The sequence below is a fragment of the Lepidochelys kempii genome, chromosome 1 (assembly GCF_965140285.1).
Source record: "Lepidochelys kempii isolate rLepKem1 chromosome 1, rLepKem1.hap1, whole genome shotgun sequence".
Classification (NCBI taxonomy): Eukaryota; Metazoa; Chordata; order Testudines; family Cheloniidae; genus Lepidochelys; species Lepidochelys kempii.
The window spans coordinates 341819547-342063814 of NC_136380.1; the positions used below are offsets into that span (position 1 = coordinate 341819547).

Genomic DNA, 244268 nt, shown 5'->3' on the forward strand with positions numbered 1-244268 from the left:
AGATGCTTGAGATGTTAAGGACAGAGTTAGGGTTAGCCTGGTGGCAGAGCTGTAAATCTGTACACAATCAGATTTTAAGTCTTAAACCCCTCTTCCCCTAGCCGATCGAAGTTAAGAGCATCATGCAGGTGATACTTTCAACTGCAGGGAAGCAAGGAACATCCATCCTAACGGTGAAAGCCCCTGGCTTGGGGCTTTGAAACTGGTCGGGATAAAATATTAAACGCAGTTGGAGCTCAGAAATGGACTAGATGACCTAATAGATCTTTTCTATCTGACTTCTATGACTCTATGACTCGACCTCTCATGTGTCCCTAGGACACCCTGCCAGTGGCATGTCAGGTCTGCTCCTACTTCAAAACACTGAAGTTCTGCACACCCTTTGATGTTATAAGGGTGCTGCAAGAGCTCCTCTTCAACCCGCTGCGGGGGTCCAATAGCTCCTCGGCATACGTCCGCCTCCAGCTAGCCCACTGCTTCTGAAGCACGGTTGGACAGCAATGCAGCTCCTCGCCAGGCAGACTGGCAGGCACTGTGAGTTCTCATGATGGGCCAGCATGGCTCCTCCTCAGGTCCATCTTGGTCTATCTGGTCCCCAAGTCTGCTTGGCTCCCATTGCTTTTCCAACTACATTCCTCACCCTTCCTCCAAAGTCCCCAGCAATTCTTCCTGCTGCCCCAAACCTCTGCCAGTGCTCCCTGTTCCCTCACCACTTGGCATCCTCTTCACCTGCCTGCTGGCCTCATCGTCTACTGCCTCTTTTCCCCACAACCCCGACTTCCTCCATCCTCTTTCCCTGCCCATTTCTGACCTGATTCCCTGCTCTTACCTCTGCTATGCTAGTCCTGTTTATCTCCTCCTAGCCTCAGTCTTGGGAAGCCAACACACCTCAACACACACCTAGTCACTTGTGTGATGCTGTATGTAGGGAGAAATTCCATCCCATCCTCTGAAAGGGGACCTGATTACACCCTAAAACATATTTGAATTCCATTATCTTACCATTCATTAGCTACAAGTACCATTAATGAGCACACAGGCTCGTTCACCTGCCCATCTACCAATGTGATATATGCCATCATGCGCCAGCAATGCCCCTCTGCCATGGTCACCGTAAAAGAATAAATGGACACAAATCAGATGTCAAGAATTATAACATTCAAAAACCAGTCGGAGAACACTTCAACCTCCCTGGACACTCAATTACAGACTTAAAGTTGCAATTCTTCAACAAAGAAACTTCAAAAACAGACTCCAAAGAGAGACTGCTAAATCGGAATTAATTTGCAAACTGGATACAATTAACTTAGGCTTGAATAAAGATTGGGAGTGGATGGGTCATTACACAAAATAAAACTATTTCCCCATGTTTATTTCCCCCCCCCCATCCCCCACCGTGCCTCAGACATTCTTGTCAACTGCTGGAAATGGTCCACCTTGATTATCACTACAGAAGGTTCCCCCTCACCCCTGCCACTCTCCTGATGGTAATAGCTCACCTTAAGTGATCACTCTCGTTACAGTATGTATGGTAACACCCATTGTTTCATGTTCTCCGTGTATATAAATCTCCCCATTGTATTTTCCACAGTATGCATCCAATAAAGTGAGCTGTAGCTCACGAAAACTTATGCTCAAATAAATTTGTTAGTCTCTAAGGTGCCACAAGTCCTCCTGTTCTTGTTATTAATGAGCATATTATTCAGTCTCTTTATTAACCTAGCAGCAGTATTTGATGCAATGACCACCTGATGCAGCTGTCTGATTCTGCGTGCCTGGTTGTTGTTGTTTATTACTATTATTATTATTTTGTAACTGAGAAAAATCCTAGACTAATACAGTGAGGGAAATAGAAATATGGCAAGGAAAAGATTTAGCACATCAGCCATACAAGCAAAGACAAGTTTTGCAAAGAGGCTGAGCTATACTGGACTTACAGAAAAATGAAAGCACAGGGATCTAGCTTGCTAGCTAAATATTTTTAACACGTTCTCTACTCGTGTTTCTGAGATATGTTTGAGTTGGAAACAGTACAGAGAAGGGCAACAAAAATGATTAGGAGTATGGACCAGCTTTCATCTGAGGAGAGATTAATAAGACTGGGACTGTTCAGCTTAGACAAGAGATGACAAAGGGGGGATCTGATAGGAGTCTATAAAATCATGACTGGTGTGGAGCAAATGAAAAAGGAAGTGCTATTTACCCCCTCACATAACAGAGGAACTAGGGGTCACCCAATGAAATTAATAGGCAGCAGGTTTAAAACTCACAGAAGGAAGTACTTCTGTACACAATGCACAGTCAATCTGTGGAACTTGTTACCAGAGGATGTTGTGAAGGCCAAAAGTATAACTAGGTTTAAAAAAAATTAGATACATTCATGGAGCACAGGTCCATCAATGGCTATTAACCAAGATGGTCAGGGATGCAACCTAATGCTCTGGGGTTTCCCTAAACCTCTGACAGCAAGAAGCTGGGACTGGACAATAGGGGATGGATCACTTGATAATTCCCCTGTTCTGTTAATTCTCTCTAAAGCACCTGACACTGGCTACTGTCGGCAGACAGGATACTGGGCTAGATGGACCATTGGTCTGACCCAGTATGGCTGTTCTTATGTTCTTATGAGTCCAGGGATCAAGTCTTAGAACTCGATACTGTAAATGCCCCATGTGTAAAATTGCTTTTTACCCCAGTGGGAACTCCATATGCTGAGAGACACAAGACTGGGCTCTTAGTGAGAAATTTTGTTTTCTAAAGCTTGTAAGAATATATAGAATGGTCAACTATGAAAGCCATTGCTGCCATTCAGCCTAGGAATTGATCCAATGCCCTGTGGCATCAATGGAAAAATTCCCATTGGCTTCAGTGTGCCAGGCCTATGGTGATCATATTGTTTTTATAGATCTCTCTGGCTATTATATCCTACAGTCACCATATGTACCCTTGAATATTTGGTTAAAATATTTACAACAGTATTGAGGAGGACTATTCCCATTTTCACTTGCAGTAGCTAACAACTCTGCATAGGATCATGTGGCCTATACTGCTATTAACCTGTGAATTTCATGTCATGAGTGAGTTGTTTCTTGCTCTGTGTTGAAATAGCAGTAATAGTAATTCCAAATAGTTGTCTAGGCCTAATATTTGCTAGTATAAACCAGGCCCCCTAATCAGTCTTGCCCATTAAACCATCTTAGAGCATTTTGCACAAGAGTTGCCATATTTCCTGGCCAAATTCCAGCTTGGGTACTTTACACTCTGACCTACCTAAATTCTCCTTGTAGTTTCAGTGAGGAAAGTTGTTGCACTCTTCACTTCCTGGGGTCTGTCATGCCTGAGGATACAAAATGACCTCCACGGTCCACTCCACAAGTGTCTGCATTCAAAGGTCCTATTTCTGGTCCATTTCAGAAGTACCTACCTGGTGAGTACTCATGAATGTTTTGGGATCCTTCTGGATAATTGTATATGGTGTCTATATTATTGTTAGCCTCTGATGAAGTTTTAAGTGCTTTGCATGTATGCAAATTCATTTTAAAAGGTTTGCATGAGGGCCATTTTATCAATAATTCATTATTCGTGGCTGTGCAAGGGCAGATGAAGCATCATCATACTAGAGACCTGGATTTAGGAGTTCAGGACCAGGCTTGGGGAGATCAGAGGCAACTCAGTTGGAGAGGTAGAGTCTGCTAATACAGCTACTTTTCAGGTCCCCTGACCCATCACTTCAGGAAGCAGCACTAAGTTATCTATTATAATTTGTGCTGTAGATAAGCATAGGTAAACACTGGAAGCCTACCGGTCTGTCTGCAACGCACGTCCTCTCCACCAGCCAAGACAGCAAAGTCCCACATCTAGATATCTAATCCATCTCTGTCACTGCACTGCTGAGTCAGCTTGCCATACATGCTTCATCACTAGAGCAAATGTTCGTTGTGTAACACTTTCAATAACATTTGGAAAATGATCAAAACAATTATAACATCATTAGAGATCATTGTGCCTGAACTTGCCCTCCTGACTGAGGACCGGGTCCCATGAATGGAATTTTGCTTGAATATGGACAGCTGGATCCAGCCCATTCTTTGTAAATACCTGACGCAGCTCAGCTCTCTTCCATCCTTGTTTACATTAGTGTCTGTTTTTGATCCCGTCTGAACATTTCTGAAGTGGATAAAATCTGCCAACCTAAGCACAGCATGCCAAATTCAGAATAGGGTAACCAACGCCAAGTGACTGACGTGCTGATTTTGAAAGCTATTTCAGTATTGCTGTGCTCAGTGTCACAACGCCTAGCTGACGTAGGAGCCTAAATCTCATTTTCAAGAGGGATTTAGGCCCTCCTCTATTCAAACACCTGCAATATGCAAACACCAAACTGCACTGACAACCAGTTCCACCAGCCATGCGCAGAACTTACACTGGTAATTTCCATGCATGGCGATGAGGCTGGGATCAAGGCCTCATGTCGTCAGACTGCCCAAGTGGGGTTGTCCTGCCACATGCCTAGTTTTTCTTCTTTTATTTAAGCTATTACCTTTCGGAAAACTGGTGAGTCATTGCGCTTTGTAACAATTCATATTACACCGCAGCTTTCCTTCCAGGGTATGTGCTGGAGGTGTTGTTTGATTTAGTTTGGTTCGGTTTGGGGTTCTCTCGCATGAGATGGAGGTTGCAAAAAAAAATGGAACTACTACATCTAAATCAATAAGAACTGTCGGAAAATTCCCAGTAACTTGCCATCCTACAACCAAAGTTGCCTGGGGTAAATGTAAGTCACACTCTGCCATTTAATGAAAATGCTAATGATTTCTCATTTGGAATATATTTTAGCTTTTAGTTTGAAAAAGATGCATCTCTCCTCCAATCAGTTCCACACCTTTTTTCTGCACACCCCTCAAGGGCAGAATTTAAAAATGATCACCCGGCTCTACCCAAAAGGAAAAAGGAACAGAAAGCACACCTTCTGCTGTATATTGGGGGGGATGGTGTGGGGGGGACGGACCATAACAATGAACCCGTTTGTGTATGATATGAATCAGCATAAAGTCAATGTGGTTGCATTGATTTGCACCATGCAAGGTTCTGGCCTGCAATGTGCAAGTCTCTTGTTACCAGTTTCTGGAGCTCCCTTCCTGAAGAATTAAAAGAAGAAATGAGAAAGAGAAAAGGAGAAAGTCAATATTTCCAAAATGGAACAGCCTGTCTGTCCAGCCTTGTCAAAATTACTTAAAGGCTGTCATTTTAGCACTTCATACTTCCTCCTTCTCCCTAGACACGCTGTGCTGGTGTTTCACTTGTAACAATAAGTGAATTCAATAGCATGTCGACAGATTTGCATGCTCTGGCTCCCCAGCTTTTGACTCCTTTGTTGTATTTGTATATGTCTACGCCTGTAACAACAACCAATAGTTTAAAAATAAAAGGAACTTCCAAACTGGTTTCAAAAGCAAACAACCATGCTTAGAGCCAGTGTGCTTGAAACTGCTAGACAACTGGGTTGAGGGTGCAGACACGTGAAAGGGGATTTAGAAGACAAACACCTTTCCCTGAAACAAGAGCTGTCCAGAGGGAAGGAAAGAAACATATGCGCTTTGGATGGAGTGGATTTCTTGTAATGCTCAAAAGTGCATCCTCAGACTCAGTGTTGTTTTAACCAAGTTACTAATTCTGTAGCATTTTCCTTATGCACTAGATTTTAGATTAGCCTAGCATGAGTTGCTAAAAAGCTTTGACTTAAAAGAAACTTCTGACTGGAAAATCGTATACAATCAAGGCCTGTCTTCATCTGGTGTAAACTGGCATAACTCCATTGATCACAATGGAGCAATGCTGACTTCTACCCGCTGAAGATCTAAACTGTGGGTTCTCAGCATGGGGGCACCAACTCCCAGAGGGTTTGTGATCAGGTCCAAGTGGGTCACAACCATTTTCCCTTTCTTCTGATTAAATGGGAGTAGGCTTGCAGAGCTATGGGAAGGGAGTCGTGAATTTTTTTCTCTCAATAAGGGCTCACAGTATGGAAAAAGTTCAGAACCATTGATCCAGCCCAACATGCTTGTTCTCTTCTCTAGTGTCTCCTGATTGGCAAACTGAGGCATAGAAGCACTTGGCCACGGACACATAAGTCAGCAATGGAGCTGCAATAGCACCCAGAAATCTTGATTTCAAGTCCCCTGCTCTAGCCACCGGGCTATCTTGTTTCCCACTAAACAAACTCTCCCTTTAGATTAGTTTAGGACATTGGTCCCACATATTGATGGGCTGAAATTGGCCAAGAGCTTCCAAGAGCAGAGTACAAAGTCACACCACCCTCTGCAAGGCCACATACAGTAGCTGGGCCACCATCATAGCACACTATTGATGGTAATGAATATGCAGTAGATGATCAAAGCACAGTGGAGGAGATCTCCATCCCATGTAGGCCAGAAGCACTCCGGGGGCCATCATCATACTTTGTACTCTCATGTGGTCTTGCTTATTCTATGCCAGCACTCTGCAAACAGGCATTGCCAGGCTCTGGATCATGATGGCTGCAACCAGCTTTTCCAATACATACCTTTCTATGGACTAAGAAGCTGCACCTTACCTAAGGATAAGAACTAGCTGATTTACCTTCTCAGCTTTTACCTGTGCCAGCCTCTTTCCCTTACAGTCAGGGTTTGTATTTCCCATGAACAGTCACTATATGCAAAGCCTCCTCTTTGGCTTTCATCCACATAAGGAACATCAAGCACCATGCACATTACTGAGATGTGGTATCTGTCTGCAGCTATGTGCCTACCTCTTGAAGCAAGTGCAACAGTTATGTATGGGTTCCATCCACTTGAGCTGACAATGGGATGGATCTTGTCTCCAACGCCATTTTTGTCACAAGTTTGTATTCTCACAATGCATGTTTGTTGTATGTTCTACCCATTTGAGACTCATGTCTCAAATGACTGGAGTTCTCTGGAGCTAGAGAGGGGAGTTAACCAAAACCCTGTATTCAAACACTTTGAATGTTAGGGGAGTTCAGATCTGGATCTGGACTTGAACTTCACAGTGTTGGCCCATTTCTGCCAGGAACCCAGAATAATATATAGTGTTACCTGTCATTTTGCCATCAACAAGAGCCCAGGGGCTCCATGTAATCATGGAAATAGTTGTTGAGGCTCTCGTGTTTTGGCATTGGCATACCAAGCAGCTCGAGTGATCCAGTGTGGCACCACCATGGTAGGCTTCTCTCAGTAAGGGGCTCCCACACTTGAAACATTCTGAGGCCATCCATTTGAGGTGCCTGGTGACTGAACACCTGTGACCCCAAAGAGGAACTAACAAGGATTCCAGGCCTGAATTCCTTACTCAGTCTTCACTCAATCCCTAATGAAGCAAAGTTCCTATTTAACATCCACTGAACGTGCAGCAGCAGTCAAAAAAAGCTAACTGAATGTTGGGAACCATTAGGAAAGGGATAGATCATAAGGCAGAAAATATGCTGCTGTATAAATGATTGATGCTCCCACACCTTGAATACTGTGTGCAGTTACGGTTGCGCCATCTCAAAAAAGAGATATTAGAATTGGAAAAGGGACAGAGAAGGGCAACAAAAATTATTAGGGGTATGGAACCGCTTCTGTATGAGGAGAGATTTAAAAGACTGGGACTGTTGAGCTTGGAAAAGAGACGACTAAGGGGGGATATGACAGAGGTCTATAAAATCACGACTGGTGTGGAGAAAGTAAATAAGGAAGTACTGTTTACCCCTTCACATAACACACAAACCTGGGGTCACCCAATGAAATTAGTAGGTTTTGAACAAAAGGAATTATTTCTTCACGCAATGCACAGTCAGCCTGTAGAACTTGTTGCTAGGGGATGTTGTGAAGGCCAAAAGTATAACTGGGTTCAAAAAAGAATTAGATAAGTTCATGGAGGTTAGGTCCTTCAATGACTATTAGCCAAGATGATCAGGGGTGCAACCCCATGCTCTCAGTGTCTCCAAACCTCTGACTGCTAGCAGGATTGGACAACAGGGGATAGATCACTCATTAATTGCCCAGTTCTGTTCATTCCCTCTTGAAGCATCTGACTCTGGCCACTGTGGGAAGACAGGATACTGGGCTAGATGGACCACTGGTCTGACCCAGTATGGTGATTCTTACGTTGACTTCAGCAGGAATTTTGCCTAGATAAAGACTGGAAGCCCAGGTCTGCATCCCTTAAATCAGCTGAGTAATGCCTTGCTCCATGAGCAGCCCTACTGATTTGGGTTAAATCTTCTTATAAGGTGATGATGAAGATGATTTATCAATACAGCTCTGGGGCCCATACAAACACATTGGATGAAATAAATGGGATTACTGGTTTGCAGAAGGAGAGGCAACTCATCCTGGGGAACTATGGCAAAAATTGGTCTTTAGGATTTGGTCCAACGTGCCTTCATAACATCTCATGACATCTCATGATCTTTCACTTGTGTAACCCTTGTCCTCCCATTGTTTGTCCTTTTTTCTTGCTGGGTTTGTCTCATTTAAACTCCAAACTCCTCGGGGCAGGGGCCTGTCACATAATTTGCTTGTAAAAGACCTGACACACCTACAAAGCTGTATTAATAATGAGCAACAGTATTAAGCAACCTGCAAGCAGATTTGACCCACCGTGAGAGATGTGTTAGGCAAGCACTGTGCATATGACCACAGTGAGCACTCATGCATGGAATCAAGAGATTTCAGACGTGTTTGTCTTAGGTGGGAGACCAACCAGCATATGTCCCAGGAATTCTCTTGTGGCTACATGCCTGTTTGTTCTGGGGAAGTGTCTATGTAATTCACCTCTTGTTTGGATTAACTTCTAACAATAAACTAATAGTTTTTCCCCCCCTTTTGTTACCAGTCTCTGGAACTCCCTCTCCAAGGAATTGGAAGGAGGGGGGGGGGAAATCTAGAGTGTCCATGAGTGTCCACCTCACACCTGGCATAGTCTTTTACACAAGTGTGTGTAAAACACTACCATCCTGATCTGCATTCATCTTGCACAAGTAAAAATGACCACAGAAGGAGAAAAGCAGTGAAGAATCAGGCACCATACCTTGAACCTGTCTGACCAAAACCACATTGGCTTCCTCTGCCACCATGCAAGTGTAACACCAACAGACCCCGGTCGTCAGCGGGCAGGACCGAACCAGGGAACCTCTGGAGCTTAGTGCATGAGCCTCTACTGCATGAGCTAAAAGCTAACTGCCTGTTAGCTAAATCTGTAGAGCAGACTCATTTTATCTCTCTCTCTCTCTAAGTGGTCTTGGTGCCACTAGATGGGACAGAACAGCGCACCCAGAAGGTGTGTGGATTACACAAGGATTATTTGAGGGGCCTGCTCAGGTCAGGTTTAATAATCCACATTTATTTGCCTTTCCATTTCTCCAAAGGAGCCAACCTATAAAAATAGGGCCAGTACAATTTTCCTCACCCGACTTGACTCTCTGCTAAATAGGTCAGGGCGTGGAACCAGATTGCCAAACCTTTTTGCCTATCACAAAGGGCGTGAAAACGTATTTTGCTGGAAAGCACCTCCAAAAAAACAAACTAAAACGCCCTCTCACACTGTGTGATTCTTCGGACATCTCGCAGTCTAAGGAAGAGGGAATCCCTTATGGAGATACAGCGATAGTCACCAAAAAAAGATTTCCTGGGAATAAAACTGAAGCCTATTAAAAAAAATCTTTATGTTAAAATATTCCACATGATCCTCTGGTGGGCGGTCCTCCCCACCTATGGAACGACTGTAAGTAGGGACAATCTGTCAAGGCAGAATGAGAACTATTACAGGTACTTACCAAGCAACCAAAAAAAAATAAAATAAAAGGACAGAATCAACACACCCCATTAAAAAAAAAAAATTCAAAATGGTAAAGAGGGAGGTGAAGAGGAGTTTCAGTGCATAAAAAATTCATGTCGATTGCAGAGTAAATTCTAACAAAACATGGCAAGGTCTTTCAAGCACCCCTGGGAATTACACTGCAGTTCTGGGGGCACATAAAGACTCGTGTACCATCTAGCTGGGCAGGTTTCACATGCTGTTATTCGATGAGAAAAGGCACACTAACCACAACACATTGCTCCTACCTCCTCCTCCCACCCCTGACTTGTTTATGTGTTTCATCCACCTCTTGTGCGTTGTTGTTAATTCAGGCCTTGCTCCTGTAATCCGATGCATGCGGCTGGACCTTTAGTCCCACAAGGCATGCCATTCAACTTGGAGAGGTCGGTGTGGGTCACCCTGCAGGACCCTTAAATTGTGAATTTTTTAGGACAAGGACTTTTCCCTTACATTGGCTCTTATCCTTGACTGGGGTGTCTAGGTACTACTGTGATAAATATAGTGGATCTGATCTCACAGGTACAGACAAATCCATGTATTGCCAGTTGCAGTAAGTGAGTATTATTAAATAATAACAATTCTGTATTGCAGTTGTGCTTCAGAGCCCCCGCCCTAAACCAGGACTCCACTGTGCTGGGAGCTGTACAAACACGGAACAATATGGGTTTATAGACTCTTTTCACGGGGTGAAGAGCAGGATGGGTGCTTAGAGAAAGGAAGTGGAGGCCCGTGCTTCCGGCTTTTTATCCAAGCTCTAGCCACACCAATCTGCAGTTTGACTTTGAACAAGTCATATAACCTGTTTCTGCCTCACTTTTTTGTAATCGATCCATGAAATGGGTTTCAACCCATTTTCCTCACAGGAGTGGTTGCAAAGCTATATTAATATGAGCTAGCCATGCATTTGCAGATGAATCTAACTATCCAGATAATTATACCACACTCATCACTGTAGTAGCTGAACACTTAGGTACCTATAATAAAAGAGTACTCTGAGAACAAAGCTTTGCACTTGTTGTTCTTTGTTCACTGTATAATAATATATTTGTGGTGGGTTGCATGAAAGTGAGAGTTTCGCTGGGTGTGACGTGAAGGAGTGCCTGGGTACTGCTAGGCAATGCACTAAAGCAGTGATTTCTTGTATTTCCCTGAATCAGGACTCTACATTTTTACCAAGTGTTAATTACGTCTTCCCTGGGCAACCAACTCTTCCCTCCAGCCCCTGCCAGCGGGGCCGGCTCTAGGTTTTTTGCTGCCCCAAGCAAAACATTTGCCGCCCCAAGCTCCGAGAGCGCAACTGCTCAAGCAAAACAAAAAAAAAAAGGGCGGCTGGAATGCCCCCCCGGAATCGTGCCTCCCCAAGCTTGTGCTTGCTTTGCTGGTGCCTAGAGTCGGTCCTGCCTGCCTGCTTTCCACACATAAACCCTCTACAAGCTGACACAAGCTCCTATCACTTCTTATTATAATCTATCTGCAAGATCTGCACTCCTACTTTTCATGTTCAAAAAACGAGGTAGGAAAGCAACCATGCAAATCAGTGGAACTATCCTATGCCTACAAATCAGGCCCAGGATGTTTGGAATTAGACATCCCACGTTACAGACGTTGACTAAGCAACAGTGAACCCTGTATTCCGAAGGCTACCTATTCCCCTCAGCCTGCAGACGAATTCCTACTCACCCCATTGTGACTGAAGCCAGGAACAGGCCCTGACTCTTCCTGCTATGATTTCAGCTCTGTAGTTGCAGAGAGGGTTTACTTCAGATTTTAAAAGGGGGAAATGATCATGAAACAACAGCCTCCATTCTGGCTTTTGTTGCAAGTGGTGCCATCAGAGAATAGTATGGAGTCCCACCCTGGCTGGGGGTTGGATTAGGTGGCCTCCTAGATCTATTATCCATGAGAACGGGAACATGATCAGATGAATCAAAGAATCTTAGGGCATATATACACTTACCGGGTATCGACGCTGTGGCGATCGATGCACTGGGGGGTCGATTTAGCGGGTCTAAAGAAGGCCTACTAAATCGACCGCAGATCACTCTCCTGTCAACTCCGGTACTCCACCGGAATGAGAAGAGTAAGGGAAGTCGACTGGAGAGCGTCTCTCGTTGACATAACGTGGTTTAGACACCCCAGTAAGTCGACCTAAGCTACGTCGACTCCAGCTACATTATTCACATAGCTGGAGTTGCATAACTTAGATCGATTTACCCCCGTAGTGTAGACAAGGCCTCTGAGATGGGAAAAGACCTTTTAGGTGAACTAGTCCGGTGGCTCTCAAGTTTCCAGACTACTATACCCCTTTCAGGAGTCCGATTTGTCTTGCATACCTCTAGGTTTCACCTCACTTAAACTATTTGTTTACAAAATCATACTATTACTGAAAAATTGCTTATTTTCTCATTTTTACCATATAATTATAAAATAATATAAATATTGTACTTACATTTCAGTGTATAGTATATAGAGCAGTATAAACATGTCATTGTCTGTATGAAATTTTAGTTTGAACTGACTTAGCTAGTGATTTTTATATACCCTGTTGTAAAACTAGGCAAATATCTAGATGAGTTCATGTATCCCCTGGAATACCTCTGCATGAGAAACCTCTGAACTAGTCCATCACCCTGCCAATGTAGGATTGTTCACTGCAGTACACTTCCTAGTATACTGTCCACTCCTGTTTCAAATATGCCAAGTGGTTGTGTTTCCAAAACTTCCCTGCAAAGATTTTTTTCTCAGCCCAGTAGGTCTCATTGGTAGGAAGATTTTGCTGATATATTGTTTAATCTTGGCCTTAATTTTGCCTGATCAACCCTACTTTGTACCCATCACCATGGCAAGGGTGTGTGGTATCCCTTTACTCCTGGTTTTATACTTTGTGCCACCCTAAATAATCCCTTCTCCTTGCTATTTACAGAGTCAAATATCTGTAGATTATTATCATGTCTCTCCCTACCATCAGTTGTGTCTTGGCCAAGCTAGATGTATTTAGCTCTTTTTCATCTTTCCTGATAAGTCATTCCCTCCAATCCCATCTTACTGTTGTGTAACTCTGAGTGTTAGAGGCACCCCTGGGCGCAGGCTGCAGAAGCTATGACTCTTGACAGCCTTACTTATACAGCTTTAGTTCAAGAAGGTGAAGAAGCAGATGCTTCTCATGCTGAAGGTCCCCCTGGTTCAGTCCAGAGATGATGGTTGTCATAACTGTTCTTGTCTGAGCTGTCTTTATGTGTGTCCCAGATAACTGTGGGAGGAGACAGGATGGGCATGAGTGAGAGGCAACATTCCAAGTTTTGTGGCGGCAATTTAGCAAAACTGGGAGCTCAAAAATCCCTACAAATCAGTGGGTGCCAAGTCAGAGAAGCCTGTATGACACCCTCTGTTACTGCCATACCTGGAGCAAACATTTTGGATTAATCAAGCCTTCAAAATTTGATCTATGCCATAATCAGATCTATTCAATGGCTTGCAGACTTCTGGAGTTCTTTTCTTGAATGCCTCAAGAAGGCCTCAGTGTGGGCTGGGTTTTCATGGAATTTTCAGAGCAGATGTGTATCACGTCCAAGCCTCCTGTGCATTCTGGATACTGAGTTCTCCAAATGGGCACAGCAAGGGCATGGTTAGGGGGCTGTATGCTCTATGAGCACTCACTGGTTCCTGCATGCTCAAAGGGGTGCTTCTGCCTTAGCCATATCAGAGTGCAACTAAGCAAGGAAGCGACTGAGCTGGCTATGCATTGGTTGAGCTGGCCACACCCCCAGGAATCCTACTCTAAACACCTAAACATACAAGAAAGTATAGGTGGGACAGAGATTCAGTCAGCCAGTAGGAGCAAGCAGTGGCTAAAGTGTTGGGCGGGGGGGCAAAGCAGAGGGCAAGAGAGATGCAGAGAACAGGACGGGGCAGACAGAGGATATTTGAGGGGGGTGCAGCAAGAGTATTGCAATTCAGGGGGACAGGTGCTGCTTAACAACTGTGTGAGGGAGGTACATCACAAGATAAATGCCAAAAAGGAGGAGGGCAAAACTGGCCCTGAATCAAGATTAAGAAATCATCCAGATCACATCAAACAGGGTCCATGGACCAAGGACATTCCATGAGGCATAGGTTATCCAGAGGTATAGGCCATCAAGGACTTCTTTGGTGAGCTAATTGGGGAGCTGGAGGAGATATCATACAAAAGTCACACCCTCTGAGTCCCTGTCAGGGTCACCAGAGCACTGGGTATTTAGGCACTGCTCGTCTTTTCGAAAGGTGTAACACACTGGCATCAATCAGTCTGCTTATCCTGACCGCTTCAAGGCTTATCTCAACATCAAGGTGATGAGAGCAATGCAGTGTCATCTCATCTATGTAAAGAAACAAACAATTGAATAGGCTACTTTCCCTCAGCGGTAGACATAGCATATTGGACACATATAATCCTGAGGTGGAAAACACTGCCTATGAAATGGAAAAGATGCATGCTCTACGAACACGTCTTTGTGAGAGGTCAGAACATGGTTGTGAATTCATCTGCATATGATAATGAATCATTTACATACACTTATGAGAGGTTTATAATGGGAGATTAAAAGGAAAATCGAATAGAGATCAAGAGAAGAATGAGACCCGGTTGTATGATGTCACCAATTTTATTCAACATTTATAGCGAGTGATTAAATTAATCAAAGAAGCAAAAGAAGGTATTAAGATGAATGGAAAATGGGTGAATAACGTTCTCTGGGCAGATAACACAGTGCTGTTGGCTGATTCAGAAGAAGGTCTGATGAAGTTAGTGGAGATTATATATGAATATGATGAGGACTATGGTCTAGAGTTGAATGTGGACAAGACAAAACTATGGTAGGATGCAAGGATTCTGGGAAAACATGCAAGATTCAAACGAATGACACACCCATACAGCAAGTAAGAAATTATTGCTACTTTGGAAGCATCATTATAGAAGATGGAAGATAGGATACTGAAGTCAGCACCAGAATAGCAAGAGTGAGAGACACATTCTGGAAGAATAAACATATTATGAGAAGGGAAATAAATCTGAAGACTAAATTTGACTTTGTAAAAGCTTACATTTGGTCTGTGTTAAATTAGGTCTGGAAATATGGACATTTAAACAATAAATTATAAAGAAACTACAGTCCTTTGAATTATGGTGTTACAGAAGATTTCTGAAAATATCATGGCTAGATCATGTGACCAACTAAAAGGTATTGGAAATTTTTGGAAATCAACAAACACTATTAGAGATTGTATGAAAAGAAAGATTTGATTTGCAGGATACATTTTAAGAGGTTCAGTGGGAAATGCATGTTGACTGGCACTGGAAGGGAAGGTTGACAGAAGAAGAACAAATGACAGGAAAAGAAGATCTTTGATGGATCCTGGGTGGATTTAAAAAACTATTCATCCTCTAAGAGATTAGCAGAGGACCATAGAGAATGGGCTACCATAGTTGCAAACCTCCAGTAATGGAGATGCCACATAAGAAGAAAAGAGAGGTTTGGGAGTGGACCCACACAGCACTGTACACAAGAAGAATTTGTATAGTCCCCTTCTGCAGAGCAATCAGGCAACAGTTCAGATCAGCCCTGTAAAGAGAGCCAAGGTCAAATTAGTCCTCACTGCGTATCCCAAATGGTGATTGGGCGGTTGGCAGTCTAGCAATTGCCAATGGCTGAGCAGCCTGCCCAGCAGATGAAATATATCAGCCGAGTGTTTGGGGCTCATTAACCTTCTCAATGACTGTACATTTTCACCATACAGATTGTTGGCAGGGCAGGTGTGTGCAGTCCAACAGGGAAGGGTCTTGCTCAGCTTTCCATAACAGATTGTGGATGTTTGCCCCAGAGGAGATGTGGGGGTTTGCCATGTAACTCACATGTAGTTGATGATTTAGAGGTTACCATGAGCCTCCATTGTTTTTGTAGCAAGACACCCCAGACAACACATCCCATCCACTTCTGCTCTACTCTATATAGGTTCTTATATGGCACTGATCACCTTGCTACGTGAGCACCTTCCAGTTGTGCCATAAGCAACATGACTAAAGACTTGAAGAACTCCTTGGAGTTTGAAAGCTTGTACCTTCCACCAACAAAAGCTGGTCCAGTAAACGATATTACCTTACCCACCCTGTCTCTCTCATGACTAATATCTATCATATATGGTGGCATCACTTAGCCAGAGGCCAGAAGCCAGCAAGCCAAAGAAAAGAAGCAACAGTGGTATACTCTGCTCACAAAGTCTCCATTTTTGGTTGGTTTGCATGTAGAGAATGAGAAGGCCTTGTCGCTCCCCAGCTATTCCCCTGGCCTCTCCCATTGTAACATTGGCTTGTCGTCACTGTCATCTAACTTGACTGTTAAAATACAATCAAGTTTATTAAGGAAGACAAATGTAAAGTTCTACTGTCCCAACCCATCACACGCCTGCTAGTGTGGCTGTGGGCTATCAAAGATTTAATATGGTGCCCTTATGCTGGTACAGCTCAGGGGGAAATGCTTTAACAGAACAGGATTCAGAGTCTTAAGGCAAGGCAAATATTATTGCGCTTCCCCATCAAGCAGCTTCCCCTCTGTCAGAGCAACCACTTTGGGACTTTCATCGTGGCGTGCTCTTGGCATTTATTGTTTTAGAGCTTTTTCATGTAGAGAAATTATTATTTTTGTTCTTGCTCTGAGATCACGCCATATTGGTAGCTAAATAAATCACATTTGTGGAGAAAATAGCCAGTTCTTCAGGGGAGTGGGGCGGGGAAGCAAATGCTTTAGCAAAATGCACATTTTATCCAACACCTGATCCTGGGTAGTCCAGCTACATACTCCACCTAGAAAATCCACTCAGCTGATTAGCTAGCTAGCTAGATGGATGGATGTGCATTGTGGTGGATTCTCACCAGCCCCAGAGAGTTTAACAAACAGTCACTCTGGTGGCTTGGCCTTCCAACTGTGGCCCAAATCCCACAGCTCTACATGTCACCAAGCCATTGTCTGGTGGTCCAGGAAGCCCTGACCACCACAGAAAGAGTGGGGTGCAGGTGGAGGGGAGGGAAGGGTTCTAGAGAAAATGTAGGAGTACTTATAAGAGCAGTAGATCAGAATTTACTCATCTACTCCCAAAGTCTTTAGTCCTGTTTCCCCCACAGGTTCTCTTATCTTTCAGGCAAGTTCAAAGTTTGTTAGGCAAGCAGGCAAGCACCAACCTGTGCCCAGTTCTCCACAAACTCAGTACCATTTTTCCACAAGGTGATTGCTTCTTTCCTCCTACCCCTTTCTGAGGCTGGTTTTCCCCTTGGCATTCCTTCACCTTATCGGTATTCTTGGGTTTTGCCTCACCTCCTCTTTCTCTGGAAAGAGCTGGGTCTGGCCTATGTAGACCCCAAGCCCCTCCCAGTCCCAGCATGCCTCTGAGAGGAGTATTTAATTGGAGACAGCTGCTCGGGGGGTTGATTGTTTTGTTTCTTTTTCTCCCCATGTGACAGTTCACCCTGTCACAACTGAATTGTCTCTTTAGACTGACCTCATACTTGGTAAGACAACTCACATCTTTTCATGTATTTATACATGCTCCTGTGTTTTCCACTCCATGCATCTGATGAAGTGGGTTCTAGCCCATGAAAGCTTATGCCCAAATAAATGTGTTAGTCTCTAAGGTGCCACAAGGACTCCTCGTTGTTTTTGTTGTTACAAACTAACACAGCTACCCCTCTGAAACCAGCCAAACCCAAGTCCCTGTTTGCTGCGAGGGCAGCCGTGCTTTTCTGAAGTGTGACTGTCTCTTGCCCAGGTGAGTCAGAATTCCCTCTTCCAGGAGCCCTTCACCCCTAAACCGCTGCCTGAGAGCAAATGAAGTTCTGCCAAACCAGTGGTTAAAGTGGACTGAAGCAGAAGGCGGAGCTGTGGAGGAACCATAGGTGCCAACTCCATGGGGGGGAGCACCCAGGGGGAAAAAATAGTGGGTGCCCAGCACCCACCGGCAGCCTTTCCCCTCCCCTCCAGCGCCTCCCTCCCTCCAGCAGCCCTGCCGATCAGCTCCTCCCCCTCCCTCCCAGCGCCTCCTGCCCTCCGCCATCAGCTGTTCAGGAAGGGAAGGAGCGGGGGCAGGAAGAGGCAGGGAGGGGGCGGGAAGAGTCAGGGCAGGGGCTTGGGGGAAGGTCTGGAGTGGAGGCAGGGCCAGGGGTGGAGCAGGGGTGGAGCACCCCCCAGAAACGGAGGAAGTCTGTGCCTCTGGGTGGAACACTGCTCACTGAAGCTGGAGGGAGGCCCCCAGCCCACTTCCTTTTACTTTTTGACTTAAATGTTTTCCAATAGCCACCACAAAGGGAGAGGGGAGGAGATGGGGCCATGACCCCACCCACCCTGGTCTGTGCACCCACCAGGAAAGCAAGCCAAACACAGACTGTGAAGGATGCTGGGCCATCCTAGTAGATGGTGCAGAGGGTTCTCCTTGGACCCTATGGTGCTTCCCAGATGCACAGTCCCATCTGGAGCATCCCCTGGGACAAGGTGGCTCCACGCAATCTCCCAAATGCAAAGTCGTGCCTGAATGGCACAGATAAGCCCTCGTTTCATCAAGACAAACTCCAACTGATGCCAATAGGTATTTTGCCTGAGCAAGGTCTGAATGGAGAGGACTTCTGGATCGGACCCATGCTGCTTACTGGTTTCTCCAGTAGCAGAAAGCTGCATTCAGTGGCACACTTTAAGGGGTGTTTTTGTTTCTCGTAGTTCTGTTCACTTAGCAAATTAGCACAGTGTCATCTTATGTAAGTAAGAGATCCAATTTCCTTGTGTACATTGAAACTTTTCCTCTGTCTTCACTAGCTACTATGCACTACTTTTCCTATTGGACTGGGTTTTCGTTATTTGCTGCAAGCTTTTGAAGTTACTATATGTATGTACTGGCCAGTAAGCCACATGTATATCAAATATGTGTATGTTTTACTACATATGGAGATCAAAGCATGGCTTTTTCAGATGACTTTTGTTTCAGGATAAGGAAAACAACAAAGCAAGAAAGAACATATATAAAGTCTGTGTGACAGAGAAGAGAGAGCACACAGTGACTCAGCCCTTAACAATCTGCATCTGCTCTGAAACACAAAATAGCAGCTGCTTCACAGTTTTCTCTAAAGAGAGACAAGATGTCTCTGAAGTTTAAAGGTGCTGTATGTAGAAAGGAGAACGACAGCATTTCCTTTCAGTTACAGATGCATATGCCACAAAGCCTGCTTTTTTGTGGGTCAGTCTAGTATACCAATTATAAAAACAACAAGGAGTCCAGTGGCACCTTAAAGACTAACAGATTTATTTGAGCATACGCTTTCATGGGTAAAAACCCCACTTGTTGTTGTTGTGGATACAGACTAACATGGCTACTCCCTGATACTTATACCAATTACAGTAACTCATTTACAGCACCAACAGAAGAGCTGGTGGTCCAGGGCTGAGCAACTGAGCAAGAGAGAAACAATATGAGGAGGAGAAGAAACAGTGATGACTCAAGGCAGCAAGGAAGTGAGAGCAGAGTAGGAGGAGGAGAACGGTTGTGGACAGTTACTCCGAACTCCTGAAATCAAGGCACTGAGACCAGGTAGTAATATACAGAATTAGGTGCCTTCTTGATGCCTCTTCCCAGCTTCAGTATTCTGATAGCCCTGACTAAAGTCTCAGTATGCACTGAGTTCAATGTCAAACCTGGAGCGGACTGTCCAAGGCAGCTTCTTATGTTTGTTCCAAAGTCCTGGTAAGAGATAGAGAGGGGATGTCTGCCGGATGTTACAGGGAAATCAACTTACAGGTGACTCCTTTGTATTCAGTTCATTTCCACATTGCTAAATTAGGGGTTCACTTATTTACAAGTATGTATCTAAGGATTTTAAATGTACCAACACCAGGAGAGCTGAACACTCTATCAGACACTACTGTAGGGATAGCCACTAAGTCGACAGGTAAATAGATAGACACACCCTGGAATGAAGGATTTACAACAAGGTGCATTTGGCTGAGTGCATGCCAGATCGGACACATCACACGTTCAAGGTGGAACACAGGACATCAGACTGTAAGGGACCTCCTGGGTCATCCAGTGCAGCTAGCGTAGGCAACCCCATCATATAATCCTATTTATAAACTTATCTCGCTCCATCTTAAATCTAAAACTTAAAACTGCCTGTCTTTAAATAAAGTGAAGTAGCTTGACTGCATTGTGGACTCCCTAATGGTTACAGGAATTTATGTCGGTAAGGGCCCAATCCTGCCAGAGGCTGAGAACCCTTAACTCAATTCAAGTCAATAGGAGCTGAGAGCCCTCAGGATCAGTCCCTAGAACTACATCTGGAAGGATTGGCTGGGAATCAATGCAAGTATCCATAGAGGAAGGAAGGTAAGCGAATTATGACTTACCTCAGTCATATCATACCATGACTCAAGATGTATTTAAATAATAAATAAGCAGTAAGATTCCTTCTGTCAACACATTTCAATTTAGCACTTCAGTTTTGGCAAACAGCTTCATAAAAAAGCTTCTTACAATACCCCAGATGGTGTGAACACAGCTAACTCATGGTCACTCTTCTGGATCCAAGAACACCCTTGCCAACTTAACCTGGGAAATACTTCATGTAATTTGTTTAAACCTTGAGACTCTTGGGAGGTTTGTCTATCCTTGATTTTTATTTAAAGCAACTATACCGTGCTTCTGTGCTGCACTAAATCCGTGTCAAAGTGCCTTTTTGTAAAGCCAACACCATATGCCAACATCATTTTTAACAAAGACAGCTTTATAGGAAGCATAGAGTTTCGGAGGAGAAACAGTGCAAATAGGTGGCTGTCACGCTCCTGGTAAATATATTGCTTTATTTGATTTCTCCTCCCCCTCCAGTCCCAGTTTATGGGTCTGATCCTGGTCTAATTAAAGTGAGTGGTAAAACTCTCATTGATTTCAATGAGAGCAGAGTGTTTGCCAGCTCACTTAGGTTCAGAGAAGTACCTGAACATTCAAGTTAGAGAGGGCTCAAGCTTCAAAATTCAGCTGCAGATGTGGCTCCAGATTTCATTTTGGGTGGGTTAGGAGCAAAGATTTTATTTTGGCTTCTTATAGAGAGAAGAGTCATTTGCAAAATTTGGATCCAGACCTAGGTTCAGATTTCTAACGCCCTTAAAGTTCAGGGGCATTTGGATCAAGGGCCATAGGTCAAGCCCCTTCTCTAGTTCAGACACTTCTCAAGACCTTATCTCCAGCTCCAAATATTCTGGAGTCTGCAAAAGTGTGTGGGAAACCTTACTAGGCCAGGCTGTCCTTGCGGTATTTCTGCACTTCTTGCTTGCTGTCCTAGCTGGAAGCAGGAAATGCTTGTGTGGGAGGAGTGAAAATGAAAACGTTAATATACTTTACAAAACCTCAAAGTAGTTTTGGTTCAAGGAAGGGAGGGGGGGAAGCAAAACTTTGGTTTGGTTCTTTTTGCATATCCAGGATCATTCTTCTTTCTTGGCAGTGATCTTTTGTGTCTGCGGATGCATACCCCTTATGAAAGAGCCTAGCTTGACAACCTTGGAGACTGGAGCCAGTTAGAATGAAACTCAATAAAGACAAATGCAAAGTACTCCACTGAGGAAGAAACAAGCAATTGCACGCATACAAAATGGGAAATGACTGCCTAGGAAGGAGTACTGTGGAATGGGATCTGGGGGTCATAGTGGATCACAAGCTAAATATGAGTCAACAGTGTAACGCTGTTGCAAAAAAAGCAGACATCATTCTGGAATGTATTAGCAGGAGCGTTGTAAGGAAAACACGAGAAGTAATTCTTCCGCTGTACTCCACGCTGATTAGGCCTCAGTTGGAGTATTGTGTCCAGTTCTGGGCACCACATTTCAGGAAAAAATGTGGACAAATTGGAGGACATCCAGAGGAGAGCAACAAAAATGATTAAAGGTCTAGAAAACCTGACCTATGAGGAAAGACTGAAAAAACTGGGTTTGTTTAGTCTGGAGAAGAGAAGACTGAGAAGGGACATCATAACAGTTTTCAACTACATAAAAGGTTGTTACAAGGAGGATGGAGAAAAATTGTTCTTGTTAACCTCTGAGAGTAGGATGAGAAGCAATAGACTTAAATTGCAGCAAGGGAGGTTTAAGTTGGACATTAGGAAAAACTTCCTAAGCACTGGAACAAATTGCCTAGGAAGGTTGTGGAATCTCCATCATGAGGGTGGGGGGTTTAAGAGCAGATTAGACAAACACCTGTCAAGGATCAGCTAGATAATGCTTAGTTCTGCCTTGAGTGCAGGGGACTGGACCAGAAGACCTCTGAAGGTTCCTTCCAGTTCTATGATTCTATGAATCATAGAATATCAGAGTTGGAAGGGACCTCAGGAGGTCATCTAGTCCAACCCCCTGCTCAAAGCAGGACCAGTCCCCAATGTTTGCCCTGGATCCCTAAATGGCCACCTCAAGGATTGAACTCACAACCCTGGGTTTAGCAGGCCAATGCTCAAACCACTGAGCTATCCCTCCCCCCGTATCCTAAGTATGATTCTACTTAGTCAAAGCAAACGCAGCATCACTGCAAATTTCCCCATACTGTCCTGCCAATGCGTTTCAATCCTCTAGGGGTGAGATAGCACCAAGTCCCCATGCCCTTTCGATCTTTGACCTTTTTCTGAGCTTGTCAGAAATTAGTATCTGGGAAGCAGTGCTGACTAGGAGTTCTGCGTTTTATCCCCACCTCTGCTACTGTACAACCCGCACAAAACACCTAGGCCCAAACCCTCAAAGGTATTTAAGCTTTGAACTTCCTTTGACTTCAGTAGGTGTTAGGCACCTAAATACCGTTGAGAACCTGGGCCATAATCTCCCTCTGCCTAAATTTGCCCATTTGAAGATAACACCTACCTACCTCCAAGTGATGTTGTCATGCTTAACTAATATTAACACCTTAGTGCATTAATGTGCTTTGCGACTTCCAGATGAAAGCTGCTATAGCTTTGCAACATATCTGTGGTAGAGAGTTTTTTATGATGAGTCCTCCAGAGAGAGACCACCAATGCCGATTTCACATAGGCCTCAGAACAACAACTAGATGAGAAGCAATATTGGTTGTTTGTTACCATAGGCTGGATTTAAATCAGGGACCCCAGGAGTGGTTCCCAAGCAGGTCTCAGCGCAGCTAGGCCGCACCATCTGCTAGCAGAGGAACAGCATCCTCTCACAGCCTCGGCCGCACGCCTTCAGTGGCCAGCAGCAGGTCACAAACCCCACATGGAGGACACAGGAGCAGTGCCATGAGATCAGGAAGTGGCAGGGGTCTCAGCATGCAGGGTGGCAGGCCAGATAAAATGATCTGGCAGGCTGGATGTAGGCTCTGCGACACCAGTGGCCCATCCCTTTCTTTTGGTCTGGTGGTTGGGGGGCCCCTGTGAGAGGGGGAGCCCTCTGCAAGTGCACTGAGTGCATATTGGTTAATCTGGGCCTACCTACTCACCCACAGGTTTCAAAGAAGACTGTTAAGATGGAGTGTTCATTTGCGTAGTGCCAACCTGCATACGAGGTACCAGGAGAGTCGTGTTAACAGAGGGGAGCCCCAAGAGGGGCTCATGGCATGAAAAAGTTTGGGAACCACTAGGTAAGAGACTTTATAGCCTTTGGCCAGTTATCTAAGCCATCCAGCCTCTGCACCTCACAGGGGTTATTTGGATGTTCTGCCAGGTAGGATATCACTGAAGTCAGTGTTTTGACTTTGTCCCTTAGTAAAGAAAAAATAAACTATGTGTAACATTTATTTTAAGCTTCCCTTTGGAGCTTTAGGGTCAAATTCTACCTGTTGCTGCCAATGGCTACATACCACTAAAAGCAGGGCCAGCCACAGACGATGCTGGACGCCTGGATACCACCTTCTGTCACTCACAGAAAGACCTCCTCACAGGGCCACCATAATGTCCCTTGCGCACCACTCACCAAACAAAGCACTACAGAAATTCACAAGAGTGCTCCAAAACACAGCACATTACAACAGTGAATAGAGCACTGGACAGGGGCATGCGAGACCTGGGGTTTATTCCCAGCTCTGCCCTTGGTTTGCTGGGTGACCTTTTGGCAAGTCACGTCACTTCCCTGTACCTCAGTCTGCCCCATCTGTAAAATGGACATATTGATACTGACCTCCTTTGTAAAGTGTATTGAGCTCTATAGGTGAAAAGGGCTACGTATTATTGTCATAGAGTTTGGGGCTATTTTAGTAAAATGCTACAGTATATTTCATATTGGGAGGGACATAATGGAGCATGGCCAACAGGCCAGGAGACATGGCCCACATATTTCTGCATGTACACATATGCAGCCACCCTGACCACCTTATCAGTGCATCTGTATATCTAGTTTCAGAGTAGCAGCCATGTTAGCCTGAATCCACAAAAAGAAAAGGAGGATTTGTGGCACCTTAGAGACTAACAAATTTATTAGAGCATAAGCTTTCGTGAGTCTACAGCTGCAGCTACAGCTCACGAAAGCTGATGCTCTAATAAATTTGTTAGTCTCTAAGGTGCCACAAATCCTCCTTTTCTTTCTGTATATCTATCAATTGATCTATGTATTTTATATTTAGTTCCTATCTGTTTATTTATATTAGCATGACAGCTAAGCTCCTGCCTATGCTCAGCTTCCCATGTATATAAGACCTGGTCTACACAAAAATTTGGCCTGCATAGTTATGTCAGTGAGGAGCATGAAAAAAAAAATCAAGCTGCTAACCAACGTAGCTATGCCAACAAGAGCCCTAATCTACCTGCAGTTACACCAACAAAACATTCCTTTTGCCGGGAGAGTTTGTTTTGTTCATTGGAACCAGCATAAACTGAACCAACAAAAGCACTCTTTTGCCACTAGGAGGGATTACTGGTACAGTTACATCACCAAGGCCTTCCTCATACCCTGAGCAGGACGAGAACGCCCAAGGAATGTAGGGTTGATCTCAGACAGAAATATTTGTAGGACGATTCTGAAGTGTACTAGTGCCCCCAGATAGTGGGGGGATTGGGTTTTATGGCTAGTTCCACACAGCCAGAATTTGACTGGGTGGAGTCACAGATCTTTTTTCCCCCAACCTCTATTTTTAAACCCGCACTTATTTTTCACGCATGTTGCCCTGTCTGTCTCAGGTGTTAAATACAGGGAAGTAAAGTCGAATTGTGGTTTTTTTCTCTCTGTGTGCTGGAACATTTTAAACACTTACAGTCCTGAGGTCAGTGTGCTGGAAGTGTCAGCTTTCTGCTGAGGAGGAAGCCTGTGTACGTGTGCCCGTGGTAGGCCCTACGAATCACTCTCCAGGCCGACGTACCTGAGAGTCTCAAATTTGGCCTGAAGGCGAGGAGAAACGCAGTTCGAACACCATTTATCACCCCTGTCTTTCAACAGCTCTCACAGAGTCATCCAATATCTGCTCGAGTGCTCAGCGGCTCCCGTCCACATTTGAAAGAAAGGTCACGCGGAGTGCTTCGGCAGAACCAGTCACAGATGTGGAAGGAGGGGGGTGTTTTCAACCTTCAGCAGGTTTTTGGAGGCCTGCTCCAGGGGGTGAAAAGATTTTTTTTTGTGGGGGAAGGAAGGAGTGAGTATTTTCCGTGGTCTTTGTGCGGAAATGATTGTCCAATTTTAAAGGAGTTCATGAATGGTGAAGATTATTATTAATAATTAGAGGAGCCCCAAAAAGATCAGGTTCACCTTGTATTATGGGCAGCACAAACACATGCTAAGAGACTCTCTCAGCCATGAAGAATTCACAGTCTCAGTAGACAAGGCAGCCAAAGGTGAAGTGAATAGCTGGAGCTCTCTGGCTCAGCCAGGATTAGAAATCAGGTCTCCTGACTCTCCAACAACTGCCCTACCCGCGAGACCACACAGCCTCTGTTAGCATTGGAATAATTTGCCAAGTGTCATGGGGGATTCGCCATCACAGACAGTGTATTTTCTAAAAGATCTGCCCTAGGAATTATTTTGGGGACAGACTAGATGATCACAGTGGTCCCTTCTGGCTAGGGCCCTACCAAATTCACGGCCATGAAGAACACATCACGGACTGTGAAATCTGGTCTCCCCCCATAAAATGTGTTCTTTTCTGTGCTTTTACCCTATACTATACAGATTTCACGGGGGAGACCAGCGTTTCTCAAACTGGGGGTCCTGACCCAAAAGGGAGTTGCAGGGGGGGTCGCAAAGTTATTTTAGGGCAGTCACGGTATTGTCACCTTTACTTCTGCGCAGCTGCCTTCAGAGCTGGGTGGCTGGTGAGTGACAGCTGCTGACTGAGGGCCCAGCTCTGCAGGCAGCAGCGCAGAAGTAAGGGTGGCAACACCATACCCTGCCATCCTTCCTTCTGCGCTCTTGCTGGCAGCGACTCTGCCTTCAGAGCTGGGCTCCCGGCCAGCAGCTGCTGCTCTCCAGCCAGCAGCCTCGCAGAAGTAAGAGTAACAGTACCTCAATCCCCCCTACAATAACCTTGCGACCCACACACACACACACACCTCCTTTTTGGGTCAGGACCCTTACAATTACAGCGCCATGAAATTTCAGTTTTAAATAGCTGAAATCGGGAAATTTACAATTTTTAAAACCCTATGACCGAAAAATTGACCAAAATGGACCGTGAATTTGGTAGGGCCCCTATTTCTGGCACTGGAATCTATGAATCAGTAGAGCTATTAGAATTAGTAGTAGTAGGGTTGTTATTTATTTATTTATTCTATTCCATTTACACCGTACCTTAAAGCCAGGGAGCTCAGATGGCTTTACAAACATTAATGAGGTAAGCCTCACAATAGCTTGATGATACTATGCTGAGAAGTGTATTAGATGCAAATGTAGTACTGGAATAAGGGTTTTACACTAAAACACAGCTCCACACTTAGACCGCACAGGAACCAAAGAAGTACTTGTCATGAGAGATCAAACCTTTGAGCCATCGAGTTGAGCATCCTGTTTCCAAGTCTCACCAGTACCCAATGCTTCCAAATAAGCTAATATATCATTGTTACAGCCACCCCAACAAAAAAACTCAGAACCAACAGACAAAAATGCATCATTTACAAATGTGCAACATTCACAGATCTTACTGCCAAAAAGAGCCATTTTGATCATCTAGTCTGACCCCCCGCATCAGAGCATAAATTTTTAGCCGGTGATTCCACCATTGAGCCCAATAGCTTGTAGTTTAATTAGAGCATCTCTCTTAGAAAGACATCCAGTCTTGATTTAATATTAGTGTTGCTTCCTAGCACCAACAGGTAGACAAAACCCTGAAGCATGAGGTTTGAGTAGCATTGTCTTCATTTTGCATAGCTGCAAAGGTTACTGATGATCATAAATCTTTTCAAACTAGGTCATAAATACTCCCCATGGCCCCAGAGAATACACTCAGCTGTCACACAGCTGGGCGAGATGTAAGAACTAGCATAGAATAGAATACCCATTGGATAAATCTTCTATTGGCCCTAGCCAGTTGACCACCAGTTTAATTCCCCGCTAAGGCTATTTTGGCAAGATAGCCTAGGAGTTCTACATACTAAAAATCTAGTGGAAAGTGGTGTAATTATTACTTGACAGCTTAATTGATAACTATGTAGCTGGAGCCCTTTAGATTTATGCGACCAGTCGAGACCAACTCTTTACTCGGGGTGCGCATGCTGTTTTACACTGTTATTATTATAGTTCGTCACTGATTGATCAGGAATGTGAAGTCTCCTTCCTGGGTGGTGGTCAAAATGTCACTGTTCCATTCACCAAAAAAAATAAAGCTTTCTTGATACTGGGCATGTTCCTGGGGCCTTTCCCTTTATAGCTACATATTAATTTAACCTCTTGACACCTCTATCATCATCCCTGATTAACAGCTGAAGTAAACTGAGGCACGGAGTGTTTAAGGATGGGATTTTCGAAGGCACTCAGTGTTGGCCTACCGAAGGAGAGCTTTACTATTGATTTCCAGGCAAGCAGAGTTAGGCCAAAGCTGAGCAATTTTGAAAATCTTCCCCTCTTGCTTTAAGCACAGAAGAAACCCATTTCCATGACTAGAATAAAACTCACATCAGTTGACGCCCAACCCTGCGCCTTTAATCGCAACACCATCGTTGATGTCCCATATTATCTTACACATTCTTCATTTCCATCTTCACAATATCAGCAAAGGAAGTGACTCATTGTGTTTGCTGGAGCTGTATTTATAGGCAAGCACCTTGTGTACGTGATTTAGAAGGGCTATCAATCCTTTGTCTTCAGAAACCACCCTCCCATAAACTGAGTTCCCATCTGGATTCAAGACACATATTTTTCCCCCACCACCATGCAGTCTTGCAATATTGTCTAGGTGCATTAAGAGGTATTTAAGCAGGACTCTGAAGTAGCTGTATTCCACTGGCACAGATCAGACACCAGAGTAGATGGACCATTGGTCTATACTACTGTGGCAATTATTGTATTCCTATGCCTGTAGTTCTGAAGCTTCCAATGCATTACAACTTGCCACCCTGACATGCTATTATTAATAATCATAATCTTTAATATTTGGCACATCTATAATGTTTTTCCTCTGTAGGGCTTTGCAAACGTGCATCATCTTATTATCCTTGTTTTTCAAATGGGGAAATTGATGCGCAAAAATATTAAGCCCAAAAATTTTAAAAAACCTGGGTGCCTGAAGTTAAGTCCTTACATCTATTTTCAGCCCTCCCCAAATCAGGTTTCTAAGACAAAACTGGGCAACCAAAAAAGGGAGATGCCCAGAAGTAGAGGCCACTTCTGAAAATCTGAACCTAAAAGACTGCGATTGCACTGTGAATCAGTGGCAGAGGAGGGAATAGAACCCGGGAGTCCTCCAGTCACTTGCTCTAACTACGCCTAAGACTCCTTCGTGTGGTACAATGTCAGAATGAGAGGCAAATAATGAAATTGTTTATGGACATTTCTAAGGCATTTAACATCATCATAGCATCTGAGTACCCTTTAATTAGCCACATCAATACTAGATTAGATAAATATTAAAATAATTTGAGCCTACAACTGCTGCTGATTCCAGAAAGGCTTTTGAAACCACATCCAGCACAAAAGTTTAATCATGTAAATTCTTTGATCGTAAAGGGAAAGGGCTAACCAAGAAGCATGTCAAAATGACTTGGTGTCAGTAAAGATGGGGAAGTTCAGACTTGAAGAGCCAGGATTCTGGGAGTCTGCTGCAACTGAATTGTAAGGAATAGCCCTTTAAGAGAGCAAAGGTCAAGCGACTCCTCCCTCCCCCTTTGCCAGCTGTACTTCATCCCAGAGAAAGAGGAGCTCCCTGAGATGAGCAGATTCACCAACAGACTTGCCTGCAGATCTAGTGCATAAGATAAACCTGGCAATGGGGTGGATGGCCGACAAATCATCTACATACTAGGGGCCTGATCCAACTCGCCCTGTGACCAATGGGAGTCTTTCCATTGGCTTTAATGGGAGCTCCGTCAGGCCCTATAAACTGGACATGGACTGAGGATAGGAAGGAGACCTGGCACTTGAGAAGTGACCGTCTTATCAGGCCCAGTTTTCAAACTGTGGCCTACCTCTGTGCAACATTGCACTGACGCAGCCCGTGTGTGAGCAGTTTCCAGCCCAGGTGGTAGAATTTATCCCTGCTAGACACACTGAGAGTCACACATGGAGACCAGGTTAAGGCCTCTTTAAACATTTTCCACCTCTCATCTCCCAGCTGCTCCTAAACTTTGGGGAAAGTAACGGGGCTGTCACTCCACCCATTGGTCAAAGGGGACCTAAAGAAAAGCCTCACCTCTGCTGAAATGAGTCCCTAACCTCTGCCTTCAACATAATATTAAGTAACATCGGCTTTAGGGATAGATAATATAGACTCAGACTGTACAATTTAGAATGAAGGAGTAAAAGCTTACATTGGGACCAGACGTATCCACATACAGGTGATTCTTGCATCACTCAGACCAATGCCTGGTGGAATGCAATGTTCAGATGGGATCTACAGTACACACAATGGGCATTCAAACAGCTGGGTGTTTACCTTTGCATAGGGATACAGGCCTGTACATGATGGGGGAGGAAGTGGTACCAAATGAGCCAGCCAGCAAGGTGCACACATTTGGAAAGCTAATGGAGATGGGTAATCAGTCTTTGTAGCTAAGTGCCCTTGGCATAATGGAAGTCATCATCATCATCTCTACCATGGATTTACATATGATTCAGGAGTCCAATCCTGGAACCAGGTTGAGGCGATCATATGACCCTCCAAGAACACAGTTTTTCAGAACCCTAAGTGTCTCGCCCTGGAACAAGCCAGAAGCAGACTATGACTTTGGTGGGTGTAAATCAGGACACGACTTGGCTCTTTGGACTCAGTTCCAACCTCAGTCTGACACGTGTCACTCTGTTGAAAACAGTAACAGCGGGCAGAATTAAGCCTATTTTGTCTATCCAAAACATAAAAGATTTAATCCAGATTCTAATCTCACACCAGTCCAATTCAAGAGTAACTCCACTGAAGTCAGAGCGATTACATCGGCACAACAATGGCATGAGAGGAGGATCAGGCAGGCCCCTTCTCTTTTCACCTCTTTATTTGTTGCAGAACATGCATCCTATCAACACTTCAGGGAAACAATCCACCACCAGCACCGAATCCCTGAGCATTGAAGAAGTCCGGACATGATCATGTTCCATGCTTCAGGCTCCTTCTATGAGATTCTTTTTAGAAAAGTCAAGGGCTGCAAGGCAAGTGGTGACATTTAGTGATCATCTATGACAAGTCATCCATTCCGCCGAGGACCAAGAAGGGTTGTCAGCACATGAAATTCAAAGCCTGGCCCTCGCTTAGGGTCAGATCTAAAGCCCTTTGAATTGAATGGGAGTCTTTGCACCGACTTCAATGGGCTTTGGATCTGGCCCGAACAACAGAGGCTGAGAAGGCAGTGAATTTTTTAGAAGCAGCTGCTTCGGGAGAATCGGCATAAGCAGACTCGGTTGAACCGATGCAGCTTCTCTGAAAACAGCCCATTCCTGCTGCTGAACGCACTGATAGAAGCTGCCGCTGTTGAGCTGAATACAAAGAGCAGTGTCAGCCAGTCAGCATTTGAGCAAGGGAAAATGTAGGCTGGATATCACAGGAAAAATCTTAACAGTGAGACACATTCAGCTGGGGCATAGGCTCCAGAGATAGGTGGTCGAAGCCCCATTTTGGGGACATTTAAAACAGGGCTGGACAAAGCACCGTCAATTGCACTGTAGGAAAGAATCCTGCATTGGGCTGTCATAGGGGGAGTGGGAATAAATTACCTCATGGGTCTGTGCCATTGCTGTGGGTCTAATTCCACCCTGAAGACCAGTACGATCTCAGTGGGAGTTGGGCTCATGTGTCTGATGGCAAAATCCAGCCCTAGGATTCTATGACCAGTACCATTGCCCTAGGAGTGTATATTAGTTTTGATCCATTGGCGTAACTTCTATTGGCAGCTTCTATTGGTAGCTGCCCACACAATGCTTAGCTAGGCAAATGTGCCCATATTTCTAATCCATATTCAGCCACAGAGTTGGTCAAACTCAGCAGTACGTAGATGTTCTAAATTCAGTGCAGCCAGGTTGTGATCCCGTGGACTCTTTCCATTTACTTTAATGGGACATTGGGTCAGGTTCCTAACGTGCCATTCCTCCTGCAGAAGAACCCTGTAGGGCGTGTGGGGGTGAGGGGCGGAACATATATGTGTCTAACAGCCAGAAATCAGAACAGAGGCAAAGGAATCGGCGTATTAGCTCTCGAAAGGAAACGTATAACGAGACAATGCAATGTATTTCAAGAACAATGAGACGCAGGCCTGAGATGCAAAGTTTTGAGCTAATGCCTGACAGAGGTGTTCAGAGACCCATCATTACAAATGATTAGGCTGCAAGTAATCTTAAATAGATCTTAAATTAGAAGAGGAGGGTTGTGTCTAGCACCCGAGGGGGGGTAGAGAAAACTCCATGATGTGAGAAAGATCAAAACTCCCACTCAGTTTTTCCTCCTCATTCCAAAAGAACCCCACAACTTAAGGGAACTAACCTCTTCCAGTCTGACGTGGGTGCACACTGTGATCCTGATCCAGAAAAGCACTTAAGCACATACTTAACTGTCAGCATGGGAGTAGTCCCACTGAAGTCTCTGGAACTACTCGTGTGCTTAAAATAAAGCACGTGCTCAAGTGCTTTAGAAGATTGGGCTCTCTATTAGCGAACACTCAGTCACAGGGAACTCCCAAGGGAAGACTTTAAAGACCTATTGCTCCCTCCCCTGCCTTCCCCTCCTCCCAACCCAAAAATACCCTAGACACTTGCTATATCTCTTAGAACAGTCAGTAAGCCATTCAAGCCAAATTTCTCTACACAATGGAGGACTGACATATGAAACTTGCTGCAAAAGTCAGCAAGACAAGTAAGTACTATGTGTTCTCAGTTTAACGGGTGGAAGTTGGAAATCCTGGAAACAGTGACTCAGGGCAGAGAGACTGAACTCAAGTCCTGGGGTTAGAAAGATAAAAATTCAAGTCAATTTTGTATTTTAAGAAGTGACAATAAAGACAGGTGTCCTCAATGGACTCTACCTGGCCCTTACATGGCCCAGTGCGAAAGGGCTGCTCTGCCTTGCAAAGATAACTGCAATTCACACTGTGATATCAAATGAAAGACTTACGTATGCAGAGCAGACCCAGTTCCCCAAATAAATATAGCTATTCAAATCTCACAGGAGAACAAAACGTTCACCCCATTTCTGATTACCCATCTGGAAAAGCCCGTAAATAAGGATAGAATCAACAGGGTTCTATAGACACTAAAATGGTTTCTTTTTAAACTACTCTGAACACCTTTAGAGTTTTACAGAGTAACCATCCTATAGAGAATTATATCCCCATGAAAGAATATATATATATGGTATAAAAATCTTACGGAAAGGTTACCATTTTTTATTAAGTTCTACAGGATTTTTCATACATAAAGACATCCTAGCTGCCACTGTTCATGAAAGATCCCATGGCACATTTCAGAAATTCATCATTTGTAAGACCTTCTCTCCTCATTTTAGGTTCTACCTTGAGCAGTGGTTTTCAACCTGTGGTCCGTGGACCTCTGGGGGTCCACAGACTATGTCTAAAGGGTCCATGAAAGGTTGTAATTACCACAGAACAGTGATTTTCAACTTGGGGAATCGTGGACTATGTTTAAGATTTCCAAAGGGATCCACACCTCTATCTGAATTTTTTTAAGGATCCACAAATGAAAAAAAGGTTGAAAACCACAGACCTAGAGTCATGAACAAATTCCCAGTTATGATCCTGTCTACCTGAATTAACCCCTTCTCTTTTTCACTTCTTGTCCCAAACTGTTATACAAAATTATTACTCTACAGATTCTGCATTCCACCCTAACGGTGGGTGAAAAGATATATCACATGATATATATGGTGTTGTGAAGCTTAGTTCATGTTTTTGCAGTGTTTTGAGATCTTCAGACAAAATTACAAAGTATTGTTTTTATTAGCGATAACTCCAAACTGCAGAGTTCAGATAAGGATACCAACCACCAAAGTCCAGCAATGATTGAATGTGCGATTTCTCTTTGGCCATATTATAGATGAGCCCAAACTGTGACGTTCAGATCTGGATTCATATCCCAGTTTACCCAAAATTCAGTGGTTCAGACCCATGCCTAACCACTATTGTTTCCTCAGACTAGCTAAATATATTTTATAATTTATCAAGAAATCTATAAATCTACCCCAGAGCGACTTCTCCGGAAGTAAATTCATTTTGATAGTTTCTGAATGCAGGAAGGGATTAACTTCTTTAGCAATGTGTTTGCACTTTTGAAAGATACTGACACCTTTGCTCCTTAAAATGGGTTGTTGCTGGTTTGGGGCCAGGTGGTGGTGGTCAGTCCTTGTACTAAGGAAAAAACATTCTCAAGGAGGAACTAAAAATAGCTGAGATACCACAGCATTTACAGCCGTTAATATGTGTTTCTCCTGGCATCTTAACTATTTGTAAGCAATGCTTAGCTCTTAAACTAAGCCCTCACTTGATTGACTGAAGTTGTGGCAAGGTGTAACTGAAAGCAGAATTTGAAATGGAGGGTCTAAGCCTCAACTGATGTAAAGTGGCATCAGTCCATTGACTTCGGTGATCTATGAAGTCAATGGAGCTATTGTGAGTTCCATCTGCTGATGATTTGGCGCTTAGTGAAAGAACAAGTTATGGGTCCAACCAGTGTGAGAAGATGGTAATACTTCTAATGTAGGAACCGTTAAGCAAGTAGTTCAATTATAAGATTAATGGTAAACATTAGGGATGGATGAACTAAAAAGGTTCTGGGATTTGTCTTAAATAAGCTACCAGTTCAGCTACTTAACCCAACTAACATCAAAATTGGTGTATAAGTCTCCTGAGAACAATATTTCTCTAGCTTCCTTCTTCCAATGGAGAACAGGCATTCATGCAGTATTTAAGCACTTCTGGAATCAGCTGCAACCCAGAAGAACAACAGGCAGAGTGAAAATGTGAAATAATGGGATCAATAACAGTTGACCAGATGTTTTTGCACCTCAGAAAATATTCAACTCAAGCATTAGGCCAAAGCCTGTGAGAGACTCTTATTTTGTAGAAAGCAGTTTGACCGTGTCGAGTTGCTATCCTGAAGGCTATGCACAAAGCCCACAAAACAAATTTAAACTTAAAAAGCACAGCATATGCATATAATATAGAGTGGGCCAAAATGTGTCCAGGAAGCCCTATTCATTTCAATGGAGTTGCAATGGAATTATGTGGGCTATTGTTGTATAGATACGTTGTGTGTGTGTTTGTGTGTACAGCTAGTTTTGATACACATGGAGAGCATGTATCTATGACAGTAGGTCCTCAGTTACTTTTTCTATGTGCATTGTGTATTTACACACACACACACACACACACACACAATACGTCCTTCTCTGATGGTGGATGCACTCTCCATATATATAAAAGACATAAAAATGCTTATAAATAACATAATGAAGGTTGAAAAGTCAAGCACTCAACAGATAGGAAATGCCAGAATTAAAGTTGCCTGTGGAACCTTAATTCAGCCCCTTCGTGCATAAGGATACAGTATTCAATTATGTGATCATATACTATTTTTCCCCCTGCCTCGTTCTGTTCACAGGATGGAAGGGGCTCAGTATAATGAGAAGTTATTCTATATGTTGTTGCATCATAGAATCATAGAACTGGAAGGAACTTCAAGAGGTCATCTAGTCTAGGCCCCTGCACTCATGGCAGGACTAATTATCTAGACCATTCCTGACAGGTGTTTGTCTAACCTGCTCATAAAAATCCCCAATGATGGAGATTCCACAACCTCCCTAGGCAATTTATTCCAGTGCTTAAGCACCCTGACAGTTAGGAAGGTTTTCCTAATGTCCAACCTAAACCTCCCTTGCTGCAGTTTAAGCCCATTGCTTCTTGTCCTATCCTCAGAGGTTAAGGAGAACAATTTTTCTTCCTCCTCCGTGTAACAACCTTTTACATACTTGAAAACTATTATGTCCCCTCTCATTCTTCTCTTTTCCAGACTAAACAAACACAATTTTGTCAACCTTCTCTCATAGGTCATGTTTTCTAGACCTTTAATCATTGTTGTTGCTCTTCTCTAGACTCTCTCCAATTTGTCCAAATTCTTCCTGAAATGTGGCACCCAGAACTGGACACATTACTCCAGTTGAGGCCTAATCAGCACGGAGTAGAGCGGAAGAATTACTTCTCGTGTCTTACTTACAACACTCCTGCTAATCCTCATTATTCAGGGTATGGCCCCATCCTTTATTTATTGCATGCTTTTTAAACCCCGCTCTGAAGATAGAATTATTCATTTCTTCCTGGGTGTTTCCATGGCACTTGTCACTGTAGTATCTGAGTGCTTCACAAACATTAACACCCTGCGAGATGAGGGGATGGTAATATCCTCATTTTACAGATGGGGAGCAGGTGCACAGAGAGTTTAAGGTCAAAAGTATCCACTACTTTTGGATGCCCAAGTTGAGATGCCTACGACCTGATTTTACAGAGTATTCAGCATTACATAGCACTTTATATGTTCAAAGCACGGCTCCCATTGACTTCAGGTGCAGTTGTGAGCACTCAGCACTTCTGCAGATCAGACCCCAGGGTCTCAGGTTGGGCATCCAGAAAATGAGGAACATACAATTAGTGACCACCTGTGAAAAGTCTGCTTGAAATGACTTGCCTGGTACCACATAGGAGCTCTGTGACAAGAGGCAGGGATACAATCTCCAGGGGTGCATTCAACTGTCCTAACCATGAGACCATCCTTTTGCTGCCTGCAATCCCCTGCCTCATTCAGTGCAGCCAGAATGTTTTCCTGAGGTCCTGGCTGCACTTTTCCTCCTGATGATCCATTCAGACCCCATCCATGGCCCCACAAAGTCCTGGGAGCCTCCTCCTGGCTCAGGTCAAGATGGCCATCCATCACTTTAGGAGGAGGAAGCTGGACGGGGTGGTTGGAGCCTATTTCTGGTCCCTTGTCTGCTCACTTCTCTGGGCAGAGTCCTACAGACTCTCTGGATGCCTTTGAGGAGATGTGGGCACCGTCCGGGATTCTCTGCTCCGTGTCCCCCTCTGCCTCCCTCATTTTTAACCTTTGACCTCACTCCCGATCTTGTTTTTTCATTTGCTGTCCCCAGAAATCAGTGATAGCCTGGGTCTAGCAGCTGGGTCAACTCCCCTTAGCTGAGGGGGTTAGGCCTTTAGTTTTGGGCGGACCTCGACCTGCTTGTCTCCAGTTCTGCAAATAGCTCACACCTTCCAGCATCTGCAACAAATAAGGCAGGATTCCACAGACAACAGGTTTGTTCTTTACACCACCCTGATTCATCCCCCCGAATGGGTCCATCCTGCGCACTGAATGCACAGGGGGTCTTGTGGGGGAAAAAGCTGGCTTACCATGTAATTAAAGACTGTATCACAAGCACACACAAAAGGGGAGCAAATTAAGCTTGCAACCTTAATTCTGGCATTTCCCAACGTAGCTTTGCATCTTTAAAATTGTTCTTGCACCGTAGCTTTATCGTGCCTACGCGCGCGCGCGCGCGCATCTGTGGACTAATCCTGCACCACTAAAGGCAACAAAAGTTTTGCCACTGATTTGAATATGAGCAGAAGCGGGTCAATAAAGCAGGTATTGTGAGAGATGGTACTATCACCATTTACCATCACTCAAAGCCACCAATGGGCTTTGGGCCAGGCCCTAAGTAAAGCAAAACTGTTAGTGTAGGACCAAACCCAGAAGTCATTACTCATGCAAAGCTCCTGAGTTTTGCCTGAGTAAGGACTGAGGGATTTGAGCCTCGATAATACCTTCCATGGTGAGTCTTAGGCCGCGTGTTTTTACAAAGAGACTAGTAAACTGGAGAAAGAGTATCTTTACTCTCTGACACACACAAATGATTTCTCATGTACCTGGTAGAGCTGCCGTGTTATTTCAAAAATGAAGCAAGGCCGATTCAAAATTCAGAAGGGATCAGTTTTACTTAGAAATATTGTAGCAATAGATTGGTTAACCGTCCTTTGCCTGTTTTCGTATATCAAACTAGCTTTGGTAAATTGGTTAGTCTCTAAGGTGCCGCAAGTCCTCCTTTTCTTTTTGCGAATACAGACTAACACGGCTGCTACTCTGAAACCTTCTTACCTGTGTTATAGAAAAGAAAGTCTAAAATGGATAAATTCTCGAATGTGTATTCTAGAGAACAGAACGTCTCATCACCATGCAGAATAAAGATAATGGGTAAAATCCTGGCCCTGATGAGTCAATGGCAAAACTCCCATTGAGTTCAATGAGGTCCGGATTTTACCCACTATCTATACCCATACCCAATGTGTTTAACATGGTACATGTAATGCTAAAGCATCCGATCTTTCAAGCCTAGACTTCAGTTGGAGTTCCAAGCAAAGAGTGTTTGTGAGATCAGACCTCAAATGACAATATGTTCAAGAAAGAATTGCAGCCAATGTTTTATTACAGTTCCATTAGATAGATAGATAGATAGATAGATAGATAGATAGATAGATAGATAGATAGATAGATAGATAGATAGATAGATAGATAGATAGATAGATAGATAGTGAAGTGGTACAGGATGCAAGTCACAAGCAGAATTTTTCTCCCTGTTCCTCGTGAAAGACTTTTGGTCATAAGGCCTAATCCAGCTTCCATTAAAGACAATGGAAAGACACCAACTGAGTAGGCGTTAGTGAAATAGTCTTAAATCCATGTTCTGATCTCATTTAGACTGGTGTCAGTCAGATCAGAATCAATACTTTAGTCTTTACCTACAATCCATTGATGAGTCAAAGGAGGGAAAGGTGGAAGTGTTAAGAATTTTTTAAAAGGCAAAAAAACTCAAGCTTAATATCACCAAAGATGATGACTTCCTTTGATTAGTCAGACTAATTGAGACTAGCTTTATCGTTAGCAGATGATTAATTAGGAGTCAATGAGATCTCTATTTGCATCACAGTAATCCTCCACTCATTTTATTTCAACATTTAGTCTTTATGTTTTAAATATTCATTGAGAAAGCAGGTGATTAACATAGATTTGTTTTGATTTTATGTTTACACATCTTTATCAACAGCATAAAAAGGGAACCAGCCAGTGTTACAAAATTGATACTGTATGTGCCATATACATCCCGTTAATTCCTCATTTGTGATGTAGTCTTATTTTGGCTATATTTATTTGGAAGCAAGGGGAGGAAGAAGCTGAAGCAAAGACAAAACAACAAATCAAAGTCTTCTTTGGCCCACTTTATTTTCATCTTGAAAGTTACCAGCAGGAACCATGGGCCCAATCCTGCAATGCTTTGCTCACATGAGAAATTCCTACTCATGTGAGTAGGCCTATTGCAGTCAATGAACTTGCACCCATTGCCCTGTACCTTGTATAGTCATGTACCCGTGCAACACATGCATGAACTATTACCAGATCAGAATGGTATTTTATAGCCACTTTGCATTGGAGTAAATGGCTACACACAATTCAGAGCAAAGATGAAGCAAGCCCAATGGGTTTAATTCTGATCTCATGTAAATTGGCATAAATCTTTCAGACTAGTATCACTGAGAGCACATTTTGGCCCAATGGGACTACTTGAATGAGTAAGCAGTATTCACGTAAGTGGCTGTGAGATGGGGGCCTCCATTCTGTAGGTAAAAGGAATTCAGCTGTTTCATTGGCCTCAGATGTTGCCACCCTCAGAGCATAATAATTACTTTGTAGGTCATCTTTGTTGAGAGTTGAATATTATTTTTGTTTAATGACAACTATGAGGTCAACAAGCCTGACAGTGTTGCCAACCCTTGTGATTGTCTCACAAGACTCATGATGTTCGGTGCTTTTCTTAAAAGCCCCACTTCCTGGAGTCATGTAATTATGTAAGAATTTCAACTTTCTTTTTAAAGTTTCTTGCCCCCATGACTGTGGAGAAACACTAGGAAAACGTGAACCCTAAAGACAAACACCAGAAAGCAAGTTAAAAGACTCCCCAAATGTAGTGATTTATTTTAAATCTCAATATTTTAAAGTTAATCTCCTGAATTTGGGGGGCCTGGCCCATGATTTCTGATGGCTACAGGCAACATACCCTCTACTTTTTGACAGGCCGTGTGCGCAAAAAATTTCTTCTGTGCAAATTGTTGTGCTTCTGTGCAAATTTTTGTGCGCGTGGTGTTTTGCCATGTGTGCACAGCTTAGAAGGAACAGTGGCTAAGGGTTGGAAATATAGATTTCATCATCATCCTTTATATGCTGTTAGATTCCTGCTTCTGCAGTAAGCTCCATCCACTTCTCTAGGTTCAGCAGGCTCCGTTCGCATAGAGCTCATTCTAGGATCTGGACTTTAGACTGTAAAAAATGTCTCACTGCATAAAGAGGTGGTTTAGGGCAGCAATCACCAGTACAAAACATGAGGAAAGTTTATCACCATACAGGATTCTTTCCAAAGGTCTCGAGGCCTTTTTTTTTAAAGGCCTAAAAGCAGAGTTAGGTACCTCTCTGCTAGTGGTATCTTTGAAAACCTCCCCACTAAATTCCTAACTGTACATTTGTTATCATGGTTAGCACAGGGGCTTGAACCTGCAATCTCGGCAGCATAAGCTTCTAGAGCACGAGTGAAAGGAATGATTCACCTAGCTGGGAGCTGCAGCAGATTCAGATGCTTTGCAAATGAGGGGATCTGTAACAGACACTGAACAGTGGGTCACACTAACATGCACTTCATTTATTTTATTTTATTTTTAAACCACCGCAAACATTGCACTGGCCGTCGAAAGGAGCTGAAAAAGATACACGTCGCCCATACCCAGGAAAGCTATTTAATAAATATCATCAAAACAAAAATGAAAAGAATCCCCCCTCCACACACCGCCAAGCACAAAACGCCTGTAAGTCAACAGAATTTAATCTAGTTTATTCTCCAAAAAAAAAAAAAGAGGGAAAAAATATGAAAAACAAAACCAAAAAAAAAAAAAAACAGGTCTTAACACTAGCAGTAAATAAATTTATACAACCATTCAGTCTGTATAATAGGATGAAATAAATCTACATCTTTCTTAATTTGGTGCTTTGAATTATACATACAAACAACAATTACAGGAACTTGTTCACAATGCATATAGGCCTGAAGAATGGCTATCTGAAAACCCTCGCTGGCAATATCTGTATGTTAACACTGATTGCCCCAAAACCATTATTACTTCCTCTGTAAAAGGCCCAGTGCCTTGAATGAATGATCTGCCTACAGCTTTTAGTTAGTTAATTACTTAATGCATCAAACAACTTGAGCCAGCCAGAGAGAGAGAGAGAGAGAGAGAGAAGACACGACTGGCGGTTTGTCCATTCGTTCATTAGACCTGGTTCTTCTCAGTCGGCATTTTTATTCTCCTCCCCATCCGCCATTAAAAAAAATTTCCTCTGAGTCCTTCATGCCTGTCTTTACAGCTTACCCAGATGCAATAAAGTCTTCCTCAAATGTACAGTATTCCTTACAATATAAGTTATATGCAATGTTCAGCTTTTTTTTTTCACAGCACTAGAGACCCTGTTAAATAGGGAATATGAGTCTGAATGGCTTATTCACAGATGGAGTCCAGATTCAGAGGTTGAGAATACAGACACCATAGTGAGTTCCTTTAAAAAGTGGCAAACATCACTTTTTTTTCCTTTTTTTTTTCTTTTATGCCTTCAAATAACTTTTTTTTTTATTATTTTTATCCATTTGTTTCGGGCTTCAAATGGATAACTGCACGCCTGCAAAAATGCAAGTATATAAAGTAAATCTCATTTTGAGACCGTAAGCATTCAGCAGGGGAGTCTGTCTCTAACCCATGGCAGTGACCATGCTGGAAGGATGATGAGGTCCGAAAGAGAGGCTGGATGGCGGGTGCATCGGTGTCGGCGTAGTCAGCATGTGGCTAGAATGACTAAAAGGTGAAATGTGGCTGATGGAGGACATGTGTCTGGAGAGGGCGGCGGGGTTAAAGGAACTGCTCTTGGGGAAATCTTCCAGGCTGTCGTGGACCTTTTTGCACTTTTTGGATTTGCTAGACATTTTTCGGTTTCTGGTCTGAATTCCTTCTTTCTTCATAGTCAGGGGTCTGTTAATCTAAACAAAAATCAATTATTTTTTTATTGTCTTTTTTGCTGCTGTCCCTCCTCCCCAGATCACCGTGGAACTCATCACCAACACATCATTAAGACCTTGGAAACGGCCAACCAAATTCCAGATCCGAACGAGTCTTTTGGGAGCATGTGGAAAAAAAAGCTGGTAGGTTTTCATGGTTGCCCAGACTAATGTATGTAACTTCCAGTGACCAAAAGGGTTAGGTTACCATGTTCCAGGACACTAGGTAACTGGAGTGCATCTGCAAAACAAGCTAGTGAATATCAGCTCATATATTCCTTAAAGGCACTATCTCAACCCTCAAGGCCTCTCGTTAAGGCAAGTTTAAAATCATTAAAGCTAATACCCAGTGAAATAGTTAAATCTCAGTCTCATCTGCAAAGGACCCAAAATACTCTTGTCACCATCATAGAACTGGAAAAATACTGCAAAACGTGAGCAAAAAGTATTATTGGTATTTTTTTTTTAATAAATTTGCTTTGGACATGGTTAGTCCTTTTTGTGTGTGTTCCTTTTCTGCAGACATTTGCTTGCTCTGAGTTGTACTGGCAGGAAGCAAATTTAAAATGCACACACACAAATATTTGCAGAAAACCCAAACATTACATTCTCATGCATGAATATTTGCACCAGCAGCGAAATTCACACATCCAATCAGGGAAGAGAATCAATACCATGTGACTTATCGAACCAACCACAACTAAGCTCAGGTAGGAAATGCTGAATATCTAATTCTCACAGGCTGAAATTCATCTGTATTCAGAGGCCAGTATCAGACACATGTCCCACTTAAGTCCCACTTACGGCTTAAGGGCTTAGCTGGGACTTAAGTGATGCAAAGGCCTTTTGCTGACTTCTCTGCACAGGGATGAATTTCACCCACAGCAAACTATGCTCCATCCAGAGAGTTCGCCAAAATATTAACCAGATCATTTTGAATATTAGTATTAACAATATATTTGAGGGAATCACAATAAGCTGGTAGATATCGTGCAAGTGGGGAAAGAGGCTAAATATATCTGATAAATTATCCCCTGCAAATTATTCTCTCATCTCTAGTAAATGATGATAAATAAAAGTGTAAAAACATCATTCCTGCACCATTGTGACCATTATTTATGACTACAGGAAAATTTACCTTCTTGTTTGTAGGCTATTGCATGGTGCTCTCCACCATAGCATATGAGTTATTAATTAATGTATGCAATAGCCTACTCAGGTAGGGCAAGTATTATCTCCATTCTCTAGAGGGGGATCTGAAGCCAGATCAGACAGGAAGCCTATGGAAAAGCCAGGAAAAAGACCCAGCTTTCATGGGTCCCAGTCTAGCACCTTTAACTACAAGACCAGCCTGCTTCTCAATTGCCTTTTGTAACTCAGAGGACTGGAACCCCTGAGAGATGAAGCTTTTCACCCGTGGAATTCTGGCTCAAATCCAGCCCAGGCCAGTAGTAATCAAAAGTTGCTATCATCCAAGTCTATTTGATGGCCTATTTTAAATGAGTCAGTGGTGTCACCCCAGTTCCTAGCAGAGAAGTATTCCCATTAGATTGCTAATGAGGCTGCCAATTGAAAATGGAGAGGCCTGGGACTGAACGAGCCCAGAACGTGAGCTACCGAGTTAGTTCTAAGGACACTCCAGTTTGAAGGGTATTGGGGACAGTTTGCACCATTCCTGACCACACCATGCGTGTTCGGTAGCTACACAGACCACTGCCGTCAGGGTGGTCAATTCTGCACCTTCCACCAGCACTGGGTGGGGGATTATGTGGCCCCATTTCTCCGAGCAGAGTGAGTGCTCGTGAGTTCCGCACAGCAAGATCACATGCAGTATGCGCCGGGTGCAAGTGTTATACACAGGTGCCCATGGTGATCTGGCAGGGGAGACCTGAGGCTGAATTTTGGTGTGATCCCAAGGGCAGGATAAAAAGAGATTTTGGTTTTCCACTGACTTTAAAATGTAGTCACAGTATAATTAAAAGCTCGCCATAGGAACTGAACCCAGGGATCTTTTCTGTTTCCACTGCACATAAACATGCGGTCCAGAGGTTAAGACACGGCTCCCTTTTCGGCAAAATTATCTCTGCAGTAAAAATGCTAAACCCATGCTAAATAAGAGATTATTTAGAGTAGAATCATAATAGAAATGGGCCACACACTTGTATATGAAAATCATTCATTTCAGATGGATTCCATTAATTATGGGCAATCCTGCAAGGAAATACATTCTCTGCTTTACTGTATGCAGCATACAGACTATACTGTTCTTGGGACACACCGCTCCGCTGCCCTGTAGCTTCCAGCTATTGCAAAATAAGGGTCAGAACTTGCACCTATTGAAGTCAGTGGCAGCTCACACATTTCAAAGGGTGCACACTTGAGCGTTGTGAGCCCGATCCTGTGAGATGCAAGGTGCTGAGCATCCTCCACTCCCTTTGAAGTCAATCGGGCCTGATCCTACTTCTAGGGAATATTGCATGTAAGTTCAATGCAGCAAGATCAGCCTCAAAAGCCCCAAATTCAACACATCAACTAGATGGGATAGTCAGAGATGACCCGTGCCTGCCGATAGTGGGGGGGCAAACTGTGGGCAGCCGGCTTCAGCACTGTTACTGAGCATGCTCAGTCTGTGTGAGCATGCTCAGTACAAGCCAAGCAGCAAATCTGGGGGGGAGGGGGGAAAGCGACTCTGCACGCTCACCTCCCCTCCCCACCCCCCCAGCATCGCCTCTGGGTAGTCTTATATATTATAGGTCTGATCTTGCTCGGACTAAAGACAGCGGGATTTTTGCCATTGACCTCAATGGTGCTCTGTGTCTGCAGCAGATTTAGTCATTATAATGTTCAATTAGTCGCCAGGAGTCCCTGTATCTGAGAAAGCACTTGAGGATCCTAGAAGGCGCCCTATAAATGTGAAATATTAGTCATTATTAATACGATTGTTAATGGGTCCTATTAAAATCAAAAGGACACTTGACAGTGACTTCAATAGAAGCAGGAATGAGTCCCAAGACTATTATTACTAATATCCTCCAGGCAACTGGGTTTGCTTTACCGGCAGGAATCTAGTGGAATACTAAAAATAGATTAACATAACAGGGAGGGTCAGGGAATAGTGACAATATTATTCCCTTGCTGTATTAGCCAGAACCCAGCCCTGCTGTCATTTCAGCCATAGAATTGGTCTCACTGGGAGTTTTCCCTACAGATCAGTTGCAGGAGTGGGCTCTAAAAAGACATAACCGTTTAAAGGTTTGAATAAAACTCATTAATAAAAACACGAAAATGCAAGAACAATCAAAAACGTATTTCATATATTTGATCCATTATATTCAGTGACTATTCCTCACAGTGCCCATACTAAAAGATGTTGAATGCTTCTTTGGAGGGACAGGAGGCCTTAAATTGCTGTTGATCACCACAGCTTACTAGAGACTCTTAGCACCAGTTAAGAATGGACTTATCTGACGAGACCCAGAGACGTACAGACTTCTGTCCCACTGCTCACTAGAAAATGCACATGGCCTGTGTAAACTGGTGTTCCTCCATCAACTTCAGTGATGTCCCTTTTCAGCACCTGAGGATCTCTACGCTTTCTTGTAAATATATTGGCCTCTAGAGGAAGCCTGTCCACCTGCCATAACCGGCCCCCTTGGTAGCAAAGCATTGACTGAAGGATTAGTCTGATGCTATTCACAAGACAGTTAACACAATCTTATTGATCCTGCCTCCCGGAAAGACAGCAAAGGAAGTGGCCTCCACATGAAGGCGACTCAACAAAACTCCCAATGCTTTAAAGCACATCATGGAAACCAGTCACCACACGGGATGCTGCCTTCCTGCCCTCTCCCTCTCCACACTCCCAGGTATCTGCTTTCACAGCCTGCCTTCTCCCAGCTATGTTCCTTCTGGTTTGTTTTCTTTGTTGGTATTTGCCTATCTCCCTAACCTCTACAACAGGCTAGGGACTTTGCAGTCAGAGGCTCTTACATTGACTGGGCAGGAGAAAGGTGTTAATAAATAAAACCTTGATCTTCCACCTCGCAGTCAAAGATCTTTAGATCTGGAGGGGAGGTGGTATTTTCAAGTGAAAAGCAGTGCTGGGAGTTGCTACCTTCCCTCTCCCATCAGGGCTAAAGACAGAGCTGCAACTGGACATCATCCACTAGGAAAGAGGATCTTATTCATTAAGGGCCAGATTTTGAAATTCTTGCTGATCAGTATCTTACTCCACCAGCGGTCCCATTTAAGCTAATGGATCCACTCAGAGCAAGATGCCACTCGACTTGAGTATCAGAATCTGGCCCATGTACTACACCCACCACCTGGGTTGTTGTCACCAGCTGAAGATATTTTTTAAAGAATGTGAAAGTGGTTCTAATCTGCTCGGCATGAGCGGTGTGCCCCATGTCACAAATTTCACAGCTGAATCTGGACTTCCCCAAAATTTGGATCTGGGGGAGGGAAGGGGTCTGGATCAGGTCCACAACACACAGGATACATAGTCATAAAAAAATGAATGGGTGGGTGAACCTGCAAAAGCCAGACAGGTTTGGATAGGAACCCGAGTGTTCAGATACACGGGACAGAACTGGAAATTTTGCAAGAACAAGTTCTTTCCTGAGATCCCTGCTACTTTCTGGTCCCTCTTGGACTGGAAATACCATGGGACAGTTCAGTGCTTTCACTCCAGATTTCTGGAGCCAGCTGCCATTGGAGGCAATAGCCTCTTTTTCAGTGACTTCAATAGGAAGAGGGTGGTGCCCTTAGTTCACTCCTTGTGACCGAAAATGAAAACTAATGGGGAAAGTTAACCAAATGTTGTTCCGTACTCAATAAGGGATGCATGGCTAGGCTTGGGCAAAGATTTTGGTCACTTTTTATTTTACCCAAACTGGTTCTCTCATCCCTAGAGACAAAACAGCGTGAAGATGAAATGGAACTGATGGCCCAGCTCAGTGTTTCTAAATGAAACATAAAGCAAACAACCACGCCAAAAAAAGTGACATCAAAGCAAAGCAATTGTAAGCCTTTGCCCTCTTTCTTATGTTGTTATTATTAATTATCATTATGATTATTATGCCATGTATGGAATGAATGTAACAGTGTGACTCTTAAGAGTCTATTATTATTATTATTAATAATAATAATAATAAATAATAATAATAATAATAATTGGTATAACTCTTTCCAGTTCCCTTTAGCTCTTTCCTTAGGGCATGTGTCACTGGTTTAGGTCAGCTGGCTTTGCATGGAGCTATTAGATTAAATCTACCAGACATTTCATTTCATTTCCCCTTCCCTTCCCTTTCACAAGTAGTGCTTTAAAATTCACAGCACAGGTTTAGCAGACTCTTCATCCCACTAACTAAATCAAATCCTCTTCATTTTAGGAATTGCGTGTGCCATCCCTGGCAATTACAGCTACCTTTTTGAGTGGGGGCGGTTGGGGAGAATGAAGCAAGGAGGGGCAAAAGAAATAATGGCTGGTGTGTTATTTTTTTCCGGAGCTCATATTTTCTCAAGGAACCGGCCTTAGCATCTAAAGCGTATCAGTTTGCAACATGGCACGTTGTCTTTTCCAGGGTGCAGAGTCCAACACAAAGTAGATAATATCACTCTCTGTGGATAAACTCCTCCTTTCTTGGCTTGCACATGGTAAAGCTATATCGTTACTGATCTGTGGTCCTGTCTTATAACGCTTCAAACCAGGTTTTATTACATCAATTCTGTTTTAATCAAAATCATTAAGGGGACGGGGAGCATTTCCTCATTCTGGCCCGCGGTCTGATCCCGCCAGGTCCCAAAGGGATACGTGGGTGTTCAGAAGCTCTCAGGATTGGGGCCCTTTAAGTTCGGGAGAATTACGTGGCTGAAACAGAAGCTTCCTTACGAGAGTTACAGTTACACTTACATTGTGCAGCTTGTAATAGAGCCCACAGGCATTACAGACGGGATCGCCATTGGCATTTCTCCTCCACAGAGTGGTGGTGGTGGTCTGACAGTTTGCACAGGATGTGCCCGCCCGTCTTGCTGCAGACTGAGGTAGGGTGGGAGGAAAAAAAAGCGCCCATATTAAAAAGATTCAATCAGCAAAACCACTGAGCCAACAAACAGAAACTGGACAAAACTACTGCACATTGCTAAATGGCTTGTGAGAACAAATAGTAATTCTGAAAATCCCCAAGATGCATTCATCCCAAATTATATAGGAATGGCACCGGAGGCCTAAGGTAAGTGCCAAACCTCCGGAAGAAACCATCCAAACCAGCAGCTCTGGCAGATCATGTTTCAGAGGGGAATACATTACTTAAATGCCATCAGGCTTTCCCATTTTAAAACTTTCAGGCGCCCATGGGTCTGATTCTGCATTTAGGGCCCAAACTAACAACCACTGAAGTCAACGGAAAGTCTTGCATTGACTTCAGTGGGTATTGGATCAGGCCCTAAAGCATATTCAAAACTCGGACATCACTGGGCATTTTGGATGTGCAAAGAAAGCAGGATCAGACCCCAAATAAGGCTCAGTCCTGTAGACTTCACTCACATTGATGCACAGGCCCCAGCTTGTAACTAATATTGCAGCTAAGGGTGGCAGCAGCTGACTTATCAATCACATCATTTTAAGCCAAACCTTTCAGTTTATTTGAGTATTTATAGATCTGAAATAAGACTTCACGGTTTTATAGAAGCCATATAAGAAAAGGGGGAAAAAAGAACCATTTTCATTACCAGTAAAATAAGAATTTAGCAGTACAGTTGGGAATGTACTCCCTCTTTTATACATATGTTATCATTAACACTCACAACTTTTACAGTTTTACTCCACTCTATCCGTCTGTGATGGATAAACTGAGCTCCTTGCACTTTGTCATGTGTTAGGCTTTCAAATAAGATCTTTAAAGCCAAAGTCCTGTCTGCCCCTCATGAACATTAAATGGTTATTGGGCTCTGATTCCACACCTATTCATTGACTTCAAAGGGACTGCTCATGAACTGAAAGTTAAGCGTGTGCTTAAGTGCTTTGCTGGAGCTAGGCACCGCTCAGCACCTTGAGGAACTGAGGTTTAATTCTCTTCTTTGTGCCACTAATCTAACCATTTACCCCACTACCCACTCCAGCTGCCTATTGCAGCACGTACAACATTCAAAAACCACTAAGTCTCTGGACGCTGTACAACAAATCTAAAACACAAACGTGGACATTAGGGGTAGTGTTCACTTTAACTGTGAATTTCCTGGCTTTAGGTAGGTCATGTTACAACTTAAATAATAATTAAATGTAGTGTGGGGAGTCGAAGCCAGGGGGGAGTGGGCTGTTTTATTGGGCATTACATGTCCTTTGTTTATTGGTTGGTAAGGATTTTCATTATTTAGACAAAAGAAGTGTGAAATATAAAGTAAATACATACACACATAATAACCTGCTTAGAACACTCACCATGATCGAATACAAAGGGGCTGCCACGATCTGGGTCAATGGGAGTTTAGGGTATGTAAGCAGTGCAATGATCAGCTCCTAGTTGTGTATACAAAGTAGGCAAGATGTGCAGCAATTTGTCTGTAGTTCAAGCCATTGAATTTGGTTTTAACTGTTAGTCTGCATGTGATGGGCTATAACTGGAAAAACACTGTGGGTGAAATCCTGGTCCTATTAACTTCAAGGAGTCTTGAGGTCCTGAACCTAGATTTTGCTCAATGGAAACTCCCACAGACTAAAGAATCAAGCTCTAAGGACCTCATCCCAAAACACTGAAAAGATTCCAGTTGGCTTCAGTGGGCTGTGGATTGGGCTCTAAATGTGCTAAAACTAACCTGCAAACACTACATTTTCTGCCTAGTCCAGGCCACCAAAATAAAAAAAAAGAGTGAAGCCAAGGTGGGATGCAAATACGGCTAGTGATCATGATGAAGGAAAGGGTAGTTTTGTTCTGATCTCATTAAGGAAAACGAAGATTAATTAAAAGATCTGACTGGCACACTTTAAACGGGGGAGCCCATGCAGAGTAGTAGTATGTTACGTAACATGTGAAGTAAACAATCAGTTGCAGTCTAGGATCTTGTGTACTCTAAAGGGGGGAGATTGATCTAAGTTACGCAACTTCAGCTACGTGAATAACATAGCTGAAGTCGATGTACTTAGATCTAGTCACCGCGGGGTCCACCCTACGCAATGTCGACTGGAGACGTCATTCAGGTGGAGTACAGGAGTCGACAGGAGAGCGATCCGTGGTCGATTTAGCAGGCCTTCACTAGACTCGCTAAATCAACCACCGATGCATGGATTGCGGTGTGTCGAACCCCCAGTAAGCATAGACAAGGCCTAGGATTATTTTCTAAATTTGGCAATTCTTTTTAGCCCATCATAACGGATTTTTCAATGCAAAAATTGCAAAGAAGTTAAATGTTAACACTCCAAATTGTTTAAAAAATTATGATAGGGGTCTGCATGTTCTGAAGCGAGTCTACTCAGATTTACAAAAATATGAACGGCAGACACATACTTGCTAGGTAAAGGGAAAAGTGTGTGTGTACATGTGTTGATTTCTGATCCTGCAGTCCTCTCTCGGGCAAATCTAAAGCCTCAGTCCTGCAGATACGGAAACTAGCTTAACTTCAAGCATATGAGGAACCCCACTGAAATCAATTCAAGTTAAGCGTGTGTGTCAACATTTGTAGGATCAGAGTCGAAAACTGATGCTTCAGTTTCTGCATAGGTTCGTTTCTCATTCACTCCAATGGCCGTTCCATGAGTGGAGCAGGAGCAGCACCAGGCTCTAGGCTTTCAGTGGGAGTTTTACCCACGTCAGGCGTGAAGTATTGGGCCTCTGGGGATTTCTAAAACCAGTGATATTTGACTCAGCCCACGCAAGAGGAAACGTCTCCCTTGGAGACATTTTGCGGTTTTGTGCCCTGTGCCACTGATATTCACAATCAGTCATTCCACTTGACACAAAAATCCTCATGATAAATGTAATTTAAGGGCAAAAAAAAAAGCATTATTCTTGCACAATTATCACTTTCTGAAAAGAAACAGTAAAAAACAATAGAAGTAAGGGTCTTCTCCTACTCCCGTTGATGTCAATGAGAAAACTCCCACTGATTTCAATGGAAATGAGGAAGCCCAAAATTAATTGTACATATTACAACTGGAGTGTGAGATTACCATGTAATGTCCTGCAGATACAAATCCTCCCTGGCATAATGCACAACAACAATACTTTGCGCTTACAGAGCCTCTTCTGGTGGAGGATCTCAAAGCGCTTTTCCATTCTCTAGTGAATCAAGCTTCTCAGCTACCCTCAAACTAAGGAGATCTGTTTTTAGGCGCTACGACCCCCACGGGTTATTAGTCTGATCCAACTCTTATAAATGAAGTCTGCATTGATTTTAGTCAGAGCTGGGTGGGGGTGTCCTATCTTTGGCTTCAATGGGCTGTAGATCAGACCCTCTGAAACTAGCCCAAGGTCATACAGGAAGCTTGCGGGAGAGAGAGAAATACATCCTAGATCCTGTGCCTTAACCACACACCCAGGCTGTCTCTCTCACTCTCCTTTTGAAAGTTAGAACAGATCAAGTTGAGACACAGATGCCAGTTTTTAATACATAACTAAATGCAAATATAAGTCACAGCTCTGTTGACATCTGCCTTCTTGGGGAAATTTGGCAAAAGCAATGTGGTATCAAATGGAGGCAGAGCGCTTGCTTTGTTCAATTTATATAGAAAAGGGAAAGGCAAAAATCTAGAAATCTAACATTTATATGTCACCAGTTAGTACAGACCGTGTTCAAACTGCAGGGACTTTTTCTTTTTTGGAGGGGTGCGGGGAAGGCGTTACTTCATTTTAAGGGCACAACACAGGATATATCCTGTGTTGTGCCCTTAAAATGAAGTAACGCCTTCCCTGCACCCCAAATATATATTTGTAAGTGCAGGTTTGGGGTGATTCAGAGCATTCTTTGATGGTGCAATCACACTTGCTTTGAGAGAACACCTTTCAGCTGCCTGGGGGTTTGTTTTGGGTCTTTTCAACCCCCTTCTCCTTCTAATACATTCAAACTCCTTAGTGTTTGGGTTGTGGAAGCAGAGCTGTTGTTTATGAGCTATCTCCAGTGCTCAGATATCCGGCAGCTTTTTCCTAGGAAGTTAGCTTTACACATGAAGAGAGAAAGAAAAAAAAAATAATAAAGACAGAAAAATGTGTGTGTGTTTAAGACAGGGGAATGGAGAGGGGGAGGGGCGTGGAGGCTAGAGCTTCCCAGAATCAAAAGCCCACAAGCACTTCCCTCCCTGGAAAGTTTTTCCCTTTTTCTAATAAGGGCAGGAGGGGTGAGACTCCGCTAAGTTGGACCAACAGTTTCTTTTAAGGGAAAAGTTCATTGGAAGTAGTGGTGCACTATTGCCCGTACTGTGCAGCGTTTGACAGCGAGAGGAGGACGGACCGGGGAACTTACCCCTCTGTCTCCAAACCTACATGTCCAGTCGAAGACAACTGCATTTCTCCTTGCAGTGTTATCTTTCCTCTGGCCATGTAGAACTTGATCCCAAAAAACACATAGCAGTTGCATATGTGAATAGTCCTATTCACTGCAATGGGACGAGTCACAGGCATAAAGTTAAGCAAGCGCCTCAGGCCTTGTCTACACTACGGGGGCTGGGGGGGGGGGGGAGATCGAGCTAAGTTACGCAACTTCAGCTCTGTGAGTAAAGTAGCTGAAGTCGACATACTTAGATCTACTCACCGCGGGGTCCACCCTACACGATGTCGACTGGAGACGCTCTCCCGTCGACTCCCCTTGCATTTCTCGTTCAGGTGGAGTACCGGAGTCGACGGGAGAGCGATCTGCGGTCGATTTAGCAGGTCTTCACTAGACCTTCTAAATTGACCCCGATGCATCGATCGCCGCACATCGAACCCCCGGTAAGTGTAGACAAGGCCTTAGCATTTGCAGGGCTGGGGTCTTAGGTGCATGCATATCTCTACTCATGTGAGTAATCCCACTGGAATCAATGGGACTAGTCACTTGAGCAAAACTACGCACATGCCCTGAAAAGACCTATTGGCTTACTTACTGTGCATAAAGTTAAGCATGATTTGCAGGATGTGGGCTTTAAGGGGAGTTATATTATTCTGTCTGTTAACTCTGTTGTTAAGTACCATGGGGCAGGAATCACACTTTCCTCTGTGTTTTGAACAGCAGCCAGCATACTGTCAGCATTTTTAATAATAATAATGAGACTAAATGTTCCTTTATTCTAAACATGCACTCACTTCTCAGGGAGGGAACATAATTTTGTCCCACTTACCCCCCACCCCCAACCCCTTGTTGCTTGCATGATTATTTGCTAAGTACATTAGCCATGCCTTCCAGACTTCTTGTGGCTCCATGGGAAATTCACAAATAGATCATTGGGGATGCTAAACATAGGATGTGTATTACAGTTACAAAACCTGAAACCATTATTTAGTGTAATGAGGCATTTATTTAGGTGTTCCTCTGAGGGGGCTGAGGTACATGCTTAACTTTACACACACCATTCACTCCAATGTGATTACTCACAGGTTCTGATATGCTACTGCCCTATACCCTGCATCCTCATTTACACCCGTGGGTGTAAACCTCCTACCGGACCGGAACAGTAGCATTTTACACCTACATTGCACTGATGCAAATGACTATGCAAGGGTGCTGGAGGATGGGGCCCAAATTTAAGCCTGGGTGCAGTTTTTTGCAGGATTGGGGCCTAATTCTTGTGGTGGATTCTCCATCACTGACAATTTTTAAATCAAGAGCGGATGTTTTTTCTATAAGATTTGCCCCGGGACTTCTTTTGGGGATGTTCACTGGCCTGTGTTTTCCAGGAGGTCAGACTAGATGATCACTGTGGTCCCCTCTGACCTTAGACTCTATGAATCTATGATCTATCAGGGCCAATTACCAAGGCGATCTCTTGTCCAATCAGCGTAAACTGACCATAGTGAGGGACATGCTCCATCCTAAATACCGCAATAAATAAACTTGGACACTCTTTTGAGGTCAGAAAGGGAGGGAAGGAAAGGATAAGTCCCTGTGTTCCTTTAAAACCCAGCTGTCCCTGTAATCCCACGTGGGTGGAGGAGAAAGAAACGCACAAATTCCCCCCGCCCGCCCCCCATGACGGTTTCAAATTTAAAAAAAAAAAAAAAAAAACGGGTTTCAAAATCTCCCTCTTTCAAGGTGAGGCCTCTCAGACCTTGTGCTCTGCCACACTTCCCCTCCAGCCGCTCTTCCCCACCCAAGACCCTTGTAAGAAATTCAGCTTCCCTTAAAGTAATTCCTACAGATAGAGATTTGTAAAGGCACAAATATTTAAAAAAAAAAAAAAAAAAAAGGTACGTAACTTGGCAGGCACAGTGTAATGTGGGGGATGGGCTGAGAGTCTCTCTATAGCTCGTACTTTAAAACCCCTCTTCAGTACAGACTGACATGTCTGTGGGCTCTCCTGCCCTTTCCCTGCAGAAAGCTCGCCATCCTGGGCTGAGGAAATCAAGCACAACAACGACAGAAAGTTAGTGCTGTCTGGCTCGACGCTCTGGAAAGGGGGGACTTACCAGCCTTCTCTTGGGCTTAATCAGGGGCCGGTTCTGCCCGTTCATTTTGTGATAGAGTCCACAGGCGTTACACAGATAATGCCCGGTGCCATCTCTCCTCCACAGGGGGGTTGAGGTAGCGCCACAATTTACACACTCCCTGCCTTCTGGAAACAAGAGGGCACACAGTTCACTTATGGAAAGCAAAGGGGGAGGGCGGGGGAGGGGCGGGGGACAAGTGTGAAAGGCCTTCGATCTGGCTCAGCCCCCTCTCCCCCAAGCGTCGCCTTCCCCCCAAGCCCTCTGCAAAGCCAGCTCGTGGGCAGGGCTGCTTGGTCATTAGTTCACACACACGTTGTCGTTCTGCTGCCCAAACAAACTACAACCCCAAAGCTTTAGGGGCCCGATCCTTCCCCACCCTCCCCATCAGTGGAGGCAGGCTCAGCCCCTGGCTCGTTTCCTCTGAGCTGCGGGAAACTGTACACAAGCCTGCGCAGAGAGCATTACAGTTAGCAAGGGAAATACATTGCGGCCTGATCCTGCAGGACTGGCTAGCACCAGCTGCAATGAGTTACATGGGACTGCTTCTCCCACCCGTAAGGACACACACTAATATCCACAGGCGATCAAGCCACAGGGGGCCCAGCCTGGAACCCTTACTCACAGTAGTAGCCCTTACTTAGGGAGTGGTTCCATTGAAGTTAATGAAGCTAGTCCTGCCCGCAAAGTGCTACTCTGAATAAAGGCTCCATAGAATTCCTAACTCCCTTGCCTCAGCGGGCAGGTCAGAAGTCTTTGGTATCGTCCAATGAGTTAGGGCACCAGCCAAATCGCATCGATTTGGCTTGACACCACCAATCGATCTTTAAAGCCTGAATGAAAGCCCTAGCCCAGCCCTTGCGCTGCCTATGAAGAGTTCCTAGAGGGCTGTGTTTTCTATTAAGTCAGGCAGCAAAGCAAAAGCATCAGCAACCGGTTCAGCGAAGGGAGAGATTTGGTCGATTTCTGGTGTATTCAATTAACAGGGAGAGTATTTCACTCCACTGGTGGAAAACAAACTGAAAACAAACTCAGATTTGGTGCCTCACCCACACAGGTGCATTGTCACTCTCATCTGTTGATGAGGCTTTTAATTAAGTCTTCCAACAGAGATACTTAAGGGACTCTGCGACACACATATGCGGCCAGTGCTGTGGATCTAAAATATTTTGTTTTCTCTCCTTCTTATCAACCTGCTTTCCAATTCCTTTCTTTCTGAAGCGGGGAAGGAAAAGAGGTTGTCAGCTGTCTACTATTTTAAGTTTGATCCTGTATTATTGCCAATTGTTTAACCTAAATAGGCAGTACCTTCACCGTTGCCCTGGCCTATAGTCTGCATTGCATCCTTTTTCCCCACCGAGCTAAAGACAGGCTGAAATTGTGACAACAAACAGTAGGCTTTGGTTCAGGCAAACCATTTTTAAATCTAGCTGCACATCCCCAGAGCTTTCAATAATAAAATATCCTGGTGCTTATGCTTATTAGTTTGGTTAAAGATGATCACCTACAAACTAATAAATGTGCTCAGGGAGCAAACACTAGGAGGATCAAAGCTGAGCGCTGCACATAGAAGGGTTATGGCCCAAAGCTTACTTTTAGGCATTTGGGAACAGGAAATATATGGGTTCTTGATACAGTCACAGGAGTGGTTTTTGTGCTACAGTGCTTTGTTGAACCAACCCAGCCCCTACCAGTACAGGACCCATCCTCCCGCACGGAAACAATTCATTTCCCTTCCTTCTTTGAAAGAAAAGAAGAGCTGGTTTATAAACCTCCCAGCTGCTTGCGAGCTGAGCCCCGGCCTGCTTTAATAAGCCTTCGATTTCAAAACGAAAACGCTTCGGGTTCATCATAAAGGAGGGGTCCGATCCTGCCATCCGAACAACAGACCCAGAAAGGGGCAGGAGCCAGCCCGCCCTTGGTGTGTGTGAAGGGGGTTCTGCCCCCCGGAAAAGGGCGGCCGGTCCCCATAGCATTTGCATATGTGACTAGTCCTATGCACTGCAAGGGGATGAGTCTGACCGAGAGCTCAGCTCAGGCAAGCCCCCAGCCAGGGCGCTCCTGTTCCAATCTAGCCGCACCTAACACGCCCCGGGGGAATTAACTCGTGCCTGGCTACACCGCGTTCGAGGGCCCTGTCGCCACGTTCCAGACAAACAATCCGAGCGTGGCTCGAGCCCGCGGGCCCATGCCCGGTCCCAGCCGTTGCGCTCCGCGGTTTGCTGGCGGAGAGGCCCCGCTGCGGGGGGGGTTGGAAGCGGGGCCTGCGGGAGCCAGGCGGGTGGCTCGCTCTGTGTAGGCAGCCCGGTGACGAGAACCACAGCGCGACAGCCTTAAACATGGCAACAGCCCCATGCAAAGAGCTCCCCTCTCCCTCCCTAACACGCTGCTCTAAGGACACTCACTCCCAGCCTCCACTGAGCAGCCAGGCTGGTCGGGGGGCCGCTGGCGCAGCGGGGAGATGCTGCCGGTTTATTTGATTCGCACCGTGCCTTTGGGGCCCATTACAATTCGTGCATTAAAGAAGAAAGAAAGAAAGAAAGAAAGAAAGAAAGAAAGAAAGAAAGAAAGAAAGAAAGAAAGAAAGAAAGAAAGAAAGAAAGAAAGAAAGAAAGAAAGAAAGAAAGAAAGAGGCATCCGCACCCTAACCACAAACTTCAACCGTTTTTCCAAAACGCGGCCGCCTGGTCTGCCTGTTGTAGAGCATTTGCAAACAGCAAAACCCCACAAAGGTAGCAGCCGTTTCTCCCTCCTTCACCTGCGACACCTCCAGTCCCTTTGCCCACCCACCTCCCCGGCTTCCCAGCTAGCTGAGGTTGAAATGGCAACCCCACCACAAAGCCAGCGCTGCTTTTGGTGATGCAGACCGCAGCTGTCTTTCTAGAAGTAACAGAGAGTGGCAGCAGGAAAACAAAAACAAACAAGCCAACAACACTTTGGGGAGCTTTGGAAATGCCTGGCCGGGCGCACACACCGGGCAGGCTGTTTGGGGCACGGCTGCTGCTGCAAACGCCACCTCTCCACCATCTACTGGACACCCTCTTTCCTAACCTGCCGGTCCGGGTTTTAGGGCTGGGGGCTCGCCTTTCAGAAAAGGCAGGAGGCGCATGGGCTGTCTAAAATCAAGACAAGAATGCCCCGGACTTGGTTCCCCACACAGTCCATTCGTTTTCCTTCCCCCTTGATACACTGATTGATCAGTTTGTTCCCCTTAACACTGGACATCACTAGTAAGTTCCTCTTGCTGTTCTATTCTCTTTCCCTCTCTTTTGTTTCACTCCCTCTCTCTCTCTCTCACACACACACACACCCCCGTCTGCTTTCATGTACAGAACATGCAGGTCTGGGGTTTTTTGTCACTTCTAACCGCATCCGGACCCTATTAAAGTTCCTGGCGTTGGATAAACAATGCAACTGTCGCGTGCAGCAGTCTGAAAATAATTGGATTAGCTCGAACATATCAGCTAAATAGAGACAGTCCCTGCCCAGACAGTCAGAGTAAATGTCACCCTGGAAAAACCCTGAAAACCGATCGCGTTCATGCCAGGCAGCCTCCACGGAAGGGGGAGTGGAGGGAGTTTTGACTAATCGTGCCCTGCTGCACACAGAGGGAGAGAGCATGGGATATATTGGTTTTAAAAGTCCAGCTCGTGAAATCTTTGGGAGTGAGACCCCCCAGCCGGACAGCCTAAACAAAACTCTCTTTGCAGAATGCTTTCCCAACGCTGCTGCAAACTGGCTTCTGGGCTGGGGGGACGAGACCGGGAAGCGGGCTCTTGGGGGTGGATAAATCCTAGCTGGTTTGTTTGCCTCTTTGCCCAGTAAGTCACTGAACCGATAGGTACACGTCGATTTCCTGAGGGTGCTGGGTTCTGTGACAGCTCCCCGGGAGAAAAAAATAAAGCTGAAGTCCCCTGTTATCCCCGCCGCTTCAAGCACACCAGTTACAGAGGCCCTGGTTTTAGCAGCTTTGGGGTGGATTGGGGGCTGCAAAAGGGACTGGTACAATTCCTTCAGGTTCTCTTCCTTGGGACCGGGGCATCCCCCAAGATTCATGTCGACAAACTGGTAGGCGGATTCGCTGCCCTAGAATTAATCTGGGGATGCAAACTTCGGCTGGGACTTTTTACAGCCTTTACCCTGACTGTGTGGCAGGGCAGCTGGGACGTCCTTTTCCCCCACCCCCCTTCACACACACACCCCCCTTTGGTTTATTACAAAGTCCTGTTGCACATGGCTTCCCACTCCCACTCCCCTCAGTGTTGCTTGTGATGGGGGGGGGGGCTGATCTGGCCCGCAGGGAGGCCAATATAATATGTCCCAAAATTGAAAGCACCTTCTCCAGGGTCTGAGCTTTAGAGAAGGAGCGTGTCTGTAGGCCTGCCTACAGGGCTGATCCTTGATCAGGTAGGTTCAGGACCTCTCCTAATTTCCCCTCCCTATCCCAGGGGTTAATAACCCAAGAACCCTACCTGTACTGGAGCGTGCTTTTGGTCTCGATTTGCACCCAAACCCCGTAGGCGACCCCCCTAGGAGGCTGCTCGGAGGGAAGAGTCCAGAGCTATAATCTGGGACGTAGGGCGGGTAGGTGGTGATGGGGTGGTGAGCGGAAGAGGAGGCCCCGCCTAGCGATGCCATGCTGCTGCGGGAATGAGAGGACTCCAGCTTCATGGTGTCCGCCAGGGACACCTGGTACTTGATGCATTCCTTCTCGTCCTGCCGGTTGGAGCCGGTGGATCCCGGGGTGGAGATGGAGGGATCCGGGGAGACATCTTTGGGAGGGGTCGGAGGGAAGGTGAAAAGGTGCGGGCTGGAGTGGCCGGCGGATAAAGTGGAGGAGGAAGCCGGCGGGTAGACGGAGAGGGGTCCCGGGGAGCTGTGATGGATGGAGGTCTTGGAGAAGGGACTCAGGTTCCAAGGAGACGCGCTGTGGTGGCTCCCCAGGGCTTTGCTCCCGTCCAGCCAAGGGAGAGATCCGTGGAGAAGCGGTGGGCGACACACCTGGCTCCCTGCTAGGAGAAAACAGAAGCAGGCCAGGTTACACTCCCTCCGGGATCGGCCAGCACATGCAGGACCCCCAAACTAGCTCTCCTTGTCACCCACCTAAGCCCTACTGGTGATAACCTCAAGAAACTTAGCCCACACAGTGCTCTGCTCCCGGGGGTCAAACCAGGAGAGAAAAGGGCAGCAGCCAGGGCACCAAGAGCTATGAACCTGCGGGCCTGAGCAAAACTGAGCGTAGGGCCCGGATCCCGCAAAAACTTACTCTGTGGCTTAACTGTAACCCCCAGGCTAGTCCCTTTGGCATCAGCCCTATGCCTAGAAGTAAAAGCTATTGCCGGATCGAGGCCCAGAGTGGTGCTCAGGTGTGGTTGGCTGGAGGGCAAACGGGAGTCAAGTCTTCGGATTTGTCAAGCCCTTAGTAAATTTCCCTCTCCAATCAATCGTACAAGGCCTCGCCAGTGAAGATCCCACATGAAACTGCAAACCCTCCGAGGAGAATCCATTCTGGCTAGTTCGGAGCTATTATTGGTTTCTTCATTCACTGCACTTAAGTAACCATGAACTAGGAGGCAGGGAGATATTTTGTCCACAAGAAGAGAGCCAGAAGAAGACAGTGATGTGTTAATAACCTTTTTTCTTTTCACCATTAGTCTGTTTTCACACATGGGTTTGTGTGTGTTTGACTCAGACAGCTTTATAAGGACAATATCACACGCACACAAAGTGTCAGTGGTCTCAAAAGATCTTTACATTAGATATGTTCAAACCTTATCTTAAAATATACAGCTAGGCTTCCTAACATTGCACTGGATTTTTGCAAAAAGAAAAGGAGGACTTGTGGCACCTTAGAGACTAACCAATTTATTTGAGCACAAGCTTTCCTGAGCTACAGCTCACTTCATCGGATGCACGCAGTGGAAAATACAAGTGGGAAGATGAGCTGTAGCTCACCAAAGCTTATGCTCAAATAAATTGGTTAGTCTCTAAGGTGCCACAAGAACTCCTTTTCTTTTTGCGGATACAGACTAACACGACTGCTACTCTGGATTTTTGCAGTTTCCTTTGACCATTTTATCCTTTTATGTGATTGCAAAAAAAAAACCGCTTAATGAAATTTACATTATTATTTTTTTAAAAAATAGGACGGAAAACATATTGAACCCCAGGACAGCAGCCAGGTTATGCTTCTTGTGATATTTCTAACGATATATTGATGTCTACGGAGGCATTCAAATCTATAGCTAGCTATCCTGATCATTGTAAATATAAAAAGCTACAGAGATCGAAATAGATACAGATATTTAGAGACACAGATCGCTAGCTAGAGTGATATATGTACTCTCTCTCTCTCTATATATATATATATATGATCTCTGTGCATGTGTCCCAGGGTTCTTATCATGTTAGCCATTTGTGAACAATACTGAAAGTCAATGTGCTAAAGGAAGGGGAGGTGGGTTATATGAACAGGAAGGGTCAACATTCATTATCTTATCCAGGAAGTAACATAGTAAATAATATTCGGGCTACACCCGAAAGACCGCATTTCCACTTTCTGCAGATAAATTGGGAGGGGGAGAGAATAAAAGCTGCTGATCCTTAGCAATAATTATCTTAAAGAGTCTAAAAGCGGAACAATGCATTTACTGAACAGCGATCAATGCTCACTCAACAAGTAGCTGAAGTCCTGTGCGCTGATCAGTGAATCCGGATTAGCGCCGATGCCCAAACGGTCATCCCTTTTCCATTCAATTTTGTTTTATTTTAGGGTGGGTTTTTTTTTCTAATTTATTTCAGACCTAGGGTTCCTGCAGAGTGCGCCACAACTGGGATCGCTCCCAGGTTTACAAGGTTATGCTCTGCCTTTTAATCCGAAAGAAAACTCCAGCGCTACGAGCTGAATCGCTTTAATAGCTTTTTTTTAAACGGGGGAGGGGGGGCAGGAAAAGATTCATCTTGAAACGTATTTAGGCCCCGTAAAAACAGTACATGTGTCTCCTCGGGATAGCTGTGTGTGAGGCTATGTGTTTGAATTATGATATAGATAGTAAATTCCCATTACATTCACATTATATATAGCTACATACATAATTACATGTATGTGATGGTTCATAACGCAACACGTGATGTATAAGTACACGTACAATAATGTATAAAACACACTATAATGTGGCACAAGACCAGAAAGCCAGGCTTTCCTATCAAATCTATTATTTTCCCATCAAGGGTGAATTTAACATCCCAGCCGTGAACACACCCATCCCCCCTCCCCTAACAGTAACTGATAATGCTACAAAGAATTCTTCTGGAAAGGCAAAATAACACCGAAAACCAGATCCCCCTGGAGTTTACTTGTTGGGGCGGTGGGAAAGATTTGCATCCAGTACTTTTTTCTTTAGCGCTTATTTGGGACAAGCCAACTCAGAAATTCAGTAGTGGCATCGTTTTGCCAGCGATGGCTGGGGTTTGTACTGTATTCGTTGGCTGGAGGAATTACATCGGCTGCTTAGGATTTATCTATACTCTATAGCTAGTCACAGGCCCACACCAAAAGGCCATGCACGCGTTTTACGCCACATGAGGACATTTGCGCAGGTTACAGGTTCCTGGGCTTCCTTCAAGGCGCCCTTGTTAGTTGCTAACAGCTACCGCTTGCCTGCTCCTATTGCTTATAATGAGCGGTGTATAAGAAGATACACACAAACGCTGTCCTGTTTCCGGCACGAAAGCCTGGCCGCTGCCAACCTGCGCGCAGCTCGCTGGGGGCCCCACACCAGGGCCCGGGAGGGGAGAACTCACCGTGATGGGCCGGCGGGTACCTCTGCACCGTGGCTCGGACCGAGTTGCCATAGTAGGAAGGGACGTGATTGCCTTGTCCGTCGATGTTAAAAAGTACATCCACCTCCTCGGCCAGCGGGTACTGAGTTGGATCCATATAGGAATGGCCGAGCCCTGGGTGGTGTGAGTCCGGATGCTGCCCATTCAGCACCGCGGGGTGATGGTGGCTCACCCACCGCGGCTGGTCGGTAGTCACCTCCATCGCGCTCTCTCGGTGCGGGGCTGTCTCTCCTCCTCCTCCCCAAACTGGGCAGACTTGCCGCGGGAGGGTAGGCGGCGGGTTGATATATAACAGAGAGATGTTGTCGGGTTTAAAAAAAATAAAAATAAAATGATAATAATAAGCGATTCCAAAAAGATGACAAGAAGAGTAGGGAAAACAAACAAAAAATCTAAGAAGCGAGATCCCAACAGTATCTTCCGCTCTTTGCAGAGGTTTCTCTTCTTTGATCACCTGCAGTGAGAGAGAGGAAAGGGGGAACGAGCGAGAGAGAGAGCGAAACGTGTTTGAGCACTTCTGGGCTTCATCACCAGACTTTTAGGCAAGCGAAAACAAGCCCCTCCACAAACAGCGATCTTTGAAAGTCCACCTATTGTCCTAAGCACTCGACCCACCTATCCGACTAGGACACACACGCTCTCTTTCTCTTTCGATCTCTGTGCAGCGGGGGAATGAAATCGCCCAGAGTTACAGGCGCAGGCGTTGCTGGGGGCGCCTGCAGCGGCGGCGGCCCTTTTCCTCTCTTTTCTTTCTTTTTTTTTTTGGTAAATGTTTGGTCAGTTTCGCCAGCGATGCGCCTGCTTAGAAGCGGGTGCAAACTGCTGCCTCGGAGAGCCCGAAGCGTTTTTCAGGGCTTTTATTCATTATTGTGCAATCGAAAGAAAGAAAGAAAGAAAGAAAGAAAGAAAGAAAGAAAGAAAGAAAGAAAGAAAGAAAGAAAGAAAGAAAGAAAGAAAGAAAGAAAGAAAGAAAGAAAGAAAGAAAGAAAGAAAGAAATTCAGCACAAACCTTGGTGGAGAAGGAGTATGTGACCCAGGAGAGATGAAGTTGAAACTGCTTGATGAGATCAGATTGTGCTCTCTCTCTCTCTCTCTCTCTCTCTCTCTCTCTCTGTCCTCCCCCCCCCCTTTCTTTTTTTTTTTTTTTTTTTTTTTTTTTTTTACAGGGAAGGCATTCTTTCTGAAAGGAGCAGGGTGGCGCCAGCCGGCTCAATGCTCACAGACAGCTGTGGCGAGACGCAACTTAAGGAGGTTCTACTGTCATCGGCCCGGAGTGGGAGGAGCCTGTCATGGGATAAGGAGGGGACAGGGCACGAAACACAAGGAAACGGCAACCCAGATTTACTCCCTTCTACTTTCGTCCCCCCCTCGCCCCCAATATTCCTTCCCCCCCCGTGACCGGAAAGTCTTTGAAAGCATCGCCTCGTTAGGCTGGAAATGCGGAGAAAGCGTTAACACCACTTTTTAAGGGGGAGACTATTCTAATGCGCATTACACAGAAATGGCATTAAGGGCGCATCCAATTGGCACGTGTGTCTCATTATATTATGTTATTAATTATTATTATTATTTTCTTTCATTCCTATGCGCCAGCCCTACTCTTACTTACTTACTTTGTTCCGGAGAGACACAGAAACTGAAGACACAACCCGGCCGTCAAGACATATTTTTCTATGGTGACTTCAGGCCACTGTCGGAAGAGTTTCAGAGAGCAGGTGAAGGATAGGTGGGGAACTCTACATTCTTTGTCAAAGCGGCAAAGAGTCCTGCGGCACCTTATAGACTAACAGAGGTGTTGGAGCATAAGCTTTCCTGGGTGAATACCCGCTTCCTGGGATGCATGGAGTGGAAATTTCCAGCGGCAGGTATAAATATGCAAGCAAGAATCAGGCTAGGGATAACAAGGTTAGTTCAATCAGGGAGGCTGAGGCCCTCTTCTAGCAGTTGAGGTGTGAAAACCAAGGGAAGAGAAACTGCTTTTGTAGCTGCCTAGCCATTCACAGTCAAATTTCAGAGTAGCAGCCCTGTTAATCTGTATCCGCAAAAAGAACAGGAGTACCTGTGGCGTCTTAGAGACTACCCAATTTATTTGAGCATAAGCTTTGGTGAGCTACGGCTCACTTCATCGGATGCATGTCTCAGATACTAATGTATCATTTTAAAGCATTACCCCTTCCAGGTCAATTAGTTAATTCCCAAGTAGGGCTAATCTGGGGGGACAGTTGTACTTTAGAACGTGTGTGAGAGAGTGTTTGTTCCTGAAATGTGTCAACGTCCTGGAACAACGTGAAGAAACATTATTTCAGAAATACCCATGCTTTTGGAGTTGTTCCTTTATTACACCCGATTCCATTCAGCTGAGAAGAAAAAGAGATCCACGAAACAAAGCTCAAGCAGAACGTAGTTTAACCTACAGTACCATTAAAATAGTGAAGCGGGCGCGGGGAAGGGGGAGGTTGTTGAGGGGGGGGCTGTTGGGGTTTTTTTGTTCGTTTTTTGTTTTGTTTTTGTGGTTTTCTTGTTTGTTTGTTTGCTTTTGCTCTGTTTGTTTGTTTTCTGGTCGGGAAACCAAGCTACAGAGTTGCAGCTGAACGTGCCTGCTGCGATCTCCTTTCTGGGTCTCAAACTCCACCGGCGAGAAAGAGAAAGTCCCTGCTTTCTCAGCGCTCATCTGACCACTTTCATTTCCACCGCCGGCACAAACAATAACGAAAACATTAATGCCCCATTACGACCCATGTGGCCTGAGCATGCAAACGAAGTGCCCAGAGCCAGCTCAGTGGGTGAAAGAGGGCTCGGGACGAGCCAGCCAGGGGACTGGCTCCTGTGAGCAAGGAGTGTACCAATCAGGAAGGAGCAGGAAGAGGGCGCTTGTGAAAGCCTGTCCTGATTGGCTGGGAGCTTTCGAACGGGCGAGGGCCGTTCGGTCTATTGAGCCAGTGCGTCCCCTAGTGGCTCAGAGGCAGGCGCTGGCTTTTTCAAACGTGCAACAAGTTACATGGCTGCCCCGGAGGAGATTGCAAAATAGCCAAGTGTCAAGTAAATAAATAATTCAATTAAAGCGTGCACGGATCGGGGAGAAGGAGCGGGGGGGGGGGGGTGACTTCAAAGGCGTGAGCGAAATAAAGTGCCGGGCAACAATATATACGTGGATCTATACATGGGCAGCAGATTGATCATGCCATGTAGCCCCATTGTCTGAGTACACGCCCCAGCACTTCAATGAGGAGCGTTTAATTAATGCAAAAGGCGACCGACGCAGTCCACTCCCCAGCGCTACGGGCTAAGTGGAAAACGGCGTCCTTTGAAAAACGTTTCAGCCTCGGCCCTTGTCCCAGCGGGCCAACACCTTATTGATTGGGCCCACAGCAGCACCAAAAGAGGTATACAATCGTTCCGCATATGTCAGTCCTCCAAAGCTTTAATTAGTCAGTCTTTTATGCAAACTGGAAATTGCTCCGCACACAGCCGACAGAGAGAGAGAGAGATTTTATGGTGAAATAGTCATGACAGTTAAATACATTTATTATGCACATGTTTGCACGTATGCAAATTGAATTGGTTGTATTACAAAAATGATATATTCTAATTTGTAGATCTCTTCCTAGCGGATAAATTGCTACCTACATTCAGTTACTTTTCTGAGTTGGGCAGTTCTGAGGTGTAGAGACAGAGAAAACATACTGCCGAACTGTTGTGCTTGCAGGAATAAACGGATAAATATCGGTTTATCCATCCCGGTTAGAACATGAACTCTGGGGATGCAAGACATTTAAAAGGTGGTGGGGGGCCACGGATATAAACAAGTCCAAGGGCTTTTAACTAATGCAATAAAAGGAGATGAGCGAATCACTCAATAGCTCATCTCCCGGGCTCCCATTCGGATCTGCTGAGTGTACAGCTCCGAGCACCGTGCTACCACTTTGCCCAAGCAAGCAGGTTTGATTTCTGGGTGCGCTGGCATGGCTTGTTTGTTGCCCACAGGGCGCTGAGCAGTCAGGTAGGCACCCGGGGGCTGAGTCGCTCGAAGGGGATGCTGTGCGTAATGGAGCCGGGGCTGCAAGGAGGGGTATTCAGTGTCTGCTTCCCAGCTTCTCCCCCCGCCTCCCTTGGACTGCTGGATTGACAGTGTGTAATTGGGAAATGGGAGGTTGCTCTTTTGATCCTCTCTGCATTGCCCTTCGCTGGCCAGCCTAGCCGACGCCACAGGGCATTGACGTCAGGAGCCGAGCTCAGAGCCATGCTGCCGAGGGGAAGCCATGCAGCGTGCCAGGGAGCCCATTAGCAGGGCAAGAGGCAGGCAGGCAAGGGGCTGCAGAGAGAGAGAGAGAGAGAGAGAGGCGCTTCTCGGGGCTGGAGGGGGGCTTACACACACGCGCGCCAAGAACCGGGCGCTCAAGGAGCGCCGTGCACTAATTAATCTGAGACGCATTAGGTTTGGACCAACTCTTCAATGCTTATAGAGAGTAACGGTGTCAGTGTGTCCACACGATTCCCTTTTCCTCCTGCTCTCTCTCTATCCCCGCTTCTTCTCCCCCCCCCACCCCGGACTGGGATGGAGGGGGCACATGGGCAGGATTCCCCCCCACCCACCCCCAGCCTGTAACATTTGCTGGCCTCTCGGGTTCCCTTGCTGCACCTTAGCCTGTTCTCTGCATTAGCAATTTCACCATCGGAGAGTGGATGCTGCAAAAACCCTGGTCTCTCTCTCCCCAGTCTCCTATAGGTAAGAAGGATTCTACTTGGATGTTCCTTTTTTACTTAATGTCATTATGTATTGCTTAAAGCGATCATAGGAGGGGGAATCCTGCCGGGCTCCATCAATTTCAAGGGAAATTCTCTTTTTTAGCGGAGGAGGCGGGCAGAGGGTCATTTCAAAGGCAGCCCCTTCTCCCCCCTCTGACTGTCCAACGTTGCAGTGGGTCTCATGATGAGACAAGGAACATTTTATGAAGACCCCCTCCCCATATACAGACCGAAAGCCCCGGAGGGAAACAGGAGATTTCTAGAGAAGATTGCGTTGGACATTTAAAAACCCCTCCCCCCAAAAAGGTGAATTAAGATGATCATCGTAATAAGATCAGTGTTTTCAAAGCGCAGATGTTACGATGCCGTGACAGGTTAGGTGAGATAAAACTGTATTTGGAAAGAGTTATAGCCAAGCCCACATAAATTCGCAGGCGTGCAGAGAGACAGTAAAAAGGAATATTCATGTAGAAATCCTAAAGTTGCTAATCCCAGCAAAGAAAACTTGTGTTTCTGGGAGCCTTGGGCGATCATTAAACTTGTTTACATAAGTGATTTGGAGGAGAAATGGAGAAGAAATGTTTCAATTTGCTGCAAAAACATAAATATGTGCATTAGGGCAAATATGGATCATATCCCGCACGAGGGTAGAACTGAAAATATGCACTTTATGGAACAATCTGACACTGATTAGGGCATGGACTGGAATGGCCTAACAAGTCTAACTACTATAGCTCTTCGACTGAACTCTGCTTTGTAAAGGACCCGGGACTAATTCCACCTGCATCCCCAACCCTTGCGTTACAAATCTGTCAGCCTTCTCTTTAACGTCGAATTTTCTGTGCAACTCTTGAGACGGGGGCGCGGGGGGGGGGGGGGGGAGACGACGACGACAAAATGTGATCAAAAGAATCCCGGAGATTTGGGGCTTGTGGACTGAAAGCAAACACCTCGGATGACATGTGTATTGGTCCTTAATATGCAGAAAATACTAGCGAAGTATTTCTTCATTAGTCCTCAATACTCCTCAAACAGTCCGGGGATAGAGTTTAAGAGCTGCCTAAATACCAAAATAACAGCAGTGATAATGGCATGGCAATCTATTTACCGATGGTGGCTCCCTGAATCTGAACATCAGCCTTATAATTCCTGGGGAGCTAAAGAGAGTTAGGGTTCCCTACGCGTCTATCCGGACAGTACAGGCGGCTCAGCTCAGCCCGGGCTGTTCCTTCCCCCTCCTTGTCCAGCTGAGCACGGTGTAGTTTGACATCATTCCTCCCACCCCAGCAGGGGCTTTAATTGACAGCTCGGTTCTAACAGGGACCCATTGTTGGAGCAATTAGCAAAAAAACAATAGGGGTTGCGGCGCGGGGGGGCGGTTAATTCGATTTGAAGGTGAGGGACGTGGCGCTGAGATCATGCAGGGCGGTCTGTAGATCTTTTCCAGCTGAGAGAGCGAGAAGGAGCCAGAAGTCACAGCGGCTTGGGGCAGGCAGGAACTGGAGGGAGGAGGGAAGAAGGCAGTTTTTTGGGGGGTGGGGGTGGGAAGAAGGGCTCCCTGGCTGGGAAAGGTCCGTCACACACAAAACAGGCAAACACAACCCCTACACTCCCCTCGGGAAGGTTTCTCTAGTACCCCACAACCAACCGGGGATGCCCGCCCCAAAGCCACCCGGGGTCTCTGAAGGTTGCCGGACCGCTGCAACGGGCATGGAGCTAGCTGAACAAAGCCAGGCCAGTCCCGGTGCCCGTGTGAACGGCTTGGCTGAGAAGGGGAGTGGGATCCAGTCGTTAACAGCTGGGGAGCACTTTCCCGAAAAGTCTCTCTCCCAGTCGAAGCCTCTGTGGCTGGGTTCGTTCGGTGCCCATCATTATTACCAGCACCTGGTCCGAATTTCTACGTCTCCTTGGGACAGGGAAAGGAAGAAGCAGCCCCCTCCCCCCCCCCCCCAGCCCCTTTAGACTACAGTTGACTGAAAGCGGATTAAATTACGTGTGCCGGGTTGGGATTTTTACAGGGGACGAGAGGAGTACAGGTAAAGCTGTCTAAACAGCCTGGGGCTACCGATCGGAGGGTTATGCAAAGGACACGGCCCAGGGCAGAGCTCCGAAGACTTTTTGCCGTGTAAAACAACTTGTGCCCCGTCAAAGGGGATGGGGGGGCGGGAAAAGGGGGGAGCGGGGAGCCCCATATTCCAGCCTCCGCCAGGGGTGGGGAAGTGTAAACAGCCTAATGTCAATTCGGGGTTGTCACCTCCTAGGATGAAGACAACAGAAGCCACAACCGCTTAAAGCCAAACAAATCGACCCCCTAAAGCCCGGTGTGTGAGAAGGAGATGGATGGGGACGAGGCTGGATTTGCAGAACTGTTCTGAGTTTAAACAAAGAACGAGAGAGGCGAAAGCTTCCCCCCCCCCCAGCACACGCCACCCCCTATTGCAATGAATCAGCCAGAAACGATCTGTTCTCCCCAACCCCTTTATCAGTGAAAAGGGAACCACAAGCAGGAAGCGCTGCTCGGTTCGGATTTTTCTTTGGTTTTATTTTTTTTATTTTATTTTTAAAGCAAGCCTGCCCTAATGGACACTGAGGTGCTGCCTCACGCCCTTGGCTCTGAAAGGAGCCCGATGGGGTTTTTTCGAATAATTTCACCTCTCTCCCTCTTTTGCAAATCAGGAGGAAACACAAAGGCGCAGACACGCACCAGACTGAAAGAGAGAAAAGATCAACGACTGATTACCCCGTTTCCAGTGATCTTTCCCCTTCCCCTCTCTTACCCTAATTCCCCCCTCCCCAAAAAAAAAATCAGACGAATTGTAGCTAGAGAGGTGGGTGGGTGGAGAAAGGGGGAAACCCCTCATCTGCCCTAAGCAAACAAATTCCAAGAATGAAAACTGGGGGAGAGGTTGGGCCTTTTCTTGCGGGGGGGAACCCCCTCTCCCCCTTTGAAGCTGAGGAGAAGGGCTACTGCCCCAGGACACAAGGTCCGAGAAAGGATCAAAACCGGCTCCGCGAGTCCCAGAGGCGCCCTCTCTGCCCCTTGCACATTCCCAAACTGCACGGCAGAGACAGAGAGAGAGGAGCTCGGAGAAAGAAGAGGTGTCCTGTCCTGTCAGGGTTATTGGTACCCCCAGCTCCTCTCTAGGCCGGGTGATGACACCCACATAGAGCAGGGCTTGTTGTCCATGCAGGTCAGTTTCAAGCTCCGACCTGGTAAGGTCCACTTCCATTTTTTCTTCAGCATCAGACACATACACACAAAAATATTATAATAATATTAGATAACACCCCCCATCTTTCAAACGTAGCTGCATCGAGATTTAACTCGAATCGGTCCGTATTTTGGAAAGATGTCTGGAGACAGAGAGGAAAAAAATCCGAGGGTACAGCAAGATAATTCACTGCCACTGAGGACAGGTCCCAGAGAGTCTTACGGCAAATAAAGCGACCTTCTCTCTTCGAATCATCACTTGGATGTAGAAAAAAAATCTATTTCCCCCCCCCCCCCCCAACCCCATCCGATTGATCTTAACGCCGAGAGTTGAAGAAGTTAATTTATAAACCAGTCCTGCTTAAACCCACCGCTACATTCGCCTTGAAAGGAGTGAACGCTCACTTCTAGGTAGGAATTCCTCGCTTCTTTTCAAGCAGCCAAAAATATTCTCTGCCCCCTCCACCCTAAAGGAAGTCTACGTGGGTAAGGGTGCATTTAGCGCCTATCCATCCTTCATCGCTTGGGACAATTTTGACCGATAGATTCAAAGGCGAATTTAAACGAATCTTGAGGGCAGCTGGTAAACCAGCTGGTTTTTAATCCCAAACGACACTTTATTTACCCGGGGAGTCCCACAAAATGGCTACGAATGAAACTATAACCAGGTTTAAAGCCTTTAAAAAAAAAATTGTCAGCCTCGCCTCTGGCCAGAGGCCCGTAACAAAGTAAAACACAATGAAAATACACCAAGGGAAGACGCCAGGGCAGGGGGAGTGAATGAATTAACAGCAAAATTTCCTTGTGGGGGTGAAAACATTTCTCTTTTCCCTTTACTGAGCAGAGCGTTCTGAATAACAATGGAAGTGACCTTCTTTTAAGGAATGTCTCATTCTCGCTACTGGAAGGGAATCAAGATCTGTGTGTATCCCCTAAACTAAATGATGCATTCCCTAAAATAAATCCCGCTGTCCCTTCATGCATATGTATTCTGTACCCTGGGTGTGTATTTTCGTGTGACATACAAAAAACTGCAGACACCGCACGACACACGATGCATACACATCATACATTATACACATCGATGCAGCGAATGGGTTCATGTTTTTTTTCCACGAAAACAGAAGCCGAAATCTGGTTTAATTTGCCCTTTGCTGAATGTAACCTCGCTGCGGATGGATCGTTTTATTTCCCCCATCTCACGAAGGTAGATCGAGTCAGGGGAATCTAAGGAAAACGAGACATTTACACCAGCTATTTTGTCGTGTGATATTCCATCGCTTTCCCTGTTCGGTGGGACGCTGGATCTAAAGGGGATTGTCAGACTGAAGACACAGTATCTGCCCTCACAGTAGGGCTTTTCCTCTCTAAAATCTCCCAGACAGAAGCGGGCGTTTGCCAGATAAATCCGTAGTTTTCGAGGCCGGTCATTGCTGCGAAGTGATCTCTGACTGGTGGCTAAACAGCGACTCTCCTAAGCTCTCTTTAGGCCTTTTAGGGGCTCTTGAGAACATTTGCTTTTAATTGGATCGATTCTGTCCCCCTATCACACAACTTAACACGGAGACTGAAACACGAACACACAGTCTGCAAGCACGTACACGCTAACACAACACAAAGCTGACACAAGTTAACACAATCCACCTATTGAACTACACACTAACGCGCAAGCTAACACAGCCTGGGAACCGAAAACCCCATGGGAACCGAAAGACACACAGACTCACACACTACACAGATGACAACACACACTAACCACAAACTCATACAACAAAGAGAGGGAAATATACCTAACAATGTCCAGGCTCGCACAACACACGGATGGAAACAAACTTAATATACTAAGTAACGCAGTGAAACACATTAACACAAATCCTAACTAACAACACACACACAAAGGCATAAACCTCGAAATACACAAACTTCACATTCTCTGGGGACACACAAATACAGGTCTACAACTTGAAATACTCACACACACCCCAGACCAAATGACACGAGCCTTACATAAAAGACCCGGGCTACCTAGCTTTACAACCGCCGCCCATAAATAATGAAGAAAACAAGTATATCCAATGAGTATTAATTATCCGGTTACAGTAAAACCCATCACCTAATGCTCCCGCTCCTATTTATGGACAAATGAAGGTAAGAGGAGCTGACATTTTTGAATGAGCTCAATTACAGCTAATGCTCATTTCTTAACACTCAAATACATTTCCAAGGCACCCAATTACTAGTTTAAATACCCTACATGATCTAGCGGATGGCAAGTTTGGGGGGGGGGGGGAGAGGTAGGAGGGATCCAGACACGCCTTAGGATGTAGTGAAATCATCATTCTCCATTATACAGGTACCAGTCCCTTCAAGAAACCTGTCTTAAAACAGCCGGACACGTCCAGCCAGACCATTTCCCGTTCTTTAGAAACCAGATTACATAGACAGCCGGCTCTAAATGGATCAACGCTGCGCTCAGAATACAGCCAAGGAGATTGCTGGGTGACTGGGCGAAGTGTGCTCTGATGCAGTCTGGTTAGAAAGCAGTGTAGGATTGTATGCACACGCACATGCAGATGTGTGACAGAGGTAGGTTATATGTTTCTGTTCCTGGTACACTTATATGTAGGTGCACTTGTATTTGCTACCGAATATATGCAAGTGTGTGAGAGAGAAAGAGAGAGGGAGAGATTAGATATAAAAAGAATGATCTATATTTAGGGGAGAGCGTGTATACACCGATTCGCTCGTTGATTAATTACATTCCAGCAGACATATCCGTCTAATATCATTACCCACACAACTATAATACACAACACAGTAGACACGCCTAAACGCTTCTTCTCTCATCCCCTCCGTCTACACACGCAGATGTGCGGTGCCATCTGTGAAAGCAGCCCTGTCCCCGGCTACCCAGCACGCATAGGCAAAGCAGTTGTTGTCAACCTCTTCCAATGCTTTCCCCCCACGCCCCACCCCTCAGCTCTAGCTTTCAGAGGTAACAAGCTCTCGGGCAAGCTGGGTCTTCCCCCAAGGTCACTGAGAAACATCCAAATAGCTCCAGCGACTGAAGACAAATAAGAGTGGGGTCGTGTTACATTTCAGCCAGCGTCTGCTGCCCGCTTTGAGCCGAGATCCCTTCTAATTCTCTCCACGTGGAGACGGGAAAGAGTGAGAGTGAGGGGAGGAGGGGGGAGAACCTCAATATTCACTGACCTGGGCAGCTGCTTCTTATTTTGTCCTGATCTGCTGACGATCTAAAGGCGGCAATGACAGACAGACTCGACTGCTCCGGCAGCTGCTGAGGCCGATGGCATCTCTCGAGCTTCCAGCGAGAAGTAAAACGTGGGTGATCCACATCCTCCGAACACCCACCCAAATCTCTGACCTCCTCCTCTCCTCCTCCTGGCTGTCTAGAAGATCAGAGCTCTTCCGGGTTGGAAAAGGGCAGAGAAAGAGTGAGAGAAATATGATGGGCATGCCATTACACACCCAGCCTGCGAATCACATGGGACGGGGGGAAGGGAGGGTGGGGGGAAGAGGGGAAGGGAGGGTGGGGGGAAGAGGCAGGTACTGGGGCTGGAAGTCGACTGGAACGGGGTGTAACCCGTGCCAGGCACGATGGTCGTTGCCTATAACGCCTGTAAAGGTGTTTTCTTTTGTTTTGTTTCAAGGATACACTCGGTATAAATACGACCGGGGTTCGTTCCATTGAGATCAAAAGCTTTCGAGGAAAAGCGGTAACACCGCGTTGATTCCTGTTGTTTGTTTGTTTGTTTGTTTTTGGCTTTTGTGAGGCACTTTAGTGCGTGAGTCAAACGTCTGGAGAGCAAATAAACACGCACAGATCTGGAGAGAAAACTCTTGTGTCGCAGAGAACTAGAGAGAAAACACAAACCCTCTAACACGCTCATACATGGAGATCTGCCGAGAAAATCCACACACACACAGCTCTGTGGAGACAACTCCCACCCAGACACAAAGACCCGAAGACAAAACACACACTTTCAGGCAAAGTCACAAACACACAACTCTGCAGAGAAAACTCTCACTCACACGATGGCGGATTTTTAATTAGACCTGGATCCCACCGGCAGTGAAGACTGTTCACAGCGGGAAAGAGACTTGCTCAAGTTCTTGCTCCCGGGAGGTGAGATCCACCAGCCGTCGTCAAAAATCCGGTGGCGACCTTCCTAAAACGCAACAGGGCCGGATTCAGCCCCGTCCCCAGCAGAGAAGGGCTGACAATTTCTGAGTCGGGCCCTGCACCCAGGAAATTAAACTGTGTACGCTTTAAAAGACGCAAAAAATCACCTATTTTCCCTTCCCCGGAATGATACAGTCAAATGCGTCGCTGGTGATTTTTAAACAGTGTGTGTGTGTGGTTAAATACACCTCTGTTCTTGTGCCAGTTAGTTTGTACAAGACCAAAAACAAAACGAAATTAAAAAGCTCTTGATCTGAATGCAGCTCTGAAAGGGGGACGCGGGGAAAGCACCCTTTGCGTGAATCGTGCCTAGGAAAACACCCCACTTCTAAGCCGGTGGCCGCATTTCAAAAGTAACCGTGGGCTCTCCGTGCCCAGAGAGCAGCAAGGAGCTAACGCAGAGGGGCAGCCTGGCTGTGAAATCTTCCTTCACTGATGCAGTTGTTGGACAGCAATAACCCACGGCAAGAGCCCACTTCCATGCCCTCCTAGTTCGGGGAGATACGGGACGTGCTAATGTTAACCCTAAACCTTCGGACAGACAGGAACCAGCACGTGTCTGTTTCAATCTGGCGCTTCCCGAAAGATCCTGGGTAGAATCGTTTCTATTTCGCCGAACTGGGCGGGGGGGGGATCGTTTACACCTTGGTAGTCCGTACACAGCTTTGGTGACAGGAAGACAAACGTCGGGTCTGCCCGGGCGATCCAGCTGTAACGCTTTCGATCGCGGAGCTGGGGCGTAGTTTAAATCGAGACTGAAGTGAGGGTCCAAATCGGACTGAGAACGGAGACCACCGGGCCATTTTCCTGGGGCACGTTTTATGGCGCTACCGTCCAAACCTCACGTTGGGGGGCCGGGGGAGGAAGGAGGGAATAAACCAAACTAAAATCAAGCCACCGATGTCTGCTCCCTGATGCAACTGATCGGGCAGGGCAGCGGCATAGGACCGAAAGGAAGGTTAATTCTCCCGTCAGAGTATTCGTACAGCAGAGAGCTAAACCCCTGCCCGAGATGCTTTTCTTTTGTTGGTGGAAGGAGCTCTATTCATGGACGAAAAGCCTCGGGCATGTCCAGAAAGACAGAATGCCGGACTGACACGTTTCCTAAGGAATCACCTGGAAATGTTGCCCCTAAAACGGAAGCCCAGGGCAGCTAGACTGTATTTTTTGCCATGATATATATTTCACTCTTAGTACCAGAGAATAGAAGGCTGGGGGCGGGAGGGGAACCCTCCACTTGAGTTTCGATGTCATCTCTTCCTTCTATACTTCACTAAATGACCCGGTGCCTACAAGGGAGATGTTGTCCCCTGTATAGCGCGCAGCGATCACATCATGGCAGGGCCCCTGGTGCATATAGCCCGTGGCAATCTGCTCATTGATTTCAACGGGCTTTGGATCAAGCCTTGGGGCACCGGGCAGAAAATGCACCTTCCCTGCCCTGCGGTTGGCTCATCAGCCAAGCGAAGGGTGCCCGGCCTGGACGCCAGCAGGGGGGAGTCAGAGAAGGGGGCTTGGTTTGGTTTGGTTTTACCCCCGCTGAAACTAGGCTCAATAAATCAGCGAGTAAATTGATCATTTGCGGGGGGGAAAAATCCACTCCTAGCTCTGGGTTATTTTTTTCTGCTGACTCTGGCAATTTGCGATCTCCCTCAAATAAATTGGTTAGTCTCTAAGGTGCCACAAGTACTCCTTTCTAAAGTGACTCTTTGTAAGGTGACGAGTAACCTGATCGCTCCCCCAATTCTATCTTTAGCGAACGCATTCACTGAAGGCGATCAATTAAAGATAATTAGGACGGCAGAGGGGAGTCGCTTCTCAATTAAATACAAATAAAAACAGGCAAGCGATGCCGCCGACAGTTTTAATTCGGATCCCGTGGAAACGGATGGAGAGCAGGTAGAGTTAATACAGACAAACATGGGCTCGCTATTCACGATCGTGTTAAAACCACGAGGCGCGCGAGTTTAAAAAAGCTTGTATTGAGCCTATAGGAAGAGCCTAGGCTAAATCAGGGAATAATAATAAAGAGCGAAGTGGGAATAAAACCTTAAACTAATTGTTTCCTCCATTATTAACCAATAGGATTATTAGCTGCGGTATATTTGGGTTATATTGTGGTTGGTTAAATGGTTGTAAGTTCAGCCATTAACGCTGGTGCCTACAGAAGCTCATCCCAAACTAAGTTGTCTGCTTGGAAATATGTAGGTGCAATAAACATGACGCTGCAGTATTGTGGGTCTATCCAGGATTACAGATATTACTGGGGGCGGGGAGGGGGAATATTGAGTTTCATTGGATCTAGCTGGATCCAACTTCCCCTGGGCAAGTGAGCAACCTGCGAAATTGCGAAAGACAATCCAGACACCTTCTCTTTTGTTTCAAGATTCAGCCTGTATCAAGCCCTTTTCTGCAGCAGGGACTGGTAGCTGGGCGCGCGCCTGCGCGCTCGCGCGCACACACACATGGATTAACCCCACACCCTTAAATTCATTTCCAGAGATGATGGCTGGCGCTTCAAAGGTTAAACATCACTAATGAGGTTTTAAATGGCACGCAGGGTTTATCATAAATATCTCAGCCCTCGATGCCTGCAGTTTCCATCCCAAACTACAGTAGAGCAATATTCAGATAGCAAAGGGTTTTTAAAAATACGACTTGTATTTTCAAAATCAGCCAGCCTTCAACGATGCTAAATCTGCAGCGCGTGTGAAAATTTGCAGCGCACACAAAGACACGCCTGACATACAGGCGTAGATGCACGTTTTATATTTGGAGCCATCGAAATCGAGGACCCAAATAAACAACATCTATCCAGGACCCAGCAAAAGAAAGATTTGCAGGCGGTTCCTCCATAAATATCATCTACCTGGTGTGGTTATCGATAGCCCCACCGCCCTAAGGAACGGGGTGGTTAGCAAAGAGCAGGAATGTTTTATTCTCTATCATTCAAGCTCCTTCTCCGGCTCTTTTTTAAAATGGATCTTCCTCGCTCTCCCCGCCCCAAAAAATCAATAACAGCCCCACTGAAAGAAATACCCTCCTCGGATATATATATATATATATATATATATATATATATATTAAACGTAATTAGAATTTTATTTTTCAAGCTAAATAGCTTCATCTAATGTTTCCAAGCCAGCCGCTTCGGCTTTGATGCTGTGCTCTGTGCGGGCAAACTGCATTCCCTTTAAAACGATTTCCAGTCGCTCCAGCTTTGTACATTCATATGATCGACCTAATGACATGGTGGGGAGGGTGGCGAAGAGGGGAAAGCTTTGGAATTGAAAATGCAAAGTTCATTCCCTCCACCCCGAATCAAGGATTTGGGAAGTAAAGTCAGAACTAGAGTCCAACAAATAACCCCGATTGCAAATTCCTATCAATTATAGACGTGAAGAGAAAGAAAAAAAAAAGATAGAAAATATATAAAGCACGTGGAAGTGCAGAATTTTAATTAAATCTTACTGTAGCTAGAACAACACAGAAGTGATTTTTCATTCGGAGCTCGCCTCTTGCTTGTGTTTTATAGCGTTTTCTTGCCTCTGACTTTATTTTAAAATATTAGACGAGGTGCAGAATTATAAATGACTCTTTCCTTATCTGTGCTGCTCACATATCCAGGATCAGAGGAGCTGATTAAGAAAGAAGTCAGAGGCACCGTTGGATTCATAATGATTCGGAATAATGAATCCTTATCTCTGCTTTCCAGATTATCAGCCTTTCAGCTCCCAATGTTTTGTAACATGGGATAATTTATTGCATCTAATACATCACAATGAATCTGATGGCAGAAAGCGATGGGCAATGTTGTGAAAAGGGGGCTTTTTTTTTATCCTGGGGGCAGTGCAACTGCCTTTTTTAACAGTTTTTAATTGGGAAAATATAAGGTAGATCTGATAAAGAAGAAGAAGAAGGAGAAGGGTGGACGCTGCGCTTTAATTAGTGTGTCAATTTCAGGCTGAAATTAACAAAATCGACCTCCACCTAGGGCTTCCTTATTTTCTCATAAGCAGCGAGATCCTAATTTTACAGGGTTTATTTTTTATGAAAAAAGGAGACAATTAATCATAGACATTGAATAAAGCACGGAGCCGAGTTGAGATAAAACGTAATTTGCATCTCTTTCTTTAAGAGGGAGCCGCCAATAATATTAAATTCTCTCTCCGCCCCCCACCTTCTCACGCGCATAAGAAAAAAAAATCGATGAGACATTTCTGTTATCAATCTCCTTGCTTGTTAAAAAAAAAAAAGCAAAGGGGAAAAAAGCATTTTTCATAAAGTGGAGAAACACCTCCGGTTGCTTTGTGCGCAAATGAACATTTAATTGTGTTGGTTTCTCATTGCAGAAATTAAGGGAGGGGGGTGTTGTTCACCTGACATTATTTCTGCGTGGGTCTCGGTGTGTGTGTGTTTCAGAAGAGGGCAGGATCTGATGACATTTTGCTGCAGCTGGATGTGCTCGTTTTAATCCTGTAAAGAACTCGCCGTTCAAATATCTGCCTCTTACCCTCCCTGTGGATACGATGGGGTGCAGACAGGATTTCCTGCACTCTGCACAACTCACCTCCTTGTGCCAGGGGCTGGGGAGCGCAGTGCAATAAGAACTCACAAGAAAAGTGCATCTCGATTTAATTCGCAAAAAGAAAAGGAGGATTTGTGGCACCTTAGAGACTAACCAATTTATTTGAGAATTTGGCTTTGTTCTAGCGAAGGCACCATTCAAACTACTCTCAATGGGCCACCTAGATCACGTTGCTCTGCTAGACTTACATTAGACGATCATTTGACCTTAATTGGTGGGAGCGGATCAGAGAAAATGGTGTCTAAAAATCTACCCTCGTTCATAGCCCATTTAATATGCGGTGGGTGTTTCTCGGTGGCTACCTGTATCATCTTTTTATACCCCGGGGTAGTTGATTTATACAGTAGCTTTAGTATTTGGAAAACACAGCTGCTTTGGTGCTCAGCCTCCTGCGGCTAGGTCTAAATCTACCTGCGTTGTTCTGACCCCTTCAGTGTCTAAACATTACCCCGGCGGAATACGGTCCTTCTCCCGGGGAAACGCGTCTAAAACGGGGTCGAATGATCACTCCCTTCCCCTCCCCATCCCCACTCTTAAGGGAAACGGTCGTATGTCTTTAATGAGTTTAGATGGACAGGGCTCCGCCCGCTACACCGGGTCACAACGAATATACACCTGCGAAATCTATCATCATAGTTTTGTATCTGGTGTTGTTTTCCTCGCTCCCTTCAAACGGGAATCTCTGTTTCGCTACTTTTTCTGTACAGGGCATTTCGTGCAATGTTTGTCAAGGGATTTCAGGTCTCGGTTATATCAATCATTTCCCAGCCCCCAATGTGCAGATGGTATGATAGGAAAATATATATATATATATATGTATCTAGAAACCGGTTCTGCCCTAGATGAAACCGAATAGTGGAGTTTATTGGACCACGTCCCATACCCAGATGAACATTCAATTCCCGAGCATTATCTCCTCACTTAAACTCGCTTTCCCCGCCGCTATGCCAAGAATAATTTGCATAATATTTGCAGTTGTAATTAGTTGATGAACATCTTCCAGCCTCCCCCTTTGTTTTCTTTGCGTTTGGTCTTCCATTGATGCCACTTTTGATCTTGAATATTACAGTATCCCGATAGGTTTCAGAGTAACAGCCGTGTTAGTCTGTATTTGCAAAAAGAAAAGGAGGACGTGTGGCACCTTAGAGACTAACCAATTTATTTGAGCATGAGCTCAAATACTCCCGATAGAGTATTTTACATCTGATCTGCAGCGCATGAAAGTCTAGCAAGCTGAGGGGCTGGGGGGGGACGGGGGGGGGACGGAAGACAAGCTGGGGATGGGGGAGGTAGTGGGGGGGCGCAGCTTTTAACTAATTGCAGTTTCCAAAAGTGGCTTAAGAAGCAGGACTCGATAGGTGCGGCGCAAAGGAGATAAATGTCGGGTCCCATCCCTTTCAAATAACACGGGGCTTGATCAAGTTAAACCAATGGCAGGTATTTGTGCATCCGACACAAGAACGGCAGTTGGCGATGGCTACAAATCTAGTCCTCGCGCCTCAGTTTCCCTTTCTCTGCAAATGCGGCCCTGGGAGAGCCTGGGAATGGAGGCATGGCCCGGTCCCATCAGCGGATTTGCGGGAGGGAGGGGAACATACGACAAATCTATTTCGCCCTCATGTGGGTCACCCCCGCCCCTTCTCCCACTGGATCTGGTTGCTGGGGCGAGAGGTCCGAGCAGCCCCTGAAAGTTTGGGAGCAGGTGATTTTACCTGGGTGGGGGGCGCACCCCTGGACCAAGCTGCCCCCCGCGGGCAGATCGCGACTGCGCCCCGAATCCCCCAAACAAACAGGGGGTGCTGGAGCGAGCTGCCCGGACGAGGGCCAGGCAGAAGCCTGGGGCAGGTTCTTGGAGAGGTGCCGGCTCCGTGGGGCCGGAGGCCAGGGGGTCCTCGGGCCGGGGATGTGATTAGCGGGAAGGGTTATTAAACCGCGCCATGAATGAGTGCCTGCGGAAGGGGCCGGGAGCCGGGGCCGGGAGCCGGGCCCGGGGGGGAGCGGAGACTGGGTTTCCATGCCGAGCTCGGGAACAAATAGCTAACATTTAACGTTTACACCCTGCCTGGCGACGAGCTGGCGCTCCACGGACGCCTGATCCGGGCTAAAAGGTCCGGCGAGCCTTTGGAGAGGCCAAGTTTCCAGCTATCAGGTTCTCCTGATCTCGCTCCCCCTTTCCACAGGGCTTCGGTTTCAGGCCGGGCTCGTCCCGCGGCCGCCTTACCGCTGCGCGCTCCGAAGTGCGGGTCAAGGAGGCAGGGATCGGGTGGCAGAGGGGTCAGCGCGATCCGGTTAACCGGGTGGCTTTAAACTTGGGTGGGACCCAGCCAGGCGGAGCGGGAGGGAGCACAGGGCCGGCTGGAGGGGGACTAAAGCGGGGAGACCCCAGGACCAGGGACAGACATGGGGCAGCTGAACCCAGGCCTGGCTCAGGCAAACCTCTCCTGGCCTCTGAACTGGTTGAAAAGGCAGGGGGGATGGGAGAGCTCCCCCCCCCCCCGGGGGGCCCCTGCAGCCAGGGCCAAGGGCTGGGACTGATGGGTGTAGACAGTGTGGGAGTGGGTGTGATGTAGGGGGGAGGGTGTCCTTTGTGGCTGCATGTTAGGGAGGGATGGGTGTGGATGGTGCAGGGTGGGTGCGGTGTGTTATTTGGGTGTGCGCACATGTGGCCGGTGGGTGCTCTGTCGGTGTGCATAGGCCTGGTGTGTTGGGTAGGTCTGCAGAAGTGTGTGTGTGTGGGGGGGGGTTATAGAGGGGTGGGAGTAGTGGTTTGTGTGATGCGTTGGATGTATATATGTGTGGAGTGTGTGTTATAGAGGGGGTGTTATTAAGATGCATGTGTGTTATAGGGGTGTGCATGTGTGGGGGGGTGTTTTAGAGGGTGTCTGTGTGTGGTGTGTGTTTGTGGGTGGTATATAGGTGTGTGTATATGTGGCGTGTGTTATACAGGTGCATGTGCGTGGTGGGGGGGGTGCAGCGTGTGTGTGTGTGGTGTGTTCTGGAGGGATGTGTGTGGTGTGGTATTTAGGGGTGTGTATATGTCTAGTGTGTGTTATGCAGGTACATGTGTGTTATATAAGTGGGGGGGTGCTATAAAGGCTGTGCATGTCATATAGGTGGGTGCACTATAACGGAGTGTGTGTTACATAGCTGTGTGTGTTATAGAGGGGTGTGCAGGAGTTGTAAAGGCCTGTGTGTGTTATATAGGAGTTTGTGAGTTATATGGGGTAGGTGTGCTATACAGGAGTACGTATAGTGTGTGTGAAAGAGGTCTATGTATCGACTGAGGATGTGTGAGTGTGTGTAGGGAGCATGTTTGTGGGTCAGGTGTGTTTGTGGAGGTATAGTGTGTAATGTGTGTCAGTAGGACATGTGTGTATGTGGCAGAGGGGTATGTATAGCTTTATAGTGTGTGAGTGTGTAGGGAAGATGTGTTGTGTGAGGGAGGCTTTCAGGTGGGGGAGAAGGATCGGGAGAGATGCCCAGGTATATTGTACAAGGGTGTTCGGTTGTGAGTGTGCGTGAGAATGAGGGGTATGTGTAGGAGCAAGGCGTGGGAGAGAGGGGTGGCTACTGTCTGTACAGGTGTGTGAGAGAGAGGTGTGGATGGGTGTACGTGGGTTCCAGTGATGGAGTATGAATCTGTGTGTGCGAACAGGTGGGAACCACTGGGGTGTTTGTGGGGGATGGGTCGGTATTGGGGGTGTGCACAGGGGTCAGTGTGGGTTGGGCGTTGTGAGTAGGCTGAGATGTGTGCAGCCTGTGAGCTGTGTGTGTACAGAAGGTGAGTCTAGAGTGTGCGTTGTGCAGTGGGATGTGTGCATACGGGTTGAGTGTAGGCCGGGAGCTCTGTTAGCGTTTATGTTTTGAATTGGTACTTCGGAGATGTGAACTTTCTGTTTCCCCACATGGCGAGTGTCTAATCCTCCAAACTCAAAGCAGGCTTGAACCACTCTCTCCCCATATATAGAGGCCTGGCTGGATTTTATTTTTATCACAAGGATCACTGGATTTTTAAAATGTATTTCATTTAAGAGAAAGTTTCCTATTATTGAGCTGGGCAAGGAACAGCACTCAAACTTCTCTGCTCAGATTCCTCACTCCTCCTTCCAAAGAAATGCTTTATACCACTCACCTTCTTCTTCCAATGTTAGGAGAAAAATCCATACGGATCCCTGGTAATGTAAACCTTAGACAGGATCCAGGAAAGGACTCGCCCTAAGAAAGTGAATGGACACAGAGAGCCTTGTAATTTGTGGATAGCTTTCCAATATCTCAATCCAAATGTTGTTAAAAAGTTTTTAATGGCCAGGCCCCAAACTTTTGTGTTTCATGAACTAGAATTAGAAAAGTGAGCCAAGATTTGTCAAAAATCACCAAGGTTGTCCAAGAGATGTCATGCCATTGAAATGGTCCGATTCACGTGTATAAGTTGGTAGAGGGGATCAATTCCTTATATTGGCCTCCTATGGGTGCTGCACAGAAATGACTTCATTTCATATACGCTACTGGACTCTCAAAAGGGAATTAACATGTTTGTGCTGCAATGAGCACTTGACGACTCCCCAGATAAAGCACAATCAGGGGAGTTTACACATTAGGTGCAGCAGAAGTGAGAACGTGAATAGAGAGGAAAAGGAGAGAGACCGTGTGTGTGTCAGTTAGAAGATTTAAGAAATAAACACACCAAATCATTTCTGATTGTTTTCATTTGCACAAGGTTTTTCCGATAATGAGTACAATGCTTCTCTCTAGTCTGTGTGTGTGTATTTGTGCGTTTATATGCCTATGCATATATATAGGCGTGCAAAAGTGTGTGCATTTATATGTATGGGGTGAGAGTAAGGTGTGAGGTTTGTGTATATGGTGTGAAGTTGTGAGGCATGTGTGTATGCAGTGTGTGAATTAATAAACTGGTATTGTGGGTATATATGTGTGTGAACATATCGGTGTGTATGCACATTTCCGTGTTTCAATCTATCGCTACGTATATATTACGTAGATTATTTTCGTGTGTGTGTCTATATATATATATATCTCCACTAAGGTTGTGTTTCCGGAGAAATTCTCAAATAGAGCAGTGTAATTTCTCCGCTGCTTTTGATTGACATGCTGTCCCTGGGATCATGTGTTAATCCCTTCTTCACTCAAGCCTTTTCATAACTCATTTCTCTCTGCTAGATGGAGACTCTGATGGTTACCGAGGCAACGATGATAGCACTAAGCCATTTCCCTCTCTGCAAGGAGGCCATTATTCCGCATGCATAGGCCATTTGCAACAAAGGTCGCCACAAAGTCATCCACAACCCAGCACACGTTTATTAAACTTTTATTCTTTTTTTCCCTCCCCCCTAACAGAGAAACTCATCGGCACATGTACATTTGGGGGGGGGGAGGGGTAAATCATTGTCATATCGCTAATAATAACTGTAGCAGATATTATTGTACCCAAACTGCAATATCATACAAATCAGGAGCTTCGAGTTCCTGCTCCAGAAAGATCATGTTTAGATGGGTAGGTTTTGCATCAATGATTTCTATTTGTCTTTTGTTCTCTCAAATAGCAACTTTTATAGCTGTTGGCGAAAACACCCCCCCACACACACACCTGGGAGAGCTAGGATGTGAAGGGTTAATATAAAAACCACATGGAGATTCAAACCTCTGTTGATCTGTTTGTTAAATATCTTCCTATCTATTATAGAAAGAGCTCGCTCTATCTGTCTGTCGCTCTTTCTACAATCATCTTTCCTGCAACATGTTTTTCTTTTAATTAAATACAAATTCCACCTTGGACTCATACCTGTGCTTCCTGGAGCGGGATATAAATAGCTGGGGATGATTCTTCTCTCAATCTTACTAATTGCATAACAGTGTTGAAGTCTACCCTGCTTATAATTGAACAGCATGTTAATATAGTACCTGGAAGAGGCCCACTGGGAGCTGATGCACTTCACTTTTGTCCAGCAAGGCATTCAGATATTTCCATTTTATATATGTCAAACTATTCTCTTCTATTGCTTGCTAGTTCTTTGCAGCCTTTCAGTTCGACGTAGAGAGACGCTATTTAGCTCTTATATAGCCCTTTCACTCTGTAGATCTCAAAGCACTTAATAAAGGCAAGTATCAGAGGGGTAGCCGTGTTAGTCTGTATCCACAAAATCAACGAGGAGTCCGGTGGCAATTTTCCCTCCCTTGGTATTGATACCTCCTCATCAATTATTGGGAGTGGACCACATCCACCCTGATTGAATTGGCCCTGTCATCACTGGTTCTCCACTTGTGAGGTAACTCCCTTCTCTTCATGTGCCAGGATATTTATGCCTGTAGCTGTAATTTTCACTCCATGCATCTGAAGAAGTGGGTTTTTTACCAACAAAAGCTTATGCCCAAATAAATCTGTTAGTCTTTAAGGTGCCACCGGACTCCTCGTTGTTGTTTTTTAAATAAAGGCAAGTTAAAATTATTAGTCCTATTTCCCAGATGGGGAAACAGAGGGACGGAGAGTTACCAAAGCAGTAGGGCCTAGACCCTAGATCTTGAGTCTCAAGCTAGCTGCCCGAGCCACTTGCCCAGGCTGCCAACAGGAAGGGATGCTATTGAAAACCCTAGTTTGGAAGTGTGGAAGTGGTGGTTTTATATACACATATAATGTCATCATTTTTATGACTTTCTTCCAAGAAAGTCTTGTCCCTAATCTCAAATTCAGCCAATAGAAGGAGCAAATTGTAATATAGTCCATAGCGTATCATTCAGGCAGATTTTTCTATAGTTCACAAAGTTGATGGCTTGGTTCAGACAAGCTGGTGACAGTTTTCTGCCCACTCGTAATTGCTAGACATACTTCTGCATCCCTATGCACCTGATGTGAAGTCTTCACCTCTGCCTCCTTTATTTCACTGGATAGTCATCAAGGTTTATCAACAGAGACCAACCTCTAAAATGTCAGGCTGATTTCTCTCACCACTGGCCATCAGCTTTACATATCAGTGACCGTAAGGCCTCAGATGGCAGGTACACACCACCTCTCTCTGGCTCTCTTTTAAGATTATTATAAAGTTAGACCTGCAAAGATTTTATCCTTCTCATGGCTTTTCCCCCCCCAGAACAAAGAGCTCTTCACTGGCTTCAGTAGTTTTCTATGTAGCGCCATCCTTGAAATAATCCACGGACACTTTTAGTGGCTTAGGAAGACAACATGGTCATTCCAATAGCTACCTTGAAATGAGCCACCTGTTCAAAGGCAGGACATAAGTGTGAGGATGTGCAACTGCAGAGAGTCCTCAGACATCACGCACTGAATAGGAAGAACATGCGCCCCATTTGCACTCCCCGCTGAATTCCTAAAATAACTCCTCTTCTTTCTGTCCAGATGGCCACAATACCGGTCTAGGACCTTCTCCTCTCTCATTCTGATTCCTGCACCTCCCTCCCACAAGGCCCCACTCAGCTTCCTACACTACACAGCTACTAAGGCCATCTGCCTGGCCCATCACTTTGACCACACCACTCCCCTATTCTAATCCCTCCGCCAGCTGCCCTGGTTTCACAAGCCAGAAGGAATGACCAGATCATCTAATCTGACCTCCTGTCTAGCACAGACCACCAACACTCCCTCAGATCCCCTAAACCCAAATGCAACAAAATGAGACCAAAGCATTACAGCCCACAAGAGTCTAAGCTATTGTTTGCCGCAGGCAGTGAATAGGCAGGACCAAGGTGCACAAGTGTCTGAGGGCCCCTCAACAACAAGGAAATTGGTTACGGGAGATATACCCAGCGGATCCCAGCAAGTGGCCCACACCCCATCCTGCAGAGGAAGGCAAAACTCCCCCAAGGTCACAAGGTGTCAACACATCCAGACTGAGATTTTTGTCCTCACCTTCAAAGCCCTGCACAGTTTGGCCCCACTTGCCTTGTCCTGCCTACTCTCCAGCGATGATGACACTCTCATGGGCCTGTTCTTCAACTTCTCATACAAACACCTCTGCACTTTCTTCTGTGGCACCCCGTGCAGTTAGATCACATTCCCTGGGCTGCTGTGAATGGTCACTATCCTCTCCTCCCAGTTTCTGCTGGGCTTCCTGTGAGAAAGCGGCCAATTAATGGCGGCTTGAAGGGCCGGCGGGATTAGTTAATTTGTCTAATGATCAGAAAGGCAAAGGTAGACAGGTACATTCTTCCAAGTGTATGCATTTGGTTGTAGCCACCTCCCCTGACTCTTCATATATCATTAGGTATCTTTGACACTGATACCAAAGCATGTTGGACCACTCACGTATTACAACTTGCTGATCCAAGGCCCGCATGTCATCAGAGAGGTGGGCCCTGTTCCCATGGGTTTTTTCATTGTCTTTGGTGAGAGTCAAATCTGGCCTGTAACATCACATTCTAGTGGGAGCAGCTCCCAGGAAGACACCCATATGGTTTGGAAAGCAGTTTCTGGGTTACCCAGCACATACGCTGAACCCAAATCCTAAACCCAAACAGCTTGGTGCAGCTTGGGGTCAGAGGGTTCCTGCGCTGTGATTGATCCAGTTGTCTGGAAAAGCAGCTTCCCATGGTTCGAGATGCTGCTGTTCAAGAGTGGGCCTCTCAGCCCCTCTCGGGCTGCGGTGACACGAGTGAAGTGAGAGTCGCTGCTGGCAATGTGGGGGGACGAGGGACAGGAGGGGGGAAGCCTGTTATTTTAAACTGTGGAGGCCATTCTGGGGAGTTGTGCTGCTTCTCTGGCTAGTAAAAATGGTCTGAAAATGATGCCTCTGCATAGAACAGCTGGGACAATGCAGCCATCCCCTGGACAGTCCGGCTGTAGCCCCACAGCGACGTCTCCAGGCTCGAAAACAAAATCTGGGGCCTGACTCCCTCTCCCTCCGGCTTGATTGCCCAGTAGGGTCATGTCAGGCGTGCAGAGATCGAGGCTCCAAAGGGGGAAGGGGGGAAAGTTCCTCCTAAGATCTTGAGCCATTGAAAAGAGAAAGTTTCCTGGCGGTGGAGCATGGTCACCGGATAGCCTAGAGCAAGGTAGCCCTGGAGTCACGGAGAGCTGGGAATAAAGATAGCATGAGCGGTGCGGGGAGAACAAAGAATGAAAGTTGCCCCTTCTAAATCTAGGGGAGGCGACTGTGCTAGGGGAGAAATCCCAGGCGGCAAGAACCTTGTAGCTACAGGGCCCACCAGAGGGAAGACAGGGAAGGTGGTGGTGGGGGGGGGGGGTAAAATCCAGGCCCTATGAAAGTCAATAGCAAAATTCACATTGACCTCCCTGGGGCTGGTATTTCACTTTGGGTGCCAACTCTGCTGTACCATGCTGCATGACGACTTGAGATTTCCAGGTGTGAGGGGTCTACTCCTTAGTAAGTGTCCTCATGTGCCACTCGTGCGTTACTCTGTCCCAGGACTCAGAACAAGCCTGCACTCCAGTACACGCTTACTTGGGCTACTACTTCAAAGCTGGGAACATTTTCTCAGTTTGGGTTTTTATTAACAAGTATCCATCATTCCTTACATTATTTATTATGATTAAAACAGGATCTTCTAGCTCCAAACACCAATAGCTGAGGCCCGTAAAATGCAGTGATATCATTCGTGAAATAAGCCAGGGAAGCTCCTGGTGGTTTGGAGAGAATATATGGCAGGTATCTACAAACCCCTTGCACTAATTGATGGGTTCTCTATATATCATCCTAGATAAAGGGCTCTTGTGCAGTAAATGCTGATGTTTAGAACATCCTGATAGTGTTTTGTTAACAAGAAGATAACGGAAGAGCAAGATACGTTTGTTTAGCTGCCTATAGATAAACCCAATAGCGTCTTTGTTAAGTTTTCATGACTGATGGCAAGCACTAAATGCGATAAATAATACCCCAGATCCTGATTGGTGCTACTGTAATACAAATAATAAATAACAGTGTCGAGTCAGAGAACTGACCTTTTAGTACTTGGGATTGGGGGGGAATTTTTGATTCCTTGTATTGAAGGCTAGTGATTTTCTATATAACAACCCAAAGTTTCTACACCCATACTGATCTTATAAAGATTTTACATACATACACATTTTATATGTAATATACACAACTGCATTTCAAATATACTATACATATGGCATATTTATCCATTTATAGCCTAAGACTTTAATAATCGAATTGTTACTGGTGTGTGTTTGTCTGTGTGTGTGTGTGTGGGGGGGAACCTGTCACAAATATTTGCCTGCCTTTTATAAATGACTCTCTGCTAATACACCAGGAGAAGTAATGTAAAACTTTAAACTAGAGAAAGTGTCTCCCCAAACACACAGAAGCAAGGAAGAAGATCGTTTACCTCCTTGCAGGCAGACAAGTCTAAACATTAATGTTTCCCCCTAAAGGGAGAAAGCTGAGTCAATGAATAGCTGAAACTCCCTTCTCCAATTTTCTTTAGCTAGGGTGCTTATTATTTCTCAAACCACAATTTGCTAATTGCCAGATCTGTTGTATGGGACCTGTTACCAAATGAGTGTTATTATTTAAAGGGTCAAATTGTTCTCTGACTCATTTCCAGTGCAAGGCTGGGGAGTTGCAGGTTTTTCTGACTGTGTCTGTTTTACCTTCAAACACTTCCACCATCTCCTTTCTACAGGGTAAATAAGCAGCTGTTCTCTGACTTGATTGGGACTAAACAGGGAGGGGGAAAAAAAAGCTGATTACAAGCGACCAGCAGGGGGAGGCATGCCCAGAAAAGACCTGTCCTGAGCCCCCAAGATTGCAAACACAGCAAGCTTCCGAAGTCAGGCTATGAAGCAACAAAACTCCTTTCATGTGTTGCGGGGGGCTGTAATTATGACATTCACGACAATGGGATCTTTTGAAACAAATCAGTCATTTTCACTTATTTTATGTGTTTATGTTAGATCTGTTGAATGAGTGGAAGGGGAAAGTTCACTCCATCCAGGGCACTCATACTTACTCTCCACACCAACTGCCATCAGGAGGGATATTAAAGGCCCTAGAAAGCCAGGAGCTAGCAAATTCCCAGGCAGAGAATGATAGGATATTTACCAAATAGAATACAGGGGAAAATAAGTAGAGGCAAACAGCCCGGATTAAAATGTGCTTTCATCATCTTTCTTTTCCAGGACCAAGGTTGGAGGTGATCAGTAATTTCATTTTATCAGTTTCGCGGTTTAAGACAGACCCTAGTTAGCCAGCCCCCCATAAGTCTAGGCAGCCCCCTCCTATTTGGGTACCCAGGGTTGCATCATGAGAAAGTTGGAGCAGGACATTGGATTTGTGAGCGGCTTCTACTTAAGTACCATAGGGTTGGCTGTGTCAGTGTTTGGCCTGGCTGCCAACAGACTCTGCTAGAGGGAAACCCACTTTGATTATGGGACTCTTTCTTTTTTTTTCAGGTGGCAAAAAAATGTGGCTACCTCCCATGTGTTTCTTTGCTCTGTTTGCAAGAGAAGGGGTGGCACGAGCTGACTTTACATTCCAGCTGTTGAATTACTGGCAGAGGCGAAAGTTAAGATTTCCACATTTCATGTAAAAGAGGCTTCACCCTAAGATGAACTGGGTCCTTTAGGATTTTTACACCAGTTGTTAGTCTATTTTTTTTCTTTTTACGGAGGAGTGAAGGGCCAGGTCTCTCAGGGGGAGAGAAAAGGGCAGAAAATGACAGCAAAGACACCCAAACCCTTGGGTTCTGAATTGTTTGCTTTAAGCACAGGGGTTATCACTGCTCCCCTCTCCCCAAGGAGATGCTGAAGGGAAGATGCACCCTGTCAGCTCTCACCTCATTATTGAAGCATTCCTCTTCATATATAGCCAAAGCATTAAACATAAAACACTCTGCCAACCCCTCAAGCCAGTTAGGCAAAGCTCATTCAGTGTGTAATAATGATAAAGATCTCACATTGGGATCCACCTGGATGAAAGGTGTTATATCAGAGTATTTTACATCTTGAGTCTGGGTGTATATTTTTTACACACACACATATGCTTCTATGCAAAAGTAAAATAGGATTCATGCAAACACCGGCGTTGAGAAAACAAGTTCTCTGAAGTGGAGTTGGTTGGAAAATTTGGAGCTAAAGAAGCAGGGAAATTTCTAAACTCAGATTTAAAAAAAAGAAAAAGAAAAGAAAAGAAAAGAAATGGAATGTTTTCTGATCAGCTGGTCAGAACATAATTGTGGAAGAATGTCCTCATCTTCTGACCAGCTCCACTTAGAAGTCGGTTGTAGGACTGAGAACAAACCTGCCTCTTGTATTGATGCCTTAAATCTCTGGGCTATCTGAGGCCCGCTGGACACTTCAAATTTCGGTCGACATAACTATGGCCCTCAGGATGTGAAAAATCCACACCCCTGAGTGCCATAGCTAGCTGAACTAATCCCCCGTGTAGACACAGCGAGGTGGATGGCAAAATGCTTCCATTGACCTAGCTACCATCACGTGGGAGGGTGGGGGTGGAGTTCCTACATTGGTGGAAAAACTCCTTCGGTCACTGCAGACTGTGTCTACATTATGGGGTTATGCTGCAATAGCTGCAGTGTCATAGCTGTGCCATTACAGTCCCCGTACCGTAATCAGGGCCTTAAATTTAAGATTATTTCAGTCTCCAGCCTGTCTCATACTGGAGAGATTAAGGGAGGAGATCACATATTAATCCAGACTCTGGGCCATTCAAATTTAAACTCAAAACCTGAAAACAACTGAACTGGTCTTTTCCCCTCCACCCTTCTCAAATCTTGGCTTGTTTTATAGATCTCATGGAGACTTTTTAAAAATCCAACCAAGCTTGAGGACTGTATGTGCCCTACTGTATTTTAAAGCATAGAAAACAAAAATCCTAATCTGTTTTGCACTGCCAAGACGCAATAACGAGAAAGATTTCATAGGCTAAAGCACTCAAGGGAAAAATTAAGGTTGACCTTTCAACTCTGCATTTCTTCACCTCGGAGTGTTTGATTCCTCCTCTCCCCACCAGGGAATTTACTTTCAAAATAAAATCAGGAAGAGGGGGGTGAGTCATGAACCTTGTAAATTCCGTGACCTGGAACGATTTGGCTTGATGATACTTTAATCCAGTGGGGCCGAGAACCTTTGCAGGTCATTCACTGGGTCCTGCAAGCAGTCCCTGACCCACAGGTACTGCTGCCTATTTGGCCACTTACTGTCCCTCCCCCCTCCTCTAAGGCCTGTTGGAGGGGATCAGCTTAGGAGCTGCTTTGTGCCTACACCCACTCTGGCCCAGCCTCTAAAAGCTCAGCAGAGGATCTCACCCCATTTCTGAAAGGTCCAAGCAGGTTCCAGAGCCTTGTCTTGGCTGCTATTGTCATTCTACAAAGGCTCCCTCCTCCCATTACCTCCACTTGGCCTTGTCAAGACTAAGTGTTGCTTTTTAAAAAACCTCACTAGCTAACATTTTAATGAAGAGATTTTTAACATCTAATCATAGAAATATAGGGCTGGAAGGGACCTTGAGAAGTCATTTAGTCCAACCTTGTGCGCTGAGGCAGGACCCAGTAAACCTAGACCATCCCTGACAGGTCTAACCCGTCTAACCTCCAATGATGGGGATTCCACAATCATAGAATTGTAGGGCTGGAGGGGACCTCCAGAGGTCTTCTAGTCCAGCCCCCTGCACTCAAGGCAGGACTGAATACTATCTAGACCTCCCAATCTTTCTTGGAAGCCTAGTCCAGTGCTTAACTTCTCTCATAGTTAGACCGTTTCCCCTCATGTCTAACCTAAATCTCCCTTGCTGCAGATTAAGCCCATTATTTCTTGTCCTACCTTCAGTGGACATGGAGAACAATTGATCATTGTCCTCTTTATAACAGGCCTTAACATATTTGAAGACTTATGTCCCCAATCAGTCAGCTTTTCTCAATACTAAGCATACCCAACTTTTTGACCTTTTCTCATAGGTCAGGTTTTTAAATCTTTTACCATTTTTGTTGCTCTCCTCTGGACTCTCTCCAGTTTGTCCAGGTGCTTCTTAAAGTGGGGCGCCAAGCACTGGACACGATATGCCAGCTGAGGCCAAGGGACAGTTACCTCCCATGTCTTGCATACAACGTTCCTCTTAATGCACCCCAGAATTATAGTAGCCTTTTTCACAACTGCATCACATTGGCGACACATTCGATTTGTGATCCACTATAACACCAGATGATCCATTAGCACGTAACGGAGTTAACACTTTTACAACATGTTGGTTGGCCATGGCCAACCCTGGGAGAGAGGGGGAGGCTGCTCAGACGTTCTCAGGCAGGATGGTGATAGTGTTACTGTATTTTTGAAAATAAATCTTGCTAGAGCATGGGACCTTTGTGAGAGAGGGAGCAGGAAGCAGCAGCCACTCAAACAGGATTATGGTCTTATCACACTAAAATTTGGTGTAAGGTTTGGCTGTCTTGGCTGTCGCTGCTCGTTGGTTGACTTTCAATGCTCCAGAACCTGGCCATTTTGTTACTGAACAATCATCCACAAAGCGAGAGTCAGGCTGAGGCTGCTAGTGAAATGTAAATGTAACTCTAACCACTGGGTCTGCGTGAACAAACATCAAAACAAGCGAATTTGTCTTGTTCTAACTGGGCTTGTTCATTAGCTCTCATTGAGAGCTACAAAACAAATCACGGGTCACAATCAATTCAGCTATTGTTCATACAAGCACAATGATTCTGATTTCAGGGAAATTTTGTTCAAGGCATATGACACAAAAACAATTAAAGGAATTTTGATGGCGCTTAAAAACTCATCTCTGGGCAGAGATTAAAGAGACAAACTGAATACAGCCGTGTGTGTCTGTGTATAATAATGGTGGCCAGAACTCAAATTAAAATGATACCTTTACTTCCAAAAGCTATTAAATATAATTATATTAATTTAACATATTTTTGGTCTGGGAATACATTAAACTGGAGTTCAGGTTGAATGTAAATATAAGTAATTTAAGGGTAAAAAAATCAGGAATGTTGCAATTTTCCCATAAACATGTATTATAAACCTGAGGAAATTTAGAGTTAAGGTGAGACTTAGAAAAGAAATCCAAACATGGTAGATATGGACATGAAAAGTGGAAATGCAGCCAAATGATCTTTACCCATGTCCTGATGGGAAAAAAATGGAGGGAAAAATCAAATGTACTTTTAAAAATCAGTTTAATATGATCTGGGACCACAAACACTGAAATGCTACTTAATTGTACGGCTATTGAATGGCATCACTTCCAGCAGAGGTTGGTAGCAGCTAATCAGGGAGTCTGCACCTCCATGTGAATCATTAGATTGAGGCTTTGCCCACCCACAAACTTGCAATGGTTTTAGTTAATTTGACTCAACCCCCCGTGTGGACCCTTATTTTGATTTGAGTGGTTTATTTTAAATCTGCTCCAGTCAACTTAAATTAACCTGAATCGCATCTTAAAGTAAGCCGGCACAACTCTGTATGTTGGCAAGTCCTGCATACAATCTGGCCATCTGGGGAAGTTCTAGTGATGACATCTCACTGTGTCACAGAGCTTTGGATGGATCCTTGAAGGGATTCCTGAGGGCTGCACTGATAAAGTTGAGACCTTGATGTTCAGTTAATAAGAAGATGCCTACATAGGTAACACCGGATTTACCAAGCAGGAACATACCATTAAAATCAGCAACCGACATCACAACTAAAGCAGTGGTTAACTGCAAATACGGATATGAAGGGCCAAAAAAGCAGAACCCAGGTTTTGGATGGTTAACATTTCAGAGATTTATTATGATTTTGGATGTGGTTGAACTGCAAACACAAGGCCACTGTTTTGACCTAAAGCTTTCCCAGGGCTAGAATAATCTGGTTAGCTTAGCGACCAGTCTGGAAATCAGAAGCTCTGAATTGTAGTCTCGACTTTGTTACCTGGGACAAATCACGTTACCACTTCTGCCTTGTTTTCTCCATTTGTAATACAAGTATTAAACAAATTAGTCCTTGGTCATATAAAGCAAGCAACTGTAATGGAGTCCCATGCTCTCTACAGCTGGAACTGATGAGAACTATCATAGCTTTAGCGTTCTTAAGCCATTAAACTAACACAAATGGTGGCAGCAGATCCTTGCCTTGCTGAGGATATAGCAGCTCTCACTGCCCTTAACCTTGATTTGTTGGAATAAGTTGGTAGCAAGCATAAAGAATTACTCAATGGAGCCCCAGTTCTGTGGAGATAACTGGGTGTGGGATGCAGTATGATAGCAGATAAGTAATGTCCTTTTCTTCAAAAAGGCATGACTCATCATAGAGCCCACTCCAGGAAACTGAAAAGCTCTGAAGGTGTCTCTCCAGAAGATGACTAATCGTAGTCAGTTGTGTTTCACACAAAGGAAACCTGCAGGTCTCAGACTAGTAAACGTGCTACTGGCAATCTCTCACAGCAGCAGCAAAGAAATAAAGTTTTGATAATGATAAGGACACATCATAGCAGACAGTCATCCCAGAAAATTAAAATAGCTAGGGGGAGAAAAAGTTACGAGCACACAACTCAAACAGCTTGTGCAACATATGAAGCCAAATCTGGATTCATGCCAGAATTCCAAGCAATAACACTCTGTAAGTGTGTAACTTCACAACCAACATACACAATCCAAAAGCTGCAGAGAGACCAAAGAGAAATAATGCAATCAGCCAGCCATTTAACCACAGCTCTGGTAAAGACAGACCTGTTGTACCAATGTCAAGTGAAATGAAAAGTTGGATGGACATCAAGATCTGCAGCCAGCTGTAGATAAAAGCCTGGGGACCTTTGATAGCCTCAAACTTGCAAATCAAGGTCTTGCAATGAAGGGCATTCAGGTGTGGGAAAAATTTGGCAGGATGATGAAGTCATTAAAGTGGAGCTCTGTCATCACATTGGGAAGGAATCTTGTCCAAGTCCATAGTGTCATCTTATCCTTGCAAAATGTAGTGGAGGATAGGTCAGTCACTAGACCATGAGGTTTCCTTGCTCTACAAATAGAAGCCACAGACACTGGAAAGAAAAATTTTGCATGCAAGAAACCTGAGCTGACAGGAATCAAATGGCTTTGAAAGAGGCCTCAGTAGCTTAGATAGACCACAATGATACTCTATAACACAAGGAGCTTCTGGACTTGAAAAGGGGGATTTGAAACACAAAAAGCCCCTCATGAACCTGCCCTGCCCTCAAACACGGGCAGCAAAAAAATAAAATAGAACCTATATTAAGTCTGATGAATTAAGAGCCACATTTTCAGAGGTGCTGGGGCATCCACTTAAGCTGGAGTTGTGGATACTGAGCTCTTCTGAAGAGAATCAGGTCCTATATCTGCAACTTAGACAGTTGAAGGGGAACAACACTTGGGAATGATTTGCTTCAGCAATCTCCGATCCACAGGGTCTGTTAGCAGTTGGCCCATCTTCTGTGACCCCAAACAAACTAACAAGAGATTTTGATGGATCCATAATAGGCCTTGTCCATAGTCATTGGGTAGTTTACCATGGGCATCATGGCAGACTTGAGTAATCAGAAGTGATTGAAAGGACAGCCATGGCTTTGGGAATTGATTTGAGGAGGGTGTTTCCCTGAAAACCAAGCAGCAGGGAAGAAAGTAACTGAGAAGGAGGAATGGACAGCAGAGACCACAATTATTGCCTGGGTGGAGGGGCTGGTTCAATGTCATGATCACACTGAAAATGTGGAAGTCATTCGTGGGCTTCTCCATCCTAGGCAGGATGTGGCTATGGTCACTAGAAGTTAGAACCTTTCTACATTGTAAATTGTCCACTGAGCTTCTTTATGGGAGTCCATCAGCAGACATAGCTCACGAATCTGAGTGGACTGTGGCTGGGCTCCGCAAATGTCTCCTAAGGAGCGTTATGGATATCAAACAATAAGGAGGCCAGTAAGCCCAACATTCAGTGACGAATGACTGAAACATGCTGAGTCTGGCAAATTCGTTTTAGTAAGCTCATGATCAACCTAGAAAGAAGGAAAGCTGATTTTGAGACAACAGCATCCAGGAGGACGGGTGCCAGCCTTGACATGTCACAATTCAAACATAGCAGGAGTCGGCCTGAAATGGAGCAGCGAGTCCTACCATAGTCAATGCCCAGCTGGGTTGCTGGATGCTGAAGCAAAGACTTGTCCATTGAGATCTTCTGGGTTGACTTGGCATTGGGCTTAGTAGAAGCTTCAGGGGAGCATTGGCTGTTTTTACTATGCTCTCACCTAAGTACCTAGCAACTCAAAGTGCTATCTCGTAGATTACACAGCCAGCAGAGCCACAAAAGGCAGGGATCATGCTCATCTGTGAGGGATATATTCTGACAGACCTCACAGAAGCAACTGAAGGCAACGAGCGGCTTCTCAGACATGCCTCAAAAAACAAACAAACAAACAAAAAAACCAGCGGTGGAAGATAAAAGAATCACCAACAAAAATAAGATCTCATTGTGGAGCTTAGTCCTACCTGCCTTATTCCACACAAAGTATCTGAATAAACAGTTCTGAAGCAGCAGGACTGATGGATACAAATCCTGAGGAAATATGGTGGAAGATGTCCAGGTATAATCTGAAGAGACACAGGATTCACTGTGGCTCACCAGCAGTGTAAGTGGTTTCCGCTACCATCAGCGGTGAAAATGGAACTAACAAAGGTAGGTGCACCCACTGTTGAGCCGGTTCAGAGAGACAGTTCTAAAGCCTGGAGAGTTCCTAACAGTCACACAATGTGGAGGCCAGGAGGGATGGGCATATATAACCAAATATTATACCTAAAGGAGGCTTTGGGCATCCATCCCAAATTTGAGATCAGGGCTTGAATGAGCAAGGCACTGTACAAACACATAGTAAGAGCCAGTCCCCAGCCCTGAGAAGTTTATAATCTTAATAGACAAATCACAGAGTGGGGGAAAGGAAGTGTTATCCGCTGTGATGTGGTGTCCACCCCACACAAGGCCTGAAGGGGTTAAGGTGGCCAGGTGGGTCAATTAACTGCCCAGGCTGCACCTGGAGGAAGAGCCAAGGAGCAGGGATTAATTAGATGAGCTTCAGCTGGATGGGAACAGGAGGGAACTGTATAAAGTCCAGAAGCTGAGAGCATCTACAGGCTGCAGGGAAGGAGTCTGCAGTCACTACCTGAGAAAATGGGTGTTTTGGGGACTACAGAGGGTAGTTTACAGTTACTCCGGGGAAGAGGTATTTCGGGCTGGCAAACACAGAGAAAGGAGAGAGCCAGAAAGGCTCATGGGAAAAGCAGCAAGTTACAGAATAGAGCAGATCTTGTCTGCTGCTGAGAGGGTCCCTGAGCTGGAACCTGAAGTAGAGGCGGGCCCAGGTTCCCCACCAGTCATGGAGGAAGTGACATAGACCGGGCAGAGAGCAGACTGCCTGGGACAGTTTGCCCCAAAAGGCTTTGTTACCCCAGAAGAGGACGACGCACAGTGACCTGGCCGGAGGGTCAAGCTGCTAAGGAGCTCCTGAAGTTGCAAAGATGGGTGGAGAGACTGCCAGAGGACAGCACAGCACCTCTGGAAGGAGCTAATCCCCAGACCCGCCAGGAGGAAGCACCCTAGCCTAGTGGGCTCCATGACATCCCCATTCTATAGATGGGGAAACTGGGGAACGGAGATATTAAGTACCACGGTTTCCTGTAAATCTGTAACAGAGGCAAGGATGAAGTCAGATTTGCTGAGTGCTATCCTTCGTCCTCTGTAGTCACTACTAAAAGAGAACAGTCACCAGCAGTTACCACATTTACTATTAAGATAGAGCTTGTCAGTAAATGACTGAAAAAGAAATTTGGATTAAAAAATGGAAATAATTTTGTGCAACCCCCTTCCCACTGCTGTTTTCTTTCCAGCTCTCGTATCAGGAAATATTGTGGTGCTGCCTCTGCGTTATTTGGCTCCCCCAGATAATGCAGACATTGAACTGGAAAACCTAAGAGTTTAATAAAACAAATAGTGATTGGCCCTGAACATATGGCAGGATGACCCTGGCAACACACCCGCTCCCAGGAATCAGTTTAGTTTCCTTATTAGCAGAGCCACTGCGGTTAAGAGTGGTGTATCCAAGACCTCTTGCACCAATCCACTACCAGCACTGCGGGAGTGCTCAGATTACAACAGTGCGGTGGTCCAATGACATGCCATCACACATCTCGCTGCAAGAACAGTAAACAACGATTGAGGCTGAACACATCTTGATCTGATATGCTGTCAAAACTACATTTTAAAGGGACATTGCCAGGCAACTGTTTTTATTTCATAAAACAAATCCCCACAAATTTTAGATTATTAGAACTGAAGTTTAAAAATCAAATTCAATTTTCACTAGTCATACTGGTTATTTTTTGTAGCCTTCCCCCAGTTTAGGCAACACAATAGGCTTGTTCATTTTAATTTTTTATTTTTTTTTCTTCGAGTCAGTTTCTGCTGAGTTTGCTTTCACGTTTCCACATAATAGCACAACACTGGGAAATGCTTCAACTGACAACACAGCAGGGAAATCTTTACTCATTAATAACAACTTTCAATCTGAATTTTTAAAAGTATCATGGAAAATTTTCTGCTTTCATTTTCCCAATAGCTTTGTTTTACAAAGCCTGTACGGTGGGCAAAATTTTGACATCCCATTAACTCTTGAGCAATGCTTCACTGCTAACATCCCTGAGCACAATCATTATTTGTATCAGGTACAAACACAGGTACAAATCCACAATATCTCTGTGCCCACTGTAGTCTTGTGTTTATGCATCAGCCATGACAAAAATGAAATAATATTTTACATACATTTCCGGGGACCATAGAACTCCATATTACAAGGCTTAAAAATCAATGTTCTAGGAAAAGCAAAATGAATCCTGGGGGATTTAAAGTAATTGTAAAAGTAATCACCTTCATGTACAAAAAGCCCAGTCCTCAGCAGGTGTAAACAAATATAGCTCTATGGACTCCAACGGATCTATGTCAATTTACACCAACTGCGGATCTGGCCCAAACACTGCATCCCAGGGACAGTTCTATGAAGAATCACAGCTGCACCTTGGCTTGTCCCAAGTGAAAGAGCCGAACAGCCAGTTGAAATATTTCATATTTAAATTAAATGCCTCTGCTTACATCCATCAGGTACAAGCTGTTTGGCTGTCTTAAATCTCCCATTACAGCATCCTCTGCTGTACACCACACATGGATTAATAGATGCTTTATACTTTTTAGGTTACAGCTGATCCAAGATTCCAAAAGAAGAGAGAGAGAGTTTCCTAAATAGAATGACTGACACGATTGTGATGAGAGACTTTATTCAGAACATTATCTAATTCATTCTACAGTCAAGGAAACTCAGGTACTTTGAGACAAATTTCTAAAGAAAACTGCTATGAACTAAAGAGATTGGGCATAAAACCATTTGTATTGAAAACTTAGCCAGCATGCCTTTAGAGAACTTCATTCATTAACATTCTTTCTGGCAAGGTTTCCATATATCAGTGTTCATTTTATACTTTAATTTGGTTAGTAGGTCTTTGTTTAATCGTCCTATTGAAAGGAGAACAAAGAAGGTTTAGGCGATAGAGTGAAGTAATGCACGATATTTTATCTCTGGAAAGCCCAGGACAAAGTCACAGGCTCTGATACCCTCAATTTTTTTTCTCCTTCCAGGACATTGGGAATCGCAAATCAGCTGAGGAGCATAAAGATCCTCACTGTACTTAACTGCAGACACCTTCGGAAGAGAAACACCTTGTCAACCATGGAAATTACGCTTTGCGTGCTACATATACTTCTGAAGTTAGATTATCTGGGTAAAAGAACATCTCCATAAATCCCCTTCAATAAAATTGCTAGGCAAGACATTTTCTTCATACAGGTTTTTCCATAAGATCTTGCTACTAGGTCACAGATTTTTCTGGGTGCAAAATGTGATTATACAGGTAACGAGTTTGGTTAATTACAAACATACTGGGAGCTAGTTTTTTAGGATTCTGCACTAGCTTTCAGGCACATCCTACATTACTGATGAACACACTACACACCTGAAACATTTAAGTTTGACTTCATTCAGTGAGAGATCCAAAATGTGTGTCTTTAAAGCACAAAAGGGCAGGTTTGGAACTGCTGTAAAATGAAATAGCTCCCTGACTTAAGTGGAGCTGTGCAGATTTACACCATATTAGCACCTGGCCCAGTATTGATAGTGAGATTCAATAGGTTTTTTCCTACTACCTAACTTTTATAAAGTTTTCCTTAATTTTACTATTAGTATCCCCTGCAGTGGCTTAAATCTACTACTTGTTCTGATTTACTGATTAAAAATAATATCCCATCTTGTTTTTTACACATATGTAGAGTTATCTCTCTCTTCTTTATTTATTGAAAATTAGTTCTTTCCTCATAGGTCTTTACTTCCCAAACCTTTGGCTATGTTTATTATTGTACTCTGAACAGTCTAATTTACAAGACAGAAACTTGTCCTGTAAAGACAAAGACCAGCAAACTTTCCTCTTTGATAAAGCCTTGCCAACGTAACAGGCATGACATTCACCACATGGACACCGCTCCATCAAAAGAAATAAAATTGAAAGCCCCAAAACCACCAAAAAAATAAAAATAAAAAATCAAACCACAAAACACAGCAGAAAAGACTCCCAAACAAACATACAGATCAAACACCCAACTAAAAAAAATAACTAACCTCACACCATCAGAGTTTCTATAACCTGAAAAGGGATAATAGCTAGAAATTCCATGAGGTCTATTTGAAACCTTGCTATTGTGAATCTCTTACATGGAAGGAATTAAAATAATCAACTGAGGGGTGGACTACAAAATGCTAATGTAGGTAATTTTAAAATGGCCACTCAACAGCAGTCAGATGGTAGCCACTTTTGGACCCTGATTATTCTTTTACACCCAGTACTAATACCCTTGACTTCTGATCTATTCCAGTGCAAGTGAAAGGAGAATCAGGCTGTTCATTTCTACTGTCCAAGGCTGGATTCAACCTTGTGACCTGGTGAAAGGCTTCATCTCCCCTTCCCAATCCCATGAGCCATTCAAGCCTTCTGATAATCATTCTTTGGTGATGTTACTGCAAAGATAATTTATAAAAAAATGAATTGAGTTTAGGAAAACAACCCTGAAATAACAAAGGACAAACACACAAATTCCTGAAATGCAGAAGTGGCAAATGTGAGACTTTTCCATTTGTATCTCAGTTGCATAATTTAATCGTTTAAATGTGGGAAGTTCTGATTCACTGAACACAGGGGGAAATTGATAAACAAGTTACCAAAAGCTAAGTTCTTTATTGTGCAACCAAAGCAAAGAGGACCAAAGACCGTATATTTTGTGTGTACCTATGATACAGGAAAAACAAGGATAAGTTTTAAAACGTCAAATCATTCAAAATTAGAAATTAAAACCAAGAACAGTCTTGGCTAATGTGTTGACTGGTAATTAGGGATAGAATATAAATGAGGTGGCATTGAACAAAGAAGGTAACAGTGCACTTTTAATAAACCAATTTCATCCATATCTCCACTGATTTGCAATTTAACAGTCATATCAGGAAAACCTAATTTCTTTAACTAGACAAGATGTTTTAAAAAACATGACTAATTCATTCTCATTAATATCAATTTAGATGGCATTTTAAAAAAGTAATTCGTAATATCTGTGCAACAGGTTAAATGTTTGCATTCTAAAACTCAAGATGCTTATTACTGTACAGTTCAAAGTAGGAGCACCCCAAAATTAAATAATGAAGGCTGGATTTACCCTATAGCTTTTGAAACATAAGGCATGATACTTAAAATCTAATGCTATATACTTGATTTACCTCTCAGACACACTGTACTAAAATATCTAATACTGTCACATTTTTGTGGCATTCTAGAGAATTATTCCTTTGTTTAAAATGGAGAATAAAACATACATTTCCATAGCATACTTTATTTGTCTTTGCAAGGTAATACTGATTAAAAGATACACTAAAAGAAAACATCACAACAAACACAAAATGGCATAGTACGCTTTCTAGTCTTTATGGAATACGAACGACACTTCCTTTTTCTAAATGCAAGCGCAATCATTTTGACAAACACACAAACACTTGCAAATAAAAGGATCAGCTCCAGCTACAAATTAAAACTCAGTTGTTACCACTAAAACTGCTAGAGCCCATTGCCTTAGGTCCCGATTGAGAAAGGCACTTCAGTACCTGTCTCACTATGCATAAGAACAGTCCCATTTCATGCACTGGGATTACTCCCTTCTTAGGGTACGTCTACACTACCCCGATCGCTCTGTCGCTGATTCCTGTACTCCACCACGGCGAAAGGCGGAAGCGGAGTCAACGGGGGAGCGGTGGCAGTCGACCCCGCGCCGTGAGGAAAGTCGACCTAAGATATGTCGACTTCAGCTATGCTATTCTCGTAGCTGAAGTTGCGTATCTTAGGTCGATTCACCCTCCCACCCCCCAGTGTAGACGAGGCCATAGAGTTACACGTATCCTTAAGTACCTTCCTTAATCAGGGCTTTAAGCAGAATGTTGGTTGATTTCATTAGTGGGCCACCTGGAAAGCTCCTTTTGGGGTGGGTCTATCACAATCCTTTAAAGCCACAGTAATGGCCATAAATCATACAGAATTTTCATACCTGCTAGGATTAGACACTCAAAAAACCCCAAACCGATAAACCTTAAAAAAACAAAAACAAAAACCCAAACTTTATAAATATCAGGTATTTACACGAGAGAACATCTTTTAATGAGAAGTGTTTTTACACGCTGATGAAATATACAAGCAATGAAAAGGTACACTGACAATGACTAAAAACAAAAAGTATAAAATATATTACAGGTCCACTGAAAACAATTCACATGGAAGAAAAAAAAACCCCTGACACAATAGAAACTTTCTTTTAAAAAATAGAAGATATTTCACAAAAGCTTGAACATGTTTATTTTATGTTAGTACTAAAAATCAAGGAAAAAAGCTTCATATATTCTTATCACAAAAATATTTACCAGCCCACTTTTTTATTTTCATGTTATGCTTATCTGGCTATGCAGGGATAGAGCTTTGAAAACTGTATTCTGACTACAGAAATCATTCCAGTAGGTCTCCTTAGATTACAGTTACTGCAATTTACATGTTTGTCCTCTCTTTTAACACCTTAATGCAAAGGCTTAGGAGAGAATAAAAACAAATCAAAAAGGACAGAGGAGATATCTTTATTTACAATATTTGTCATTGTTGCTGCTGATCTGCAAGAGCAGGAGCTGTATTGTTAACTATTTAACCCTCGGTATCACTCTATGTGAGTTTCCTTCAGTAAGTGAAAGCCAGTGACAGAACATAATAAAATCTAAACCACTGGGGCCCACATAGTTTGGAAAAAACAACAGTCCAGAATGGACAGTGTATTTTTGTTCCTGATTCATTCAGGAGTCAATCCATAAAACCTGATGACGGATGATGAGGCAGAAGCACAACGGAGCCGTCTGCCACGGAGTCAGTGCTGAAGTGACTGTACGACTTAAATCCACCGCGAAGACTTCAGTGGGCTCTGTGCTTCCGCTTCTTATGTTTTTTATCTTTCTTTTTGCTGGCACACTTAGAACAGAACCATTGCATTTCTTCTGGGGGTGCAGCCGTAATTCCAACACAAAGCCTATAAATTTGACAAAAAACCCACAAGGTCTCAGTAAATCAATGTGTTACTTTTCTTTCTTATCCAAACAAGATGAACTTTTCAGAGGGGAAACAGAATCTGACTAAATTTTTTAGTCCCAAACCCCACAGATTGGAAATTGAAACCCTCTTGTTTTGAAACAATGAATTTCTTAGACTGCCACTTACATAAGAAACGGGGTTTTTTTTTGTAAAATAATATGAGAAGTCTACTGCTCTTGGGTGTAATACCCCAGATTTAAAACAATGCCACATCATCATTTAAAATTATTTGTGGAAAAGCCCTTCGATTTTGTTTAGCTGTCTGAAAAAAAATACCTAGAAAGTGATTCACTTTTTCTAAAAAAGAGAATGTGCTTCAAAATGTTTTTTTTTTCATATAATGAGCCCATAACTTGAAACTTTATAGCTATGTTCATGGTGTTTACAGTCCTGTTGTTCTTAGAGTACGTACCAGTATCTGATGTAATAATAGTTTCAAAACTATTATTATTGGTTTTAGCAGAATATTTTCCTATAAGTTCTAATGGAAACAAACGAAGAAACATGGGCACCCTTGCAACTTAAAATTTATTTTTGCAAACTTCCAAAGTAACAAAGATAAAAGTAAAATCTTCCGAATTACTAGTTTAAATAAAAAGGAACTGTCCAAATAGTATTCTAGCTTTTTGAGAATAACCACGTGGTTTCTAGGATAGCAGCAAGGTGTGAAAAAATGGCACAGAAGAAGAGGTTACAACAACCTACCAGTGATACCAATCATCACAGTCATCACAGCCTATCATTGGACTGCCATCATCAGCTTTGTTGCAGCCAGGACAGATCCAGATCTGGTTACCCCATTCATCTCGGATCTGGTATAAAAAGGGAAGAAAAAGTTGATTCTTTTTAATGTCAAGTAAGCAAACATACCTGATTTTCTCAAACTTACATTTCCTGTTTATCAGTCAAAGCTATCTAATGTTCACTCTGCTCCTGGAAAGTATACCTAAGAGTACTCTAACCACAAGTGCTTGGCAATACCATTCTAATTGATTTTGCTATACCGGATTCAGATGGTAAAAACAAACACTGTTTTACACTGCTCTGTAAACCAGTAAAGCCAGTTAAACCACTTGACCCAAGAGAATAGCAATCACCATGGTTTAACAGATTCTTAGCTGCTGATACCCTCCCAGTGATCTGGGGACTGATTTCTTTTTTAATTTTACACTGCTTATGGATAGAACAATGGTAGCCCCTTGCATAAGATAATAGTCTTACATGTATGTAATAAATACAGTGCAACGTGCATATATTGCCTTATTACTTATTAGCCAAACTCAACTACCTGATAAGATCAAGGATATAAAAAAGTTGTTACTGAGTAACTTTCCATTCCTTTTATGACATTGATGTCACAGTACAATTTACTAAAGGGTAAATGCAATGAGAGAGGCAGATCATTTACAATATTAAGCAATTGTTTACTAAATTCATCTCATTCAATACCTTATGATGGATTTTGGGGGGGTATTATTTCCAGTTTAAACCACATTACAATTTTTAAATTTCAAGATTGTTTCATTAAACAGGTCTTTTGTATTGTTTGGTAAAATCTAAACATTCACAACTGTCAGAGGATCTACACTGATTTAACCACTTCTGTGACTTAAAAGTATTTAGAAGAGGATTTCATGTATTTTGCTTTCAATATTTCCTAGAACACATGGTCATATATCCTGTATAGTACAGAGAATAACTTTTCTTGCTACCTGTGAGAGGCTTATAAGGTTGACATTAAAAGTAAGGTTAAAAACAATAAAGGGTATTAAAAAGAAAAACTAAACACATTTTGGTCTGTAGATCACCACCCAAGGAAATCAGTGAAAATGCACAAGGACTGCATTCAGTTTATAATTCATGACTGACATCTCTTAGCTTCTTGGAAAGGCCTGTAGTTTTCTTCATTCAAAACTAGATTGCAACAAGCACAGGAAAATATGATGCAGGGCACTATTCTACCTTGACAGGGAGATGGAATTTGGTTTGAATGATCTTGGATTGTAATGATCATTCAGATCTACTTATCAAATCTTACTCTGCAAAGTCATTTCGTGTTTGTGCAAAAATGTTTGCTCCTCATGTAAACTGACAGTTTGGACTTTTGGATGTTAGGATCACACAAAATATTTTCTCTGAAGGAATCAAAGCTAAGAAAGAATCACACACTGTCACTCGGCTGCAAACAAACAATGCTACGATCTATGGTAGTGAAGATTACAACCAATTATAACCTGTCTTGATCAGTCTTGGCAATAAAATGCCTAGCAAAATTAGCACTGCCCTTCCAAGATGGGCACTAATTTTTTGTTGGTGTCTAATCTGGGAAGTTCACTGTTTTCTTATATGAATCACCACTGCAATCACCTAGTCTGACCTCCTGTATAATACAGGCCATAAGATTTCTCTGATTTAATTTCTGGTTGAACTAGGGCACACCTTTTAGGAAAACATCCAATCTTGATTTAAAAATTGCCAGTGATGGAGAAAGCACCACAACTGTTGATAAATTATTCCAATGGTTAAATACTCTCACTGTTAATAATTTGTACCTTATTTCTAGTCTGAATTTGTCTATCGTCAACCTCTATCCACTGGATCTTGTCATATTTTTGTCTGCTACATTGAAGAGTCCTCTATTATCATGTCCATATAGGTACTTATAGATTGTGATCAACCTCCTCTTTGTTAAACTGAACAGATTAATCCCCTTGAGTCTTGCACTATAAAGTTTGTTGTCTAATCCTTTAATCATTCTCCTGGCTCTTCTCTGAACCCTCGCCAATTATCAACATCTTTCTTGAACTGTGGACACCAGAACTGGACACGCTATTCCAGTAGCCTAATACAGAGGTAATATAATTTCCCTACTCCTACCTGATATTCCCATTTATACATTCAAGGATCACTTTAGCTCTTTTAGCCACAGCATTGCACTGGGTTCTTATGTTCAGCTGATTATTCACCATGACTCCAAGTCCTTCTCAGAGTCACTGCTTCCTACGATAGAGTCCTCCATCATGTAAGTTTGACCTACACTCTTTGTTCCTAGATATATGACTTTATATTTGGCTGTATTAAAACACGTATTGCTTGCTTGCGTCCAGCTTACTATGTGATCCAGATCACGCAGTATCAGTAACCTGTCCTCTTCATTATTTATAACTCCCCCAGTCTGTCTCATCTGCAAATTTTATTAGTAATGATTTTATGTTTTCTTCCCGGTCATTCATAAAAGTGATCAGCAGTGCAGTGGTTTTCAAACCTTTTTTCTGGGGACCCAGTTGAAGAAAATTGTTGATGCCCGTGACCCAGTGGAGCTGGGGATGAGGGGTTTGGGAAGGGCTTAGGGCTAGGGCAGAGGGTTGGGGTGAAGGGGTGAGGGCTGCAGGGTGGGGCCAGGAATAAGGGGTTCACGGTATGGGGCGGGCTTATGGCTGGGGCAGGGGGTTGGGGTGTAGGAGGGGGGTCAGGACTCTGGGCTGGGGGATGCAGGTTCTGGGGTGGCGCCAGGGATGAGGGGTTTGGGGTGCAGGAGGGGGCTCCGGGTTTGGGGAGGCTCTGGGCTGGGGCAGAGGATTGGGGCACGGGCTTACCTCAGGCAGCCCCCGGTCAGCAGCGCAGCAGGGGTGCTAAGGCAGACTTCCTGCCTGTTCTGGCACCACAGACAGCACTGCACCCCAGAAGCAGCCAGCAGCAGGTCCGGCTCCTAGGCGGAGGCGCGCCAGCGGCTCCATGTGGCTCTTGGCTGCAAGCACCACCCCCTACCCACAGCTTTCATTGGCCAGAGCCCCATGGCCCCCCCGCCTAGGAGCCGGACCTGCTGCTGGCTGCTTCCGGGGCGCAGTGCGGTGTCAGAGCAGCTAGGGACTAGCCTGCCTTAGCCGGGCAGCACCACCAATGGGACTTTTAATGACCAGTCAGTGGTGCTGACCAGAGCCACCGCGACCTAGTGCCTTACATTCCGCAACCAAGTACTGGGTTGCGACCTGCAGTTTGAAAACCACTGCAGTAGCCAAGAACCGATCCCTGCGGGACCCCACTAGAAACATGTCCACTTAATGATTCTCTGTTTACAATTACATTTTGAGACCTATCAATTAGCTATTTTTGAATCCATTTAATGTGTGTCATTTTGCATGGTTTTAGTTTCTTAATCAAAATGTCATGCAGTACCAAGTCAAACGCCATACAGAAGTCTGTGAATGTTACATCAGAACTATTACCTTTATCAACCAAGTCTGTAATCTCATCATAAAAGATATCAAGTTAGTTTGACAAGATCCATTTCCCACAAGCGTATGTTGACTGGCATTAATCATACTATCCTCATCCTTTTTTACTTCTTTATTAAACTGAGTCATGTATCAGCTGTTCCATTATTTTGCTTCTTACAGTCTTCTGGAATTTCCCCAGTGTTCCACGACTTACTGAAAATCAACATTAACAGTAATGGCTCCTTGGCCAACTCTTTAAAATTCTTGAATACAAGTTATCTGGACCTGCTGATTTCAAAATATTTAACTTTAGTAGCTCTGTTTAACATCCTCCTTAGTTACTGTTGCAATGGAAAGTATTTCATCATCTGATATGACTACACTAACTGGCTTTTCCCAAACAGAGAACAGAAATATTTATTGAACACCTCTGCCTTTTCTGCATTATTATTTACAATTCTGCCATTTCCATCTATTAATGGACCATTACCATTGTTAGGATTTCTTTTGTTCCTGGCCATAGTTTTTTCCTTGAGTCCTTTTGCTTCCCTTATCAATTTTCTACAATTCCTAGCTTCTGATTTATATTCATTACTATCAACTTCATTTCTTCCATTTGTTATATAAATATTTTTTAATATCTGATTTCACTACCCCCTAAGCCAGGCTAGTTTTTTAACATTCTTTCTTGATGGTGGCTTTTGAACATCTAGTAAAATGTTCTTAAGCAATTGCCAATTATTAACATTTTTCTGATTGTAATGGGAACACTCTAAGGCACATCCAAGTTTTAACCCCACCTGAGATATGGCAAGCTCACAGCACATGGTGGATTGGCTACAAGCTGTATGCAGGAAGCGTGCAGCGCTTCAGAGTTGCACAAGTATCTGCAACCTTGGTACACTGATAAAAAATTAGTAAATAATAGTGTACTGCACAAATTGGAAATTACTGCTGAGTGCTAATTCTAAACTTTTCCTACGTGAGGGGTTCTTTTCCTTATTGAAGGCTACATCTATGGCAAGCATTACAAAAGAATCTGAAAGATCTCAAGGAGAAAAATATTCATGCTCAGACAACTAGAAAATACCCAAATGGAACTGTAGTAGACTTTCCAGAAGAAAGACAACCGTTGGCTGAGAATAAGCATAAGACATTTATGTACAAGCAATTTTTTGAATAAGTTATCAACCCCCTGAAAATAGGTGCATGTAGAGAAGGGGCTGTATACATGTGACTAACACATGACACTGTATTGGCACGGCACCTTTACTTTGAAAATGAAAAGTCACCATGAAGAAGAATTCTCAAAAGATTGATCTCAATAGCATTAAGACACACACTGAAGTATATCACATACCACGTAGGTACTGACAGTCTCTGTCACCACACTTCTGACTGGCGCTTTGGAGCCTCCTGCCGCAGAGACCGCAGGAGAAGATGGTGGAATTAGAGCAGGCGAGATGGTAGCTTGTGGAGGAGGAAGAGGAGGAGGAGCAGGAGGAGGGGTCACCAGGACAGGAGCTGGTACTGGGGATGGCACGGGTGGTGGTGTTTTGGGCCGACTTACAGGAGTAGATGGTTTAGCCTCTGGGGCTGACACCACTTTGCTGATGACTCTGCCAGACAAAAAGACAGACACAGAAGAGTTGTTGTAAAACAGTAAAATGTTATTGGCTAAATATAAGAAAATACAAAATGGACAATTCACTTTGCCTTTCAGAAAGCAAAAAGGTTGCTTCCACATAGCTTTAGAACAGTTTTCATTGCACATTGCTCCCTATCAAACAGGTTGAAATAGACAGCCATTACAAATTGAACTCCAGTGCCTGACACAGCCACACTGCTCTATAGCTCACTGTATATAAATACTCTCTATGGCTTTACAGAAACTAAACTCGCTACAGAAATTGAGATTCCCAGTTAGTGGGAAACATTAGAAAGGAAAGTTACTCAGCTGTGGGCAGCACTGATTTTAATCTTCAAGCTGAGGGGGCAATACCACTCTCTAGGAGTCTACCTTAGAGGTTCTACAAATATTTGAAAATGTGTTACTTCTTTCTTCATATGTTTATAGACTGAGTGGTGGTTTTAGTCAAGATAAACAAATGAGAGACACACAATATTATTAGCAGCTAGCATTAACTGCTACCTTCTTTAGTAGTTGAAGTAGTAGACAGGATGTGGCTCTAATAAATATACACTAGACAACAATCATGCAGAGGCAGGAGGATGGAGTAGATAATCTGATTATTATTAAGTAAAACTTGGAGTGCACAGCACTTTACAGAAAGACTAAAGACAAGGTTGCTGCTGTAAGAATCTTACAACCTATGTTAGAAACAAAGTAATGTTGAAACAGAAAGATGGTATCATGAAAGGGAGGGGGTGGTTCACGCAAAAAAGGGTTACAAGACTACTTGTTTTCACAAGGGCACATCTTGTTGGAACATTTAATTAATTTTTACTTTGCCAAGTTAGTTTGGGAATGTGGGCCACTGTTGGAGAGACTGTGCAAAGAAGTAGGTTTTGAATAAAGGAAGTCACATGGCATACAGGATCAAGGTGAGCATTTCAGGTATAGGTGGAAGCAAGGAAAATGGAATGGAGACGCTTGTGAGTGAATACAAGAGGGTCACGTAAAGGGAAGCAGAATCAGAGCAGGGCAGTGGCCGGAGACAAGAGACAAAGGGTGAAATTCTGGCCCTATTGAAAGTCAAGGGGAGTTTTGTCATTGACATCAACGGACTTACAAGTTCAACAAAAATGCAGACAAGTCAGAGCTGAGTAGAGCCTCAGACTCATCCACTCTAAGCAACTCCCGCTCTAATTTCCACAGTAATAGTGATAGGAAATTATGATAGATCATCACCTGATCACCAGCACAAACAGAGACAAAAAGTAGCAAGAAAATATCTCTTTCTAGGAAGTAAGTTGTTAAAAAATACTTACCATCCTACACTTAAAGATTTTCATTAAAAGGGGATAAAGCATTCTTTAATGTCACAACTGATTCCTGTTGACAAGAATGCCCGAAGAGTACACTGCAGCTATTCTCCTGCGATACTCAAAATGCAGTGTGGCTAGGACTGGGGCCATGTCTGCATTCAGCACATAATCGAAGTTAAATTGTACAAAAGATTTGAAACTGTAAAATATTTAATGCTATGCTGAGGTATTAAAATAAAAAGATGTATTGTACTTCTATTGAGATAGCCTATTTGCACTCCTAACTTAGGACCATGACAAGAATCATAGTAAAAATATATATAGCTCACAAAACAAGTTTTGATATAATTAATCACCATACCAACTATATTACCATTCAACAAGGTTCAACAAGGACAAGTGCAGAGTCCTGCACTTAAGAAGGAAGAATCCCATGCACCGCTACAGGCTGGGGACTGACTGGCTAAGCAGCAGTTCTGCAGAAACGGACCTGGGGAATTACAGAGGACCAGAAGCTTGATATGAGTCAGCAGTGTGCCTTTGTTGCCAAGAAGGCCAATGGCATACTGGACTGTATTAGGAGGAGCATTGCCAGCAGATCAAGGGAAGTGATTATTCCCCTCTATTCAGCACTAGTGAGGCCACACCTGGAGTACTGTGTCCAGTTTTGGTCCCCGCACTACAGAAGGGATGTGGACAAATTGGAGAGAGTCCAGCGGAGGGCAACAAAAATGATTAGGGGGCTGGGGCACATGACTTACGAGGAGAGTCTGAGGGAACTGGGGTTATTTAGTCTGCAGAAGAGAAGAGTGAGGGGGATTTGATAGCAGCCTTCAACTACCTGAAGGAGGGTTCCAAAGAGGCTGTTCTCAGTGGTGGCAGAGGACAGAACAAGGAGTAAGGGTCTCAAGTTGCAGTGGGGGAGGTCTAGATTGGATATTAGGAAACACTATTTCACTAGGAGGGCGGTGAAGCACTGGAATGGGTTCCCTAGGGAGGTGGTGGAATTTCCATCCTTAGAGGTTTTTAAGGTCAGGCTTGACAAAGCCATGGCTGGGATGATTTAGTTGGTATTGAACCTGCTTTGAGTAGGGGGTTGGACTAGATGACCTCCTGAGGTCTCTTCCAACCCTAATATTCTGTGATTCTATTTCTGCCTGTCAAGGCCTAAACGTGAGAGGCAATAAAAAGAAGACAATCAAAGAGGAGAAACATTAGAAAACTAGCAATGGGGTAATGACGTGGGATTAATTCCTCCAGCATCAGTAATACTGTTTACAGCTTCAGCCTCATGACTGCATTTCCGATGTAAACAACCTGACAATAATAAAAATGAGACAAGAGACAAAAGGCAAACCAACGCGGAAGATAAATTATTGGCACAAGCAAAAGTCCTTTGGATAGTCCAGTGGAACATCTTTATCCTTCCTTTTGTAGGTCTTTTTTTACGGTCCTATTATAAGCCCTTCAGGGCACCACCTTTGCTCTCATCTGTTCTATATAAGTTTTTATATGAGGCTCATCAACATAGTATCTAAGACTCTTCCAGGAGTGCATTAGCAGTGTGACTGCACATCTGGCCTGTGTTGTTTGTTCTCTCATCGCTCCCTTAAGGGAGAAGCACATACAGTGGAGCGTCTTATTTTGATAAGGTTTTTATTATTATTATAAATATATCTGTTGCTATGTGTTTATATTAGAGAAGGCAAGGTCAAAGAAATTCACCTACACTTGGAGTGGAAAGTGGCGAGGTTGTTGTGATGGTTCTTAGGTCTTGGGGGAGTTCATTCCACAATCTCATACCACCCCTGGAGAAAGTTCTGTCTTTGGCCTCAGCCTATGGCTAGTCCAGACAAGAAAATCGGTTGCATTTGAAAATGTGTGAGCTAACATGAACACAGCTTTGCACCTAGCACAGACAGAGTTTAGCAACTTTTAATAAATGCATGAGCTGGTTATGGTCAGCCTTACTTAACACTGTGTTAGCTCACATGTTTCCAAACAATGTATTTCCCTAGTGTACACAAAGCCAGGCCATGACTCTGAATGGGGCTGTAGGAACGACTATAACAAAACTACGTAATAATAATACTGCAGAAACTCAGTACATGGGTATGTGAGGAACAAACCAACACAACTTAAAATATTCACTGATGAGTGCCAAATATTAATCAATTTACTTCTTTGTTTGAAGTGTGCCATTAGAACATGTACATAGTACAAGACTGGCCTATTTGTCTTGGCACAAGTGCTCAGGTATTACAAAGGAGAGCTGCATTCTGAAGCACACTAGGGCTTACCACTCCCTTGGGCTAATGAAGTTCAGAGGCAGAAGAGAAATTAATCACTTAGGCTTATGCCACTTGAAGAGATCATGAGGTAATTTCAGAGAGGGTGGAGATCCTTGTCCTCCTATATGAAGACAGGGGCTGCATAAGTGGCAATATGTAGGTAGGGAGGACCCAGGGTAAAATGGCAGCCCCAGGACCTAATAATTAATATTACTTCAGACTTGTATAGAAACATGAACACAAAGATCTCAAAACACTTTATAAATGAGGGAAAGAATTATCAGCCCCATTTTAACGGTGAGGAAGAGGTTTGCCTAGAGTCACACAGCAAATTAGCGGCACAGGCCGGAATCAAAGCCAGTCCTCCTGGTAGTCAGTTTTGTGCTCTTAGACACTAGATCACACATTAGGCCATCATAATTTGGAAGAAGATAATATTTCACTTTAACATGTTTACCACATAATTCCAAATAAAGTAGGACTTAGTAAACTAAAATGTATCCTTAGTTTCACTTACTCCCAGAAAACTGGGGCAGGATTAAATGACTTAAATGATTCTTAGCGGGACTCAGACAAAAACTAACATCAGCCAAGTGAACAAAAAATGCCTAGAGCCTTGAGATCAGAGTTATGTTTCTCTGTGGGCTGCTCTCCTGGCAACATGTCATCACAATTATTTTCTATATTGAAAGATAAATATCAATTGTTAAAGGTCTTATGCAAATAGCTGTCCCAGAATTAAAAAGTGTGAGAAAACCCTTTGACTAGATGTGGTAATGGGAGTCTACATCAACCACATAAATATAAAATAAAAACTATTACCACTCCCTTCCCCAAAGAAAGCAGAATTATTGTAGGGACTCTGTAGTACAGCTGGTTTTACTGCAAGTTTAAATAGCCTTTCAACTCTCTTTTATGCTAACAGGAAATATATTTCTTACAAAATATCATAATGCATTTATAATGGAATGGAATATACGTATTTATAACTCTAATACTATAATGTACTTAAAATATACAGTGGAATCCTTTTATAAAGGTAGATTGGTCAATCCCCACTTTGATCATTGCTTTGGACTGATCACTGCATTCAGATCACAAAACTAAACTTCCCAAACCAGACACGCGCACAGAATCAAAGTGTTGATCTTGCAAATGCAGAGCAAGTTCTACCAGGCTTTTTAATGCCAAGGCAGGTTGGTCAGGTTATAATTGGCTCTAACTATCACGAGTTATAACATGCTGCATCTGGAGCAGAGTAAAACTCAAAGGTGTGAAATAATTTCCTATCTCTAGAAGTAATTGATTTGATTTCAATCTGTTCCTTACAGGTGAAAAACCCATGGACTGATTAATATAAACACAGGGCAAACCAAAAGGAAATGGCTTTTAAAAGTATGATTTGAACCACAGATTGCTCCAAGTACCAATCACAAAAAATGTCATTGTACTGAGAGGTATAATAGTCTAGTCAGAAATCACAGTCTGATGGTCTTTGTTTTTATAGAGGGTACGGTTTCAAACATGCTGTCCCCTCAAAAGCCCGGTCTAAACTATGGGTAATATTTTCAAAAATATTAGCGACTTAGAAACTTAAGTCCCATTTTCAAAGTGACTTAGGAACATAAGGTCTTGCCTATAAGGGAAAGTTGGGCCACTTTTACTATACCTGTATAATATCCTATATATAGATACATCTAACAAAGTTCCTTCCTAGAGAAATGCACATCTATATTTTGAGAGCTTGGACACAAAAAACTGTAGAATAAAAGTGTTTTCAAATAAGCAAATAGTTCCACTTGTCTATTCTCACCGTGTATCTCTACACTGCAATTAAACACCCGCGGCTGGCCTGGATCAGCTGACTTGGGCTCGTGGGGCTCAGACTACAAGGCTGTTCAATTGTGGTGCAGACGTTTGAGCTTGTGCTGGAGTGCAGGTTTGGGACCCCGCAAGGTGCGGCATCTACACTGCAACTAAACAGCTCCGTAGCCCAAGCTCTGCGAGCCCAAGTCAGCTGACTCCAATCCCTATTTCTTTCCCTTATTTTAGCAAATATGCCCAGATACTATGCTGATGAACATCTTACAAGTTTGTGGATGGGAACAGTTCTTCTCCACCATCTATAGTGGGAATCAAGATAGGGCTTTAAGTACCCACAGCTATCAAAAAGTGATCCTACTGCAGTGCAGGGCTTGTCTACCTTTACAGTGCAGCTGCGCTGCTGTAGTGTTTAGTGAAGATGCTACGTATGTCACTGGGAGAGCTTCTCCTGCTGGCCTAGATAGTCCATCTTCCAGAGAGGCGGTAGCTATGTCAACGAGAGATGCTCTCCTGTAAACATAGCGCGGTCTACACCAGGGCTTAAGTTGATAGAACTGCGTTGCTCGGGGTATAGATTTTCTGCATGCCTGAGCGACATAGTTATATGGACATAAGTCTGGAATGTAGACCAGGGTGCAGAAAGGCCTCCTCTTGAATAATGAATATTATTTCCACCTTGTCACTGGCTCCCACCTATGCAAAAACTGAGTGATGTGGTCTGTCCGAAACCCTGATTTTCTGCCCGATGATATACTGAGCTACCAGATGAACCACTTGCCTAACAACTTTACTTAGACTGCAAACTTTTTGGAGCAGGGATCACCTTTTTGTTCTGTGTTTGCACAGTGCGTAACACAATGGCCCTGGACCATGTCTGGGTTCCTAGGCACTAAATAATAATAATTTATTTGGCCCCACCTCAAATCTTTGCCTCTATGCAAGCTACTTATTTTTGCTTTAATTTCATTTTGAAACAAGTGAGACTTTGGTAACAACAACAACAACAAAAGGTATCTTTAAGAGAAAAACTGAGATATCGAAGTTCTTTTCTTTCGCATCAATTTTGTAGTAAAGCCAAGCCTTTTTTGTGTGTGTGTAATGAAGAAGCACCTGCCTTCAATTCTGTTGTATACATTTGATCAGTTTCTGTTTTGCCAGAAAGGGAGATTGCGTATGCACATTTCCACATGCAATGCTGCTGAAGCAGATATGCACCTAAATCTGCCCGAAGTTTTTTTTCCCCTTTTTAATTGAGGTACACAACACACACATTTTAAACTCTTGCGCAACAAACAGCAAAATCAAAAAATCTCACATACAGTAAGTGGTTTGTTTTTTAATGACTCAAACACTTTTATGGATTCACATTTGGAATCATCACTGAGTGTGATCCAAGTGCAAACTGAAAATAATTTTGCATGAACCTTCCAACTACCAAAACCATGGTGAATAATTGGTGGGGTGGCTTCTGTAATTAAAGGAGAGGCTAGGACTAAGCTTGAGGTTTGAACTAACTCTCACGCTCAAGGGAAAAAAATTCTAGGTCAGCTTAAAAGCACACTGGAAAAAACAATGTTCTACCCATTCTGGCACTGGGGTCTTATTACCTTCAGAAACATAGATACTTGCACACAAAGGCCCCAATCCTACAATTAGGTAAACCCTTGTGGAGCCAGAACAAAATCAGCTGGACTCTATATGGATGCCAGGGTCCACGGATGGGAGTTTGAGTGCAGGACTGGGGCCAAATATATTATCCCTTTGCCAAATGTTCCTTTGAGTATATGAACCGCACCCTAGACAATGTCTTCAATAAAGAGCACACCCATTTGGTATTTAAAAAGGCATTAGCTCACTGGAGAAGTCCTCCAGCTCTTTTTTATAATTTAAATGTAGCGATTCCATGGAAGAACACACATAAATAGTTAGGCTTGGTCTACTCTTAAAAGTTAGAAGGGGTGTGAAAAATGTTTCTGCCGATGTAGCTACTGTCATTTGGGGAATTGGTGTTCCTAAACAGATGGAATACCTCCTTCTGTCAATGTAAGCTATGGGGATATGCCTGCATAGCTACGGTGATATAGCTATGCCGGTATAGTCTCCGTAGTGTAGACAGACCCTTAGCAAAACTGTAAAGTTCACTGGAGTTCCTAAATCCTACATTACACTTATTACTTGGCTGGAAATCAGATTGTTTTTCACTTCTCTACCTCTTCTCTCTTAGGTGGTTCATTAATTATATCAGGAATCGATTTAACCAGTATATGTTCTTTCTGGTTTTGTAGAACAAGTTGATTGAGCAACACAAAGCGTTAATTCTAGTATCACACTGTTAACATTTAGCCTTTCACTGCTAAGTGATACATTGTAAAATAATTGGGATACCCATTAGTACTGTAATAAACATAGACATTCACTGCCAGGACTCTATTGTCTGATTTTCCAAACAGTGGTTTACCCTTCTACATTTTTCTCCCTGAAGTATCACTTTTTCCCTCCTATTTAATTCCACCATAAGTTCTCCTCCAGAGCTTTCTGTTGAATAAGCAATGTCTCACAGGGTAACTAACACCGCCCACAGCTGTGTCCCACAATAGCCCCATGCTGCTTGCATTACATCTTTTGGAGGATTTGGTCATGGTGCCTTAACTGCTACAAACACTGGACTCATTCATAAAAACGTGCAGAAGGAGGGGCTTCCAGCAGGATTCCTTTACCTGTTTCCCCACCACAAAACAGTGAAATAAATGGAATGGGTCATGAGCTGCTTGGCCTGTAATGCAAACCTACAGCTTCACAAGTCAATAAAGAGCCAATCCTTCCCTCCCCAGCCACACAGAGAGCCAAGGTTAAAGGCAAACACAATTTGGATATACCTACACAGGGAGTTTAATGATCCCCATTATTCAGCTATTGTGGGCAAACACTATGAAGCCAGTAATCTAAATTATCAACGTCTGAATAACTTGCCACTAAATGGCATACCAAGTTCAAAAGTTCCTTCACAATGGCTTACTTATTTATCATTAAAAGGAGAACCACCATCCTTAAACAGCCTACAAATTTCCATTAAAGAAGATACCATGTAAAAATTGCAAGTATTGTACAAAATTGTATGGGGCAAATTGTAGGCTCACTGCAGTCTGTGGCAAACTCCTATGTATATATAGATACTTGTACAACTCCCATCGCTGTAATGTTTGAGCACCTCACATTTTAAAAAAAGTTTGTATTACAGTAGAAACTAGAAGCGTCAACTGAGATCAGGGCCCAATGAGCAAGGCATTACGCTGAGACAGTCCCTGTTCTCAAGAACTTCCAATGCAGGCAAGAGGGGAAAACATCTGTAGCCTTATTTCTAGGTTTCTCTTTTGGTTCTCTGATTTCTCTCAATTCTGCTACTTTTTGTGCAACTTTTCCTAGAGATTTTGACTTCACTGGGAGTTCCTGTGAGCTCAGCTGTTTTGTAAGTCAGGCTTACACTTAGGAGCCTAATTGTATACACCGCATTTTTGGTAATTTTGGTACTTGTCTGTATGCTGTGTGACAAAAGATGAAGCCATATGAAAATACAAAAGCTACATAAATATATAACATGAGGGTATTCTAGTGTGGTATTAATATGCTATTACATATGTACTTTAAATAATTTACAAGTAAATAGGTATACAGGAAAAAAAACCCTCTATCTTTGCTTAAAAATAATTTCTGCAATAATCTAGATGTGCTGCAGGTAGCCACAGTAGGTTTCCACTTGTTGATCCTTGTAGTTCCTCACCAGAATGTTTTTCCATCCATGCTATCTCATTCCTATGCCTTTTCAGGCAGATACCATTTGTGCCAGTTTACATAAACGTGAGTGTGTTATGTGAGCTTCTCATGGATGGTGTTGGACTGACAGCTACAGAAACCGAACAGTAACAGACTCGAAAATATGAATACAGGCTTTCCCTCTTTGTTCCACCAGCGTGCTTCTAGGTCACCACTGCTCCGTAGAGAGATTACATCTAGTGGTGAATGGATAATTCAGTGTCTACTGCCATTCAGTCCTTAGCCTCTATTGAGATTTCCTACCAGGGGTATCAATCAGTGCCAACTATTGTAGTGGTTTTGGTGTTATGGACATTTATCCACTATGCTCAGCAGTGGAATGAGGCCACCAACACATTTTAGCTAGGTCACTGAATGTCTCTCCCACAGTATTTGGGATGAAACTTCAGTGAAGTCAACGAAATACTAGGAACAAAAATTTCCTCTTTCCATCCATCAATTCTTTTAAGATTTTAGTTCAATAAATAATTCCCTTAGATGATATACACACACATTTATATTCTAAAAAAAAGTCACATCTACCCACTTCAAAAAATTCAAGATAAATGGCAATTTAATTAGACTGGGCAAATCAAATTACAAGTTAAATCAGTGCTAAAACAGCTATCCTCCACTCACTACTAGCATCAAGGTCCCCTATTGAAAGTAGAGCTAAAATACAATACTGTAAGCCTGGAGTAAGAAGCCTGACATTTTAAGATACAGATTAAAGACGTGATTTCACAAAAATATATGCCTTACTTCTAAATCACAGAAGCCCCGAAAAAATCAGTGGTACATTGTTTCTGTGGCCCTGCACTGAAGCTAGATTTTGGTATTTTTGTTTTTTTTATTTGGCTGTAAATATAAAATGAATTTATCACAAATATCAGGAATTACAGTACACAGTAAATTTGAAGTTCATGTCCGTTGCATCAGTAAATGGCATGCCAATGCATTATCAGTAGATTAGCGTTCTTAAACACCAGAGGTGTGAAATATGATTATGTTTTGGGAAAAAATAACTGGACAATGGACAAACAAGCCACCACATGATGATTCAACAAAACAGCTAATTACAGGAGATTTAAATTCAGGAAGGGTCCACACCAGCTTTCTCTACATGACTAATCTTACATGCCTTCCTACACTGAGTCAATTAGCGATCTTATGCCTTGATAAGACTGCAGGAAAACAACAAACAACAACAACAACTTTCCAACTTATCATTCAAATCATCTCTAAAAGGTGGTCATAAATATTTTAAAACCCAAGCAAACTAATAAGACCTAGGCCCATTAAGGATAAGATCTTTTACAGCAAATTAAATAAAACAATTTATTGAAGTCTGTACTCAAGATAAACTAGATTTACTAGCTGACCTTTTATTCATTTAAAGAACAAAATTAGCTCTAATTGCATTAGAATGGAATCCACTAAATTTCTTTTAATGTGGCATCCATGCAAGTATTGCTGTAATTGTTTACTACTAAAATGGAAATGTTTTGATTATAATCTACTTTCCACTTGTTTTATTGTGCAGTTAAAGCACTTGCAAAAACCTAATGTGTAGCAGTCTTTCCTTCTGTTCTATTTATCCTTCAGTGATGGCTACATTTTAATTTCTACTACTCTGACTTTATACACTATACTTATTTAGGACACTATGAAGACCCATATTCTTGGGATTGATAACATATGCTTATGTAGGGAAAACATGAAATGCAGAGATCACTTTATATCTAGGACCAGCCAATATTAGCATTCACAGAAATATAAAGAATTAAAATTCACTGTCACAATTAACTCCGACTTGCACCTTGACTGTCAATCTCAGCAGAGACTAAGGACTGAAGAGGTAGAGAGAATGAGCTAACTTCTCACCCATACAGGTAGTGCCTCTAAATCAGGATTAAGGCACATGAGTGAAAGCTTGCACTGCTGCTGTCTTGCTGTACTTGTTCTGTGCATGGAGTTTCCATTCCAGCAGTTGACTCAGCAGCCATGCCAGAAGCTCTCTTTACATTAGAGCCTGGCCTCACCCCCTCACCCTCAGTTGGGACTAATATTGCGCTGCCTCCACTCAGGGCATGTCTACATGAACACTTACTGTGTGGCAAGTTGGTGTAAATCTACAGTTAGCTCCAGCTAACTACCCGTGTGGACACTGCTGTTGTGCACTAAATGTTCCCTAGTGCGCATGTGCATCAGCAGGGTTCACATGGACAGTTAGTGAGCAACTCGCTGGAGTGCTGTAGATTTACACTCCAGCTTGCTATGCTGTAAACATTCGGGTAGACATGCACTCAGTGTGTGAGCTCCGGGATGGGATTAAGATGGGACTGGTTTTAGTGTGCCACTTTCCACAGGCCTATACCTTCTGCATCTTCAGTCTCAGAATGAACATAGCATCTTACTGCTTCTTGCTGGGAACAAACAGTACCAATGCGCCAGGATTTGTACTGGCTGCTCATTGGCCTCTGGACAGACTTTAAGGATGTTGGTTAATGCCTAGGACTGCTCACCTGAGGGACCGCCTCTCTCCCTGCGACATACTGTCAAAGATGCGGTCAACAAAGGTGCTGAAGAGGCATCCCCTTGTTATAAAAGAAGGGGTGGATGGCAGGGTATTCTCTGTGGGGGCCTCCAAGACTATGGAACATGCTTCCCCTTGTTCCACAATAGCCCACATTTGGTGGTTGGGGTCTTTGGAGAAAGTGGAGAGTATTCTTCTGAGACGCTGAAAGGGATCGTTGGCTGGCTGGCTGGCTGGCCAAGTACCTGTGGAATGCTGCTGAGGTTTAATTTAATGGTGTGTACTATGTGATTAACTACTTTGAGGTGCATAGACCTCAAATAGGCATCATTATTTAAAAAAAAAAAACTCAATAAAACCCAACATGTCCAGTGGCATACTTCATACACCTTATTTCTTTATGGCCCTATCTCTTTCTGAAATTACACCCCTTCAAGACAGTATTTTATATAAAACTCCCTTAAACACACACCAACTGTTAACTGTTACAGTGATAAACTGCATATATATCTCAGCAATATAAACTGTAAAAACCGAGATAGTGAGCAGTTAAAATAATTCAAGACCTCGTCTACTTATCACTCACCAGTTCCCCTTCTCAACCTGAAATAAGTCCCTTCCACAGTGTGGCTCATGGTTGCTGGAGTACATAGAGGTTGATGTGCCTGTTACAGCCTTTGAGCTAACAGAGCAGAGTATTTTAGCTCAGGCAGTAGAGACTCATGGCTTTAGATCCACAGGTCCAATCTCTGCTACTAGGTGACTGAACATAGAACTAAAAACATGGTCTGAATTAAGGTTAAATATTGTTATTCAGGTGGAGGGAAGTGATATTATTTGTATTGGAGTAACTCCTCGAAGCCCCAATCATGGACTGGGGCTTCACTGTGTTAAAATGTGGAAGAATATATAACAAAAGACAGTCCCATGCCCCAAAGAGTTTACATGTGTACTGTGGAAGGGAGATTGACGACACTGAAAAGGGATAATAGTGAGTGGAAGGCAGATGCAATGCTAAATTTTTTTTTACTTAAACTCTAGTGTCGTTTACATTGGTGGGACATGCAGTCTATAGCAACCTTGACTGACTAAACTTAGTATATGTATAAGGAAATTGCTCAGGCTTTTGTCTAGGCTTTTCTGGTTGAGAGGAAAACACTGTCAGGCTGAACTCAGTCTTTCAAGACTGCAGCAGGTAAGCTCCCAGGTTAAAATGAATCTTTCGGGGCTGGAGCAAATCCTTCAAGTTGGGTAGGTCCCTCGCTAAACAAGGCATCCAGACTGCAGGTCTCTGACTAACCCAAGCTTCCAGGATCCATCGATTCTTTCAAACTATGGCAAAGCTTTTTAGTTCCTTTCCCCCATGCCACTGAGTCAGCAATCATCTCGGAGATAGACCTCTCCATCACAATGCCATTTTGTAAATGGATGACAGGTAAGATGACACATTGAATACTGTGTTCAGTACTAGATATCCCATCTGAAATCAGATGCGTCAGAAAAGGTCAAGTAAAGGATAAAGAAAATGACAGGAGGCATGGAAAGACTGCCATACAATAGTAATAATAATAATTGATAATAATACAACTTAGCTCATACATCAAGAGAGATAAAAAAAGATTAGACTAGTTTGGCAATGATACAAAGAAGAAGCAACATGTCAGAGGTACATAAAATAATGAATGGTAGAAAGAAGATCTGTTGGATGTGAATATTTACCATATCTTAATGTAAGTAATCTGTGTAACTAAAAGGCAATACATTTTGAAAACTGATTAAAGGAAATACTTTCACACAATACATAGCTATGGAACTTGATGCCTCTTGTTTCCCCCCCTTTCCCCGCTTGTGTTCTACACCCACCTGTTGCATCTTGTCCTTATTTAGATCATATGCTTTTTGGGGCAAGGATTGTCTTATTTATTTATGTTTGTACAACACCCAGCACAAAAGGACTATTGGGTCCTTTTGTATTACTGTACAAGTAATAATAATTAGTGAGCTAATGAACAAAACCAGGATTTAAAAAGGATTAGACACCTACATGAATAACCACTACCAACAGTTTATACTAGCTAAGATAAAAATGTATAAAGGGATGTCAACCATCATGTTTCAATGCACAAAGCTGCTAACTGCCTGGGGCTCTGAAATTTCTCCCTGAGGTATGGTATGGATTATGAAGATTTTCATTGGCTACTGTTGAAGATTGGACATTACTCTAAATTGACCAGTGATTTAAGATTATGTTCCTAGAAGAACATTAGTGGGGAACGCAGCAGGACAGATAATGGAGAAATTCAGAGGGCTTTCCTTGGAAATGCTGAAGTGTTCCATTCAGAGGTTAGGAAATAAATTGGGTGAGATTTCTTTAATGGCAAGTATTTTGATTTATACTTTGTAATATCGGGAGAAGGTTTCACAGATGCACACCTTTATCAGCCAATATTTTTTAAAGTTTCCTTTATGAAACCAGGATTTATTAGAAGTTGTAAGCAATGAATCTCTGATAAGCATGCACCCCTTTCCACTCGATTTCTTTGTACTTACATCTTGTCTTGGCCAGCACCCACTCTCAGCGTCAGCCTGGGAATAACTGGTGATGGAGCTGGAACAACGGGTTCCACTTTTATCTGTTCAAGGGAATACATTCAATAATAAATACGCTACTTCTCTAAACAGAGATTTAACACTTCTTTACTAATTACACTGGAGATGAGTTAAATTGACAAAAGGAAGTTTAGATTATCACTCTTTCCCATACTACATGCCGCAGCATGTAAGGACACTTTGTTGGGAGATCCCTGCAATATCTCATCACAAATCAGTTATGGACTGAAAAGTCAACTTGGTAGTTCATTGTGCTTGTAATTGTATGTGCAGTATGTTAATTACTGCTTTAATATTCTTGTAGAGTTATGAAAAGATTAAGCTGGTCTCAACACAGTGAGGTTATGTCTGCATTGTGCTGCAGTATGGACTACAGGGGTGTGAATTGCAGAGCACACCAAAGTGTTGCAATCTAACTGGCTGTTGCTGGTGTGAACTGGAAGGTACCTTGTTTGCATTAATGCTTTTAAACTATACTACATTAATGCCAACTAGTTATCTTTCAGTTTGCACCAGCAGTGTCCACATGAGGCAGTTATTGTAACACTTTGATGCGCACTGCAATTCATACCATAGCCCACACTATGATGCACCGTAGACAATCCCGGAGACTGATATGACATGACACATGTGAACTGTGAGTCAGACTCTAACATTGTACAAATATTCTAATTGTACTCAATAGGCACACCCAATTATTACAAATCCATCTTGGTATCTGGGCACGCTTCACACAGTTTAGATTAAAGCAAATATTTCCCAAATACAGCAAGCAAACATACTGTGACCCCTTGCAGAATCAAAACGTTGAACACCGAGAAGGGAAAATACCTAAGCCCCTTACCTGCAAACACTTAATTATATGGTTTCAACGGGATTAATGACATGTGCAAAGTTAAGCACATGCGTAAGTGTTTGCAACCTTGCGACCACAGTCAGGATGCTCTGCAATATTGTGAAGAATGGGGCTGAGTTACTAAGGACTAGTGTCTGTTGTGCATCCTAAATTCCAAAACAATACCAGTTAATGGTGCTCAGCGTCCCAGAGGATCAGCTTTTCAACTCAGATTTTAGAGTGGGAGCTATAGCAACCCCTATATTTAGGCTGGCCAACACTTCCCACAATAAAATATTCCTGCGATTTTTCTTGACGAGTTCTCACTTTAAATGCATGCTTAAATCCATCACTGTTCAACAACGCACTTTAACACGAGCTTAAGCACTGTGTTGATTCGGGGCGTTGGAATCTAAATGAGAAAAAAACAGTTCACACAACAATTCACTGCACAACAGCTGGATTGATTTAAAGAAAAAGTGATAATTCTTGAGGGAAGAAGCATGATTTAAAGGAGGTGGTTTAAGGAGGGAAGAGGGGACTAACTGTCAACATGATAAGAGGGCAGGTTGGAAAAAGGCAAAGGCCAGAGTAGAAGGACTTGGAAGGGCAATTAGGTGTAATAATTATGTATTTCCATAAGTACAGATACAGAGATGTGTGACTGAGAAAGCTGGACTGTATATAAAAAGCTGCAACTTTCACCAAAACAAAAACAAATGAAAAAAACCCGCTACTACAAACCCAACTAAAATCTGACTCTACATTTCATTATTTTACACAGATAACCATGCTGTACAATAGAACTCTCCATGGACTAGCTTCAGACTAGATGACCCTTGTGGTCCCGCCTAATCCTACGATTTTATGCTTCTACCTCAGACTTCTCTCTACTCCTTTGTTTATATACCACAGACTTCTCTCTACTCCTTTGTTTATATATCTCCTTTCTGCCATTCCTCACAAGTTGGTACAAGGCATTTTCTTCTCTGCAGTTCCTGCTGTGTGGAATGGCCTTGCTCTCTCTCTCTCTCTCTTCCCCTTGTGTCTCTCTAAATTGCTTTATATCTGTCTCCGTTAAATGAAATTTGGTCCAGTGGGCAGGGAACTGGACTGGACTCAAGAGACTTGGGTACTGTTCCTGGTTCAGCCACAGATCTGCTGTGTGACCTTGTATAAATCATTGCAATTCCCCATGCCTATCATTTGTCTGTCTTGACTACTTAGAGAGTAACCTATTTGGGGCAGGGACTGTCTGTGTATGTGCACAGCACCCAGCACAAGAGGGTCCAAATCTTGGTTGGGGTCTCTGGCTGCTACTGTAACAAATAAATAAGGGCCAAATCATGGCCTGGATTGTGTGGCAGCACAATGGGGAATACAGAGTCCCTTATTCCTTTGTGTCAGCTACCAGCATCACAGGTAGCTGTGGGGGAGGGGAAGTAGACTCCACAGAGCTCCCCTCCATACCACATAGATCTGTCAGTGTGCAGGATCTATACACAATGCAGGTTACTCCCCCTGGAGCAGTGGGGAAATTAAATCACAATCTCCCTTTTGGGTTACTCCAGCGGCAGCATAACAATGCTCATGGCAGATCACATAGTCACAATCTAGTCCTAAATAATCATCATCATCATTCCCCCCTCTCCCTCTTAGGACTTGACACTGAATGCCTTTATTCATTAAGCATGCCAAGTCTTCGTGCTACTTCTTTTTGTGTGTCCTATATGCAATATACTGTGGACTGCCCTGAATTTATCTGCTAACCATTTTGGCATACAGTTGCAGGAAATAGTTTTGATTTTTATGTATACATATAAAATCAAAACTAAGGTATGAAATCACACTTACTTAACAAAAACTGGTTATAACAAAACATAAGTACTCTAAATTAGAAATGCTAATCCCTGCCATATATTGTCTAGTGCTAACACTATTTTTCTAAACACACTAACATTCACTAACTTCTTTATTACATTATCTAACACATTTGACATTTTAAAAAAATAATCAAGTTTATAATATGGAGAGACTTCCTACGAACACCACTCATCTTTCAGGTGATTCTTATTTCTCTTAAATTGACGCGTCATGGAATGTTAAGTGTCCAGGCAGTAACTTGATCATTTGCACTTACAGCACAACTGCTGGTTAAGTAAGCCATTGTGTTATCCAAAAGCTAAATTAAGGAAACATGTGCTTTTAGGGGTTAAAATGAAAGAGCAGCATTCTGGAGTAATACTGGGAATTGGGGCCAGCAGAAGAGTATTTACAGTGGATTACTAAGCTTCCCAAATCACCAAAGAGGTAAAGTCCAGCAATATAAGACTCCTTTGTAGCTAACTAAAAATACATTGTCAGTGGATTTGTCCAGTTTTATGTATAAGCAATACTTCTTTCACCTGAACTAATACTAGTAGTCATATAAGCCCCTTATTGCCATGTGCTGCATTTTTTTTGCTAATCTTCAAGGATTTAGCTTCTTTGCCACATACCTCAGGGCACCAACTGATAAAGCTCTCACTCTCCATTTTTCCAGGACACCAGCAGTGCGGCCTTGCAAAAAATGAAAATCGCTCAAGAGATTTAAAGGGGAAATTTATTTTTAAAATCCTGACTTGCAGCAAAGAGGTGGATTTAAAAAAAGCTTATCTATCAAGAATCAGTTTAAATTTTAATTCTATCTAGGGAGTCTTTCATGCATTCTAGCTTTAAAGTTTATCTTTTGACAGGGACTTTTTGCCAAGGTAATGGGCAGCTTTGTCAATTTAATCTGACCAAGTTTTTATTACTGTTGAACTCCTTTCCTTAAAATACATATATTTGAGACTATAACAAATCTTTAATAGTTCAGACTCTTTTGTGTATACATTTTATTGCTCTAAAGTAAATTAAGAACAGAAATAAGCAGAAAACATAAAAATAGTTATGTATTTATTAGGCCATGTAATGTGTGAAGAACGGCCAACATCTTTTTTGTCTGCATTTTACTCGTTGTTAAAATCTTTGGGGCCAAAATGTCCCAGATTTACCGAGGAAGAGGTGTCATGCATACAGACTAAAGAAACCATGAAACGTATTCTATGTATGTTGCAGTGGCCCAATAGCCAGATAAATCAATATGGCAGGTAGAACAAAACCTTGACCATCATCAAGTCCTCCATAACGCAGGGGACTGGACTAGACGACCTCTCGAGGTCCCTTCCAGTCCTATGATTCTATGAGGGAAGTTAATTCTCCAGAATGTTTGGAGTCTAAACTGAGAAGCTAAGTTTGCCAACTTTTGCAAAGATTTATTGCTCAAACACTAGAAAGAAGACAACAGACTGTAATCTCTTGCAATGGTGGACTCCCAAGATCAGGCATTTATACTGGCCGTGTACTTGCCGCAAAGCTGGGCTGGATAGAAAGTGGCTTTAATGGAGTAGTTCCCTGCATTTCTATGATTCTATAGCCTTTCCTAAGTCAATAGGAGCTGTGGGTGCTCAACCACTTTGAAAATCGGGCCCTACTGACTAAAGTAAAACACTCAAAATGAGGCCACTTTTGAATATTTAGGCCATAATGACTATGTTTTGAAAAAAAAATATTACCGTACTTGATCAGTGGTGTCCCTAGCCTCTGTTTGTCAGAGGGTGGAGATGGATGGCAGGAGAGAGATCACTTGATCATTACCTGTTAGGTTCACTCCCTCTGGCGCACCTGGCATTTGCCACTGTCGGCAGACAAGATACTGGGCTAAACAGACCTTTGGTCTGACCCAGTATGGCAATTCTTATGTTCTTCTTCTCTAATGGGGGAAACACGTTTGATGTCTTGCTAACAGAGAAACTTGTGGCCATACTGTACAATTGAGAAGATAGGAGGAAGGAACCTGAGGCTTATTTAGAAATATTTTTTGCCTTCAGAAGAACAACTAGAGCTTGGATAGGTAAGTAATGACTAAATCCACAATTCAAGCTAACACTGCTGATCATTATACCTTATATCTACCAATTTTTCCAGTAAGCTGTGGAATTCTACTAACTCCAAAAAACAGTTAAATTTTATAAAACTGAATTTAGAGCTCACGAGAAAGCTGTTGTATTGATGGCCCTACAATCAGAAGTCTATTCATCTATGGAACAAATGTGCAGCAATGACTATTGTAAGCTTCTTTACACAGTGCTGTAAATCTGTCTAAATTCTGACCTAGAGGAGTCACCTTTATCAGTAAAGGCCAGTTGGTCAATGTTGGAACCCTGGTAGCTCAGGTCAGATGTAAACTGGCCTCAGACAATCCCAAGCTTCAGTTTTGAAAAACTGAATTCAAACAAACATTTGGCAAATCTAAAACTACAGTGGCTCTGTCCAGTACTGTTGGACAAACCCAGAAACGTACATCATACCCACTTTTAACTTTGGTGACTTATCATAAAATAAAGCCAGGTTATCTATTAGCATTTTTCCATTGAATTTTCCTGGAAAACAAAATGTTGTGATGAGAGTGTGGGAGCAAATGTAAATAATTTTTCTAACATGTAACATGCTGTTAATATCTAAACAGCTTACTTTGTCATGTTTGTGTTTTTCTTTTTCTCTGTCTTTCTTTTCTTTCTCCTTTCTCTCCTTTTCCTTCTCCTTCTTTTCCTTTTCTTTGTCCTTCTCCCTTTCCTTCTTTTTCTTCTTCTCTTTTTTGTCTTTCTTCTTCTCTTTAGGTTTTTCTTTTTCCTCAAACAGTTTTTCGGGAAGCATTGTGGACAAGGAAGTCAACATGGTAGGAAGTCTCATGGCGGTATGGGTGCTAAACAAAGGCAAAGGCATTTCTTTGGGAGGCAACACAAGAGGTGCTGAGGGACCCTTTATCTTATCTTCCTTACCTTTATCTTTAATTTTCTCTTTGTCTTTCTTATCTTTATCTTTCTTTCCTTTTTCTTTATCTTTCTTCTTATCTTTATGCTTCTCTCTCTCTTTTTTGGTATTGCCATCTTTCAACTTCATTTTTGTATCAACATCATCAAAGTCCTTCATTTTGAACTTATAGGGATCGAGGTCATCATCTTTGAGTAGGTCTTTCCATTGAAACTTTGCTTCCTTGGTTCCTGTGTCTTTATCCTTCTCCTTGTTTTTATCCTTATCTTTGCTTTTCTCTTTATTTTTCTCTTTGTCTTTTTGTTTTTCTTTCTTTTTCATTTTTGTCTTCAGCTCTTTTTTCAGTTTCTTTTTCACTTCTACTGATGAAGCCAGCTTGGTTTTCTCCTCATAGACTTTGAGCAGAGGTTCCGGTGTTGGTGGTGAAGCAGAAGGAGAGGAGAAATAAGGAAAGTTTGGAGGCGGATTAGAAGGTGACCCCATCTTTGCTTTTCGAATGACCTCATCAATTGAGTCATCCATTGTCCATGAAATGTCTGAGCTTGAAGTCCCACCTGAGGGAGGCAGTGGGATGGCTCCTACCTTATTTAGACTGTTAGCAGAAACAGAAGCTTTAGGAGTTGGAGTCTCTGAAACAGAAAGTCTTTTAGGGCTGGTAAAAATTTCCCCCTCTGATTCTGAACCAGAGGAAAACTCAAAAGGATCAGGTTCTCGTTCTGCACATGCACGGGCAATCACAGCATCAATTGAATCATCAATGGTCTTGTCCATCACTGCCACTTTCTTAGATGGATTTTCACTATTTTGTTTCCCAGGCTCAGGTGGTGTTTGCCCTTGTTTTACTTGGATGTTCTCTTTTCCCATCTTTTCACTTAATGCAGCCAAAGGGGTCCTACTTGGGGTTTCAGGCTTGACTGCCACTTGGGAAACGTGAGCTGGAACCTTTGGACTTTTAGGACTTTTTGGACTTTTGGCACGACCTGGTGATTTTTTCTCTTTGGATCCAGTTTTTGGTGAACGTATGGGACTTCCAATAACTACTGGCACTGGAGTAGCTTTAGGCAGTTTAGTCTTCTGTCCTGGAGAACCAGTTTTGGCCTTTGTTTTAGGTGCAAATGGTTTTGATTCTAATGTTTTAGGAGCTGGCATCTGTGATTTTGCAATGGGAGCCAACATTGGTGGTTCTGGTGAAGGAGGGGGTAAATCTGTACTATCTTGAACATGAACTGGAGAAAGCATTGGTGGCACCTTTTGAGTGTTTATTGAACTGAGAGGTTCACGTGGTTCCAATGCTCCTTCAATGGTGTCCCCTTTAGTGATAGCTAGTTTTGGTCGTTTCATAGCAGGCATTTCCTCAGCTTCAGGACTTTCTAAGGGTCTCTTGCTCAAGAAGTTTTCATCATTAACTGCCTCATCCTCTTCCATCTCTCCTTCCTCTTCCAAGGGAACCTGCATAGCTTCTGCTGATGTACCTCCATCAGTGGGTACCTGTTCCTCTTCCTCCTCTGTTATAAGAAATAAAAAAAAGTTACTGGGATACTTTAAAAATATGTTAAAATATGTTATACAGGAACAAATAAATGATTGGAAATGAATAAGTATCAAAACAGTATTCAAACTGTATTTGGCTCAATGTTATCATCATTTGCTAGCTGTTCCATGACCTATATGAAGCAAGTGGAGCAATTACATTTAGTGACTGATAGACATCTGTCTGCAACACAAAATCCATCCTCACAACTGATACAAACTGGAACCTTTGTTGGAAGTCTCAAACCAAGGATCAAATGGGCTTGAAGATATGTCTCACCCATAGAGAAAGACCCTCCAGAACAGGTTTAAGGCACGTTGACACGGCAGTGAAGGGAATTTCCACTGCTGCTCTGTATTTTGCTTCACCTGTTCTATGAATAGGACTTGGTCAATTTGTCAGGACTTTGGACATTTAGTGAGTGCTAAAAGCTCACCCAAAAATATAGCTGCCACTTCACCCACAAGTGAAATGATACTGGTATCACTGAATGATATTGCATCCAAATATTTTGTATACCATAAAAAGAAAGTTTTCAATCACATATTAGTTTTTCTCACCCTCTTGGAATCTCACTGTAACCCATTGGAGTTGCTTGGGTTACAAACACACACAAGCACCTGGCTGATTCATTTAAAAAAAAAGGGGGGGGGGAAGTGGAATAGTAACAAGGTTTTCTATTATAATAAAACAAATCACAAAGTGTACAGCCAATTAAATAAAATCCAGTACATTTTAAATGTATCCCTTATTTGTATGCCCACAGATTTTTGATGGTCAGTTAACTTATAGGAGTAATATATGATTTTCTTTCATGCTTTTCAATAAACTATTTGTATACTTCTTGTTCACCATGCATATAGCTTCCGACATGAGACTTTTTGTCCACTTAAACATACTTTCTCCATGTTTTTCTTCCAACAGCATAGCCTAATGATTAAAACAGAGGACTAAGCTCTACCCATAATATTTGTTGTCTGCCAAGAAGGGTTTGTGTACATGGGGAAATTTTACCAGCATAACTATAGTGATGTGATCATACTGCTACCAGTACAATACCCCATGTGGACAGTCTTAAATAAGTAAATTTTCCCCATGTACACAAGCACTACTTCACTTAACCTCCATGCCTCAGTTTACCCAGCTGCAAAAATGGCACATTTATCTTTTCTCACAGGGGTATGGTGAGGTTTATATTATTTTTGGAAGGTGTTTTAAGACTCTTGGATGTAGGACACAGTACAAATTGTTTATTATGGTGAAGTATAAAAAAATCTGCCTTTTTTAAATGAGCAGGTTGTCTTTTTAATAAATATTTAAAAACTGAAATAAAATGCTGGAATTGTTTAAAGCCATTTAATAAGATGCTCTTTTAAAAAAAATCCTTTTGGAAGAGTTTATTTTCAGGTTTTCTGAGCTGATGTTTCTTTACTGCAATGTGTCAATACTCTGATTTAGGAGAGTTGAGTCAAGAGTCCTGGGCTAAAGCTTGAATCTTGCCAGCATCACAAATTAAGTAAAATAAGCTGGCAATTCTGGCTTTTGCCAGGGCCCAAAGGATTTACAGCAGCCAGCCCAGAGTGGAAACTTTGCTTGAGTATAAAGCCTTCCATGAAAAACAGAAAGTGTTAGGGAGTTAGGTTTGCTTGGCTGGGCATTCACATCCTATTTTTTAAATATTAGAGGGGAAAACTGACAGATCACTGTTGACTGAGTCTGCCCTGGCTACAAATAGATCTAAATGATGGTTTATGTTTCAGGATCATCAAATCAGTTTCAATCTCTGTCTGCCTTGCTGTATGAATAAGCTCTGCCCTTATGTTCCAAACTGGCATGAGATGAAGGAGGAATAAATATTAGATCATTATACAGCATCGATGGCAACCACGCTGTTGGGTGCTGTGTCTATTTCCTCCCAGGCTCATTATGCATGGGTCCCCATCAGCAGTTTATTTTTGTTTTAAATACCCTAAGTAAAAAGAAAACAAGATGAAGTTCAACAGCAACATTGTATTTTAAAGTCAAAACTATCTACTTATCAAGGTTACAAGAGTGAAAACACAACACAGCCAAATCCAAAATGATACGAGAGGCAAGGAATGTTATCATTCTCCTTTTAGGGTTGACACAAAATGTTTTATATGGATAAAATTAGGTATGTGGAAGTATATTTTGCATTAATTGAAAACAAGAAAAAAAGCTGCAGCAACCAACATTGCTCATAGGTTGAAAAGGGTTTTGAAAGATATTTACATTTACTAGGAAAACCAATCATTCCCGTGCCAAAGATTTCCACTCAGTATCCCAATTAAACAGGTGATATAGCATGCCCTAACAGAGAATGGTGGAATATTTGACATTGACAGAACTTCTTTCATCCCAGGCACCTCTCACATTATATCCATACAGCAACATGGAACTATAACAGCTTCTGAAATTAAGTGGAATAGCCAACGCTGCATAGGGTTCTGCATAACAGTTTAGGGAATGGAGGCAGGAATTTTGTACAATTACAAAGAGCAAACCCCTACTCCTACAAGACACATTAAGTCCACATGCAGCCAAAAGAAGCTTCCATTTTTGAAATCCTGCCTGGAAAGCCAATAAATGGAACTCAGATGGAGATGAAGGTCTGAGATAACCTACCCATCTTAGGGTCTTTTATTAGCATCTATCAGAGCAGTACCTAAACATTTCCAACCTGTTTACATATTCAATCTGAGTCTTTCAGTCCATCACAGCAGATATCTGGGGTCTAGTTCCAGCTCCACCACATACTTTCTACATGACCTTGGGTGACTCACTTAACCCCTTGGAACTTTAGTTGCCTTATCTGTAAACTAGGGTGATGATATTTTATCGCCACTGGGATTTGAGTGAGGTCTCAGTAAATGAGGGTTGGGAAGTGCAGAAACTATTAAAGCTCAGTTTGTAAAAGCAAGACTAGAACTGAGTGCCTCTTGGCTCCTATTCTCATGCACATTGTTGTAAACCATGAAGCCATGGTAAGAGAACAACCCACCATCCTTTTTATAAGAACTGTGACTGCCTGGAAAATTGTATGGGCAAGTTCAGAACAATTCAGGGGACTACGGAGGTTCATAAGCATTTAACTAATGACTCGGGCTGGTTGGGAATTTTTCTGACAAAACATTTCTCATTGGAAAATACTGGTTTGTTGGAACAATGTTTTTATGGAAATGGCCAGTTTCAACAAAACTTGTCAGGAAGGTTTCTCAGGTACAGTATGGAATTTCTGGTTAGAACCAAATAGAGAGACAGCAATCCCTACCCTACAACAGCCAACAGACAAATGTTTATGGCAGTCGCCTGGGATGTGAGAGGTCCAGATTCAAGTCTCTGCTCTGCTTGATTTGGAGTACAGATTTGAACCTGGGTCTCCCACATCAATACCTTAACTACTGAACTATTGGCTATTCTGGGATGGGTCAGTCTCTCTTTTTGTGAACATTTTCAAAAGCTCTCAAGTTTTTATTCTATGGTGGAACAAAAATATGTCAAAACCTCAAATTTTATTTTGTAAAATGGAAGTGTGGTTTTACAGCCAGCCCTACTACTGACACACACAGTGCTCTTTAGATCTGCTCAGTTGGCAATTTGGAAACACCCATATTTCAGTCAAATGAAACCCAAATTTCACTTGGAACAAGGCCATGTACTGATCCTCCATGAGGGCTATTTTCCTGCCAGTGGGCAGCTTTCATACCTGAGCCATTTTAGCTGTGGTCTGGGTGGAAAAAAAGGCACGATTTTTTAATAGAGAAAGTCTGATCTCTCAACTGTCCTCTCAGTCAAAAAACTATCGGACCATTTTCGTTCAAACAAATGCGCACTGGGGCAAAGATCAAGTATGGAAAAATGTCACTCTGAAAAGGTAATTTGCTTGACAATATTATGAGTATTTGAAAATGTGGGGGGATGGATTATAATGCAACTATTTTTCACCCTTAGCTATATCAGTCACTACCAAGCACCATTCAGTGTGCAATCCATTGTAAACTGAACTGCTTTTAACTCTCTTTTGCTGTGATCTCCCTCTATCTACAACCACCTTATGAACACTACTGCTCCTGAGTCAGTATCTACAGGTCAAATGGATATCACCTCAGCCATCTGCCCTAATAACTCTCTCCTGCAATGAAAGGAGACTAGAGCTGTTTGGGAGGTTTTTCAAGATTACAGATATTTTTGTAAGTCAAGAGAGTGCTGAATCAATATTAATATATGCATTACTAAGGCTATACTGAGAAATTGTTTATTATACTAGCTGTTCACCTCTATAGTATCTTGGTTCAAATGTAGCTCAGTACTCTCAGTCTGACTGTGAATGTGAATTTCTCCACCACCCATGTCAAACAATCAGACAGCAGTCAGCCCACTACTCTTGTGAAGTCCACTATTAAAGGACAGCAATTCTGAATGTAGTGTATTAGAAGAGAGATGAGGGAAGCTTGTACACTGCCTCATCCTACCTAATGTGGACAGTCTCTCACATTCATGAAAGGAAGGATGGATTATCTTTAGGTTAAGGAACAAGCATGGGAGCCAGTGGATCTGAGGTCTATTTTGGCTCTGCCACAGAACTGCTCTCTGACCTTGAGCAAGTCACCATCTTTATGTACCTTGGTTTCCCCATCTGTAAAATAAGGATAATTTCACCTACCTCCCAGTCATTTTGTAAGGCTTAGCATAAACGTAGTATTTGAGATCCTTGGATAGAAGGTACTAGAGAAGTGTCAGGAGAAGCAGTAAGAAAGCGTCAACATTTTTAAATGATGGTCTCATTTGCTGAATGTTGGAATTTTTTTATTTAAGCTGAACAGATTTAAATCAGCAAAAGATTAAAGCTGCTGAACTTTATTTAACAAATGCATTTAAAGAGGCACAACGTTTCTTCCTTTGTGCACCATCTTTCTGTACAGCAACATGGACTGCTAGGGTATGTCTACAGAGCAGCTGGGGGGAATGCTTCCCAGCGCGGGTAGACAGACATGCATTAGCTCAGCTCAAGCTAAAAACAGCAGCACGGCAGGAGCAGCCTGGGTGGTGGCTTGGGGTAGTTGCCCAAGTACAAACCCTTCTGACCCCCTCTGGCAGCTAGCTTGTGCTGCTGCAGCCACACTGGTATTTTCAGCACTTAGCTTGAGCAGAGCTAGCATGTGTCTCCCTCCCTCCCAGCTGCTGTGTTGACATACTCTTAAAGGCCAAGTGGTTTCTGAATACATATCTTGTTAATTTGGCTGTGGCTCAGCAGTAGGACAGCAGCTCTCAGCACTTCTATGATGAGTTTCCAAGTTCATGGTGATGTTAGGACTGTTTGTCCTTAAAGTTGACACAAAGGCACAGTAGCACAGAAACTGTCTTGATTTCTGAGACAGGGCTAGTGGTAGGGCTAGTTGCACTACTCTTTCAGCAACCCCTAGCTGCCTAATACAGAGAAGGCCGAGTTTTATTCTTTCAGGTGAAGGTGGCAGGCAGCTATCAAATGGGGAGGCAGGAGATTGAGGGGAGAATGCACTAAACTCTGGAATTAAGAGGGATGCAACAGCCTACATTCATACTTCAAGTAGGGAAAATAATGACATGCATATACAATTACCATACTTTTGGACATAAGCGGCTATTATACTTAGGATCTCCAGAGCTCAGAGCACAAGCTCACAAGCTGAAGGCAGGAGAGTCTAGCGGACATACCACTGGACCGGGACACAAGACTCTGTTCAGCTCCTGGCTCAGTTACATACTTACTATGTGACAGTGGACAAGTCACGTAACCTATCCTGTGTCTCAGTTGCCATTTATCAAATGGAGAATCAAACATCATTTAATTATTGGGAGATGCTCATATACTGTGGTGATAAAAGCCAAATATGTACCTATGTAGAACAGAGGTCCCTCAGCTGAGAGCTGTGGCAGAATCATATCCTCTGATACTGGCACAGAGGTGGACAGACAATACACACTGAACAGAACATACCAACAATGCTTTTACTATTATGAACAAAACCAAATTGATACAATGTTACTGTTAAGATATTGAATGCAAAAAAGCCAGGCAGTTAGTTTCCATATAAACTAACACTGCTTATTTGCATGAATTTTGTCTTATTATATTTAGTGATAGCTTTAACCTCTGAAATACACCATACCAAACCCAGTAAGATAAATTATTAAAATATGTTAAAGAGATCAGATAGTTTCTATGAGATCGGTAAGTGCTTGTCTTTTTTATATTTAAAATCTTACCCACAACATTTTAGCAGAGTTTGCACTCTTTTCTTTCCTAAAAGAGTGCAAAGGTGCTAAATAAAGGCACATTTATTTAACATACTGGACTGTTCACTGCAGGTATTTCCCACTGTGTAGTGCACTGGGGGAGCACCCAAGTGTTGAGATTGCAAATGTCAGAGTCTGGCAATAAGGCTGGCAGACTTGTTGAGCCCTTTCTGTTCCTTCCTTCAACGGGCTACATAGGAGGACCAGCTGGCTGTGTGCAGAGAGAGTCTCAAGGCTGAAGAAACATTCAGCTCTATTCAAAGTTACATTTTGATTAGCATGGTAGACAGCAGACCCTACATGTCTGGTATGCTATTTTCACTTGTACATTTCTTAATTTTAAGTGAATGTGGTATTCATGAACAGAGGTAATTTAGCAGACCTGAAACAGAAATACTCACTCTCTATTTCCTAATCATTTTCCTCTAACCTGACAAAGCACACATTCCTCACTGAGGACCAGCTCCAGGTCAAGATTAAAATTTTATATTCTGAACCAATTTCAAGCTAGCCAAGAGCAAGAAAAAAACTGGCAATTTTCCTAACATGTGAAAAATGTTTTTTCATGCCCTGACTCAATAATGGCTGAACGATTTTCTTCAAACTCAAAAACACACACACTCACCTATTGCCCAAAATAAAGCATGAGATTAAGCCAAAAGATAATTTTGGGGAAAAGTTTTAAGCTATTGAAGACAAGGACGTAGAATGAATCTAACTATAACATCCTAGCCACTATATTATCTAAATCAAAGTACTAGACATTTGTTAAAAGTTGAATGTTGTTTTCTTATGGCACAATAGCTTTTCTCTCTCTAACTTGTAATAACTATGGCATTTCCCTAGAAAATGTGCTTATACTCACTAAAAGAAATTGATAGAAGAGTAGCAAAATAATATCCTGACTTCCTAAAACCATATTAAATCTAAACCTCCCTCACCAAGATTCTTACTGTGAAATATGAACTTAAAATGATGCCACGTTTACTTCTGTGAATTTGGTACATTTCAATACTTATCAAAAGTACCAAGTGACCATAATTAGAGACCGAAGCCAACAATTTATCTACAAAATAGATACAGTGTTGGTAGACTTCCCTCACACCACACCACTAGTGTTCCTCAATCTGTCATTCTCGGGACCACCTTTGGGGGCAGGGAAGAAGGGAAGTTTGTTTTCTTTGAGACTTGAGGTTTGTGTTGAGCCTGCCAATAAGTTCCCTCCATCTGTGATAAGAGTCGTTATACTGTAGACATCTGTCCACTGGATTGAAACCACACATATATATACTGAAATCAAGATTTTTCAAGAGTGGCTAGTGATTCTGGGTGCCTAACTTAAGCACCTTAAAGGGACCTGATTTTCAGAAAGCAGGTGCTCAACACTTTCTGTAAATCAGCCCTTGTTTAAGGTGTATCAGTTAAATAACCATTAAATTGGGGCATCCAAAATTAATAGTCGTATTTGAAAATCTTGGCCCAAGATTTAGATGCTAACTTTCTGTAGTATTAATCTGGGCTGGACTGGAAGCTGTTCAACAGAGCTGACAGGCTTCACGTTCCTTTGTCAATCCTCTACCCGTAGCTCTCAAGATGTCAAAGTACTTCCAGGTGGTGTAAGGAGCCCCTTCTGTTACAGTGGTGAAACATCCATTGGTCTTCAAACATTGATGTTAACTGTAGCCCAGTCCATGACTTATGAATTTCCAGACCAACTGAGATAAAAAACAACATCACTTTTCACCCTGCATGCCTTCTTTGTGTTCTCTGTCAGTTCTCTGTAAGTTTCTTTGGTATAAAGGGAAGGAATAGATTTTTGTTGGTAAATGTCAATTTCACTGTACAGACAAACCAATTCCATCAATAATAAATGAAATGTACAAATAGGCAAAGTAAGAAAAATGCTGCTTGAGAATTTATTGGAATTCCATTTAAGGATATTTACATTGTATATTTTGACATATGAAGTTGACTATTTGTGTTTTAACCGTTATAAAGATGTAACTTTTTGAATGTCAACGTCTAGTGTCATTAAATAATTATTTTCTGACCCCTCTCATAATTTCTTGCAACTGTGAACATTTAAATTGACAAAAGTTGGAAAAAAAATACTTAAAACACTGATATATGTCGAAATTATTTTAAAAAATTGAATCTGCCACGCCTAGGAATAAAGTCAAGCACAATCAAATTTGTGGAGACCAAAGCAGGAGTAGCAGCAAATACACAGCAAGCCAGAAATAAACTGAAATGGCTAAGAGCTTAGAGCATTGGGAGCTTTCAGCTGTAAGTAGAATATGTGCACGTAGTTTTTTTGAATGCCCACTAGTGGTGGTTCTAATTACAATATTTCACACAACAGGAAATGTTTGTCAGACTACATTACCCAGACTTCTTAAATGACACACCCAATTTCCCGGTAAGGAGTGAAAAACAAAGTGTGGCAGATTGTTATCAGTGAAGTTCACAATCTCTATCTAACCTTACAAAATAAACATCCTACATTTGTGCAATATACTGCAGGCAAAAATATGAGAATCTATATTAAAAAATAAAATGGTCCCAGAGAGGAAAGAATTTACTTTTACTTTGCCCCCATAACATAGGCCTTATATACACATATAATATATATATATATATAATATTATGAGTCCCATAGCTGCTATGGATTGGAAGAGAAAGGAGCCATAAAAAGATGTCTATCTTAAGAAGTGACCCACAAAATAAAAAGCTTGGGAACAGTCTCCCTATAGTCAACACAATATTGTACTAGGGTCTTTATTTTTGTTTTTTTTTGGTCTGTTTGGCATCATTCCAAATAATTTTTGATAAAGTTTCTTCCCTGCGATATCCAAGCTACAGTGTACTCTGAAAGTCCCCTTGTTCGGAGGCAATTACTAAAATACACAGCATTGGAGTCAAAGGCCTCAGTGACAAATTACAAATACAAACAGATTTTGCATGCTTTTTGTAATAGTTTAATTCCCTCACTTCATTGTCCTACCTATGCTCCAATAGAAAGACACTCTGCACACAACTCAGTACAGTACATGCACATGGGTTTACATTTTCTTTCTTTAAAAGAACATATTTGACTGTTTTAAAATGAAATTATTAGCAAAGACAAGCTAATTAGGCAATGACAATTCAGACAGTACAACCAATCAATAACAGAGTACATTAGCAGGACCGACAGAGGTGTGAAGCTGATGTGTTATAAATCGCTATATACTGACCTGTAAAAATGCAGTGTTTCCTTAACATTCTGCACAATAAAAAACTAAAATGCTATATAAGCAAGCCAACCTGAAATGACACCTAGTATTATAAATGGCCTAATCTATATGTTAATACTGTTGTATCACATAACTGCAGCAAGACTAAGATAACAATATGACTTTGGGGTTTCTATGGCTACATCCTGGGCTAACGTGCCTGAAAGGCCTTGCTGCTGACACCACACAAGCTTTCTGAGTGCTTCTCTTTGGTTATTTATGATATGATTTATGATAACGACAACATCTCCTATTTTCTCCCCTCGTCAGATACAATAAATTGCCATCGTTAATCACCGCTCTTGGTAAAGCTATGATTACAATAGTATAATAGGGCCTAGCTATGGTAATATTGTGTATTAAGGTGTTTTTTTTTCCCTTTATAGAAATATGCACAAGTAGATCTCTTTAGACAATGTCAATATCTAGAGTATTTTAATAATCTTCCTGTAAGTAATTCTGGAAGAGAATTCTATTACATCTAAGATTCTGTATTGTTCCTCTTGCAAAGATCAAATTTATGATCTAAAGACTTGAAACCCACAGAGTTTCTATTTGTATCTTACAATTCTCAAAAGTAATACCAGGGTTTTATATGTATTTTTCTTGACAAAGTGAAGCAGATGGTCAACCTTTTCACCTACGTTTCTAATCTTATCGGATAAACTTTTAAAATGAGGAATAAGTATCACAGATCTTACTAAAAACAAACACTGAATTCATATACACCTTTTAAAAGAGCTTTATACATAAATTCCCTTACATAGCTCTATGCCATTACAGCTGAAAATACAATATTTTATGTCAGACTCTTATTACTATCCAGTATTAAGGATATCCATTCATTAACATTATAATATTTCATATGTAAACTACTTATTCTTGCTAGCCCAGAATCAAACTGGCTATTTACTACACTATTCTAGCAGTAGCTAAGCTAGCCAAATAATTCTTATCTGACATTCTTGAATTTCCTAGGTTTCATTCACAAATGAGTTCCTAACCTCCCTGTAGGCATTCAGGTACTCTGAATATTGAAGAGACAAACTATTATTGAATATCGGAGTAGAGCTAAGAAGCCCCAGACAGGATCAGGGCTCGATTGTGTTAGACACTATACAAATGCATGCAAAGTCTGTCCTGAAGAGTTTACAAGCTGTTAAGACAAACAGAGGGTAGGAAAGATGATATAGTCCGAGGCATGCACTTATTATATTAATGAACATATTTGCACGTGTTTTCTTTATTTTGCTATTACAAATATTTGAAGTAAGAGTCAGCTATGCCCAATCTGTCCTTCAACCTAGCCATCATTATTTAGCTGATTTCCTATAGGTGCTGTGGCAGACGTAGGTCTTAAGGAGAGATATGAAGAAGGAGACGCTGGCAGCATTATCATGATTATAAGAACAGCCATACCAGGTCAGATCAATAGTCCATCTAGCCCAGTATCCTGTCTCTGACAGTGGCCAGTGCCAGAAGCTTCAGAGGAAATGAACAGATAGGATAATTTATTGAGTGATCCATCCCACTGTCCAGTCCCAGCTTCTGGCAGTTGGAGGTTAAGGGACACCTAGACCATGCGGTTGTGTCCCCAACCACCTTGGCTAACAGCCACTGATGAACCTGTCCTCCATGAACTTAGCTAATTGTTTTTTGAACCAGTTATACTTTTTGCCTCACAACATCCCATGGCAATGAGTTCTACATGTTGACTGTGTGTTGTGTGAAGAAATATTTCCTTTTGCTTATTTTGCCTGTGTTTCAAAATGCTGCTGTCAGCACCACTGGCAAAGTGCTACAAGAGCATGGGGTGATCATGCTGAGTAATAATTCTGCGGGCAGTTTCTTGCTTGAGTTAGTAGCAAAATACAGCATATTCTGAGATGAACTATCCCAGCCCTTTTAATCTCTCCTCAAATGGAAGCTGTTCCATACCCGTAACCATTTTTGTCGCCCTTTTCTACACCTTTTCCAATTCGAATACTTTTGTTTGAAGAGGCAACTAGAACTACACACAGTATTAAAGGTGTGGGCATATCATGGATTTATATAGTGGAATTATGATATTTTCTGTTTCATTATCTATCCCTTTCCTAATGGTTCCTAACTGTTAGTTTTTTCGACTGCCCTTGCACACCGCACAGATGTTTTCAGAGAACTATCCACAATAATTCCAACATCTCTTCCATGAGTAGTAACAGTTAATTTAGACCCTATTACTTTGCATGTATAGCTGGGATTATGTTTTCCAATGTGCATTATTTTGCACTTCTGAACACTGAATTTCATCTGCCATTTTGTCACCAGTCACTCAGTTTAATGTGATTCCTTCGTAACTCTTCATAGTCAGCTTTGCACTTAACAATTTTGAGTAATTTTGCATTGTTTGCAAATTTTACCACCCCACCATTCACCCCTTTTTCCAGATCAGTTATGAACAGCACAGATCAGTTCAAAAAGGTGTTCCACATTTTAGGGGGAGCATGGAAGATATCGGAGTCTGAAACCACTGACCTATTTCTACACTGTTATTAATAGCTAACTTCAAAGTTCAGATACAATGGTGAAAGGTGTGGTATGAGAACGTAGATCTAGAGATAGAGTATTGGGAAGCACACCTCTACCAGATGCTCTTGGAAATTGGTAATGAAGGACAAGATATTTACACTTGCATAAGGCTTCCTCCCACTAAGGTTAATATTCAAGTACCTTGAGTTGACTTATCCAAACACAGGCTTAGATAATGCAGTTTCTGAACACTGAATCAGAAGAAGGTATTTAAACCTCAGTTAGATAATTAAAGCAACAGTTAGACCTGCACTTCACTCACCCTGAGAGATTATAAATAAAACATTGCAATACACTGAACAGTTTCTTTTCGACCTAGACCTTAATGTATTGTAAAAAGTCAAGCATATCAACTCTTCAGTGAGATGGAAAGAAGTGTCCTTATCACCGTCAACGATTTTGGCTTGGGTTCAACAATTCTCACTTTCAAGTTAATCATCTATATGTCCTTCTCCCTATTGTTTGTTACCCTCACTTGCTGTGTCACATGGAAAACTAGAAGGAAGTTATTTGGGGGCAAGGACAACATCTATATTTGTTCTTTAAAGCACTTAGCTCACTTTTGGGCACTGGAAGAAACAAGGAAGTCCACATGCCGAGAGACATTGCCAGTCCTCCAGGATTGTCCTGGACTCTCCAGGAATTAAAGATTAATTTTTAATTAAAGATTATATCATGTGAGGAAACCTCCAGGAATACGTCCAACCAAAATTGGCAACACTAGTCTCCATCAGACAATCAAATGAAACAATGAATAACGTAGTACTGTCCAAATAGATCTCAAGCACACTTCATAAAGCCTAGCAAGTCAGACAGGGGAGACTATTTTTAATATAGGAATTGAATGAGATACAAAAAGTAAGGACTTGATCCTCAGCTAGTGAAAACTGGCTAAGCTCCATTGACTGTATGGACTGAGACAAGTGAAGCTTCAGTATCTTTTCAGATTGCCACAGCTGGAAACAAGTCATGGCAATTTCAAAAATTGTTGCCATTGACCAGAAATTCTCATTTCATTCTCCCTTATAAAGCAAGCAAACAAGTCACTATTTTCCCCAGAGGGAAAGCAGTCTATTATCTAAACCATATCCAGCAGGGTTTATTGTGTACTCCAGCTGTTGGCAATAGGTACACTGAGTAATTTCTTTAAAGACATCAGCAGCCCATCGACAACACTTAGGGATTTTTTGTGTTCCATCCAAGTCAATGTCCTTAATCAGCCAAATGTCAACACAGAATGATACATGCAACTCCAGTTTGTGACTACAATTCAATAGCCACCATACCTTTTGTGTATACATGTAGATGATATACACCACAGAAGTCAGCATTCTGAACCAAAAGTGATGTGTTCCTACTATGAATAGGAAAACTCTTTCATCCATTGGGATGTATCCGAAGATGCACTGTATGTAAGGGAGCAGTATGACTGCTCAGAGCTCCGGTACGAAACTGCAGAAAAACCTGAGTGTCTCTGGATTAAGTTTAGAAGTGTGAGCAACAAGAGTGATGTAGTGGTGGGAGTCTGCTATAGACCACCGGACCAGGGGGATGAGGTGGATGACGCTTTCTTCCGGCAGCTCGCAGAAGCTACTAGATCGCACACCCTGGTTCTCATGGGTGACTTTAATTTTCCTGATATCTGCTGGGATAGCAATACAGCGGTGCATAGACAATCCAGGAAGTTTTTGGAAAGCGTAGGGGACAATTTCCTGAGGTTACAGGGACAAACCATCCCAATGTGTCGAAAGAATACTAAATATGGCAGGCGACCAGCTTGGCTTAACGGTGAAATCCTAGCGGATCTTAAACATAAAAAAAGAAGCTTACAAGAAGTGGAAGGTTGGACATATGACCAGGGAAGAGTATAAAAATATTGCTCGGGCATGTAGGAATGAAATCAGGAGGGCCAAATCGCACCTGGAGCTGCAGCTAGCGAGAGATGTCAAGAGTAACAAGAAGGGTTTCTTCAGGTATGTTGGCAACAAGAAGAAAGCCAAGGAAAGTGTGGGCCCCTTAATGAATGAGGGAGGCAACCTAGTGACAGAGGATGTGGAAAAAGCTAATGTACTCAATGCTTTTTTTGCCTCTGTCTTCACGAACAAGGTCAGCTCCCAGACTGCTGCGCTGGGCATCACAACATGGGGAATAGATGGCCAGCCGTCTGTGGAGATAGAGGTGGTTAGGGACTATTTAGAAAAGCTGGACGTGCACAAGTCCATGGGGCCAGACGAGTTGCATCCGAGGGTGCTAAAGGAATTGGCGGCTGTGATTGCAGAGCCATTGGCCATTATCTTTGAAAACTCGTGGCGACCGGGGGAAGTCCCGGATGACTGGAAAAAGGCTAATGTAGTGCCAATCTTTAAAAAAGGGAAGGAGGAGGATCCTGGGAACTACAGGCCAGTCAGCCTCACCTCAGTCCCCAGAAAAATCATGGAGCAGGTCCTCAAGGAATCAATCCTGAAGCACTTACATGAGAGGAAAGTGATCAGGAACAGTCAGCATGGATTCACCAAGGGAAGGTCATGCTTGACTAATCTAATTGCCTTCTATGATGAGATTACTGGTTCTGTGGATGAAGGGAATGCAGTGGATGTATTGTTTCTTGACTTTAGCAAAGCTTTTGACACGGTCTCCCACAGTATTCTTGTCAGCAAGTTAAAGAAGTACGGGCTGGATGAATGCACTATAAGGTGGGTAGAAAGTTGGCTAGATTGTTGGGCTCAACGGGTAGTGATCAATGGCTCCATGTCTAGTTGGCAGCCGGTGTCAAGTGGAGTGCCCCAGGGGTCGGTCCTGGGGCCGGTTTTGTTCAATATCTTCATAAATGATCTGGAGGATGGTGTGGATTGCATTCTCAGCAAATTTGCGGATGATACTAAACTGGGAGGAGTGGTAGATACGCTGGAGGGCAGGGATAGGATACAGAGGGACCTAGACAAATTGGAGGATTGGGCCAAAAGAAATCTGATGAGGTTCAATAAGGATAAGTTCAGGGTCCTGCACTTAGGACGGAAGAACCCAATGCACAGCTACAGACTAGGGACCGAATGGCTAGGCAGCAGTTCTGCGGAAAAGGACCTAGGGGTGACAGTGGACGAGAAGCTGGATATGAGTCAGCAGTGTGCCCTTGTTGCCAAGAAGGCCAATGGCATTTTGGGATGTATAAGTAGGGGCATAGCGAGCAGATCGAGGGATGTGATCGTCCCCCTCTATTCGACATTGGTGAGGTCTCATCTGGAGTACTGTGTCCAGTTTTGGGCCCCACACTACAAGAAGGATGTGGATAAATTGGAGAGAGTCCAGCGAAGGGCAACAAAAATGATTAGGGGTCTGGAACACATGACTTATAAGGAGAGGCTGAGGGAACTGGGATTGTTTAGTCTGTAGAAGAGAAGAATGAGGGGGGATTTGATAGCTGCTTTCAACTACCTGAGAGGTGGTTCCAGAGAGGAAGGTTCTAGACTATTCTCAGTGGTAGAAGAGGACAGGACAAGGAGTAATGGTCTCAAGTTGCAGTGGGGGAGGTTTAGGTTGGATATTAGGAAAAACTTTTTCACTAGGAGGGTGGTGAAACACTGGAATGCGTTACCTAGGGAGGTGGTAGAATCTCCTTCCTTAGAAGTTTTTAAGGTGAGGCTTGACAAAGCCCTGGCTGGGATGATTTAATTGGGGATTGGTCCTGCTTTGAGCAGGGGGTTGGACTAGATGACCTCCTGAGGTCCCTTCCAACCCTGACATTCTATGATTCTATGATGCAATATGTGCCCATGAACAAAAGCAATCTTCTTGATCTGGCATAGAAGGAAGTAACTGGTGATAAAGGTTTAATAAAGCTTGACAAAATTAAACTAGTCTGTTTTCGGATGGGAATTTCCTTCTCAGCACTTTCAAATGGGACTTGGCTGACTAAGTGGGAGAAAAGCTTCAATAAAGGAAAGGGTTTATTTCAGAAGGGTTTTCTTAAAGCTACAAATCCTATTGAGTACGTCTCTCCCTGTCTTTTGGTCTGCCTCTGCCTTCCTTCCTCCACCATGTGTCTCTTTCTAACCCTTCCCTGCAAAGGGCCTGTAGGAAAACAATCAGGCAGTGATTGCCTATACATATACACAGTAGCACTTCTCAGGCGGCACTCAACAGTCATTTGAAACTGGATAGGATAGCCCTATTCTAACTCAGTTTCAAAATGCTGCTGTCAGCACCACTGGCAAAGTGCTACAAGAGCATGGGGCGATCATGCTGAGTAATAATTCTGCGGGCAGCTTCTCACTTGAGTGAGTAGCAAAATACAGGAGGGCATGGGAAAATTTAAACCACATCCAATTTAAAACCTCTGCTTCTTAGGTTGACCTTATAATTTTTCAGAGATGTCTACTACAATCTACTGCTTCTATTTCCAGGACCTCATGGATCACAGCAACACCCTCAAATAAATCTCACTTCCAAGTGAGTTCAAAGGCTGAAAATCGAGCAATCAGTGCAGTCTGTTAGACACACTCGGAGCTGTAGAGCTGTTACCAAGCACAAAAAAAGGTTAAAGGCCTTTGCAAGCCCACTGTTTTAGTAGCTATATTCACAAAACTATGCAAATAAAAAATTCTTATACTGCTGCAACTACCGGAACACATTTTTACATCACAACTAAGCTAACCATCAAACAGTGGAGTAACTGGAGAAAACAGACTCAAAGATGTGGGAATCCTACCAATGCCAGGAGAGAGAAGGGATGACAGCTGTCCGAAGCAGGGTGGTATGAGGACACATAACATAAGGCTACTGCATAAATGTTGTGTAATGAAGTAAAAACAAATTTTTAATATAGTGTCTTCTGGCCATGTACCTGGGAACAGAGATCCACAGAAATTAATCATCTCTGTGAAAGTCTCCCATATCCAAATTTCAATCTATCCTCTCATTCCAGAACCATAAAACCCCACACACCCTTGGTGAATAACTGCAACTGCTACAAGCCTCTCATAAACAATGTGTGAGGTTGCACTTTCTACTCACTCACTCTTACACATGTAGCACTCAACAGTCACTTTTAGCCAGCTGTCTTCATTCTGATGCAGTGTCTGCCCCCAGTGTGCAGAATGACCTTGACAAAATTCTGAAAAAAATCTCAGGACCTGGGGCTCTAAAGCTGTTTTAGAATTAGGTTTGAATAATTGTCCCACAATATGAGTTTCTTGATTAATTGCTTAAGATAAGGCCTCCTTTCCCTTGCTGGCCTCCAGTGGCTCCCCCTACTTCCCATAATCACTTTTGTCTCGTTCTTCTGTACATTGGGAACTGCTAAGAGAAAAATCAGAGATACACCAATTCCATTACTTGAGGATTAGCCAAGAGATAACCCTATGTATTCCATTACTGACCATTTGAGTAATTATTCAATCAGTTTAGTCCATGTGAACGATGCACTAATTGTTTTCTAAGGCTTGCTCAAGCTGTATATCAAACTAAGTGAAGTTAGTTATGTCCTTTAACAACAAAACTATGTTCAGGTTGCAAAAGAAAGATGAGAAACTGCTTGCACTGAATTCTGTTTTTGTTTTTTTTAAAAACTAATTAGGCTGCTGAAGATCTGGCTGCATAACGAGAAAGTTGGGGATCTATTCTGACCAGGTAGCTACTCAAACCAATCAGATTGTGAGAATAATGTAGACAGAAAATTGGCAGAACGTGGCCTTTGCCGTCTAAGTTATACAAAATTGGTATTCAGCCACCAGCATTTTTGGCAGCAAATCAGGACACACATCCAGTGTGCAGTGGAAGGAGGGACAGGGAGAGGAAAAAAACAAAACAAAATACGAACAAGTGGCAGGTTTAACCTAAACAAGAAACTTGCACACATTTATAAAGCACAAAAGTTAGACTGTTCTGTGCCCCATATTAATGCTGCATTTTCTTCTAGTAAAACAGCTTTCTTTTCTTAAACACACGGGAACATCCAGAAAAATAGGAAAATAATAAATTGATTGGTCAATAATTGACCTTCACTGAGTAATTAAGTAAATCTGACTTATGGCCCAGTCTTTTATTTTAAATCCTCCTCCACTTTCCAGAGATTTCATTTCCCTACATAATCTTCCACTGTCTTGGTTCTGAGAATCATCTACTGACTATGTACAGAGTACCATTTACTGACTGTGTCAGAGAGATTCTGCTCCAATTGAAGTCAATGAGAACTTTGGGCCAAAGACCTCAATGGAAGAAGTACTGGTCCTTGTTTGTAGCCAGAGTTTATTTCCATCTTGATGCGCAAGTCTCACATATACAAGTTTCAGTCTATCCTCTCATTCCACACAAATAACAGCCCTATATTTTCAAAACCCCCATAACTCTGACTGCTTCAATAGAATGCATATGATACCTTGAATCAGCAGTTTAAGGCATTGTTTTCTCATAATAATCAGTGCTCTTGCTGTAGACAGAAACAACCAAGGGCTTTTCTGGAACCCCAATGGGTAGCATGGATATTCTAACAGTTTTGAAAACAAGTTAATATAATTTTGCAATTTAAACCATGTTAAATTGTTTTCTAAACTCAATGAAATTTTTGCTAATGCAGATTTCACACTGGCTTCTAGAAACCCAGTTTTTGTTTGTTTGTATACTGCATGAATGGGGGATTTATCTATGGGAGAGTGCATGAGCGACTGGTATTCTCAGGATTCGGTTAGGATGAAGAGTGAATCTTCTCAGGCGTAGCAAGGGAGACCCTTCCAAGTTAGGATTAAAGCCACTGGTGGGGAAGCTTGTGTTTTAATGAATCAACTGTCACAGAGAACACTCAGTCAAACTCCTTGCTGCCTTACAATTTGTTGGTGAACAGGACTTGAAATTCATTGGGGAGGGGATTATCCTCCCATGGTGGCACGTAATTTTTAAGAACACCCACCCTATTTACCTAGTTACATGCCAAACTGTAGGCAGCCGTTTGACCCAAATCCTATTAGCAACAATCTGTCATTACCTCCTTTACCCCCAAAGAACTATATTCTGGGATGTGTCACAGAGAAATAAATTAAAATGCAGGAGATAAAATGTATTCAAAATCTCTTCCACAATTTAGATTGTAAATTCCTGGGGCAGGGACCTGAGCTGTGTTTGTTAAAAAGCTGTGTGCTACACTGAGACCCACGTGATTAATAAACCACAAATGTAAATATTGATAATTTTCTTTCCCATTCCTTTGTTTCTTCCTCTTGTTCTGACTCCTGACATTTTTGCTCACCTTTATATTTACTTATTTCTTTTGTTTATTCCACTCTCTGTGACAGTAACATTTTTTCTTGTTCAAGCTGCTGCTGAGGATATTTCATGAGCTACTGAACGAGGGAAAGAGTGGACAGCCAGAGAAGAGAACAGAGTGTAGAGTAAGGGACAGGAAATATTGAACAAGAAGGGCATGATGCACTGGATCTAAAAAAAGAATAAGGGAAAGAAGAGGAAACACAGAGAAGGAATGGTAAGTAAACATTAAGAAGGTGAGCAAAAGCTGGGAGAGGCAGATGAGAGGAAGAAAGAAGAAAAAATAAGGAAAGCAAAAGACACAGATCAGAGCCCTGCCACATTCAATGCACAAAGGGCAAACCCAATGAGGCAGGAGCCCTTATCTCTGAGTGAGCACCTAGAGCAAAACAGTGGGTAAGAATGGGATACCCTTGCTTACATTGAATCTGAATCTTTCCCATACTATCAAATGCTGCTTAGGGCACCAACCAGTCTCTGCCATCCCTAGCTATGATGGGCTGCTCTTTCTATGTCCTCTACGTTAAGTCCTATATTGTCCCTTTCTAAGGACTCGTCTTCACTATGGGGGTAAGTCAACCTAAGTTAGGCTATTCTAGCTATGTGAATAACGTACCTGGAGTTGACGTAGCTTAGGTCGACTTACCCTGGGGTCTTTGCTGTGCTGTGTCAATGGGAGACGCTCTCTGATTGACTTCCCTTACTCTTCTTGGAGAGGTGGAGTACTGTGGTTGACCAGAGAGCACTCTGCTGTTGATTTAACAGGTCTTCACTTGACCCACTAAATCGAGCTCGATTGCAGCAGCGTTGATCCTCCCGTAGTAGAGACAAGCCCTAAGTGCTGTGGGACCGAGGGACTGCTTTGGACAGCCCTTTTCACATGCTCCTCCAGCTGTCCAACAGCACACCTGCCACAGTGGACACTAAGCCTTCATTCTTAACACACGTCCCGGATATTTCTGTCTTTTCTGGATAACTTTGGAGATAAGGAGTTGTTGAAATCTCCGATAAATCTTGGGATTTGTTATAAATTCATTCCATTTTGTACCTGGTATCTTCCTGAGTCATTTGCTTTGCATGGTGTTTAGTCATCTGTTTGTGGATTTCCAGCTTTCACGTCCACACGTTAAGGTGTAAATAACATCTGACTTGAAGATTCGTAGTTTGGTCTTTATCTTGTAGATTTTTGATGACCAAATTTTGCTTAAGCTAGTGAAAGCAGCAGTTGCTTGCAATTTGTTATATTATTTCCTTCTGGAGATCCCTACTATCTTACATACTACTGCCAAAGTATGTGAACTGACTCAACTTTCGTATTCATTTGCCTTCTAACGTAATGCTTGAGTTGGGAGTTGCTCACACAAGTAGCACCTTATTCCACAAGTTGATCTCTTGGCTTCAGTAGGCCTGCTTATCATGTAAGGTACTATTCAACAAGAGCGAGGATATCATAATCTGGAGGAATGAGTTCTAGTGCCATCCAGTAAGAGTTGCACACAGAACTTTTTTCAGACTAACACAGAACTTTGTTTTCCACTCTTTTAATAAACCTAGACAGCATTACCTTAGAAGACATACATTTACTCTCCCTTTCCACTGCATGGTGGACTTTCCTCCTGAACTCATATCTGTGAGTTCACTGATACAGTCCTCTTTCTGGTGAAAGAAGCCACCAGTCCCCTACTCTACAGGGGAGAGAAGAGTCTCCCCTATGTTGATTCTTACTAAAAAGAACTCTGATAGGAGCTAACTTTTTCCCCCAGTGACAGCAGCAGATCATCTCTGTACCCTGAACCTGATCCAACAGAGCTCACTCTTCAATTTACCTTCCAACTCTTTGGCTTCGTACCCCCTTCCACCATATTGCTCTGTAACGGGAAGGTGGAAAGAGAGAGAGTTTCCTGAGCTGGAAGTTAGGGGAAGGAAGATACAGTAGGGAGCAGAAATTACTGACTTAGTACGATGTAACAGCTTCTCTCCAAGAGGACCTCCCACCACCTTTCTCAAAGGACGTGATAAAGGCTCCTTGACCAATAAGTTCAGACCCATATAGGTGTAAGCTGTGTTTAAGTGCTTGACAAGTGTTCAGGAGGCAGTTGGTTCCGCCCCCCCCGCTTTTAAACTGGTTCACCTATTCTTGGTTTCTGAGCTATGGAAACGCAGTATGAAAAATGCTGTTAAGAAAGGTCATCTGTGACTACTGCAATTTTTATACAGGTTTCGTTATGGAGAGAAGTAAAAGGGAACTGGGAAGAGGGAAGAAATACATTTTTGTAGGGTATTTGAGACACTGTGTAAACAAATTACTGCCATTTTTAATGTGTAGCAGAGAATTTCAACACTCTTGCCCTTTATCTCTCAGGCTGGTTCACATCAGAGTAGCAAAAAATATCCATCACTTATTTTTTTCAACTTCTTCAATTACTACGGGTAAGATGGTCACTAAAAAGCTGTATGTATGTAGAAGAATTACACACATTTTGCAAATGAAGAGCATCAAGATACCTTCATTAGGCTAAAAATAGAAATTCATTCTTGCCCTGAAATAATATCCTCACCACGCCATTATTTTGCATAAGTTCCATTACCAAGAAGTACCAGAACCAAATGTATTAGAACAGCATGAAGAATTTTTCTGACGAAACTCTCACCAGCACAATGCATTTGCACAGTCCTTCAATCCACAGATTTCAAAGTAATTTGCAAAGGTGAACAAATATTGTCCCCATTTTACAGATAGTGAAATTGAGGCTCAGGAAAGGTAAATGACTTGACCAGGAATGCACAGCGAATCAGTGCCAGAGCTACAAATAAAATCCAGATTTCCTGACTCCCAGCCCTATGCCTTGCCCACTGGAGCACACGCTCATCTATTTACGTTTTGGCTAATAAGGTGTAGTTAGTTTACAAGCGAATGTACTATATATTAATTGATCTTTGACTATGAGTGGTAAATATGCCCAATGGCCTGTGATGGGATGCTAGATAGAGTGGGATCTGAGTTACTACAGAGAATTCTTTTTTGGGTGTCTGGCTGGTGACTCTTGCCCACATGCTCAGGGTTTAGCTGATCGTCATATGTGGGGCCAGGAAGGAATTTTCTTCCAGGGCAGATTGGCAGAGGCCCTGGGGTTTTTACGCCTTTCTCTGCAGCATGGGGCAGGGATCACTTGCTGGAGGATTCTCTGCACCTTGAAGTCTTTAAATCACAATTTGAGTACTTCAATAGCTTAGACATAGGTTGGGGGTTTCTTACAGGAGTGGGTGGGTGAGATTCTGTGGCCTGCGTTGTGCAGGAGGTCAGACTAGGTGTTCATAATGGTCCCTTCTGACCTTAAAGTCTATGATTCTATGATATACAGGGACTGCATCTTGCACAAGCAGGGGAAGAAGTAGATACAACAGATCTTTCCCATTTGCCACTTCTGTGATTTGTAGGGATATCTGAAAAAATCTAGCTTTGGGGATATGGATGCTCACCACTGTCGTCATGCATTTCTCTTCCATAGAAGCATATGTTTTTCCTGCCCAAGAGGAAGCCATAAGTAGGGTGTTTTTGTTTGTTTGTGGAGAGTGAACTTTAAGTCCTTTGATTTATAAGCTTCTTGAACAATCTCCTAGCCAGATTTTTGTGTGATTTGGAAATGACCAGCCCTCTCACTAATACAGTTTGGGTGAAGTATCACTTTGAGAGGTGTTTTCCTGAATTTTACAACTCTTTTGCTTTAAGGTTTAATAGCTGTAACATCCAATTTTTGTACCACTTCATTTTTTTTTCTTGCTGAGGATTAGGAAGGAGAGAGGGAAGAATTATCTCTGGAGAACTATAAAAGATAGAATTGATTTTTGGTAAGAACTCTGTGGAAGTTATAATACCACCTTATCTTTGTGAATAGCACAGAACTGTTCCTCCATTGAGTGAGAGCCTATCTCAGAAACTATCCTCACCAATGTTATCTCTATCAGAAAAGTAGCTTTGAGGGATGGAAAATAATATACGTTCCTCATTGGTTCAAATGGAGTTGTGTCAAAACCTTGTAATACAGAGTTTAGGTTCCACATTGGGTACTTTCATAACGTAGATGGATTCAACAAATTTGCTGCTGTGAGAAACTATCATGAAGCAGAGATTAATTGTTTCTATGCTGAGTTATGGAATTTAATCAAAGCCACTTATACGTCAATGTACTGACACAAACCCATTGAAATGTCATCTTGCAAAACACCCGAAGCATGCAAGATCTTAGCTGTTACCGTTTTTGTTAACATATAAGTTTTTTAAAATTACCCAAATCCTGAAATAAAAATCCAGCATGTTGATTGATTCCTTGAAGGCAGCATAGTGGTTTGTACTACTTATTCAGAGTAGCTCTTTTCAACAGCCGTCAACCTCAAACCGTCCATTGGGGTGGAAAACAAGTCCCTGGTATATAAGGTCTTTCTTATACGACAGTCTCATTGAAATGTGTATCAACCTCTGAAAAGCATTTTCTTGCCATTGTGGGGTTATTTGTATGACTAACACCTTCCTTTTTATTTTCAGGGTTACCTTGGCAACTAACAGAAGGAATATATAACAAAAATATCTTGCAGCTCCTCAATAAAGAATCTACTGCTTTTGCTGTGCCATCTCTCTCAAGAAAGAGAAGAACTTTTTGGTCATCTGTTGAGGCAAATAATTCTATTCTTAGGACTTCCAGGATTTCTGCTATCTGATCAAATATTTAAACTGAGTCTGCATTCCCTCTGGTGTATTGACTAACAGCTTAGCCAGTTCACTTTGGTGTTCAATGAGCTCTTGTGTTCTGTGACAGAAAAAGCATGATTTTCTGTCCTGCTGAAAAGTGATACTTTTTTCTAGTGCTGAGATTTGAACCCCCTCTAACTAGTTCATATCGGACATAGTTATGTTTTCACAGTATCAGTAATATGCTCTTATCCAGATATGCAAAAGCTTACTGTACAATACAGAAATAATAGTTAAGACAGAATATAGCAGACAGCCTCCTTAGCTGAAAAAAAATAAAGCTAAGAACATGGTACACCCGCCTTCTCTTCCTCAGATTCTGCCATTTGAAATAGTCCTCCTATATCTCTCTGTGATCTTATTTCAGCTCTCGACTAGATACTAATGCCTGGCTCTGGCACTGACCTGCTCTGTGGCCTCCAACAAGTCACTTAGCGGCTATACTTCAGTTTCACCATGTTAAATGGGGATAATGAGTCTTACTTTTTTTTTTTTTTTAAAGTGCTTTGAGATCTCAGTGTAAAAAGCACTGGTTGTTATTTATTATTGCAGTTAATCACCTGTCCAAAAGAAGCTATGCAAATGTAGTGTGCATTATTAATTAATTCTCTTGTGTAGGACTTTATAACATTACTGTTTCATATGCCACAAATTTCTCAAAGGATCAGCACTCATGTCAATATATCCTGGAGAGCAGAGGTCTAAGAAGAAATTGGGGAAACAATTCAAAATGACTACAATTTGTTTCAACTTAATTTCTTCCTCAGATTTCCTATATTTTTGTTTTGGTTATACGGATTTATAGGTTTAAAAAATCATCATTAAACATTGGTTGCTGACATTTTCTTTCATTCAAAGCTACAGGGCCCTGATTCGGTTCTCAGTATCAGGTAAAACCTGTGAGAGCAGATTTAGACGCTAAGCGTCAAAATACATTTGAAACAAAATGAATAAAAAGTGGGAGAAAGAGGATGCTCAGAATTGATTTTTCTAACAAGGCATTTACAGGCACACAAAACATGATCTCCACTTAAAACATAAAATAGTCATTGTGCTGATTTGTTACAGTACGACTTGCTAAAGTATTTGATTCCACATTATCTGAAACTAGGTAGTTATCCGAAGTCTCATCTTCTTAATGGAATGGAATGTACAAAAGCTGAGCATTCAGTTTAACACACGATATATTATCTATACAAATTGGTACTTATTCAACAGACAAACTTAAAAACCAAATTATGGTAGTCTACCAATTTGTTACTCTCTTCCAGAAAACACTATATACAACTTGATAGCTTATAGAGCTTTTTAGTTACTTTTTTTTTGGATTAACGTGTCTGTGTTCGTTACAGACTGTGAGGCCCTGTCTACATTGTGCCAAAAGCAAGTTAGAAAGCTCCTGTCTAAACAGAACTCTTGCTAGCTAGTTGATAACTTGGTTTCTCTGATCTGTGTGTACAGGGATGTTATAAAACATTTTACAAAAATATCCTACAGAATAGGGTCTAATAATGCAATGTTGTAAAACCATTTGTGAGCACAGTGGCCAGGAAAGTCATGTCAGAAACCTGATAAAATGTCAAAATAGGACTCTTGCTACAACAGTTTTAACCGAAGGACCTCAGAAAAAATATTATGGAACTAACTTCTATAAGTGGTCTTGTGGACACAGGTCTTGCAGCCAGCACTCCTGTATTTTAGTCTCTCCTCTGTCACAAACGTCTTTTGACCTTGGGGACAAGTTAGTTTGCAGTTCTGCCTCAGTTTTCTTATCTGTAAAGCTGGGCTAACTCCTTCCTCGTAGGGGTTTACAGACACACCTCATCACACTAATTTGTTAAGAGCTTTGAAATCCTCTGATAGAAGTACAAATTATTTTATAATTACACAGCCTTATTGTGTTATCTATCTATATTTACTCTACTTTAAACACTTATTCATTTTTAATTTCAGACAATTTAGAATTAACATTTGTTAATCAAAGTATTGTTTTAAATCAGGCCTTTGTCTAAATTGTTATACAGTCATTGTACACGTTAACTGAATTAAGAGTGAGATTTTCAAAAGTATTTAGGTAATTTAGGAGCAAACATCCCATTAACTTTCAAAGGAAAGCTATTCCCAAATCACACAAATGCTTGTGAAAGCGCCACCCTAAACTGATCAACCTCAAATTAAAAACTGTTAAAAGTCCTAACTGTGATGTGAATTATGTAATAAAAATGATCAAAAACAGAGTTATTCCTGTTGCTTTTAATTGGAATATAAAAGGGACCCGATGTATATAGTATTGTATATGCTATTATCAATCTAGTACACTGTACAGTGTACCAAGTAAAAAATATTCAAGCCTCTAGTTCAGTGACAGATATGTGGATGCTGCTGAGAAGTGTGTGTTATAAACAAAGGCATTTCTCTTGAAAGTTCAATAAGGTTGAAAGCCAAAACAAGTGATACAGCATCAGGGATTTATCATCTAATAATAAAAGAGTGTTTGTTCCTTTGGAGCTGCTTCTAACAAGTGGAGTTTCATGCTGAAAGAGCAGGCTCAGTAGGCATGCAGCTTTTCAATTGCACTCCTTATTTTATGCTTAATATTAAAGAAAGCAATTTAACTTTTGAGTACAAGAAAATTATCTTGAAACTGAAGCCCTGTTTAAGCTTAAGGCCAAGCTAGAAAAGAACATATACAAATATTTAAAAGTCTTCAGTTATTTCTACAGCTAGAGCACTTGCGACAATTTAGGTTGCCTATGGATTTTAATCATAACCCCCCATTTTCAGTAGCTTATAGCTTTCCTCTATCAGGCTGAAATTTATCCGGTGTGGTTTACCAGAGGGTGATTTTTTAATTTAAGTTTGTGCATCATAGTTTAGTCCTGTTTCAAATGAGGGGAAAATAAAACATAACCCAAGATATTTTTGAACGTATTACAAGTGAATTGCCACAATGGGTGGAAGTAGAAAGATTAAATCTGGGCTAGCAATAGTTCTCACTGAGAAGTGCCTTTGAATGGTCTGGCATTTGTGCAGGTGCTGTAATATTTTAAAAAAAAAATGAAAGTGGTATCTTAATGGTAGCCAAAGCCAGGTTGGATAGGGAAATAACATCCATAAGGAAGCAGTGTTACACCTAATGTGTGGATAGCTAATTTAACTGCATATGCAGATGTGCAAACAAGTTTAGCTCCATAGGTCCTTGCCTCATTCATTGTCCAGAAAAGCACACAATGAATGAAGCTGGACTCCACAGAAGCATTCATTCAGGGCACATTAGTTTATCCAGCTAAACTTCATGTCAAGACAAAGTTTCTCCACAATACTGAAAATTTCTGATCAGTGGATAGAGCTTTCAGTGATGCAAGGTACGCACTCAGTAAGGTAAAAGAGAGACCACTCTGCTGGTGTGCAGCCAGATTATGGAATGTCTTTCTCTTTTAAAATAACCTAGGACATTTACTCAAAAATTGCATTAAAAGAAAGTTAGGATTGAGGAGGCATATGTCTTCTCCTTGTATATTTTACAGTCTTATTTATGTGATCTCATGGTATCTTTTACACACAACATAGAGTTTTTGTCAACAACTCTAAGGTGTGCAGTGAATGAAGAAAGGACGTTCTTGCCTAATTTACTGTGCATCTTGTATGTGTATTACTTCCATGGATTCTGTCTGGCGCACACACAGTGTAGAACAGGATGTTACAAGTGAATCTAGGTTAAGGCATAAGTCTGATATATCTGATGCCATAGCCTCTGACCCATTCAAATCTATCCTGTAAAACTATTTTTGTTGTGACATCTACAAAACTAGCTGACCAGCAATGGCAAGGACCATCTAGCAAAATTTAAATGCTATTATCAAGATGCAGCCAATCACTACTCTGACCACCTTATTTATATGCTGTGCCATTTCCCATTTCCTTTGTAGAGCACTGAAAACCAAATATTAGTATCATATTGTATTGGAGAAGTAAACAATGATCACATACTTAAAAACCATCATAAAGCATATGCACAAGAAGCATAAGTGTATGATTTTACATCCAACTTCAACGGTGGCATTTCCTGACTTTGGGGTAGTTAAAAGGTGCGGCTCCCAGAAGCAGCAGTATGTCTCCCCTCTGGCTCCTTTGTGTAGGGGCAGCCAGGGGGCTCCACACGCCCCCGCCCCAAGAGCCATCCCTGCAGCTCCCACTGGCCAAGAACCATGCAGGGGCGGTGCCTGAGGATGGGGCAGTAGGAGCCAGAGGAGGGACATGCCGCTATTTCCAGGAGTTGCTTGAGGTAAGTGCCACCGGAAGCCTAAACCCCTGATCCCCCTCCCAACCCCTGATCCCCCTCCTGCACCCCAAACCTCTCATCCCCAGCCCCACCCCAGAGTCTGAACCCCCACCCAGAGTCCGAATCCCCCTCTCCGCACCCCTACCCCCTGCCCCAGCCCTGATCCCCCTCCTGCACTCCGAACCCCTCTTACCCAGCCTGGAGCCCGCTCCTGCACCGCAAATTCCTCATCCCCAGCCCCACCCCGGATCTTGAACCCCCAGCTGGAGCCCTCACTCCCTCCTGCACCCTAACCCCCTACTCCTTCCCACACCCTGAACTCCTCATTTCTGGCCCCACCCAAGAGCCCGCACCCCGAGCTGCAGCCCTCACCCCCCCGCACCCTAACCCCCTGCCCTAGCTCCCTCACACACCCTGAACTCCACATTTCTGGCCCCAAACCAGAGCCTGCAACCTGAGCTGGTGCCCTTACTCCCTCCCATACCCCAACCCCAATTTCACGAGCATTTATGGCCCGCCATACAATTTCCATATCCAGAGGTGGCCCTCGGGCCAAAAAAGTTTGCTGACCCCTGGTCTAGAGGCCCCAAATGAAATGGATGCATCATTGTGCTAGGCATTGTGTACATAGATTTAGTAAGAGACAGTCCTTGCCCAGAAGTGCTTACAATCTAAGTAGACCAGACATACAAAGGGTAGGAGAAAGGAAGAATTATTATGCTCATTATACAGACAGAGAATTGAGACACAGAGTAAGTGACCTTCCCAAGGAAGTCTGACCCAGATATTCTGAATCCATCCAGTTCTTTAGCCACAAAGCTATTCTGCATCTTGCATACAAAGCAAAAATTGACAGAGCAATTCTAATGCTATATTAAACAGATGTGTTATTAATTCAGGTCTAACATCAAAGTAATAAAATATCCATATTTATGGTGATAGGCATATTTATGGTTATGCATCCAGTGAGCTGTAGCTCACGAAAGCTTATGCTCAAATAAATTTGTTAGTCTCTAAGGTGCCACAAGTCCTCCTTTTCTTTTTGCGGATACAGACTAACATAGCTGCTACTCTGAAACCAGGCAGTAATTGTGATTCTCCTGACTCTTGGGAAAAAAGACTCTTTATCCTCCCCTTTCCATTGGCATACTTTGTGGTCTACATCTCTTATAACTGTGGCCCCAACTCTTCTCTTTCCATGGGGCAATTGGGTGGCTCTCAAGGGATCCCCATTGTTGTATGGGCACTTCCATGGTGGACTGAGAATTTTGTCCCTGAACACCACCCAGAAAAAAATCATACATGCAAGACACATGACTATACTGCATCTCCTCTACTTCTGAGTCCTTGGAAACCAAAATTCCAGTATATACAGTTCTCTCTAGCACATAGAAATAAAGATTATTTGTCTTTAAGGTATTTTATAGAAGGATCTCAAAGCATTTTACCATCCTGCATCAGTTAAACCCAACACCCTATCAGTTAGGTATTACTCGTTTTACTTGTATATAAACTAAAGCACAGAGGTTCAATGACTTGTCCAAACTCACTCAGGGGGTCAACTGTGGATCTGTCAAGAGACCCCAAGGAGTATTGACCTAATTCCCTATTACAACAACAAAGCTGCACCAAGGGACCCAGGCAGAATGTCCTCAGGAACTTGACCACATTTTTTAGAAAAGAATCACCATGAAAACACCGGTTTCAGAGTAGCAGCCGTGTTAGTCTGTATCCACAAAAAGAAAAGGAGGACTTGTGGCACCTTAAAGACTAACAAATTTAAATCTCCCCACTGTATTTTCCACTGAATGCATCCAATGAAGTGAGCTGTAGCTCACGAAAGCTTATGCTCAAATAAATTTGTTAGTCTCTAAGGTCCTCCTTTTCTTTTCATGAAAACACTGACACTGGAAAGCTGTGTGTGATCGAAGTCCTCCCTCCAGTCTGTAGTTGCACCGGCTTGGGTTGACATAATTCAATGTACAGGTTAAGGTTATTAATTCAGTGAAATGGATCATTTATGGACCATCACAGAATTCACCACATCACAATGGACTCTTCCAACTCTGAAGCTTGATATTAGTAAAGTATTTACATTTTAAATACTGCCTTCCATGGACCAGCGATGTATTTCGGGCTAGTTCTGAGGGACAAGTGCAGAGCCAACTCACACAGCATACCAGTATCTTCCACACTGTGGAAGCTACTAGAGAGTAAATGCTTACTGTTTAATTTGGTTATTTGGAATATTCCTCTGTCAGAAGGTTCATACCTTCCTTCCAGCAGATGGAGTCTGAAAAAACTGAAGGCTAGCAGCCAGCAAACCTCATGTTTAGGAACGGTGTCCTCATCACTGTTGATTTTTTCTCATCTCCATCTACAGGAAGAGAAATGTGAAGCTCCCAGTTTGGGCTGGCACAAGATTACTACTAAGAATGGGCCTCAATTAAAATAAAAGATTTTCTTCAGAGCTAAATGGGATGTGTATTCACTGATGAGATGAATTCCTTTTGTGGGTGTTTGTTTAGGAAAGTTTCAGGGTATATACAAAGGATCTGGATAGACTCACACATCATATCTTAATTGCTATGCCAAGATTTTATTTAAGATGGTTTCTACATACCTTTAAACTTTTAATTTAGCACATTAAAAACAATTAAGAGGTCAGTTCCTTAGAAACAGATGTCATGTTAAACAAGAGTATTTGGCCATTTATATGGGTCACAACAAAGATAACGACCTGAACTTCCACCATCAACAATGAAAGGGAGTGGGGTGGTGAGGGGAACAGTGAGAAAGTTGCAGGCAGTTTTCATATCAAAATTCTAAATGACCTACATACTTGACACTTGTGTTTGTTATTGTTTGATAGACAGAAAATCAGACTCAACAAGCAAAGCTCACAGGGATTCAAATAACTGCTGAAAAACCTCATGAAATACAGGCCCGAGTCAGAGCGGCTCCACTAGAAGACACTGGTATGCAGTAGGAGAAAAGGCCTGTGGTGGCCAGGACCCAAAGAGCATGCAAAGCCAACACTTCACTGCAAACAGTTTGCCAAACATGCAACTAAAAAACAGAAGTACCATGATGCCCCTCTAATGTCAGTTGCACTAAAAGACCTCTTGACCAGGGCTATTACAAAACATACAATTTGTACATCCTCCAGCCAGCCCCCCCCCACCCATAAAATGTTTTTATCTTCTCTTTTCTCCTGTCTCCCACCCTTGCCACAGCCTGGCGCCTGGCTCAGAACAGTAAATAAAACACATCTCGTAACAACTGATATTTTCAGACACGTAGCCATTGATGACATTCAGCTATGAATGCCTTCTCCTTTTACTGTATGGAATGAAGAGTGGTCAGGTGGCATTATTGTTTTTACCAAGTTACATCTTCAAGTCTGTCATTAGCTATAGAAGAAGCCTTTATGGAGCGGTTGTACTGTCCCACTTCCTGGCTTCTGTCAAGCTTAACAAAACCAAGTACTAAACACATTTTATGCTGTGGAGTATCAAATGTTCTTCGCTATCAGGCGAAATGGAACTCTGTTCATTTTCATTATTGCTTCATATGAAAATGTTAGCTCTATTCATATTCCATATTCAAGATGTTTAACCTGGGTTCGCTGTATGAAAAGTCAATCATGTGTGCATAAATTCAATATTTTCCCCATTTATTTCAATACAATGAATATCTTACAGACAGCAATGTTTGTATATTGATTCAAAAATATTATCTTTTTCTTTTGCCCAAGTTATTTCGTGTGTATTTGAGGTGAAGTCAGGTATATTTGGGTTAAATAATAGTTTTATCATCATTCACAGTCTATTATGTTTAGCACAAGAAAGAAAGCCAGCACAACCGAAGGAAAAAAAAAAATCCACCTCAAAGTCATGCCGGGGGGTGGGGGGGGTATTTTGCTGATAAACAGGAAACACTTTATTTCTAAAGTTAACATTCTTAAATAAGAAAACAAACACTTCAGCTAAATTTGTGGGTTTTAAACAAACTGTGGCAAACACTAAGGGAACTAAATAGAAACCATCTTTCAAGCTGGTAAAACTGGGACAATGTGAACACAAGGTATTAAATGAGCCATGACTAAGAAAGTACATATCAGCCAATTTTAACACCATTTTAAAAATACCAGCCACGGGAAAGGGAGTAACCTACACTGGTTACTGAGAACCTACAATCACATTACTAAGTTTTGACACAAACTCACAAAATTATTTATACTGCAGTACCGCGCAGGTGCCCTAACTAGGGTGCCATTGTTCTAGGGCTATATACCTAAGGCCATGTCTACTCTACCACTACGTCTCCCGCAACATAGCTACTGCCGCTTGTGGAGGTGCTTTTATTATGCCAATGGCATGGAGCAGCTACACAAGTGATCTTACAGCGGCACAGCTGCGTCGGTGCGGTTGTAAGCTTGCTAAAGCAGACATGGCTTAAGTCAAAAAGAGTCCCCTGCCCCAGAGAAATCACGATCTAGGATTATGATAAAATGCAACAGATAAACAGATCATTAGGAGTGGGGCAAACTATGGCAAAGATGATAAATTACATAAATTAGGAATCTCAGCAAAATGAATCAAATCACTTTACAGTTACTGGTTTCAGAGTTCAGAGGAACAGCCGTGTTAGTCTGTATTGTTTCATGATTTCTGTGTGTATATAAAGTCTGCTGCAGTTTCCACGGTAAACATCTGATGAAGTGAGCTGTAGCTCACGAAAGCTCATGCTCAAATAAATTGGTTAGTCTCTAAGGTGCCACAAGTACTCCTTTTCTGGTTTCAGAGTAACAGCCGTGTTAGTCTGTATTTGCAAAAAGAAAAGGAGGACTTGTGGCACCTTAGAGACTAACCAATTTATCTGAGCGTGAGCTTTCGTGAGCTACAGCTCACTTCATCGGATGATGTAGCTCACGAAAGCTTATGCTCAAATAAATTGGTTAGTCTCTAAGGTGCCACAAGTACTCCTTTTCTTTTTGCGAATACAGACTAACACGGCTGTTACTCTGAAACCTGTCATTATGCAAGGCACTGCATTTAGCCGTATGGAGTGGAAATCTATCAACTGCATCCGATGAAGTGAGCTGTAGCTCACGAAAGCTTAGGCTCAAATAAATTGGTTAGTCTCTAAGATGCCACAAGTCCTCCTTTTCTTTTTACAGTTACTGCTGATGTTCTGTTCTAATCTTTTCTGTCTTTTATTTTTGTTCACAGAAATGTGATTTTTCGTCAGCGCAGGGACCGTCTCTTGTTATGTGATTGTACAACACACAGCGTTACAGGGAGCCAGTACTGACGGAGACCTATAGGTGCTAATGTAATACAAATAGTTCAAGTATAGCGAGTGTCACTTTTCAAACTAAATGACTGTTTTTGTGGGTTTGTGTTATAAATGTCATGGAGATCTAGATGGAGTTTTTCCGGGTATGAGATCTTGTTCTGAGAAGTAAAAACAGGAGAATAGAACGTCTTTCCTGGACGGTTTTTTTTCAGGTGTTTTGTTGACCAAACAGTTTGTGTTATCAGATTTTCACATTTCTTTTTTTTTAATTGGCTAAATACACATCTCGGAACATAAATTATATGTACTCCGTGGTGTTTATTTACTCAACAGATTAACTAATCTAATATAAAGAAATTTTTGGTACACACGTTAATATGGAAAATGCATGGATAGCAAATAACCTACAATAGTTTTTGCAGAACTGTTACAGCAGAGCCTGTAATGACACAGCTGGTAACTGGCAAGGGCTTTTCACATATAAATATATTTTTTTTGTGTGAACAAAATTAACATTTACAGTCACTGTAATACAACCCAGCGCATGTGTTACCATGTGATAAACACATGCCTAAGTGATTGATGTCCATCTGACTTCAGGACCTCCTGCCTAACAGTGTGCCTACTGTAGGCATGTTATTGTACTGTAACAAATGCTTTGTATGCAGGGGTGTTGCAAAGATCAATTAAAGTGCTTTGAAGCTGAAAAGTGCTAAGCAAGTGCTAAGTATTATGTCCTGTTTTATCTCATCATGTGTACTGAGTAGGTGACACAAACATATGAAATTTGTTTCTTTTTTTCCTTTTAAAAAAGACAACATTGTGTAGGAAAACAATATTTAAAAGTCTATGGAGATTTTAGCCCCAGAATACCTAAAATGATGAGGCAACATAAATGAATAGTTTGACAATTTTCAGCTCTTAAGTGCAGATCATGTCATACAGAATATGCACATCAGAGCATCCTGAATGGGCATACTATTCACTCTTAAGAACCTCAAAAGGTAAAAAGTCACACACAAAAAATCCACTTTAAAATACTAACCCCAAATTGGCAACTTAGATGGTTCGTTTCAGCTTGGAACATTAAGGGAAAGTTACATATTCTTGAAAAGAGAGGTGTTCTAAAGGAAGCAGGAAGCATTATTTATGTTTTCTGTTCTGTTTAGGCTCTTATACCTATGCTGAGAAAACCTCAATAAAGCAACAGGAATATTGCACTATCATATTGCTTACCTATGGTGGGGGGAAGATAAGAGTTTATCATGGAGCTAAACCAAGTTAAAAAAATCCCTGCTTCAAAGTAAAACTAATTATGTATTTTACTAATTACATTTTTAAAAGATACACAAGGCATTACCAACGAACCTTACAAAACTGAAAACAAAGCTATGTCTAAGGCTGCTCTGGCCTGGAAAAGAGCTCCTGAGAATTATCCAGGGATTCCAACTTCCCTCAAACATAGCGCCACTAATATTCTCCAGATTTGCTGGCCCAGCTTCGAACCATCTCGAGAAAATGTTTACATTAAAGTTGGGTTCAGCTAGAAGGTCAGCTAACTTTAAGGCTTTAGAAATCAGCAGCAGTCTCGTCTCCCCAAAGGGGGTGGAGGATGGGGAAAAATTAAAAAAAGAAAATCATTAACTTGCAACATCAATGAAACCTAATTTCACTATTTCAATTGCTACCAGAGGCGGGGTGTATTTTTTAACCCCCTTCGGTAAAACCACCAGCTTTACATCCCAAAATTTTCATCTGCATTTCAAACGCTCCTTTTAGGCTCAGACACAACATCTTATGTTTTAAATCCATAATGAAAATAATAAGTACTATCTCACACAATTAGCTGCGATTTTTATCAGGTTTCTGGCTTTGAAATTGCACACATATATGAAGTAAACAAGATAAGGAATTTATATTGTACATATTCAGACTTTATTCTTCAAAAATTGCTTCGGTGAACACCAAGTAGATGGCAGGAGATTATTTTCCATTTCATTATGTACCACACAAGAATCAATACAATCTGGTTTTATTTGGGTCAGACTGCTAAAACTACATCTTATCATTTACATCTTGCAACTGATAAATGACTGCAATAAAAGTGGGGTATTCTACAGGAAGAAAGTATGAGTGCAGTTCATCTAATTGTTTAAAGTAGCTAAAGTAATCTGGGGAAGAAACAATATTTTCCAGTCTGAAATAAATATTTTAAAGGATTTAGCTAATGTAACTGCCTGGAAAAGATGCAACAAAATTAAGTTCAGCAAAAAGGGCATCAAACAAAATCAAATTGTTTTTTCAGATGACTGATATCTGAAATATGTCAGAGGCAAGTAAAATTGATAATCAAACCACATTTATGGTAAAAAAAACAAAACAAAGACCTTATTCAAAAAAGTGCTACTATTGTTCTATTCTTTAAAAAATAGATTTAAAAATAGCTTTGCATGTTTGCAGTCAATTGTGAGCCTGAACAGCAGAAGAATTCCCATTTGCTTTTAAATGAGGTTAAATGTACACTGTTGGAGCGCAACAAGTAAGGCAACTGAATAGGGAATATCAAGTGCAACATCTGAAATATTTCTTTTACAAATAAAATATTTTTAGCAACTAAGGAGTACATTATGCATGCAGCTCAGTGTAAAAACTGTAATGACAATGTACCTTAAAAACATTTGCTCAGCAGAAGTTGTTACGCATTGAAGTTGATCCAATTTTTTGAAAGTTTCAAATAGACTTACTAAGATGATATTGTAATGAGGGCAGAGTAATGTCTGCATCATATTCAGGTTCTTGTAGATGTTTTCTTAAATTTATACTTTTAACGGACATGACTGTACTTTACCAGAAAATGTGTGTATATATGTTTAAACTACACATGTAAAATTAGGAATAAGCTCCAGCTCAGTAAACTTAGAATTAATCTGTGTACTGCATTAGTCTGAAAAAGTTAAAATCTCAGTTCCAACAAACAGCATCAAGCTTATAAGGTGCATTTAATGCTGAAGACGTGCAAATTTTTAACATGAAAAGTACCAATTACGAATGGTCTAAATAATCTTTTAAGAAACCTGTTTTCCTGCTAAGTGAATGCACTGCAATGAAATGATTTCCAAAGCTTTCACTCATTTTGACACAAAGGATACAGGAGACTGTTTAGACTCCTAATAAGACAGGAGTCTTTAAAGCTACGCAGCTCTATTAAACGGTGGATGGCGGCAGCCAAGAAAACAATTCCTTTGAGAGGAAAATAACCAGCATGTGCCCTCATGTAGAAATCACATACCAGAGGAAAAGAACTTTTTTTGAGTTGTGTGTGATGTGACTGTAAGATGCTTATTGTGCATTAAAAAACTGAGTTTATCTATGCTTCTGTGATTCATTTGTAACTACAAGACTGGCATTAATATCAGCAGCCCAAACTGACTGCCACCTGCCATTTTACAGCCCACTTTAAAAAAATGTATTTGGCAATATAGTATTTGAATCACTTGGCATTTACTGGCATATGTTGTTGAAATGATTTATTAACATCTTCAAAAAGTTACATTAAAAGATTTTTTAAAATTTGGAGTTGAGCTAGGAGTTGAGCTTTAATTCTATTAGTAGTTTTATGTATTTTTCCATTTTAACAGGAAAAGTAGGACACCATCAGAGTGCCCCTTATAGATGCATACGAAATTGCAGTAATCTAAAATCCTGTGATCTATACCATGACCATTATAAGGGAAAGAACATGGCATAGAAATTAACACAACGCTACTATATTTTTCCAATTCAGCAAATTTACAGCTGAAAACAATTCCATGTAACCCAATTTAATTACATTAAAAATGATGTAACTTATTTTATTAAAACAGAATTGATTGCTCTACAAAGAATTTAGATCCAACAATGAACCTTTCTGTGTTACTTTAAAAGGTGTTCAAAAACCAATGAACATACAATGAAAGCTCTAAACCAGAAAGTAATTAGCTCACATACAAAATATTAAATCTGTTTCACAAATTATGTAAATCATATAAAAATGAGGTATAATACCAATGGCAAACTTTATAGTGCCAAAATGGAATAATCTGTATGTATACCTGCCTTCAAATGAGCTAAAGCAATTATACTGTAAAATCATTAGCTCAAGATATAGTTTAAAGTCTAGCTTTAATAACTTAATGCTACATGTATTTTCCAGCCACAGAAAAAGCATTATGTACATTTACATTTCCTTCTAAATTTAGAGGTTATGCTGCATTAAATGCAGCAACAAATATAAAGTGCTCAAAAAAAGGGAAAGCTGAAAATGTTTATTACATAAAATATGCATGTAACTAAACCACCACTTCCTTGGGAGCTTCATTTCCTCATAAAAACAAGAACTTATTATGCTTTTTGAAACACTAGTGTGTTTACTCTAACTGCCATAGTCAAGAAATTTGTTTAAATAAACAACTCTCCTACATAACAAGGAAACAGAATACAATTTCACATGATCCTGCTGATACTTAAAAAATAGACGTTATCCAGCCTGGTAGCTCTGTGTATACTGTGGCCAAAGAGTCTTACAGCTATGAAACCAGGATGGGAGGGAATGACAACTACTCACTGCACAAGTGCCTTCGTTCTGCAAGGAGTGTATTAGTGACCTCCAAAACCCACACAGAGGATGGCTTGGAAGCTTTAGGTATGGAATACTCAGACACTTTGAACTGAGAGGTTCAAATCCCACCAGGGATGACACAGCTCTTCTTCCGTTTAAGATAGATATAGTGAGTTCCATGTGGTTTACAGTGGGAGAAGAAGGAGGAATTTGATAAAACCTAAAAAAAGGAGGTCTTCCTTGTTCTGCCTGGCTATTAAAGATCTATTGTGATTTTTGTAAAGTTATGGAGTTTGCTCCAGCGTCCCTTATGCTACTGTTGGGAGGAGAGTACATTTAGAGTTTTGCGCTCCATCCACCTGTTCCATTCCACCATAGAGGTGACAGCATTTTACGCCTAAGTAGTACCGGGCATACACAGCTTGTAGTGATTTGGGATTCCTTCAGGAACAAAGGCACAGGAAACTGCATGTGTTTTTTATGTGAGACAGAGATCACACATACATGATGGTGTGGGATAAGGCTTTCCTGGCATGAGTGTGGGATGACCACACTCTTTAAATGATGAAGCTAGGAGTGTGTTATGGATTATTATAGATTTTTATATATATGGTTTAGTTTTAAAAATTATTGGGACTTTATTTTTCTACCTGTACAGCCAAATTCCCACACTACTGGCCTCTGAGGGAGAGAAAAACTCCAACTAATCAATTTTTAAAGCCTCAACAAGTTACCTAAAATAGCTTGTTTGCACATCAGAATTTAAGTCAGATATTTTAGGAGCTACAAGAGCTCAAAGACAGTGCTATGTATCCTACTGGAAGCCAGGAATCTCCCTAACTAATGATATAAAGATTCCTTTTTCCAGTGCTGAAGGGTCATGAAATATTGGACCTTTAACTCAACACTAGTGAAGATATTATTACCCATCTTGGGCCCCAAGTCAAAGTCGGGGGGGGGGGGAGTGAAGGGAGAAGGAATTCCACAAATAGAGCATGTGGGATAGAAGGAAACATTTGTCTGACAGGTGGATTTTTTTAAAAAGCATCTGTTTGACACTATTCAGTGGTTGAATGTTAGAAAAAGGTCCTGGTGGAGAGAGATTAGGAGGCAGGTAAAATGTTCCAATGTGCATGATAAACATCACTTATATGGAAATACCCCCCCATATATGCTGTAAATACCACACACACACACACACACTTATCTATGGTTATGCATATTGATTTGATATCAGAGTTTCAAGCACATGAGTACAGTGACCACGGCCATATATTGGGGAAAAGTATTTAGGGTGCAAGGCAATCTGAGTGGGACCAATTATGATCCAAATTTAAAATGCTATGAGACTTTCAGAGCTAGATTTGGGCTGACCTTTGGTCAGATCCAATAATAGCAATCCACACTACTGTGAGTGGGGCATGGCTATGAATGATCACCAAATTAAAGCTCTAATAAGTTTCTTTGACTTGTAAAAAGGACTTCCTTTGTAGAATTCATCAGCAGAGTAATATACAGCAGGGGTCCTCAAAAGATTTTCATAGCAAAGACATTGTAAGAGGCACTGTCTACTGGACCACCTACTGTCTTATTTGTGATGGCACAGACCCTCTAGCCTCTCATTAGCAATCAAACAGCCTTGTGGCAACTACAGTGATTGATAACATGGAAGTATTTAATATATTTTTCATTTAAAAAATTAATTTTACAGCAAAAAGCAAACCACAGACCACAATTTTGGAACCACTGATATACAGTAATATATGTTAAAAAGATGACACTCAGATACTGTAATTAGTTTTGTCTGCCTGGCACTCTAAAAATAAGGAATAAAGCTTCTGCATGCACACTGCATATTTAATTTAACAGAATAATTCAAAATTAGATCTTTGCCATCAAAACAGGTACAACAAAGCCAATTCTCTGACCATATATTTTATCTGGGTATTTTTGACTTATTGTTTGAATCTGTATGTGTGCCAAATGCCACATTACTTCCTAACGACTTAATCTGTTTCCTTTGAAACTCATCATCAAATACTCATTTTGTATAGTTAATGGCAGGGACTTTGCAATGTGTTTTCTTTTAAAAATGTAAATCCAGTGTCTTGGGACGGCAGTGTTTTTTTGTTTTTTTTTAAACTATGAAGTCCGGTTCCCTTCGTAAAAACCACGCAATTGTTAAGTGTAACATATAAAGCAAAAAGATGCTACTGATCTGAAAATTCCTCAGAGCCAGATTTCTCTTTACAGAGAATTTCTCTGATATTGTTTTACATATTTTCTGAAAGAAAAATAAATAAAATTATTTCCTTTGTAACTCCTGATTAAGCAGTCCAAATATCCTCTTCATGTTTAGCTTTGAGAAACTTATATTTTTGAGGGGGAAAAACTGGACAAACAGCCTATGAAATATCCTTAAAAAAATAGCTAAAAGAATATAATTTCACGTGTATATCAGTTCCAACTACCACCTATGACACATTCTAGGGATACAATTAGGATGACCAGATGTCCTGATTTTATAGAGACAGTCCCAATATTTGGGACTTTGGCTTATAATGGTGCCTATCCTCCCATACCCCATCCCGATTTTTCATACTTGCTATCTGGTCACCCTAGTTACAGTGTATCTTGACCAATGATATCCAGTCTGGATTTAGTGGAAAAAGTTTCCATTTCTAGCTATATTAACGGTGTCAATGATAAACAGGGAGGAATCCAGTGCATCTACAGTAGAACTGAAACTATAAAAGGGAATGGGCTTTTCTTTCTTAAATGTGGAAACGCTTCAGAAAGGGTGGCATAAAAATAAGTTTACTAGCAGAATGATCTGCATTCTGGGGCACAGAGAATCTAAAATCAGACTGCAAATTTTACTTATCTATGCAGTGAACAAAAGGACATCTTGGTAAAGTTCAATGAAAAGAACTCTCAGTCATCAAATAAGCCACTAATGCTGGGGCTATGTAACAAAAACAATATTAAAACTTCTGATTAACACAGTTAATATTACACTGCAGCACACACATCTGCAGTATCAGAGACCTCTGCAAAATTAGACGAAGAATGACGTAGGGCAAAGCATCAGCATGGACTGAGTTTTTTAGGTTTGTATCACCATACTGATGAGATTAAAACATTAAACGTTTTAGCCAATTCCTCACTTTCTTTTTTCCTGTGTTCCATTTAGTTGCTACTCAGATTTACAATGGAGAGCAAGTGCAAAAATACAGCACCGGAAATACATCACATCAATGGGACGTTTTCTCTCAGTGGTCCTGCAAAACCACTTCAAGCTGTATGTAGAGAGAAGGCATGCCTGGAATGAAGAAGCCAAGGAATAGCTATTTTAAGCACCATGTTCCTCTTCTATGCAAACTAAAATCATTATCAAGTCAAAGACCTTTGCCATCTGGGGACTCAGAGTGTAAGTGTATAGGTCCAAAACCAACAACAGCAAAGTCATAGACCTATTGTGCTAACATTGCTGAACAGGGGACCTGGAAGGAACCTTTGCCCATCTGCCCATGAAGTTGCAGGGTTTATTTTATCCTATCTCCTGCCTATAACTTGGACCAGAAGTGGAGGGGAGAGAACGCAGTCTAACACCTACACGTCAACACCAATATGTGCTTCTGCTTATGTTGTTTTCCATGTGCATTGAGTTCAGGGAAGAACGCATGACCTTTGTTTGGAAAACTGTGCATAAATAATTCAGGTAATTTATCACATGCGGTATGCACAGAAAACCAGATTTTTTAAAAAAATGTTCTGCTAGTGCAAGTTTGAAGAAGAAACAATGGAGGAACCTGAAGGAAAGATCTAGATACAAGTAACAACTTTTAAGGTAGGTCCATTTTTAAGCCTGATTATCTTGACAGTATCCTTTTAAAATTCACATTCATCTTCCAAGTGAAGAAGTTCTGGCAATCTGGAATCAACAAGCTATATTGTAACTGGGTACTTGTGTGTTCTTAAAATAAACATTTCTTCCCTTTGTGTGGAAATGTCATTCCTTTCAATTCACATCTTTAGAAACAAAAGCGTTTGGAAAAGTATACACAAAAACCTAGAGAACCCTATACAAGTTTGCACAACTCATGTAAGATATACAAAGGAAATGAACCTGCAATGCTATTGCTGTAATGCAAACATTCACTGTCTACTATCACAATTTAATTCATATTACAGCTTTCTTTAGACCTAGATCTTTCATTTAAAGATGGTGGATATAACACATTAAACAGAAAACATTAACTAATTTTGTTTTTGTAGACAATGTTGCTACCTAAAGTCATAATATCAACTGAATTTTGTTAGTAGTATATTAATATAAACCATGGTTGGGAGAGAGGGGAGGAGAAACAAAAACATATATATTTAAACATAACTGTGAACCAAAACCGCAGACTGGAACACCTTTGAACTCTGAAGTGTTTGAAATCTAGATCCAAATTTGTGGGGTTGAGGTTATCTCCAATATTCAATCTAAAAAACTAAAGTAATAAAACTCTATGGTCAAGCAATTATACAAAAAAGTTCTGGAAATAAATGGTTCTCAGAGAAAAAAAAGATTGTTTAAGTCCCATTGTTCATTTGTAGCATATCACTGTATATAAGTAGTTATACAGTCAACATTTCCCTATATGATCTATTCCAATATGCTACTTTCACCATATGCACAGTTCTCACACTGACATCAATGGACCTTCTGTACATGCACAGAGAACAGAATATCAGGATCAGGCTCCACCCTATGATTACAGCACAGAATTTTCCTGTGAGGCAATTAATATGCTCAGTAAATAAATTACAATAGCTACAAGAAACCATCTTAATTTCCTGTCTTTTGTGTTTAAGTTTTCAACCAAAGCATTATATTAATATTGATTTTTTTTCCATTGGATTTCTCTGGGTTTAAGAAAGGCAACAAACTGCAGTTGATCACCCATTCAAACATACACAGTTTATCTGAATGTGCAATGTGAGATTCAAATAAAGGCCCTGAATGTGTCTGAATGTTCTCACATATATACAAGATCCCACACTGAAACAAACACAGCTGGGTTTAATTTCAATGTGTTGAACTCTCTAGATATACGCACCACCATGCCCGTGGGCAAAGATCTGGAGTTCCACACCTTGATACATGAACAACTATTGGGCAAAGGGAAATATGTGTAGTATGTGCTTTGTAAACATTTAGAGTTTTTGAGAAACTTCTTAACGTGGAAAAATGCCACTTTTCATGGCCAGACAAGAAGTGACCAATCAATTTATCAAGCTTTCCAAGAGGGAGTCACTTCTGAGTTGAGAATAAGGAAATGAAGCCCAAATAATCTGTTTTTGGCTTCTAAGGAAGTATAAGTTCCTGAAATCAACTTACAATGAAAGGGTTTTCTCAACTATAACTATAAGGCTGCACTGCTTAGGGGTAGTGGGACTGAGAACAAGGCTGCCGTGGCATCACTAAAATAAACCCCTCACTCATAAATCAATCTTACTGCAAAGGTTTTGGGGTTTTCTAACTTCATATCATATGTCTGGTACCATTACAGGAAATAAAACTTGCATCAGTATAGTTTTTCTATTATCCAGATATCATGACAAGCTCCAAAGCCCAGTAAGGACTTTATTTAGATGATAATAGGATATACCTACCTAGGTATTTTTACTGTGCCATTCATTATGGTAATAGGGCAATAAAATATACTCTTCATAAAAATTTGCCATCATCCACCATTATGACTATAACACTATAAGTGGCTGTCACACCTTGAAAATTGCCAAGAAATATTTATGCAAGTTAAAATACCCTGACTAAGCAGAACTCCAATTATCTGAGAGGTAACATGGTTTACTTTAAAAGACCAATTAGGAGGCAGGGAGCCAAGAAATCTTGAGTTCTAATCCAAGCTCTGCCACTGATTTGCTGTGTGCCTCTATTTTAGTTTCCCCACCTGTATATTGGGAATAATACTCACTGAGCACACAGGTCTGCTGTGATAATGAATATTTGTGAAGCACTTTGTAAGTGAAGTATTATGTGCTTGACATTACTTTACATTACCCCAAATACATTTAACACTGCACAGTATGCTGAAGTCTAATGGACTAATGCACAAGCTGGCAAATGCAGGGTACCTCAAATATTATAGGGAACACAAGATATTTGACTAGAGGCCTTGATTCTGAGGTGTGATAGCTATAATTGAAATTTTTAAGAAGGATGTTCCTGCTGCTTACAAATGAACACAATTCAAAGGTTTATGCTGGCTTTGCCAGGAAACCAAGTTGTCCCAATCTCATTACTAGGGCTGGTCAAAAATGTTCTGTCAAAACTGTTGACAGAAAATTGGGTGTTTGGCAAAATGAAATTCTCCCCTTCCCTGTATGGGAAAAATAGGGAGAGTGTAAAAAGAAGCGTCCTTCTGATTTAAAGTAAATCTCACACAATGCTGGAAATTTATGTTTGAATTGCCTTGAAAACAACTAGAAAATTATAATGAAATATATATATTCATTACAGCAGAAAATGGATTTTTTTTCCTGTGGAAAATATCAACTTTTCCTTGGAAAAACTGAAAAGTTTCTTTTATTTTTTTGGACAAAACTAGACACTTTCCATGAAAAAGTTCATTTATTTGAAAACTCCATTTTCTGTTGAAAAACAGTTTAATGGAAAATTATCGGCCAGCCCTAATACACACACACACAACCACCCCACCTACAATTATCATATTATCCCTTCTCAATTTTGTATATTAGACTAACTTCTTCTGTCTCTTACGATGAGCCTGTAAAATGCCTTGCACAATGGGGCTCAGATTTCTGTTGGGGCATTTAATCATTCCCATAATACGAATAATAATTATGAAGGCTGAGAAAGTATTGGGATTCTGTAGGCTGAAAATTGCCATTTGACTTTTCTACCACTCACACAAATTACATTAGAATTGTATATGATGAATAAACAAATATACTTAATCCTCTATTTTTTTCTACAGTAAAAAAGAGGGGATTTACCTGAGTGAGGAAATTTATGAAACAGTAACATTTGCACCACTGACACTTAATTCTCATTAAATATCTAATTTTCTATGAAGAAATACCTTTTCTTTTACTATCTACAAACAAATACAGTTACTTTTCTTTTATTTTACTGTCACATCATGAAAAATCTCACAGAATGTAATTTGTGATCACATTAATGCACTAGTATCTCAGTGCCCAAACTCTTCTTTGCCAGATTTTCTTGGCCAATTTAAAAAGTCTAGGAAACCCGAACTCCTAAAGAACTTATTTGTCATCATCTTGCTGATATAATCAGATAGGTATTGAAGATTCAGTCTCACAAATATATTTAGGGCCACATTATACTGTTCAGTAGTAAAACGCAAAGACAGGAGCTAGTGGCCCAAACTCTGCAAGGAAGGCAGCATTTCAGTGGATGAATCCATGCCCCATAGATTCCTGGGATTTGCAAAGAAAACTAGCCCCCTTCCAGCAGAGTGCTGGGTCCTCTGCTATACCGCCTGGTCTCCCTCTCTCGCCCAGCTGCACGACTCCATTTGGCTGTTCCCGCTGTGCCTGGGCAATGCAAGGGATGTGCAGGCACAGAGAGGAAGATAATCCTCTTAAGAGTAATTTTAACTTCCACCGGATAGTCACACTTGTAAAAAAGTGACATACTATGAAGAGTGATTGCTCCTTGGCCCAATCCTTTCTGCCCCTAGAAACTCAAGGAGCCCCTACAGCACAGTGTTGCCATGAAGGAGATTGTGGGAGCTTGGGGAAGATGCTGTTTGGCTCTGCTCCCTCCCCCTTCTGCCGCTTTTCCATCCCATTTCACTTTCATTTGTTCCCCTCTGTGCCTGAGTGGAGGGGAGTGGAGGAGCCTGAACCTAAGTTTAGGTCACTACTTCAAAGAGCAACCACAAAATAAACAGTTATCAAACACAGCTCTAATACATTTCAAGCTGTGAAAATAATTAGTTCATGCTACGACAGTTACAAAGAATCATGAGAGAATAACTGGCCAAATATATTGATGCAATACATGGTGCTCAAATAAATGTAATCAGGAAAAATGCACTATTTATAGTCCTTAATCTAGCATCATTTCAACAGCAGAAAAAGCGAAATTGTGTGCCTGTTACGAACATTTTTAAGCGTAAGGAGGAAATAAGCTCCATTTAACTATTTATGTTGTCATGTTCTTCCACAATTAAGTACTTTTTGTTAGATAAACCCCTCTATTATCACAGGGTTATTTAAATATCTGTCACTTAAGCAAATCCAAGCAAAACAACTAGACTCAGAAATTCATAGGCTATTGATTTACCTTGATAATTTTTGGAATAGATTTGTTAGACTGTAAGCTTTTTCGGGGCAGAATCCAAGCCTGCATGTACATCAGCTAGTAGAGTGAGGCCCTGATCCTGACGGCAGCCTTTAGGTACTTCTGTAATAGAATAATCTTCAGAAAGGAAAGTAAAAATAACTGTAAAGATTTCAATTACCTTCCAGTTTGTTGTTCAATACTCATGAGGCCAAAGGCCCCGAAAGTACTGCTAGGAACATTAAGTCAACACCAACAATATTTCAGTTTGGACAGAAACAGTTATGCCTCTTGAGCTATTTGTTATCACTGCTATTTTAGTGTGATTTACTCTAACAGGCTAGAAAAATCATTTGTTGCAGATAAAGTGTTTGTTTTAACTAACAAAGGCATTAAAAAAGTCCCCCTGGGGAAGCTCTAAGCCCACCTGGCTTGTGTGTACATGCTGCGTGCATATGCAGGGGCCCATTGTTCCCTGTACTGGAAAAGCACATTTCTGAATATGTTTCAACTAATCTTTAAAGTGTACCTCTGCACAGAGAAATCACTAAGATAGCATTCCAGCCACAAGTGCGTCTTTAAAGATCAGCTAGCAATTAGGTATCAGGAAACTCTCAGGAATTGTCCGTAGCTTAATTTTAAGACTAGAGATGGACTCGAACCAAAACCACGGATCCGAACACTTAAGCTTTGGGGAGACTTTAGATCCAGTCCCAAACTTTTTGTCTCAGGCCCATCTATTTAAACGGAAACAGAGCTGGGGTTACAAAGGTCAGCCTTTCCAAATTGTTTATTGTACTGCAAGGCTAGAAAGCTTATGACTGCTACACCTTCAGTCTTAAAACCAAAAATCAAATTATTAAAGAACTGCAAAACTAATAGCACTCTATCAGTCAGTGGGAGAGCAGTGTCCACTGCACTTGGACTAACTCATTCTGGCTCTCTTAAGGTAGGGTGCTGACATCATGGTTCTGCTGAGTTCTCTCTATATAAAGCAGCACTGGTATTAACTCTAGAGAAAATTATCCAAGAGACTGGGATTAGGAGCACAACACAATGATAAAAGGGAATAGGGATGGGAGAGGAGCAAGAAGTTAGAGGAAATGAGTGGAAGAGAAAAACAAAAACAGATATACTGAGTGGGTGATGGAACTTACTGAAGTGGCTTCAGAGAAAAGTGATCACCATTTTTTCCCAGGAGCACCTTTAATCATCCTTGATGCAATTTCACTAAAGCAAATTCTATTTAATTTCATTGTGCCTGACCAAGCAATGCAATTCCTACTAACTGGACACTTTCTAGCCTTCATCAAGCTTTTGCAATAGCACTCATTCCCTTGAATTTATCAGTGCATTTATCACAGCATTTCCAAAAGCGCCAGCTCCATGAGGCAGAACATTGAGCTCAATACTTTATTTGTATTCAGCAGATCAACCTTTGCATTCTGTACTGTTACTCTGATAATTTTCCCTGTTTCCAAGAGAACTCCTATTGCCTTGCAACGTAATCACCCCCTCAACTGAACAGAGCACTTTCCTTCACATAAGCTCAGATCACTTGCATATTTATAGAGATTTTTTATAACTGAGTCAAGCCAGTCTTAAATTTGAGCCTGAAAGATCCTTGATGTGCAGTAACAGGGTTTTTTTTTTTGTTTTGTTTTGTTACAGAATCAGTCAGGATTCTAGATACTCAGGTAACTAGATACTAAATTTAAACTCAAACAATTAATTTTATGGAACCTTAGGAGAAAAAAAGACTTATATTGTCACTTGAACAAAACAATCATATGAGATCAATTTAAGAACCACTAAATATTACAACAAATGAAGAAACAGAATATTTTGTTGTGGTGCAATGTTATAGCTTCATCTTGAATGACACACTAGTCAACAAAAAAGAAAACCACACAATCAAGTTTTCCCTCCTCCAATTGTTTTGTAATGGATGATCACTTGCTAACAAAGGACCATTGGATTCATGGCTAAGGAGATTATAAACTCTGTTTCTGTTACTAAACTACATTTCTATAATGAAACCTACAAAATTCTACAAAGCATGATTTTAAGAAAGTCGGTGCGACAATTCTTTTATAGACAACTTATTACTACCAAATCATTTTGTAAGATTGGTGGCCACATGTGGTCATTATTTCTAAAAGTGAAATTTTGCGTTTACCCCTTTATTCCATAAAATAATATAATGAGAGACTTGGGAAAATGTATTCTGCATATATTCAACACAGCAAATTAAGTAGTGAAGACATAAGCTTATCTTCAGATTGGATTCAAATCAGCTCAAAATGTTCTCCATATTTTCAGCCCAGCTGACATGGGAATTAATTAAAAATATTATATTCTTTCAATGTTTTAGCACAAACTATCAAAATTAATCCAGTCTGACTGCAAAAACTAGCTAAATTATATTCTAAATAAAACAACCTATAAAAGAGCCTTCCCAAAGCAAACTACATCTCACATGCACGAGTAAAATATAACTGGTTCCACACTCAAAAGATCATGGGAAAAATGTTGATGACCAGCAATAACTGACCATCTAAACAAAGTTGCAATGCAATACTGTGTTCCACTCAAGCCCAGTTTCAAAGGAAAGTCGTTCTCAATGGTTGGCTGGTCAAACACAGCATTAAATAGCAAGCACTAAAAAGTTAATTGAATGTTTGCCAGGAGACATATGACCCACTTTTATACTGGATAATTAATTTCTTTGTTTTTATAAGAATTTTAAAGAGTGACCAACAGGCACCCTGAGGGTAATTAGCTTCATTCAAGGGAGACTCCTGACTTCTTGTGACACAGGCCTTGCTTCTATTTGGAAATACTCCAAGAATATACTTACAAAGGTATATGTTTTAGCATTTTATTTATTGCTAAATCTATTTTATATAATGTTATCTTAAATCACCAATACGTTAATAATAATCCTTTGCATTTATACAGGAAGAATAGATCTTTCAATCCAAGGATCTTAACATGCTTAAAATGAATTCAACCTCTACACCTGTCATACTGGTAAACATCCCTGTTTTAGAGACAAGGAAATTGAGGCACAATGAGATTAAGTGACTTGGGCAGAGTCACTCAGGAAGTCTGTGTCAGAACTAGTAGTCTTGTCTCTCGCTTCCAGTTCAGTACTTAAAACTCAAGACCTGTCCTCCTGCATTGTGATAGTCTTCAAATCCAATTACCTATTATAATAATGCAGCTTGCTGTTGACGTCAGCCACTCATTAAGATAAACTACACTACTTTTTTTTCTTTACACATTTTCTGAGGTTGCTATCAACCCCTGTCAAGATTAAGTTTTAAGTATACTTAAACTGTCAAGAACACCAGCTTCATGCTCTGAATCTGAAAAGAGATATGAACTATTAGCATCTCAGAACAGATGCCAAGGCACTAAAGTATCTGTAGACTTCTGTTTTATGGCTTGCAATACTACTATTTCAAAACAAAACTTTGAATCATCTACTACCACCATGTACTAATTGTACTAAACAGAATACTAAATTCAGTAGTAATTAAAGAAATTAAACTTCTTATTAAGAAGAAAACATCTGCTGATCAGTACGGGTTTTGAACAACTTTTATTGTTTCAGAAGACAAACGCTGTATTAAATGGCAATAAATGTCTAACATATGCAAGAGATTTATAGTAAATCATCAATACTGAGCCTTTCTGGTACAAAAAAAATTCACTCTCTTCAATCACTCCCTTGGATAATCTTATAAACAGTGAGAACTACATTTAAAGAAAACCAAACCAGACACAAAAATTTATCAGTTATGGACACAGCATGTAATTTCCATAATCTTAACCACCACTAGCATCCACCACTGGAACGCTGAACCCTTACACCTGAACTCTTAAATAAAACAGACTAAGATTTAAACAATTTTAAAAGTAAAGCTATCAAAACTGCTGTACAAACTGAGACTATAAAATGACTCTTGTCGGCATAGGTCTTGAAACCTTAAAAAGGGAGCTTACTTGAGCAATAAGAACGAGCAAATGCCAAATCTGGGGAATACAAGGGCGAAGGCAAGAGCACAAATCTTGGTTTACCCATAGCCTCCTGTGCTACCTTTAGGACTGGTTCCTGCAAACCTCACACAGCTCCACTCCGAATGAACTGAGTGGAGTTTTGTCTGCATGAGCAGGCCCAAAGGAAGTTTTGTGGCAACTACACTATTACTAGAACATTTTCAAAGAAGCATTTTCTTCACTGCCTGCATGCCTACAGCGGTGGACTGGTTTTAAAATCACAATATACAAAACACGAATCAAATCACAATATGTAAAATTATTCAAGATGCATCATACATCTGGGTACAATGAAACTCAAGGGCAATCTAAATATCTGTGAACAGCTACAACAACAGCTAAGTTATATAATGTTTAATGAAGTTGAAAGGAAAAGCCCTCTCAGTACCGTAATCTGACCATTGTGGAACTCAAGCATTCAGTAGGAAGGGGGAAATGTGCTATTTCCTGGAAGAGTCAAACAAAATACACAGACCATATTCCTGGTTATCATACTAATCTTTAGGTTGGTACTAAACTCCTTGATTTTGAAACCAGCTCTCAGTGACAAAATCTGTGTCTTGCTATACGACGCAACCACAAACTCTGTAAACAAACCACAAAAACAACAACATATTAAATGTAAACATTGCCTTAAAATACTGGAATGAACAGGTTAATGTAGATATTCACCATGGCCCTCTACTGAACAGCATCAGAGGGGCTTATTTTTGCACCACTGACCCTATATACTAAGAGCTGATGGATATTCTGCTTAGTTCAAGTGGTGGGGCCTATACTTTTAGATTTCACAACATCCCATGGCAATAAGTTCCACAGGTTGTCTGTATGTTGTGTGAAGAATACTTTCTTATGTTTAAAACCTGCGGCCTATTAATCTTATCAGGTGACCCCTGGTTCTTGTGTTATGTCAAGGGGTAAATAACACTTCAGTACTCACTTTCTCCACACCATTCATCATTTTATAGACCTCTATCATGTCCCCCCGCCAGTTGTCTCTTTTCTAGGATGAGCAGTCCCAGTCTTTTTAATCTCATCTCAGATGGAAGCTGTTCCATACCCCTAATAATTTTTGTTGCTGTCCTCTGCACCTTTTCCAATTCTAATATATCTTTTTTGAGATGAGGTCACCAGAACTGAATACAGTATTCAACGTGTGGGCATACAATGGATTTATATAGCAGCATTATGGTATTTTCAGTCTTCTTATCTATCTCTTTCCTAAGTTCCTAACTTTGTTAGTTTTTTTGACTGCCACTGCACATTGAACAGATGTTTTCACAGAACTATCCACAATGACTCAAAGATCTCTTTCTTGAGTGGCAACTGCTAATTTAGACCCCATCATTTTACATGTATAGTTCGGATTATGTTTTCCCAATGTGCATTACTTTGCATTTATCAATATTAAATTTCATCTGCCATTTTGTTGCCCAGTCACCCAGTTTTGTGAGATCCCTTTGTAACTCTTCACCGTCTCTTTGGACTTAACTATCTTGAATAATTTTGTACCATGTGCAAACTTTGCCACTTCACTGTTTATCACCTTTTCCAGATTATTTATGAATATGTTGAACAGCATTGGTCCCAGTAGAAATCCTTGGTGGACCCAGCTATTTACCTCTCTCCATTGTGAAAGCTGACCATTTATTCCTACTCATTGTTTCCTATCTTTTACCCAGTTACTGATCTGTGAGAAAACTTCCATCTTATACCATGACTCCTTACTTTTCTCAAGAGGCTTTGGTATGGAGCCTTATCAAAGGTTTCCGGAAAATCCAAGTACACTATAACAACTGGATTACCCTTGTCTCCATGCTTGACGACTCCCTCAAAGATCTCTAATAGATGGGTGAGGCATGATTTCCCTTTACAAAAGTTGTGTTAATTCTTCTCCAACATACTGTGATCATTTGTGTGTCTGATAATTCTGTTCTTTCCTGTAGTTTCAACCAATTTGCCTGGTACTGAATTTATGCTTACGGGCCTATAATTGCTAGGATCACCTCTGGAGACTTTTAAAAAAAAATCGGCATTACATTAGCTATCCTCCAGCCATCTCGTACAGAGGTTGATTTAAATGATAGGTCACATACCACAGTTAGTAGTTCTGCAATTTCATATCTGAGTTCCTTCAGAACTCTTGGGTGAATACCAATTGGTCCTGGTGACTTATTAGTGTTTAATGTAGTAATCTGTTCCAAAACCACCTCTACTGACATCTCAATCTGGGTCAGTTCCTCAGATTTGTCACCTAACAAGAATGGCTCAGGTGTAGGAATTTCCCTCACATTCTTTGCAGTGAAGACTGATGCAAAGAATTCAGTTAACTTCTCTTCAATGGCCTTATTTTCCTTGAATTCTTCTTTAGCACCTGGATCATTCAGTGGCCCCACTGATTGTTTGGCAGCCTTCCTACTTCTGATGTACTTAAAATAATTATTGCTGCTAGTTTTTGTGCCTTTTGCTAGTTGCTCTTCAAACTCTTTTTTAGCCTGCCTTATTATACTTTTACTCTTGACTTGCCAGAGTTTATGTTCTTTTCTATTTTTCTCAATAAGATTTTACTTCCAATTTTTAAAGGTTGCCTTTTTGCCTCTAACCACCTCTTTTACTCTGCTGTTAGCCATGTGGCACTATTTTGATCCTCTTACTGTTTTTTTTATTTTGGGTCTGCACTTAGTTTGAGCTTCTGTTATGGTGTGGTTAAGTAGTTTCCATAAAGCTTGCAGGCATTTCACTATTGTGATTGTTCCTTTTAACTCCTGTTTAACTAGTTTCCCCATATTTGTGTAGTTCCCCTTTCTGAAGTTAAATGTGGTGTGTTTCTTTGGTATTTCCGCCCCTACAAGGACGTTAAATTTAATTAAATTATGGTTGTTATTACTGTGTGATTCAGCTATATTCACCTCTTGGATCAGATCCTGTGCCCCACTAAGGATTAAATAAAAAAACTGCCTCTCCTCTTGTGGGTTTCCAGGACTAGCTGTTCTAAAGAGGGGTCATTAACAGTGTCTAGAAATTTTATCTCTGCATCCTGCCCTGAAGTGACATTTACCTAGTCAATATAGGACTAGTTGAGATTCCCCATTATTATTGGGTTTTCTGTTTTTTGTAGCGTAATTTCCCTGAGACTTCACAATCATTGTCACCATCCTAGTTAGATGGTTGGTAGTATACTCCTACTTCTATACTTTTATTATTTAAGCATGAAATTTCTATCCATAGTAATTCTACGGCACAGTTTAATTTATTTAACATTTTTACTATATGGTTGCAAGTGGCTACAGTGTGCAGCGCAATGACAAGAGGGAAATCTTTGGTGGCCATAGATTTATTTCTTTACCTCTTGGGGTTAGCTCGCATCATATACCACTATCAGATCCTTCTTCTAATTCCCCATCTGTGTCTACTTTGGAGTGGCAGTAATGGTGATGTGAGTTGCTAGGAAAATTTATGCTATCATCCATCTCTGACTGGATGCTTTCTGCTGAGGGGTATGTCTTCACTACAGAGTTAACTTGGGTGACTGGCACCTGGGTCCGAGAATTCAGGTTAGTTTAGCTTAAGTGTGAGCAGCTAAACTGCAAAGCCCTACCCAATTTACTATTGTCACTGGCTGCTGCACTCAGTGTTGCTAAGACTTCTGGGAGCACATCCCATGGTTCTTTGTGCAGCAGTAAGTTGAGCCACTATGATTCTTTCCCAGTGAATTGTGAAAGAACTTGCCTATTCTTCTGAGCACAGAGGGGGAATTGTGGGAAGGCACTGAAGGAGGACTGTCAGCACTACAGTGGTTTAGCCAGCATCTTCACTGCAAAGTGAATACATTACAAACCAAGTGGAAGCCTTGCTCACGCTTCAGCCTATTCTTGCCTGAGAATCCAGTTTCTTATTCACAATGCATGCAGCCTGACCCAGCAATAGGAACCCTTTTTCTTTGCTCTTTCCTGGATTTGTCTTTGTTGACAACAAGATAACAATAAAGAGGAAACTGCAACTCTCTCCTTTAGAGGCAGAAAGATACATATGCACATTTAGGGATGAGTGGGGGTGAACAGAAAGCAAGTGGCAGAGAGCCTCTGTGAGAGGGGCCAAGGATGTTGTACCAAAGTGCTCAGCCATGATATGCTTTAGTGCCTGTCAATTTGGCAAGAAGGAGGAGCAATCCACCAGCCACAAGCTGATGTCCTGAGGTTGTACTAAGTTGAACACTGTATGTTACCTTCTGTTCTAAAATAAAGCATACATTTATTGATCAAATACGAATTATGTAGCAGCAAAAGGTTTTCATAGCTGTATTCTATACATATACTGTACTACCATGTAACACTGCTGTAGTTGAGTTCAAGCTAATATTCCATTTATACTGGCAATTTTCCACTAACAACAAAGTCAAGTCCAGTAGATGCAACATTTTCAAAATCATGTAAACTATTTAGATGAATTCTTTTTATTGACAATCCCAGGGGAATGGAGAGAAAATGATTTGTTTTACCCTCAGAGCTCAAAGCTCTCTTGGGAGGTAATTCAATTGAAATTTCACATTCAGTCTAGCCAGGCACTGATAAACAGATGCTTAAATTAGCTGCATTACACCATAAGCAAATATCTTAAGAGGGGAAAAAAGTTTCCAACAAACAATATGGGGGGATGGGGAAGCTTCCTGCTATTTTTAGACAAAATGTTTTTCATACCTCTTTCAACACTCTACTACAGCTAACATGCCATTAGGTACAGAAACATCCAACAAACCATGTAGAGTATATATGTACACCTACAAACATACACACTTCTGGCATTTCACTAAACTATCTGATAAAGATTTAACGGGACACAGTCACCTTAAAATCTAGTAACTATCAAAAAAGTGTAGAAAAATTTCTACACATTTTCTACTCAATTACATTAGAAATGTAATTTCTAATACTACTTTTGCTTGTGAGACTGTCTACAAATATTGGAGGTTTATATTTTTTCAAATGGGTTTCCTTGCCCCTGTAGCTGTCTGACGGCAGGTCTACACTACAGCCAAGATAAACGCTCTCAGATCGATCCACCGGTGGTCCATTTAGCAGGTCTAGTGAAGACCCGCCAAATCGACAACAGATCGCTCTCCAGTCGACCCCTGTACTCTAGCCCTGATGAGAAGAGTAAGGTAAGTTGACGGGAGACTTTCTCCCATTGACCCCCTGCAGTGTAGACCCCACGGTAACTTGACCTAAGGTATGTTGACTCCAGCTATGTTATTCACGTAGCTGGAGTTGTATAGCGTAGGTTGACTTACCATGGTAGTGCAGACATAGCCTGACACACCATACAAACAGGGGGAATAGTAAAACTGACTGTATCAGTGCTGTTATGCATCTTATGTCACCTCTGTATACTTGGCAGCCCAACACCTCCCTGTTCCTGCCAGAATGTCACACATCCAAACAGGACTGCATGGATTCCTCCATAGTACCACTTACACCAAACTCTGCCACAGGGAGTTATGGTACTTGCCTTGCAGGCTGTCAGGTGGCCTCTTTGCCACCTCACTGCTGAATTTTAGACAGATGAGAAGCCAGCAAGAGTGGGACAGGAGCTAGACAATGTGGGAAGAAAGCACTTGCTCCAACAACCCCAGACACATTACCCAACCCAACCGCTCATCCAGATTCCCCAAGCTATGCTCCAGCTAGCTCTCTCACCCTCCCTAGATATTCCTTAACATTTGTATAGAGGGGTCCTCCATTTGCTTCTGTGGAGTATTAAAGAAGGGGACACAATATACCAAACTCTCAACCAAACTTGCTCCCACTGGCCGAGAAACTGAGGGAGGAATCAGAAACTGCAGTGTATACCAACTGAAGAACAGTATCAAAGGCAAAAAACAGGAAAACTGAAAAGCAGAGAAATGGTCCTCTTGTACTTTTGTTTCTTTTAAAGTTGACTATCATTTTAACTAGCCAGTAGATGTTCTGTCAGCCTGCTGGCCCCTACAGATCTCCACCACAGAAGTTAAAGCAAGCATGCAACTCCTACAATGTGGAACAGCACAAAGTACCACATAGCATCTACACTTACAAATAAATTGGGCACCAGTTACTAAGCTCAATACAGAAATAATTGGATGAAATTTTCTTGCCTGTGTTTTACAAGAGGTCAGATCAGATGATCTCTTGGTCTCTTTTGGCCCTAAATCTTTGGCCCTATTAATCTATGAATACGAAATCATCTTGGGGTTCAGTACAGCTTTAAATCTTGTACAAAGTAGCAATAAAACCCATATTAAATAGCTGACTGGTGGAGAATGACTAAGGGTTTGTCTACACTTACCGTGGCTTGAGGCTGCGGCAATCAATCCACTTGGGGTCAATTTAGCAGGTCTCATGAAGACCCGCTAAATCAACCACCGATCGCTCTCCTGTCAACTCCAGTACTCCACTGGAACGAGAAGCATAAGGTGAGTCCTAACGCAGTGCAGACACCGCAATAAGTCGACCTAAGGTACATTGACTCCTGCTACATTATTCACGTACCTGGAGTTGTGTAACTTAGGTCGACTTAACCCCATAGTGCAGACCTGCCCCAAGATACAAGAATTGAAGTTCCTCTATTTTAGTGGAGCTTTTATTCCTTTTAATTTTTTCATTCCGTTTTTCAGTCTGTGAAGTATCAAGCAAATTTAAATATGCAATCTACAGCTTGTTGTGGGTTTTTTTGCGGGGAGGAACTTAGATAGGTTGTTGTGTCCTCCTTCCTCTCAGTTCAAATACAATTCTCATTAACTTATCCACACTAACTAAAAGGTATCTAATTCTCACTCTCAGATAACAGGTATTCTCTACTGGGGCCACGCTATGAGCATGAAATTTCTGGGAATTTCCCAAGCCTTAGAATTCACAAGCCATTAACTTTCTTGTCAATAAGGGACATGGACCTGTCTTTGATGAAATAGGTATTGTATACATATTTATACTTCGGAGCATACGCAGCTCAATGGATGGACACCTAAAAGCAATGCCTGTGGCACAGAGTCTTAAGAAATTATTCTCTATAGACAAAAATTTTTTGTATCTCAGCTTCTTTTACATTAAATTAGAGGACTCTAATTATTTCAAAACACTACCCTTTAAAAATAGGGTTATATCCCTTGCGGACTAAAAGGATGCTCTTTATTTGGTCCTTAATCACCTGCTATCTATATCCTAGCAAAAGCTACTAAGCAGCATTTGATCAGATGAAAAATGTTTTCAAGAGATAATAATACAATGATACAAGATTTTATATCGTGACTCAAACATTACCATAGGGGTGGGAGTTTCTTAAAAATAAGCTGTGTCCGTATATCTATATCTCTGTGTGTGTGTGTTCTATATGTTCTATACATATATAATTCTGCCTAAATTTACCAAGAGTGAACAGCAAATCTGGATGCCCAACATCAGACATCTTCCTGGGACCTTGATTTCAAAAAGCATTTAGCACTGCTATCTAAAACATCAGGTTCCTTTAAGGCAGTGGTTTTCAACCTCTCTCATTTGCAGACCCCTAAAAATTTTTGCATGGAGGTGCAGACCCCTTTGGAAATCTTATACATAGTCTGCGGACCCCAGAGGTCCACTCACCACAAGTGAAAACCACTGCTCTATGGTAGTGACCCTTAGACACAGCCTGAGGACTCCTAGGGGTCCATGGACAAAAGGTTGAAAATCGCTGCTTTAAGGTGTCACAAGGCAGGCACCCAAAGTGATTACTCACTTTTCGAAATGTAGGCCTTAGCCTTTATTTCCTTGAAACATTGGCTATCACCATAAATGCAAGTATCAGAACAAGCAAAATATTTCAATGTCATCTTTGGTCGGAACAAGCGAACATTGAAAGCTTGTAAGTTTCATTAGTTGACAGTAATACATCTACGATAAAAGCAAATACACAAATATATTAAACTGGCATCATAAAGTACAAGTGTCACCCCTAAAATATATTTTCCTTCAAATCACATTACTTCTCATTACAATAGCTCAGACAAGGCTCTTAACAGTCTAGTGAAACAAATACAGCCCCTTCTGATTGTGGGACTTGAAAATTCAAGTCTTCATACAAGAATAATCTATTTCAAGTTGAATGGTACTAGGAAGCAGCTGCTATGAAAGAATGGCAGCCCAGTTAGAACATAAAGTTTCACTTAAAACCAGCAGTGTGCAAGCCACAGTCAGCAGCAGAGAGAGACCCACTTCACAGGAAAAGCTTGATAGACACAGTGACAGACCTAATGCTATAGTTCAAGTTCATTTGACCCTTAGGTTACTACCACACTGCAGGCTGCTGCTGTGGTGCCTCTCTCTCTTTTTTTTACACCCAATGAATCAAAGATAAAACAGGATACCTGCAGTTCCAGCTTCATTTACTTATAGGGCTGAGGCTATACAATAACCGCAATAGACCAAATACTATCAAGACAATGACTTGAATTAATTTCTACTCCAGTCCCTATACAACAAAGAGCCAGGCCTTCAAAAAACAATACCTTTCTAGTCTTAATATGCATTCCCACAGGGAACATATTGTATTTTTAAATAGCTCCATGAATTGGAATAAAGCCCTTATGATAATTTTTAACTAAAGCAATAATTTTTAAATTGATTCTTATACTCAGTGAGATTTCTTGGTGTTAACTAATGACATTTTTTTCTCACCATGTACTTAAGTACATATCATTTTTGTGGCGGTGACGGGCTATTTAATGTGGGCTTTGAAGTTATGAATGCACTAGAAGCAAATTCTGGGCCCAGAGAAGTCAATGGTAGTTCTAAAAGTAATCTAAATGGGTCTGAGATTCGACCATTAGAGAACCCACAGGAATTGTTTAAGAACAATGGAGAAATCCAACCAAAATAAGTATTCAAAATAAGTATTTTGTTGAAAAAGTCCAACAAAAGCTGTCCAGTAATCCCTGTGGTTTTCCATTTAAAAGGCTCAGGAAAATTTCAACTTTTGTATTTGAGAAAATATAGCAGTTACACACTGAACAACTTAACACAGGAGCTATTTAGCGGCGGGAGCAGAACTCAGGTGACCAAAGTTGTCACAATATCTGGTCAGTTTAATGTTTAGTTTAGAGAGGAGAGAAATAAATAGGGACTTGATGGAGGTACCCAAAATAATGAGGGGACAATCAAAATTCTACGGCAGAAAATTTAAAAGTGATAAAGACATGTTCTTCCACAATGCACAATTAATCTGTGGTACTCATTGCCATAAAATATCATTGAGGTGAAGCGTGCAATAGTATTAAAAAAAGAATTTGATATTGTCATGGCTAATGAGACCATCCAGTTATATTTAGCTAAGGTTTTTTTTTATTTTGTTTTGTTTTAGGGAGGGATATAAATCTTCATGCTTCAGGGCATAAGCTTAACAGCTGGGGCTAGGAAGAAACTTTCCTTGTGGGCAGGTTATTCCATAGTTGTTCATAGAGGGACTTCTTGCACCTTTCTTGAAAGCATCTGGAACTGACGACTGTCAGACACAGGATACTGGACTGGATCCTTTATTAGGATACTGATCTGGTATGGCAATGTCTGTATTCCTGGGTTCTTAAAGGGATTTAGATATCTTTGTAATTCTGACACGCTGCCAACTCTGTTATTCTCACTTTTGTTGTAAAAGGATCGTAAGAGAATGAATTCTAAAGAAATATTTGTGATCTTATGAGTCACCACTTGTCAAGCAACTTCCTTCTCCTCTTAAATCCATTCTTAAAACCTTTTTTGCAGCCCTCCAAAATTGATTTACCATGCCTACTTCTATTGCATTACTCTGTATTGTACTTGTCTAAATTGTAAGCTCTTTGGGCCAGCGACCCATCTATGTTTGCACAGAGCACTACATGCAGGATAAACTAACATATTTTCATAGCAGATTCTAAAATTATTTAAAGGTGGAAGGTCCATATTTTCCCCATAGATTACTTTTAGAGCAAAATCTCAAAGCAACAAAGCCATTTTTAGGTGTGATTCTATACTTGAGAAATATTTTCATTTGAAATTGGGTGACAGAGTGATGGTGAGGCTTCAAGCAACATGCATAGGAGCAGGAAGTATATATTCAAGAGGGTCTGCCTGGTAAGAGCATTAACATATACACACACATATTAAATATACATAAGTTTCATTAAGCTTGAATGATCCTTCTTGTGGGAGAAAATACTTTTAACTAATATGCATTTGTAAACTTCTTTATTTACCAATACCTTTTGTTTGTTTAGGCAATCAGTTATTTAAGGAACAGCAATTTTAACTCAATTTTTTGGAACAGAGTATTTTAAAATCCATTAAGAGTTGAAACTGTTCAGGATGGTGGGCCATCACATTTTCCCATGCTGTAATGTGTACCTGTTAAGTCAAAACACATCTAGCCTGATGTCAACTGGACAAAAGTTGTCTTGGAATTGCAAGGCTTAACACACAAACTCCTGTATTTGTACTCCAAGTGTGAATGTCCAAAGGTCTTTCAAATGTAACAATACAGGACAATTTCCTCTCCCCAGCCTGGCTGATTTACGGATTTTGAGTTTTTTAATTTTACAAGGTCATATTATCATGAGTTGTTCTAACCATTTGAGTGGCAGCAATTCACTCACTATATTACTTGGAACAACTTTTGACCAATCAAGACACAGGCACTTTTAAAAACCCAATTTATATCTCTTTTACTGAAACCTGTAAGAACACTAGCACACTTTTGCATCACAAGATAAAAATCAACCATGAAGAAAAAGAATAGAAAGCAATTTATTTTTTTATATACTGTCCTTCATGCAGAGCATCACAAAATGCTTCCACTGTATAATCATAAGCTCCAGGGAAAAAGGAGGTCATAAGGTGAGATTCAGAGAGAGGATGAGGCTCAGTGGGATGGAGAGAGGTAGAGGGTTCCAGCTAGCTGGGGCAACACAAGTGGCATATTGTGGAATCAAAGGGCGGGAAAGACAGGAGGGCTAGAGGTCTGATCCTGAAATCCTTCTGCACGTGAAACTTACACTGAAGTTAGTGGGGCTTGTGTGCACAATTAACAGCTGCAGGATCAGTGAGTAAGTAAGTGGCTACAAGGTTAGAGTGGAAGAGAAAGAGGAGAATTTTGAATTAGAGTATGATATGGACGGAATCCAGTGAAGGTGACAGAGGATGGGAGGGTGAAACAGAAGAACACTCTGAACCCCCAAAGTCATCATTGCAAGAGCAGATATAGGAAGGGAGTACTGAACAAATAAGGACAGAGTGAATTTTGACCAGGTTCTGGGGTACCGAAGAATGAAATCCGAAGTCTAAGTAAATTTGTATCCTCATTAAGATGCAAACCGTAGAAAAGAGTAATCTCATCTTGGTGCATTGGCAGTTATGCATGTAAATCCCAATGCACTGAGCAAGATACGTCCAAAGAATGTAGTTGCCACCATCAAATATATTTAGCTTTGTGTACAATAGTGCAGTGTTACTACTGTAACTACCAGCACAACTCTGCATAACTGAACAATCAAGTGGGCAATGTATTTGGCTCCTGCCAAATATGCATAAAATAGAGTCCCACACATTCTCATAATTTACAAACACCAATATATTAAAAGTAGTATCAAACTTGGATCAAAAACAAACACAACTTTTGTCCGCCTGAGGCTCTCCTTTCTGAACCCAGGGCAGCAAAGAGACATCTGAAATGACAGCCCCATCTGCACAGTGCAACATGAACCTAAAGTCACTTTCTCTGGTGGAAAGTAAAGTTTATTTTAATAAGATAGGCCCATGGCATGCCCTTTTAGGAGATCAGTACTGTAACAATGACAGTGTTACTTAGCAACCTCTTCTTCCTTTCTCTGCCTCATCTTGGCTAGAATTTGTCCACAGTTATTCAGGCAGCAGCAGAACACAGAAATCTACAAACACTACAACACTAGGCCAGTTATCTAGATGCAAAAAAAAAAATTAATTTTAACTATTAGTAGCAATTATGAGGCATCTCCTTTGAAAGGCCATAATTAGGGATGATAGACAAACAGTGGATGTGGCAGAAAAAGATAGTACAGGTTCTTTGATAGTACAAAGCAAACAACCAAGGCAGTATGATAGTACTAGTTTCATTCCTTTTGGAGTTCATCAGTTGTGAGCGATTGAATTCTGTCTTATGACTGATAAATGCATATTTTGATTTGTTTCCCCTTGAAAGCCAAGTACTCTTTTATTGGCAGGCTGATTAAAGCAGAATTAAAATGTTCTCCAAGGAAAGAGGTGAAAACTTGTCACCTTTTCTGCAATGCTCTTTTTTTCCCCTTAGTAGATAAGGGTTTTTCTGAGTCACAGACACCAGATACTTTGGGGTAAATTAACCAAACTAGTAACACTTTAAAAGGACGATTGTTCTATTTTTAATGCTCTCATTTTCTGAATATTGGATAAGGGCTGCATTACAAAAGATAACTTTTGCATACAGTCTGATCTGGGTTTTTTTCCTTTTTAATTTCACATTAGATTTCAGCTCCGGCCCAGCAAGCCCCATCATGACTCCTTGCTCCATAGAGGTTTCCTTACTGTAGCGATCTCTGCAGGGTTTTGTCACAGCAGAGTTCAACTACACCAACAAACAGGCAGCCAGCAACCCAGAGCCCCAAGTTAAGGTGCAACTAAGCAGGAAATAAATATAAATATTTAAAAACAGAGCAACTATTAAAACAGGCTTTTTAAAAAATGAAACATTTACATGATATAAAGCTACTAGACTAAAATGAACATGGGCTTCATGAATCTGCTATATCAGAAGTTTAAGTTTCTATCAATTTAAAATTTTAACTGAAGAGACTAAGTACAAAACCCTGGAGAGAAAAACAGTAGAAAGTAATATAATTATGAGAGCAACATCAGCTATTGCAAGTGATACTGTTATTCTCCATCAAGGAAGCAATAACTTTGATGAATAATCCCCTTAATGAACCACCAAATGGGGTTCTGCCTCCCTAATTAAATTAAATTAAAAGTGTCAGGTATCAAACCTCAGTGGTAAAGATGAACAGAAGCCTCCTAACATAGTATTAACAACCCTGATTTTGAATTTCTGAGAATTAAAAAACCATGTATCTTTGTGCACTCATTAAAACCACCGGGGGGGGGGGGGGGGGGGAAAGACATCTATAGGCGAAAACCATAGGGTCTGACTTACAGATGCACAAATAAGCAAGCTGTGAGTAAAGGTTGAAACTTTATCCTTAATTTAGTCCCAGCACAGAGCAATCTTGGCACATGCTGCATGGTTTAAAAGATCAACTTTTTTAAACAGAGAAAGCAGAATGAGTAACATAGGGCTATTCAGTCTTACCTATAAATTATCTTTACTTAATATAAAACAGATATTCAAAATTGCTTTAATAGTTTTTATGGGTTAATTTCATTGCTCTCCATTTGATACAATAAAAGAATACAAAACCGAAGGAAAATAATCCCTTATAATTTGCATTTTAAAATGCCTATTCATAACATACATATTTAAACAGATACATCATAACAGATGGAGCCATTAAGTTACATAAGTATTAGAAGGATTATGAAACACATTGATTTGATTGCATAAATATATATATCTAGGGGAATTCAGAACACAAATGCAACTGGCTTTAGCAACTCTACAAAAACAAAAATCAAAGAAAATTATGTGTCAAGGAAAATAAAAATAAAAATTCTAAAAATTGTCAGCCTGAAAAAAAAAAAAACAAAGTAATTTTGCAGACTTATGGGGCAATCACACCATGAGTACCTATACCTATATTTTTGAAAGTCTGTCCTACGAATTTGTTGAGTTTTTATGTTTTGTTTAATACAAGAAGGATCTAATCCAATTTAAAAAATAAATTCATATAACTTTAAAAATAAAAAATTATAGGTCTGTAATTATAACAGCACAGGAACCATTAACAAATATTTAGAGAACACACTTTAATATGACAGAATCTCACAAGCTTTAAAAATTCATTAGGCTCTTGTAATAAATATTTTCAATATATTTTACTGTAACTGTATTGATCCTAATGCACTTTACTTATCTATAGAGATAAAACTTATCTTGACCTTGTCAAATACAAACAGTCTGGACTAAAAACCTGTGATAGCCTCTCCTGGGGAAAATACACAGAGATAACAGCTACAGAGATGACACCGGAACAGTACCTCAGTACTAATGTTTCTGATTAAATGAGAATTTACTTTAATACTAGCTTACCAATTTGATATAAGGAAACGCTAGTAAATAGGAGGATGTATGAAAAAGCTTTGAAGAACAAAGCTGTATATTTAACTAGAGTATACTTGGGGATTATATTAGTTCTCTTTAGAAAACATACAAGACCAGATCTTTGTAACCTCATGCACAGTTATGTTGAGTATGTAATTTTATTTTGCAGGAAGTTTCCCCTTTTGGTACAAGTAAAACCCAATTACACTTAACTGTACTGGTACAAGGTAACTCAAAAACAAAGCTTCTCTTCAACTTTTGTCTCTGTTGAAAGGTTTTTAGTTTTCATCCACAGCTCTGATGAGAACTTTAAACAGGGCATATTGGTATCCCGGCACATACAGGCAATCTATGGGCAGATCCTGCAAAGGTTCTGAGTGTCCTCAACTCCCACAGTGCCTATAGTGGAGGGCACTCAAGAACTTGCAGGATCAGGCCCTATTTCTGGATTTTCCCTAGAAGCCCTGAAAGGTGACAGCCCTACTACATGCTTTTGTTTTCAAACCTCCTATATCATTCCTTTCCTTGAAAGCCTGCCCCCCCCCCCCCCGCATTCCATTTAGTCCATGACGACAAAATTAACATTTTTAACTATTTAAAAAAATTGAAACCATCTTTTTCTAAGCACACACTGAGACCATCCGGCAACATCTTCCAAGCCTTTTTTTTTTTTTTCTAAATCTTGGTGGTTATATGAAAGAGAGCCCTGCTATCGGAAGACTGTGTACATCAATTTCTAATGTGAACTTCTCTGGGCATTCATAGAACCCAACTATTTTATAGGCAAAAATCTAAGATACTTGAAGCAACTTTGGAGCCCATTCTCATAATTAATCCTGTATGTAGTTACCAATTCAAGAGTCAGCTGTAGCAGAAACACAATTAACAGATCTCTGACTTCCAAAGATCTTTACTTAGCATCCAGTCAGAGCCTCTTGAAGGTAATAGAAGTAGTTTTAAAATTTACTGTTACTTTGGGAAAACATTTTCTTTTTGTGTGTGGCCCTAATATATCAGAAAAGTTTACAGGTTCTTAGATGTTATATATGAACTATTTCTAGGTCATAATTACTTTGCATTTATGCTTGATCATGGTGTAATTAATATTTCAATATGCTAAACAGCACCAATGTTGTATAACGTCTCTCACAAAAATGCATCAGAAACAAATTAGAGAAAAAAAATCAGCCAACAAAATCAATAAATATTATGGTTTACATATATATTTTAACAACCTGCAAGTACTGATCATCCACCAATGTTATCCTGTGCATTTGAATACAAAGGTAAAATTACTATGGCACATTAACTCTTATTTCTTGAGCTACAAGCAGGAATTTTAAAGATTTCCTATTTGTTCAGAATGAAACCCACAATACTGTTTTATATTTCCACCTTTAAACATTATTTAGCTTTGATAGGTAGAAATAAAATGTTCTACATTTTGATAGGCAACAATATTTTGCATTGACTGAAGGCAAACAGAGACAAAAATAATACTATCCACAGCAATGGCACAAAGAATAAGGCTCCATTGCTAATTATACAGGGAACTGAATTCAATTACATGGAGAACATTAAACACTTTCCAAACTAAAAATGAAGAAAACTGAAGACAAGACTTTCAAGGGCCTTTAGTGTTACAACAGTGCCCTCTACTGATGCTCTAAAATACTGCTCAGCTTCTGCAGAAAAAAAGAAATAGGACATGCAACCAACCCTCTATATTTTAGTTGAGCATGAGCTTTCGTGAGCTACAGCTCACTTCATCAGATGAAGTGAGCTGTAGCTCACGAAAGCTCATGCTCAACTAAATTGGTTAGTCTCTAAGGTGCCACAAGTACTCCTTTTCTTTTTGCGAATACAGACTAACACGGCTGTTCCTCTGAAACCTCTATATTTTGGGATCTTTGCTGCTTAAAATAGAGCACCTTCACAATACCTAATTAAGGTGATGTTGCTTAGGATGAACAAGCAAGCACAGCATTATTATATGCATACATTTTGCAAAGAAATTAGTTAAAATCTTTAAAAATATTTCTGCAGTTCAAAGAAATGTAAACAATTCAGAACTTCAGACATTTATTTTTAGTTTGCTCCCACAGAACCATCAGTTAGGATATTCCTAAAGAACAATCTTTTAGGATACTTACATTAAGCAATGCTTTAGCTGAGATCTAACTTTGGCTGACTGTGCATTATTATAGAAACAACTAGATGGGAGCATGTCAAAAATAAAGCTTTCAGAATCCACAGGCTATAAAATGAGCTAAACTAATCCAGTCCCAAATTCAACATGTTGCTGTACGCATCAAGACACAAATTGCCATATAGTACATTACTCCAAACAGTAAAATTGCCTACTATGTACTCATTTAATAATCAGGATAGTGCTGGTTGAAATTTCCTAAATTTTAATTTTTTGACAAATTATTCAACATCAAAAACTGTCACGAAAAATTTTGAATATACATTTTTCAATTATAACTTCTTTGACAACTTCCCTACACATTTTTACCAGTTTTTTTGACCAGCTCTATATTAAGATTTTATCTTTTTTTTTAAATCAAATTCAAGTTAACTCTGCCTAAGATAGTATATGTAAAGTTCATGTTCACAAATAGGTTTAGTTGTTATAGAACTAATACAAAATAATGTTCCCTATAAGAAAACTCTTTTCAGTATGTATAAAAGTGGCTCCTCCTTTTAGAACTGATCTTTGCAGACAAAGTATATGCCAATTCTCCCCCAGATTAAAGAAGAATCTCAGCTTTCATGCTTTTTGCTTTGAGAAGAGACCTGAAAACAAATCAATGCAAACTGATCACTGGGATTAAAAGCTTAGCACTGGCTTCTCCTAAAAGTCACAAGTTATTCGACAATCCCCTGTCACAGCCACCCAAGGCTGGCCTTTAGGGTCCAGAAAAACCATAGCCATAGGCCCCCCAGATTTTGGGGGAATACCTCAGATTCTTACATCACGCAGGCAGCAACAATGTGAAAGCAAGCACTGAGGGCATAAGCAAGCTCCCTACCAGCACCTGCCTGCAACTGAGCCAACTTCTGTGTTCAACTAACTCTGTGACATCTGGACACAAGAAGGAGCAAGCCCAACAGCTTGAGGTGCCACATGATCTAAATCAGAGTTTCTCAGCCTTTTCAGGTTGGAGACCACTTATTCAAAGCCAAACATTTTCGTGAACCCCTTGTATTTTCTATAAAGAAGTAAAAAGTGTACCAATCATAACAATCCACCTCTATAATGTATTTGTATGTGTGTTTTGAGAGGATGACAGAAAAAGCCCCTTGACACTGAAGGGTAAGGGTGCGCAGGGAGTGGCCGCGGGGGGACAAGATTTTCTTTGCCTTAGATCTAAATGACTATGCTAAGGAATGAGGAAAAGGGACCAATGCCAGCTTTGAGACTGATTTCATCCTCAATGATCTCTGTCAAGTCTCAGTACAACATTTTCAATTATGGGTCCCTCAAATTAGGCACTTACATCCAGAGGTGCCGAGCATCCACCGCTCCCATAATGTCAGTGGGAGCTATGACTTCTCAGCAACCACTACACATCAGACCATCTTATTTAGGTGTCAAAATATGGTTATCAGCACCCGATGTTGTGCATCCAACTTTAGCCTTAACTTCATCGTGCCTCATCTATAATCTTGGGGTAAAACTTTACCCTCATGTGCCCTGAAAACCAAGATGTTATCCATTAATGCAGAGGAGGGGTGGGACCACAGTGGACAAACATTAATCTTTTTGAGGAGGGGGCTAGTGGCACAATATTTAGCAGGCCAGACAAAGGCCAGCCCCGCCTATTTTGACAGATATTCCATGCTATAGGTCGTACGTTAGGGATTCCAACATTTTTTTTTTTTTTAACTGCGATGTAATTTCTCTCACACAGAGAGGTTGTCCCAATCAGTTGCTGTATTGTTTCTGGTGCAGCACTGGCTCTTGCTGCTAAGCACTGTAGCACAAGTAACTCCCACCTTACCAGGTATTTTTTCAAAAAGCACCCAATACTGTTGTGTCGAGGTGTTAAACTTCATTTAAGCAACCCTGGTGGCAGAGCAAAAACCTCACCAACAATACAATGTCAAGGATGTGTAACATTAGCTTGCACATATGGCATACATTTAACAAATTGGCAATTGAAAATAGTCCACATGAATGGTGGACGAGTTAATGTTGGTATTGACTCATACGTTTTCTATTTCCTGACTGTTTAAATCTGCAGCCTTAACCTAATGTAGGGAGATATAGATTACCTTTCTGGCTCTTTGAAAGAGAGAGAGAGAGAGAGAGAGAGACATTATCTGTATACTACGGTGTTGTGCAACTCTATATTTTTATATTAGACACCACTATAAACACATATATTATCCTAGCTGCAGTTCTACAGTTGCCCAATTGTGTTTCGCACAACTCTGTAATACCACAGGTTATTGTACAACTTAAGATAGGTAACTTTACTTCTGAAAGCAACTGTTTAAAGCCATTTATAACTTCATAATTTCTTCCATCCCTGATTCTGAAGAGCACTTTAGCATGTACTTAACTTGACTTCAATGGAACTCAAGCCTGTGCTTTCCGATTTCCTGAGTAGGGGCCACAGGGACTATCCTTCACTGAGGACTAGCCACCTGGGAACACTGAAGTTCTGAAGGTCAGATGCTTTTGAGTTACATATACACACATGCACATACACCCACAAACGTCTGAAAACCATTTTTCTCCCCTCTCAAAAACTGCTGAATCAATTTCATTCAGATTTCAGAGATATATTAATGAGATAAAAAATGTGAAGTTTCAGCCAAATCATTTTTTCTCTGCCGAAAACTGAAAGAAAGTAGTTGTTAAAATGCACATGGTAACCTTAAATAAAGCATAGAGAGAATGTTAAATATGTTCCTAACTTACTACAGGCCTATCACTTAGCTACTGTTGTGGAAGACCTCTGTAAATTCACTCTCTCATGATTCCCCCTCTAAAACAACTGTATCCTCCTCATTTTGAAGCGTTTATGGCAGATCCTCCAGATGCCAGCCAGGGTGCAGAAAGATGGTGACGCTGGCTGCTTCTCCATTCAACTGGCCTAGAAGGGTAGATCATCTCCCTATCAGCCACCAGACTATTTACCATCGGGGGTTTGGTCCTGCTGACTGCATCACTATAAAAACCTGCAGGGCTAGAACTTGGGACCATGAGGATCCCGGGCCACTAATGCATCCACGTAACCACAGGAGACTTAGGCTGGGCTGCCACAGGAGAACCCTGTGAGGTTGGGCTCAGCAGGAAGTACTACCCAGCAGGACAGGCGCTGTCTGAGCAGCAACACAAACTGCCTCCCTGTCTCTGCTTCAGCCTCCATGTGCAAGAGACCCCAGACTCCGGCTTCCCACTCCTCCCCTCTCCTGACGCCTGGCCTTCTGGTACTCAACCCAGCCTGACTCCCTCTCTGACCACTAGGTCTCACTGCCCATGTCCTGGTTGTGACAATCATCTAGCATCAGCACAGTCTTTAGCAGAGGAGGAAGCTCTGTATTGAACTCTGTGACTGCAGTATTTCCTCCACTCCTGCAGGTGAGTGGTCTCCCTTTAAACACCGTTACTGCTCTCCTCTCCTCTCCCAAGTCCTTCTGCCACTCAGAATAGCCAGGAGGAAGGAGGAGTGGAACTAGAGAACCAGGAGAAGAGAGAAAACTAAAGTAACAGGGTAGGGAAGTGTACAGAGCGACCTGCCATTTTTCACAAGCAGCTACTACTACTGCCTGTGCAAATTGGGAAAATCTATCATCATATACCTGCACCAATTTAGGTTATTGTATGTACAAAAAGTTGCACACAAGATTGTGGATGTTATCTGAGGTCTTTTTTTTCCATTTCTTTTTTTTTTTTTTTAAAAAAGGTCTGGCTCTAAATTTTCAAGATTACATAAGCAGCAAAGGAAAAACTTAGCCAAAGACTTAATTTGCTCTTGAACAGTCGACCCCAATTCATTTGAAGGGGAAGAGATGATCAAATAGATAGTAACTTTACCAATAGTGCTCCAACAACAAAGATGTACAGGGCAAGTCTGTGTCAGTGTTCCTCTTTATGGCACAGCAGTGTTGCCAACTCTCATGATTTCACTGCAAGTCTTGCAATATTTGGTGTTTTTTTTAAAGCTCTAGCTCACGAGTCACAAGAATTTCAAACTTCGTATTTTTAAATGAAAGTTTCTAGCACTCGTGGATAAAAGCTGGAATACATGACCTAAGAGTAACTTGAGGCCCAAAAACGTGGAGGCAAAGAGGAACCCCAAATTATTTTCAAAAATATCATAATTGGGGTGGGGGGGGCAACTCAATTTTTGAATGATTGGGGTTAATGCTCTAGATGCAGAATGTTGTGAAAAAGATTTCTGTGTTGATGTTAGTAGTGAATTTAGACTAAAGTAATTAGCACAGATATTTTTCTACAGTGCATTTGCGTGTGGCGTTTAGCTGTGTGTTCATACAAACCTAATGTCAGTTTTCTATAGCTGTATTTTCAATATAAAAATCAGTAGACAGGGTCTTAGATATGATTTGATAGATTTATGTTTGCTGACTGTAAAAATATTTTCAAAACATCATTATTATTTTAAAGGCATTATCACTAGAACACTAATGAAGGAAAACTTCCATTAATTTTTATCGGAGTTTCCCAAGCTAAATAAATGTGAGGGATGCATTTCAACTGAGGGGAAAGAGGACAACAGTCCATTCTTTAAAGATATATAGTAGTCTACAGACATGCATTAATTGGGATATTTATTTTGTGGGATTATATTGAACTCACAAAACCCAAGAAAGGCACAATGAAAAGGAACAAGCTCTTCAGTTGTAAGAGGAACTTTGATTTTTGCATCTTAACATGTCACCTGAGTATTCCTTAAACTAGGGGAGAGAGTACACATTTTTTCCAAGTGAATTGGCTAATTGTACATGGGACTCTCCCACACCCTGGAAAAGTTCCCATTTCAGACTTCAACTCCCTCAGCATAGGCTGGTAGGGCACCACACTCAAATGACTATATCAGGTGCTCACTCCCCCCTTCAGCTTGATTTCTGAGAGAGGAGAAAACAAGATAGAATCAGAATCATGGTGGAGAATAAAGTATTTTAAGGGGGAAAATAGGATGTGTTCACACCAGACTTGGTTACAGACAGGTTCCTCCATGGGGAATAATCCTGCTTTTTGGTTTCTCTTGCTTGTCCTTTTATTTACCCATTTTGTTATTTCTTCCTCTAGATTTGTATACAAAAGTAAAAAAGGACTGCCTATCCAATGCTACAGACACTCCTGCTATGAATTAAAAAACAAATAAAATTAAACAGCCAGCAGAACACAAAATTTCACTCCAAGTCAGATAAGCCTGTAACCCGCATAAATAAACGCGATTTAAAGAGTGCCTTGAAGGTCAGCAAACCAAGGATATTTCAGACTGGGAGGAAAAAGTTGTTCCAGTTTGTTAGCTTTGTTTGGTAGATTTGCCAAACTTTATGTATACAGCTAAGGAGTTAGATTTTTGTTTCGGAAACATTAGTACAGTACGTAGTGAAGATTATCCATACAATTGCACATAATACAAAAGATCTGCATTAGTTCCACAAAGACAAGCTAAACAGGTGAACAAAAATCTACCCATTACACAGATCTTCTCATAATGCTGCTACTCCAGAAAAGTGCATAAAGAGGTACGATAAGTTTCTGCAGAAGGTTCATAGAAGCATACACATTAAAAATGAAATGGATCTCAGAAGTTCATGTCCAACCTCCTGCACTATTTCCCCCGTGTTATCTGATCTCCTTTTGAACATTTCTATTGATGGTGCCTCTATGACCTCTCTGTAGCATATGGTTCCACTGCAAAATTGCTCTTACCATTAGATATGGATTAATGTGTGTTCTGAGAATGGTTAACCAAGTCAGTGGATATGAAAAACCCAGTCTACTTCATTCCTTAAATGATTGTCACTCAATCTCCTTTTTTTCCAGTATGCTTACTGTAGGCTTAGGTTTTCGTTTGTTTTGTTGTTAAATAAATGTGATCTCAAATATTTTTAAGGCATTCTCCTCTGCAACTCCTGTTCCAGGAAAACCCAAGGTCTGATTCTTGCTCTGCTCTTTCGTGGGAAATTGATTAGGAGGACTGTGAAAACGATGGTCAGCGGTGTGTAAGCACTGATCCTCATGGTCGAGTACAGGACAATCACTAGTAATTCCGACTCCTTAGCAGATCTTTAACTTGCTACAAAAGAAAATTGTAGTTTACCATTGGCTTAACAGCAAATTCCCCCATTGACCTAGCTACCACCTCTCAGGGAGGTGCATTACCTACGCTGACAGAAGAACCTATACCATTGACATAGGCAGCGTCTTCACTGATGTGCTACAGTGGCGCAGTGTTTAAAGCCCTGAGGATATTCCTGTACTCCTCACAGAGTCCAAACAGGAATAGGGTAAAAAAACCCCACCTTCCATCTTCAGCTGAACTGGAAACACCGTGTCAGAAGACAGATGCTACAAAAGTAGTAAAGGATTGGAAAAAAATGCCAGTGAGATTCAATTTCATTTCCTACCTTATGTGGATGAAAGATTGAAACTTCCAGGACTCTTGCACTGGAAGGCTGAAAACCACTTGGAAACTGCTCTGGAAAGAGAACCATTTGGCTGTAGTTGTGGTAATGGGTTGCAGCCACACCTCCATATGCTCACTTTGGTTTGAGGACAAGCATGATTTATCTCCAAAGGTAATGGCTGACACCTCCACAGTAGCTATCATCAACAGCTGGTCCTAGCCACATGCACAATGGTAGTCTTCCAGAAAGTTGGAACAAAGTGGAAGTCATTATCAACATTCATGGGAGAAACATAGTTTCTCGAGGCTACGGTGCATTGCCTCTAAAGCATATGGTCACAAGCTGTTTAGCTCCCTCCCAAATTTATTTGTGCTTATTAGTCACGGTATTTTTGAAGTGAGCCAATAGCATTCCTGTTGGCCAGGCAGAGGAACAGAAAAGTTTCGTTCATTTCAGGCCCGTAAGTCATGGCCTTGAGAAGATGAATCTATAGCATGGGCCTGGGGATATACACTACAACCAAACAGCACTCTAGCTATCCATCTATCTTAGGTTTTTATACTGCTCTTCTGAGCTAGTCAGTTAGACTACCTACACCTAGTTTCTACCTATATGCGCTTACATTTGCTTAAGATGATCTTTACATTTCAAAGCTTTCCAACAGCAGGAACAAATCTACTAGTCTTGGTCACGTAGTTTCAGCATGTTGCGTTTTTATTTCACATTTGCTATGGTGTGTGTTCCGGCATTGTAAATAGTATTAACAAATGCTAGAATTATAAACATTGTGGTAGTAGTTCAGGATACACATATTGAAGACACATTGTCCAAGAAAACCAGTATATTATGGAAGGAGTTGTTCTGACATCAGAACGGAGGGCATTTGAATCACTTACAGTCTTACTGCTTGGGGTAATACTTGTCTAAAGTCTATGGTGAGAGCTGATTAAATATTCAGGCTACTTCATATAGGAAGTAACTAAATGAATACTATCAGAGAGTCTAAAAGAAGCCTGTGCCAGGAAATAATCTGCCAAACAAGAAAGTGATTCTAGTAATAATTACCCTAATAAGCAACTACAATCCCTAATAAAACAATGGAATATTAGGAGAAAAAATAAACGTTTAGAAGATGAGCAATAAAAAGGTGTGGGGCGGGGTAGGGATAGATGGAACAAATATCAGGCAAACTGGATAGCTTTTTTTTTTTTTGGACAGAATTACAAAGATGGTAGATTAATGGAAATGTAACAGACTTTTTAATAAAAAATTCAGAAAGATCAGCATTTGAAAGTTTCACAGAATCTTATTTGCAAATGTCATTCAAATTGCCTTGGATAAAATACAGTGAAACTTGGTGAAAAAGGTAACAAGAAACATCAGTGAACAAGTGGAGGGAAAGTGTCTAATAAGGTGCATAGAGATTAAGGTTAGGCCTGTTCTTAACTTGATTAATGTCCTGGAAGGAGAGTTGATCACATTAAAAAAAACCTGGTGAGGACATTATACTGAGTGATGGTGCAAATACTAGTGAGAACAGAGGACCTACAGTTAGGAAGTAACAAAAAGATTAAATTTTGAAAAATGCAAACTAATCCCCTGGTGGGAGAAAAGTATCAAATGGATTCAATGGATCCTTTCAATTAGGAAGCAGAATCTGAAAGATTTAACAGTGATGACAGAGCAAACTGGACATAAATTTGCAATGAAATGGCAGCAAAAAATGGTCAATACAATTTTCGACTGGATTGCATGGCAGAAGAACAGCCCCTCCTTATGTATAGTTACACCACCATACACTGAATACTGTATTTAGATTTGGACACCTCAATCCTAAAGACAGGACAAATTGGAACTTCAACAAAAAGCAAGAGAAATTATCAATATGCTGAAGGGACTGGTTTATGAGCAAAGATTAAAATGGCTAAAATTTAGCTAAGTAATTACATTTAAGAGTTGGGATTAGGAGGCGAGTGTGTGTATATATGTAAAGTTTTCAAAAGTGCCAAGTGACTTAGCCCTGGTCTACACTGGGGGCGGGGGGATCGATCTAAGTTATGCAACTTCAGCTACATGAATAAGTCGACTGAGTCGACTGCTGCCACTCCCCCGTCGACTCCGCCTGTGCCTCTCTCAGTGGCAGAATACAAGAGCCCCCCCGAGCGCTCTCCCGTGTCGATTTATTGCATTTAGACTAGACGCGAAAGATCGATCCCCGCTGGATCGATGGCTGCCCGCCGATCCGGCGGGTAGTATAGACAAACCCTTTGTTACTTAAGTCCCATTTTCAAAAGTAACGAAGGGCTTGTCTACACTATAGAGCCTTTGGCTGCATTACTATGCTGGCAGAGCCACCTAGTGGAGACGCAGCATAAGCCAACACGAGAGCTGCCAGCATAGCTACCCCATCTCCTCAAGAAACATTAGCTAAGCTAACAGAATCACTCTTCTGTTGGCATAGTTGCAACATGGGACTTTGCCGGCCATGGGATTTTGCCGGCATGGCTACGCTGACTAGGAGGGGTGATTTTTTTCACGTTCCTGGCCAACGTGGCTATGACTTCAAAACTCTGTAGTGCAGACTAAGTCTTCCTGAAAGTCAATTGGATTTTGGCTCCTAAAGCCTGGTCTACACTTAAAACATATACCAGCATAGCTATGTTGGTTAGAGGGGTGGGTTTTTTTTGTTTTACTGACATAGTTATGCTGGTATAAACAGTAGACACACTCACACCAGCATAGAAGTGCTTTTGTTGATAAAACTTAAGTGACCCAGGGAATTGATGTACGCTATACCGGCAAAATAACTTTTATGCTGGTATAAACTGTGTCTACACTATGAGGGTTTGCCAGTATAGCTATGCCAGCAAAACATTTTAAGTACAGACAAAACCTACAAGTCACTTTGGAAAGTGTGTCCTATGTCACTTATGCGCTTTTGAAAATTTTACTCTATACCTACAAAAGCTGAACAGCATAAACACCAAGCAGGGATTTAAATTATTTATTGTGATTCAAAGGAATGTAACTAGGGGTAAATGGATGAAAAATCAAGGCTGTTACGAAATGCTTCCTGACAAATTTGTATTAGATTGTTTAAAAGTTTCCACAATGGCAGTGGTGGAAACTAGGACTGTCAATTAATTACAGTTAACTCATGCGATTAACTCAAAAAAATTAATCACGATTAAAAAAATCAATCACGAATAATCGCACTGTTAAACAGAATACCAACTGAAATTTATTAAATGTTTTTGGATATTTTCTACATTTTCCAATATATTGATTTCAATTACAACACAGAATATGAAATATACAGTGCTCACTTTATATTATTTTTTTATTCAAATATTTGCACTGTAAAAAAATAGCATTTTTCAGTTCACCTCATACAAGTATTGTACTGCAATCTCTTTATCATAAAAGTGCAATTTACAAATGTAGTTTTTTTTGTTACATAAACTGCATGCAAAAATAAAACAATGTAAAACTTTAGAGCCTAGAAGTCCACTCAGTCCTACTTCTTGTTCAGCCAATTCGCTTAGACAACAAGTTTGTTTACCTTTATGGGAGATAATGCTGCCCTCTTCTTAATTACAATGCTGTAATTCTTTATTGTAATTGAAATCAATTTGAAAATGTAGAACACATCCAAAATATTTAAATAAATGGTATTCTACTATTGTTTAATGCGATTAATTGCAATTCATTTTTTTGATCGCAATTAATTTTTTTAATCGCTTGACAGCCCTCGTAGAAACCCCATCACTTGGGACATTTAAAACTAGATTGGCTCAGAACTCAAAAATATACTGTAAGGAACAACTCTACACAAACAGACGATAGACTAGATGACCTAATTGTCCTATTGTACCTAACTTCTGAGATTTTATAATTTAAAGTTAAAGGGAATTTTCCATCATAGAAACTGTCAAGGTTAACTTGGTTCAGTGTTTCTCTATTAGGGAGGTAGAAATATATATGCTTGCTTTTGCATTAAAAGTGAAGCAATGTTTTAAGAAAAGATGGAAACGATACTACCCGACCACCTGCTATTTAATCTGCTTTGTCTCTCCAACCTGTGAGCAATGTGGTGCTGACACTACATTAAGGCTGAGATGCTACTTCTATTTTAGACCTCTGTCTTTAGACGTTTATAACTTTCTCAGGAAAAAAAATAAAGCTTACCTTTTGGAGCTAAAATTTCGTGACTTGCCTCTGCCCAGAAGTGCAATTTGTGCGTGAAAGAACTGGCATAAAAATGAAGCCATTCGAGTTAAATGGGCATAATATTTTCCCCCACATTTCTCTGATGCTTTTAATTGCATTTTGCTAAACCAAAACTGCTTTAAAACATGAAAATTGCCTTGCATGTAGTTGTGAATGTGAACTGGTGCCTTTGTGGTATTTGAAAGAATCATGTTTAAAAACAAAGAATTGTTGCTGCTTGAAACCGCACGCTCAACATTCATAAACTTTAACTTCCCTTAACTTAAGACTTGCACTGAAGTGTGTTGCTGTGAATCTTTGCAATATATGGTATTTGAGGAAAGTGAGATGGTTTGAACCTGAATCTTTCAGAACTGGAGGGTTTTTGTTTTTTTTTTTAGCTAATGTACAGAACACTTTATACACTTTCAAGAGTTTGAAACTCTCTCTTCCTCACTGCTCAGCGGTGACCATCAGTTTTTCAACTTGTCCCTTGTTGCAGTGGTACATAAAACAAGTAAAAGTCAGCAGTGCAAAACCAGTGATGGAGCATGTGTAAAAGTGCAACTTGAAATGAGTAAGTTATGTGATTCTCAAAAAGTTGCAACTCAAGAAGTATCATCTTGATTCTTGAAGACCATGGCTGTGTTAGTGTGAATATATTTAATTTCATCCGGTCTCAAAAACTAAGTATGGCAGAGCCAGATACCTACTGAGTTGGGGCATCTGGCAGGGGTTCTCAGAACAGTTTTTTTGGTGGCCTCAGAGTGCAGCCACGAACTCTTGATGGCGGCTGCTCTGACAATTTTTTCTAAAATACTTAATTAACTTTAGGAAAAGCAAATAAATAAGCACATACACATGTCCACATCATTGTAATTTATTTATGTAGAATTTTTTTTTTTTTGCAGACTAATAAAAATAATGTACAGTTGTCTCTATTCTTTACTGAACCTAAACCGAAGAGAAACACATATAAGGTGCTTTGCATGTTCTTATCTTTTTTCTTGTTGTGTTTTTTGCTTTTCTGGTTGCTTTTTTTAAAGACTTCCTAGTTACTAAGTCTACTGTGCAAAGTGATATTAACAAACATACAAATATCACTTTTCACAGCAGACTTACTCAGCCTTCGCAAGCCTGAGGACAAATTAAGTCCTGGATGGGGAGGTGGATATGGAGGCAGCAGGGTCTAGGAGCACTGGGGGAGGGAACGAGGACCAGGGGTGATTGGGGGGGAAAGGGGAAAGTGACCTTGGGGCCAGATCCCGCCACTGTACAGCTAGGGAACAGAGCCTGCCACCCGCCACCCCAGGGCTGGGCTGGAGCCTGACCCCACCAGCGGTGGGAAGGTGGGAAACTCACTGGCTGTCTGTTCCTCCAGCTTGTGTGTCTCCAGAGGTGGGCGGGGCCCAATTACTGCTGGTGGCCTTGAAGGAGGGGGCCGCTGCTCTGCGGGCCCCTACCATCACCAATCACTGCCCAGGAGGCGGTGGCCGGAAGAAAAATCTATGGTGGCCGCATGCAGCCACAGTGTCCGCATTTGACAAACACTGATCTAGAGGGCACAAAAAACCGAATCTGTGGAATGCTTATTTTCTGTGGAAAAAATTGTCATTCACAGGCCTCATTACTGACAGAAACAGCCTTTAGCACAGGCAGCCCTGCTCCTTTTGGCTACAGATGTCCTCGTTCAAGTTAATGGCAGAACAGATTAATCGCTAACAAGGATAATCCTTCCCTTGATTGGGTTTTTTCCTCCCCTAGAACATTAGTAAGAGCAACAGCAACTAGCAACACAGCGGCCTTTCTTCAATGTCTCAGGACATGGACCCCACTGGGAAAAAGCGGCTGGTCTCCATGGTCGTAGTTGTGACAGCAGTTTCATACACTGCTTCAATCTCTGTCTTCATTCCTCATAAAAGAAATAGAGAAGTTTCCTACTTCTTAACAGAAATTGCTGCCAGCCATTGTCAACTACTAATACTTCCAAGAGAAGTAACATCACTACAGTTACTTGTGATCTTCAGTGTGCAGAGCAGTCTGAAATGTCCTGCACCTGTGTATTGGGTGTTTTTCTTATCGTTATTGTCACAATGGCACTTCCATTCTAAACACCTTAGTTTGGGGGATAATCAGCCATTACCTTTGGAGATAAATCATGCTTGTCCTCAAACCAAAGGTGAAATTTTGTGGAATGAAGAAAACCTGTTCAACTATATAACACAAACATTGAAATAAATAAGCATATTTTTATTAAATACAATTTATTTTTTTAAAATAAACCATCATATTAACGCAGCATTGAGACTGACTAGCAATAAAGTTAGAACATTTAGGTAAAATGCTCACTTTACTCTTAATTCGTCCCATTCATGCATATGCATTTCTTAGTCACCAAACATGAAGCAATGCAAAATGCTACATGAATCTAAGATTACGGAGAAAGTGCAGTTCTTTTCTAATATACTGTTTACCAAATAGTATCAGATTACTTAGCTGTATAATCTTACAACATAGGAAAAGAGACCCTACTATAAATAATGCATACCCACAAGAAACTGAGTAAAAGTTTGTGAGAAACAACCCTAAATTTCTTAAATTTTATGGAATTAAAATTTCAACCATGATGCAGCATAAACACAGCAAAGATACTCTGTTGTATAAGAATTTGAGTCAAAGTAGATCTAGAAGATTAAAGGAACTGAAATCCTTGACAAGTAAAGGATAACCATGAAATTATTCTAATGTGCTCTGGAATAGCAGAACACAGAAAAAAATCTAGTGCAAATCTTTATGAATAGTGCATTTATAATTTTCCATCCATTATGATGTAAATATATTACATTTGGTATCTAATGTCGGAAAGGTATAAGCTGCAAACTGTATTAATTTCACTGTTTTGTGAGTCACAACGTTTGGTGATCAAAACTAACCTAAATTTCCTTTGCTAGATACTGGAATGGCCAACATGGAAAAGGAAGCAGACAGTCATTGAGTGCACCACAGTATTACTGTATTACAGTATAAGTATTTCTGATGGTTAAAGTGTCCTCACCATTTTAATGTGTCCAATGTATTTTACCTCTTTAAACAAAATTAAAGGTAGCTTGGAGCAAAGATGCATCACATTCAGAAATATGTCTGCTAATAAATTAGACTATAGCAGAAACCTCTTCAGGTATTTAACTCTGAGAAATGAAAAAGCATTCATTTATTTTCCATATGGTCAGGAAACTAGAGATTCTGGAAGGTTGAAAAAAATGTATAGATTAGAATGATACACAAGTACTTCTAGGCAGATTGCTTTGAAAGAAGAAAAAAGAAACCAGTTCTTTCAGGTGGGATGGCAGAATACAGAAGTCTTGCAGTCCTGACTTCCTTTCCTCTAGATGAAAGCTTAGAGCAATGAACACTCAGGAGATTAGTGCACATGCTGGGTAACTCCAAATGTTTTAGCAGAATACATGGCCCTTTGAGTTTTTGTACATGTGTCACGTATAATGTGCTTTTATTGATATAATAAGAAAGTTGCTGAATTGTCCTCAAGCTGGAAGGGGTTTTCCATTTAGATAAGCCCAGTAGCTACCACATACTATGACTTCTCAGTATAAAAGCACATGGGTATCATTGCATTGCAAAACTAGTCCAAATGCTAACCATTTTACTGGGGACTATAGATCTAAATTCAATTTTACAAAGTTGATACTGTAAGTTATTCAACCTCAATGTGTATCCCTTTGATCACGGATAATCCTCTCCTGGCATCACCTTCCAGGTCTTCCCATACCACGCCTCCTTCTCGCATGCTAGACTACTCTATAAATATGTATGCATCTATCTTGGAATTTGTACTGCACTCATCATCAGGACATTTGAGCACTTCATATGAATATACTGATAAAAATACTGTATGGGAACTGGTATCTGCACAGTACCAGAAAATAACCTTTGGATGTATGTTAGTGAAAGGAAGAAAGCTGTGTTTAGGTAAAAGAATCAACATTTATGTTGTTTATTTGCTGTTCTCTTTTCAGAACATTAGCAGCATCTGTGTACCAGGTACAGTTCTCTTGTTCTCAAATATGTGACTTGCCTGTACGTTGGATTTCTCTGCCTGAGCTGTGTTCCCACTCGAGAGTATACAACAGAATCTTCCATTTATAGAGCTATTTTTATCCCAAATGCTTTATAAATACAGGACAAATGCTACCCTGGGAGACGCATACATTATTCGCTTTAAGTCAAAAGGCCTGTTGCACACATTTGATGGGCAGAACATGGCCCCCAACTAAGAATCACTTCAGTTACTGCTGAAATGCAGCCACCTCAGTGGGAGGATGCAGTGGCTGTTTAACAGCGCACAACAATACTGGATAGTTTAAAAAAATACTCTATGAATTTGAGACTGGTAGGGATATTTTGGCAGGCAGAATTCTTTACTTAATCTTCCTGGATAAATTCCAGTTTAACACATTACTCCTGAAAAATGTGTCATGGCACCTTTAGTAACCACAAGAGGTAAGAACTTAAGGTTTTCATTTAGTTTAAAACAGTCAGTTAACCGTACACCTTGCTTCTCACAGAGAAGAGTACTACCCACTAATCAACACTACCTCCTGCAGCACTGTAATTCTTCATTGCAGGTCTTCTGTACAAGAATTGCCCTGTCTTATCCTGCTTAGCTCATAATCTGACAAGATCTAGGCCGAAGGTGGCACAGCTACAGAGCAAGGAGCATACAGATAAAGCCTCTAAAGTAAAGGCTAAACTGATAAAATACTGCAGTTAAAAGTTTATTTGCACTGATCAGAAGTTCGGTTTAAATTTAATAGAGTCGGAAGGTTTATGCCAAATTTCTGTTTACATTCTTTTTACACTACACAATGGAGGCATTTTAATTGTTTTGTTTAGGGCTGTCAAGCGATTAAAAAATGGTGATTAATCACGCGATTAAAAAACAATAGTAGAATACCATTTATTTAAACATTTTTGGATGTTTTCTACATTTTCAAATATACTGATTTCAATTACAACACAGAATACAAAGTGTACAATGCTCACTTTATATTTATTTTTTATTACAAGTATTTACACTGTAAAAAAACCAGAAATAGTATTTTTCAATTCACCTAATACAAGCACTGTAGTGAAATCTCTTTATCATGAAAGTTGAACTTACAAATGTAGAATTATGTAAAAAAAAACTGCATTCAAAAATAAAACAATGTAAAATTATAGAGCCTGCAAGTCCACTCAGTTCTACTTCTTGTTAAGCCAATCGCTCAGACAAACAAGTTTGTTTACATTTGCAGGAGATAATACTGCCGGTTCTTGTTTACAACGTTGCCTGACAGTGAGAACAGGCATTCTCATGGCACTGTTGTAGCTGAAATTGCAAGATATTTACGTGCCAGATGCACTAAAGATTCATATGTCCCTTCATGCTTCAACCACCATTCCAGGGGATAAGGCGTCCATGCTGATGAGAGGTTCCGCTCAATAATAATCCAAAACAGTGCGGACCGACACATGTTCATTTTCATTATCTGAGTCAGATGCCACCAGCAGAAGGCTGAGTTTCTTTTTAGGTAGTTTGGGTTCTGTAGTTTCCGCATCAGAGTATTGCTCTTTTAAGACTTCTGAAAACATGCTCTACACCTTGTCCCGCTCAGATTTTGGAAGGCACTTCAGATTCTTAAACCTTGACTCAAGTGCTGTAGCTATCTTTAGAAATCTCACATCAGTACTTTCTTTGTGTTTTGTGAAATCTGCAGTGAAAGTGTTCTTAAAATGAACAACATGTGCTAGATCACTATCCGATACTACTATAACATGAAATATATGGCAGAATGCAGGTAAAACAGAGCAGGGGACGTACAATTATCCCCCAAGGATGTCGGTCACAAATTTAATTAATGCATTATTGTTTTAACGAACGTCATCAGCATGGAAGCATGTCCTCGGGAACGATGGCCAAAGCATGAAGGGGCATATGAATGTTTAGCATATCTGGCACATAAATACCTTGCAATGCTGGCTACAAAAGAGCCATGCAAATGCCTGTTCTCACTTTCTGGTGACATTGTAAATAAGAAGAGGGCAGCATTATCGCCTGTAAATGTAAACAAACTTATTTGTCTTTAGCGATTGGCTGAACAAGAAGTAGGACTGAGTGGACTTGTAGGCTCTGAAGTTTTATATTGTTTTGTTTTTGAGTGCAGTTATGTAACAAAAAAAACCTGACATTTGTAAATTGTACTTTCACGACAAAGAGATTACATGACAGTATTTGTATGAGGTGAACTGAAAAATACTATTTCGTTTGTTTATAATTTTTACAGTGCAAACATTCGTAATAAGAAATAATATCTACTTTGATTTCAATTACAACACAGAATATATGAAAATGTAGAAAAACATCCAACAGTTTCAGCAGGTATTCTATTGTTGGTATTCTGTTGTTTAACAGTGCATTTAAAACTGCGATTAATCAACAGCTCTAGTTTTTTTTGTTTGTTTTTTTAACAGAGTGGTGCCAACCAGTTTTTAGGTGACCGAGCTGTTAGGATAGCAAAGTACTCTGTTCAGTTAGAATATAGTAACAGAGCTCTTCCTCAGACACACTCAAGTTTTATTAAGTACAGACTGTTCTATGTCAGGAACTCTTGGCCATTTTCTTCCCCCTCCCACCCCACCAATAAATAAATATAGTGATTGATGTATACAACAAGGGAGGGCATTAGTTCATCTATCTGAGATTTTAATGTCCCTTTAAGAGAAGTTACCTGCTTAGGGCTCTACTCATGCTTTTTTGGAGGGGGTTGGTGTGTATATGTGTGGAGGGGTCTCTCTTTAGGAGACAAAATAGGAGAAAAAATAGGATTCCCCTGAGCTTTTGGAGAAATATAGGGGTTCATCCTGAATCACAGTAGGTCTTAAATATTTAGCAGAAATGAATCAGTAAAATAATGTCATTTGATAAGGAGAGGGCTCTGAACTGCAAGGTAAAACATTAAGGGTGTCTCTTCAAATCTTTCATTTACACACACTTGTAGTTTAATTTTTCCCAGGAATCATCTACATTTCAACTGATGGGCCGGCCAGAGGATCAACCCATTGTGCTTAGGTACTGTCTATGCTGGGCGTCAGCATGAACCATGTTATCTACCACACAGGCTGCAATTTCTAGGTACAGCTAAGCAAGTTAAGAATTACATGGTAGCAAGACAGCGACAGAATTTAAACTTTAAAATTTGAAATGCCTTCATCTGTCAGCTTGCCATAGCTTCAATGAAATTTAACAGAACTGCGTAGTGGCTCTTAAAACTATTAAGGGTGCAATTTTCAAAGGAGCCAAAAGGAGTCAGATGCCCTAATCCTAATGAATTTCAGTGGGAGGTAAATGCCTTACTCCCTTAGGCTCCTTTGAAAATCCCAGTACAAGTGCATTAAACAGACTGATAACAGGTGTTCCCATACAGATTCATATTTAAATCTTCTTATAAAACTACACTTTTAACCTGTTATATACTACCATAAATATATACATATATACACATACAAAAGAGAGAAAAGGGCAAGCAAAGTAATTTTCAAAAGCATTGTGATTATGTACTATAGTGCTCTGAACATGCAAAGCACTAAGTAGTAGTATTACAAATATGGATTTTTACCAGTTCTCAAATCTATAAATTCTCTCAAAATACAAGAAAAAAATCAAATCAAGTCAAAAATCACCTTCAGTGGGTCTGTGACTTTAAAATTTTTGAAACAGAAATAAAGCCTCTTTAATGAATGCTTTAAAGTTTCTCATGCAAAACCAAGTGTATCCTTGTTTCATATTCAATTTGCAATAGGATACCCCAGCAACTTAGCTATGAGAGCTTTTTTGGCTGGTCACTAGACGCCTGCTGAGATGGGCTCCATATATAGGTAACATTCTACTGGAGACCAAATCCTCAGAGCTGCATCTCACTCTCCTTTAAAGTTAATATGAACACACTGGACTCAAGAGGAAATGAAAAGTGAGTTTTTCTCCCTTCCTACGGCACTGGGACTTCCTGAGTTTTACTGATTGGTCAAGAACTATTATTTCCTCTATGCTATTCCCAATTGTGTCTGTCAGACATAATCAGTGTTGCACAGACACAAGTAAAAAGTGTTAAAGTTTAAATATGCCAGGAGCATATGAATATGTAAAAAAAAAAACACTTGAAAAAAAGGTACACATTTTAAGATAAAATAGCTACAGGAACACTGATGTGCATGGCTTTATATATTTAAAATTGCAAAAGGCAAAGTTCATTTGCTACTGTGAATGTCCATAAAACCCATAAAAGATGATAAGAAGAACTACAATTATTCATTATTCTGAATGGGATAAATGGATTATGTGGCACTTCCATTAAATAACACTTCTCAGTCACAAAAAAAGCAGTGCCATCCCCATAGTTACAAATACTTTTATAATATTTGAACAGCACCTTTCATCCCTGTGATATGAATATACAGATATTGCTCCATCTGCTATTAAAATGCACTCCCCTCTAGAATGAAAAAGCAGCAGCCATTTACCACCAGTGTATTTAAGAAGGAAAGAGCAAAAAAGTTTGCCAAGGAAAATGGAGGTTACATAGAGTGTAACAAGCTGTAATTTGCCCATGACAGTGGAGCTACAATGACTCTCATATGAGCTGCCATAGAACCATTAAAAACAAAGCGGCCAAACCGTGGCTTACCTTCTCCTACAAAATGACACTTCATAGTGTCTTCACCTAAACCCAGGTATCAGTCTGATTCTAAGAGAAAGATTTGTAAATACTGCAACAACAAATGGAGGCCCTCTGTTTCTCAGGGCTTGTCTACACTACTGTGCGGGGTCGATCTAAGATATGCAACTTCAGCTACGTGAACAGTGTAGCTGAAGTCGACGTACTTAGATCTACTTACCATGGTGACTTCACTTCGACAGCTGACGCTCTCCCATCGACTCCACTTGCGCACCTCATTCTGGTGGAGTACCAGAGTCAGTGGGAGAGCGCTCAGCAGTCGATTTATCGCGTCTATACTAGTCTAGACAGCTAGTGTAGACAAGCCCTGAGTCTTGATCTAAGTTCCAACCATGCCCAACCTGCTTAGATCTGATATCACACTGCAAAGTGGTATGTATGTAGGTATGCTATAGCAACGGAAAAGTCAAATTATTTGAGCTTTTAATCAAAATATAGATATAAATGTGTACCTATTAAATCAAGCAACAGTCTCAGTTATAAAACATCTAATCTCAAATCAGAACAAACAAACCAATTCAGATATTTAGTTTCAGATATTAGAAACCTATAAGCAGGCCTAATAGCAGAAACTACAAAAATGAATCATTCAGAAACAATACTGAATTATAAACTTTGATGTGAACTTCAGTCATCCAAAATCTCCTGTTATCTGAAATAGGGTCATTTCTCCCACGGCCTATTAAATCTGAAAAATTCCTATTATTCAAAGTGAATCTACAACACCTTTCTCATACTGCATTGAGATAATTAAGGAGAAACTGTCTATGCATTAAATTTAGTTAATCCATTCTCATAGATTCATAGATATTAAGGTCAGAAGGGACCATTATGATCATCTAGTCCGACCTCCTGCACAATGCAGGCCACAGAATCTCACCCACCCACTCCTGCAATAAACCTCTCACCTATGTCTGAGCTACTGAAGTCCTCAAATCGTGGTTTAAAGACTTCAAGGAGCAGAGAATCCTCCAGCAAGTGACCCGTGCCCCATGCTACAGAGGAAGGCGAAAAACCTCTAGGGCCTCTTCCAATCTGCCCTGGAGGAAAATTCCTTCCCAACCCCAAATATGGCGATCAGCTGAACCCTGAGCATATGGGCAAGATTCACCAGCCAGATTAACCGTTCTGACTTATCCAACACACTAAGATTATCTTTATTTGCACAAAGATGAAAACTGGAAGATTGAGGTTACTCAAAATGAAGACATGGAAAGGACACTGAAGTTATAGCCAAACTAGCAAATTACAATGCTATTACACGCACCTTATCTGTGTGTGGCAAGAGGGAAATAGCTCAAATGTCTAAAACAGGACTTCTTTAGCTCAGAGTTTAAAATTTGTCACTGATTTGCTTGTAGAGGCATGTCACAAGTCTTTTAACCACTTTAACCTTGTCTACACTGGAAAAAATGAGGCCCAGAATTCACCACTGACATTAGCACCAGTGGAAGCTGTGGTTTAGATATAGATCAAGATTGGACAACATGATGAGATGAACACCTAAAAAGCCTACTAGAAGTCTGTCCACTCCACCTAATTGTTAAGAGTTCCCATGCAAATAGCACAGCCATTGCTGCAGCAACATGAGGATATTTCACGTAACAAGGGAATCCTAGCTCCACACTTCTCAAAATCAGGTACATTTATGTGATATTGATCTCCATCCCACAAAAAGAGGGTAATCCTTCAGCATGCACAAAATATTAAATTTGTGGATTGGCAAGAGTATGGAAAACAATTCTATCATTAGTAGACCCAGAGTAAAGGCTTGTGTCATGTGGGCAGTTTTTTAAAAGATCACCATGATAATGCTGTAGTCTTTTAGCATTACATTAACACACATGCCCTGAAAAAGAATAAAATCTGCCAATTTCTGTTCAGAAACAACCCAGCTAAAGAGAGGTGCATGGAGTAATTATTTAACAAAGAAGAGGTATTTTTCTCACAGTGGCTATAAATCTGTAGTTTAGCAGCAATTCCTGACCTTTTACCCACTGGCTGAAGCATCAGCTACATTTTCAGAGAATTAAAATATTTTAGAAGGGGAAAAAAGGGAGAGAAAATTGAGAGCATTAGGAGTGAAAAGGAAAAGGTCCAGCATGCTGCAATGACTCTGAAATATAATGAAATTACAAGGTTAGCCCTTAAAATAGGTTAACTGTACCTTTCATTTATCCTGTTTTAAACCGTGGCTAAATTTTCCATTTTTTCCCCCCTGGAGTCACCAAAAATATTCCGTGCAGGATGGCGGAAAAAAGCCCAAGAAGCTTGAGAACAGTAACATACAACTACCAGACAATAATCTAATTTGAAACTTATGCTTTTTAAGCCACAAAGGTGTCCGATGCTCCAGATAAAATAAAATCCTCAAGTATAGCAGCAGTACATGGTGTAGAACGCATTGGGGGCTCTAAACAAAGTCAGACATTGTCAGCAAAAGGAAAAACTGATATCACATGACAAGTCAAGGCAAGTGACAAAAGTTTTACTGAAAAACAACCACTAGGAAATTAAAATAATGACAGTGTTCTGTGTTTAAAGCATCCAAGACAATGGGAGCCTTTTATTGTAAAGTCTTATTTTCTACCCAAAGAATAATTTCATTGTAGCCAAAATTGCAATTTGGACATTACAATTCAATTCAAACAATTTAGGATTTTCATTCCAATTCAGTGTCAATTAACTCACTGTAAGAAGGTGGCATGACATGTGAATCATTACTTTTACAATACGCAATTTTAATTTTGAATCCTCAAGATACGTAAACAAGTTATAAGTTATTGAAATAGGTCTGGAAAAAACAAAGTCTTTGAGAAAAAAATTTAATCTACACACTGAAGCTTTAAAGGGGTATAGTCCTTTATAAAAAAAAAAGAAACATTTCCGTCTGAAAACTGTTTACTTACTATTATTACAAGTAACACATAAGGTTACTATAACTGAAAAAATTAAAAGTATTTTCTCTATTTTTCACTTTGCTTTGGACAGGACAGCAATTTTTGTACACTTATTTTCATGATTTATTCTGTAGAGATAGTGTTCTCTTTTGTTTGCACAGGTCTTTCACAACAGAGGCAAATTTTTTTTTAAATTAATAAACCCATTTTTATAACACAGATGTTGACAGAAAAATTCAGAGGCAGTGAAGAACCTGAAACTAGTTTTAATTCAGTTTTTTAAAACTGATTTGAAGTTGGTTTCTCTATCATCCTAAGTATTTTCTGATACCGTACTTCAGTTTTACCTAGATTTGCTGAGGAAAAGAACATGAATAACATTTCTGAAAAATCACAAGTACAGATGAAGACTTTTTCAAATCTATCTATGCCATTCAAAGAGCCCACTTGCCCTTGCAAACGCACCTCAGTTTGACTCACATAATCCTCATTACAAACTTCCCTTCAAAGGCAGAGGGAGATTTTCAAAGGCACAAAATATAGGTAGGCACCTAATTCCCATTGACTTCCTGTGGGAGTTACTTACCTTAACTGCTAGGTGTGCCTTTGAAACCCCCCCACCTCCAAGTCTACACAGCCCAACTGTGTGATTGTGTTTGTGCTATGGGTGAAGTTTTCTTGCAGTACCCACTAAACTGAATTTTTGCCTATGATCCTTACAAAATGAAGATCTTTAGATGAAAGTCTATTTGGCCTCAATCTAAATTTCTGGGGCTTTTTATATCTTCCTGTTTTTTCTTGCATTATTTCCATTGGAACCATGTTTTGGATTATGACAGTGATTCTTAAGGAAAGATAAAGATATATAGCTGTAATTATGAAGACAACTTTATTATTCCAGAAAGGACTTATTTTTATGGTTTTCTAATGGTAAGAATTAAACCACACATTTTCTGTACTTTTTTGTTGCCATCTCATATTCTCCTTTTCCTTTGAACCTGCCTCTCTTATTGGCTCTTTCCCAATGGCTTTCCTCTGTTTACTTCTTAAGCTTGGCTGCCTCTCTCATTTTGTCTGTTTCTCCTGTTGCTTCTTCCTTGCTAGACTGATGCATACATGGAGACTCATTCGCACAAAAGCAATCAGTGTCTGACACTTAGAGTGCATGGACTGCTAAAGCAACTTGACACAGAACTTGCAATATTCAGCAACCAGGCATGGCTAGTTGCCAGGAGCAAAGTGTTCCAAGTTGATCCTCTACCAGTGGTTTATGCTTCAAATTGGTTGATTACACAGTACCTGTCTGTTGATATGTGGTGGTGTTTTGCATAGCCTAATATACTGGAATAGCTCTGCTAAAAATGTCATTGTTGCTTTTAAACCACCAGTGCAATTTACTGTGGGGGTATATAACAAAGCTATACTCCGTAAGATTAAATGGGAGGGAGTGGAAGAGAGTAGAAAGGCTGCAAACAATGTAAGAACAATGACTGAGAAACTCAGTTTATCAAATGGCAAAGTCAGTATCCAGATATTCCTTTTTAAGCATCCACAGATCCCACCACACGCTGTTTAAAAAGTCACTGGCTTTGTTTAACCCTTGAGGAAACCAGGGATTGACATTACAGTGGTTTGAGATCCAAGACTTGCTATATTCAGTTCTGGACAAGAGCCAAAAAAAGCATTGCTAGACTGAGAAGCCAGTGACAGTTTCAAAATCTGATATATCAAATCACTGGAGCTAGACACTAATGCTTTATACCACTGTAAAGCCTAATGCTTTATACAATTACATTTCTAGCACTAGTAGGCCCATGATATCATCAGACCTGAAAATCATGTTATTTTGATTTCCACTTTGCTTTTCCATACCTCTCTTCAATTCCAATATGATTTTTAGCAACTAATATCTTACAAACAAAGAGAGATAGTTTAATAAATGATATAATTTGACAGCTGGGTTTCCATGTTTTCACGCGCAATAAGCAGAGGTTTCTGGTGGTTATTAGGGTCTAATATCACATCAGATTTAAAGCAGGAGAAAAGCAAGACTGTAATCAGAATGACATTTTTAAGCTCTTACCTGCCAAGGCAAGACATATCAGACAAAGTCACAAATAAATCAGGACAAGTAAATTGTGTCCAGAACTGGTCCTGGATCAACTATTAGAAACATGAAGCTAGCTCTTAAATATGCACTATCAAGGCTGAAAGGCCCCAAAACTTACCCCCCACTACAAATTACATTTGTTTTAAAATAACCTCTCATGGCAAGGCCTGAGGAACAAGATGCAGAGGACAGAGAAACATTCCAAAGCAAGAGCTAAAGCGCTCTCTCTCTCTCTCCCCACCCAGGGGAACCACAAAGAACCACGGAGACTACAATTGTACCCAGTGAACAGAACTACCTGAATCCTCCCCTCATGCCCCTCTGGAGCAACCAGGCACAATCAGGCTTCCAGAAAGCAACAAATGAACTGGTCACCATTAAGGCTGCGTGGTCATTAAAGAACTAACAAGGTGTCCCGAAAAACTAGGGCTGATGCAAATGTAGTAGAACGTTAAAAACTTATGCATACCTAAGAATATACTGTATACATATTTTCCTCCCTCTCATCCCAATGCAAGAGCTATACAGAGTGCATTACTGTGTGCGCCTTAAAAAATCTGAGGGCGAAAAGGGGAGGGGAGGAAAGAAGAGATGGCATAATACCAAGTCATAGTTTTTAAAGGAATACATATTGTGTAACAATCATATTAATTTAGAATTGGGTTCTAAGTGGCTAAGAGACAGGGTTACTATGGCACATGTAGCATCAGTCTTTGGGACACGTGAACTTTTTAAAATTTTGGGGAACTACACTGCAGTGTCTAATACAACTGGGGTCTGGCCTATAGGTGCTACTACAATACAAATACTAATTTTCTATTATTATTCCCTTTCGTTGAGTATCTAGATTTTTTTAAGTGCCTAATTCCTCTTTATACTCTATTGCTTTAACTGAAACACCAACTTCATAAAAATTGGTTGATATTATTGCAAAAGTTTATGTTCTTCTACATTAAAGCATGAGAAATAAAGCATGACCATCATGTTTTGCAACCAATTTATTTTTTTTTAAATTAATCTATTTTACAAGTTCACCATGACATTACAGTGACAACAGCACTAAAACAACTGTGTAAAAACAAAAGAGGGAATAACTAAAAATAGGCAGAATGTGAACATCATGACACTGGCATAAAATTTTCCCCGAAGTTTTAGTTGTAAAAAACACCACTAAAACTCCAACATCAAACATGGTAAGGATGAATCAGATTGTATTATAAAAATGTGTATTAATACATAGATCCATATAATTTATACACTTGACATATATGCCAAGTTTTCCAGTCAAAGTTAATGAAACATAGTACTCTAGATTTAATACAAGGAGCCACATTCTACTTTCAGTTAAAACACTTACAGGAGAATTTGGCCCAAAGTACTAACCTCACAGCTAACGCTAAATGGCAGAGACAGGTCACGAAAATCTGGGTGCCTTTTCACTGCTCGGCAGATTACTATTAAGCACAGTCGTAAAGAGTGCATGTTTCAATTCCAGCATGTCTAACGGTTGAGGCATATGTGAATAGAACAGAATAAAATTTTGTCTTAATGACTTTTGGTAATAAGATTGACAAAACGGTTAAGTAATCAGGCAAACTATCCGAACAGACTGAATACCTTGTATGTCAGATCACCGATTCTAAAGAAAGTGGCAATATGTTATTTACAGGCACAGAAAACAATTGCAATTTGAGTTTTACGAAGTGAACTAGCAACACCTACTGGTCATGGTACATATTAAACACAGTTTTTGATGCAAATGTTCTCTAAAAACGTATGTGAAAAATTTCAACTTTGTATTATGACAGACGTGACTAATTACAATGACATAATACTTAGTGTTATTGTTAATATCTGAATATCCATAAAAATAATTTAATCAAAACCTGAATGAGCTCAGCCCTAGGCCTTAATATCAAACTAATGTAACCTTACAGTTTTCAAATACTGCCTTAAAATCAGTAATATTCAAGTTTCATATGATTCACAGTAAATATGCACATCACCTCACTTCATCATTGCATGTAGCTATATCTCTGTCGCTACATGAAATCACTCAACACATTAAACCATTAAATGTAACTGTCAACACAGACAGAAGTTTTACACTTCCATAAAATCAACTGACAATGTAGTCAGCTGCTATATCATGTGATTCTTAAGAGAAGGTTTTTGAGGGATAGTTCCATAACATTTCAGAGAGAAAATTATCTCCAAATTGTATTTGCTAATAAAGTAGTGCCAGATGTTGAGAACCAATCCTCCTGATCCATTTCATGTACCCCAAAAATACTGGTCTGAAAATAGTTATGAACTTTTTTTTTTTTATAACATATATGTAATCCCACTGAATTCAAAATTCCAAATTTACCATATTAGGAAAATGCCCTAAACTATACTTAAGTATTGTACAGCAACTATAACAGAGATATTTTCAAGGTAATACTTGTTTAAATTTGTATCAAGTCCTTTATTGATTTAAAAAAACCTGTGCTTGTGGTCCCTCTGATACACTAGCCTCGGGCATTAGAAGTTTTCCTGGTTCCTGTCCAACTCGGGAAATAGTATCTTCTTGCTTCAGGTGTTAAAAGGATTCCTACAATATTTATAAGGACTGCTCTAATCTAACTCCTGGATCTAACTTGCAAGAGAAAAAAAATGTAGAAATTACTTACAAAGAAAAGCACAATTGCCGCCATATAAATATTTAGTCTCACTTTGTATTTAGTTATAATGCCATATTGAGTTTGTAATATTCATCATGTTTTTTCCTATATACGGATATTCTGCTATAGCTTCATTGAGTTCTCTCTTGGACTTGATGTCTCTACTACATTTTAAAGCCAACATTTACAAAAGGGGCTAGTGATTCTGGGTGCCTAATTTGAGACACTTTAAAGTACCCTAATTTTAACGGTAGATGTGAAGAACCATCTGAAAAATCAGGCACCTTTAAAGTGTCTCAAGTTGAACCACAAATTGAGGTACACAAAATCACTATTTGCTTTCGAAGATCTTGACATAATTGTATAGGATGTCCTTACAATTATTTTTTAGCTATGCTATGGTTACCTCTTGCTTTGTATTTTTCTGCTGTCTCTGAAAAGTTCTTTTTAAAAAATGTTTTAAAAAGCAAACCTTTTATCAAGCCTCCCAATGAAGAGATGTTAATCTCTTTAAGCTTTGAAAAATATTTCTTGGTACTATTTAAATTTTACTTTTCTCACGTTAAGTCAGGTTAAATGTTACTTCGTCACGTGTGTGTCAATAATTGCTAAAAACCTCTGTCTTTTAGGAAATGAAAGTAAATGTGAAGGCTGCAGACCTGAAAAATATATTTTTAGGGCATTCTTCTGATTTTAGAAAACTGTTCCTTACAAACACTTTGCATAGTTTACAATATATAGTTTAATTGTAGCATATTATGGTTAAATCAGCAGAAAATATACCTGCTATCCAAATAATAAAATTATTTTATTTATTATTTGTATTATTCTAGCCCTTAGGAACCCCAGTGACAGACCAGGACCCTGTTGTGCTAGGCACTGGAAATATCAGTAATAGAACAACAATTGTGCACATCATTTGTGGCAGTAGAGCAACAGGATTTATTCATGTTGAAAATAAAGGGAAATCATTTTCTGTTCATTTTTATGTTGTAGGGGTTTTCTGCCTGCATTTCAACATTTAGTGTCTCAGGCCTTATACACTAAGTTCTTCAATGAGCCATTACGTAGAATACACATTATATCCCATGTTATTTACTTCAGAAGAAGTAAATGACACATTAGAATTCTGTCTGTTAACTGTACCATACATTCTTCACAGCAAGCATTTTGTTCTATTTAGTGTATTTTTTCCTAATCCACAGCACTACATACACTTAGAAAATACTGTTGTTATTTGTAACTGTCATTAAAGGACAGCCAATTTACGTTACACCTGTGATTTTGTTTTAACCTTCTATTGTTGGTTAACATCCAAGATGTTTGTACATAAAGAGATTACAAAAAAAATTCCTTCCCCTTTTCCCCTTTCAATTACTGTTATAATTAACACAAGATTACTGTAGCTGACAGAAAAAAATGTGTGTCTATTTCACAGCACTTTCTATATAGGCATTTTCACTTTCCTCTATCATTTTTATGGATCATTCATTCGACAGGGGAGAGGAAGACATTTAAAAATAGGGAAGTGTGACTGTAAAACGATAAAAATTAGTAGAGACACTCAGATGCAGGTGTAGTACCTGAAACTACTTTTACTTCAGTTTTTTAAATTAACTTAATTTCAAGTTGGCAACAGCTTTTTAAACATTAGCTTGAAGGGAGAAAGAACGGTTTTGTCACCTGACAGAGATGTTGTGAGGCTTAATTCATTAACTTATTTAATGACCTGAGATCCTCAGATAGAGAATATTACAGAAATGTGCAGTAAAAGTGGAAAACAGAAATATAACTTTAGCCACGCTACTTCTCTCTTTATTTTGCATGATGATTTAGTATTATCATGATTGTACTTCACTATTTGTGCAGTGTCCTAATGGGTGCTTTACAAAACCACTGTTATTGGTGGTACAAGTTGGGCCGCTTAAATAAAATGTAAACACTCAAAAACAAATGAAAACAAAAAAAGGAAAAAAATTGTTAATTTCGCACCTTCTTGAGATGAGACAATAGGTGGCATGTAATCAGGAATGTACTCTTTCCTCTCTTCTGCATCTTTGCTTCCAGGCTGGGGAAACTGTAGGACATTGTTCTTGCTGACAGGAAATGAAGGGATTTGATGTGGGAAAGTGACAGGTTCAATATTGTGTATGTAATCTTCCAGCTCATGCAGGTTAACCCCCATAAGTGTGAAGGCTTCACTTACATCATCCAAAATTGGATCTGTACGGCCATCTGTAAACAAAAAGGAATTTTAGTAAGAATCTATTCTGAAGAACTTTGACTTTGTTTTGTAATGAACAATATAAGCATATTCAGTACACAGGAAATTTCCTTTTGTCAGAAGTAAAAAATTGATCATTTAAACTTTTATTAACCCAACAGCAGCTTACATGTGGCTAAATGCAACGTATTTGGCTAAAACGAAATATATTACTTATTCACAGCAGTACAGGAATGCCTTTTGTTTAAACGGAACCTTTAGTGCTTTATAAACTAGAACTACAGCATTCACTTCACCCACCAGGCGAAAGCATTTTGTGGGGGGAGGGAAGGGACTCAGCAAGAGCTCAAAAGCATGCAATGCTTCACAACAGTTTAGGTCAGAAGAGAAGAATACCGTATTCCACACATACTGAAGGAGAAATTTCGGTTAGGAGAAAGTAATTCCCCACAAAGCAATTTCTGTAGGACACCACGGCTAACACTTCTTTCTTGCGAAAAGCATTCTGAGAGTTTTACTGGCCAAGTGGTCAGGACCTTGGTTTTAATACAACATCTAAAGATAGCAACCCAGTGTCCTACTACTACTATGCCAGTACCTACCATCTACTGACTCACCAACACCACTTCCAATATCTATTGTGTTTTGCCTCTAGAGTTCTCCCACAAGGATTAACCCAGCATGCCACCCCTCACTTCACTTATGAAATTAAAAAACAAAGGACAGTGCCCTTCAAAATGGTGTTAGAATGTATACTAATCTCTTTCATTAACATCTCGGTAACACTGACTGGTCCACATATTGATAGGAACATAGGAATTACCATATTGGATCAGATCCAAAGTCCATCTCATCCAGCATCCTGTCTCAGCGGCCAGCAGCAGATGCTTCAAAAGAATGGGTAAGAACCGTGCAGTATGCAGGTGTGGGATAGTCTGTCTCTCATTATAGGTCTCATGCTCATCTCTAACAGTCAACTATCAAGCACCAAAGCATGAGGTTTAATGTTCCTTTCAAAATTTTTGTTAACAAGCACATCCATAATTACAAGAAAGCTATCTACATATAAATGTTCATAAATGATCTTAAAGAGCAATTCTCTTCAAAGTTACTGTATAAAACTGGCACTTTCTCACTGAAAAAATATGCTTATCAGGTGTATTCAGAATCATAGCTACTACTGGTGGTAATGTAAATATTGGTTTGTTGGGGGGGGTTGGTTTGTTTGTTTGTTCTTTTTTATTGTTTTTTTTTAAATGACTTTTTACTCCTGTTTCAAATAACAATCTCTGTATTACAGCTTTCCCCATCTATAAAATGGATGTACTAGTTTTTTTCCTCTCTCATCTTTTGACTTGTTTATTCAGAATGAAAGCTGTTTAGGACAAGGGCTTTCCCTTACTATGTGTTTGTACAATGCCTAGCACAATGGGACCCTAATCTCTGCTGGAGCCTTTAAATGCTACTGTAATAAAAGTAGACAACCACAACCTCCATTTGCTCAGCTTTGAACTTCTGAGGCAGAGTTTACTGAGCCTGACAGTAAGAAAAAACACCCTTTTACTTGTTTCCTGAGCAAATCTAACCTAGCAAATTATTGACACAATAAACATGAAATCTTGCAATGCCATTTTTTATTCACTCTTCAGACATGAAACATGTTAATGTCAAGTAGGGAAAGGTAGATGTAACTTTACCAAATGATTTACTGAGCTCAAAGTGTCAAAATCTAATGGATAAAGTAGAAGAGAGGCAGTCACGGCTAAAGTGACAGGTGATGGACATTGCTGGGAGTGAGTCATGAACCTACACACAGGTGGGTCAAGACTTTGGTTGCTCTGCATTGACCTGGAGTGAAACCATAGTCCAGCAGCATCTTGATCAACTCTGCTGCTTTATTCAGGGACAGCCCAGACAAACTCAATCCGAGAAGGGGGCTAGACAAGGTGCCCTAAAAACTGCTATTCCCAAACAGCCCTGATCAGTTTACCACAGCTGAGGGTGTTCCATCATGTGGTCAAAATTCAAACAAACCTCAAAAAGTTTCTTTTTGTCTCAATGTTGAGACATGGAATGTCCACACACTCCTTGATCATCCAAACCAAACTGACTGTCCTGTCAGATGAACTGTTCTGGTAGCTCAAGAACTTGAAAAATATCATATTGACATTGTGGCGCTTAGCGAGATATGGCTTGCTGAATAGGGTCAACTGACTGTGGAGAGAGCTGGGTACACTTGCTTAGGGAAGGGATGCCCACAAAATGAGCCGCATGACCCAGGAGTCGGCTTTGCTATCAGAAAGAATCTCATCTTTAGTTTGGACAGTCTGCCGAATGCTATAAATGACAGACTGATGAAGCTCCAATTATCCCTGAGAGGTGGACGTTACGTTTCACTGATCATAGCTTAATGCATGGACAATGACTAACCCTGATGAGGGTAAGGAGGAATTTTATTCTGAACTAAATGACCCTGATCCGATTGACTCCCCATGAAGACAAGTTGATTATTTTGGGTGACTTTAATGCTCACGTTGGCTGTGATGATTCTACATGGTGTGGTGTACTTGGCAAACATGGCGTCAGCAAGATGAACAGCAATGGCCTACTTCTGCTGACGACATGTGCTGAGCACCCTCTAGTTATTACAAACACTTCCGACTTCCCAACAAATACAAAATGATCTGGACACATCCTAACTCTTGTCATTGGCATCTGATTGACTATGTGTTGTTCGGACAGCGGGACATCCAAGATGTGCACATAACTCAGATATTATGCAGAGCTGATTGTTGGACTAATCACCGTCATGTTCGATCGTAGCTTTGCCTCTCTGTTTTGTTCAAAATGAGTAAAAAGCTACCAGTTAAGCATGTAAATATTGCCTGGCTGAACGATCTGTCAATTGTCAAACAATTTTCAACACAGCTAACTACTGTTTTAGAAACTCTTCCACTAATCAGTGATGACTTATCTGCCAAATGGGTATCCTTGTGTGACACAATCTATAACACCACTGTGGATTGTGCTAAGTATACAAAATGCCATCATGCAGAATAGTTTGACAATCATAATTCTGAAATATTGACTCTTCTTGATGCCAATTAGCAAGCATATTCCATGCTCTTAACTGATCCACTCTCTGGGTCAAAAAGGGTCAGATATAGGGTAGGTTGCAGTATGCATCAAAGCAAATTCCGCCAAATGCAAAATATGTGGTTTAACTGTAAAGCAGAGGAATTACAGGCCCTTCCTGATCAACCTGATTCCAAAGATTTCTATGATGCCGTTAAAGCTGTGTATGGCCCTACCCCACCTCCCGGCATCACTAACAAGTGCTGTTGGTGAATTTCTCATCACAGATCGTACTGCTGTCTACCAATCGTGGCATCAATATTTTAGTGAACTACTTAATCATTCACCTGCTGTTTCTGATGAGTCGCTGGATAATACCTGTAAACTGTTCACATCTACTGCACTTGCAGATCTACCTCACAGGCTGAGGTGTTGAAGGCTGTTCAAGTAATGAAAAATAATAAATCCCCTGATCCCGATGCCATTCCAGCTGAGGTTTTCAAACACGGAGGAAATCTTCTGATTGACAAGCTCTTTGAATATTTTTTACATGTCTGGTTTCAAGAAATTATACCACAACAACTGAAAGATGCCAACATCTTCACTATTTACAAGCATAAAGCCTCAAACAGTGACTGTGGTAACTACAATGGTATCTCTCTGTGGCTGGCAAGATTCTTGAATGGATCCTCTTGAACCAACTCCTGACCCACATCATTGCTAATGTTCTATCTGAGTCAAACTGCAGCTTTTTGTGCTCAGCAGAGCATTGAAGACATAATTTTCATCATTCAACAATTACAGGAAAAATGTCACAAACAGCACCCACCTTTGTACATCATGTTTCTCGGCCTAACTAAGGTATTCAATACAGTCAACCATGCTGCCCTCTGGCAATCGCTCGCTAAATTTGGGTGTCCAGGCAAATTTATTAACATCATTCAACAATTCCATGAAGGCACAGCTGGAAGAGTTAGTGCTGATGGTAAACTAATAGACCCATTTCCAATCACAAATGGGATGAAGCAGGGATGTGACCTTGCGCCTAGCTTTTTTGGTCTATTCTTTGCTGAGATGCTAGAGGAAGCCCTTTGTGGTGCTTCAAATGGCATCTTTATACACTTCCGCACTGGTAAGCTCTTTTTTCTTTCCCACCTACAGTTGTAGAAGCACTGATCCAGGAACTGCTCTTTGCTGCTGACTCGGCATCGATGAAGAACTATAAGCAGAACTATAAGATCGTACAAACCACTTTGCTGCGACAGCTCCTAATTTTGGCTTCACCATCAGCTGCCCGAAAACCAAGCATATGTATCAGCCATCTCCTCAACAACTTTACCAAGACCTGTCAATAAGCCTGGGAGGAATTGTACTCCAAGCCATCAAACAGTTAACTTATCTTGGCAGCATGTTGAACAAGAAAGCAAAAATCAACCACAAAGTAGATGGGTGAATTAAGAAAGCCGGCACCGCATATGGTCGCCTCGATCACCAAATCTGGAAGCAACACAGAATCTGTCAACGGCGGCACCGCATATGGTCGCCTCGATCACCAAATCTGGAAGCAACACAGAATCTGTCAACGGACAAAAATCAAAATCCATAATAGCTGTTGTCCTCACAACATTGCTTGACAGCTGCAAAACATGGAACTGTTATCAATGACACATTACAAAGCTTCACAGCTTCCATTTGTGCCACTTATGTCAATTGCTTGACATCAAACAGCAGGACTGGGTTTCCAACACTGAAGTCCAGGTGAAAGCTGGTTCAGTCAGCATCAAGTCTCATTTGATCTGCACCTAACTGAGATGGACTGGCCACATAATTTGAATGCCTGAGACCCATTTATCAAAACAAGTCTTATATTCTGAATTAAAATCCAGCAATTGTAAGCATGGAGGGCGGATGAAATGCTTCAAAGACACTCTGAAAGAAAATCTGAGCAAAATGAAAATTTCTGACTCAATCTTTGAGCAACTGGCCATTGATCATATTGCATGGTGCCACACCAAACGGGTGGGTGTCCACGACTTTGAGAAGCACTGTGTGGAGCAGCTGGAAGCATAGCACCAGGCATGGAAACAACATGCAGCTCAATCAACACAACTAGGCAAAGGGCTCTGTGGCCACCGAATAAACATTGTTCTTCCCAAATTGGTTTATAGAGTCACTCAAAGACCCATTTGTACAAACTACGATTGTCATTGTCATCCTCGAAATTGGGGTGACCAACATCAGTTACAGCAAAAACGTAAAAAGACAGCTATCACGCAGGACAGAGACGGTGCTTCTTCCTAGGACTCTAGGCCCGATTTAGCAAGGTACTTTTGAAATCGATGAGACTACTCACATGCCTAAACTTAAGTGCCTTGGCTGAACTGGGGATGAACAGCCAAACCAACAAGAATTATGTCAAGTTCAGTCTGTTGCTGTTTGGGCAGAGAAAGGGATTTAAGGGCTTGTCTATGTGGGAAAATTGACAGCAGCACTACAGTGGTACAGTATAATTATATGGAAGCAGAGTAATTATACCAGAAGTCACTTTTATGCCAGAAAAGAGTGTCCCCACAGAGAGTTATACCAGCCTAGCTAAGGTGGTATAATTATACAGAGATAGCTCTGATGGTCAATTTTCCCATGTAGAGAAGCCATAAGCGTTCACAAGGAAGGAGAATCCAACAGAGTTGAGGAAGAGTGAAGTAACAGATACTATTCTCCCTTCAAAGCAACCAAAAGGCTCTTTGCCTGGGATGGAGAGAAGGAGAATGGCAATTTTCAGAGGCTTATAGTACTCAGCCAATCTGGATGCATTTTTATGGAACCAGCAAAAAGAATTTCTCTGATGCCAGGACCAAATTGTCTGCCAAATTTTAAGTTCCTGCTCCAAACCCTGAAAGTATTAGAGCTCTTCAAAATACAGTTAGGAAAAAATTTCAACACTGGAAAAACAACCTGTATTTCCCTAACCTCATTCTCAGTAATGTGTACCATTACTGCTGAAACTTCCTCAAAAATTCAGCCTGAGGCAATGAACACATATAGAAAATGTTAACCTGAAATGGTTAAAGTTTTGGAAAGTTTTGAATAACTGGTAATTGGAGAAAGCTTTTAGATTTATTCAATGCTTATTACAATGAGCAATAGCCATTCAATGATTTGTAACCAAAAAAGACATATAGGAAAATTATTAATGAGTGGCTACATATACTGCTGGGCAAACCACAATAAATAGTACATCATATAGATCATATATCAATAACGCATACTGTTCTCCATCCAGCTAGAGCTACTACATATAATACGCCTACATGAATTCAGCTTCCTGCTGATGCACAGCATTCTTTTACACAGAACTGTTAAGATAAATATTCCAATCATGGAGGTCCACTTTTCCAGTAGTTAAAACATGGAATTAGGAATCAGAGCTTCTTTTCCAGGCTCTACCTAGTTGTTCTTTTTCAGTCTGGGCAAGTTACTTAATGTTGCTGTCCATCAGTTTCCCCACAGTTAATTATTGTTCCTACTGGTGAAACAACTTGGAAATGCACTTCTCCATTCTCACATGTACTGCCTCCTCTGCACTGATACCTAGATACTATAGAGATTGGTGCATTAGAAATACCAAAAAGCTTGTCTAGAGTCAAGTATTTGCATCAGTATAATTACATTGATATAGTAGACAGTGCACCAGTGCAAAGTGGGGCTTTTGCTGGTTCAATTCATACTTGTAATTTACTGGGAAAAGTCGCACCCATTCAGTGCATCTACACTGGGGGATTGTATCAGTGTAGCTACACCAATGAAAAACAATCGCAACACCATAGATTGGGCTTTATACAGATACGACCTCCTCTACATTATCATTACTACTAGAAGTCTGCTCCACTTCATGGTGACTGATAAACATCAAGCAGAAGGAAAAATGGTCCCTCTTACTGGCAGCCAGTAATAAATGAGATGTCCTGAAAGTAACAAAATCTGACAGATATAAGGACGTACAAATGTATTTATTTAGTAAGGGCTTGTCTATACTTACAACGCTGCAGCTGCACTGGTGTAGCACTTAGTGAAGATTTTACCTATGCCAATAGAAGAGTTTCTCCCGTCGGTGTAGGTACTCCAGCTACCCGAGGGGCAGTAGCTATCTCAGTGGGAGAAGTCCTACCATCAACATAGCACTTTCTACACCGGGGGTTAAGTCAGTATAACTACTTCGCTCAGGGGTGTGGGTATTCCACATCCCTGAATAACATAGTGTTACCAACATAAGTTTGTAGTGTAGACCAGAGCTAAGAGGAGGTATATCAACAGCAGAGCAATCTTTTCTGGTCCAGTTCACCAAGAGTACATAACATGTGGCCATACTTTTCAAGATCTAATAATTTTAGGATTTCTCACTTCTGTTTATCAAGATGTGCCTATCAGGCTGCATTTCCCATGCATTTTTAATACAAGTCATTCACTTCTGCAAAAATGCAATCTTAAGAACATGGGAATGATCACTTTAGATCAAACTAATGTATTCCTGTTCATCTGCTATCCTGGCTCCAGCAATGAACATATTTCAAAAGAAGGTAGAAATCCATCCAACAACACATCTGGTCATTGTGTATAGTGCCGAACCTGTGAGAAAAGGGAGTTTTGAAAAAACAACTTCTTCTACAGATAATGCACTGACAACTTGGAGCAGGTGGCTTAACACCACATTACACTATTTGTTTTAACAACAAATACTCAAAACTGCCCTCATTTATTAAACTGCTGCTATGCCACCTTACTCAGCCTGTTATCACTCTCTCCACTGCCCCAGTTTTCCCTTCTGGGCACCTCAAGTACTTGCAAAGGCTTTCACATGTCCAGAAATAACCCTTCTCTGTGTCTGGTTTATTAACAGAGTTCAAAAGGAAAATAAAACTTCCAGCTGGGGCTTTACTTTAGCCAACTTGTTCTCCACACGTCAGCCTCTCTAGCCAGAATTGGCTCCTGTCTTGATGACCTGGCCCTCTGCACACATCTCTCTAGAATCCTACCCCTTCCAGGGTACCACTGTCCTTATCAACCATCGAACAGTATCTTCACCTCAGTTTCAAACTGGGCTCAGCCCCTGCTTCTTGAGGGTCCGTCTTCTCACCTCAAGTTTCATTTTAGTCCAGCTAAATAGCCCTTCCTGAGCGTCTCTCCCTGCCCTTTATTAAGCAGCAACTCCTAAAGCTTCCTGGAATCTTTTCTCTCTCTGGAGACAGGGCCAGGTCTAAGTTTTTTGCCACCCCAGGATAAAAAAAAAGAAAAAGAAAAAAGGATGTCCGGAATGCCGCCCCTAGAAAAGTGCCGCCCCAAGCATGTGCTTGCCTTGCTGGTGCCTACAGCCGGTCCTGTCTGGAGAGGACCCAAGGCTTCTTCTCCCCTCAGCCTTCTGGCCTCTGACATCTACCCACCCTCCACAAGGTTTAGCCACACAACCCTTCTGTCATGTGGTATTACTCATTCCCTCACCTGGAGAAATGAGTTAAGTTTGTCACAGGTGAGGCTAGGACCCAACACCCCTTAAAAAAGACCAGCCTCCCTCTGACACACACAACTTACTCTAGTTCACACATCACAGGGTTTGGGCCATATTCTACTCTGTCACACTGGAGTAAACCCCCAATAACTCTACTGATACCAGTTAAGTCACTCCTGATTTTTTTTTTTTAACAGCGTCACAGAAAAATTAAAGCCATTTAAGGTTTAAGTTATGACACAGAAGAAAGTATTTGGCCCATGCACCGTACATTTAAACTGAAATCCCTTGCTGAATGTGAAAAGTACCAGCTATAGCAGGCCACGATGTATATATGTGCAGAGCTAACATAGCTGGGCCGCAGAAAATTTTGTTAGGGCGCACAGCAAATGAACCAGCGCACCACAGGCACCCATATCTCATTCACTGTGCATTTTATTCCTATGGACTTCCAGGTGAGGTGAACATTATTTTTCACACAAAATATAAAACCACACCCCTTTTTCCGAAATCTCAGAAGCATGTGGCATCTTGAAACACTGTCATTTTTCTATATTTTTATTAATTTCATTGTCATAATGGCCCAATATTTTTTAAAAACTTTTAAATTTACATGGAGGGTTTCTGTTTTTCAGGGGATGGTATTTGTAGCTATTTTTGAATTCTATATAAACATCCAAAAATCAGGGGTTTTGGGGGCGCTCTCTCTCTTTGTGTATACACATAGTACTGCTTCAAACAGTACTATGTTAAAGCCGACTAGGGAACCTTTAGTGAGCACAAACAGGGTCTATATGGACGAATTAATGTACAACATGTTTGCATGCTTTAGAAATCACACCCTCCCAATCCACATTACTGCTTCTTGTAGACAAGCCCTTAGATACAAACTAGGGAGCTATATAAACAAACTGCACTGGGAAAAGGGTGACTTCAACATGACTGAGTAACCGTTTCCAGTATTCTTCCAGTGTTTATTGGATAAACACCAATTTTTATTTTATTTTTGTACTGAGGGTGTTTTATCACTGCAAACCTAAAATAAGAAGCCCTATTTATATGGAAAGGGGGTTTTTTGTTTGTTTTTTTGATAGGGTTCTCAAGCATTTTCATAGTATGGAGCACGTGAGGTCTGCAACCTGTATGCCATCTTTGACTTGGACCTCTCTTTCAGTCCTCACATTTAGGTTTTGTCTAAATCTTGCCAATTCTTTCTGCATAACATCGTTAAGACACAGCCTTACTTCCCCATCAAACTCTGATAAAAAGTCCCATCTTGCATCTTGATTACTGCAACACCTCTCTAGCCTTGACAAATGCAATCTTTCCTCGCTCGTATCCATTCAGAATGCTTCTGCAAAGATCATTTTCCTAGCCCATTGCTCTCTCCATGTCACCCCTCTCTTTGCAACTCTCCACTGGCTCCCCCTTTTCTATTATCACAAACATAAGCTACTTGTCTTTGCTTCAGGGCCTTTTACAGTCAATCCCCACTCTATCATCTCCATTCACTATTGAGATGTTGAAGCTTGCCTCCAATCAGCACACGATGCCAGCCTCCATCACCCATATGTTACATTTTCAAGCAAGCACCTTCATGCTTTCGCCCATGTTACCCCTCATACTTGGGAGGCATGTCCCATAAACAACTGCAAAGCTACCTTCAAATCCTTCCTCAAAACTCTCCATTGCTATTATACCTACAAAAGACCTGATAACAGGCTGCACTGCCTATCACCACTATTGTCTCAGTGTTTCCATGTATTACCCCATCTGTCATCTCTTGCTTTATGCTTAGATTGTAAGCTCCTTGTTGCAGGGACCATCCCTTAATTTTGTGTGTGTACAGGACCTAGCATAATGGGGCCCTGGTCCATGACAAGATCTCCCAGGCACTATGGTAATACACATAATCAGTCATAACAATCATCTTAAAATTGCCACAGATTGCCTTGTGAATCATCTTGTCAGAAACCAGGGCCTGCTAGCTGACCTGCAGCTGAACACCCTGAACAATCAGACTCCTGATTTGCTGAGAGCCATCACAAGTGTTCTCTTAAACTCAGCAGCAGCACTAGGCCAGTGGCTGCTCAGTGCTTACACCCACAGCTGCAATCACTCCTGTTCCTGCCTTGTTCCTGTGTCCTGCTCCAGTCCACTCCAGCCCTGCTTCTTCCTTACTTAGTTCCTAACTCCGGCTCTGACTCTTGATTCTGTTCCTTGCCTCTGACTTCTGCTCTGACTGCTGGGCCTGATTGCCACTGCTCCAAACACTAGACCTGACCACGCATGTGCCCCAGTTTGTAGTACATCTCCCCTCCCATGTGAAATCACAGTATCTCTGACAACTACAGCTATACCTAGAAAAGTAACATTAGAAAAGTACTGAGTGTATTTATAGATGTCTTTTAATGTGATATAGGAAACGGAAGCAAGGAAGATAATCTAGCACAGTTAGAAAAGCCATCATTTTGCTTGTTAACTGAGAAAATGTGGACCCTATTATGCCATTTTTACAGCTGTTATTCAGAGTAGAATCACAGTATGCAATTTATTGTGTCTCAGTTACTGAAGATCAAATCTGTTCAGTCTACAAGTGCAAAGATTCCAACCCCCCTCCCACCCCAAATAAACACCCCAACTGCCAACCCTGCTAAGTCAAACTGATCCGAGGGTAAAACTGGTTCGTTTCTAGCTAACAATCAACAACAAAGCCTCTACAAATGGAACTTAGTTAACAATTCTATTGATTATGCAAAAACCACAAAAGAATCTAGCTTATTCTTCCAGACATTAATTGGTTTTGTACAGTAAAAGGTTTTAGGCAGTGACAAGCAAACCCACCTCTAAATACACTTGGCGTGGAGATCTGTTGAGTAATAGGATGTGTTTTTGACAGTCACATTTGAAAAAAATCAGTGTGAGGTTGAGAATATAAGAGACATTATACCACAGATGTAATGTCTAACTCCTCATGCAACAGCATATGCCTCCATAAAGAAGAGATTATGCTCCCTTTCCCTTCATCCATTCAAGAAAATATGCCCCTTTCGCAAATCACAGTAAATGCTTCAGACCCCTCATGCAGCCTAAATAAGACGGTATATTATTGTGCCCTCAACTCCCAATCACATACATATATATCCCCCCTTTGGCTTCACAAATCTCACAATAGCTGTGGAAAATACAGGCTAAACCCTGGAAAGTAATTCTGTTTTCAACTCTCCGAGGTTCTCAAACTTCTCTCAGTGGCAACTCTGGTCCATCTGAGAGGAGGATATCATTGTCCCTCAATAATACATCTCCACCCCAAGTTCACATGGATCAGACTAATGATAGCAGGTCCAACCCAACTTCTACGGGTAACCCAGTCCTCTCTTTTATTCCACAATCTGATGCTCCCTAGTCTCCTAGATTCTATCCTATCATAAATATTTCTACAGCACCATTCATTTTAGCATTTAGATGTGAAACTTACAGGTATGACAGCTGCCCTGGTAAAGTCCCTGCACTGGTGGCACATATGGGTTACATTAGCACTATCTCCTGACCCCCCCCCCAAATCTAGATTCACACTTCCTCTCATGAGTACGGGGAGGCTCACTCCAGCCCCTGCAGGTAGCCAAAAAACACATGGTTCTCTGCAACCAAAAGTCCTCAGATTCAAAAAACTCAGAGCATGACAATAGCCAGACTCCCCACATCCTCCTGGACTTACAGCGAGGTTGGTATCCCTGTAAGAAACAATGGTACTCCCCTCCCCTCAGCTCCGATTAGTATTTTTGTCAGCCCCCAAGTAACCATGGATCTCTACCCAGCATCTCCAGACTCAGCTACGGCTGTGCCACCCAGAACTTGCAGTGGCATCTCTGGCCCGCAGAATCTCCCCATACCCACTGATCTTACACTATGGTGACACCTCAGCCCTGCAGTTCCCATGGCTCCCAACCTCCCTGCACTCACAAAGCTTGCAGTAGCAACCCCACCGCTCCCCTTGTCTCCCCACATTCAGAGCGGGCAGTGACAGCTCTACCCTCGCCATGCTGATGGCACCCCAGTCCTCTAGACTCTCAGAGCAGACAGTGGCAGCCCTAGGTCTCCACTGACCCTGCATTCAGAGCTCACCAGGGTGGTATCTCCCCCCCCCGCCCAACTCCATGCTCACTGTGCCCCCAGCACTCAGCTGGCAGTGGCAACCCCAAGCCACCCCATCCCTCCCACACTCAGAGTGGGCAGTAGCAGCCCCACAGCACCCCATCACCCCTACACACACAGAGCAAGGAGTTGCAGTCCCATCCCCACAGCTCCCCCACGACCGCTACACTCACAGGACAGGCAGCACCCCATCCATCTTCTCCCCTGCATTCACTGATCTTACAGTAGTAGACCCCTCCTCTCCCCTCGCACTGCCAGAGAGGGCACTGTCAGCCTCAGCCCCCGCCCCGCCATCTCCATGTCTCCCATCCCCCGCCCCCGCACGGACAGAGCGGGCAGTGGTCCCCCATCTCCAGGGCTCCCGTTCCCTCCCCCCCCGCACAGACAGAGCGGGCAGTGGCCCCCCCATCTCCAGGGCTCCCACCCCCCCCTCCGCACGGACAGAGCGGGCAGTGGCCCCCCATCTCCAGGGCTCGCATTCCCCCCCCCCGCACGGACAGAGGCCCCCCATCTCCAGGGCTCGCATTCCCCCCCCGCACAGACAGAGCGGGCAGTGGCCCCCCCATCTCCAGGGCTCCCACCCCCCCCTCCGCACAGACAGAGCGGGCAGTGGCCCCCCCATCTCCAGGGCTCCCACCCCCCCCTCCGCACGGACAGAGCGGGCAGTGGCCCCCCCATCTCCAGGGCTCCCACCCCCCCCTCCGCACGGACAGAGCGGGCAGTGGCCCCCCATCTCCAGGGCTCCCATCCCCCCCCCGCACGGACAGAGCGGGCAGTGGCCCCCCCATCTCCAGGGCTCCCATCCCCCCCCCCCGCACGGACAGAGCGGGCAGTGGTCCCCCCATCTCCAGGGCTCCCACCCCCCCCTCCGCACGGACAGAGCGGGCAGTGGCCCCCCCATCTCCAGGGCTCGCATTCCTCCCCCCCCCGCACAGACAGAGCGGGCAGTGGCCCCCCCATCTCCCTGGCTCCCATCCCCCCCCCCGCACAGACAGAGCGGGCAGTGGCCCCCCCCATCTCCCTGGCTCCCAATCCCCCCCCCCCGCACGGACAGAGCGGGCAGTGGCCCCCCCATCTCCAGGGCTCCCATCCCCCCCCCCCCCGCACGGACAGAGCGGGCAGTGGTCCCCCCATCTCCAGGGCTCCCACCCCCCCCTCCGCACGGACAGAGCGGGCAGTGGCCCCCCCATCTCCAGGGCTCGCATTCCTCTCCCCCCCCGCACAGACAGAGCGGGCAGTGGCCCCCCCATCTCCAGGGCTCCCATCCCCCCCCCCCGCACGGACAGAGCGGGCAGTGGTCCCCCCATCTCCAGGGCTCCCACCCCCCCCTCCGCACGGACAGAGCGGGCAGTGGCCCCCCCATCTCCAGGGCTCGCATTCCTCCCCCCCCCCCGCACAGACAGAGCGGGCAGTGGCCCCCCCATCTCCCTGGCTCCCATCCCCCCCCCCGCACAGACAGAGCAGGCAGTGGCCCCCCCATCTCCCTGGCTCCCATCCCCCCCCCCGCACGGACAGAGCGGGCAGTGGCCCCCCCATCTCCAGGGCTCCCATCCCCCCCCCCGCACGGACAGAGCGGGCAGTGGTCCCCCCATCTCCAGGGCTCCCACCCCCCCCTCCGCACGGACAGAGCGGGCAGTGGCCCCCCCATCTCCAGGGCTCGCATTCCTCCCCCCCCCCCGCACGGACAGAGCGGGCAGTGGCCCCCCCATCTCCCTGGCTCCCCCGCACGGACAGAGCGGGCAGTGGCCCCCCCATCTCCCTGGCTCCCATCCCCCCCTCCGCACGGACAGAGCGGGCAGTGGCCCCCCATCTCCCTGGCTCCCCCGCACGGACAGAGCGGGCAGTGGCCCCCCCATCTCCCTGGCTCCCATCCCCCCCGCGCACGGACACCGCGGGCCCCCCATCTCCAGGGCTCCCCGCACGGACACCGCGGGCCCCCCGGCCCGCCGCACTCACAGAGCTCGCAGTAGCGGTGGCAGCCCCGGCCCAGCCCCTGCAGGTAGCGCTGCAGCACGTCGGTGAGGAGGTCGCAGGCCGAGATTTGCACCGAGTCCCAGCCCAGCGCCTGGCAGACCTGAGCCACCGACACCCGCAGCAGACACCGCGAGTAGCTCTCGCACATCCCGGCCGGCTCAGCGCGGCCTGGGCCCGGAGCCCGCCATGGCCCGGGGGTGGGGGCGGGGGATGGGGGGGAGGCTCACGCGCAGGCCGTGGCGCCCGCCGCCGCCAACGCCGCCATCTTGGGGTCGCGCCGAGTCCCAGCCAGCCGGGACCAGACCGCGCCGCCCCAGCGCCGAGCGCGTCGATGGGGCGGGCGGTCTATCGATTGCTCCGGCCTCCAGCGGGGCCTAGCGGGCCTGGCTCTGGAGGGGAAAGAGAGGAGCTGGGGGGAGAGACAGAGGAGTCTGGGGAGATCAGCAGTGGGGGAGGAGATGGGGGAAAGGGGAGAGAAAAATGGGGTCGCGGGAAAGGTTTGGAAACATGAGGGGAGAGGAATTAACAGCCTGAGATTAAACTGGGAAAATACCCTTTGTTTGGGAGTGATCAGACGGTGGGGTGGGGGAAGAGCCCTGGGGAGCCCTGGTAGAAGAGGCCCCTGGAGAAGACAATGGAGAGCGAAGTTTGCCATACCAAAGAAGGCTGCAGAAAGGGCTGGCGCACCTGGAGGATGTCAGTGCAACCTTCGCATGGCGCGAGGAGCTGTCGCGCCAACCCCAACTGTTAAAAAAAAGGTCTTCCGTCAGGTCCTCAGAATCATGGCCTTTTTAAAAAGAAGGCATTTGGGGTTTGTTTCTGTTTGCCTTATGAATTGGGGGCCTGCACGCCAGCTTTTTTCTGCCACCGGGCGAGCTAGCAGTTTTATTCTTCTGATGTGAACACAGATTTTCAGATAATCAGTAGACATCAGGAGCTGCTGGGTTAAGGAAAGCAGGAAGTATCATGGGACTTGTAATAACCACTAAAGGTGTCAGTGCTGAAGGACTGCCTTGCTCCATACAGGTTTCAGAGTAGCAGCTGTGTTGGTCTGTATTCGCAAAAAGAAAAGGAGG

At 41.8% G+C, this 244268-nt stretch overlaps 2 protein-coding genes across 14 annotated transcripts; both read right to left on the minus strand.

The window, feature by feature from the left end:
* Positions 1 to 38503: 38503 nt before the first annotated feature.
* On the minus strand, positions 38504 to 73320 carry GATA3 (GATA binding protein 3). 11 transcript variants are annotated; one of them, XM_073328809.2, is made up of 6 exons: positions 73234 to 73320; positions 62025 to 62517; positions 58694 to 59233; positions 54204 to 54349; positions 47525 to 47650; positions 38504 to 41592 (listed from the first exon to the last, which is right to left on the minus strand). In XM_073328809.2, exons 2-6 carry the CDS (start codon positions 62263 to 62265, stop codon positions 41308 to 41310), a joined length of 1338 nt encoding a protein of 445 aa, XP_073184910.1. In that variant the 5' UTR covers positions 62266 to 62517; positions 73234 to 73320; the 3' UTR covers positions 38504 to 41307. The 11 variants fall into 11 exon arrangements, with proteins under 11 accessions (XP_073184910.1, XP_073184913.1, XP_073184911.1 ...); XM_073328812.2 differs by lacking the exon at positions 73234 to 73320 and adding an exon at positions 63073 to 63308 and having other exon boundaries at positions 54204 to 54346; positions 58694 to 59230; XM_073328810.2 differs by lacking the exon at positions 73234 to 73320 and adding an exon at positions 63073 to 63308 and having other exon boundaries at positions 58694 to 59230.
* A 29392-nt stretch (positions 73321 to 102712) lies between these two features.
* Positions 102713 to 243486, minus strand: TAF3 (TATA-box binding protein associated factor 3). Of its 3 annotated transcripts, none has more exons than XM_073328815.2 (7): positions 243175 to 243486; positions 228254 to 228496; positions 130143 to 131947; positions 124694 to 124776; positions 110094 to 110352; positions 105222 to 105328; positions 102713 to 104454 (listed from the first exon to the last, which is right to left on the minus strand). In XM_073328815.2, exons 1-7 carry the CDS (start codon positions 243338 to 243340, stop codon positions 104340 to 104342), a joined length of 2778 nt encoding a protein of 925 aa, XP_073184916.1. In that variant the 5' UTR covers positions 243341 to 243486; the 3' UTR covers positions 102713 to 104339. The 3 variants fall into 3 exon arrangements, with proteins under 3 accessions (XP_073184916.1, XP_073184917.1, XP_073184919.1); XM_073328816.2 differs by having other exon boundaries at positions 228468 to 228496; positions 243175 to 243224; XM_073328818.2 differs by lacking the exons at positions 228254 to 228496; positions 243175 to 243486 and adding an exon at positions 178645 to 178762.
* Between the last annotated feature and the right edge of the window lie 782 nt (positions 243487 to 244268).

What these genes read in the sequence shown, in the direction of transcription:
- GATA3 (XM_073328809.2), bottom strand. Translation starts at nt 62,265, where the DNA reads ATGGAGGTGACTACCGACCAGCCGCGGTGGGTGAGCCACCATCACCCC. An exon ending in AAAAGCACGCTCCAGTACAG is followed by an intron (nt 54,350 to 58,693) that starts GTAGGGTTCTTG and finishes TCTTGTTTCCAG; the next exon opens with AAGGCAGGGAGTGTGTAAAT. An exon ending in TCTATTACAAGCTGCACAAT is followed by an intron (nt 41,593 to 47,524) that starts GTAAGTGTAACT and finishes ATTTTTGTTTAG; the next exon opens with ATTAACAGACCCCTGACTAT.
- TAF3 (XM_073328815.2), bottom strand. Translation starts at nt 243,340, where the DNA reads ATGTGCGAGAGCTACTCGCGGTGTCTGCTGCGGGTGTCGGTGGCTCAG. An exon ending in GGTGCTGGCCAAGACAAGAT is followed by an intron (nt 110,353 to 124,693) that starts GTAAGTACAAAG and finishes TTTGTCTGGCAG; the next exon opens with AGTCATCAGCAAAGTGGTGT. An exon ending in TGTGATGATTGGTATCACTG is followed by an intron (nt 104,455 to 105,221) that starts GTAGGTTGTTGT and finishes TCAAATTTATAG; the next exon opens with GCTTTGTGTTGGAATTACGG.